This window comes from Conger conger, chromosome 3 (assembly GCF_963514075.1).
Source record: "Conger conger chromosome 3, fConCon1.1, whole genome shotgun sequence".
In the NCBI taxonomy this organism is placed as follows: Eukaryota; Metazoa; Chordata; class Actinopteri; order Anguilliformes; family Congridae; genus Conger; species Conger conger.
This window is the reverse complement of record NC_083762.1, coordinates 63,382,448-63,670,805: the sequence shown is the minus strand read 5'-3', so window position 1 is coordinate 63,670,805 and position 288,358 is coordinate 63,382,448. Positions and strand designations below refer to the sequence as shown.

Below are 288,358 nucleotides of genomic sequence, written 5' to 3'. Positions count from 1 at the left end.
CATAATCCTCCTTCAACTCACCCTTTCCCCACATACTTTCAGCCTATGAATAATCAAAACAAGATACACATGAGCACTAGGGAAACTCTTCCCTTTTTACCCTCTCATCAGGACAATTAAAGCACTAACTAATATATCTCTATTTAGCCAGCGCATGACAATAGTGTGTAAATTGAGCTCTTAATTAACAAAGAAAATTAAATGCATTAAATGTTGGATTAGATGGCACATCCTTGTTGTACTGACAGACTGGATAAATACAGCCCTGATACCTGTGACAACTGTAACCCAAAATGCCTCTTGGTGCATCGTGCATGCCAAACCAACCCAGAATGTGCCCGCAATCTGCAGTGATTCGGTATTGACCTAAACATACTGTATCCATCAGTGTAACGTAATCTTCCATTTAGACAATAGGCAGTGTGAGATAAAAAACATTACAGATCTCTGTGGCATTGCACAACAGTTTGAGATGGCCTGTATATCTGTGAATTACTGCTGTCCTGAAGCAGGGCAAGTAATATTAGATCAACTGCTACCCTTGAATGCTACCGTACTGTTCTGTACCAGTTGTGCTCGATTTTCAAATGCATGTTTGCAAAACATGTCTTGGAATTATTTTGAAATCTAAAAAGAAATAGGTACTGTCCTGAAAGATAGCAGTTAGCAGCATGTCATGTTTCTTCTGGAAAAAAGAATATGATGGAGTGATAGAGAAAGAGAGTAAGAGAGAGGGAGGTCTACCTCAGTGAGCTCTCATCCGTGTTGACTGTCCTTACATGAGGCCTTGTTTAGTCTCCACAATTCAGGTCATTTAATATTGATGAGCCCTGAAAATATTCCGCATCACCAGAACAAACAAGACCGAGCCAAGCTGCGCATGAGTGCTTCTCACTCACTCTGCACTCATTCTGCAGAGAGCAACTCCTCCCTTCCACATCCCCCCCGGACCGGGTCATTCTGCATTGTAATGAGTTACAAAAACGTACGCTCCGCAGTACAACAGTGTTGTAATGTGATAAGTTGACTGTTGACATTTTACAGCCTGCGCTAAGCTACACGCTCAGATGGGCTCACCCACTGCGAGGTATAAATATTCCTATTTGATTTATGTAAATGAGCCTGGAACTTCAGAAGGGCTTATGAAAATGTCGGGCTGTGTTGCAGCCCATGACAGGGGATATTCAGCGCAGGTGAGAGTTTGAGAGCCCTCTCGCGCTGTAATTCTTTTTCCATTCAGGCTGCCGAAAGCGTCATCCTGAAATCAAGAGCCGGGCACAGCGGGATGTCCCTAAAGCTGGCACCGAGGCAATAACATGGACTGCGGGAACTTTATCTGGACAAATACGCCACTCACACATGCAAAAAAGCACCATCTTAGGAGCTTCTTTTTGAATAAAAAGACTGGCTGATTGTGTTTTACATGCAAGGACGCGAAAAGAAAAGTGCAAACCTTTCCCTGTGCCTGGAAGTCCCTTCATATCTGGGTATCCATAGATTTCTAGCCATAATGCAACCTCCGTCATGACACCAAATTAAAATTAATTACAACAGACTCTTGTGTTGGCTATGACCACTTTGATAACTTCACAAAAAAGCACAACATCCTGCCAGGTCTTACTGATCCACAGCCAAGGCAAAGCACAGTCCACTACTGGCTATGAACGTGGAGCCTTTAACGATGTTAGAACACATCTCATTCAAGACTGCCCTGCCAAAAGACGCTGGCAAGGGAGGCCGAACAGGCTCTTATCAGTCGAGTACAGGAGAAGACGTCCGTACAGGTCACATTAGAGTAAGTGATGACCAATACGGAGGCTAAAAATCATTCTCGCACTCCTGCCAAAATGCCTGTGGTCAGTTGGCGCACAGTAGCTACAGCAACCGTGGGTGGATAAGCAACACATTTTTTATTTCTTTTCACTTAACAAACAACTTTAGACAGTCATTGCAGAATTTAACATGCTTGTACTGTAAGAAAACAAAACATCAAAGGTTACAAAAAAACACAAGCACAGCACCAAGATGCTAAGTAAGTGAAGATACCAAGAATGTTGTGTGTATATTGTCATTGTGTGATGAAAACGAAGCGATGCCCAAGGAAAATAAATCATGTTATATTGAAATAATTCAGTGACAACGCCATGAATCCTGAGACTGTGTGAATAAATCACACAGAGGGCCACCCCAGTACTGCACACAAGCATTTTAAAGGGACAGTACCATTTCTCTTCTTAAAGAGCTAGTACATGAAGTCAGGGAAACCCTGGATTTCAATTCAAAGGCTGTTTCATTGTGAAAAAGAAATGAAGGCATGTTTAGAGATGGGGGTGTGTAGAGTTGCGGCATTAAAATGCCGCTATTTTGGATTTACATTTTAAATATGTAATTAAAGCATTTACAGAGCTTTAAGCCACTGTGAATCACTTGGATTGGTTGAGATTAGATGCCTTCAAGGAATGGTAAATGGTTGGCATTTATATAGCGCCTTTATCCTAAGCACTGTACAACTGATGCTCATGCACCCATTCATACACACACACACACCAACGGCGACTGGCTGCCATGCAAGGCACCAACCAGCTCGTCAGGAGCATTTGGGGGTTGTTGTCTTGCTCAGGGACACTTTGACAGACGACTTAGAGCCTGAGCCAATGTCACCCCACATGTTAATATTAATGTTCATTGTTAATGTACACTAAAATACCTTTATCCACAGCATAGTGTGAAATGGCCAAATGCAAAATCCATTTGCTTAAATACAAGAATTAACATGGGAAAAAAACATATTTTTATTGATTTCATTCAGCCATATGTTGGGGTGTGCAAAGATATATAGAAAATCAAAATTCTGGTCTCAGTCTCAATCTGGTCACTTTTGACCCATGTTGTGCATCAAAGGGTTAAACTGATGGTTTAATGTTAACTTGTGTACATTGCTCTGGATAAGAGCATCATCTACAGTGCTGAAATGCAATGTCCCTATTGAATTTGTTTCCCGGGGAACGACAGGATGAGCAGTTAAATCCTCATTAACCAGACCTTAGGTCATTCTGAGTTTCCTGTCACTCAGGCCTGTGAGCCCGTAGAGGTGTCTGAACCGCACAACGAGTTCAGGCACGATGTTCCTCCTGGCTCTGAAAATGAGCATGGGCCTGTTTGCATCAATTATCCAGAGGACATAGGGGCCTGTTTGCATCCATTACTCAGAGGACATGGGGAAGATACAGATTTTGGTAAAAACATTCTATTTTCCATTGGAAATTATATAAACTATTCTTGTTGTGGATAATCACCACTCTGTTTAGTGCTCTAATCTTCATTATTACATGAAGCATGGAGAGATTTATTCATTCAGGAGTGCAAAATATCTCTCAGGAGACTTATGAGTACAGTATATGAAGAAACCATAGTTGAGAGAGCAGAAAACTAGTGTCACAGACAGTTCAAAGGGGCTGATGTGGTTATCACAGGTGAATAAACCACAGAAGTTTCGCTTATTGGTAAAAACACAATTTACTTCCCTAGCCGCGTATGCCACAGGTAATCTAAAGTTCATCTAAAGGACAGCGTTTTCTTTTAAAATATATTTTTTAGGCCTTTTTCAGCTTTATTGGACAGTATATAGTATAGAGAGACAGGAAGAATGGGAGCGAGAGAGAGGGGAAGACATGCGACAAATGTCGGACGGTCGGTTTCGAACCGCCGACGTCGCGGCTCGCAATGAGCATGCAGTCAGTGCTCTACAGGCTGTGCCACCGAGACACCCAAGGACAGCGTTTTCTTAACTCTTTTTACTAAGTTATACGATCGCCAAAGGCATGTACTCATATTAAAACTCCGCACTCTATTATTTATTTGTTGAGGAGGGGTATCTAACATCCTTGTCTCGTCCATTTATTTTCTAACAGACTATTTTGTGTTTCCAAGCAGCCCACAGACTTCCTTTTGTCTGGTGCAATTCCTGCATTGTCTCGCAGCCAAAGGTAAAATAGTATCCCACGCCAGTTTTCAAGCCCATGGCGGTTTTGCTGAGGGCCCAGGATACTACCACTCCACTTCACTGTTCAACAGCCCTGTATCCCTCCTGCTCAGTTTGTGACTCTATGGTGGCTTGTTCCTGTTCCTGCCAAGCCACAAAGCAACGCAGTGGTGCCGGTTCTGTGTACAGAATTGGAGAAACCACGATTTCCGCCAGCCAGAATAACATATAAACCCTGGAGCTACAGTTCCCAGTCACCGACAAACCATGCACAACTTAATTACTTAATGAAATATTAAAATCTTTCTCCTCGGACATTCAATGATTTTTTTTTGCTTTGCGCCCCAGCAGCATGCATCTCCGGGAATTGCATTCAAAAACGTGCTAATCCCATAATTTCTGAGACCGAAAGACATCCGTTTCCTGGCCGACGCATCCCTGTAGCTTTGTGTGGTGTTTTCCTTAAATGAATTATAGTTCTCTTTATGCTCTTAAACAAAACCTGCAACCCTGTAAAGTACAGCATTTTCATAGCCTCATCTCCTCATAAATACAAGGGCGTCATTTCTCACAGGGAGATAATAAAAATGTTTTAAGGGTATTAAAATGATTCAATGGCTACAAGATATAAGGTTAGCATGCAGGTTCACAGCAGGCACGCATGTGGTCCTTGTTTTAGGTAATCGGTTGACTTAGCTTAGCCCTTTCCTGTTTAATATCAACTGCCACAGGTGTCAGAAGCCTCCATTTTGTTTTATTGTATTTATTTGAAAAATAAACACAAAAACACACCTTTTATGAATTCTCATTTGTTTTTCTGAATGGTCAAAAAAATGTGACCTTTCTTGAAAAGAGAAAATGAAAGTGTAATGGGAATTGTATGGGGTTATTGTATGAATGTATATGTATGAAGCATGAACAGTACGAGAGAAATTGCATTGCAATATCGACTTACCATCAGTCAAAACGTCTCTATCTTTGCAAGGATTCCAAATTTGCTCTATGCATGCGCCCTCCGTGGATGCGCAAACATAGAGGTTGAGGGTAACGTTATTGTGTAATTCTTTCGGTTTCCAAAGAATGATGCAATTCAGAAGAAATATGTGCCATTATTGCCTGTTTTAACTATCTTCAGCCCCTTTACTTTAAAAATAAAAATCTCAATAACTTTAGCTATGAAATATCATACGCGTAGCCCAATTAATGGACTCCCACACCGTACTGTCAGACTGGAGGCATCTGGTCCACCTTGCTGCAGTCCGCATTTGGGCTGGCAGTGAAACATACTCTGTATCTGTCAAACCATCCCAAGGGCATCACAAATGGGCTTGAAAAACATTTGTCTTGTTCTTTGAAAATCCAGGATGTCTATTTTAATCCCAGACCAAATAACTGGGCTGCTCTTTCCCCTGTGGATATATTCTACCTGTCTTAAAAAATAATAAAATAATAACCAGAAACCCCTTTGAGGCTTGACAGAATATTTATTAGAATATGCAGTACTCTGCAGAGGTCTGAGGCACTCTAGAAATGTTAAAATATGAAATATGGTCTTTTTTCCTGCATTTGTGTCCATACAAAATAGTGTAAATGCTATTTTGCTATGCTATGTAAATTAATTTGTGTTATTCTGTTGAATAAAGTAGCATATTAACTAATAGACCACTTTTCAAAACAGATGTTCTGAAACAACCTCCCAGCTGTTTTTCTTATAAAACTACAGGACGTGTACCTAAGAAAATTGATGCAGTTTTAAAGGTGAAGGGTGGTCACGACAAATATTGATTTAATTTCATTTTTAGCGGTTCACTGCTGTAGTTTTCGATAACTTCACTATTTTTGAAGATATCTTCACAGATTTTTTTTTTTCTTTTACATTTCTTCAGACTTTTGCACAGTCCTATATACACATTCAGTGAACACTTTATTAGGTATACCTTAGATCACATCTCATCCCATTCTGAAAAAGATGAACGTCTTGACCACATCCACCTGCTTTTATGCATTTAGTTGCATAAAAGACGAAAAAAGTCTAAAATCCCTAATAAAGTGCTTAGTGAGTGTATACTATATACCTATTTTAGAGGATAGTTAAAAAAATGAATGCAAATTGATGGGGGGACAGTGTTGGGGTGTTCGGTGTGGCACCCTTCAGTAATGGTCCAACGAGACCCGGCGATGTGCAGAAGAGTCTGGGTGTGACTCAGTGGCCTGACAACCTTTGATGACAGAAAAGGCCTCATTTTCTGAACAGGGTAGTGTCCTTCTATACTGCCATCTATTAGGCTAAAAACTGAAGTTCAGAAACCCCGGGATGGATGGAGAGAGAAAGAGAGTGTGAGTGAGCGAGGGAGAGAGACATGCAACTAAAGGCTTAAGGCACAACTGGCTTCTGAGTGAGAAGGACCGAAATTTCATCTGCAGTGTGCTGCAGATATCATCCATGAAAACCAGCTCATCACTGAGCGACTGTTTGCCAGGGTTTAGCTCAATCTTTTCTAACACCAAGAGGACAGCTGACAGAATGTGCACCTTTGACTGCCATAACCACCTTTCACATTGCAATGTGTGGTGTCCATCACCATTGGTGACGTTATGTGAAGTTACCCATGTGTTGAGAGCTCAAGTGTAGAGTCACAGGGACCTCCTTGATGTTTACCAATGCTCTGGTACTGATTGACTAGTGTTGGTATTTAGTTCATACCTAAGTAGAGCCAATCCTAGTAGTTCAGGGGCCTATATCACAAAAGTATCAATGTTTTTTGTGTCGCAAAATTAGGTCAACAAATCCTAAACGTGGCAATTACAGATAGCAGGTAACGTTCGTTATAAACTCGCTCTGCCAACGTTGGAACTAAGTCTGAAGCTATCTGCGAATTCACATAAAAGCGGCGGTAACTATGTAACAATGAGCCAATTGCATAGAGAGAGGGAGGGCATTTACCGTAGGCCAATATGTAGAGCAGCATTTTTTTTATGGTAGATTTGTGAATTCATAAATAACATCTTAAGGGGGATTAAGAATTGATAATGTTATTTTATTAGATCCTTTAGCCCACATTTTTCTGTTTGAGTGAGATTCTCAAAAAGTATTTTATAAGACCGCCTGATGTATTTTTATTAATCAAGATAAGCTTGTAAGGCATTTACAATCAATGGGTATGTGTGCCATTGCATTTCAGAATGTGGACGAAATGTGATCAAAGCGATTTTCATAATACCAAAACCTCAAAAAATAGTCAGTCCATAACAACACAAATGATTTGAATCAAATATTCAGACTCCAGCACCCCAGAAAAAAGGACTGCATTGTAATATACAGTCCTATGTCTTGTTTTGTTTTTTTCCTTGCAAGTCTTTCCTTAATCTTGCAATAATTGTAATCCAGCCAAATCCCTGGGATTCCCAGAACAACTGCAGGAAGGAGGAAAAGTAGAGAGGATGTGTGTGTGTGAGAGAGAGAGGGAGAGAGGCTCGACTGTGCAATTATCACTCTCTTCAGCAGTACGGATTTGGCTTTTATATTCAGGATTAATAGTTCACAGGGTTCTGCAGACACATGGGCCTCCGTCTTCTCTGTGAGGCAAAATGGAGGCCATCATTATGACAGGCTGGGCACATATCATCAGTGCCCTTGTAATGATCAGAGGCATATTCCAGTTATCTACTGATGGCAGCAACACATTCCTGGCAGGAATTATTATTATTATTATTATTATTATTATTATTATTATTATTGTTGATTTTGATATATTCGGTGCTCTAGGTATGTGCAAAGCATTTGCTAAACATTAAATATTATATTTCTATGGACACAGGTAAATTAAGCAAACCCTGTTCCTACAGCCACTACTCTCTAGGTTCAGACTGAGAGCAGCACGTGCAAGTTCCAAAGCGTGAGGAATGGGCAAAAAACACTGCCACCAGGTAATGGATAAAACTGACAGGCTGACGCAGGGCCTGTCAATTAGAACGATGGCCCAGAGCCACACTGGCCCGTTCTATATTAAGGCTTACTTCTGATTGGTCTAGCCCCGAGGGGGCGGGCAGCACGCTGTTGAGGGGCTCCCCTCAGTCAGGATTGAGATGAGGGATGTCCCATCAGGGGCTGTTGGCTACCAGCACCAGAGAGCTGGAGGCCTGGCGTGATGGCCCAGTGGTGTGGTGGATTTGTGCCGCTCGCTAGAATGACAGATGCCATGGTGTGTGTGGTGGGGTGAGGAGGGTAGTAGATATTCGTACTGTAGGCTCGACTGAAAAAGGATGCCCACGTTTCAAAAAATACCACTGGTGAGAGGAGCTGGGAACTTTCTTCAATCAAAATTAAATGTTATTTTTCAAAAATTCCGGAGAAAAACCGAAAAGTAAAAGTAGTGGGGTTGTTGGTGAAATACTATTTCAACATATGGCTGTGTGATGACATAGTGTCACTGGCCTTTACTTCACGTTGATAAAATCATTGTGCATTTATTTCACTGAATCATTTGTTTTGCTGTGATTACTGAACTGAATTTAATCACAGAAACAGTCCACAGAACAGGAAAATCTATATGCCAATCAAAGATGGAGAGGACACTGAAATACTACAGCCGGGGATGAAACAAACCAGACCCTGGACACCTGGAGTAAGCAGATGCACTTCTATCGGCGCCAAACAACACCGACTTCAAAGGGCTGGGCATCATGTGATGTCGTGTGCACTTTGATATCCTGCGCTTTCAACAGAAATGGTGCGGCAGCTACATCCGTTTTTCCCGTCTCTGGGAGAAAACGGCGCCTCTAAACCTCCTCTCTCCTCGTCTCGCTTTGGTCTGCTTCTGAGTGCACTCCGGCACCACGCGGCTCGACCCAGTGCGCAAACGAAACTCTTTCTCCGCTGTTCTATTTCGGTTTTCTACACTTCAGACCGAAAATCAGAGAAGTGAAAAGCAAAGCTAGTGGGGATTTACTGGTGGAAAAATGCAGTCAAATGTGAATTTGCTTGCAGGTTAGCCTAATTGGGACGGCTGTCCACTGCAGTGCCTGAACTGATTTGATCCTGGCACTTCATGAAAATGAAAAAATCGAACTCTCTAACATTACAAGTTATACTTCACTTTAATTATAAACTTCCCTTTCTGACAATTGCATTATGTCACTAATACAAAAGAGCTATAACAAATACAATTTAATTTAGTGATTGACTGAATGATCAACAATTTATTTAATAATTTTTATTGATAATTGCTTTTTTATGTCTGCAGGTTTACTCATGCTCAGATACAGTCAGGGTGGACTGACTGATGTTGATACAATTTGCAATGGTATCTGAGAAGGCCTTTCGGGCTTTAAAGCATGGGCATACATCATTATTGATTCGGGTTACACCCCCGATACACCCACCAAACAGGAGCAAACATACCTCAAAGCCTGTTGCAAACATTGCACACCATTGGGGGGAAACGTATCATCCAACCCGGAATCCACAACAAAGCGTAGCAAATTATTTTTGTGTCCCTGGTGTAGAGAGGTCAGAGGTGAAAGGTCAGAAATCACAGTTTCCTCCAACCTAAAGTATGTAAGTTATTTGCAAATGGTAATGGTTTCATCCACCCTGTCCAGTATGCATAGGATTTATTTCTCATTATGGTCAATGGGAAAAGTAGATCATTTGTGTTGATCATTGATTTGTTTGATTTATTTTTCATCATTTAATATTCTTCTAAATTCTCTTTCACCCATAGGAGTCCCTGTCTCTCATCACTGCTAAATGCAGGATCTAACACCTGCACATTATCTGCCACAGCCTCTCGACTGTGGGGATGCGAGGGACTCCATAACGCCATCATCACGGCCATCAGTGTCCGCCGGGTAAAGATTACAGTCATTAACACCGCTTAACATCAGGTAATGGACGGGTAAATTATTAAAGACCCGGGGAATACTTCCCTCCGTTCACTACTTAATACCCCCACACAGAGCTGTCCTGCTCATTAGAGGACATCAAATAGAGCGCTCTCACCCTCTCCTCTCCCGTATCTACCAACCCTACGCAGTGCCTGAGCACACATACACAAGCTCGCTTTATCTTTTTTCTCTCTCAAACACACACTTCCATTATTGTATTTCTCTCGCTCTCCGTCCACCCACACGCGGTCGGGTACACGCTCTGCCTCACACATACACGCAAGCGCGTTATGCTCATACACGCATGCATGCACGCACGTACACTAGGCCTTGCACCGAGATGAACTTTTAATGCATCTTTAAGAGCTTGCAATGTGTTCAGTGCACTGCAACTGGCAAATATTTAGTGTCTCTACCCCTCAACAAAAGGCCCCAATCTGACCCTTTTGTTTGCAATCTGTTCTCTACTTATTGGTGTTGCAGAACAAGAAAACAAGAGCAGTTATGCTGGAAAGACCATGGCAACTGAACCTCGTCATCTCACCTCCGCACTCGTTGTCCGGCTCACAATGACTGAACAGAGGAATTCTGCTCATTAGATAGAGATACGTCATTCTGATAAGGGTCACTAATTCACCTCCTACTTCCCAGAATTCCACCCTACACCCCTCCTGACTGGCATTTTTCCTCTGAGTATCCACCCACGCTCTTGGTCATTCCACCATTCCTGTTTTTTCTTTCATCCTAATCTTCATGTTTACTGTACGATAGTGATAGTGTGCTGACAATAGCTATAGTATGTCAACCCCCCCCCCCCCCCCACACACACACACACATTCATATCTGATTCTTCTGTTCCTCAGTAACTCCTGGCTTGTGCATGTTTATCCAGTGGGAGATGATCCCCTGGTTAGACTTTTGTCAGCTTCTGTCTCTTGAGGCCTCAGTAATTAATGACCAAATTACAACCTCACTAAGAAGTCTGGGGTAGCCAAGGCTGCTCTTTCTCAATCTTTGACCACACAGACCTGGAAAGACTAAAGACTGGCTGGGAGCAGACAGACCGCTCCTCTTGAGTGACCCCGCTGGCTAAATAAAGCTGTTTCATGCACAGTAGAGAAGATTCAGTTAAAAAGAGAAAAAGATTGACATAGTACAAGTCAAGCAGTCAATCCCAGAAACATAAATGGAGAGGAAAGATTTTGGTTGTTGCTATGGGGAACCAGGCATATTTGACCACTTGCATTCCTCCAATCAAACACTATATAAGTTTTATGATGTCTCCACAGCCTGGCGGCTACCACACAAATTGAATGTTTAATGTTGTTTCCAGTCAGACAAATATTTTCAGATACAAAGCCAGTTATACTGCAACAGTGCACTTTCTTTTTTTTTACAACCCAGAAGAGTGTCTGTCATATCTAACTCCTTACTTGGCTTTAAATTACAGCCTCTGTGACAGAACGCATAAATAAACCCTGTCATTTGTACATTAATAATGTCAGACCTCAGATTAGAAACAATTACTGAATCAAGTCTCAAACTAAATTGATGAAAACACTTTTAACCCTTTCCACCTTGCCCCCCTAGAGGGGATTGTTAGAATATGCCTTTTATTGTCTGAGTCTGTGACCAGGTCAGGGTTGTCAACCGTTAGCATGGGGGAGCCTGCTGTTTTATTTCCCTGCATTGCAAATAAGAAACTGATAAGGATCTAAACTGCTGTTCTCACTAGTGGAGAGTCTTTTTAAACAATCTCGCAACGCCGTTTTGCCGTTTTATTACGTTGCAGTTTTTTGTATGATATAAATATGAACGCAACTATAATTTGTGTCATCGACGACCCAACCACAAGGGGGCAGAGTGGATTGGGTTAATAAACCCTGGACATACAGCTAATTAATATTATGTTGTTGATTTACAATATAATTATATAATATAAGTGCAAAAGCCCTGACTGGGACACCTTACAGATAAGTGGCTGACATTTTGACCCATTACATCAGGGATCAGCAACTTGCGGTTCTCAAGAGCCTAGTACTGCTGGTTTTGCACCCTCCCTTTACCTGGGAGCCGGGGGTGAATACATCTGGTCAATCGGTAGCACTAATTACCCGGGAGAAAAGAAAAACAGGACTGAAGTTGGAGTTGAGGATCCCTGCAATACAATGTAGGCAAGAGTATGGCTATGCACCTCATCCTCCAGGATCACCGCCCAACATCTCCCACCATGTTGAGGTACAAAAGTTAACGTACACATCATTGCATTAACATTTAACAGATCTTATTGAGCCTGGCTAACTGTACAACATGACTAGCACAACGAATAGCGCAATCAAAGCAAGAAAATACATAGAAAATATATGAATACATAAATTAATAAATAAGTAACATCTGCAGGTCATTCTGAACGGGAAATATTCATTCAAGCTGGGCCAGTTTTATGAAGAGTTGATTTGATCAGAGATTCCAGGGGTGAGAGTCAGAAACCTGGGGTACAATCTCTCTGCTTATTCAATACACTGTCTATGGCTTATCACTCTGGGCCCATCTAAAGCTGCTAAGCTAAGCTGTATCAGGTTTGCTTAGTACGTGAACGTTATACCTCCTAGGACATGGGTGGGCAATTCAATTCCTGGAGACTTCTGGATGTATTTCAGGCTTTTTGAATCTATTAATTAACCTAGCTCAACCCTAATTCACTCTATACACTAATGCTGGTTCTCTCTTCAATTAGACAACAGTAAAACATTTTGTACAGGGAGACAAGACCGCGATTCACAGGCTTATCAATACGTTTTGCTAAAATGACAGACCGCATTGACGATTGGGCTAATTCTATCATTAAGAGCAGATGTTGGCATGAAAACCAGATGAATATGCAATTCTCCTCATCCACTCTTATCCCGGGTTAAATCAGTATTGCTGCATCGTCTGGGCACCTTAAGAGATGAGGACACTGTGATATTGAAGGTCCGCAAGATGAGAACTTAACCCGAGGTCACAGTTCACGATGTGGTAGTTAGTCCCATAACAACAAAATAGTATCTGTACATCCATCTCTACCCTCAACTCCTGCTTGGCTACACAATCTCCCCACCCACTTTGATTCTCCAGCTTGTCACTGCAAATGAACGCTGAGCTCTAAGTTGACCCGCCTGGTTAAATAAAGGTAACATAAATCGGATAAAAGAAATCCCTTCCGGCTGTATTTCAGTCACACCTGTGACCCCCGTCCTTCCTGCTGCGGCCGGCTCCCACGCATCAGTGCCTCCTCGAGCTCAGCAGCTCAGACACGTTCCCGACAGCGCGTGCCAAACTGAACACAACCGCAACCGGGCTTTGCTCTGCGCCGCTGAAAATCCAACTATTACCACGCTAATGAATCCTGCCCTTCTCTGGTCTGGCTGTGTGTGTGTGCGTGTGCGTGTGCGCGTGCACATGCGCGCGTGTGTGTGCCCCCCTTTGATTCAAAATCTAGGTAAGACGACATCAAAAGACACAATGTCCCAAACAATTTAAGAGTGCTTCTTGCCTGCGCTGCTAAAGCCATCACAGCATTATTCACTGAACCTCGGTCTCTGCTCTCTGTTAGCACTAAATGGGATTTATGCGACTTCAGCTGGTTCTAGCGCTGCACTTTGAGATTGCTGTTATAGTGCTTTCACTATCTGCATGGTTTATGTTGGGTCCTGAACTAAGGCACTTGTTCAAGACCAATTGTTTATTCCCCTATTGTCCTATACAGTGACAACTTTGCTCTTTGATGCCACAGATTATTTATGTGTCAGCACTAACTTCAGTGAGAGCATCTGAATTACAGAGTAAACAAATAACTCTTAAAATATATATTTTGTCAGTACTTTTTCATTTTGAAGCCAGTCTGCAGTAACATGTGTGTTATTTTCACACCCATCACAGTGAGGATGTTTATGTGCACAATTGTGGGGGAGAAGTGATTATAACCAGTTTGCTGAATATTCAAGTTGAAGAAACTGACCTTTTTTTGCCATGGTAATAATTCTGCCTAGACATTACAAAGCCATGTTGCATCATGTCTGCAGCTTCATTATGCAACATTATTCTTGATTTCACTATATCGTCCAAGTAAAACTGAGACCTGAACTAAACCAAAAATCCAGACAGCGCTCATCATCTATTATGATTTACTTAGGTATGTTATTTGTTATGATGGCTCCAAAAATGACCACTGAAGAGATGACTATGTAGTGGGTTCTTAAATCTGAGCCCAGAACCAAGCAACAGCATTTCTGCCTTTTGTGGATTAAGCCTGGGATAGTTCTTTGTTGTCCGTTCTTGGATCAGGCCGGGGTACTGAAACAGAACAGCAGCTTCCATCACTCGCTTTGTGGAGCTGTGAAGTATATTTGTTTGTCACCAGAATGGCAGTGGAATAAAGGAAGATTCCTTCTGCACTGGCGGTATCATGGGGAGTCAGTGTACAGCAAACAGCAGCGGGCCCAGCACTAAGCCCTGGGGAACTACATACCTAAAACAACATTAATTGCGCAGATGAACAAAGTGATGAATATGTAGAAAATGTACAAAACCAAGGCAATGCCTCCAGTTCCAAACAGCATTACTCTGACTTGCCATGGATGCACTATCTGCAAAATATGTAAAATGCATGGGTGGTTGATATTCTCATTATCTTTTATAGGACAGTGTTGGCCTTATTGTGTGGCATTGAGATGAGAGGGATTCAGTTTCTCAGGGGGGTTCTGAATACCTACACACACCAATAGTCAGGGGACAGGTGGTGCGTAGAAAAAAAAAAACGCATCCCAGTTGACATCCCATATGGGAACCATAAAGGAGGAATATGATTTAGCAATAAGACTCAGGGGCAGAGGGGGTTCACTTCATTACCGCTCACTGCCACAATAGCACGCGGCAATAAAATTATCCCAAGTTGCAGGCGTGCCCCCCACACCCGTACGTGTCCCGTTTTTTAGCTGCCATACGCTCGCGTCTCCTGTGAGAAATGAACACCTTGAGAAAAAGCACTCAGGTGTAAAACCTGTGCACGCAGCACAACAATCGACACGCCGTTGTTTGCTCGGTTGTTCGTCTGTTCATCCGTTGATTTAGTTTCGAGTCCCGCGGTTGTCGCGATGTCTCAACACGCAGTCTCGCATCTGAACATGTACTGACGCGCGGGTGTGCGGGAGCGTTCGTGTCATGAGGGAAATCAAGTCGGCCAGCTTCAATTTCCAAGCTGTTACTTTGTCCTAATGCGATGATGAATTGTTTTTTGGGAGGGGTTAGCTTTGCCTCAGCTGTTATAACTGCCCCTTTGTTCCAAGGCCCTCCCACCATACATCCGAGATGCCAAAAACTATTTTAACTACCTTTGACAGAGGACCGTATGCAATAAAGTGTTCATCCCTCTTGCAACAGAGGGAAGCCTTTCCTAAAATCCTGCAGTTACACTTCCCTACTGAAAATTCAAGCTTAAACCAGCCTGAACTGGTCAAGCTGTTCTTCAACACTATTAGCTGGTCAACCAGCTGTTCGCCAACTGATCAGCCTATCTAGCTAGCTAGTCCACCAGTTTGACCACCAGCTTACTGTACAAGCTTTGTCCCGCTAGACAAGTTTTCTCCAGCTAGACACCAGCTTTGACTGGCCGCAGACCACCTATTACCAGCAAAGTATCGAACACACCTTAAACTAGCTTAGGTTTCGAGCTGATCTTAGCTGGAATCTTCAGCAAGGATAGCTACCGCTTGGTCTGCAAACATGCAGTTCACATTTCCCATCTGTATGTCCTCCTGTACCCTTGTATCAAGTAAATATATTTAATGTCAATAATGCAATCTAGGGGCATGTGTCTTATGGACTCACCTTGTGAAATCCATTGATTAAAATGAACTTGCCCAAAATGGAGGTTGACTGCTTATTTTAACTGTCACGGCTGTCTCACATAAAATAATTGTCCGCCTCTTACATATGAGGCACTCAACCAAAAAAACAGCGAACACGTGGTAATATGTCCTAGGACAACCTGCAGCAAATCTAACAGCATGCAGCCTCTGGCTGTGTCTTTCCACGGTAAGTGCTCATCTGTGCTTGTGCTATTGCCTCATGTATAACCGCTATTAAAAGATCAGCTAAGGACAAAAGTGGAAAGCTCAATAAATTTGCTTTGTAGCAAATGCCCCTCTCTATCTCTCACTGTCTCTCTTGCTCTCTCTCTCCATCTCTCTATATAAGAAATGTTGTTTACCTCTCACTCCCTCTGTTCTCCATTTTCATTTGCCATTTAACCAAACCACTTAAAGTACAGGAATGTGCCCTTTTAAAATCACGTTGAGAATCCAAATAAAAACAAATGCTTTTGAGTGGTTTGCCTTTGAATGACATGTCTGCCTGTATTCACTTCATGGCCATTCATTTATCTATCCAGTAAATGTATTAATTATCCAAGCAAAACATTAATAGAGAAAAGCTTTATCATTCAGCATTAACAAAACAAATGTATTGTCAACAGCTGATGAGAAACAAAGACTCTTCCCAATACAGTACATCAAAAAACAGAAAATCCCTGTTGAATTTTATTCTCACCCAATTGTACGTATTAGCATCACCAACTGCAGTATAACACAGCATCCCACACTGATCTATCAATCAGAAGCCAACCCGCCTGTGTCCGGCTGCAGAGACAGTGTCCACCAAACGCCTTTGGCCTGTCACTCTGTGATTCAGTCACACTCAGCAAAAGTTGTGACACTGAATTCGCGGAGGCACCTATCAAACTGCATGTGGCTGACGAGGTTGCCATGGTGATTACTCCTCTCTCTCTCTCTCTCTCTCTCTCTCTCATATAAAGTCGAGACTACAGCCCTTCATTAAGTCCACTGTATCAGCGCCGGCCTGGCCTGTGTCCACGCATGAGCAGGGGAAGAAGGACAAAGGCAAGAACAAATCTGATCAAAAGGCGCACGCTCCTTTTAATTATGCCGCCAGCTTTTATCCTAAACGGATCTAAAAGCCGTTTCCACAAGGCATCCTACAGGGTGTGATATTATGGGCTAGCGGTCAGGACCCTCTCAACTGTGTTTAACAGGAACGTGTGGAGGGGACTGAGACCTGTGAGCCGATTTGCAGGGAAGCCATTTGCATCGCGGGATTGGTTTGACCCAAAGCCGCGTTTCCGCAGCGACCGACTGGCATAATGGATATGATATTTTTGATTTAATGGACAGGTGGATGATATTTAGCATATTAAAATGTTTTTTTTTCCCTCTAAATGAAAAGTTAGTCTCTGACAGTCGCATTCAGAGAGAGGGTTGTAATTTCCACCCATTGTCTGCCCATGTGGAAAATAGGATTGTGTTGCCGGTATTTAAAAAGAATTGAATGAGAAAATGAATTCTCGCTGAAAATGAGACTAAATTTATGGAGGAATATCATCTGCATTCTCCCTAATGCTTGCACCCCCGCAACTGCCAAAGTTACAATAGAAATTATTAGTTTGAAGCAAACCAGTCTTACTGACAATATAAAATATTATGAGAATTAAGAGGCAATTATAAAAAAATAGACATAACTATTTGTAGAAGTCAGGCTTGAATCCTGTTATATGTAGTGTAGCACAGTCTCACCAGAGTCATTTGTCAGTCTCATGTGTGTTCCCCAAACCTCTGTATTTGTATGTATGTATGTATAACTAAAAATGTGTGTGAATGCATATCCACGTGTGTGCATTCATGCGCATATCTGGATGTGTGTGTGTGCGTGTGTGTGTGGATATGTGCCTACACATACTGTACACACATTTGCGTGTATGCGTGTGTGTATGCATGTGTGTGTCTCTGTGTCTGTGCGTGTGTGTGTGTGTGTGTGCGTGTCTGCGTGTGTGTCTGTGTGCGTGGATACGTGTGTGTGTTCCCTCCCCTCACATTACGCAGTGGGAGGGGTTATAGATTGTCAGGATATTGGAATCAGTGGGGAATGGTGAGTCATTCCTAGCGCTGGGGAGTCTGGGTAATAAGGACAGCAGTATGCGCTAGCAGCAGCTCCCACACAGCACACAGATTTTAATCACTGCCACTCTCACCTGGAGCCTGGTCTCATGCACCATGCGTGGATCTTACCATTCACACACCGAACGCACGACCTCTCACACCTGACACACAACCACACACACCCAATGCACAACCTCTCACACCTGACACACAACCTCTCACACCTGACACACAACCACACACACTCAATGCACAACCTCTCACACCAAACGCACAACCTCTCACACCTGACACACAACCACACACACTCAATGCACAACCTCTCACACCTGACACACAACCACACACACTCAATGCACAACCTCTCACACCTGACACACAACCACACACACCCAATGCACAACCTCATACACCAGACACACAAACTCACACACCGGACACACAACCACACACAGCAAACGGGCAACCGCATATACCCGACACACAACCTCAGACATCTGACGCAAAACCTCACCCAAGAAAAGCATGAACTCATACACCAGACACACAACCTCACACACCAGACACACAACCTCACACAAGACACACAACCTCACACACAATGGACAACTTGCTCAGGGAAACAGGATCGCACACACCACACAAACTCTTATCACTCAGAATTACAATACATATTCCACTTTGTAACTACACATACTGTTCATTTCACTTGCAGTCATCTCTATTAAAGAACGTAAATGCGAACCTAATCATATTTTTTATTTTCAGTGTCTCCAACATTCCTTGTGATATAAGGTAATGGCAGTAATTATTATGGATGTGGGGAGTAAACCAAAGGCATTTTAATTTTCCTGAAAAGCACTACTAGAATACTGTGGTTAACCCCTTAAGTATCACCCATTTTCCTGACACAAGCTTAAAAATAAATATAATAGTTACTATTCTTGAATCCTTTTGACTGCAAACACAATCCTGGTCTCTTCTGAAAGGTAACCCTTTGGAGTTTGTCAGAATTACTCCAAATATTACTGAAACAGAATATTACTGTAACAGAAGCTCAAACACAGTGAAAGTGGATTTATTTTTTCTCACTGAAACTATTTTCTGTTTTTGATTAGACAGACTATTGTAGCCACCTTTAAAATTTGAGGGCAATATCACCAAAAATGACTATTCTGCATTGTTTTTTCTAATCTATCTCTAGGCAGTTTTCAAAAAAGGACATTTGGAGACTCCAAAAGGACAAAATTATATTATGGGTGTTATGAGGTGTAAAATGCAGCATTTTGCTTACTAAACCATACAACACTTTTTATCCTGAAAAAAGGTGTTTGCACTCTCTGTCCCAAACTGCCCCTCCTTGCAGCCATCCTCAGACATCAACAGGTCAAAAAGATAAAAGAATAAGTACAATAATCACAATAATACCATCTTGTATACTAATATATTAATTGAGGTCCATTGATTGATGTTTTTGTCACATACCCCCCATCAACAAGTCAAACACATTCCATAATTTCACATGCTATTTAATATTCAAGAGCAGGCTGGCTCCTTATTTATAAGCGTACTGAATAATAATTAAATATTTTGAGAATGTATTTCGATGCTCACCGATATAAAATGTTGTCATATCACTGAAAATGCCCTCTATTGTGTTGTCAATGGTGTTTTCATAGTCTTCATAAATAAATATCACAAAATACATTTTTGTTGTAAAACCTTTATGCCAAAATAATATTTTTTTTTGGCAAAAAATCTTGAATTGTTTTTACTGAAGCACAACAGACTCCGCAAGCTTATTGAAAATGCTATAGTTTTGGTATGCAGGCGAAAAGATTGTGTCTCATGCAAGCCTAAAAAATTATACACAATTGGAAACGTAATTAGCTAAAATGCTTTTTAGTTATCACTTCAATAACATGACGTAGTCGGTTCTTTGATGAGCTGAAGTTATACCAAATGCGCATTTGTTGTGAGAATGACACTGATATTGCTTCATTTCTTGTAGTATGTGGCTTTCCAAAATGCAGGGAAGGTGAGTTCCCCCCCCAAATTGTTTTACCATCCACGTTACAAAAGGAACTGTTGTCACTACAGTAATAGCATGTTAAAATTGTTATACAGATAGAACATTCGTGGTACACCCCCCAGGCAAATGACATCAGAACACCAATCGCTTTGAAACAGAGGAGTTCCATTGTTGTCAAAAAACCAAACATGCCCCTGTATGCGAGCTCCGCTGATGTGAAATCTCCAACATGCCCCAAAGAGCCGGCATTTCAAAGCACCGACGACCTTGGCGCAGCCAGGGCTATGCAGGAAACCTTCGTCTGGGCATTACCCACGCGCTAATAGAGTTAGCATTTCAACAGAATCGCCAGGGAACTTGTGCAGACAATGAGCCAGGGCCCAAGACAGGCAGCACCACTCCAGAACCGTCACTGCAGGGAGCAAGGCTCCTGGCAGGGAGCAAGGCTCCTGGCAGGGAGCAAGGCTCCTGCCAAATCCCTGTGATTTTATCCCCCTGAAATACCTCTCGATATCCCCCATCTTCAACTGAATTCCATTCAAATATCCAGGTCTTTTCAGCCACATGCCCTTTGCCTGTCATTGGCACCCATACATGTTTGCCCCTAAATAATGATTAGTATGTTTTCTTAAAATAATTTTTGTTTCAAAAATATCGTTTTGGAAGTTATAAACACTATAAACAAGGGGAGGAATGTAATGGGTTTGCAACTTTCAATGAACGGATACATTTTCCCACACTACATAACATTACATTATTGACATTTGGCAGACGCTCTTATCCAGAGCGACGTACAGTTGATTCGACTAAGCAGGAGACAATCCTCCCCTGGAGCAATGGAGGGTTAAGGGCCTTGCTCTTATTGTGGCTACACCGGGATTAGAACCACAACCCTAGATCCTTTTATCATCTTCTGTTTTATTGAGACAATATTTGATCACAGGTGTATGTTCTGAGGAGAAAATATGAATGAAAAGCACAATGTGAAGCCACAATGAAAATAATACTTCGTTTTTTTTCTCTTACTGTAAATGGTCTCAGGCAACCACACGGTCTACTGCGATTTCAGGGCACAAAGAAAAACTCTCCCAGTGCCAGAATCATATTTATTTGACCATTGTATTCATCCTGCTGTTTTTATAGAATGCATAACTTCAGTGAGAGGTGGAGGAGGGGTGAAGTATTCCGGACTGAGCCGTTCCGTTTGAGTAAACACCGTGTCAAACGACTGCTTTGAGCCGCTGTCTCATGCAGTGCCTTAAAACACGGTTCAGGACCCAATGACCCTGGACCAGACAGCCTGTCACACTACCCCCTTGTGGCAGAAAGTGTGACAGATTCTTGCGGTATAACAGAACTACAGCACATCCTGGTTTTTGCGCACTACAACGCAGGGCATTGTGGGAAGCGCTCCCCCCCGGATGGAAAGGGTGGAGGATGCAGGATGGGTCCGAGCTCCTGCCCCGATGTCCTCCTCGTGTCGGCCTGCCACGCTGGCTGCCATCAATCCATCACCCCAACATCTCCGACCCCTGCCGCCTTCCTGAGCATCTGTGTGTTCGTTCTGCGAGCTCTTGCTCATCAATCATGGAGGTCAGATTCACGTCCCAGCCTCCAGGAGAGAGAGGGTGAGGACACAAATCTAACAGCGCCGTCCTCTCCACACGCACGCCCCCCCCTCCCCTTCTCAGCCCTCCATCTTCTGTCCTCTACTTGTTTCATCCCCCTCTCCACCTCCTCTTTCTGCCCTCTGTAGTTCCCTGGGCTCCTCCCACTGTCCCTTCCCCCATTTCCTAGACTCCAACCAGCTCTGTCTGTCTCTCTCTCTCCTTCTCACCTCAATCTCTCCCTCCTGCTTTCGCTTGTTATACCTCCCACTCCCTCCCCACCTCCACATATCACTTCTTTCTCTCTTTCATTTGAACTGCTTTTGGAAATCAGTTCATGTTTCCTCTGAAGTTCACACCAGGTAAATATAGGTCTCCCAGTCAGTCCTTTACTCCTTCCAAGATGTCAGTGATTTTTTATTTTTTTGTGGATGGGGTAGAGTAGGCATTCTGAAGATAAGCTTGGCATGAAACACCATGTCAAGTCCAAAGCTTTTCTCCTGTTGACCCAGAGAATTTACAAGCATCTGACCAGATCTGCCAATGTCTATAGTGAAGGCACTGCTAAGCTATATCGCGGTAGGTCTGGTTCACTTTCAGCAAAAACAAAAAGAGGAAAAAAGGAATTATTCAAGATGTGCTGCAGAGTGTTGACACAACATTGCTGCTCGAGATCCATAAATGATGCAGTTGCCAAGTTGAGCCTTCATGAGGAATCAAAGGCTGTCTGTCCTGTGTTTCAGATTCAACAAGCTGCCTTTTGCTGAAACAGCCCTACACATGGCTAGGCTATCGATTCGCAGACGGCCAATCCCCCGCCTTCGCCGTACAGGACTGACAGACTTCCCTGCCCACTGTTTCCTGATGAATGTAAAAATGAAGTAAGCAGGACTACTGACTATCCTCCTGACACCACCTTGCTCTCCCTTGTCTTTCACCCCACCTCCCTCCTTCCCTCTTGCCCTCTGTCATTTTTTTATACACTGTACCTTTATATTCCTCAAACAATCACCTAGATACAGGGGAAAGCAATTCAGAATAAAATACAAAGGGTTTTAACTGACTGAAGGGATATTAACCCACAATTTGCGGTGAGTATGTAGTCAATTGCAATAGCATTGATAGGTAATAAGTACAACTTAAGCAAATACAATTTTTTTAAATTCAGGATGAGGTCAAATAAAGCAAGTAAGAAAGCATACACCAAGTAAGAACAGTAATTCCCTTTTAACCTCTACCTGTGCTGTCCCTGTTACACACACACACATGCAGGTAAATGTCATACATATAATACAGTTCTTTTGTCTCTCATGGAAGGGCACTCCATGCTCCAAACACAAGCTGAAAGGTTCCCTTTCCCCTGGAGCCACTCTCCAGTGGAACTCCGCGGGAATTCTCAGCAAAAGGGGAAAGCCAATCTTCTCTTTCCCAGAGGATTATGAACAGCATATTGCTACAAGAAAAAGTACTCAACCTAACCTGCCTTCTCTGTATTATGGTTATTCAATGTAGTTTATGATTGACACTGCTTAGGACCAGACACTTCCCATGACCCCTCACACTGACACTGGTCATGGTCATATACATGCCTGTGTACGTTGTATATCCAATGTCAAGTGTCTATTTTTAATAATCATAATACAGAATGATGTAATTAGTCAGTGTTGGCGGTGACATTTGGATGTCAGCTAGTTTGAGATAGCTAGCTACAGTAGAGAAGTGAGCTACAGTGAAGAAAATCTAAAATCTAAAGTGGATAAAAAGGTAGCCAAGTTGTAAAAGTTTGATGGCTTTTTATGGGGTCACCAAACTGCGACAAACTTTTGTATGACCAACACAATGTTACAGAAGGCTATAACTGCAGCTGTAGAGATGTGTCAATCTCTGCTCAACTGCTGTCAATCCAGACCCATTCCAGAGCTGTGATCATTCAACTGAACTCAGAGTCTACAAACTTGCTTATAATGGAACACCACCCAGTACCAGTAGGTGTGGAATAACTGGATACTGGTGGTCACTATCGCACATTGAGAATGAAAATGAGTGAGTAAACAAAGTGCTTTTGAAGAGGTTTCTGCAATGTTGTGCCAGCCTGTAAAGTTATAGGCTAATATTTGAGTTTCTAAAAGTGGAGGAACCAGATCCTTTTCAAGCTCCAAAACTAGCCTATAAATAGCGTGGGTGGGCTAAGGCCTACTACGGATAAGAAATGGGTTGTAGCTATGGTTCATTTTATTTAAACCCACATTATAGCTAAATGTGAAATAAATGTGAAATCCTGTGTTCACAGACTTCTGTGGTGACTTTGCTAAAGTTATTCCCTAACAATCACTGACATACATTTATGTGCCCTCAATCAGAGCAGTCTAGAACCAAGGCCCCCCTCACACTGAGACCCGTCACACTTGTCATTACCTCTCACACCAACATCGGTCATTATGACTCATGAACTTGCTTTGAATAATGTTCATAACCTCCCTTTAGATTGAAAAATGAAACATGTAGTCACTACAGCATCATCTTCACATTCTACTCAATAGTTTTGCTACATGCTATAATACTTTGGTGTTACTCACCAAACAAAATGTTCATATACTTTACATTGATGCCTATTCTTGTTCCTACTAGCAGAGCTTTGTGTCCAGAACAATTGTTGAGTCACATATTATACACACACCATGGGTTCCAAAGTGTGATTCTGAGAAATGGGAGTCTAATGACCCTTTGAGCTCAGTACCGCACGGTATCACACAGACCACTCAAGCAATGCACTTGGTTACACGGCTCAAGAGATGCACTTTACAGTGCCTCTCAAAACCCTATCAGGAAGCAAGACATACTGCATTTCCACAGCATCTGCAGGAAACCGTGGAATCCCTCTGGTGCAATTCCAGAAGTGAAGAAGAGGAATGATGATGAGGATGATGATAGTGATGATGACCACCATGATAGGTCCCTCTTAAAAATTAAGGGGCTTATCCTGCTAATACATTTCGATTTGACTGGTGATGATGGTGATGACGATGACAGTCAAAGACCTGGAAAATGAAGCTTACTGCACTCAGAGACAGTATCAACAGATGTCTGGAAAGGTTATAAAGAGTGGGGTGTGGATTACTGAAAACAACCACAAGCACAACCGCAATCAGAGAAGGAATCTATGAACTAGTGATCCTGAATGAAAAGGCACTCTTAACCAAAATGTACCTCAGTCAAGGACGGCTAATCAATCACCGCTACACCGCTGTGTAGACTGAACGCAGCAGTCAACATCAGTAACGATGCAGCACAGCCAATATTTAATCGGTCAGAGAACGGGACAAACACACTGTGCTACTCAGAACTATCTTTCATAGGGTCTAACAGGCATTTATATGCGGTCGCGTCAATCTCCAGGCAATTAAAATGCTAAATATCCAGGCTGGCTGAGCCACAGAGCTAACCCACAAGCAGAAATTAAAGTAGCACTGTCCAAAACAGCTGATGTCAAAAAGGTTGTTTATTAAAGATCCTAAAGACTTTTGTTAGACAAATGTGTTACGAGTCAGCTAAAGACAAAATTGCCTATAACCAAGGGCAATGACGTTCTTTTGAATTTGAGGGTTATGTCATCAGGGAGCCTTGTCATGGTAACCTGCTATGAGTCTTCACTTTCCTGCACTTCACTGTGCTTCACTAGCGAACTAGCCAAGCTAACCCTGCTACATATCTCTCAAAACATAATACAGACCAAAATATATCTACAACAACCCCGCAGTACACTGTGAGCATGCAAAGGTGGGCACTTCCAATCTGCTAATAACTGTAATTACCAGGGGAACAGAAAAAGCCAAAGAGTGGCTTGCTATTGTAACAGACTGACATTTTTAGCCATTTAGTATTATTTTCCAGTGCAACTTAGAAAGAATATTATGTTTACATGCAATCCATCTGCACAGCTAGATGTTTCACTGCAGCTGCAGTCCATGGTATGTTAAGCTAGTTAAGCCAGCAGCCATAGCACCCTTCCCATTGCTAACTGCTGAAGCTAAGCATGTGTGGACTGGGTTATTACTTGGAATTACTTGGAGACCTCGTGGGAAATCTAGGTTCATATGTCCCAAATAGCAATCCAATGCCCCAGCACAGTGATAGAGGAACTATGCTGTAGAAGGTGCCTTCCTTTGGAAGATACATTGAACAGAATTCCTGACTCACTGTGGTCATTAAAGATCCCATGGCCCTTTTCAATAGATTAGGGCTCTTAACCTCACTGGCCTGGCCAAATTCCCACAAAAACCGTCTCTCTACCATCTAATCACCCCTTATATCTAATTGACTAACATTGCTTGCATTACCTGCTGTAAAATCAAGCTATGCCAGCTTGACCTGCTTAAAAATTGAGCTTATCAAGCTGGTTACAAGCTTGTCTAGCTGGGTATGAGCTGGTCAACCAGCTAGTGCCAGTAGCTTGTCTGAGCTGTTAGATGATCAACCAGCAACCAGCGGTTTCAAAACATAACTTGAGTTGACCAAACCATGTCAAGCTGGGAGATTTCAAAACCTAGCTTGAGCTGTTTTTTTCAGCAGGGTACCAACCCATTTTCCCTCCACAGCTCTTCACTGCAAAATAGAACTGAGCTCTTAGCCTTTATTTTAACCCGGTAGATCGACTATCTTACAAGGGTACAACAGTTGCATCAGTGGGGGGTAAAACCTACGTCCTTGGAGTTGAAAGCCCTGCTTCTCAACCATTATGTTCTATAGTACAACACCACTGCACTCAGTGGGGCAATCCTGAATGGGAGCTTGAGAAAAATGTAGAAAGGAAAAGAACAATCAGGAAAACACCGACAAGTACAATGAGAAACGTGTGGTGGCTAAACATGAGGACAAAAAAGTAAGAAAAGAGTTCCATAGACTGAACTCATTTCCAGACACCTCACCTCACAGGAGATTTGTACCTCCTCCCTTCCTTATAAAACAAAAGACAAATAAAGAGAGGAAAAAAATAATGAAAGAGAAAGGTAGTAATGGGAAGCATAAAGAGAGACCTAGATAGATGGAGAGAGTGCTAGTGAGAGGGAGAAAGCTTGTTGAGGTTCTGCATCTTGTGATGAATAAACCTGAAGGCAGAGGTAAGGTTTGCCCTGTAATGATTTTCCTGTGAGTGCTATATTGAAATACACCGATATTGATATTTATTGTTATTCTGGATGCATGCTGGTACAATATGAATCTGGCAGGATCTATGCATTGTAAGCATTTTGGGTTACTCTGCGCGTACAAAAGCAGACGAGGCCATTTGGAGGTCAGATATTTACCACTGCAGTGTCCTTCACCGCATCTCCAGAAGCCATCAGCGTGAGATTTCCACCGAACAGCTCTGACCTCCTGCCTGGCTGCTGTGTTATTCAAACCACCTTAATGTAGCATGGGAATAAATCCCTTCGCATTAAATTATATATGAAGAAATAAACGCACACATCGCCGGGAATGAGGCGCTGCTATTGTCCTGTCCTGGAAGTACCGGAGTTTGCGGGTTGTGCATGATGTCAGCTTAATGGAAAAGCACAAGTCGCATTGCTTTTCTCCACACACGTGCTCAATCTCTTTACTCTGCGGGATTTCTTATTACTGTTAACGGGGCTTTTTTCCCCCGCAGATGCACCGTTACCAAGACGGGGAAGAGGATTCGTTGTTGCGCAAAGCAGTCGTGGCTCGCTCTTCACTGGTCCTCTGCGTGCAATATACGTACATTCAGGATGAACGATCACATGATGACTGCTGACTCAGACCTCAGATACGCGAGCATCGACCAATCCTCCGCAAGCAGCAGCGGTGGGTCACAGGCGCAAACGCTGTTGTGAAAGGGACAACGTCTTTTTCTGGGCCGCAGACACTGTCGGGGGCTAGCTGACGGTTTTTATAGATATAATAACATCATTATGTGAAACACTAGCAGTTAGCATGGAGGCCCTGACTTCCTGCCAAAACACACCATCACTCTAAAACACAGGCTGGTAGGTGATACAAGCCCTGAGACTACAGGATGGAGAGAGCCCCCTACCTGTGAGGAGGAGAATCTCTCAAACACACGTACGTACACTATATACCAAGCGGCCACAACCAGAGATCTTTTTTGAAGCACTCAGTCATGTTTTCAATGTAAAGTCTATGGTACAATTGAGGTCAAATTACTAAGTCAATAATGATTTCCCACAAGAAAACAGTCGCAATCAGTGTTTTTTCTTAATCTAATGTCCCCCACATGCTGATTTCCTGTAAGTTATTGTGTTATTAGAACAATACAGTAATATGAGGACAAATCAGGGACAGATAGTGTCACTGCCCAGTCCCCACACTCACTTCCAAACTGCGCAGTCTCATGGCAGCACCAGTTTGTGGTTTTTCACAAGCCAATGGACATAGTCAGTGGGTGACGTAACAGTGACTTGGTCTATATTTCTTTCTACAGTCGATGGTATGTACACAGAGACAATCACATACAAAAGCAGGCTACAAACACAGACACATGCACACATACAAACTCACAGGCTCACAACACTCATACCCAAAACAGATGCATGCACATGTGTGTGGACACACATGCAAACAGAAAAGCGCACATATGCATGCACACGCATGCTATGCACCTATATTCCTGCACACGCAAACACACACGGGATATACGCACCAACATGCGCACATACGCACGTGCGCACATACGCACACTACCTCCTTTTCAATCTTTCTGCCTGTTGTATTCTCCTGCCATCAATAAAGAGTGAAGTGGGTGCTGGACAGATACCAGCATGGACAAGTACCTACTTGTGGTGATGTGTAATACTGGGATGAATATCTTAATTGCATTCTAGGCCAAAAGCCTAGGCCAAATGCTTTAATTGTGTCTGATTGTGTTACTCTTCACAGTCATATATAGTATACATTGTGTCTGCCACCTGTGTCCTTCAATGTCTTTTCCAGCTTGGGCTTTGGAAATTCCAGATGCCTTATAGAGTCCATGTTAGTGTGAATTGTTTTTCTGTGGGTCAGACTGCCTTCATTAGCAAGCCCTAATAGTTAGTGGTACTTCAGCTGTGATGCTCAACAACTATATTGTCTAGTCTAGACATGTACAAATAAGATTCATTGTCTGCTCTTCAGCCACTGAAATCAGCTGGGACCAAGAACCAATTATAATCTTGTAATTTCTCTTGTCTGGTGGGTCCTGAGGGAAATGATTTTAAATACAGTGCAACAGCAGGTGAGAATGCATCTGCAAAACAAGGCGTGTGGTCCCACTTCTCCAAAAACAGAGTCCGTGCTGACGAAGGAAGGAGGAGAAATGTCAGGGGACTAAAAAACAATCTCTTCACAAACGAAATTGTGGTAGTGCAATGGGATTTATGAGTGTTTGTGTGTCTATATGTTTCTGTGCATACGTGTGGATGCACACGTCTGTATGTGTGTGCGCGTGTGGGTGTGTGTGTGTGTGAGGAGGTGGGTGGGCGAGACTGTCATTTTTCTTTGGTGCACAGATTAACAGTTCCCTCTAAACTATCTTGTTGGTCTCTGAATTAAATTAAATTCTTTGCTAATGAAATTTAGGTTTTTGTGCCGGCCAAGGGGTAGGATTCTGTAGGTTTGCTGAGCATGAACCAAAATATCATTTTTAATTCGATTAATTTCAAAACTATCAAGGTATTTTACAGAGGGAAGGGAAACAGCTCTGGGCCTTCTCTGAGTCATCAATACTATCTAGTACACTGGAAATCTGGTAAATGCTTCAGGAAAGCCAGTGCACTGAACTCACAGAAGGATTACCTCCCAATCAGCTTTGAGCCTGCATCCACGACAAGTGACAGAAATGCCTGCATCCAATCAAAGCTGAGGCAGATTGTACACAGGTAGCAGAAAGACCTGGTGGGTATTTCAAAAGGCTGGATTACTGAGTAAACCGGATAACTGTAAAACCCGGAACCCTCCTGAACTGAAATAAATCAAATTAAAAAAAACGTTCTGGGTTATCCAGCTAACTGAGTAATCCTGCTTTTTTTAAACCTTGGTGTGACAATACACAAGAATTACAATTGAAAAAAGTTTAAGACGTGTCCGCATGGTTATGAAGAATTGGCTAGACTGAGGGGAAAAGTGAATTTTGATTTCAGCTTGCTGGGTGAGGTTACTCAATCAGGCACTGCCCTGATTGGCTGCAGGCCACATTTGGCACTGGCATGGGTTGAATTTGACTGAAACGCGTCCAGAGGGCGCATTCACACACTGGGACACTGTCCCGTACAGAACCGGCTTCCAAGCGCTCCATTCCACATCACTGAGGAGCAGCAGAACTTTGACGTGACATGTCACCATTATTTTTAGAGATTCTATTTTGAAGTACTCCGGCTTGATATTTATGAGGAGGGTGGTATGAATGGAATTCACAGAGTAAGAGACATATCATCAAGTTCTGAAAGGCTGCTGCAGTTTTTTATTTTTTATTTTAAATCACTTCACAGAAAGCTTTGGAGCGCAACAAGCAAGAGTGACGTCAGAATCCTTTTTTATTTTACTCCAGACAGGGTAGTTTATGGAGATTTAAAAAAAATGTTTGTGGCATTGTATTTGCAGAGAAAGTGTTACAGTACGTCAGCAAGCTATTCTTGTTTTTTTGTTTTTTTTAATGGAATCTTGGTTCATGCAACTTTTCCTACTTGCTCAAGGTCTGCAAAGCAGTTTACAGGGTTTTGAATCTCTGGGGCTATGTCAGTGGTACATCATGAGGCAATTCGGGTAAAATAGTTAATTTGCATATTCTGCAGTGTAAATATTTAATGTGTAAAAATGGGCAATATGAGTCCTGATAGATTAAGGATAAATGAATTCTGCACAATAAATGATTCAAATTTCTTTCAATCATTCATCCACTAATTTGTTAACTAAGGAGTTGAATGATTAATTCAACTGGGGTTGCCAAATGGGCCAAAACCAGACAAATGTTCTGAAGTGGGATGTGGCTGACATCATCATTTTGCAGCTAACATCAATACCTATACTATTCTTAATAGTTTGTCGCAAACAATGAAAAATCACAATGGAACAACCATTATGATTACAGCCTAACATCTTGTTGACATGGCTAACCTCTAGCTGGCTAACTAAGCTAGCTGATGCATGAAATGTAAAGAAAATTTACATAGAAACAAATAGCCATATGCTACACGGTCCAATTGCCCTGACAAAGCCCCCATTTTAAGTTCATTTAAATTTATTTTGCATTTCAGGATGTATCTGTTGAAAACCAGGACAAATGCCATTGCCACCGATTTGGCAACCAGACAAAGAGGCTGAAAACATATGGCAACCCTACATTCAACCCACTGGTTCACTGGGTTTTTCTTACACATGTTTTTTTTATGAGCACTATGCACTCAGGAAAAAGTAGAGCAATATCGCAGCGGCCAGAGAAATGAAAGCAGTCTAAATTACTGAGACCACTTCATATCGTAGCTCCTTATGTCTTGCAGGGCTGGGGACGATGATAGTGTCTTTAATGAGAGACACAATGTGCTATCTCCTCCTGTGAAAAGGCCCTCTTTACATAAATACAACCTCTAATTCTCCACAGCATTTTCAAACTGCTAGAATTTTACATCATTTTTGGTTGTGTCCCTTATCTCAAAGTGTCTGCATCAATCTCAAAATGGCTCTGAAATTTTTAGTAAATCCTTTCACAGGATCTCTATGTTGAATGCATTTTTGTCACATGGGCTTTTCACATTTTCTTCCTTTTTTCCCCAGTTTTGAACATCACTGGAAGAGATTAGACAGGCGATAAGCCTTGGGATTCTGATCCAACCTCAATCCACCCTCCTTCTGGTAGGAAAAACTAGGCCCATCACTAGGAACCAGACCCGGGTCAAATATGTAACTGTCTTGGGTTCAAATACTTTTCTGTGCCCTACATGTAATGTAAGTGTATATGTAACTGAGCCAACCAAGAAACTTGGCCCTTTTAAAGAGTATTGCATAGGTTCAATACATTCAGTAAAGCTTCGAAAAGTATTTCAATCCAAAACAATTATGTATGTGACCCAGGTCTGCTAGGAACCTCTAGTCATAGCCAAATAACAAAGTAGGTGAGACTGTTGCAGTTCTGTTTTTACCTTCAAGAAGAAATGTAATGTCATTGCTTCTCTCCTTTATATTAACGAAGGTCACTGAATCTGTAAAACAGAGCTCAAGATGACTTAACACCCACAGCTTTTTTGATATTGTAACATTACATTCATGTTAACACCTGGAATAAGTTGATGAACTGTGCAAGGGCAGTGTCAATCATATAAATGTTTCTAACAATATGCTACAGAAACAGTCCAATTCAGTCTTTGGCTGGACATAACCACTCTACATGAGGGTGAACACAAATATTCAGATAATCCCACAGGGTGGGTGAAGCCTGTCCCTTGGCGAAGTGAAGCAGCGCACATTCATATAAACGTCAAAATATTCCTGCAATTTATTTTATTGAGAAAGGGAGGGCGACAGAGGGGAAGAGAGGACGGATGCCAGAATAACCCAGCTTGCTTCCCTGCTCCCTTTCATCTGTTTTGAAAGAGGGCTTTAGCAGTTGAACAGTCATAACACTGAAATTGCATGCTGTTCCCTTCATCGCTTTTTTGCATTGAGCATTGGAATCCGTTTGTGGGTGGTTGGGGCCTTGGTGCGAGGGGGGGGGGGGGGGGTTGGATCGGTCAGTGCAGAAAACAAAGGGGCCATGTGGTGGGCCCACCGACAGGAAGCCTTCCCTTGTCTGGCAGATACGGCCCTCTGCGGCGCGGCGTGGAGTTTCCCTTCATTCGTCTCCCGGGCTGGGAGAGGACTGCAGCTCTCCCTCTGTTTACACAGGGAAGAATCAACATCCTTCTAATTGAATTTGACTACGTCTCCGATCGGAGAGAGGGAGCGAAGCACCGGATTCACTGGGGACTTCCACACGCATCCAGGCTGTGCGTGTGTGTGTGTGCGTGTGTAGATTATGTGTGCGTGTTAGTGTGTCCCTGTGTGTGTGTGTTTGTGTGTGTGTGTGTGTGTACAGTATGTGTGTGCACGTGTGCATGTCAGTGTGTCTGTGTGTATGTGTGTCAACATGTGAATGTGTGCATGTGTATGTACAGTATGTGTGTGCGTGTATACATACAGTGTGTCTGCATGTGTGTGTCTCTGTGTGTGGGATTGTCCGTGTGTGCGCATGCATGCGTGTGTGTGCGCATGTGTGTGTACATGCGTGCAGGTGTGTGTATGTGTGTAGGCACTAGGTCATCATGATTCATTTTTAATTCACCCTTTCTCTGCATTTACAGTGCTGCCATAGGACCTTCAAGGCGCTGGAGACAGTCTTACACCGCACCATAACCCTCCATAGTGAGTCAGATGGTGTGTTGAAGATTGAATCCAGATTGTGGCAGTGCCCACCGCTGGGGAGACTAGGAGCCAAAATGGACTCCAGCCCTATTCAGTCACAAGGTGCAACAGCTGCACTTTTCTGTTCTGTAAGATCACAAGCCTGCTTTATTCTTCTTATAGAAAGCAACAAAGGACTTGACCTGAACTCCACTGCACACAGCCTTCTCTGTAGCTTGCCAATATGTATCTTTAATCGATACTTCTGAGAAAAAAGGTCATTCGTACATGGTAGTTGCATTTGAAGACTACAGTAGTATTGAATAATGGCATAACAGCATTGCAGCGTCTTAGGGAAATCAATAGGGTGCATTTCCCATCGTGTACGAACAGCAGTAACCAAGGATGTGGAGGCTCATTTCTGTGACGATTCTGGAAGTGGAAGAGAGGGGGAAACGGATACAGGGGAATCGGGCCTGAACAAGATTCTTAACGCAGTTTTTAATGCTTTGTGGCATAATCCATTTCCAGCGAGTGTTGTCAGATTTGTCAGAAGAAGCCCGGAACATTCTGTCGCGCGAGCGTTCAAAGTGGCCATCGACGACCCGCTACCCTCAGTGTGAACCCATCTTATGACACTCGCTGAGCGAGTGGGCTCTCTGAACTGCTGACAATACACAGGCTGTTAGAGAGGGGACGACTACTGGGGGGGGGGCGCAGCTCTCCATGCCGCAGTCATTGAGATCACCCTCAATCCACCTTTAAGCACTATTAGAATAAAACCCAGACAAATTGTTCAAAATGAGAGTTTGTGTTTGCATGTGTGACACTGAGAGAGATAACATTTATGTAAGCGTGTATCATTGCGAGTGTGTATTTTAGAAAAAGAGAAAGGGAGAGATAGGTTGTGTGTGTTTCTGATTGATTGTGTATGTGCATTTTAGAGAGAGAGTTATTGTTTCTAGTCTTTGCTGTTCAGTGTTAAATGTATGTTTGTTTTTGTAACATTGTATGCAAAAACTGGGTGTTTTCTCATGCCAATAAAATTGAATTGAATTGAAAGAGAGAGAGTTTTAACACACCTTTATTGTAACACAAAGAAGAAAACAAAACAGCACAAGCCACAGAAGACCATCAACTGCCACAAATCACAAGGAAAGAAAAAAGGAGAGAGAAAGAGAGAGAAAGAGAGAGAGAAAGAGAGAGATCATTCTCTTTCATTGCTCATGGTGCTGAAACCATGGTGATACAAACTCAGATCTTTTATCAGGATGGCCGGCTGGTCAACATCACACCTCGGCCAGCCCTTCCCTTCTGCAAGAGCCCGATTTGCACAACAGAAGGAGCAGAAGCGTGGAGGGCCTGTTATGCCGTAGCACAGAGCATGATGCTGTCCCTTTAATCGGCCCACCGTCTTCCTGTGCCTGTTTCGCGGCTCCCATTTCACGCTTGACACTTGTCCCTGTGGCCCGGGATTCAAATCAGCCATGCGGGGTAAGGTGGGGCAATCTGGGGCCAGATCTCACACCCGCCAGGTCTCGACAAGCTCCCCGGTCCCGCAGGGCGTGTTCGACAGCCTGCCTGTCAATGCGAACAGGCTACAGGAGAGCCCAAGGGGAGGAGCCAGGGGCGGGGCTGCGTAAACGAATGTGGCGATAATCGATTCTCGCTGCTCCTGCTCACAAGTGGGCGGGAGGATGGTCACGTGACCTGCGGCCTCCCACACTTGTGTCCTAGAGGTCAGGCTGGGTCAGAAGAACAAAGGATTTTTTCAAGATGGTGCCTGCAATATTCCATGGGATTCCCGGACTTTTAGTTCTTCCTCACTTTTAGTTGGTCAACCACTGCATCATTGCCCACTAGACTACTTATCATTACATTCCTTAGTAAATGTCCAGTGGGCCAAATGGTTGGCCTCCGAGGAAAAAGCAGGAAATAACATGAAAGAAAATAACATGACGAGGTACCTTTATGCGAATGGTACTCAAAATGGCCTGGGGCAAAACCAACAGTGGCATTACCCTACTCCTGGCTGGGAAAAATCATTATAATTACCAAAAGTAATAGGAGCACATTATTCTCAGCTGAAATTATATCCTTCTCAGCTTTCCTCCTCTTAGTGTTACAGCGAGTGTTACGTTGAAATCCGCCCCCACTGCAACAGCTCAGGTTCGCAAACCGCCCCATGTCACTATATTTAGCCCTTCCATCCCATTACAGGGTTTTTGAGCATTAACACCGCCTGGCTTTGACATACCTAAAGAGAGCTGGATTTCTTTTACCTAAAAATTAATCTGCGGGTCCGGCAGCCTGCCCGGTAACAGGCTCGGCAGTTAGCTATTCGCCCGTTAATGGCGGCGTGGCGGTCTCCTGCTGTGCCGCTTGCACGGTCTCTCTATGCGACATACCTGCGTTCCGCCAGATTGCAGCTATTTGGACAGAGCTTTTAAGCAGATCAGCACGTCCTCTTGGAAAAGTGGGGCACTTTTGAACAGATCAGAGCCAAAGGTTTGAGCCACCGCTGTTAACCCAACCACTGTTAAACAAGTAGGCCAACAGTGACCAACAGCTACACCATATTGACATCAACCAGCATCACCTGCCTGTTGCCATTATATTAAACAAGTCGGGCTTCATTTTGAATCTCCAACTCTTTGTTTGTAGTTCTAATTCCTTTACACATGTTTATCACTTCTCATTTCAGCAACCTTGCACCTTGGTTTTTTAAACTGGCAGCTGGTAGCTGGTTGGCCAGTTAGACAAGCTCCATACTCAACATGGTTTGACCAGCTCAAGCTATGTTTTGAAACAGCTGGTAGCTGGCATCTGAAGCTGGTCATAGCTGGATATTACAGCAGGGGATACATGAGACCTGCATACAGATTGAAATGCCTCCAACATCAAATATATTAAATATTTTATTAGTAAATGCAAATACTGTAAGTGTCTGAACCCATGAGTAGCCTTGACATACAAATGACCCAAACTCATCTATGAAGCACAGTTCTGATGCGGAAAACAATACTTTTTCCTGCTGAAGTATGATTTGGGGGTCATATTAGAGGAGATCTTGCACGAGAAGTAATGAGAGAGGTATGCAACCAAGACAGCTGTTGGTCCTCCCCTGAGCTAAAATAAAGCGTTTGTTGATAGTATTTATTCAAGAAACATCACTTAATAAATAATGTTTTTGAACATTGGCCACCTGTTCAGGGTATATTCCTGCCTCTCACCCGATGCACACTGGAACCCTGACCAGGAATAAGCGGGTTAGATAGTGGATGTATGGGTGTTTTTCAGCTTGGTTTAGCCCACTGTTCCTCGCACACAATGAAAAAAAGCCACATTTCCTTAAATCCCCAGAGAGAAACACACTTTCCCCTCGCTAAAATGAGCATAAATAAGCCTTAATCGGGCAGACCACACGGCTCTGTTGCCTGCCCTTTACCAAAGCTCTAACTCTCCAGAATAGCTCCCGGGGTTCAGAGAAGTTAAACCAGCTCTGGAGAACTGAAGTGGCCCCTTTTTCTTCTTCTTCTTCCTTTCCCTCTGTCGAGCGCTTTCCCCACCGGTGTCTGTCCCCAGCATAAAGGTTAAGAAGCACCCAAACAGCGACGCGCAAATTGAGAGATCTCGGATATCCATCAGGCTGGAAAGGATTAAGAGGTCACCCGCCGCTTCTTCCGCGACCGTCCCGACTGCCGGCTGGTTCCCGCTGCAGGCTGCGCGGTCGTCTGTGCCAAACCGAGGACGCAGGAGCGGGGAGCTGTCTCTGAACTCACCCACAGTCCTCACCTGGAACCTGGATACACCACCGGCAATGGCCACCGACGCATCGGGTTAGATAGCTGCACCCTTATCGAGAGAAGCCCTTCCTGGCTTTTGTGTTTCCCCAAGACAAACATATCTCCACAAAAACTAAATAATTTTTAAAGCCAGAATCGTGGACACTGAAGAGTTGCCTGCCTGTAAAAAAAGTTGTACAATTACAGTAGTTTACTGGCAACTCTGCTGCCAGTAAGCTACTGTAAAAGTAATATGGACAAGCAGGCCAACTTACGACCATGATTTTACAGATTGTTTTTTTTACAGTTATTAAACCCCCCCATGGTTTGTTAAAAAAATTCTATATACCTATTCACTAAAAATGTATTTACTGCCAGCAAAGTAAAGTTGCCAGTAAAGTACGGTCCTTTTACAGCATGTTCTTACAGTGTGGTGTCTGTATGGTGCTATGGGAAACAACCGCTATAGGAAATGGTGGCGTTTGAGTTACGTTTGCCGGCGAACAGCCTTCAGCCGGCTCGGGTGTCGTCGAGAGGGAATTCCTGGGGGCCCCGGCCTTTTTACGACTCCATGCATATTTAACACAACTGCGGGAGGGCGCCTCTTCCACGTCTACCCCACAGAGCCCCACAGCCCCGCAGCGGGGCTCCGCAGCACAGCCGCCAACCGCGTCAGCCACCGCGCTCTTAAAACGCACCATCGCCCCGCTTACGAACAACAGTGCACGGCCGGGAGGACCGGAGAGGGAGAGGAAGAAAACAAACGCCTTCTTTTCAACTAAACATCATCGTTTCCCCAATCGTCATTTCAGATCCAAAACGTCCTGGAGTTATTAAGCCCGACATTGGGCAATTCAAAGACTAAGCACTGCGCTTATCCAAAGGTCAGGCCAACATAAGAATGTATTTGCAATTTAGATTGCATTAAATAGCTGCCAGAGATCCATATTTTTATTGAATTATGAAGAGTGATGGCTTCGAAACCAAACCATTTCTATTCTTCCTCTAAAGAACAGTGACACAATGCAAAAGGAGGTCACATGACCAGACTGTAAGCAGTCTCCGTGTTCTCCTAAATCCCACTGCTGCCAGCTCCTTTTACAATCATTTCATATCCCATTTTTATACATATATTATTTAAGATTTTGAGTTATTCTACAGGCATATTAAGCCCTATTGAGCCATTATGATTCACAGGAGTGAATGACTACTGCTTTTTAATGACTGCACTTACAATGTTTTTTCAGAATCTTTCAAAACAGAACATGTTTTTTTTTTCCTATTAGTACCTCATTACTGGGACCTTGTCCTTTTGTAATCACCAGTATGTGAGTTTACTTTATTGTTAACCTTATAATACACGCAGTTGGCAAACAACGTACTGCCAAATAAAACCCATTAATCTCAAATCAGTCTTCTTAATGAGCATACATTAATATTTTCAAGCCATGAAACATGGGTCAGGCTCAGAGAAGATGGGTACACGAAGCTACAAGGTATCAGACTGGGGAGAAAATCCAGGTTCAGAAAGTAAAAGTCCTCCCCAGGATTTTGGTCCAACCAACTGGATTTGCGAATTACTGTAGCACGTCTCTTCAGCCAGGAGGGAGAACTAATTGCTGTCTGTGTTCATGGGTGGCAGAAAAACATGGCAGGACTTTTACTTTCTGACCCCTGGACTTTCCACCTCTGCATAGGACTGAAATCCAAAGGCTGAAGTGGAAGCCTGGCTTTAACTGACATGCTGGAGATTTCTCCAAGCACTGTGAACATTTACCCATGATGCAACATGCCCATCATTTTGTGTCCAAAGCACCAAGAGCAACTCTGCCTACATTTTCAACTCTGTGCCTCCCACCTGCTCTCAAAGAAATCACTTTGGCAGATATTACAGTATATGCCAGTATATGATATTGGGCAATTCAAAGACTAAGAACTGTGCTTATCCAAAGGTCGGGCTAACATAAGAATGCATTTGCAATTCAGATTGCGTTAAATGGCTTGCTCTCCGTAACATCCGGTTTTTCTTCTGCGATGGATCCTGAAGCCGGAATCGGTGCTGACGCCTGAACACAGTCCTGGCCCAAAATCAAATTTGCAATCCCTTAGTCATAATTTCAGCATAGCGCTAACCACTCCTCGCTCCTGTGAAACAGCACCTCGCCAATGCTAAAGGTGATAAGCCTCGAGTGGACAGGACAGCATCCAGACCCTGCGTACTCTCTACGCTCCAGCTGCAGATGTTAGCGGATGTTAGCGGACGTTGAGGCCACCGCTGCAGATGGCCCCCAGGTGAGGCCACCCTGCACCCTTCCGCACCTGCCTTCCTCTGTCAAACTCGGCGGGGAGCCCGCCTGTTGTCATGGGAATGGGGGAGAAACAGAAGTTTTCAGGTTCACGGGGCCCAGGTAGGGATCCCCAGACACCTCCCAACACCTTCAGGCTTACTGAATGCTGTGTTCAGCCTCTTTCATGAGACGGGTTCTCTGTCAATCTCCAGAGCATGGCCGCCAGAAATGTTGAGCCTTGAACACATGCGGGAGTCATTACGGGTCTTTTAAAACTCAGCCGTGTTTACGGTCATAGAGGTGTTTCTCATGACCTAAGGTGCTTGCCTGGGACCAGGAAGATTGTTGGTTCAATCCACAGTCTAGCCACAATAAGGTCACAATAAGATAGAGACAGCTGTTGGGCACTTCAGCAAAGCCCTTAACACTAAAATTATGAACGAAAAACAGCAATTTTATATGATACATGTTATATAAACCCCCACACACATACAAGAACCCCCCACCACTCCAACTGGCTAACTAAAGCCAAAGCTGGATGTGCACAGAACATCACACACACGCAGAGAGACTCACAGTGGGGATTGACCCCTGCTTAGTCTAATGAACTGTCAGTCGCTTTGGATAAAAGTAATATTATGTTACCTTGAAATGGATTACTCTCACTCCAAAAGGGGTATGAGGCATTGGCAAGCCTTAACAAAGTGAATAAACTGGCACAAAGAGACAAGGATCTAGATACGTTCATATGGTCTGGGATTTTAAAATTTAAAATTATGCAGTATTATTCTAAGAATAAAGAAATGCCCCAGTTCAGCCCTTTAGTAGATGTATTGTTGGATCCCGGCTGTAAAGCTGTTGCCTATTGTTTAATGTTTCTATCCGAAACTGCCCCAGTAAACAACGTTTAGGCATTTAAAAGGATAATATGCTGAATTCAGCCAATGGAGCTTGCTGTGGATAAGTGCATCTGCTCCAAAACCAATAAGTGCTTTCGATGGGGAGTAAAATAATGCCCTGTGTCAAGTTTCCGACTCGTGATTTAATGAGTCGAGGTTTTAATTTGCCAGAAGAGGTGCCGCGAAAGCAGTGGAGAGGCCGGGGCAAGCAGGCTCAGCGCTGCGCCCAGAGATTGATCAGAAACAGAGCACAATCCCTCTTCAGGACGCGCTCCCAAATGAAGAAGTGACCTGACCCGAAATCAGCCGCTTATGGCAACCGATCCTGTGCACAGTGCCCCCTATGATCCTAAGAGAATGTCATGAGGATACATCGGCACACACACACACACACACACACACACACACACACACACACACACGCACACTTACTGTATGCACTTTGCACATCACTGGCCTCAGATGTCAAAGACCATGAAACCAGTTGCTTTCTCTAGTTTTAATGATTTTATCACTGCATTCAGATACTACAGGGTTTTGATACTTTCTGGACTGTTTTGAGACAAAACTGACACTTTTGAACTTTTGAAGTAATAGCAATACTAGATTTGCAGGCATGTATGTTTATTATATATATTTTTTGCGTTATTGAATATATCCGATTTTGTCATTCTCAAATGCCACAGAAATGTATCACTCACCTTGTACAGGGTATCCATCAGTTAAGCTGAATATGAATTCGTTCAGCTCAGGCTACCTTGCCTAAGGGCGGATCTCTATCCCTCCAGGGTCTTAAACCTCAAGATCCTGTCTTTTGCGCGGCTGTTTGAGCATACATCAACCCAGAAAAAATTCTATTACGGAATACACTCAGCAAAAAATCGCGGTGGCATGCGGTGTCCATTCCCATCATTTCAATTTCTCGCAGCTGTCAGGATGGTCTATGCAGTACTGTGTGTCACTTGCGTTGTGACTCATTCAACAGAAAGTGAGGTGGCAAAAATAATGCCGCCAAGAAAACATGATATTCATCCAGTGATGTTATGGTTATTATACCAAAGCAAAGCAGAGACTTTCTAGAGTTATCTGTGGCACTTAAGCGGTGTCGGTTTGTCTTTTAGGGAGCACCCTTACGTGTAAACCAGTATATTGCCCATATCGACATTCTCATGAAAAAGCCTAGAGTTCACCAGACGTTACGTTCGTCCGTCTCCAGAATACTGAATTAACTGTGCGTGTAATATGCAAGGTAGTTTTACATCTCCTGTAGGATATTGTATTGTTCTGCTTCCTCGGTCACGTAAACGGCTTGTGCGGCCTGGTTTCAGCACCGTGGACAGCGGCGCATAAACTTCAATTTTGCAGCCTGACTCAGGCAGCGTGGACCAGAAACACGATGAAACCTGTGACACCAAGCCTGAAACACAATGGTGCATCGGTACGTCTGCGCCCCTTTTTGTGAATGTGTAGCACTGAGCAATATATAAAAAAGGTGAAATTGCAGGAATATGCATTACATTTTCGCATCTGTTTATGGTTCATTAAAATTCAAACTGGAAACTGGGAGTCGGGTATGTGTATAATTACACTTTACTGTTAATCCCAAAAGATGGACTGCAGGATATAAAAAGTAGGTCGCGCACACCGGTTGTCATTCGCTCGGTCACCTTTTTTTTTAGCCCATATTCTCACTCCAACAGCTGGGAACCTGTAACGTTCCTATTTTCGCATTCACTGTCATGTCGATTGCTGTTGAAAGATAGTCGGCCGCGGCAGCGTCAGAATCAAATATAGGCTAAACATGAGCAAATAAACGACGAAACTAAAAAGGTTTAGCAATTGTTGATGAAGGGTCTCTCCATCGAACACCACATCCGAGGCCATCACCAAACACGCACAGGAGTTATTGTTACATAGCAAGGGTCGTAAGAAATAGAGGCCGCCAAGTGTACACGCTTCACCGTCGTAATTAGAACCCCCCCCCCCCAACACTCCTTCCCCGACACCTTCTAGGTTCTAGGTAGGCTAGACTACAGAACTAGGAACCGGAGAACGCGGAAGCATCTGTTGCATGCTAAATCATTGGTACAGTAGGCTACAACCGTAGGATAATATTGCTGTAAACAATATATGAGTAACTGCATAAATAATTTCATTTAGCAGGAAAATGAAATGATTTATTATTGAATAAATGCAAATTGTAACAGTAGGAAACGAAGAAAGCTATTTCATATGATGCATGTTATATGAGCAACATCTAACACACACACACACACACACACACCACCACCACCACTACTCCAATTTACTAATTAAAGCCAGAGCCTACACATACACACGCACACACGCACGCACACGCACACACAAGCAAAAACAGATAACATGGAAACAATTGGACAACTATATTATTTTTTTTGTTTACCACAAGACATACCTGTGATTAGCCTAATCAGTTACCATGACGACTGACAGATCCAACTCTTAGTATCTATTCACCGAGAAAAATGAGGAGGGAAAAACATGAACCATGTTGTCCTACCTTACACTCTTCCATGCATGTCCTCACCGAATATACATCCGTTTCATATTTCTGAATCATAACCTCAAACTCTTCATATTTCTCCTGAGCGTGCTGGTCATAGCGTTGGTACGCCTGGACGCACTGACTGCAGCCTTCTAGATTGCCATCCATAATCATGTCAAGGCTACAGTTCAAACTGTCCGGATTCGACAACCCGTAAAACAAATCCAAAAGAGAATAGGAATTACAAAAAGAAAGATAAAAATCGCTTAAATTCAAATCCACCGACTGCGTCCCCTGCGTCTCGGAAAGGCCCCTGCACACAGGTTCGGCGTCGTCAAAAGTATAGCAGTTTTTAGATAAACTATCGGGATGACAAGTTTCTAGGCGCCACAAACGTTTGGTAGAATTCCCTATAAAAATAGCATTTCCCTTTTTCGTGAGGTTGCTGTGTGGTGAATGATGGTTGGGTGAAAGTATGTGGTTAACGGTTTGGTAATCGCCCATGTCCGTGAATGCTAACTTGTCCTGGCGCTTCTCTCGAGTCCGTGTCAGTTTAGCCTCGGCGCATAACCACAAGTGATTAGATAGCAGAACGGTTAAAAACAATAGGGATGCTAAGGACAGTCGCCATTTCTGGGCCCTTTCTGGATCAGTAAATGGTTTTTCGTTCTCCCGGGGTGCAAACCAGATTTTTAAGCCGTCATCTTGCTGCCGACACATCCAAGCGCCCCTGGTCATATTTTGGGAAAGCGCAACACCGGCCGACTCCACCGTGAGGGCTCCTTTGCCACAATATTCATTGACTTAGGGATTGTCTTGTTATTTCCCTCTTAAACGTTGAATTTCAAGTGATCCTGGCTTCTCTCCGCAGCGATCTCCTATTCCCATTCAATTAGTGCATCCAAAGAGATTAAGCCAGGCATTGTCATATCCGCGTTCTCCATGGCTCTCCGGAGAAAAAACCTAGTTCTCTGTGACAACATGCCTCTCTCTCTCCCTCTCTCCAGGGCTGAGCGCTCTGCCTTTCCGTAGACCAGCTATAGTAAACCAGCCACAAGCCGTCTGTTCGGGAGTCCAGCTAGAAAAAAGCAGGGTCTTATTGTTTTAGCCAGGTGATTTTCTGTTCTGTATCTGGGCAGACTGCCTTGGATCTCTTCTTTTGATATCCACAGTCATCTTGGTCCTGTCTTAAGTTGCCGCCATGTTCGTCTTGAAACACTTTTTGGTGGAGCTGGGTCATTTGCGTCATCTCCAGCGCCGAGATCTCTCCATCCTGGTGCAATTGCAGATCTGCTTACAAGCAATTGACACATATTAATACATGTGGATAAATGAATCACCATACATTGCCGATTCTAGTCCGTGAGACGTATGCTTGTATCAAGCAGAAAGATGCCTGTTACCGGTTTGCTGGAAAGAAACTCAATACTTTTGACATTCAGTGAGACTTCAAACGCAGTTCAGATGAAAGACACCGGTTGGCAGAATAAGCATTAGTTCCGTTCAAGGTATCATTCTTATGAAATCCATTTTACAAGGAGGAAGTATAATGGTTGGTAAATTGTTGCGCTAACATTCCATAAGTAGAATATACAATTTCCATGTGACGCGTAGCCTAACGTTACATCCTTTTCCCCCCAATATGAAATAGTCCGGCTTCCATCGAAATATTTACGCCATTCTCCTTAACGTTTTGTTACACAACACGCTCAATATTTCGCATTATTTCTAGCGTCCACTGTGAAATAATTTAGGCTACAGTCATTGATCGTATATTATGATTCCATAAAAGATTGGATTAAACAGCGCTGCGACGAGGAAAGGCAGAAACAAAAACCGGGATATCGCACTCGGCACTCGGCCTGCTCGAGTGCTCTTGTGCCTCTCCTCTGCCTTTTCTGTGTTTCAGTCGACAGTTTATTTGTATGCAGAGGGACGATGTGGCTGTGACGAGCGCTGGGAATCGAGGCTCTTAAATTACACAAGCAGACAGCTCGGCTTCAGGGCTGTTAGGCTACTGTGTTGCACGTTGCCGGCGAGCGCAGAAACGTGAGATTTATGTATGTGCGGAATGTATGCGCTCCTGGAGCGTAGTGTGGGGAGAAATTGTTTTGCCTGCGTGACCCTTTTTATACTTGGGTTCCCTTCCAAATACGCTGAACCCAATGCGCAAACCTTATGGGGCGGGTGGATGGTTGGTTACGGTAAAAAAAAAAAAAAAAGGTAGAATATAGGCTGCTGAATTATATGCATTATATGAATTATATCCCCTGACTGGCACAACAAAATAATTAGTGAAATAAACTCAATATGCCAACATGTGAAAGATAGTGTACTCCATTAGTGGAGCAAACGAAAATCAAACGTTAATTTCATAAAGAAATTCACCAAGGTATCATTATTCGTTACCCCTAGGTACCCCTAGTTTAGTACGCAGTGCACCCAGCTCTGTTAACAGCAGTCTTTTCCTGTTATGCAAGATTAAGGAACATATTTGGAGGGATTTTTTACCATTCCTCTTAGCAAATCATTGCAAGAGCTTTCACATTCTTGGGTTTTGCACATATCCATTGAAGGTTTTGGTCAGATACAGCATTGGCATGTTTGGCATGAAAACAGAGATGCGTAATGCAAATATCTAATCAGCCAAAGATGTGGCAGCGACTCCATGCATAAAAGCATGCGCACATGGCCTTTCTGTTATTGTTTCTGTTGTTGTTCAGACCAGACATCAGAATGGGGTAGAAATATGATCTAAGTGACTTATTTTAATAGCAAATCTAAAATTGTGGACTATAGAGCCAAATCTGTAAAGTATTTGTCCCAAACATTATGAAGCGCACTGTATGTGCACTCAGTGACCACTTTATTAGGTATTTATTAGACTTATGTTTTAGACGTATTTGTCTTCAGCTGCTGTAGCCCATCCATGTCAAGGTTTGAGGTGTTGTGTGTTCAGAGATGCTCTTCTGCATACCACTGCTGTAATGCATGGTTATTTGAGTTATTGTAACCTTCGTGTCAGCTTGAACCAGTCTGGCCAATCTCCTCTGATCTCACTCATTAACGAGACAAGACATTTTCGCCCACGGAATTGCCGTTCACTAGATGTTTTCTTTTGTTTTTCACAAAATTCTCTGTAAACTCTAGAAACTGTTGTGCTTGAAAATCCCTGAAGATCAGCAGCTAATAATTCCACTGTCAAAGTCACTTCAATATTCTGCTGATCGGAACAAGAACTGAACCACTTGACCATGTCTGCATGCTTTTCTGCATTGAGTTGCTGCCACATGATTGGCTGATTAGATATTTGCATTAACAACTGGTGTAGAGCTCTACCTAATAAGTTGGTCCCTAAGTGTACGTTGATGTGGTCCCTGAATCATCTCCATAATTCTGCCTATGTCCTAACTGTACAACATTTCATTAATTTATTATAGGAACAATGGCTGTATTTTATTAATTTTTGACTAAAATAATGTCTCCTAGATTTTCTTTCCAATAACCTTGAATACATATTATTCAGATCAGAAGATTGACCTGCGATAAATTATAATGCCGACATCCTGAAGCATAACGAGAAGACCTGTAGCCTACACAAAAATCGTTGAATGATCCATAATTTCTTCAGATTGAAAAACAAATCTCAGCAATGCCAGCTAAACCTACATAGATTTTCTTGTAAGTTTGTTATAGGCCTACAGAATGTTCGTAATCGAAAGGTTTGCCCTTAGAGCTCAACAGTTGCCCTTTGGAGTTCAGAGCACATGCACTGCATAAGTCATCAACATAAATCTTCATAAATTATGTAAGGTAGTTAGCCTTTATTGGTTTGTGTTTCCAACAGCTACCGGAGATGCCCTTGGAAGTATATATACAGTGCTTTGGTTCAACGACTTTTCTCTGCCCCAGCAATCCAAACAAACCTGGCGTGGTTATGGTAGGGGACTTAGTCATGGATAACGTGTCGCTCCAAAAGGTCAAACGTGAGTTGAATGCATTTGAATCTGCAGTTGCTCTCGCTCGTGGTTGTTGTTCTTATTATCATTAATGTTACTTTTTAACAATAATAGTTCAAAATGTTTTAACAATAATTGTTTTTATTATTATTATTATTATTATTATTATTATTATTTCAGTCATATAAGTCTAAACACAAGGAAATAATCTAACTTCTAACTACCTTTAGCCTTCATGACCAGACCACTTCTCTTTCACTTAGCAGCAGTTAAGTGGAATACTTGGAGTCTGACAGGATAGGCAACAGACTCTTGAATGTTTATCCTGGTTTGGTGTATGTTGGGCTGGGGGGGGGGGATCACTTGCATTGGAAAATTAGTATGGTGTAGCCTCTTGCTTCGCTCTCTTTCTATTACACAAAGTGATTTGAACGCCAACCAGTTGTCTTTGACCACAGGGCGGACTCTGTCTCGACTTCGATGGCACTGAATTGTTTGCAGCTGTTGCAGCAGGCTGCAAGCACTTTTGACTGGGCAACAGTGACTATTTGTGGTTACAATTGGAAAATATCATTTATTACTGCGATATCCTAAGTGCGTTGTTGGTTCTTCGTGAAAATGACTGCTCTACGGAAGCAGAACTAACACTATTTCATACTTTCACTGACACGGGATGTGATCAATGCAAGCATGTCATGTCATTTTTGTGTTTTTGTCTATGTCGACAACAAAGCTACACTGTGGCCGAAAGGTACATTTAATCAGACTCTGCATATCACGAGAGCTTCTAATTAAATGCATTGTAATTCCAGAGGTTCCCTGCAATCCTAGAGGGCTTTTGCTAAATGAATAAACAGAAATAAACAGACAATCGCTGAGATAAATGGGAGAGGGATAAAAGACTTAGGATATGACCATCAGCAAGATTCCTTCTTATTGTCACTGTGATACCATTGAGAGAAGACCAATCGACCTGTGCATTGGGGCCCACCCTTGCAGCAGAAGGTTATTGGATCAATATTTGCAGGATGAGAAATATGTGAGACAGAAATGGGGTGGGATGGGCCATGGGTGGACAGGTGCGCCATTCAAGGTGTGAAACCATCTTTTTGGAGATTGTCTGGTTGGAGGTAGAGGTTCCAGTGGGCTGAAGCAGTTTTTGATATGATGCAGAAAGAGGATACAGTTAACATGAGTTAACATGTTGAAGCAAAGGGCATGAGACACAGCTGTTGGTTCATATTTCAAAAAGCCTGCAACTCTTTGATCTGATGTGTCTTATTAGCAGCCATGAGATTATGTCATGAAGGACTGCTTGGATCATTTCTGTTTCACCAAATCATCATGCGTCAGCAGTGCTGTGCAAGAAACAATAGTTATCAGAATGGGGAAAAAATGTGACTTAGTGAGTTTGCTGGTGGCGGTTTTAATATCTCAGAAACTGCTGATCTCCTGGGATTTTCACACACTCTAGTCTTTAGAGTTTGCAAAGAATGGTGCAAAAAACTAACCAAAAAAGAAATTCAGTGAGCAGAAGTTCTGCAGACAGAAATGTCTTGTTAATGAGCGATATCAGAGGGGAATAGCCAGACTGGTCAAAGCTGACAGGAAGGTGACAGTAACGCAAATAACCACACATTACAACAGTGGTATGCAGAAGAGCATCTCTGAACACACAATGCATCATAACTCTAAGTGGATAAGCTACAGCAGTTGAAGTCTAAAAAGGAAGTCTAATAAATACCTAATAAAGTGTTCGGTGAGTATATATATATATTTGTTTGCACGGTACATGATATTGGTGTTATCATTTTGCTGCTCTGCAGTTGGTTGCATGAGCAGTTTAAGGTGTGAACTGTGTAACCTGTTTCTCCCATGCTGTGGAGTTTCACGCCCTCCATCACCAGCTTTTTGTCTCTCCCCGCCTTTGGCTGTCAGGAGACACAGACCAACAGGGTATAATTCAGGGTGGATGAACAGCCCCCCGCAGCGCACGGCAATGACCCACCCACCCCCAGACAACGCACAGTCGCTCCCCCATCAGCCACCCCACCCGAAATGACAAAATGTGCTCTTCTCACCCAAAACAAGCCCATCCTGACTGGCCGGAGCTTCGCCCTAGGGCTGCCATATGGAGCAGGTCAGTGCGTTTGTCACCCAGGCCCCAGTGTCCACCAACATCCATGCCACATGGACGCAGCGTGCGTCGGCCCAATTCCTGACACCTGAGAGGTGGCTAATCAACAGCATATGTGCTCTTGTATGCCAAGAAGAGTCTTTTTAATTAGCGGCCTGGTGTTTCTCTGCCCATCTGCAGACCAGTGCTCTATCCCTTACACCATACATACCAACAGTCTAATGGAATTTGAAACAATGGTAGCCATTATTTGCAACAAGCATCAGTGATTATCTTTGGATTAAAACAGGCAACCTGCAAATAAGACAAAGTGCTTTAACCAAAATCTAAGAATGCCCTGATTTATTTGATATCTGTATGCCAGTAATGCTGGCAGCTCCTTGCTCAGCAAGTTAGTTACGTATATACTATAACTGAACACAGCTGTACTGCTGGATAATTTATCAGTATTTTCATGCCAGCATGGGTTAATACTGTACTTAGGTTACCACTGCAAGCCACTTAACTGTGACCATCTTCAACAATGCTGATTCATTCATATATAACAGTGACAATCACACTCAAAATTGACTACTTTGCAAGGACAAAGTGGAGAGGGAATGCAATGATTGTGTAGCCAGTCAGACATAGGGGGTGATTAGATGATGTGTGCATTCATGCATATTATATATAAACTCAATGGCCACTTTACTAGATATACCTGGTCATTAATGCAAATAGCCTACTCCCCCAAACAGTAAATCGAAATATAAAAGATGTGTCATGGACAGAATCTCTGGAACCAAGCACAGACTCAGAACTGGTAGAAAATAGGCTTTCATTTTCAATTACAATTCATATAGGATTGGTTGCAAGGGCATGAATGTATGTCCAGTACACAAGGTAGATAGGCAAAACTACCATACCAAGACAACTGCAACTACAGTTGACAAACACCAAGACAAAGTACAGTACCAAGAATTCCAAGATTAAGGTATGAAATACATGGGGTAAAGATAGACAGGTGAATAACAAATGACAATCGGTTTAGAGACTCCTGCAGAGGAGTTAAGGTACAGTGTGAAGAGATCAGTCTTCAGACTGCGGTGGAAAAGTGGCATCAAGGGAGCAGTTCTTATAGGAATGGGGAGGTAATTCCACAACTGGGGAGCTAGGGTGGAGAAGCTCTGCAGTCGGGACAAGCGAGAGCCATTCACACGGCTGGCAGGATGAACAAGTCGGCCTGTGGCAGCGGAGCGGAGTGGTTAAACTGGTGTGTTGGGCTGAATTATGTCCTGCAGGTAGGGAGGGGTCAGCTTGTTGGCTGCAGCATAGGCCAGAGTCAGAACTTTGAATCTGATCCTAGTGGCAAATGGTAGCCAGTGGAGTGGCTATAGCAGGGGCATGATGTGGAAATTTTGGAAGGTTGAAGACGAGTTGGGCCACAGCGTTCTGGATGAGCAGTAGCGACTGGAGGGTGAAGGCTGGCAGACTTGCAAGTAGTGAGTTGCAGTAATCTAGTCAGATTACCATAACCTGGGCAAGTAGCTGGGTGGAGTATGTGGTCAGGTATGGTCGAATCCTTGTGATGTTATAGAGAAGACCTGCAGGACTGTGATGTTGCTGCAACTTGCTCTTTGAAGTCCAGCTGGTCGTCCAGGACCACCCCCAAGTTCTTAGCAGAGTGGGAAGCAGTCACAGTAGTACTATCAATGGTGAGTTCTTGTAGTAGGGAGGCTCTATGAGGGATTAAGAGCAGCTCAGTCTTGTTGAGGTTGAGCTTAACACAGAGCTTGACTCTGTAGGGACTACAACTTCCACATTCCCACAGGAAAATTCTGCGACGTCCACCACGAATGACGTCTAACTTGGTTCAGCCAATCCCGTAATGGCGGGAGCAATAAACGGTCCCGTATAAGAGCAAGACACGTTCTTGGGATCTCTCTTCTGTCTCTTCTGCCTCTTCTGCTTCTTCTCTTCGACGCACCCTTTTTGGCCATTCGCTTCAGCTCATCTGCTCCGAGACTCGGACAGAGGCTGAATGCTGCACAGCGCACTACCAGGCCTACGGACACACCCAGTTACCTCGCGGTAACTTCGTGGCCTATAGCGAGTGGAAACTGGTGTACGCGGACCGCTACATCAGTTTACTCCTGCAAAGCTCACCATCGAACAACAGCAACAAACTTTTCCACCCGGAAAAGGACAAGCGAACATCCTTCCAGCAACCGAGTGGACCAGACGACAGCGCGCGGCTAAGACGCCCCAGCCTGCGCATCTCTCCAGGACACGCATTCACAGCACCATCGCGGCTCCTATAACGACAGCACCTCTTTTGGATCCAATGCGTATGGACTCAGTAAGAGAACAAACATTCAGGCATAGCCAGTGTTTAGTTTAGTCTTAACTGTTTTTGTGAATCTGTGTTTCAATTAGTTTTGGAATCGCATAGACATGAGAGCCGAGTTAAAGCAGTCTTTCGAAGAACTTCCAACCTTCAGGTTATCGGTATGTTTAATCATTAATATTGGTTATTTTAATTATTAATTAAAATACTACATTTGTGGTTAGATATTTCTGATAACAGTAATTTTATGAGACTGATTACTTTTCGCAGTTATACTGCTACATTACTTTAACTGGCGCCCCGGTTTCGTAGAGAGTAAAATCCCTACGTTATTTGGCGGCCCGTGCGAGGACCCTACATAATTTGGAGCCCCGTGCGAGGACCCCTACAACTCTGAAACAGAGACATGGGACTTGACAGCAAGCAGACATGGTGAAGTTCAGTTGTTGTTTCATCAAACATTATAATGGGAAAGACGCATGATTTCAGTGATTTTGACCATCGTATGATTGTTGGTGTCAGATTTACAGAGAATGGTGTGATTAACAAGAAATATCTGGCATCTCTGAATGCACAACGCATCAAACCTTGAAGTGAATGTTCAAAAAACAGCAGAAGACCATGCAGGGTTCCACCTCTGTCAGTTAAGAACAGGAAGATAAGGCTACAGCGGGCACATGATTGCCAAAGCTGGATGACTGAAGATTGAATGATTGGATTCTCAATTTCTGCTGTGATGTGCAGATGGTAGAGCCAGAATTTGTAGTGAACAACATGAATCCGTGCATTCATCCTTATGTGGTGGTGGCAGTGTAAATGTACAGTATACACTCTTACACAATGGACTGTGGCATTATGGAGCACTATTGGCCATGAATTTGAATATCTTATAATCCAGCAAAGTGATATGTTTAATCAAAGGGCAGACATTTTGGTCTGGAAAAAATCCCAAATGTATAAACATGTGAGCCATTATTTGAATCTATTAGATAATAGATCTTAATTCATTTTATTTGCTCTCAAATGATTTAAGGTCATCATTAAAGTAGCAGACTGAATCACCAGCTCTCCCTTTTAAATTATATGCTCCTTAATGATATGTACAAAAGGAAAATTGACTTGTCCATTCAGGTCCATTCAAACTAGGGTTGCCTTATTTGAACAGCGATTCAGTAATGCTTTATATTGCCAGAGTTATTGCCTCATTTACAATCTTTCTCTGGGAGTCGAACCTGCATCCAGACTTGGACCAAACACATAATTGTTTTGAATTCAAATACTTTTCTGTGCTTGGTTGATCTTGCCTGGTGCAGTTGAGCCAACCAAAAGGACCAGAATGTGTATTTTGCACTTTTTGAGAGTATTCCATAGGTTCTAATACACCAGACAGGCTCAGTAAAGTGTAGAAAGGTATTTGAATCCAGAACATTTTCGTATTTAACCCAGGTCTGGTAACAAGCCCAGTAACTGTCAGTCCGTTGAAGAGTTTGACACCTCAGCTACAGTACTGTACCTTACAGAGTTTATGCAGCATTTAGTCTGCCAGCAGCGAGCTTGGGTCCGGCCCACGCCACTCTGTTTGTCACCCTCTCCCTCTGATTGCTGCCCTGTCCCTGTGGGCTGATTTTTCTCTGTTGCACAAACACAGAGAGTGACAACCAGATCAGCAGTTTTACACCCACGGCCAAGCCCCCGAGGCTGCAAGGCAACGACCAGCGCTGTGATCTGCGGCTAATGAAGCGGAGCATGAAAAGAGCACGGGGATAAGCTGTGTCTGACTCACAAACACACACACACACACACACACACACACACAGGCCTACACAATTACAGATACAGTATGTGTATGAACAGACATGCACACACAATTACAGATACAGTATGTGTATGAACAGACATGCACACACACATGCACACACAGGCCTACATAATTACAGATACAGTATGTGTATGAACAGACATGCACACACACACACACACACACAAACACAGGCCTACACATTTACAGATACAGTATGTGTTTGAACAGGCATGCACACACGCACACACACACACACACACACACACACACACAGGCCTACACAATTACAGATGCAGTATGTGTATGAACAGACATGCACACACACACAGACACATACACACATCTAATCATCCCCTACATCTGACTGGCTACAAAGTCCCTTGCATTCCCACACTTGTGCTCACAGAGTAGCTCTATCTGAGTGTGTTTCTCACTGTTATGCATAGTATGTCACTGGTAATGAATCAGCATTGTTGAAGATGGTCACAGTTAAGTGGTAAAGTCAGGATATAAGCTGGGGTTGTTGCCATGCCATTTCCCCATTTTTACATTGGCTCAGCATGATCTGCCCTTCATATCATTATGATCAATGGGCATTTAGTGAGTGAACAAGCAATAGGCTACTTGTTCAGCATGCATGCGCTTGGCTTGTAATCTAATTTCTGTCTGATTGCCATATTTCTTTGTACCCTAAAGCTGGGTATGTGATTAGAGAGGTGAAATGAACTGGGATATAGCGAAACTGAAAATGAGGAATTTTATTGTGGGGGTTTTCTGCTACCTCCTCCCCTGGCTCCTCCACCTCCCCGCTGTTCGCATTCTGAGGGTGAATCGAGCCTCTGAGCAGCATCGATGCGGGGCTGACGGTTTGGCCTAGATATCCAGACTCCAATCAGGGGATTCCTCTTCCAGTCGACAGCATCAAACAGGGGGCCCCCTGACAAGGCTGACAGCCTTTTGTCAGTCTGGGAATAGCGCAGAATAATAATGAAACCTGCTGGACTCCCGAACGATGGGAGATGGGGAGGGTGGGAGCGCTTGGGGGCTTGAATGGTGCCCTCTGTTCGATGCTGTGCTGCCTCTGACCACAACGACTTTAAAAAGCAAATATTGTATTTAGCTTTTAAAATTATACCTCCCCTCACTTTCCTTCCTAATTTGAAACGCACAAACATTCATTGAAGCCCTCCACTGCAGACGCAGGACAGCACAGACAAGCATGCGATGTAGCATGCGATGTAGCATGTGATGTAGCATGCCATGTAGCATGTGATGTAGCATGCCATGTAGCATGCCATGTAGCATGTGATGTAGCATGCGATGTAGCATGCGATGTAGCATGCGATGTAGCATGCGATGTCAGCCACCACTTCTTGTCACATTGCCATTCATAGAGGTTTTCACAGACATGAGTCGGAGGAAGACACTTCATGTCCAGTTTAACAGGTGTAGTCTGAGGAGATGGGTCGAGAGACTGCACAAGAATATGTTGCGATTTCACCACAGCGCAATTACACAGTGAAGTCACAGAGTGTGGAACCCAGCAATTTGACCAGCTTTCATGGTCTGAGGATTTACAAGAGCATCACCTTGCACTCTTGTACACCTTGTAGAAGAGAGGAGAAAAGTCATTCCACTCAATCCAAAAGCACGGTTTTACAGCACTGATAGATGGTACGCCACTGGATTTCAATTCCCATTAGGTCTTTTGCTCTGACCACGGTGAACTCTTGGACATGGTCAGTGATTTGAATCCAGGCCAGATGGATGAACTGGGCCCTGTCTGGACCAAGATGGGCTGTAATGTAAACAGCATAAGGCAGGAGCTCCAGGAGGCACCGGTCTGTATCTACCGGGCCACCCTGCTTGGTCTCTTCCCCAGCAGAAAGTTCTGGATCCCTGCCCAGATCTCTCACCCGTGGCCCCTCTCCCATGGAGAACCACCTGCTGACCTCAGAGATATTAACTTTCCACCTGAACTAGGGGGAAACATCAATGTATTCTGCTGTTGTAAAAGAGGTAGCTTTGTAGAGCAAAAGAAGGAGCCCATACATATTATTTGTGGTATAATTAAATGAATACTAAAATACTGACTATAGCAATTAATTGAAGCAAATGAATGAAACAGTCTCAAAAGACTGAAAAATACCACATTAAATATTGAATGGCAGGGGTATTGTAAGAAGGTGCAGCGCCATTGAAACAGGAAAGTCTTGCTCTAATTAAAATACCAGCATTACTGTTGAATACATTCCAGTTCAGCAAGAATCTTACAAAATAACTCTCTCTTACTGGTCGCTTAGTCTCAGGAATCCATTTCTTGTAATCTAAGGAACAAATTAATGTGGTTCAGAACAGGAGAGGCGTTGATGTTTTTCACAGATTTCTAATCATATATGGGGTTCCCTACTGGCTCCGTTGGCAAAGGTATTCAGTATTGACAGGCTTTTAATTGCAGGTTCAAGCCTTTACTAGGTCTTTAGTTAACCATCTCAGGGAAACACAACAGACTTTGCTGCAACATGGGGTAGGGTTGGTAAATTGCATAGCTCTTACCAACAATTTACTGACAGAACTCACAGATTAACAGCTGTCTGTGAGAGACATCGCTTCACTGATCTGTATCAGCTGTGGTATTGCATGACATGTAGTGTGTATAATTCTCACCAGTTTGCAGGTAATATTGGAGCACATGTGACAGATGGGAGAAAGTATAGGTACAGAGCAGGTCATGCCACAATAGTTGCTATTATTATTAATTATTATTATTATTATTATTATTATTATTATTATTATTAATTATTATTATTATTATTATTATTATTATTATTATTATTATTATTATTATTATTATTATTATTATGGGGCGGCACGGATGGTGCAGTGGATAGCACTGCTGCCTCACAGCAAGGAGGTCCTGGGTTTGAATCCCCGTCGGCTGGGGCCTCTCTGTGCGGAGTTTGCATGTTCTCCCTGTGTCTGTGTGGGTTTCCTCCGGGTACTCCGGTTTCCTCCCACAGTCCAAAGACATGCAGGTTAGGCTGATTGGAGAGTCTAAATTGCCCGTAGGTATGAGTGTGTGAGTGAATGGTGTGTGCCCTGCGATGGACTGGCGACCTGTCCAGGGTGTATTCCTGCCTTTCGCCCAATGTATGCTGGGATAGGCTCCAGCCCCCCTGTAACCCTGTTCAGGATAAGCGGGTTAGGATAATGAATGAATGAATAAATTATTATTTTTCGAAGGAGTACTGTAAATCATAGCTTTACTGTATAACTGGAGCCAAAATGGCAGCTGAAAGACACCTTCAGATATTGATAGGTAGATGCCAGCAGACACCTGAGTGGCAGGGGGCAGTCAGCTCGGGGGCCATTCCATATTCCATGCCAACTCCATGAGGTTGCACCACAGCAGCTCTTGGATCTTTCTTTTTTTCGGGGCGTTGGTCAACAATTACGAAATATAGAATCAAGCAAAATCCAAGAGGGGCTGTGGTGCAACCTCCTAGAGTTGGCGTGGAATGGGCCTGGGGCTTTTTAGGTCAGGTAGAATTTTATTTTTATTTATTAGAAAACCCAGAGGGGAGGAGTGAAATGTCTGCTGGGTAAATCCAGGTTGGCTTGCAAGAATGCATATACTATATGTCATCATTTTTTAAGTTTGAGAATAGGAGTTTAAATTTAGACAGTTAATACAACAGAGGATGAGTTCAAGGTGTGATCCACCCCTCCATTCCAATGTAAAGCATAGTTCTGTGCCAGCATTCAAACTACATTTCCCAATGTTTTTCTTGAGCCAGAGGGCTGTGCTAGTAGCCACCGATTTCCGAAACCAGCATTAAATACATCCACGACATTCACACAGTACATTTTCCATCCCCTGAGAGAGTCACGCAAGTCTTCTCTGTGACCTCATCCTCCCTCCAGACAAATCTCCCTCGAGGCACTGTCATAGATGCTTTGTAAAGTAGTTTGGGAAAAGGTTGAACGTAATGACTAAGCTGCTTTTTGCACTGATCCTCACCTTAAATGAAGATTATGTATCAACCTGTACAAAAGTGCCATCAAACAGGAAAGTGTGGAGAAAGAAAGTGTGAGGGTGATCTAAAGTACAAAATGCTCCAGAAACAAACAGGGAGTAAAGATGGCTGTAGTAGAGGCATGACAGAGAATGTGTTCATGTTGACAAGCACCAATAAGACTGCAAAGGCAATCAAAAGCCTAGAATCAAGACTAGATACTGAAAGCTGTCGTACACCTGCACTTGAACAAAGTAATTGAACACACCTGACCAATTAGAATCAGCATCATTATGGTGCCCCGAAACGGGGGTTCTACATATAAAAAGTGCTGGGATTTCTACACGGTGAAACAAAAATGCATAAAACACCATTTTAACACCCTTAAGTATTGCCCCTTTTCTTGATACATGCTTGAACCCTTTTGACTACAGGCATAGCCATGGTCTCTTCTGAAAGGTAACCCGTTGGGGTTTGTTTTCCAAGAGTCAGAATTACTCAAAATATTACTAATATTACTGAAAAGATTTTCTGTTTTTTGACTGTATACAGATTATTGTAGCTGATTATTTGTCCCCTTTCAAATTTGAGCATTCTGCATTGTTTTTTCTAATCTATGTCTTGGCAGTTTTCCAAAAAGGACATTTGGAGACTCTAATATGAGTTTATCCTTCCCCCGTCACCCTCTACCTACCTCTCTGTCTTAACTTCCCTCCCCTTGCAGCTATCCTCAGACAGCAGCAGGTAGAGAAGTTGAAGATGAAATGATAAGTACAATAATCACAATAATACCATCTTGTATTCTAATATATTCATTGAGGTCCATTGATTGAAGTTTTGGTCAAATACCCCCTATCAACAAGTCAAACACATTTCATAATTTCATATGCTGTTTATTATTCAAAATAAATAAAGGCTGCCTCCTTATTTATAAGCATACTAAATAATAATAAAAACATTTGAGAATGTATTTAGATGCTCACCGATATAAAATGGGGTCATGTCACTGAAAATGCCCTCTATTGTGGAGTCAACGGTGTTTTCACGGTCTTCCTCGGAAATATTCTCTGAGATACCTTGGAACTCCTCCAAAGGAAGTCCTCACAAAATACATTTTTTGTTGCAAAACATCAACCTTTTTTGGCATAAGATCTCAAGAACCCTTTTTGCTCAACAGTCTCAGCGTGTGTATTGAAAATGCTACAGTTTTGTTACGCAGGAGGAAAAATGCTGTGCTGTTTTCTGCAAGAAACTATACACCATTGGAAACATGTAATTAGCTAAAAAGGTATTTAGTCGTCACTTCAATAACATGGCCATAGTCCATTATTTGATGAGCTTAAGATATATTGAATTTTCTGAAAAAAGGAATGACTGCAAAATAACCCTTAAGGGGAGAGCGAAAATAAGAAAATGTACAGTATGTGTTTGTCCCAAGTATTATGGAGCTCACCGTATCTGTACATTTACAAATGACCTAAAAACACCTCACCTCTTCAGAAAGAAATCTAAAGGATTATCATTGTCAGTGCATCACATTCCTGTCAACCTTGAAGTTTCAGCTAACACCATAATTCACTCCAACAGTTTTAAACTGTATATTTTTAATACTGTCAAGGCTGGTCACAAGCAAATCGGTGTAACCACCATAATCAGGCAGTTCCGGTAAAGTGACACTTTACTGACAGGCTGTAAATCACAGACATGCCATGGTATTAATACGGCTCAACAGTAGCTTACGACAGCAGATGACAGAAATAGAGACATCGTCATTCAGGTGTAACTGAGTTCTATTAACACACAAGGCCCAGACAGCTCTAACCACAGGAACGTACCAGAGTTAATCATGTTATTGTTATTCATATTCATAATGGTATTTTAATGTCACATGACTGCCATTAGGAACTGTTGCCAATTCTGTATTAACGCTATTACTCTTAGTAATAACACATAATTTACTTCTGAAAGACAGATATATGTAAGCCACAGTATTTTGTATTAAGACATCTAATACACTCAAATTTGAGTTTTATCATTGCAGCTTTATTTTTTCAAAATATGAAATATCGACCTTTATGAATAAAAGTATTTATTTTACATTTCTTTTTACATCAAGAGATGTTATAAGTAGAAGGGAGGTACGAAAGCTCTGGAGTCGGGTAGATACTGAAGGAAGACGGGAGAGGTGCTCCATCTCTGAATGTGAGATGAGAGTCGGGGTCTGACAGTGATGTGATGCACTGCACATCCTGCTGCCCGCTCCTAATGAATGCTCAGTCTCATCGCTGCTTCCTCTGCCCCGGCGGTCAGGCCTTTTTAAAGCCCATCTCACTGATAAATGGCAGCCCCGGTGCATGCTGGGGGATGGGATAGGGGCAGGCCGGTCGGTGTCTTTCTATGCAGATGCACACGCAGCCTGCGCACTTTGAGTGTCCCTTTCTGATCCCCGGGAAAATAAAACAAGGCAAGGGAAAAAAAAAAAAAAAAAAAGAAGAAGAAAAACAGGACATTGATTCGCCAATAAACTGCGAGGATTAACCGAGGGTCTGTCCGTTAAGTAATGCGGTTTGGCCCTGAGTCAGAGCAGGGGCCCTGTGGGCCAGAGGAGCGGCCCCACATATATTCATTACTGTTAATTTAGATTTAGCCGCGCCGTACATCAGCCGGGAAAGGGCATGAAGAGACTTCCCTTTCCTCCAGCGCGGCGATCCGTCTCCTGGGCGATGGTAACCAGGTGGCGGTGTGGTGCCGTTTGATCCATCGGTGCCATTAACGTGCGGCAGAGAAAGCGGCGATGACAAGGCTAGCAGCGCTCGACCCTCAGCGTGCTGGCTTGATGTTTGCCAATGAGATAACCCCAGCACACATACACCTACAACCACACACACCAACACGTGCCACTGAGGTGAATACATGCACTGTTAGAACGTGTGCACCTATAGGCCGTGCAGGGACACACATTCACACATGAACACACGTATAGTTCAGTGCACGCACACACACACACACGGACATAGACATTCATTATTTTCTATTGTACAAGATTAAAGGATGAAACCAAACATTAAAGGACACAATGAAGAGAGCACACCAAAGGGTAATAGGTTCAAATATGGGTGGATTAATATTGCTTGAGTTAAAACACCTGCTTAGACCTCTTCTTGTGAGGACAGGACATAATAATCTTTTGGCTCTAATCATTAGGACTCACATAATTATATATGACAATCACAAGTATGAGTGATAACCTGGCATGTCTGATCTGATCTGCTCGGTGCAAACTTTCTTGTTCAGGAGAATGTGAGTTTTCAGGAAGAACAACTGGCTTCAAACCCACACTTGCAGCAATACTAAGGTGCTGCTGGTGCCTTCTGTTTTTGTCCCTTATGTGAGAGATTTCTACATGCTGCATACCCAGAATTAATATCCACACCGTAGATCTGTTTGCGGATGGGGGCGGGGGGGGGGGATCAATTGTGTCCCAGGGGGCTTGCATGTATGTACTGAAAGCATTCTGTACCTAACAGTGGCTATGAAAATAGCTTCTTACAGCAATGCCTCTTAACCTTCACACCAGAGCAGTGACGTGAAATTATGCATGCGTCATCTCTGAGACAGAATATCAGCTGAGACGCGCGATTGAACAGGCGTACACATGCGTGCATGCTCAGTACATACGCACATATACCAGCACACACAAATACATACATACACACACTCACACTTGTACACACACTTTCACAGACATACACACAAATTTGCCATTTACATTCCCCTTTTACAAATACAGTATGCACATACAGTACACACACACTCTCTGTGCAAACACAAATCCACACATTATCTCTGTCTTTCTCAGTCAGACAAACTATGCCACACCTGAAACCACATTATCTCTCTGTTTCCCACTCAGACTCTAGTATACAACAGTTGAGATAGCCAAGACTGAGACTTGTGAGCAGTCTTTTGTACCTGACAATCAGTAAAAAGATCCAGAAAAGCTTCTTTTTAGACCTATATTTGTCTGTGGATTCTCTGGTCTACACAAATCACTCCCTGTATTCATTATCTCTTTGATGGACGGAATAACTCCTCCCAAGGCAACGTGTCTGCAACTGTGTACCTCCATGTCACCGGCCGTATTTCCTAACATTGTTTTTTTACGCCTGCGTCGAGCCTGTGAGATTTATTTCACCCACCCTGCCATCGAAAAGCGAATCACGCTCATCGATGCTCATCACGCGAATGTCCACCTGCGTTCTATTCCGTGCCATTTAGCATAGGGGCTACGTACATGTTCTCCCTGAGCGGCACCTGCTTTTAAGCCCTCCGCTAATTAATCTTCCTCCCTCTTGCTGTCTGGGCAATGGTAAGAACACACCTCAGATTCACATTTTAAAGTCCTCTCTTTAAATCAGCCGGTTCCCTGGGAAGACCTCTTTAAGCTGATTTATTGCGAGGATGTCGAGGTTAGATGCGGGGCAGTGCTGAGTTGGGTAATGTAAGGCTTGCTTTTCCTTAATGCCTCTTTCAAACCAGACTCTCTGATCTTAGATGAATAAGTTCCTAATAACACTCCCCCTGCTGACAAAAAAACTGCTAGGTTTGAAACAGCTGGTAGCTGGTTGATCGGTTCAAACATTCAACATGGGTTGACCAGCTCAAGCTATGTGTTGAAGCAGCAGGTAATTTCAAGATGGGCATAGCTGGATTTTACAGCAGGGTCCCATTTTCAGTTCCTCTGGTTAGATGTTGTGCAATGACAAGGTGAACAGACTTTGAAACAGTGTGAAACTACATTTAGATGTCCCTCCTTGCATGCAGTCATTCATTTGTGGTTTTTATCACACTTTGTCTATTTTAACAGGGGGGCTTCTTCAACCATATCTGCCTTCTTTATGGCAAAATGGGCTCATCTTCATTGGGAAACCTGTTGGAAGACTAAATATGAAAAAATACAAAAGTGGACGTGTATTTATTTTAGGGGAAAAGACGCATAGGTCATTGAGTCCTCTCACTTGACAACAGTTCTGGATCTGTGGAAGTGTAAAACTGGATCAGCTCCTAGTTTCTATAACAAACACAATAAGAAGGAGAGAAAGATAAGCAGCCAAACAAGAGGCAATATCTATGTAACCCTTCAGACCATGAACATTGTTTTTCAGGGGCTGCTATGGAGCTCAACCTAGCAAGGCACGGTTCTAGTTTTGTGAGTGAGCCCCGCGTTTACAAAATGTCCTCCTCTTCAATATCTGTGCAATCTTAACTGCTGAACTGAGAAGAGAACAAAAGCAGTGGCTTGTCATGTCTTGGAAAAGAGCATGTTTTTGTCAAAGCTCTCCTAAATCGAACATGGAGATTACAGTGATGGGTTTGAACAGACAGAAATGGTGAATTCCATCATTGTTTTTCAAGGTCATGCATTGTCCAGCACAGCCTTCTGATGGACACAAAGTTTGAAAAACTGGAGTATGTCATTCATTGCAGGGTGGAATTGCGATTGGCAAGGGTGCAGTGTGTATGAGGGATGCTCCCTGTTCCTGTCCTTGGGGAGAGACATGAAATATCGCGCTTTCTGCACTTATGTCCAAATTGAATTTATTTATTGCTTTTTCTTTGATGGTAACTTGTGAGGTCAAAGAGCTGTGATAAAGAAATATTTGTCTTAATAAACAAAATAATCTAGAGTAACCATCTCCGGTATTTCTTAGCTCTTATCGCAACTGCAGACCATGGCTGTTTACAGACAGTAAAGCAAGAGTGTCTTGATATCACTAGATTTGATCATCTGGGTTCCAAGACTACATGCCAGATGACCTTGGTGGAATACTAGAGATACTACTTTTCAGGAATTGACTTAAGACAGTCTGTTAGGTTAATTACACATGGTTAAAGGAGATAGCATGCTGACCAACTCATTGTCAATCAAACTAAATCAAACCAGTTTATAGATTGTATTTGTCTTACTTTGGTCTGGACTAAATTAAATAAGTTAAAGCGGTAATTTAATTGTTCCTAAAAAAAACAGTTTGACTATGAAGAATGAAATAAATACTTATAATAGTTAGGGAAGAGTGTGTAGCCTAACTCAAAGGTTGTGGGGTCAATTCTCAGCAGGAGCGCTTGTTGTGTATTTGTGCAAGTTACTTGACCTTTCAGTAAATGTCATGTATAAATGGATTGTATTTAGAACTGTAACCTGTGTCAGGTGCTTTGGATAAGAACAGCTGCAAAATACCATAATGTAATGAAGGGACCCTTGTGATCATTTGAAATTTCACGTGTAAATCACAGTTTCACTTTTAAAATATTCACATGTGAAAGGCCGATGGACATGTGATTGGCTTCTTTCATATGTGAAGGAAAATGTACACTTGTGAATACAAAATAGGTCACATTTCCTTCAAACTTAAAATATAAACTACAGTTTTCACATGTGAAAACAAAACATGCGACTTGAAATAGGCAGCCCGTCCAAATCCTGATGAATAAAAGAAAAGCAGTCATGAGTCTGAATTAAATGGGCTTACGAAAACTTGCGGTGTTGTACTAACAAAATGTAAAACTGTGGAAAAAAGTTTTGCGGAAATGCTGCCTGATGAATTAGGTGTGCTGTAAAATCCAACGGCCACTTTATTGAGGCGGATCACCGATTTTGAGGCGAGGAACTGTCTGTGTTTTTAAAACCAGAGCGCGAGCTGCCCGCTAGTTCCTCGGGTTAAGGGAGTGATGGATATTTATCAGGGCGGCAAAGCATAAGGAGGACTCATTTGCAAGGGAAATGTACCCTTTATTAGTTAATGTCTGCTTTCTCTCCACAGGGGAGACACCTAATTGCAGCTTGAGACATAGTGCAGTTTCCGTCTGTTCCAGCCGGTCTGCAGGAGGAAGCCCATTCTCAGGCTAAGGGAGACATATAATTACAATGTTTAACTGATTACGGTTCGGAAATAAATCATTTGTAACCGACGTAATGAATGCAGAAAATCCTTCAGTCGTTTGAGGACTTTAAATGTTATTGTTTCATTATTATTATTATTATTATTATTATTATTATTATTATTATTATTATATGATGTCTGCCTTTTTTGAGACACTAGTCAGCTCATCTTTAGAGCTCTTTTAGCTTGTGTGTGTGGTTGCAAGTTTTGCCAGTCATTGTGTTACTCAAGCTCAAGGCCAAAAAAAAAAAAAAAAAAGTAACAAGCCTTTGACATGCCACTAAGTCGATGGAGAGAGTTGGGGAGAGAAGGAAATAGAAAGACTTGTATTCAATATACTTTCAAGGATGGAGGACTCAATTGCATGCATAAAAGGAAGCTGAAGTAGTGTTGGTGAATACACACCAACTGTGTTCTCTACCCATGGATTTTCACTGGGTCTGAGTTTATCTGCTGTTAGCTTGCTTTTTCTGTTGACCTGACAGGGCACCTGCTGGAACTTAAAAGGTTACTCTAGACCCCTTCATTCTGTTCTTGTATGAATAAGAACATAGTACTGATAACCGAGAATGACAAACAAAACATAAATAGGAAATAACTGACAAAAACTATCTGCTATAGTATTTTTTGAAGAATGATTATGCAGTTTGAAAAGTATGCACTCTGTGAAAAGAATACATAAACTCTAGTTGAAGGGTATTATTTGAACAGCTAACTGAACATTTTCACATTTAAAGATTTCCACTTTTTTAATGAATAACAGAAACCAACTGTCACTGCACAGTGAAACGTATGCAGAAAATTAAGTTTTTTGTGACATTCGTCATGTTTACAGATTATTCATATAACGATTTTCCATCAAATATTCATTCTTTCAGTCTTATCTCAATAAAAGCCTATTTTATGTTTCAAATCTGTGTATTTTGCTTGAGTACTACAGGCCTGCATTGTACATTAGCCAAGTCTACACACAAGGGGGCAGCAGAGTTATACAACAAAGCCAAGTTAGTCAAACCTTCGAGTCGCTGCACTTGTCAAAGAAACAAATCCTTTTTTGGAAAAATTGTTCAGAGGCTTTTATCCAGCCACTACTCTTTTGGAAACGATACAGAAATTAAAAGTTGGTGCGCAAGCAAGTCACCAGATGATCATCAACAGTATGATAGCCAATTATGCACGCTCATAATTTAATGACATCACCTTAATAACCACTATGTAGCGTCAGCATCCAGCAAGGTCATTCTTTTGCCTAATACACAGTATAATGAGCACGCAATGAGGTCAAACACATGAAATTAATAAAGCACATCAAATGCTCAATACACTGGTCGCCCCCTAGGGGTTATCAATGGAATTGAACCATCACTGCGATTGTCAGGTACAAAAACAAGCAGTTTGATTATATAATAATAATTATCCTTTTATTGACACACACAACAAGATAAAACAAAAAATCATAATGAACGTCAATCAACAAATCCCCACTGTGATTACACTTTTTTGTTCCAAAGCAGCCCACAATTAAGGATTTACTGCATGTCCTGCAACAGCAGCAGCATACTGTAGAAGGCACAGACAGTACTGTTAAATATGAGTTGTTATGCAGGTTTTAAACACATTGCATTATTACCATCAATCACAGTGCAAAGACTCAGGAAAAAGAGTAGTCCACCACCAAATTAAATGCAAAAATCTTACATTTCCCTGAAATAATTAAAAGACTGTAATGCTGTTAAAATCTCTTTCAGTTCAAAATTTTATATTTAGGTTAGAGCTTCATTGTCCCTGAAATTACAACTCAGTTGCGCTCAATCTTTTCTTTTCATTTGACAGGCATATTTCAAATGACCAAGAAATTAGGTTTGCAGGCTCCTTTGACAGCAGCAGCACAGTTAAAGCCACAGCTGTATATACAAAAATATTGTTAAAAACCTATTCATTTAAAATTCATTTCCACAGAAATATCCATGATACATGTTTTGATGACTGACACTTTTCTGTTATCATTTTCGCCAGCCAAATTGATTACATGTTATATCGCCAGTGTCATCCGTAGAAGGTAGTAGTAAAACATTCACATTCTTCCTTTAGAAATAAATAAATTTGAATCCACGACCCAAAACAGAACAATGCTTCATGCACATTTCCATGCACCCGTATTAGCTGCAGCAGGTCATCTGGAGCAACAGTAACTTGGAGAGTTTTCAAGGGCAACTTATATGGTTGCCAAAATCAAGGCTAGAGAAGTCTAACCCCAAGATCTTCCAATACAACTGTCTGCATTATATTAAGTGTTTTTCCAAGTGAAGTATAATAAAACCCTTTCTTGCCTTCCAAAGAAACAACCTATTCATTTAAAATTCATTTCCACAGAAATATCCATGATACATGTTTTGATGACTGACACTTTTCTGTTATAATTTTCGCCAGCCAAATTGATTACATGTTATATTGCCAGTGTCATCCGTAGAAGGTAGTAGTAAAACATTCACATTCTTCCTTTAGAAATAAATAAATTTGAATCCACGACCCGAAACAGAACAATGCTTCATGCACATTTCCATGCACCCGTATTAGCTGCAGCAGGTCATCTGGAGCAACAGTAACTTGGAGAGTTTTCAAGGGCAACTTATATGGTTGCCAAAAGCAACGCTATAGAAGTCTAACCCCAAGATCTTCCAATACAACTGTCTGCATTATATTAAGTGTTTTTCCAAGTGAAGTATAATAAAACCCTTTCTTGCCTTCCAAAGAAACAACCTATTCATACTGCAAGTACGCTAAAAAATTTTTTAAATCAAGCCGGTACTTTACATCCTATTATCAAACCAGGTTAAAAAATCCTAATTAAAATCATGCTCTTTATAGTTTTTTTTGTCTGCACATAAAGGGAAGTCAGTAATCGCACATATTACTGACTTCGGACACTACACAAGATAGTCATTATCATTCAACAGATGCCCTGCTTTGATAGAGTCCTTCACCCATGATTCTCTCACAATCTTAAACTTCTTGGTAAAGGTTCTTCTGAGAGTTCTTAATTGCAGGATTCTGGTTTCCTCGGCAACAATGACATGAGAAACCCCTTTTACCAGTTTGGGCTCCACCACCCCCCCATGGAAACGGAACTCCAGCGCCCGCGTGAGCAAGCATGAAGATTGGATGAAGGTCTTGGGGTCGCTGATGTCAGAGCAGCTGTCCATGTACACTCTGAAGGGTCTGAACATGCTTGTGGGGAGGTCGTCCAGGCCGTACCTGGCTTCCACATCTGCGATGGAAGGCAGATCTTCCTCCTTAACCTGGATCCTCCCGAAGACCTCTTTCAGCTGCTGCTCATCCGTTTCAGCCGAGTAGCTGTCCCCGAACTGGTCGTACTCCTTGGCGAAGTGTTCCTTCGTGGGCGGAGACATGTGGATCATGTGACGAGGTTGCCATGGAACAACCTGCTTCCTCTCCAGGCACTCAAGCAGCCAGGTGGCCCACACCACGTCATGCTGGTCCGAGGCAACCAGGTTCTTCACCCTCATGTTCTCCACAGCAGCTATCACGCAGTAGGTGTCCTTGCCTGGGTTCTGGACCACGATGCCCCCACAGCTGGCCACCCCCTTCTCCAGATCGGCCTTAGAGCGCTCATCGTTCCCATTCATTACACAGAACTCCACATCCTCGAACATGTCAGTCTCTTTGGCCACACCAGACAGGTCCTGGGCCTTGAAATGATCAATAATCCCGATGGCTTTCTTGGGCTTTGCCACTATCTTCCGTTTCTTCTTCTGTGGCTCATCATCATTGATGAAAAGGTGCCTCGATGCCAACTTCCCAGAAGCCTTGCTCCTGTACTGACTCAGGTCTGCTAAAGTCATGCACTGATGCCATTCCTTATCTTCCCTCGTCCTCTCGATCCTGGGAAATCGCAGTGAGCAATTTGTCTTATACATGTCACTGTCAACTATTTCGGCCGCTTTAACCTGAATGATCACAGAATCACAAGGGTCAATGTACACCTCTGGTTTCTCTGTGGTACACAGGATTGATGCTGGGGGATCATTCTTACGGTAGACTTTCCAGTGCTTAGCCAGTTTCAAGCCCAGGTCGTAAAGCTCCTTCATTGTGTAACCTGAACCAATGCGGCAAAAAGAATGGAACACCGATGGCTTCTCTCCAGGTTCAGGAGTCTCAGCAACTGCACACAGGAAGTGAGACATCATCCCACCCCGCCTCCCTTTTCCCCAGTACCCCCCGATGATCAGCAAATCAAGTTCGTCCATCAGGCCGTCCATATACTCTGGCTTCAGCTTCAGCCACCCCTCACCTCGTTTGTCTGGCTTGTAGATGGACAGTGGATCCTTCACCATGATTCCTTCTTCCAGGTTGTCAATCGCTTCATTGAGAGCGTCCACTACTTCTTGCATGGTTTTGGCTTCGGTTTTGTGCACCAGCTGTATCCGGCCCTTTATCGGGGTGAAGACCGTCTGAAGCATTTCGTTCCGCTTCTTCAGAGTCTCATTTCCCAACTTCTGGTCATTGAGCAGCAAGACGTCAAAGACACAGAAACAGGTCTGCAGTTCAGAATCGTCGGCTAACTTCTTGATGTCATACTTTGTGCCTTTCTGTACAAAGGCGTCAACGGTGTGGTTGTACGCCATCATCTCACCATCCAGGATGCAGTTCCTCACATTTGTCTTGAAGACATTGTGAATGAAGGGCGTCAGAGAACCCTGTAGTGGTGTGGCCCCAAACTGCTGCGTGTACTCGTAGGAGTTCCGCGTAAAATACTTGTACACGTCCCCGTCCTTGTGCAACTGCATGCGCTCGCCGTCCAGCTTGGTCTCAATGAAGAAGCTCCGGTGGTTCATCTGTCTCTCCACTTGTCTGACGTTGGCAACAGCTGCCAGCATTGGCCGAAAAGCTGAGAAGAGCCCGACAGACACCTCGCTGAGGGACACGGAAGGGTCGTGGAGCTGCCGGCACACTTTATCCAGGTCCGTGGTGACATTGTAGAGCTCGGCCGCGTCGGGGTGGAACACGTGCAAGGCCCCTTCTTTACTCATCCCCAGTTTCATGTCTTTGAGAATCATGCGGATCAGCCACTTCTGTTCGAGGGCCGAGCTCTGGGTGATCAGGTGCAGCAGGTTCTTTTTCACCAGATCTTTCTGCTTACTCGCATTATTCAGAGCGACGGAGTCCAAGAAGTCATTCACCTCCTTAATGGTTAGATTCCCCTGGTTTGTGCACCTTTTCTTCAACACGAAGTAGGCCATAAGGGCAAAATCCCCAGCTTCTCCTTGTGATGTAGTCGGAGCTCGGTAATTGAGAAGTTTGTGAGCTTCAGGCCCATTCTTTGGAAGACCCAAGACATCGATGTAGAGTTTAGCCAGCATGTTTTCCTTTATGCCATAGGCCATCCTCTCTCTCTCAAATGAGGGAACTATGAGACGCATGGCTGGGTAAAATGAGTCTGTGGTTTTTGGATTATCCTTGTGGACAGCAGCATGGAACTTTCTCCAGGAATCCAGGAATTCTCTCAGACACTTAATTTTCTCTGGTCTGAGTTTGGACTTTTGTATTTTTTCCAAAGTGGTGCACAAATCATGAAAGGGTACTTGAGAGGCGACAGAGCTTTCAGACTGTGATTTGGTGTCCAGTGCTGCTGCCATTTTGAGGCCACACCTAAGAACACATTTATTTATTTTTAATCAGATCGATAAATGCTAAAATACTTTCGTAATTAAAATGTAATATTCAACATTTAAAATGTTGAAAAACGGCTGTACCACTATACAAAAAAGTGGCCTGAACACCCAGATTCATAACATTTTCGTATTTCAAATATGCATTTCTTAATTTAAGATGATAGCTTGGACAGCTTAATTTGTAAATCAATCATAGGTTAAATTCTTAATCCAAATATATTCAACGAAAACATGAATGCTAAGGAGGGAACTTGCCATTGTGGGAAAAATCGCGCAAGAACATAATTTCAAGGTTCATACAACAATGGTATAATTATTATAATTATTTGTTTGACAGCCATGTAATTATTAAGAGATTAAAACAGACCCTAGGGTCTTAACCGCTGACCTCTAATCAGTACATCGCTTCGAGACTTGGGCATTTCCACCAGGTTCAGTGTAGTGACACTTGCCCGGACTTTAGCTTAGCTGAGCCATCTCACTCAGCTAGTTCAGGAGCTAGCTCCGAAAACATATTCGTAGATGCCTCGTTAGGAAACTATTAATAGATAACTAATCTACTCCGTGCCTATGCATAGTCTGTGACTTGTTATTTATAACTAAACTGCAATTATTTACTTTTCGAGAAGTGAAACACACAACAAGCTAGGATCTAAGTTAGCCAAGTCAGATAACTGATGTTACTACCGTCTAGTTGACGTTAAGCGCGTGTAAATTAGCCATACTGCTAACACGATAGTTTACGTTAACTACCCCAAATGTGTTATAAAATGTAACTGTATAACGTTGCTAAGCATAATGGTGAAATATTGCATTTTCTGTCATATTCACCTTACCTACAAAGCCAGCTACAAAGAATCGTGGGAGTATTCTGTGACTTTTTTTCCTCGTCAGTTGAATTACGTGAAACCACTTCCGGGTTACCACAACCACACAGGAAGCCTCCTGTACAGGGTGTCGTTCTGCAACAACGTAAGAAATGGCTATGGCTATCATTTATACTTCTGCATGGAAACCGATAATATATATGAAGAAATAAAACAATGTGCGTTTGTTGTTTTATGCCGTTTATTCTGAACTAAGGCTTTAACTTGTTAATGTAGGTATTTTACCTTGGCTACATACTCAACTTTGCAACGGACGACTTGCCAACGAGCGAGTGACTACCCGGAATTTATGTCTGTGAGCTTTAGCAAGCTATCGCCAGAAGACGACTGTTTTGCCGAGTCCAGACTATCACCAAATACAGTACTTTAAAACAATATCTAAAGAGCATTCCTGTCACTGCATACAGTTGTGTTTCAGGATGGCGGGAGAGAAGTGAGTATGTATCATGTATAGCTAGCTAATTTACATTTTACTTTGCCCATTTTACCAGGAAGCACCGTTTTTCTATGTCTCCCAAGTTGGCATGTTAGTAGGATAACGTTAGATAAATAGCCATTCTCACGATATTTCCACGTCCTGCCAGCGAAAGCGAAATCAGTTATGCTGCCCTAGGTACGAGAAAATGATCGAGCTTGATTCCGAGTAAAGTGTTCGCATTTCTAGTAATATAAACGTCAGCTAATCCACCTTTCTAGCTAACATTACAGTAGTAGCTATCTATGTTACGTCTAATTTACCTAAACGTGCATACGCCTCTCCATGGTATCAGAACATAAGGCTTTTTCATGCGCGTTGTTAACATGCCTCTAATGTCTTACCTTCGCTTGCAAGATGACGTGTCAGACAAAATATAATCCGATGCATCACACCCCTCTTCTAACATCACCAAGGTTTAATAGGTTGTGTTGTCGAATTTGCGAACGTTAGCTAGCTAGCAACTGCAGTTTACTACAGGAGCTACTGTACGGTCAGTGTTTGGCCATTTTCATTAGCTGTAACGTTCATTCCGGCATATTTTCCCCGTGGATCATTTAGTTAACACTCACATTATTTCGTTAAGCTCAGAATGATAAGTGATGCACATTAGTGATAATTAATACGATACATGACATACTGTACTTATCTAGCAGGTTCCTTGAATACTGAAGGGCTGAGCTTACAAATCACGGTTTTCGACTGGATTTGGAGATGAATGCGTTCCAGCCTAGACTGTGAGCTAGTCATGCCTAGGTTTCAATTCTAGACTTTAAAAAAATGTAAATTAGACACCCACCACCCCACCGGGAGCGTCCAGTCTTATTCGTAAAGGGCTCATCTGGGCCATGTTTTTGTTTTAGCCCTGCACTGCAACGCCTGATTTAACTATTTACCTAATCAATGCCTTGATAAAATAGAATCAGGTGTTTTAGTGGTGGGCTAAACCAAAAACTAAGACACCTGATTCTATCTTATCAAGGCATTGATCAGGTATATTGTTAAATCAGGCGTTGCGGTGCAGGGCTAAAACAAAATATGCACCCACATCAACCATTTTCTGATAAGATTAGACACTCCTAGATTCTCTCTTAAATCTGCTTGAATGCTTTGTAATTAAGCGACAACTGTTTGCAGTGCCATTATTTGTCACTAGATGGTAGTAGTGGTCAAATGGCAGTTTATTTTCGGACAGGCTTTGCTGGCACCAGAATCATTTTAACTGTCAAATGACCATTCCGATGTATTGCGTGTCCTGTCTTTTCAAGCACGTTTGCTGTTGTCAGCAGCAGATTGGAGCACTATCAATTGAGACAATAAAATGTCAGGTTTGCAGGTACTCAATGGAAAGGGAAATATGCAGAACGGTGAAAAAAGAAACCGATTAGGAGATGCTCCCATATTAACCCTTTGAAGAATAGATTCTTTGGAATGTTTTTTATTTTTATTCTAAGTCAGTGTTCTAGAACTTCATATTTTTCAATTACCAGTAATGATTGTTACATCAACATTACAATGTTGTGACATATTTGTGACCGTGCAGCCCTTATGAAGTGGCTCCACCCAAATCCCAAGGAGCTTTAGTTATGGTTGAGAAAATTTAGCGGCCTTTTAATAGGGGCTTAAAACAATAGATGGTATTCGATTGACGTAATTGACATGTTGATGCCATTTTGTTGACATAGAAGAGCAATCTATAACTGTATAGGCTTGCTAAAGATCTGTTGACCATAGCATTCAGGGGGTATTTTGCAAAGCCGGAGTCCAGAATTGGCTAGATAACTGCACTGAATAAAACCCTGAACTCTCCAAAATCAGGAACATGGAAGTAAAAATAGCTGTTACGAGTTTAGCGCCGTTGTTGAAAAAACATTTCTCAACTGTAGCCAGTAAACAGCTTCAGGCTTGTATAACACATTCTGTGTCAACAAAATAGCGGCGGTTGACTACTTCTGGGTTTGCGAATACTAGTATAGCAGTCATTTGGTTGCCCTGACAGCATTTTTTGGTGTGTTTGCAAGGGGTGGTGCGGTAAGGACCAACTCACTAACTTGCTAAGGCATGCTAACAGCAGGTTGTCCTGACCACGTTTTCTGGTGCATTGGCACGGTGGCGGTGCTGTAGGGACCGACTCGCTAACTTGCTAGCGCATGTGAACGGCAGGTTGTCCTGACCACGTTTTCCGGTGTGTTGACAGGGTGGCGGTGTTTTAGGGACCGACTTGCTAAGGCACGTGAATGACAGGTTGTCCTGACCAGGTTTTCTGGTGCGTTCGCAGGGTGGCGGTGCTTTAGGGAAGGCCGCTGGCTGAGATGGAGAAGGCTCGGAGGCTTCGCGGCGCGGGCGAGCGCTGCCTGCTGGCTGCCTGCTCCTGGTCCTGGGGTGCGTGCCGAATCTGCCTCTTGGCCCTCATTCTCACCTTCCACCTGTACGGCGGCCTGCTGCTGCTGGGCCTCATCCTGGTGTCCGCCGCGGGCATCCTCTACAAGTTCCAGGACGCCCTGCTCTACTTCCCCGACCAGCCCCCGTCGTCCCGCCTGTACGTCCCTGTGCCCCCGGGCGTCCCTCACGAGAACGTCTACGTCCGCGCCAAAGACGGTGTTCGCCTCAACCTCATCCTCCTCCGCCACGCCGGTGAAACCCCCACCCCGGGCGCCGGCCCCGGCCCCGCCCCCACGCCCGCCCCCACCCCCACCATCATCTACTTCCACGGGAACGCGGGCAACATCGGGCACCGGGTGCCCAACGCCCTGCTGATGCTGGTCAACCTGAAGGCCAACGTGGTCCTGCTGGACTACCGGGGTTATGGGAAGAGTGAGGGCGAGCCCAGCGAGGAGGGCCTTCGGCTGGATGCGGAGGCCGCCCTGGACTACGTCATGACCCGGCCTGACCTGGACAAGACCAAGGTGGTCCTGTTCGGACGCTCCCTGGGCGGGGCGGTGGCGGTTCGACTGGCCTCGGAGAACCCGCACCGAGTGGCGGCCGTTATCCTGGAGAACACCTTCCTCAGCATCCCGCACATGGCGGCCACGCTCTTCACCTTCCTGCCCATGGGCTACCTGCCGCTCTGGTGCTACAAGAACAAGTTCCTGTCGTACCGGCACGTGGCTCAGTGCCGCATGCCCTCGCTGTTCGTCTCAGGCCTGTCGGACCAGCTCATTCCACCGGTCATGATGAAGCAGCTGTACGAGCTGTCGCCCTCGCGGACTAAGCGCATGGCCATCTTCCCCGACGGCACGCACAACGACACCTGGCAGTGCCCGGGCTACTTCGCCGCCCTGGAGCAGTTCGTCAAGGACCTGCTGAAGAACCACGCCCGCGAGGAAGCGGCCGGCGGCGTGGCTAGCGTGACCATCATTTAAACCGCACGCGGTCGACATCATTCCCGGGCCTGGCCACCAGGTGGCGACAAGCTGCAATGGAATGTACTTTTTTATTCTCATTCACTGTTTGAATGTAGTCTCTCTTTTCTCATCTGTGTAAATGCATCGCGGACAGAAATCGCAACAAATAAATAAAAGGGCCTGAGGTTGTGTGAAGCTGAGTGCGGAAGTTAATTGTATAATACCTTTTTGAGTCCCGTTTTGAATGTATGGTCATCTCCGATTATTACATTTATTGAATTCTCCATACACGCTTGTTTTTCCAGGCTCTTTTGAAAAATTACAGAGAAAGGTATGCCAAGTGATACTTTATTCAGAATTTGCAGCCGGTATAAAACAGGTGCTACGTTCTCTTTTTAGTGTTCATTAAAGCGAGCCTTAGTTTATTTATTCAGGCCCGACAATACAGAAGATGAGATCGGCAAAGGTAAAGGTATACCAGATATGGTATGTAGTAAACTTGACTGTTAGTACAGTTCATTTTCAGTGTTTTCTGGGCGTTATTACTGGTGTGTGGACTTCTCCAGTAAATACAGCGTTTGATACTACAGTATCCCTGATTGTAATACTGAGAATGTGAAATTGAAATGTGAGAATGTTTTTCAGTGTTGTCAAGATGCATGACTAATTTTATGTACTTGTGATAATAAACTGCAAAGTGTCACTTGGTATACCTTTCTACAACCACTGTTTCCCAGGATGTAATGGTGCATCAATTTTTGTTTCAGGAATGCAACATCGCCCTGGCTGTTTTTGAGAAATTGCATGAGCAAACTTGGTCTAGGGCCATTTCTAATGAGCACATTGATTCTCCATGTCTATCAGGGATGGATAACACATTACATTTGTTGCTGTACCTCAATTAAATGTTCTCCATTGCAGTAATAAATAAGCCATTTATGCAGTAAATTATTGCTTTTTTATATATTTTTTTTTTTCAGTTCTAAAAATCTTGTCTCTTGTAAATGGGGGAAACCAATAAATCGGGGTGGGGGTGCTCTCATAATTAAACAAGATTTTGGAGAATAATTATTTTTACTGGGAAGGTCTCTGGTTATTACCAGACAATTTCCAGATTCTTTTTTTCCTTTTTATTATGGTTTTAGAGAGGGGATTTCTAGCTGGTTGGGTATGATCTGAAAGTAAATTAGTGTCTATTTGGTCTTTGCCCAAATTATAGCCAAAATGGGAATTTGCACGCACTATAGCCATATATTGACACAGAGTCTGGAAGCTCCGAGTCTGACTATTTCCACACTTCCACGCTGATTTCCAAGCATTTTGATTGATTTGGAAATGATTGACCTTATTTGATAACCATTTTCTGTTAATACGTAACCAACCTGTCAGCATACAGTAAAAACACAGTTGATTTGAGTTCACTTGAAAATATGAATACTTTTGAGATGGAGTTTCTTTTTTTAAAAAGTGAAAGTTGAAAAAGAAATGACCAAATACAGATTATACATTGTTGGACACATTAATAATAATAATAATAATAATAATAATACAAAACTTATGGAAATTCTGTATTTTTCTTTTCTGTGTTTATTATGGTAACTATATATATTTTTTGCATTGATGCCTTTTATTGTCATATCCTGAATATTTACTCCTGATGCAATGTGCCATATATTCAAGTGTGTCTGGACAATGAAGATAGGACTAGAGTTTTCTGTACTGAAAGTGATTGGGCTCATACTTGCTCTATATGGTTAGACAACAACAATAAGGGCCGTATCTGTTTCTGGTTTTCATGCCAACTTCTGGCCTTAATTACATATTAGCCCGAACCTTGCTATGCTATCTGGCATTTTAGCTGATGTGCATGAACGATAGCTGAAGACTGTTTTTGTGTCCCTATATGAAACATTTACTGTGATCTAATCTACGAGTGAACCAGTGTTGGTGTATACAGTCAATTGACCCTTTCGCCAGGGTAATTGGTGAAGATATGAAACATGCACACACATTGCCCACCCCTGGGCTAGATCGACTGTCTGTGTGAACCATCCACCAGAGTACTTTAACCATACTAATTGTATTGGTGTGCAAGTTCTTTTTTTTCTATAGCTTGAGGAAATGTTTTCTTCTTTTTTTTAAGACACAATCAGATTTTCTGTACTGTAACATGCAATAAATCTCATAAGTTTCAGCAGTTCGTCCCTCTCTCTCTTTCTCTTTCTCTCTCTGTCTCTCTCTCTCTCTCTCTCTCTCTCTCTCTCTCTCTCTCTCTCTCTGTTGGGCTTTGATGAAACGATGCATAATTTTTCCAAAACCCTGCCTCTAAATACTTGCTAACAAAAAAAACAAAGTGCACAGTTCAGAGAGACTTCCGATATACAAAAAAGTCAAGTATAAAAAGTCTGAAGTTTCACTTCATCTTGATATTGTTGGCTCTTCCTCCTTTGGGTTTGCATTCTCACACTATACTACTTCTCTCCTGTAGTCTGCTGGTAATGAATCAGAGGTCCGTGTCTGTACTGCTGTCATAAGGCACGTTCTGGGTAAATATTGTCCTTCTGCATGTCTCGTTCTCCATTTCTGGGCTGTTCTCACCTCGTCTGTGCCCACACAGGGGAGTGTATCAGGGCTGCGCCTGCAGCTCTCTCACAGCTTCTGCTTTTCTCCTGGGCTCAACAAGCAAAGGCTTAAGCCTCTCCGGAGGTCTGCCGGGGACCTTGCCAGACCCCTGGGACTGCGATTACGTCATCCGCCGTCCGTGCGTATCCTGTTCGGGTGAGACGGGTGACCTAGCGAGGGGAGAGGGCGGAGAGACCCCGCGCCATGCGTCTCCTGTGAAGTCCCGATGAGTGTGGAGCTGGAGGAGTTCACGGAGGAGATTACGGAGGCTCCCTTGCCCCCTGGCAGGGACTGTGACCGCCCCCGGCGGGGGAGGGGGAGGAGGCCCTGGGTGCTCCTGGCGCTAACGCTGACCGCTATCGTGGCGGTCTGCGTGTGCGTCCTTTCCTTCTACCGAGTCCGGGGGCTGAGGTCCGAGCTGTCGGCCCTGCGTTCTGAGGTCCTCCGAAACGGGGAGCAGGAGCGTGGCAGCATGGACCAACGGAAAGCCGGGAAACCGGAGGACGGGCAGCATTCCTGCAGTGGACCAGAATCCCACACCGAGGCGCACAGCCCAATATCACAGCAAGGTGAGCTCACTGTGCCAAAGGGAATTATGGGCCGTGTTTTGGGTCCAAAAAAAAAACCTGTGCCTTCTGTCTTAATCTGATGTGTTTCACAACGGTGCAGAAAATGAAAATGCAGGCTCTCTGCTTAGTTAATGTTGCCTCTTGTGACTCTTCATCATCTCCGTTTATTGCACTTTTTTTGTCTCAGTCAGTGTTGCTTGTTTGAGACTTTAGCTAAAAGACTCATTGTCATTATTTTCCACTCAACTAGCAGATAATAATGCCGGTGAATATAACCTGCTAAATTATTGGTGTAAATGCTATTGTACCTAACAAATGCTGACCAAGACTTTGGCCAGCTATGTAGTTGTAATAATATATAAAATAGTGGGCATTTTCAGTAGCCATTTTTTCTTACAACCTCCCGAGTCGCCTGCCCTATATGTATGCAACTGTTATGGCACTAAATTAAGGTGACATGGTACTAAATTACAGATTAATTTTAAGGTTAAGCCAGGCTGTAAAGTTGTTGCCAGCATTAGTTAGTTGGCACATTTCTGCTTCTGTAGATTGAGAGTAAACACACTTTAATGTTTTTGATATTGGTATGGTGAGAGTACCAAAGTGAGTGAGATATCTGATATTTCTAGAAAATAACTAATAGATACTTGTGTCAACATATTCAATGAGCAAAGAGTTGCCACTTTAAGTGACATGCCAAGGTTGTTGAATAAGTGGCTACAGAACATAAAGACCCTGCAAAATTCAAACACAAAGACCCTCTCCCTGCGAAGGCCTTTTAATCATAATACATTTGCATTTTATTTCAGATGATTTCATACAGCATGATTTCATAGAGCAACTTATTCCACTCTGAATGATGTGTTTGGTGCATCACCTTTAATCTTTATATAACGTGCTGTAATTAGGTTGTCACTAAACCATAAATCCCAGAATTTAGAGCAGAATCAATCATATTTTCGCATGATCCATGCCTGTGGACATGCCCTGCATACGCGCCGACTTCCTCTCCAGCATTTCCTGTTTTTGTCTGTCCCACAGTGCTCCAGTCCTGCCTACAGATGATAGGAGACAGCAGCCGAAGCATCACGCAGAGGGGTACCGTGATCCCGCTAAAACCGGCGCTCGGATTAATTACTGCTGTTTGTGACGCTAATCGCCATTGTCCCGCTGAGAACGACTGTAATCACCACACTCGCTTCCTCGGAAAAGACGCATAATCTTCTTAGGAGAAACCCATTAGCACCCAGACCAAGGTCATCAAGAGTGGGGAGGCACAGGGGGCGGATACGCTGTTCACATGCCAGGCGCTTTCCATGCCCTGCAATTAGGCATTATTTTAATTGCAGTAATTTAAAACCTAAGTACACACTCGTATCTTAATCACTCGCGCGCCATTATCGTCAGTCTTTTAGCCCGCTGCTTCATACTCATTTTACCGAAGATCCGTAGGGTATGTACCTGTGTGTGCTGTGTGTGATGACCCTCTAAATCATTGCGGATAAGAACTCTTCCCCCATGAATAAATAATAATAATAAATAATAATAACTGTCAGGATATGCTACAACAGTGCATCTGAAAGTCAAATGTTATGAATATTTAAAGAATGAACGATTCCATTTCGCACGACTCGCTAGCACATGCAAGCTGCTCGGCACATGGCATTTAATTTACAGTTTTCTATCATTTGCTTTTAAATCTGTTTTTATTCCTCACTGTTACTCATTTCTCCAATGCCACATGAACTTGTATATCAGAGGATTCCCCCACACCTTTGACGTGCCCTGTAAGTTTGTGGGACACTTCTGCCAGTCACCAGCTGAGCTGCGAAGCCACTGTGCAACAAATATGCAACTTTTTTGGATTCAAATACTATTCTATGCTTTATTGAGCTAGTCTTGTGTATTGGAACTTTTGAAATAATGTGCAATAAGAAGCGTAAACTGGTCGTCTTGGGTCAGTTGCACCAGACAAGATCAGTCAAGCGCAAGAAAAGTATTTGAAGTCAAAACAATTACACATTTGACCCAGGTCTGCACTTTTGTTGTTTGCAGCTGGTGCAGACAGGGTTCAGTCAACCAAAGGTGGCACAGGCGTAGATTCCGGGTTCAGTTTCTGCAGGGCGCATCACTGTACAGAAGATGGCCGCTTAAGCTGCACCCGAGAGGCCCAGTTCAAAAAAAAAAAAAAAAACAATTGTGGAGAAAGACTCAAATGGCAAAGGTCAAAGATTGACAGAGGGGGAAAAGCTATCGGAGGGCTCTTATGCACTGGTGTCTTTTTAGGCATGTATATCGTCCTCCCCTGGCAGGCTGGGCTCCGACAGGGCACCGCGCTGCAGGTACAGGATAATGCCATTCTGGTCACAGAGGGGGGAATCTACTTCCTCTACAGCCAGGTAAAGGCACTCAATCACATGCCATTTTAATTAAAAGCAAGCTAGGTGCTAAAGCTACAAATGCTAGAAAAACACAAGCAAACATTTTTCATTTCGATATTTACTGTATTCATTTGTCTCAAAAATCTATATTATTTTATGTTAGTGAGTCACTGAGTTCAGTCTTCATCCAATATTGTGTTCATCACCAGAGCCCCCTCCCCTTCCAACAAATAGAAAGACAAATTAAGTAAAATGAAATGTCTTTTCCCTCAGGTTTATTACAAGGATAAATGCTATCTCATGGGTCACATTCTCCGGAGGAAGCAGAGGACCGTTGGTGACAGGCCGTCGGGGGACATTTTGTTAAAGTGCTATCAGAGCATGGATGAAAGGCATCCCTTCAACACCTGTTACACAGGAGGTAGGTCCGCAGACTCACCGCAGTACCACAGCGTACTGATTTACTGCGGTCACAGTTCGCTACTTTCCGATAATCTTTCTTTCAGAGAATTTTGCATAGTTTCACCAAGCTTCCGCTGGGTATTTTTAGTTTTTTTTTTTTTTTTTTTTTTTTTTTTTGCCCTTCCATCAACAGTCTGTGATACAATGTTTACAGATAAGAAAATAAGGTTCAATCTGTATGTAATATAGTTTTGACCAATTTTTTATTTTTCTGAAATATTTCAAGCATGTATTTTCAGCTGTAGAGTAGCAAAAACGTGTAGCAGAGACCACTCTTGCACCACAGTAACCGCGAATCCGACTGAAAGGTTGAATGGAACCGTCAGGAGTCCTGATTAAAAGCGAAACGGAACGTTCCGGCTCCTCCATAGACCTCTCTCCCTCTCTGCGGCGTTCCAGGGATCGTCAGGCTGGAGGCCGGGGACCAGATAGAGCTGCTGATCCCTCGCCCGTCCGCCGACGTGTCGCTGGATGGAGACGGCACCTTTTTCGGCGCTGTCAAACTGGTGTAACTGGGACTGCTGGTACCCCAGGCTGCAGCTGGGATGGGGGTGGGTACGCCCACTCCCAGGTGAGGGGATGTATACCATGTTAATAATAAGAGAAGGTACACAGTTACTCAAGCAACGGGTCAAGAGGTGGTACGCTTTTCTCTGCTTCCATAGTAAAATGCAGGCCTAACCCTAACAAAGGCAAATGGGGAACCGCAGCTGTGGCTCTTGGTCAATAAGCGTAATTTCACAAACCTTTGCAACCTCAACTGGAATTGCCTGTCTGGTGACAGACACCGCTTGGTCCTCTGAATATTCGCAGTTCGGCAGTTCTCCTCAGCGTTTGACAATGAAGGCTGGCTACCATGAGGCGCGTAAAAGCAGAAGTTATCTCTGCACAGTCGTCAGACAGAGGCATCACACAGGACGTTTGCGGTTAGCGTTTCATGTGACGTTAGATGCGAATGATAAGCGTCTATGTTTGATGTCAACAATCCCAGACAGGCCACCCTGAAGGGCCAGACACCCAGTCTTTATAACACTCTCCCATTTTGGCCTTTTGCATTAGCTTGTATAATTTCTGATACAGTTCCCATTTTATTCCATTTTCTTTTCTATAATTTCATAACATTTTATGATCATGTAATCAATACAGTGGTGTTTAAAAAAAAAAAAAAGTATTTATTGTTACTCAATAAAGCTCAATAAAGCTTTTCCATATTTTGAAAAAAATGTTCCACCTAATTCCTGAGTGAGAGAGAAAACTCTCTTGCCAGTAGATGGCAGAAATGCTCTGTCATTTCAATGTGAGTCATAGGGCTTTGGTACAGAGGGTACATTGCAATAGACCTGGACCAGGGTGGAGAGATGCAGAAATAAATGACAAATATGCTGTTTTGTTACTTCAGTGAAGAGAGGCTTGTAATGAGGTCAGATACTGTGGTAAGTTCATAATTGGCATTATTGGTCACTGACTATGTCTGCTTAACTCTCAAACATTGAGAGTAGTAAAACATTGGCAAAATGAGCATGTGCATTTAAAAAAAAAAAAGTTATAAAAATATTAATTATCAATGTTTATTTTGTGCTTGTGATTGGTCACACAAGAAGAGTTTTTGTAGCACTTGCCAACACTTGACACTACGGAAAGTTGCAGTATCTGACAGCAGATGCAGTCCACATGGACTATGTATCAAAACACTTTACTCACTCATCACTGGCACTGTAGAATCAATCCAGGTCTGTTTGAGGTCCTGCTGTTAGCCTTTGAAGTTGTGGTCTTTCTACAGCAATAAAATACCCCAAACCAGATTCATAAATTAGCAGTACATTTTCCCAGTAGAGCCAGATAATGGTTGAGTAAGGGTACAGTACACCACAGTGTGAGGATGTGGGACAGAAGTACACCACAGAGTGAGAAGGAGTATATACAGTGGTTTCAGAAAGCGTTCGGACCCCTTCATTTTTTGCACACTTTATTGTGGTATTAGCCAGATGATGAGCAGTACCTGGTGTTTGCCTGACATAGTGCTCTGCCCAAAGAGTTCATTCTCTCATCACTGCAGAGGATGAAAGCTGGTTCCACAATTATTGAGCCACTGTGCTCCTGGGAACACTCAAAGCTTTAGAAATGCTTTTATACCCTTTCCCCGATCTATGCCTCACCACAGTTGTATTGCAGAGGTCTACAGAGAGTTTCTCGGGCTCCATGTGCCTTTCTGAACTATGATGATTTAATTCAGTTTGCCACAGGTGGACACGTTCTAGACAGATTTCAGTGATAATTAAAGCAAACGAAATGCACTGACTACAAACACAGCAAAGGGTCTGAACAGTCATGTAAATGAGAGGTTTCAGTTTTTTTTATAAATTTGCAAAGCTTTCAAAAAATGAAATTGCCTCCTTTAAAGAGCTATGAACTTAATGCAGTGGACCCATTGGAACAACAGGGAGCTCCACTGCTGGGGTGGATAGTGACACATATATACACAGTGCACAGGTATACACACCACACTCACTTATCAAATATGTATGCCACCGTCATTCAGCATACCCACACAGACACTCCACACTTATCAACATATCAACACTTATTCAGCATACACACACAAATGCACCACACTCATTCAGCATACACGCACACACAAACACACCACACTTATCAACACTCATTCAGCATATAGAAACACACACACCGCACTCATTCAGCATATAGAAACACACAGACTGCACTCATTCAGCATACGCACACAAATGCACCACACTCATTCAGCATACACACAAGCACACCACACTCATTCAGCATACACGCACACACAAACACACCACACTCATTCAGCACTCGTTCACACACCACGCTCATTCAGGACACGCAAACCACATTTATTCAGCGTGCACACACACACCACACTTCCTCAGTGGAAGCATAGACAGCATACAGTAAGTGTCTACACCACATGTTCTCACAGACACACACACACACACACACACACACACACACCAACCACAACTCTGAATCAGATGTTCATACCAGAGGGGCATGGCACCCTTCCCTCCTGCACTTCACACACAGTGCCCAAAGCCACACTGCACACGAGAGCTTTAACACAAAATGTCAAGGGGCAAATTGATATTGATGGTTGCTTTACATACCAATTAATAATAACCTTAAATAGCATGTACCTGTGTCCTGAAAACTGAAATACACACCATTAAATCTATCTCATTACTCCATCTGATAAGCTCTTTTATGTCTATGGTTTGTGTTTGCGTAATTGCAGTGATTTAAATAAATTAGTGCCTCGTAATTAATGTAGGCCTACTGTATTATATGCATACAGTATTTTTATGTGCAGAAATATACATTTTGTAGCTTCATAAAACACAAACACGATGTTCATATTGCTCAAATATTACTGCCTTGTGTGTGAGGGATTATAAGATACATTATTAAATCAAGAGAATATAGATATAGAAGAAGATAAGTACACATTCCTTTTCTACTTTCAACTGCAAAGAATTTATACTTTCATTAATGATGCCAGTCATCATTTAATTTTAATAAAGGCTTAGCTTTCAAATAATGTGCCATCAGGCATCATTATGGCTGACCATGGTGTACAAAATTGCTGAATATCTTTATTTAATTTTATTTCTAATATTGCTCCACCACCACTCTGCATAGGTCCGCTGCTCGAACACAGGGTTTTTTGCAAAAGTAAGCGTTGCGGTGTTGTATTAGCAGTGCAGACCACTGCAACGTGGGGTTTGGGCATAGGGTGGAGCAGGAAACCAGACGCATCAGCAAGGCCTTGTCCTTGGCCCATTGGCCAATGACTCACGTTCTCTTTAACCGCAAATGCATGTTGCAGAATAAGCAGTTTTATTACTAAATGTGGAGATAATACAGACAAGTTAGTATATCACGGTGCCAGTGAATGTACTGAGACAACATTAGCCAACTTCAGACAAATGGAAATATAGATTACATAGAACTCACATAGGTGAATTCTCAGTGTTTTCAGTGGAATTGTAGGAAATGTTGGGGTATAGAAACACTGCAAGAGATGTATTGTATATCGTAGGATTCATGTCAAACCTTTTTGCCATGCCATTTTATTTCATACCCATTGAACATACTCATCCAGCTCCATGCACTGTACACACCTCAGAACACAGCAATAAACAAAGTTGGATCTCAATCATATTTGACTTAATTTAATCCATTTGTTCCTGGAAATTCTACCTTTTGGCGATACAAGATTTTATCATGACACCAATGATACAGGGCAGGCTATGCAGATGCACATCGAGTTCACATAGGGAATTTTTTATTATGTCATTAGTAAATGGTTGTTTTAACATTTGATGTTTATATAAATACAGTATTTATATCCATATTTATAAATATAATTGCCACACGCCGTGACATACCCCTGAGAGGACAGAAGAGCTGAACACAGGGACTAGAAAATTCTGGAAGGTGCTGGCCTTTAATCACAATAAGTGAAGGTTAGGGAGAGATTGACAGGTGAGAGTCGTATGACCAGATGAGTTAGTCTTGTGTAATGGGGTAGGGGACACCCAACTGACTAAAAACTTTTCTGGGAGATGCTCATTTTGCATTGCCTCACACGGTTTCCTACCAGAGTCAGGACCAGCAAGTTCAGAACTCAAATCCAGCCCATTAGGCACATCAGCGCACCAATGACTTTTACTTTAACCGGACACAGTGCCAGGCTGCCCCATATAAACTAGACTGAGAAACAACTATTGGTGAAGCAATGTTCCTTGACAAAAGTTGCTCAAAATTAACTCAAAAAGTGCAGTGCCAAGAAAGAAAAAACAGGTGAAAAATTGATTTAAAAAAGCCTTTATTTGCACTGGCAAGAACAAGGTAAAAAGACTAACGTGTGTCGACACTAGGTCTTCATCAGGGTCATAAAAACAGTAGATAGCAAATTGCATATACACTAATGCATCCCTCACATGTCCAATTAGTAAAAGCACACTAGAAGTAATGGAGGAACCAATAAGGAAGTATATCTGCGGCAGCATTACATAAAGCCAACTATTTGCTATCAGCTTTGTGCCAGTAGAACCTGTACAATGTGTAAACGTGGAGAAAAGGGATAGAATTTATTGCAGACTCCGTATTTGCTGTGCTGCAGAGAAAAATGTTCCCACGAAGGGAAAAGTCCCACTTAAATTTTCCACTGCAGGTATGGTGAGTCCGACCTGTTACGAAACAACAGTGTGGCCCGCGTATCTCACCGATCTTTAAGCTTTTTTATTCTCATCATGTCTCCTGCTTTCTTCTACTATCTCACTCAGAGAGAGAGAGGCTGGCTGAGGCCCAGGGTAGTGTTGACCTCTATCTTCTATTCTGCATTTTGTGTGTAAAAAAAAAGCAAACGGGTGACTTGTGGTGGAGGTAGACGCCTCCTGCATAGTGATGATTGTTTTGTTGTTTTTTTTTCCTTCTCTTTGTCCGTCTCAAAAGAGATGATCATGTGTGAAAAAACTGCTTTAGGAGACACCTCAAAGTCTGCCAAAAACACAGTGTACAGCCATTAATTTGTTGTGAGCTTTTTGCGGTTGCTTGACATGACTCCCAGGAAGTTAGAAACATGACACGAGCACAGCCTTGTGCTTCCTACACGCTGCTTAGCATATTTGTTGTGTGATTTTTGTGTTTGCTTGACACGACTCCCAGGAAGTTAGAAACACAACATGAACACAGGCTTGGGCTTCCCACACGCTGTTTAGCATAATGAAGCCAGCATCACATCACTTCCACCAAAGTGTTCTTCACATTCCTTATTTCCTCCTGTTCTTTGAAACCACCCCATATTTTGAGTTTGAATTTGTCTTTAATCAGTTTATTTTGGTATGCCTATTGTTTGGCCATTGGAAGAACTGACACATGCCAATAAGAGACTCCAAAGGCAAATGCCTAGAATTAGTAGATGCTGAAAGCTTTTATATCTGCAATAAGGAAGCATTTGAATGTGCCTGACTGATTAAAAAAAAAATGCCTATGAAGCCATTTGTCCCAAATATTATGTCACCCTAAACTGGGTGACTATGTATAAAAAGTATAATTTGTGCATTGTATAGAAATATTCTTTAATAAAAGCTAAACATATATAATCAAACAATTATGTCTAAAGTTATGTTTGATTATAAAACTAAATTTGTGAAGTGCCGTGCCAAATCAAGAAAAAGTATTTGTCTCAAGAGCTCACTGTATACAGTATGTATACATAATGGAGGAAATAAACTGTAAAATTGGGAACTGTCCAATAATAACAATACACATTGCAAATGAATTACAAAAAACTGTATTGTTCAACTTAATTCTGGGTTAACCCAAATGAGTCACCAAGCTTTTCCATTTCTGCAGCAGCAAGCAATCAAGGTCAGAGCACAAGGCCTTCTGGGTGGTCACTTGAGTTTGGCATAAAACCACATCACGTGTTCCACCCTCAGCTGTACTGGACTGAGATTGAAAGAGGCAGGGAACCAACCACACACACTGAGACAGACAGGTAGAGAGACAACAGGAGGAGAGCGAGAAGCACAAACACAGAGGAGCACAAATACAGAGACAGATTGAGACAGAAACGGGGGAGACAACAGAGAGAGAGACAGACAGAGACGGAAGAGTGATAAGCACAGAGAGGAAAGCAGACAAGGAGAAAAACAGGGAGAGAGGGGCACGGAGTGGTATAATGGAGAGGGGGAGGGGAAAACTACACAAAGATAGAGTCATGCAGCTGAGAGTGGACCAGGGAAAAGAAAATGCACACACACACACCCATGCACAAACACGCACACTGATACACACACTCACACACACACAACCACACACAAACACGCACACTGATACACACATGCACACACACACCCATACACAAACACGCACACCCACACACACACCCACCCACACACAAACACGCACACATACACACCCACACACAAACACGCACACTGACACACATACACACACACACACACATAAACATGCACACTGATATACACATGCACATGCACACTCACCGATACACCCACGCTCAATCACACACACTGATACCCACACACACGCACACTGATACACACATGCACACGCACACACACTGATACACACACACAAATATATGCACTGATACACACCCATACATGCACATGCACAACTGATATACACATGCACACACACATACACACTGATACACACACATGCACATGCACACTCACTGATACACCCACACACAAACACACACACTGATACCCACACACACATGCACATGAACACTGATACACACATGCACACGCACACACACTGATACACACACACAAATGTATGCACTGATACACACACACATACATGTACATGTACAACTGATATACACACGCACACACACATACACACTGATACACACACATGCACATGCACACTGAAACACACACACAAGCAGACGCACACTGATACACACAAACACACATGCACACTGACACACACGGTCAGGCACACACACACACACTCACATACACTGACACACACACGCACACACACACTCATACACTCACAGCTTGTTTAATCTCCGCTGGACATGTTAACAATCTGAGGCGCTCTAGCTGAGCAACGGCAAGAATGACATCAGCTTCCGCCAACGCATGAGTGGTTACCATGGCAGTGAGCAACGATTTAATTTCGGAGCAAAGCGGCATCTTGCATGAGACTTTTCCCCCATTAGGCCTGTCAATCCCCACGCCATGCTACTGAATAGGCATCTGAGCTGCCAGCTGTATGATCTGTTTGTATACCCATCAAGCATTTGCTTGCTGTTCGTGTGTATATGTGTGTGTGTGTGCGTGTGTGTGTGTGTGTGTGTGTGTGTGTGTGTAAACTGAGACTCATTCAGTCCTGCAGGCACCAGAGGGAGGGTGTCACGGGGTAACTTCTGAATTAAAGGAACCATTTTGCCATAAATATGCAGCATCATATACATTTTTTTTTCAAGTAATCTCTTCTGAATTGAACATATTTTCAGGTCACCTCCCCAGCTGTGTGGAGGCATCAGAACTCATTCTAGATTGTTTATTCAAACCAAAAATGTATTGTAGTGTATACTTGCATGTATGCATTTGTGTGTTATTCTCTCGAGGTGTTCCACATTTTCACCAGACAGACAGCTGTGAAATCTGTTTTTCATCTGTTCAAAAGATGTTCATCCTCTCTTTTCTTTATCCCTCTATCTTTCCAATCATCCTTAGATCACATAATCTCTCCCTTTACCACATCCCTCAACTTTCATCTTTCACACAATCCCACCATCTCTCTGTATCACACCATCAGCCATGCCTCATCCCTCCATTCCCCTTACCACCCCTTCATCACACCCTTATATCACCCTTCTCTCTGCTTCCCCCTTTTCTTAACTTGCTCTGATGTGTAATTATAGATAGATAGGTCATTACATTTCATATAGCGCTTTTCTAGACACTGAAAGCGCTTACAGTGATGACAGGGAAACTCGCCTCAACCACCAACAATGTGTAGCACCAACCTGAGTGATGCACAGCTGCCATTTTGTGCCAGAACGCTCACCACACATCAGCTGAGGTGGAGAGGGAGATAACAATTACAGTGGTGTGAAAAAGTGTTTGCCCCTGTCCTGATTTCTTATTTTTTTGCATATTTGTCACACTTAAATGTTTCAAATCATCAAACAAATTTCAATATTAGTCAAAGACAACACAAGTAAACACAAAATGCAGTTTTTAAATGAAGGTTTTTATTATTAAGGGAGAAAAGAAATCCAAACCTACATGGCCCTGTGTGAAAAAGTGATTACCCCCCCTGTTAAAACATAACTTAACTGTGGTTTATCAAACCTGAGTTCAATTTCTCTAGCCACACCCAGGCCTGATTACTGCCACACCTGTTCTCAATCAAGAAATCACTTAAATAGGACCTGCCTGACAAAGTGAAGTAGACCAAATGATCCTCAAAAGCTAGACATCATGCCGAGATCTAAAGAAATTCAGGAAAAAATGAGAAAGAAAGTAATTGAGATCTATCAGTCTGGAAAAGGTTATAAAGCAATTTCTAAAGCTTTTGGACTCCAGCGAACCACAGTGAGAGCCATTATCCACAAATGGCGAAAACATGGAACAGTGGTGAACCTTCCCAGGAGTGGCCGGCCGACCAAAATTACCCCAAGAGCGCAGCGAGGACTCATCCAAGAGGTCACAAAAGACCCCACAACAACATCCAAAGAACTGCAGGCCTCATTTGCCTCAGTTAAGGTCAGTGTTCATGACTCCACCATAAGAAAGAGACTGGCCAAAAATGGCCAAAAATGGCCTTCGTTCCAAGACGAAAACCACTGCTGAGCAAAAAGAACATTAAGGCTCGTCTCAATTTTGCCAGAAAACATGTGTGTGTCCCATTACATCTGGCATAAAAGTAACACCGCATTTCAGAAAAAGAACCTCATACCAACAGTAAAATATGGTGGTGGTAGTGTGATGGTCTGGGGCTGTTTTGCTGCTTCAGGACCTGGAAGACTTGCCGTGATAAATGGAACCATGAATTCTGCTGTCTACCAAAAAATCCTGAAGGAGAATGTCCGGCCATCTGTTCGTGACCTCAAGCTGAAACGAACTTCTGCAGCAGGACAATGATCCAAAACACACCAGCAAGTCCACCTCTGAATGGCTGAAGAAAAACAAAATGAAGACTTTGGAGTGGCCTAGTCAAAGTCCCGACCTGAATCCTATTGAGATGCTTCCTATTGTGGCATGACCTTAAAAAGGCGGTTCATGCTCGAAAACCCTCCAATGTGGCTGAATTACAATAATTCTGCAAAGATGAGTGGGCCAAAATTCCTCCACAGCGCTGTAAGAGACTCATTGCAAGTTATCGCAAACGCTTGATGGCAGTTGTTGCTGCTAAGGGTGGCCCAACCAGTTATTAGGTTTAGGGGGCAATCACTTTTTCACACAGGGCCATGTAGGTTTGGATTTTTTTTCTCCCTTAATAATAAAAACCTTCATTTAAAAACTGCATTTTGTGTTTACTTGTGTTGTCTTTGACTGATATTTAAATTTATTTGATGATCTGAAACATTTAAGTGTGACAACATGCAAAAAAATAAGAAATCAGGACGGGGGCAAACACTTTTTCACACCACTGTATATAATTCCTTGTATTTTAAAACAGGATTGAATTCGTTCAGGTTTCTAAAACATCCACTCACCTGTAGAGCTACGTACTCTACCTTCTTCCTCCTAGTTTCCTGTCCCCATACACATTCTTTTCAGTCCTTTCTCGATGGCATCTGAAACGGTTTGTTTTATGTTTAAGCTGTCAGTTTAGTTGTAGTGGTGTTGCATGTTGCTACATCTACTTTAAAAATAAACACATTGAGATGCTACTGTGTGAACATGTGCAGTTTGAAAATCTTCCAAGGTTTCTTTTTTCAAATTGTCAGTTTATAACATTTCACATTTTGCATGTAAGCGAAAGGAGCTCTCAGGCTAACTGACAGTGTGTATCTTGCATCAATCATGTTTTAAAATCTCAAGGTTATGTCAAACAAATTGTACTATGTCCAAAAAAATATATATGTTAACTTACTTTTAAATATTCTTCTGGGAGGTTAAATATGACCTTATTTAACCTAACCTGAAACAAATGGCTTTAAAAGAAAGGGTAAGAGTGTTTGAGAGATGGGATCCAAACAGCTTGACTGATGTTGACAGGGGAATTTGTAGGCGTGACACCTGGGGAAGAATGTCTTTTGCTTCCTCTTAATATCATGGAAATGATGGATGTTCCTGTGCGGTTTGGATCCCACTCTCCCTTTCTTCATCCCCCTTGTCTCTCTCCTCTGTTCTCTCCCTCATTTCTCTTTCTGGCTCTCTTATTCATTCATTTATTCCCTTTCAAAGTTTTACTCTTCTCTTTTTTCTCCTGTAATCTCTCTATTCATCAGTTCTCCTCCTCTACCCCTCTGTCCTCTACTCTACCTTCTCCTTTGCATTCTTCTTGCTCATCTCTTCATCCATGTTCATTCTTCTCCGTCCTTCCAAGGCTCCCACCTACCATCATTCCCTCTCTATTTCCGCTCTCTTTCTACTCTCTCCCTCTACCCATCATGTCTTCCCCTTGTCTTTCTGTTTCATTTCTTTCTTCTTCTCCAGCTCGGTCCTTGCTGCCCGCTCTCCTTTTTCACACACCCCCCTCCATCCCTCCCCACTCTTCCTTCTCCCCATTTATCTTTCTGTCCCTGTTCTCCCCTTTGCTCTCCTCCTTCTTTCCCCTCATCCCTCTCTCCTCTCCTCTAGGGCAGTTCTGATTAATAACAGAGGACAGAGGTGATCTTGGAGCTGGATTAGGCCCAGACATCCTCTCTGTCTCCTTCGCCACGTCTCCGCTCACTGCCAGGGCATCCACCGACCGTGTGGGATAGCAGCCATTTTGTAGGTCATTTTGGAGTCGTGTGAAGAACTAAGATAGAGCTGGCATACAGGCTGTCTCCCTGGTGGTACTGTCCATAGCCCTTAGCCACAAGGCCTGGCTAGAGCAGGTCTGAGGGGCTGAAATCTGTACACTCAGAGCTGGACATCCCCTTGCCAATATGGTAGGAGTTCTGACCCAGAGGGGTTTGGGTTCAGGTCAGACCTGGGTCAAATATGTAATTGTTTTGGATTCAAATGCTGTTCTATGCTTTAGTGAGCTTCCCTGGTGTTGTAAAATCTACTCTCAAAAAGTGCGAACCTCTGGTCCTCTTGGTTGGCTCATTTGCATCAGGCAAGATCACCTGAGAACAGAAAAACCATTTGAATCCAAAACAGTTACGTTGTGACCCAGGTCTGGTTCAGATACAGTTTACAGTTGGAAACTGTAGCCTTGAATTAATTCTTCCTACTACCACAATATTAGATGGTAGTAGCTTTAAGGGTGGGATTTATACATTTTTAATGTCATTTATACTATATTTGCAAAATAATCATACAAATATATTATTAATATGTTACTGCAGCTTCATCGAATAGATATGTATATTTGTAAACTCGGTTTTGAAGCAAATCTGAAATGCAGGCTTTAGAAATTCAGATCAGACATTTAAAAAAATCATGTATAGAAATTCAATAAAATTCCAGATTTTTGGTGCGGTTATTTATTCATGTGCTGCCTGTTGCATGACTTCCCTTCTAAACCGAATGCGCAAGGACGGCTGCACTAGACATTCAATTATGCATGTGTTTCTCTGCTGGTGTGTGGCGGCTCGGTGCTGGAGCATTGGAGGGGAGAGGGGCTTCTTTCTGGGGGACAAAATGGAGGCTGATTTATCACGGAGACAGCTTGATGAACAATGCCCCCAAATACAGTTATGGTCTTCAAGGCCTTCAGCTTGGAAGAAAAATAACAAATATGAGGGGAAATAAGAGCTTGTTTCGTATTGGTCCCCCCCCCCCCCCATTCCTCCCTGCAATGCTTGTGCCCAAATCGGTTTTTCATTGTTATTTGTTAGCCATTTTTTACAGCGTGCCTTTCCATTTTTCTTTGCAGAAAGAGTTTGAGCCATGGGGTTCAGCAGTGCTCGTACATTGTCATAATATGTGCTCATGGGTCCCTTGCGCTGCGAGGGGGATTAAGACACTGGTAATAAAATGGATTTTTATTTTTCTCCGTTTTACGAGGGGGGTCAAATGTTGTCCAATAATGGTTTTTATATTAACTGCGGGTTTCTGCCCAAATGTTTTTCACTGCGGTTTTCCCAGTGCTTGTAGTATCTTCCACATCTATGTCCCTAAAGTCGTTAATGAAGCAAGAGACAGTAACATTGCTGGCTACCGACTTTACGCTTAATCTGTTGTGACAGGGCTCACAGGTCGCCCCCTGCTGGTCCCCGTGTGCATGTGGCAGCAATAACTTTTCAACTGCGTCTGATCAATCTTCAATCAATATCATGCTACATAACCTGTACCTCAAACTTTTATTTTATTGCTATTTCATGGTGCTCTGTGTGAGTGTGTGTGTGTATGTGACTGTTTCACAGTGTGCTGCATTTACTGGTGTGTGGTTCCTGCTTCCCTTTTTTTTGATTTGTGATAGGAAGCTATGCCCTGTGGCATTCTGTGTTCCGGTATTAATTTTTTGAGTTTACTCCCCACTGCTCGGTCTAACTCCCTCTCTCTCTCTCTCTCTCTCTCTGGGACTGTTTCTCTCTTTATGTACCCCATCTCTCTTTTTTCTCACTCTCTCTCTCACCCACACACTCTCTCGCTCTCTATCTCTCTCTCTCTTTCACACGCACACACACATACACACACGCACAAACAACACGTGTCCGCACACACGCACACACACACACACACACTTTCCCTTTAAGAAGACGCCCCTCCGTTTTGCGCTGGGACGATTGCGGGAGTCCCAGTGTGTCACAGCTTTGTTTTGTGGGGGTCCTCTGGGAACTGGGACTGGGCTCTGTTGGGTCAACTGGCTGCCTTTGTCATGCTGATGAGGAGCCGCTGCACTGCTACCAGCTGAAGGGGGTGGGGGTATGGTGGTGGTTTGGGGAGGTGTAGAGGGAGTAATATTGCACAAAGAGCGCCACTCTTGCACTGTGCCGCGTGGTTTTTGGCGCCGACGGCTACCATTACCCCCGTACCGCTCGGGACCGGTCCGGGGGGGTTACAGGCGTATTATTAACAACCCCAGCTCACCGCTACCCTCTCAGCTCAGAAACTCCACTGACACCCTCACCAGCTGCTGTAATTAGAGATTGGGACTGTCTCTCTTACCCCATCTATCTCTCTCTTTTTTCTTGCTCTCTCTCACTCACACGCACGGATACTCTCTCTCTTACGCACAGGCACACACATGCACACGCAGGCACACAGATACACACACTTAAAACTCTTACTCCCACTGTCTTCCCAATTACCCCTCCTCTCATTCTCACATTGTTTCTCACTGCTCCTCCCTCTTTCTTGTTCTCTGTGTGTCTCTTGCCCTTCTCTCTCTCTCCTGCTCCTGCTCTCTCTCTCTCTCTCTCTCTCTCTCTCTCTCTCTCTCTCTCTAGCTCTCTCTCTCTGTCTCTGGTGGGTTGGCTGTGGAGGGTCTGCTCTTATGGGATTGAATGTGGGGAGGAGAGCTGTTGCTGAGGAGGATCTGTGATTGTTTCTGGAATATTCCCCTCTGGACTGGAGAGCTTCACCTGGACGCTACACTGTGAGGTAGGTGGACTAACGTGCGCTTTAGACGGGTCGGTAAGGTCACCAATCAGGCCGCAGGTGCTCCTCGATAGCTAGGCGCTCCGAACCCAAACGAATGTGCTTTTTTTTAACCAGTCAAGATTGAAATCTGAATCCTCCGATTCTCAGTTCTGCATATGTATAATTTTGTTAATATTCATATCGCGGTGCCGGGTGCGATGGGCCGTCGCGTTTATCCGCGAAACCCTTCGGTCCCCGCTTCGGTGGTTTTTACGGCACGGCGGTGCGCTCCAGTGTGGGAATGTAGCCTCTCCTCCGCTGTTGCGGCTCTTTTGTTATTCAGATTTAAAGCATGCTCGCGAGCCCCGCACGGAACCAATCGAATTGGACAAGCTCTGTTTGTTTGCACAACTTCCTGCTGTAATGGGACGTGCCTCCCCGGGGTGTCGGTATTGCCCCGTTTCGGAGTGGGAACGGGGATAGGGGGCGGACGACCCAGGGCTGTGGTTCCCAGATGTTGAACGGGGTCTTGAGTAAGTCTGATGGAGCAGAAGAGCGACATAAAAGTTTTGAGCCTCTTTGCCGCAGATGGAGCCTTTGAAATTGGCGGCTAGTGGCTACGGTAACCAGGGGCACGGGACTATAACACATCCATTACTTTGACCTGATTTAGGGTCCCTTTCTCAATGAATACTACTACCACCCCCCTGGCCCCCCCGAATATCTGAATGTTTACCGCGGTCTGGAAGAACACACACGGCCCATCGAAGCCCATCTGCTTCCTGAAATGTTGGCAGCAAGATCACAACATGGGCCCTATTCATAGCACACACACTGCATTGGCAGCCCCCTCCTACCACTCAGTGATACAGTGCCTCTTGTGTCTCAAAATATTATTTTAAATAAGTTATGAGACAGAGGCAGGCAGTGAGGGCACATTGTAGCAGTTTAAAATGTAGCATTGTTTTTTATGGTTATCAATGTGTCTTTGGTGAGGGTTGTATTTTGAAAAGGGGGCATAAATTTCACTCCTTTCCCAGATTCCCCCCTCCACAAGGACCTTGGGGAGTACAACAGTTGGTACAGTAGGCTGCTTAGCGCACCGCAGATCTTAGCAGAACCGCCATAGAAAAACAAAGACTCTTTTTTGTTTTTTCCCCCCCTGGCATTGAATTGAGATGCTTTCTGGTTGTGAAGCAGCTGTGTCACAGTGCCGACAGCTTTTCTATAAAGGGTTCAATCTGGCCATGCTCGCTCCTGTCCAAACACCGCTCCCTCCGCCTTTTGTGTCGGTGGAGTTTGCTTGATGAATGTTCCTAATTCTCTTCGGTGTGTTCCCTTTTCATTGGCGAAAATTAAAAACGTCACTTTCGTACCCGGGCTGATAAGAAGAGGGGCGTCTTTATTGGGAAGGGCCCTTTCTGTACGTCCCTTTTAATCAGCCGTTTCAGAGCCGAAATCAGAAACTGCGGCGATAAGCAGCGGATGATGGATGCTCGAAATCGCCCCGGCTACCAGATAGGTGGTAATGAATATGCGATAATCTTAACCCGGGTTGAGCTGAAGGATGGCTTTGTGTGTTAATGGAAGGCACTCGCGTAAAATGGCTGTCTCAGTCGGTTTGTGATTAAAATGGCTTGAGAAATAAAATGGAGGTAGCTGACAGAGATCATAAATATTGCATCTTGCTTGATCGACAGCCTTCTTCACAGTGCCTCTTACATCCTTACAGAGAAACCCGAATCAAAAATATGGAAACCAGCTTTGACTGGCTGGCAGCACGGTGAACCCGACAGAGTTGTTCTGTGCTGAAGGCAGTCACGCATACTTTCTGTCTTATTTATACCGCTCTGGATCCTGCGGAGGAGTTGGTCTGGTATTGGCAGCGAGCTTTGCGGATTCTTAATGCTAATGGGTCAGAATCAACAAACAATGTACCACCATGTCTGTTTCTTTGAAGTATTAATGACAGAGAGATATTTCACCATTCACAAGGAAGTAAAAATAGTATTGAAACAGTGACTGGCACATTGGAACAACCACCACTGTCGGTGCAGTGATTTTCGAGATGAGGCGTTTAATGAGCGGGCTTTGCTCCTGGGTGTCTGGTTTAATTCCACCTCCCGCTTTAAGTGCTGTCCTGCAAATTCGCCTCGTGTCCTTGTGATCTATCTATCACGCCCTCAAACTCTGAACAGACCGATAATATACACGAGGAAGTCCCCGTAGCCAACTGTTAAATGTGTATTGCCACTGTTGTACATTGTCCTGTTACAAATTGGTGGGGAGTCAGTGCTCATGCTGCCAATCAGATCAGGGCCCTGTTTCACAGAGCAGGATTACTGAGTTAACTGGATATGTGCATTAAGTAAAACCCAGAACCCTCCCAAATCTGGAACATGGACTGAAGTAGAAAGAACTGTTTTGGGTTTAGTCAGCACAGTTATCTAGCTAACTCTGTAATCCTGTTTTGAAATACACCCTAAGAAAGTTGTGTTTGTGAGCTGTTGGGATATTGTGTTTTATACCAATATGAATGTGTGGCAGAGGCATTGGTCAGCAACATGTTTGTACATGGACAGCATGTGTCTATGGATATTCATTAAAAAACTGGAAAAGTAGAAAACGCTGACGTCTGTCACAGTCCCATCCATTTTTGCAGCTCGGAGAACGATGGTGCCGATCCCTGACAGAGGTAAATGGGAATGATATGTTTTGTTTGATGTATTGGGACGTTGTGTGTAGTCCTCAAAGTACCATGTAGCATAGTAGCGTAGTAGAATAGGTGGATTGAGAATGTGTGTCAGTGAAACATTTGGGAGTGTGTTATTTTCACATCATTGTGTCACTGGGGCAGATTGGGAATGTTGTGTTGTGCTGACAGTTGGGTGTGTCATTACTGTCTATGCCACACACATGTCACAGAGTCAGTGGTTGTGTTCCTGGTGTCAAACAGTGGCAGTTAATCTCAAAGAGCCTCAGGAACCCTCCTTCCGATCAGCTGGCTGCTGTCAAGTGACCTTTGACCCCGCAGGCTCAGATCCTCTTCCTGTCTCCGAGCTATAATTGGACGGTGCAGCAGCGGGGGTGTCGGGGTCAGGGCCGCTGTCTGGGCTGGTTTGGGCTTGCCGGTGTGAGTCTGGAGCAGCTGGTGGCCAGTCAGTGCTCTGGAATTTGTCTGTGGACAGGTGCTTGCAGAGTGGACCCAGAGCAGGCTTGGGTCACTGGGAAAGAGCTTGGAGCTGTGTCAGCTAATCACTCTGAGACCAGACTTCCTAATGCACTCCATCCATCCACACACACACATACACATGCATGCACACACCTATACACGCACACACACATTCACTCAAGCAAGCACGCACACACACATACACACATGTACATGCACACACACGCATACACACACGGTGCGTCAGCTCACCAGAATTCCTAATGCACTCCACACACACATATATGCACCCACAGGCACACATAGGCACACACGCATGCACATACACACATACACACACATAGGCATGCACACAAACTGAGGGAGACACAGAGTGACAGAGTTGCAGAGAGTGGAGTGTAAGCATAGAACCTTGGCCTAATAGTAGTGGTCTGCGATGGCTTTAGCTTTACTGTTTGCACCTTCAGATTTTTCTTGCTCATGTAACACAATCAGTTAAGCCACTCTCTTTAAATGAGTGGCTTTGATCTAACCAGGGAACCATTTATTTATTTATTTATTTTTTACCGAGATGAAAGAGAACTTGAGAATGTTTTTTTTCCACCTGGGTTCGAAGTAGCTCACACAGATGAGGAAAAAGTAAAATGAAGTCATCTTCGGTGCACCGTTGGCTGGGATAAGAGCACCCTGCCCCCCCTACTCACCATCAGCCCTTCAGGAGCCAAGGCCTTGCCGAAGGCCAGCCAAGGATGCCAGCCAAGCGTGTGTGTATGGGCAGATCCCTGGCTTTAGGGAATGGTCAGTCAGCTTTGCTTCCAAATCCATGTGTGCTGTTAGAATCGGCAGGTCCAGCCGGTGCTATGGAGGCCACACCAGACGTGTATTCAAGATGGCAAACGTTAGCTAACTTATTAAAACTTTTTTCTTTTTTGTTTGCCAGGAACATTAGCTAATGTTAGCTAACTTATTTTTTTTATTATTTGGTTTGGTTGTGCACATTGAATAAAAGCTGACAATAAATTGGCTGTGTTCTAACGCATATTATCAATATAATATGTGTTCTTACCTTTAGAAATTAATCACAGTTAAGCAACTAATCAGCGAACTAATTGTTAGACTGACGCCACATCCATTTGTATTAAAAAGGCATTGGTGGTGAACTAAATAGAACTTTCAGTGAAAACCGCAACAGTAACTGTTTGCTGCAAACATAGTTATTCCGTGAACATTCTCGTCAGCAGGACTGGGGAAGTGGAGGGGAGCAGGGTTAACATGACAAAATCCCAATTTTGAATCCCAGCTGCTGGGGTGGGACGGCTTTAGGGCACACTGCAGGGTTTGTGTCAAAACAAGGTTGGAGGGGGGCACCTTGGGGTGCAAAGCCATGACTACTCCATTTTTAGAAGCCTTTTCAGAACCTTATTAAAGCTCTTATATCCCTGGGGCAGCAGATGAAATGGCCCATGGCCATGCATTGTACCCCGGAGCAGACAGCCTGTTCCAGAGAGAAGGCACTCATGGGTGAAAGGGCTTTACTCCACCTGGCCCTGTACCTGGGGGAATATTCTAGAACGTGAACCACTGGACTTTAACACCTCCGTTACTCTCTAAATGGGAGATTACTGGAAATATTGCAAGGGCTTTATAAGTGATTCTCAGCTGCAAACCCCCTAAAATCCCCCCAAATCCCTGCAGACCGTGTGATTAATGCTCCCCATCAGGCTGATGTGGAATCTGCCCTCGGCTGAGACATGTTTACTGATGGTCCTGTCCTCAGGGGACGGAACCATTCCACACACACTGTTCACACAAGCTGGTGTGCTGTCACACACCACAACAGCTGAACATCTACCTGTGTCTCCAGTACAGACACATACATAGCCACACACACACAAGCACACACACACACACACACTGTTCACACAAGCTGGTGTGCTGTCACACGCCACAACTGCTGAACATCTACCTGTGTCTCCAGTACAGACACATACATAGCCACACACACACAAGCACACACACACACACACACACTGTTCACACAAGCTGGTGTGCTGTCACACGCCACAACAGCTGAACATCTACCTGTGTCTCCAGTACAGACACACACAAGCACACACACACACACACACTGTTCACACAAGCTGGTGTGCTGTCACATGCCACAACTGCTCAACATCTACCTGTGTCTCCAGTACACACACACACACACACACATGCACACACATGCACACACTGCTCACACAAGCTGGTGTGCTGTCACACGCAACTGCTGAACATCTACCTGTGTCTCCAGTACCGACACACACACATGCACACACATGCACACACTGCTCACACAAGCTGGTGAGCTGTCACACGCCACAACTGCTGAACATCTACCTGTGTCTCCAGTACAGACACATACATGCGAGTGGATACACACACACATACACACAGGCACATTCATTCACATAGATACCCACACACAAGCTGGTGAGCTGTCATATGCCACAGCTGCTGAACATGTATCTCCAGTACAGACACACACATTCACACAAACCTAGACACACACGTATGCACACACACACATACACACACACACACACATTCCTTTTTTCTCTTGCACACTCTCTCAATTGAGATTAAATGGTAGCTCACACAATGCCCCAGAGATCAATGGCAGCTTGTGTGGCGTCGTTCTGACAAATGGAGGTAGTTCTTCCAGGTCAGGTGCTCTGATATGACATGAGCTTACACCAAAAGAGCCTTTCCGACAGTTCTATGGGTTTATTCCATGGTGTGAAGAAACCAAAGGCTTTCGCAGTATGGCTTCTCTGTTAACAACTTATTTATTTATTTCTTGATTTATTTTGCTTAAATATGCAGTCAGCTTACGCTGGTCCCCAAAGCAACATGCAGATCTGACCCAACTCAGGCATAATGTACTGAGTATGCACTTTTGATTTCCAGAATAAGTTTGAAAAGCAGGTTTCATACGCTCTCTCTGAAATAGTCACGATTGGCCTGATTCAGTCTGCTAGGCTTGTGGAAGTTACACTTTATGTCTCCGGGTAGCCGCGCTCACGCTGTGATCTACATTTCTCTCTAGGAGTGATGCCTGTCTTTACTAGAATAATCATCCATGGAGCGGTGTGAATTTTTAGCTTGCTGTGTTGCGAGAAAAAACGTGTTTCTTGCACGCTGTCTAAAACGGGAATATGTTTCCTGCTGCGACTGGCAAGTCCGTCGCTACCGAGCAGACATGGTCACATGATCACTCCCGAAGAAAAAAGTTTGTTCACGCCTCCTGTGCTACATATCTGCGCCGCTCTGGTTATGTTTGCACAGCATCTAAAGCACCAGCGTATTAAATAATACATGAAAATAATCAGTCAAATGCTAGTGGAAGCTGGCGCTGATGTGAAGCTAAACGCTACTGAGCTGTTTATCCTCCCTTGCCCTATTTATCAGTTTGGATGAGAAAAAATACAAACAAACAAACTTCCGTCTCATCACGTGTATGTGTGTACCATGGCAACCAGGAGGACTCTCGGACATTAGTTTAAATGTTTCAGGATCTCTGCTATATCTCTGCTATAGAAAATGGTAATTGTGAGAACAATTAATGCACTGATAGGTATGATGATGATGATGATGATGATGATAGTAAAAGTTATAAGGATGATGAAGTGGGGGGTGCGGTTATGGGTTTGGAGGAGTGGAGCATACAGGATATTAAACGTATATTAATTTGAATGACAGCTCCCACCTACCAAATGTAATTTAGTTTGATTATCCATGATGTAAAATGAAGCTGTGCTAATTGGACATATGTGTGGTATAAACAAGTATGCTGAGTAGAAATAAATAACACATCTCCCATATCCTCCTTAGGCCTGCTGTAGGGGACATTAATCTCTGGTCTTGTGCTTGTGTGTGTGTGGCTATGTATCTCAAGGAACATTATTCTACTATGCTGAAACCTACACTACAATATTGAATATTCAATACAAATAATACAAATATGTTGGAATAGGCTGTTTGTGGATGCTTTAGGGCAGAGATCCTCAAATCTGGCCCTCAAATCCAAATCTGGCCCTGGTTTTGTTTCCTCCCAGGTAAATAACTGAACAATTTGTGCTACTCATAGGCCAGATTGGCTTCCCACCTGACTCCCAGGTAAAGGGAGCAGTTCTCTGCCCTTGATTTGAGGAACAGGGCTTTACGGCATTAGGGCTATTGCTATGTCAGTCTACTAAGGAGACATGCAGTTCACCTGGTTGTACTGCTCTGATGTACATTACAAACCAGCATATATTTTCCCTATTACAAGCCAGATTTTGGTACAGGGCAGTTACAAGTACACATAAAAGCACCAGAGAAAAAGGTAGAGCATAATGCCATGTGTGAATGTAGCTAATTATTGCATCACAGTATTACAAAAACAGTTAAAAGCAGTTAAGACAGAACTTCCTCAGAAGTGTACTGTGTCTACAGTATTGTTATTTTTATTTGATTTGTTGTAGTTTTTAAGCCAGCTGCTGCATAGGCAAGTACTAATAATAAAATGTTACTGTAAACTGTGGCTTAGTCAGCAGACTCTGGGAAGTATTGGTGGGAGGGGTAGGGGGAGGTGTTTCTGAGGAAATTAAGTGAAAACATGAACATGACCTTCACCCAGTTAGTGCAGACTGTAAAGTGGCCAGTGAGAACACAGGATTAGTTCCCATGGTAGCGTTTTCCTCCTTCAGTGCAGTGGTCTACTGACCCAGGCCTGTCCTCTCTCTCAGTCCACTACAGTGGTCTACTGACTCAAATCCTGCCCTCTTTCTCAGTCCAGTGATCTACTGATCCTGCTTCACAGTTCAGCACAGTGGTCTACTGACCCAAACCTGTCCTCCTTCACAGTCCAGTACACTGGTCTACTGACCCAAATCCTTTCCGCTCTCACAGTCCAATACAGTGTGATCTACTGTCCCAAACCTGTCCTCCTTCACAGTACAGTACAGTGGTCTACTGACCCAAATCCAGTCTCTCAGAACAGTGCAGTTTGTCAACTGAGGGGAGTAGAGGGCAAGGTTGTATATAAAGACCTCTCTCAAGGACAATTAGGACATTATCATAGACGGCATCTAAATGACGGTGGGGGTGGCCTGGTCATGTGCAGAATGAATTGGTGCAGCGACAGAATATATGAGGGTACAGAGGTGGTGTTGGTTATTGTGAGGAGGGGGTGGGGGGAGGTGGAGAGTGTACTATTTTTAGTGGCAGTTATCAGGGGCTCTGCAGGAGGGCTTTGCGTTAATGTCGAATCCCCTGCTCCCTTTGCTGAAACGTACCGTTTGGCAGCACCGGTAGGTGAAAGCTCTCTCTGTGTGTACAGGCGTTTTGGGACGGTAGTGGGGTGGTGGGAGGGGTCTGAGGTGACATGTCCTTGCCACGCTTCCTGGTTGCCTTGGCGACAGAAAAAACCAGCAAACGCATTACATCATGGAGACCGGGAGGTGAGGGAGTGTGAAATCGATTTTGGCGGCAGAGAGAGAGGTACACGCTTCTGTTTTAGGAACTACCCACCTCCCTCCCTCACCCCCCACTCCCCCCACCCCCCCCATTCCTCCTCCTCCTCTCCTCCTCCTTTATAGGACAGGTTTACCGATAGGGCATGGTTTATTTATTTTTTTGTTTATTTAATTTCCTTTACAACGCATGGGTGTAGAGTTTGACAGAATCGCAGGTTTTCCGCAGCGCAAAAGAGGCGTTTCACGCCTGCCCTTCATCACCGCTCCTTCGCGGCAGGAAGACGAGGCGGGCGCTCCGTGCATCTCCCCCACCGGCAAAGCGGCATCGTATCAGCGGAGATGCGCCGCATGCTTTTCCTGATATAAATATACCGGGAGAGGTGAAGGATGTGTCAGCGTATGTCGGCAAAATCAGGCTCCGGACACTTGTACTCCTGTGAGCGCATAGGATGGACGTCAGGTTGATTTGTCTTTTTTTCCCCTTCTTCTTCCTCGTTGTTTAATGTGTACAATTTTGCAAGGTTTCTACAAATGAGCATGCAGTGTTTTGTTTTTTTTTGCATTGTGCGGATTTCACAGCACTACGGTCTAGCGGAATGCTTCTTGATAGATGCTATATTTGCCTAATCTCTCACGCCTAGTCTTTGGGGGAGGGTTGAAGCTGCTCATGTATTAACCCTAATATGCATGTAAATTGGGAGGTCAGGAAATGTCATTTGCTGCAGAGCCAGAGTGTAAGATGGATGCTATTTTCAGAGCATCTGAAAAAACAGGATCAACAGAAGCAGACACAGTTGTCAGATAGTTAATCGACAGTATATTTAGCCAAATGTGTTTATTGATCAGCTAGGCAATGTTGAAACTTATGGTTTTAAATGTACACAGAGGTCACACTAGAGTCCCAGCGAAGAGGTTAAGGGTTAGGGTGAAGCTAACAAGAAGCAGTTAATGGAGTTTGTTCCCCACAGCTAGCTGGAAAGGTCATGACATGGAAATTCACCATGTCAAGGGTCACGTGCAGGCTCCCTGTACAGAGCAGAGTTTGTGAGTGCGTGTGTGTGCACTTGTCTATCTATCTAACTGGGGAACATGATGTCATTACACAGCCACAAGGGACATTTTCTAGGTACCCTCTTGATAAATCATGTTAAAATGATGAGTTGATCCCTGGTGAAGTTTTATCAAAAATGACCAGGAGGGGACCAGATGTGTGTTACATGTGTAACTGTGTGTGTGTATCTGTGCATGCATGCACCTGCGTGTGTGTGTGGCATGCTTGCATTGAAGGTTATTGTAATATCACTCCTAGTGATGCTTTGTGCATATGCATGTACCTAATTGTGAAATTAGGATTGCAGTGTGGAAACTATGCGAAAGTACCCTTTCCAAAAGGGGCTGGTAAAGTGCTTGGTCAAAACTGAAGGACAGCTTTGTGTGTGTTTTTGTCTTAGAAGGTTGCTGTAGTTTCGTAGTTGAAGTGTACAGATATTATACAGATAACATGCCTGTCTTGTGCAAATGAAAAAATCACAGGTTGGTTTGCCCTTGCAGAATAAAGACATCTGCTTCTCTAAAGTGAAGTGAGAATTTTAGCATGCTCAGTGATATCTCTCACTTTCTCTTTCTGTCACTCTCTCTCCATCTCTCTCTAAGTCTCTCTCTCTCTCTCTCTCTCTCTCTCTCACTCTCTCTCTCACTCACACACACACACACACACACACACATCTGACAGTAGCAGTTGACAAGCCTTCTGTCGTAGCACAAGAGGTTGCCTAGCGACCAGATGAGTTTGTTTAGAGTAAAATTCAGCAGCGGGGGGGAGGGAGAGGGAGGAGGGGTGGGTCCAGCACACTGCTCAGAGGCACTGGGGGGGTATGTGGAGCTCTCCTGGCCACTCTATGGAATCATATCTGGCGTTAGGTGACTGAGGTCAGACAGCCCTCTGGGCTCAAAGGACCTCCATAAAAAATGTCTTTAAAAATTGACAGCAAACACTTCCCCTGCATACAGCTGGGGAGAATATATTTGTGAAATGTTTGGATGCTTGTAATGCTTTGAAATGTAGGTCCTTTCAGATTTTTAAACATACCTGTACATCAAAATGAATCCAGTCGCCCATGATCTCTCTCACTCTACCTCTCTCTTGATTCTCACTGCTACTCCTCTATCTTTCTTGTTCTCTCTCTTACCTTTCTCTCGCTCTCTCTTTCTCAGTGTCACTGTTTCTCGGACAGGGTACTTTTCTGTGCTGTGCTCCATTTGGGCTAGAGAAGTTGAAGAACAGCGACTTTATGATGAGCAGCTGCGGTCAACCATTCAAGTTCATGAAACGGCGTCGTCTTTAACTGGGAGAGGCTACATGAAACACCAGTGAACACAGTTTACTTCACCGGGGGAAGGTCAGGGAGGCAAAGCTCAGCCTGATATTGTGGCAGTAGTAGGAGGTTAGCAGCATGCCTGACGGCTAGCCCTCAGGTCAGACCGCCCTGGGGTTTTGGTATTTAGGCTGGTGCATGAGCGAGCGGCTGTCGCTCAGGGAGACAGTGGTCATGGCAGTAGAAGGAATGTCCCGGTTTCTGAGCACTAAGTTTCTTTTTTTCTTCATCTTTCTCCTCAGCGATTGTATTTAATGAGCTAAATCAATCATGAATCTCTTGAATAGTGACTCCAACCACCCCCTCCTACAAGGCATTACCGGTGTCTAGAGTGATGTCACTTCAAAAGTATTCGTGAAGCAGACGGAAACAGAGAGAGGCAGACACCACCGACGAATGAGACGGCTATCTCCAGTGTTTATCTTGCGAGGCGCCTCCGCAGAACAGATTCCGGCTCGCCAGGGCGAAACCCTACGCCGCGTTACCAAATCGAGTCACAGCACGGCAGACGTCCACGTTAATCGTTAATTGTAGGGTACAGCGCTGTAGTAAAACTCGGTGTGGTTTGCTTCAAGCGACGCTCTCAAGTTACACTCCACGGCACTTGCATTTCCCTTGACCTCCGTACTTGGTTAGATCTGAAGCTCTGCATGACAGATTGGGTTTCCTTTCTGAGATACCTTGACAGTTTGGTTTCATTGACTACATCTCCATGGTAAAAGTCAGCACTGCTGAAATGTTTAAGGGTTCTATTTAAATTATATAACTGAATTTTAACTTTTTCTTTGAAGAGGAGAGGAGAGGGGAGGGGGAAATATCATGCAATGTATCATGTGGTTTTAATATTACTTGAGCCTGAGAGCCTGAGGGACTTGAAAGTTAGTTCCCCAGAAGTGTGAGTGTGTGTGTGTGTGTGTGTGTGTGTGCATGTGTGTAGCCTTTAATGTGTGTAAGTTCACAGCTTCAGATCATTACCCTAATGTAGAAACATAGACCTGCTTTGTATTATTCAGTATTACTGTTATGTTCCTGTGTTCTGTGTGTTAGTATATCATTGTTTATTATCATCATTCTTGTAATTTATTATTTTTCATATTCATGTCTGGTGTTCTGTTTATATTCGTTAGTCTTTTCACTCATCTTCCCCTGTGATGTCTAAGTCTGAATGTTTTCTAACTCAGTCACTCCCTTGTCTGCGTGCCCCACTATTCGGGTGTTTACGGTAGTTCCGGGGTTCAGTCTTCCTTCCAATCTTACATTCCTTACTTCCTGCTTTCTCTCCATTTCATGTTTGTACATAGCACTAATATACTAATCCCAACTAACATAGAATTTGTACAGTACTAATTATACTAACACACTAATATGTTTGTCAAACTAACAAACTAGCATTCACTAGTTTTGGGTATTTGTAATTTAAATCACTTAACTAACTTACGAACGCATCTTCAGTTTCAATTCTGTTCTGTAACTCCGCCTCCCTATTCTATCACTGATGACTTGCTTAGTTTCAGCGAAGTATTCGCACCTGCCTCTCTCTATCTTTGCATCTCCTGATTCTCTGCAATTGTCTACTCTCTAGTCCGGAGCCGTTTGTATTACATGTGTGTCATTGTGAATCCAGTCCGCGTTTTCGTTTCCCCCTCGTTATTGTCCTATTCATGTGTCTCACCTGATGTTTATTTGTTAGACCGCCCTCACGCCCATGCCCCGCCTAGTTTGTCTCATTCCCCTGTGTATTTATACATGTCCTTTTCAGTTGCACGCTGCTAGTTCGTCTTGTCCTGTTTTTGTTTCCGAGCCCTTTATTCCTTCCCCCCAGTTCTAGCCCCCTTGTTCCTGAGCCCTTGTTCCTGTATCCTTACCCCTGTTCCTGAGTCCTTGCCCCTGTTCCTGAGTCCTTGCCCCTGTTCCTGAGTCCTTGCCCCTGTTGATTGGATTTCCGGTTTTGACCCCTGCCTGCTTCCCTGGACTATTCTTTCGTTGTTGTGGATTTCTGTACCTTTGCATTGTTGGATTGGCCCCCTATTGTTTTTGACCTTGGCCTGTTTTGTGATTACGCTCTGTCTGCCCCATCACCTGTGAGTAAACTTGCCATTTTCCACACCCCTGTGTCTGCTTCTGGTTCCTCTGTCCTCCCTGCCGTAACAATTACACTGGGTAGCTGTGCCAAGCAGATTGGCGCCTGTATTTATAATCCACGTTACTGGTTTATATGGTGATTAAGGTAGCTTTATGGTATTACAGGGAGATCTGGTGCAGTTAAAGCAGAGGCATTAGACGAGTGTGTGTGGGTCTGTGTGTGCATGTGTGTGTAAGCTCTGATGGTCGGAGGGTGAAGGCACTGCACATAAAAATGTGTGGTAGCAAAACTAGATATATGACAGTATGCATTGCTTGCTGGATTTTGACATGACTTTTTTGCTGTTGTATTGTGGATATGGAGCGAAACTATTGGAGCGTGGCTTGCTTTGCCTCTTGTCTTATGGCTTTGTTTGAGGAGTTACAGCTTTGCAGGGGAGTTACATGGAAATATGGAATAGAGGCTACTCAAGTCACTGTTCTTCTGTTCTGTTAAGTTGTGCTGTGAAGTGTTTACTGATGGGTTTTTCTCCCTTTCTCACACCTCAGAAAGGGATTTTTAACATTATATTTTAATAATTATCTGGGCTTCGCTCAGGGTTCACAGAACTGCAGACAGAAACACTCTAGTTCTGTCACTTTTCGATTACATCAGAAACAAATACCTCCATCGGCTGCTGCCTTCGCAGTGGGTCACAGACATGCAGACACTGTTCAGGCACAGTACTGTCACAATACAGCAGTTCACATTCCGGGATCACATTGTGCGGACAGGATTTCCCTGGGAGCAATTTGTGTGAGTGCCTGCTGAAAGGCACAACTGCTGTTTCTCCGGATTCCAGCCGGAAGCCCCCCCGATGACAAGTGTATTTGCCACTCATCAACACACCGACCCCACTGCTTCTGGATGGTCCAGAATGGAGGGAGGCCCTCATTTATGAGTGTCAAATGGCTGTAAGTTCCTGTAATTTGGGCCGCAATCCATCTTCCTAACCTGTAGTTTACAAAATGGAGAGGAAAGAATGCTGAAGACTGAGATGCATGGTCAGTGTTGTGCATTTTGAGCTATTTCAGCTTCTGTAGCTTAGTTTGTTGTTATGGCATTATGGGAAATGTAGGAGACAGGAAAAGAGGAGATCCAATGGTATACAACCAGAACGTTCTAGTAGAACAGCTTGAAAACATATTGCTGACTCCATATTCCTTCTTTGGGTTGACATAAAATATAATATATTACCAAACATAACAGTTATGAGTTTTTGTTATGCTGGATGAAGTGTAGCAGCCACCATGTGTGGCTTTTTATGGTCTTTTAAGGTCTATCTAGGATTATCAAGAAAGTTGATTGTTCATTTTTTAATGTCGGCAGAAAAGTGTATATGTTTATATTAACACCAGTATGTTAAATTTGTTTGATGTGGGCGGCTTTCTGCTTTGCTAATCTACCGGGGTTGCAGCCAAAAGTGTAAGCAAAACACAGTCTGTAAAGATTCATGAGCATAGCCAAGGATACTCTCCGTTTGAAAGCACACATATTTTTAAGAGATTCCTCTAGGGACATAACTCATAGTTCACCTTGCACACAATGCAATGACGTGTTTGAATATATAGTACTAGGATGAAATGCTCACACGTATATGCTGTACACTGTTCAGAGTTCACAGACATTTATATGAAAGGATCACACTCACTTGTGAAATACATGCATGTATACACATGAATCACTCTTATACATACGATATGAAATTCTGCATACATGTGTGCAAGTATTTTGTATGTGTGTGTGACATCTGGATGTGCTTAGATGCCTTCAGGATACAGTGTATCTAGTATTGTAAACTCCCACTGAATACCCTGTGATCGACTCATTCCCACCTCCCCCTACCCTCCAAACATCGACAGGACATGACTGAGTCTATGCAGACTTACCTTTGTCCGCCAGGCATTAGAGTGCATCTGGAAGTCTAATCGTGTACTTTGCACACAAATGCACTGCATGAAATGCTTGCAAAGGTTCATATGAAACATTTGCATGCATACGGGTTGGTGCCTTGCATGGCAGCCAATCGCCGTTGTTGTATGAGTGTGTGTATGACTGGGTGAATGAGAAGCATCAATTGTTCAGCGCTTTGGATAAAGGCTAACCATTTACCATTTACCAAAGGCCAACCATTTACCATTTACGTGTACAGTATGTTTCATCTGAGTGTGATCATTCAGAGCCTTTCAGATGTATGTATCTGTGTCAGATTTAGAATCATATATTCTTGGCTATACTGTGAGTAAGCATGTGTCTGTGTGTGTATGACTGTTTGATATGAGTGTATACAAACATTTCACAGTACTGAATGTAAGGTAAAATATAAATGTCCTTCGTGGTGCTACAGTACATACATGGTTTTCAGCTAGTCTGGAAGAGACCTATATGGATAAAATGTGCAATTATGTCCAATAAGTTTTCTATAGAATAAATGATTGAAGAGATTCCGAACAGCAGAATAACAACTGGGAACTGTACCAGGTATGGTGAGGTCACCTCCTACCTCAACATTCCCAACAGCAAAACCCCTGCAACATCCCATGTCATTTCATTGTCCCCAAAGTTCTGTTTATTGCTATTGGTTCATGGGGAGGCATTAAACCAATCAGGAAGTGAGTTTCTGAAATCAGAACATCTGAGTGAGGCCCTTGCATAGCAGCCCTTTGACCAGGCCAGGCAACCTGTTGTTCTGTTTGTGTGCACAGTATAAGCAGTGCCCGCAATAGCTCATCGATTGCAAAGTACAGCCAGAACATTACTGTTTCTGAAAGACTTCCACATGGAGTGCTCAGCAGTGTCCCTGAGATAAGCCACTCCATTTCAGGAGCTGGTTTCATGTAGCATGAGTGGATTTCAGTGATGAATGCGAGGAAGATTGGTCTAATTATTAGAAAAGTGCTTTCAGGAAATGATGAGCACACACTCACACATACTGCTCCAAGAACGCTGTGAGCACGTACTTTGGTCGCCCTAGGTAACCGATAGCGTTGTTTGGCAGACTGAGAGGTTTAAATTCTAATACCCTATCTAATATCCTAATACTACTGTCTGTGTGTGTGCGTGCGTGCGAGTGTGTGAGTGTGTGAGTGTGTGAGAGTGTGTGCGCCTTTCTGTATTTGTCCCCAGGCCATTGTTCACTGGGTCCATTCATCAATTTAAAATAGTATTTTTTTATGACCTCATAGCCTGTCATTGGTTGCTGTTTATCAAACAGCAGTTTCCCTAATCACACATTGACATTTTGAGGCTTGTAATGCTCTCTGATTGGTCTATTTTGCTGGAAACTGCGTCTATTAGGTGGTACTCGTTGGACAAGTGGTCCTCCCTAAAAGGCCCCCAAAGACTGTCATAGTTCAAGATCCCTGCTTTTCAGATGTCTGCTCATCAGAATTATTAACATTCTGTGCATGAACTATAACCAGCCATTCAAACCCATGGTGGGATTTCACATTGAAAAGTCTTTCAGAGACTTTTAAGCAGACCCCCCTCTCTCTCACACACACACACACACACACACGCATGCATGCACGTACGCACACACACATACGCACACACCTTTTTTTGCTGCAGTGGCTCATTAGGATAACTTATTTGAATCCAGACCGGTGTCTCTTTCACTCTCCCATCACTCTCCTGTCTGTCATCCAAATGGATTCCTTGGATCATTTAATTTCATTGGAAACTCCTGCTGAACCTAGATGGGGTTGGACCCTGCAGATGGGAGAGACGAATAAACCGCATTACAGCGCAGACACGATGCGATGCCCACGAGAGAGTGAGCCGCTCTGTGAAATGACTTGCCAACATCGATTGTGATCACAATGTGACCTTTTCCCTTGCGCTGATGAGGTTACGCGGTCCCCCGGAGACCAGCACTGACTAACTTTCCTTCACACATACACCTTCCGGCACACCCGTATGCTTACTTCACCGTGAGGCGATCTTTAGGAAATCACACGGATGACGTGGACTAGGAATGCGAAGTGTAAAACCTAATGCTCGTTGAAATATAGCACAGCCCTTTAGCATGGCTTAAAGTGAGGGCAGAACCCTGCTGAAAAAAACAGCACTACCTAGATTTTGAAACAGCTGATAGCTGGTTGACCAGTTCAGACCAGCTCCCAGGTCGACATGGTTTGACCAATTAAGGAAAGTTTTGAAACAGCTGGCAGCTGGTTGACAAGCTACGAGCTCAGACAAGCTACCAGCACTAGCTGGTTGACAAGCTACGAGCTCAGACAAGCTACCAGCACTAGCTGGTTGACCAGCTCATACCCAGCTAGAACAGTTTATAACCAACATGACCAGCTCAATTTGCAAGCTGGTCAAGCTGGCATAGCCGGATTTTATAGCAGGGAATGCAATTGTCCGGAATAATTTCTGGGAGATCCCTCTCTGTAGGCACGTATGTGTGCAGGGGAGTGCAAAGTATCGCTTCTCTCTCTCTGTCATCATCACATCCACAAACAGGAGTGACTCCCCATACAACACATCCCTCCTGGCTCAGCTCTGCCATGGACACAGCCTCCACAAACCCACGACAGTTCTCTCTCTTTCGCTAGCTGGATCTGCCCCCTCGTGCGTCCGCATGAGAAACTCGCGGCACATGCGTTTTTCATGGTTCACACGACTTTCACGGCTTAGGCGCAATCTGCGGGCTGGTTTTCCAGGCAGCAGATGGATTTTTACCTCACCCCAGCAAGTGTCAAAGTAGGGGGAATTAAATACCAAGCCATGTGTAGTGCGCTACTCTACTCTCCTGGCTGCTGTGGTGGCAGACGCTCATACTCTTCTGCCCGTCTCACCTGGAATCTTGCTGAGATCCAAAGGCTTCTGAAAAAGGCTTGCTAACCTTAACTGAGCTAAGTGCAAAACAATTCCCTCAAACCTATTGTACAGTAATACATTTACTAGTAGGCTACTTTCAGATGTGATCCTGATTGCTTTGTGTTAGCACAGTTTGTTGCCTAAACCTGCTTGCAGTGCACATATATAGCGCATACACATAGCCTATGCTAAATAAAGAGTGAAACCTAGGGTTTCTCATCTGTGCCACTCTCTCTGGGATGGAAGGGAGCTGTGCTCCTTTATGGAGGCTGTCCTTCTTTAGCCTTTTTCTCCAAGAGGAAACATTTAAATGGCTGCAATGTTACAGCCCCCTTGCCCTCAGCTAACCTGGAGTCACAGCTGCTCGCTTTGACAAGATGAAGATATGGCTGGCATTTGCGTTCGGCTTGCTGGAATGCACCCATTTCATATTATGCTGAAGGTTATTTTGTCTTCCTGATTGTATTCGAGAAAATGCCTGGGGATTCCGAATGGAAGTGTCTGTATGTATCATTTCATGCTTCACTATTGATTACTTTTTTATTATATATTTTCTTAGACATTGGGTGTGGTTATTGCAAGGTATGCTATGAATAGTAGATGTAATATAGTATAATACTTGCTTATGTTTTTTCTTTACCAAATGATTCCCCATATATTGGCAAGAAGAAAGAGTTAAATATATGACCTGAATACAGATGATAGGATTTTTTCTACTCCCCCCCCACTCGCTCACACACTCGCTCTCTCTCATTCTCTTTCTGTTTCTCTCGCTCTCTCATTCCATCAGTCTTGAGTAAAGACACAGTTAAAAATCGGTCACACAAAAGAATGCACCTCCAAGCATTTAACTCGCCAGACAACATATTTATCAGAATTACAAGGCTCTTCCATACGAAATTTGTCAGTCTGCCTGTCACAAGCAAAACTCATGTGCATGCATACATAAACCACACGGTGACAGAAGCACACCTACTCTCTCTCTCGTTCTCTCTCTCTCTCCTCCTCTCCCTCCCTATCGCTCACCCCGCAAACACCCATACGAGCACATACACGCTAAATACTAAATCCTCCCGCCGTCCTCCCCATGCGTGTAAATCAGAGCGGCGGCCCTCGCGTGTTGGCGCGTGCACCCCGTGACGCACGGGAAGATGGACCGCCGCATGCAGCCGGCCCCGCCGTTAAGCCAGGGCCCCCGCTCATCAGCCGGCTAATTTGCGGCCTGTTAGGGGCCGTTGGAAAGCAGTTAAGCTGTCAGCCGCAGTGCAGCAGTGCACCTCTCTCTCTCTCCCTCTCTCTCTCTCTGCTGCCGCTGTGCGGAGTAGTGGCACCAAGCCTGGCAGGCAAGCGAGCGAGAGAGAGAGAGAGAGGGAGAGAGAAAGAGGGAGAGAGGGAGAGCGAAAGAGGGAGTGAGAGAGAGAGAGGGAGAGGGAGCAAGACAGAAAGGCAGAGAGTGAGAGATGGAGAGAGAGAGTGAGAGAGAGAGGGAGGGAAAGGGCGAGAGAGGGAGCGAGAAAGAGAGAGAGAGAAAGGGAGGGAGAGAGAGGGAGAGCGAGAGAGAGGGAGGGAGAGAGCAAGAGACGGAGAGGGAGAAAGCAAGAGAGAGTGAGAGAGGGAGGGAGGGAGCGAGAGAGAGGGAGAGGCAGGGAGGGAGGGAGAACGAGAGAGAGGGAGAGAGAGGGAAGGAGCAAGAGATAGAGTGAGAGAGAGAGAGAAAGGGAGGGAGAGAAAGGGAGAGCGAGAGCGAGAGAGAGAGGGAGGGAGAGAGCAAGAGACGGAGAGGGAGAAAGCAAGAGAGAGTGAGAGAGGGAGGGAGGGAGCGAGAGAGAGGGAGAGGCAGGGAGGGAGGGAGAACGAGAGAGAAGGAGAGGGAGGGAGGGAGAGAGGGAAGGAGCGAGAGATAGAGGAGAGAGAGAGAGGGGCAGGGAGGGAGCGAGAGAGAGAGAGAGTGAGAGGAGGCGTGACCGGAGGGGGGGGGGGCTGCCAATCACCGGCACTACAATAGCACGTGCGGCAGTCATGGTGGGAGACGCAGGCAGAGCTCCGCGGTCCTCACACGCCCGCGTCGCGCCCGGCGAGGACTGGCCGATCCGCGGCGGGATTCTGCCCGCGCCGCCCTCGCCGCTACGCGAACCCAGCCTCCTTTAAATAATGCATGCGGAGGTAAACCAAGAACCGCTGCCGTACGAGCTGAATGACGTATTCCGCCACCGAACCCCCCCTCCTCCCCGCGCACACACACGCACACGCTCGCTCTCACACTCGCACTCACCCGGCTACCCCCGAGCCGTGAGAGAATGCTGGAACCTGTAGCTGCCGTTTGAACCGTAATGATGTCACACTACCATTTTATCAAATGCTGTAAGTAGCAGCCCGGCGAGCTGTCTTTCTCTTCCTCGTTTGTCTGTTCGTTTGATTACGTGTTTATTCTTAATGAGTCTGCTCGTCTTGTCTCGTTTGTGATTTCTGCTGCATCTGCACTTGTCAGTGTGTGTCTCTGTACCCTTTTATTTGGAAAGTCAGGTCTGTCTTTTTTTGGAGAGAGAGAGTGGGTGTGTTCTGGTGCATTTTGGCTCCATGTGTGCTGCTATAACATGGGTGGAAAAAAGGCGCAATCCCGTTATTGCGGATCGAGTCTCCCTACCTGTCGGTGCATATCTTACCTTGCGCTCCAGAGAGACTCTGGTTATCGTGGCATGTGTGTGTATGTTGCGAGTGACTGCACATTTGTGTGTGTGTGTTGGGGGGGTGTGTATGTCATGTGTGTGCACGTGCAGTGCATTTGTTTTTAAGTAAATATGTATATGCATGCATTTGTGCATGGCTGTATGCATTTGTGTGTGTCTATGTGGAAGTCTGTGCAAGTGTGTGTGTGTGTGTGTGTGTGCAAGTGTGATGCATGCATGCATGCATGCATGTGCGTGTGCATGTGCATGTGCATGTGCATGTACGTATGTGTGTACTGTATGTGTGTACGGGCAAGCATGCATGTATGCATGTACTATGTGTGTGTATCTGGGTGAGTATGCAGGCATGTGTGTGTGTGTGTGTGTGCATGCGTGCATATGAGTGTGTCTGCATATGGGCAGTGTGGCAGCTTCACTGCAGATGTCAGTGTATGAATATGATGGCTAAATGCGTCAAAGTCTGAAGCATTTGCACCTGCTCTGCTGAGTGTCTGGGTCCTTCTGGGCTGACAGGGGTTTCACAGGGTCTCGAGAGAGAGAGAGGGAGAGAGAGAGGTAGGGAGAGAAAGAGAGGGATAGAAAGAGAGAGAGAGAGGGAGTGAGGGAAATGGCTGCTTGTCTCTGTCCTGCAGCCAGATTCCATACTGCCGTCAGTGCGGCAGCGAGTCGATTAGCTCACACACTTCTCCCTTCGGACACACACAGGGGTTCAGGAGTAACTGAGTGTGTGTGGAAATGGTCACATTGTCTCTGGTTCGGAAGGTGAATCCACAAGGGCAGGGGCTTGGTCAGACATGGAAGAGAATGAGAGAGAGGGGGAGAAAGAAAGAAGGAGAGAGAGAAATGTATCAGTTTGTAGTTGTGGGTAACGGCAGCTCCGGGGATGAAGGTCTGAGAAGTCTCCCTCTCAAATTTGGCCAGCATCTGATAAGGACTCACAATATGAATACAATGAATAAACTATGTACTGTAAAGTAGAGGAATGTGTGTGTGTGTGCATATGTGTGTACGTGTGTGCATGCATGTGACTGTGTGTGCATGTGTGTAAATGCATATGTGTATGTATCTCTGTGTGTGTGGATAGATACAGTATGTGTGTGTGCGTACATGCATGTGCGCATAGGTGCGTGCGTGCGGTATGAGCACAGGACCTGACGCGGCTGTCAGCAAACATGGCTGTGCCGTTTTTGCGTCCTGAGCAGTTTTGGATTTGTGCTTTCTTTATGCAGCGTGTGGCCACTGCACTGTCTTGTGCAAGTGAAGCCAGCACATTTCACAGTCCGCTCACACAGAAAGCCCTCGAGGATCTTTCCGGCAACAGAGTGCACTGGAAGAGAGTCTTCCCACAGCCCTTCCTCTCACAGCTGCCTGCGAGAGTTAATTTAACCTCCGTTACACTCACCTTCCCCTTTTATTATCTGGACGCAAGTAGAATATTCCAATGTTAATCAATATCTGGCAGCAACTCAATAGGTGCACCTATTGAAGCAAAAACAGTACTCTCTCACACACATACACACACACACACACACTCTCCCTTGAAATTTAAGAGGCTGTGGGTGAGATTTTGATGGATTTGGGCGTGACTTGCTTTGTGTGGGATTACCTGGTCCAGTGCGTTAATTAGGGAGAAGCACAGAGGATTGTGGAATGTGCGTGTGCGTGAGACGCCGCCATCAATATGTGTCATGTTCACTGCAGCGTGCGCGTGTTCCTAAGGGCTGTAGCTCGTGGCCGAGTCAAGTTGCTTTAGATTCGATTTTTTGTTTTGTGTTCCCATTGTGGCGGCACGGATGGTGCAGTGGGTAGCACTGCTGCCACAATGGGAACACAAAACAAAAAATCGAATCTAAAACAACTTGACTCGGCCATGAGCAAGGAGGTCCTGGGTTCGAATCCCCGTCGGCCGGGGCCTCTCTGTGCAGAGTTTGCATGTTCTCCCCGTGTTTGCGTGGGTTTCCTCCAGGTACTCCGGTTTCCTCCCACAGTCAGGTTAGGCTGATCGGAGAGTCTAAATTGCCCATAGGTATGAGTTTGTGAGTGTGTGTGTGCCCTGTGATGGACTGGCGACCTGTCCAGGGTGTATTCCTGCCTTTCGCCCAATGTATGCTGGGATAGGCTCCAGCCCCCCTGCGACCCTGTTCAGGATAAGCAGGTTAAGATAATGGATGGATGGATGGATGGGTGTTCCCATTGTGTAGCATATATGGAAAGCAGCAACCCTGCAAGCTTGAATATGATAATACAATAACTGGGCAGCCGATAGCCTAGTGGCTAAGATGCTTGAAGGTTGGTGGTTCCTGCACCAGTTTGTGGTTTCAGCACCAGCAATTAGATCAGTGCAGTTGTTGGGCCCTTGAGCAAGGCCCTTAACCCCACATTGCTCCAGGGGGGATTGGCCCCTGCTTAGTCTAATCAACTGTAAGTCGCTTTGGATAAAAGCATCAGCTAATGTAATGATAATGCAGTACCTGTTACCTGTGCCCATTCAATTCCGTACCCACCAAGTCTCTGCTAACATGAAACTCATATGTTTAGTAGGGTTAGAAGGCAAAATGCATGCACATTCAAGAGCATTGTACAACAGGTCTGTACTACTATACTACTCTTTCTGGCTAATTTAATATGAATGATCTTAGAGGCTTTAAGCAGTGACACTGAAGCTACTGCTGGGACTGCTGTTCATGCTCCGAGACAGATTTCATAAACAGATTTCGGAAGGAGCTCACCATGGGGTATCTCACACCTCAGCAGTGCCAGCGTAAGAATTCCACTGAGGTTTAGAGACACGCCGTGGGCAGTCTGTCTTGTGCAATCTCTACAGCCGTGTAGAAGGTGACTATGGCTGGAGCTAACCTTAAGGTAGAGGACCTAAGCCGGTTATGGGTGAGGGAGGTCTGTAATGGGACTTGGGCTGAATGGCTAGATCCCTGCTGTGCTACCTTTGTGCATGTATCACGCTATAACAAGATACTAAAGCCAGTTCTCGCAATAAGTAATGAAATGCTTAGATTGTATTAGCTTTATAGGCTCTTATGAGCTGAGCAGTGAATTTTTATACGGTTCTATGCCTCTATAGATAAAGAGATCCAACTAGTCTGCACCTGCCGCATGATCCAATTGAGCTCTGGTGGTTTTGTGGGGGGAAATAGTGATTTTATCGGAAAGGTCATGCACATATTCACACAGAGATTTTAAAGAAATTATGAGAGATGCATTTGTCTAAAAGGTGTCTTCCATTTTTTATGAGTTCCTCAAAATGTAATTTCTTCTAGTAATGGAGCGTGGTTTATATTTCCTCACAGGTTTTAAAATATGTGTGTTTTTCTATGTGAATTTGTTCCAATTGTTCGTTTTAATTTATGTAATCCCTCGCAAGGCGTATCGGAATAAAAGGACTGAGTCAACCAAGGAGGAGGATCTGCTGGCCTTTTTGAGGAAAGTAGCACAGTAGAGACAGGAAACGGATGAACATAACGTAACATAACAACGAGAACAGGCTATTCAGCCCAGCAATGCTCACCTTCACGTCCTACTAAAGTGCACCTACTGCTTTGTTTGTGTAATAACAAAATGGGTTTGATGGGAATAGAGCGCTGCCCAAGCTGTTGTCGTAGATAATAGTATGTCCGTTCACTATCCACCCCCCCCCCCCCCCCCTTCCCCCACCCGTTGGGCCAATGACCCAGGTGAGGAGAGGACGGGTTGAGGGGCGTCGCTCCAGGTGTCCGTCACAGCCCCGCCGATGAGACTCACCGTCGCCCCAATTAGCGCTTGACGCCGCTCCGTCGCGCCATCTGCTCCTCGTAGGAGGCCTCAGGTGGTCCCGCCCGTGTCTGCGGCCCTCCTGAGTGACAGTTGCGGCACAGCGAGGCATGGCACGGGCCGAGGCGTGCCATACGCCCGTCTGTCCCTCTCCCCTGCCCCGTGAGCCCCCCCCCGTAAACAGTGCCAGGGTGGGCCGCGAGCTTCCCTCTGGAAGAGTCCCGCCACGTCGCGGCGCGGTTGGATCCGCTGTCGGTGACGGCCGGGGAAGCGGCCATCTGTTCAGGCGATGGCGCTTCTGGAAGACGGCGTTAACGATTGATTTAGAGTGGGAGCCGGGAGGAGAAAAGTCTCTCTGTCTTCTGATTGGTATTGGCAGAGCGATGGACGGGCGTGCCCAAATGTAGCCCTGATGTCTTCCTTTATCCTGACAGGATGCTGGGGCGGTGTAGGGGCGGGCCCCGAGGCTAGTCGACACGGCCGTTAAACCGAACGATCGCCCGTCGCCCCAGGGAGGCACATCTGTTATTATGACACACAGAAAAAGCAGCTAAATTCGCCTTTGCTTGGCCGTGCTTTTGTTTTGGGTGTGTTTTTGTTGGGGTCAGGAAAAAGGTTGATGATGTCTGCGCAAGTTTCGGTTGAAAAGTCCTGGTTCATCGATTGGTGCGTCTGAAAAGGGGTCAGAGCGTCTGCAGTCATCAATCTTCCCTGGTTTCTGCGAAGTTCATTCTGTCATGCGCAAGCAGCTTAGCCCTGACACCTACAGTGCTGTGAAGCTTACACCCCGAGCATTACGGTAAATGGAAAGCACCTCCACCGTCTCGCCCTTGAAACATAGGTCAGGCTGTCAGGGCTTCTCCCGAGCACGCTCCATGTTTCCCCCTCAGTTACCCCTCCAATTACTGAAAAGTGGGGGCGAGTGTCCAGCGGCCTTCCCCCTGGGTGTTCTCGCAGACCATTGCTGAGAGAGATAAGGCCCGACTGTGACAGATGCTCTGCTTTTTCCGAAACGAGGCACTGGCAGCCTTCCCATTTCAACACACAGGCCTGGAAACACTGGAGCCCCGAAAATCTGCTCCTGCCGGCCGACCCCCAGCTTCCGCTGCTCTACCACTGTCCGGCAAAGGTCATACCAAGGTCATACCAAGTACAGCAGATGGAAAATCCATGAGCCCATCTGGGGCAGGAGGCTGCAAGGGGTACACTAGTGTCTCTGTGCACTGCAGTGTTTGTAAGTGAGACTGGGCTGTAACTGAAGATTCTTGTGTTTGTCCTGTAAAAATGTGCCCGTCGGGACTGAAATCCATTGGTCGGCTTGGTCAAGCAGACGGTGAAGCTAGATTTTGTTTTGTTGTGCTCTGGAGTTCAGGAGGAAGGTGTAACACATTATCTGGTGAAAATGTGAAACAGTTACTCTAAGGTAGTAGGCTGAGGTTTTCCATTTTAAAAGTGGATGTGAAAAGCCTCAGAATTGCTTTTCGGAAGCAAAAAACAGAATGGAAGCAAGAATAAATTGTGCTGTCATTTCATTTTGGAAGGCATGTTATAAATGTAGGATTCATGCGCAGCTCAACTGTGCCATTTCACAGCTCACAGCTGGAAGTAAACACTGTTCACAATGGAATACAAACACAGTACCTATGCCCAATATCACCATCATACTGACACAGGAAGGAAGCTGCGTTTACCCCTTGGAGAGCTACTTTTCATTTTTTGCCGTGGGTTTATGCATTATATCACAGTAAGTTGTGTATTAACGGCTACTGTCAGTTGTGACCCAGTGATTTGGCACCGACTCTTGGTTGCCAAAACCTTTTTGTGTGCACTTATGTAAATCGCTCTGGATAAGTGCATCTGCTAAAGACTTGAATGTGAACGCAAATGTGGAGCTACAAGAAAAAGTATGCTTGAGTGCTGTGCGACACGACAAAGCATTCAGAATCAGCCATTAAACTATCAGGCTTCTCTGCTGCGCCAGCGCGTCTTCTCCATGTGTAAAACCATTTCTGAAATGTCTACTACAGCTGACTCTCCAGATGTGCCTCAAAGCTTCCCTGTCAGGCTTTTGAGAGAAACAATTCCTGCAATCACAGCTTTCATTGTGACTTACAGGAATATTATGTCATCGTATCACTACGTTGTCTGTGTTGTTTTGTATACCAATATGAATTTAGCCTGTTGTTTAATGTTCTATTCTCAGTGATGTGACAGTTTGCATGGGCGGATTGGTTGAGTAATTTTTAGGTCAGACTCTTACTCTTTTTTTCTCACTCTCTAAATTTGTCTGCTACTGTCCAATTATTCTGAGGGTTATTTAAAGTGGATAACTGAACATCGAAGCAATTGCTTTGGTAAAACTTCTTCCGAAAAACCTTCAGTGGGACTTAAGTTCACTTTCATTTTCAAGTGGAAATTGATTGAAATATTCTTTCCAGAGCAGAAGAGTAGACACATCCAGACGTTTATATACATTTTAAATTCTTTTTTTTAATCTGAAAAATTTCAGTGTGCTGAAATAGTAAGGGCTCATTCAAATTCTTATCACGCCCCATCAGCTATCAAAATTACCACTGTTCTAACAGAAAACATCCCGGAATATTCTCTAGAGCTCAAGGTTTTAGCAGGATTCCTTTTGGCAGTGTGCCATTCTAACGGCCAAATTTATGCAAAGCCATATGTTGCTGTGTTCATAACAGCCCTTGTTTAGAAACCAGAAAAGACTTGTTTCGCTTGCCAAGAGGTGAACAGTCACTCAATTCCAAATTCAACATGCTATATAAGGAAAAAAGTGCTAAAAATAGCACACATAATGTACAAAAAAAAATTCTCAATATTTTGCCCATTTATTGAATGTAGTACACAGCACCTTCTTTGACAGCTGCAGTTATACTGGACTACGGTGACTTCAAATGAAGTAGTCCTTGCTTAAGGCCACAACGTGTCCTGTCTTGTGTGAGATCTGAACCTGCGTGTGTGCATGTAGTGATTTATATGCACAAAATGGCAGTTTCGTGGACCGGTTTGCATGTAGCCGCATCATTCTATGCTGAACTGTCGCTACATGCTGTGGTTAAGTGCCGTTGAGTAAAAACAGGCCACTGTCTGTCCTCTCCCACCTACGCAGAATGTCAGAGTGTTCCCTGTTGAAAAAGACAGCTCAAGATTGAGTGAGGTTTTGAAACATCTGGTAACTAGTTGACCAGTTAGACAAGTTCTATACTCAACATGGTTTGACCAGCTCAAGCTAGGTTTTGCAACAGCTGGTAGCTGGTTGACCAGTTAGACCAGCTCTACACTCAAGATGGTTTGACCTGCTGGTAGTTAAGGTATTTTAAGGTGGTCACAGCTGGATTCTACACCAGGGTTGCGTACTGTGCTGTGTGTGAGCTTCAGCTCCAGGTCTGAGGAGACTTTAATGCCAGCATTAATGCTTCTGGAGTTCTGTCTGACCCTCTGTCGGGCCAGCCTCAAGGTCGCAGGCAGGATTGCCGATGATGCCGGCCCTGCGTTTCCACGGCAACCGGGAGAGTTCTGAGTTCCACCGAATTTTGAATGACTCCGTTTTGTTGGAATGTGGCCATGTCGGTTTCTGAGACGCGTCCAAGATAACTTGGCTACGGACGTGTCCTCTTTTCTCCCAAGGTGGATTTAGAAAGAGAACAGATCACTCAGAGAGAACATGAGCCAGGCAGTCAGTAAAACTGAATCTAGTAATATGCCAGTTTTAATGTGCTACACGGGTATATGCTTTGGCACTGGAATAGTGGTAAATATTTACAATGCATATGGATAATTCATCAGTGCTACTGTGAATGGAAAAGAGAATTCATGCGCATATAACAGTGCAACAGTGGCAGTCCACTAAGAAACATCAAGTCAAGACCTTTGAAAAAGATTGAATGTTATATCTAGTTACGTAGGGCCACAAACTTGATTACAAACTGCTCAAAAAATGTCAACATCCACAATGTTTTCCCCTCCCCTTTCTCACTGTTTCCAGTGTAAACAGTAACATCACCCCTCCTCCCTCGCTCCACACATGGGAAGATGCTGATGTATTCTCTCTCTCCGCTTCCCTCTCTCCCTTTCTCTTTCCCTCTCCCTTGTCTTCGGCAGGTTGCTTTCAGCTATGTAACGTCTTTCGCTCCCACGACATGGAGATCGACCAGTGTCTGTTGGACTCGTTGCCCCTGGGCCAGCGACAGAGGCTGGTCAGGCGGATGCGCTGCGACCAGATTCGGGCGTACTATGAGCGAGAGAGGGCCCTCCAGAAGCAGGCGGGCCCCGGGGCCAGACCCAGGCCCCGCAAGAAGCACAGGGTCCGCTTCGGCCTGTCCGACGTCATCCAGGACGCGATCGTGCGCCACGACGACAAGGAAGGTGAGCCAATCGCCGGGCCGGAGAAGGAGGGGGGAGTGGGGGCAAATCCCCCCAGGGTAACTGTTGCCCCAACAGCATCGAACAATAGGGGGCATGAGTAAAGAAAAATGCCTGTACCAGGCTACTAGAAGGATGTCTAGCAGCACGTATACTCCAAACTAAACCAATTTCAGAATTAATTTATAAAATAAAATGAAGTCATAGAGAGATAAAAAAATTTTAAATGGCCTTTAAGTTGGAAAAGTATAATGTGCTTGAATGATTGCCAGGCAATTTCCTCTCAGTCTGTGAATGGATGCTTTAACAGTTTGATCTTAGCATATGAGCATATGAGAGTGTTTATAATAATTACCATGCTCGTTGCTCACCTTGCTAGAAATAATTCATTTGCGCTCTGTTCTTCACGGTTGACATTTTTGCATGCTGGTCTCATTTTAATCAAAAAAAAAAGAAAGTACATTTTGAGGCTTTATCTATGCTGTATTGTTTAGAAAAGATAGCACACACTCTATCTTTGCTTGTCATTTCAGTCACCAGAGTGGAGGCATGAATTAGATAAGATGTTCATGGCTGTTGACAACTAATAGTACAATACCTTATCCGACCTGTGTTCTGTACTTGTTGCTATGACCTTTGGTGTGCACTTGTATGTCGCTTCAGATAGAAAGCATCTGCTAAATAAATGTAATCTACACTAATGTTGCTGGTGAAAGTGAACGGCGGAGTCTGCTCAGCTCAGACTTGTTGGCCTTTCGAAAAGGGCCAGGTGACATCAGCCTGCTGGAGTGAAAGGGCGGGGCTCTCAGTGAAAGGCGTGACATGAAAATGGTGCCCCCTGGGATTGGGTGGACATCCCGTGGTCAAACCGCCCAATGACCACTGGCTTAAAGAAATCTGTTACACGGTCTCACAGTGGGGACATCCCATCTCCCATCGCTGAATCGGCCGTCTTTAAGCAGCTCTGTTATTCCAAAATCCTTCTCATTCAACGGCGTGGACGGGGGAATTAAACCAGCGGGATGGGGGCTACTGCAGAAAAGGCCAAATTAATTTCCACAAGAAGAATGCTTATTAGCCGTGAAGTATCAACTCATTCGTCACAGTGATTATTCTGGAGTCAAGGCTAACGTTTTGAGAATGGGCCAGGCTCCCCAGGAGCAGACAAATGTAATCTATGAAAGAGCGAGCGCACACAGGCTAAGGGCCGATCACAGAGCGGTCCAGGGATTGGAGCTCAATGGGACAATACAAATGCAATCAAATAAAACCGTAACAGAGCGAAGACAAATAATGTAGGCACACCTCTATTTCCTTCTGCTGTTAAACACAAAGCAGCTGCCATTGTGTCCATGCTGTCACTGAACTGCTCATGCCCACGGCCGGCTAAAAAAATAAAATAATAATAATAATAATTACTGAATACAAACTTATTTTTACCTGTTTGTGGATGTGTTTATTGCATGCGTTTTTATTGTCAGTGAAAATTGCACCATGGTGATAATTGTGCAAGGAATAGGGTAAGTCTCAGCCACTAAACTCAAAACATTTAAGTCCTTACCATAATATTGTAATGAACCATTCCAGAGATAAACTGCATGCTGTGGGATTATTTCTCTAAAACCCAGTCGTGTTTGACGGGCGTGATCATATCACAGCAAGTTCTGCTCTGGGCGAATCACACGAGACTTCCCGATACCATAAGCAGGTGATTCCTCTCTCACTCCCCCCTCGCAAAACACACTCCTACACTGTCAGCCACCCCCACCCCCACCCCCCCACCAACCCCAGCTGTCCTTACCAATCTCTGTCAAACCTCCCACAAGCCCTTGCAGGTCACCGTGGTAAATCCCACTGGCTGCCAATGTTGTCCAGTCCATCTTGGGTACCAGCTGCCATGGTCATGGATCTCCTGGAAAAACCATGGGTCTTTGTGCCCACCTACTAATCACATATTACCATCCTGGCTCCACCATACGTTTTTGCTGAAGCAGGCAGACTATCTCATTATTGCCTGTTAACTCATACTTGGTCCAATTTGATAAGGAAGAGAGAAGTTTTGATTCTGTCTGATGCCAGGTGGTTTGAAGCAAAACCCATCCCTGCCCACAACAGGAATAAGGTCTCAGCAGAAGCAAGTAAAGCAAGGGTGTGAACACTTGAAATTGATAGATTGAAAGCAGACAGAAGTAGTTATTATTTACAATGGTAGTTGGGATGATTATACCCTCTCCAGTCGAGAGTGGCAGCACCATAAAACGCAGACAGCCAGGAGGGATTGATGTTGTTATTTTTAAACGTTTGTCGCTTTATTGATTTTTTTTTTCACGGGTGCCAGAATTCAAATATTTCCCCTAAAACAACGGGCAGCGTTGCCCAGAAAACTTCACCTCTCTCGGGAACCTGGTTTGTTCTTCGTTCATTGACGGAATTTGTCATATAAATGCCAGTGCCGGGATTAGCGAATGAGTTGTTTGGTTTGTGTGGCCGTTTGTCCACATCAGCAGCAGTTAGCATGCTGTAGCAGGTGACATGCTGGAGTAGGTGAACGAGAGGGCACTCTACTGAAAATTCACCTTGTGTTGAGGTAGGAAAACTGCACACAGAAGAGGTGGTTCAGCACAGAAACGGGTTTCTCCTCAAAAATCTGAGGTGGCGTGAACAGATACGGTATCTGGGATGGATTTGCCCGAGGCCTGATACTGCACAGCTGACTGTAAGACATCTTCAAGACTAGAATTATAGTCAGCAAAGGAATCATCAATGTCTTTCGGAGACAGGAAAATAAAATCTCCCACACTGTAGGATTTTGATGTAAAATAAAAAATAAAAATCTCTAGCAGGTAGGGGATAGGGATTTTCCCATGCTATCTATATGTACTTGTCCAGTTGTGTGCTATTCATTCAGATCTGGGATTCAAGGAGGGAGATTATTACATCTTTTCAATGGAGGGGGTGGGGGTAATCAATGCAGTTAGCTGGTTATTGTGGTCCCAGGTGACACCAACACCATTAGTAATTACACAATTATATTTTACAATTATATTTGTCTTCTTCATCCCCTTCAGGATAATAATGTGTAATAGCATACTGCAATTTGTTTCTGAAAGCTTATGATTTCAGAAATATCCCTCTGTTAATGCAGCCTCTGCTGTTGTTCTGAAATTAAATGTTCAAAGAGTTAAACAGCCGAGTGAATGCCCAGGAGATGTAATTTGATCATTAACAGGAATAATCAGTATGAATTTTTCTTTTAGATATACACTCAGTGAGCAATTTATTAGGTAGACCTGTACACCAGCATGTTAATGCAAATATTTAATCAGCCAATCATGTCACAGTAACTAAATGCATAAAAGCATGCAGACCTGGTTAAGAGGTTCAGCTGTTGTTCAGACCAAATTTCAAAATGGGGAAGAAATGTGAAATGTGAAGTGACTTTGACCAATGAATGATTGTTGGTGCCAGACTGGGTTGTTTGAGTATCTCAGAAACGGCTGATCTCCTGTGAATTTCATGCACAACAGTCTCTTGAGTTTGCAGAGAATGGTTGCGGAAAACAATAAACATCCAGTGAGCAAAAATATGTTGTTAATGAGAGAGGTCAGAGGAGAAGGGCCAGACTGGTCAAAGATGACAGGAAGGTGACAGTAACGCAAATAACCATGCATTACAGCAGTGGTATGCAGAAGAGCATCTCTGAACACACAGCACGTTAAACCTCTAAGTGGATAGGCTACAGCAGCAGAAGAAGTAAGTCTAAAACATAAGTCTAATAAATACCTAATAAAGTGCTCACTGAGTGTATATTGTGATGGGTAAAATACAGTTTGCTATACTTTTCAGGTCACTTCAAATTAGCTTTGAATAGTCCTCCTGTTTAAACCATTGCTTCAAAAAATTGAAACAAAAATCGCCATTCCCAGCTTCAGTGAGTCTTGGTTCAGCTAAGGAAAAAAGGAAAAACAGCATCATTATCAACCTGAGATAACATTTTTTCATCTGTCACTGTTTTTTTTATATTAACTTTAAGCTGTCACCATAACCTCTGCTGCAGGGGGGAGATGTGGGGGAATGCACCTTGTAATCACAACTCACTGTCCCAAGAGCATGAAGCACTGCTGAATTATGATAATAAAAAAAAGAATGCGCGTATGTATATCTCTTAAATGGCAGTGATGGAAGCATTTGCGTCGGGTGAAGTGAGCTGCGACTTGTAGTCCTGTGTGTGTTTTCCGTAAATGAGGTTCCAATTCCATTTTCGCTTGATCAAGATAACCGTGAATAAGAGTGTTGGTGGCAGCGGTGGTAAAATCGGCTGGATCAGCACAGCTCTAACGTGACTGGAGAACGACGGGGTCTAAGAACAGAGAGCATTGTGGGGGAAGCGTTGACTGAACTGCTCTTAACCGTTTTGTAGCTGATTCAAATCCCATTTGGGGTGCGGATTTCAGTAAAATATCGAGTGCACACTTGGATAAGATTTTAATTTTCATAATTTGATCAATGTTAATTGCCCTGGATATGGATATAATCAACCCATAACGATATGAATACAGCAGATGCCACAATAAGGAGGCCTCAGGATGTTAAACTGGAATTTATTGCATTAACTTGCTGAATAGTGAAAAGGTTTTAAAGATTTCTGATGAAACTAGCCAGATTACTTATTTGAATAGATTACTGATTAGTCATCTAAACGCAAGATGCATAACACTGCTGTCTTTTGCATCTTTTTCTTCACAGCTAAACCTATTATTTAGTCTTCGTGTTGGCATGGAAACAGTAATTTTACCAAATGCTTGTATTTAAAGCTTATATTTAGATATATAAGACAATCGTTCAGTCAAGATTGTTCAGTGATTTTTAAAAGCAATGTTTCCAATGTCAGAAGAGATAGGCAGTTTGGCCGGTGGTCGCTGCGTAGACTGTCCGGGGATGTCTTTACTGTAGAGAGAATGTGATCCACCGCTCCATCACGTAGTCGCTGTCAGATGAAAGGGACTGGTGGATTCTGCGGCGCTCACGGTGTCCGGGGGGAGCCGTTGATTTCGGCTCTCGCACTCTGCAGCCCTTGGGCGCGATCCATCCCATTGATTTTCCAATATAAATCCAGATGCCCCTTTGTAAATAAAAAGCCCAATGCTGAGGATCGCCGGGGGGCATATCGAGGCTGGTCGGCTGGTCCGCGATTTGGGAAGCAATTTCCAGCGATGTCGCACATTCGCTGCGCAAGAACCGCGACTTTCATTACCGCGAAATAAAGGCGTACCGCACAAACTCTGAGTAGGACGAACGCTGTCATTGGAAATTACAGCCCGGGTACATGCAGGGCTGTTTTATGTATGAATAGAACTAGCAGGTGTCTGTGAAAGAAGGCCACCATTAAGTAAAGATGTCCCATTTTCGGTGGGATGGCGCCAAATGTTTTATCCAAGAAATCATTCTTTAGAACAGAGGAAATCCATTTTCAAGATACAAATTACATATGATTGCGGGGTGCAATTTAGGTCTGGTAAAAGGGGGAAAATCGAAGCATACAGGGAGCTAATCCTGCTTGGTCCAGGTCAATCACTAAGCGGATGTTCTTATTCAGAGGGACTTAAAGAAGTGGAGAACATCAGAGTTAGTCTCAGGAATACAAATGTACAGTATCACCAAGAAGGCACAGAAGGCCTGTCCATACATGTATAGTCAATAAATGCAACTGAACAAACCAACAATTAGTATTTTAAACTAAAGAAAATATCACCATACTGATGACCCATTTTCACACAGCTATAGGCCAACCCCAACATTATCCATAAAGGAAATTTAAAAAAAGAAAGAAGAAAGTTGCTGGCTAAAGAGGCACAGACTGAACAGGTTGAACCTTTGCTTGGTTCAGCAAATCTTCTGATGTTCTGAACACAGTGGGAAGTTCATTCCACCACCAGGGGGTGAGAACAGAAAGGTCTGGAATGTCTAGGCATGTAGGGGTCAGTGGTTCAGGCACACAGAGGTAGCACAATGGAGAGATCTGGCTGGTGGGTAGAGTGGTGTTGCAATGGAATGACCCTTTTAGCTGCTCGATAGGGTAGCACCGAGTCTCTGACTCTTTGAATCTGATGCAGGCCATTAAAGTGAGATGAGAAGAGAAGAGAAGAGAAGAGAGAGGTGTGTGAAAGTTCAATCCTTTCCCTCTTACTATCTTACATATGGCAGTTATCTTGTATGTCATTTCCCATAAGGGTTTCTACTCGTTCCATTAGTCATTGTTCATTCGTTTTTGAAGGGAGTGGTAGTTTATAGACACTCAGCTGGGCTCAGCATTGAGAAGACGACCAAGCAGTGTCCCTGAATCACGTGGCTGATTGAAAATAATGAAAATACTCTTGGGGAGTGTCTGAGAGGTGTGTGTATGTGTGTGTGTGTGTGTGTGTGTGTGTGGGAGGAAGAAGTGGAAATGTGTGTAATGCGTTCCCTCAAAAAACACGTCTGCAAGATGTGCTAGCAACGCAGTTCAGCCAAATCCCTATGGGTTGTGGAGAACAAACTAGAACTTGGTCTGCAATTTCAGAACAGCAGCAAGATTAGAGTTTCTTTGACGGGCAGGTCTTGCTGCACAGTGGCTTGCCCTAACTTTGGTCGGGGGGAGGGGTACAAAGCCACACCTGCCATTTTAATTTAGCAACTGCTGGGTTTCAAAGCCCATCAATCCCGTCAGGAGTGAGCTCTCTGCCTCCTCAGCCTCATTCAATAAGGCGCTTGGTGATTGGATGTCTCCGACTCACACTCCACCCTAGGATTGGCCTGCGGGATGCACTATGGTGCAAACTGCACAAGCAGCCAATGTGAACACAAAGGCAGGCTAGCGGTGTAATTGAGTCCCTAACCCCAGCAACTGCCTAACTGCCCTGCAGTTTGGAGAGATTGCTTTATTTCTTTGAGGAAATTTGCTGAAAATGTAAACAGGATGAATGTGTACAAGGTGGCAGAGGCAAGTATTTCAATATCCCAACCAAAATGTCCTAATCTTTTCCCCCATACTTTTGCATTTAATTGTACAGTGTATCTCTCATACCAGTTGTCTTGGAAAATGGGGGACAATGCATATGTGTCTGACAGTAATGACACTAATTAGATTGCAGCATCTTGGATAGCACTCACGATTATTGTGGAATGTAAGATTTTTCACAAGCACTTCAAAATGTCTTCCCATCATTCTCAAAATGAATTCTGTGGATAGCTCAGGTCCACAGGGGGTGCCATGATGACGATGGAGACAATGGCTGCATCTGAAACTGCATACTAGCATACTACCCGTACAAAATTTCAGGCTGATTTTCATTGAAATATCATAGGAGTAGTATGCTAAATATGCGGTTTCGAACACAGCCATAGACTTGTGTTCTTAATGAGATCACAAGCCACAATCTCCTGGTTGTTACTAGCTGTTGAGGAGGACCTCCTTTTCAGAACCGCTGAAGAAGAGGAGGAAAAGGTGACCTTCAGGGCTGTTAAATAGCTTCAGATACAGGGCTGCGGTATCAGCACACGTCACCCTGATTTCTGTCATTCTCATTAATTCACTGCTGCAATATGAAAGAACCTGCTTGCCGTGCAGCTGTATCAGGTTCCCAGCCATCTCTGAAGTGGTTAGTGGGAGAGCACACGTGATCTGTTTTAAACTGAGACAGAGGCACTGGGAATAGAACGGGACACAAAAAAACCCTCTGGGGATTGTTTGTTCTGGTTTGTAGTGGTTCTGGCTGCTGTACCGTCGCTGGGAGGACAAATTTGGTAATCCCTGGGTGTGTACGTGGGATATATCTCAGCCTATCACCTCCCGGGGCTTCTGAAAGCTGGCCCCATGGTGACCGCGGCAGTGAATGTGTGCAGGGATAGGCCAAGGCAGATTTGGCAACCAGTGTGCCAACTCCAGCTTGCATAGTCTCTCCGTGCAACCTCCCCCCCTGCTTCTGCCAACCCCCTTGCTGTAGCCATAGCCATGGTGATGTCACATATGTTCCCAGCAGGTGTTTAACCATATCACACTCATCCCCCCAAATCCAAATCCAAATCCTCATTCTCCCGCACTACAACAAAACGATACTAAAACAGACAATCAAAATAAACTCCCAACTCGTGGAGAAGGTCCGTCAGCGCCATAAAATCCTCGCATGACAAAGAGCTTGTTCTACCATAGAGCAGCTGTTAGCAGTCTGCCAGAGAGGAGCCTCTGGGGGGGAGGAGGCATCTGTCACCGGCCCTGACACGGTCACCACATGTTGGCCCCGGAGACATTAAAGGGAGTGGCAGACAGCAAAAGGCATACGCTAGCGCACACTTTGGGGGTCGGAGGTCGAGGGGGGGGGGTCACCAGGCGTGCTTAGTCACAGCGCGTACTGTTCCGTAAACACACACCGACCGGGTGTATTGTGGCATCGTATTGTTTTCTGGCGCGACAGATGCCGCGTCTGAAGAAGACGGAGAACCCTCCACTCGTTGTGAGCCGCAACACTCCTCCGCGTTATCCTCTCAATGTGTTCCTCATAAAGAACCGCGGCACACACAATTACCCGCCGCTCATTAAATTGGCAAACACGTTCCGACGAGTCGGGAGGTAATTAGGTCATATTTTATCAGGCTTATTTTAAGTGGGCTTTTTTTTAATTACTTAAATTGCAGGGATTGTGTTCTTTGACTCTGCAGAGAGGAATTAATTGTGTGTGCGCGGGGGAGGGGGGGCAGTGGGGGTGGGTGCTCATGAATCTTTTCAAACGACCAGTTTGTTCCCCGTCAAACGTGTTCCCACCACCGCAGCTCTGAGGGCCAGAGATAGTAAGCAGTACGGAAGACCCGTCGAACCCGAACCCAAGCTCCCGTTTAGGGCTTTCCTCTGAATCAGGAGAATGCAAAGATTCAGCTCGTTAATGAAACGTCCCCACGCAGTCGAAGCAAATTAATTACCACGACCACTTCCTCACGCCTGAACACTTTCTCCCCACCTCATTATAATGAAGACGTATCGGCTTTTTTGTAGAATGTGCAAAATGCAAACCGTTAAACCCTTGTTAATGGCCGACGGTTTGTCACCATCACTGATGTTAGTATATGTGGCCGTTTACTGTAGCATTATTGTGGGGATGGTGGATGCTGTGTACCGACAGGCTCCTTGGGAAACGCTGATAAATGATTTGAAACTCTGCCACTGACTGACCTGGTTTATCAGTAATAAAATCTAATGCATATTTTGCAGCAGGATGTGCATGCATGATGTTGAGATCTGGCCAGTCAGCTCATCAATTTGCCACTGTCTAGAGCAGCATTTTTGGGGTGCCATGAGATGTCTCCAGGGCTTTGAAAAAAAGTTATGTTCAAAAAGGTGTGATAAAACTAATAAATCACACCGTGAACTAAACAAACTGATTTCAATTTATAATAGAGCATTTGTAAACTCAACTGATTTCACTTCATAATTTTCACTTCACTTTAAGCTCATGCTGCAAATATTTTAACTTGCCTGAACTCCAACAGTCTCTATCTCTGTCTTTACAGCTTTAATTGAGCTATCCCATCATCCATTAATAATCTCTCAGAAAAAATCTCTCTTTCCAAAAATCACTGCTATATTTGTACTTCTGATCTGTAACTAATTTACATGTATGTCCCTTGTTCGGCTGACAACTCGAGTTGAAATCTATTGCAGTACACTTTGCTAATCCCTTAAAGAAGTGAAAACCTGAGTAGAATCCCCCATTAGTACCCTTCTGTTTAAAGGCAATCTGAGTCTGAACGGATGTCTTCAGAGGTGCCATTTCACTGAGCTCTGGACCAGTGAGTTGCGGGTTCAAATCCACCGTTGGCCTCCTTCTATCTGTATCATCAGACTACTGTGCTCCACAAAGTGTTGCTGTGGCATTTCCTAAATTGTCGGTTTGTGCATTTATGAATCAGTTGTTCGCTGCTCTTTCTGAATCCCAATAAGGGATGGCCGTGAAAGGAAAGCATTACCTGTGCTCTGAAAAAGGTTCCAGTCTCCACCCGGTGTAAGTACATGTACACACAGGAGTCAATTGCGTACGTATTCTGATCCAATCTCGCCTGTCCATCTCTTTTTAACAGACCAGAACGACAGGGCCATCTGAGAGAGATTCTCTCTGAATCTACCCCCCATTCAGGGTTATCTCAACACACGATGGGGTGGAATCACTCACCCTCCGTCATTACGTGATTCCTTCTATGAGCATCAAGTATGTAGTTCAGAAGTGGTCAGGCCTGGTTCTGAATAACTGTAGGGCCTGCTGGCTGTTGTTTTCATCTTAAAAATGCAACTAATCTAGGACCCAGAAACCAGGTCAGTTGAGGGAACTGTGGAAGAAACTGCTTTACTTTACCAAGTTGGTGCTGCCTAACAACAAAAACCATACTCCGTGGTGCCCCAGGACTAGGTTTGGGGACCCCAGCAGACCCTATCGACCCCCCAGGACCTAGATTGGGGCACACCTGCTGTAGTAGTACACCTCCCACTGCAGTCTTGTGTGTGGTAAATTGGAGGCTGGCATGGAAACAGGGCTATGGAGACTCTGGAAACACCGGAGAGATGGTCGGGAGGTAATATAACACCTGAGGGATTGATATGAGGCTGCCTGTAGGGTCGGAACATACTGTGTTAGAGCAGGTCTGTGTATAACAAGTCCCTCTTGCAAAAGACGCCTGCAAAAGTTCCTTTCCCATAATTGCATCATGTACTGCACAACAGTAATCAGAGATGGGGGAAATAGATATCCCTTTGGTCATTTTTTTCCCCTGTTTTGGGGTTTGGGTTGGGAGGTCCTGAAATACTCTTATGACAGTTACATTACAAGGGAATGTTCCAGAAGAAGAAGAATAAAAGCCTGGTCTCATTGTGAGAAGATGTGTGTACCTGTGCTTTAGGGTTGAAATGATCAGTATAATATAATTTACACCCTTGAAGCTTGCAGCCAGAAGCTGGTAGGGTCACTTGGGAACTTTTGTTTTGTACCTGCAATCTAGGTACAGGGTTCCACCCTAAAGCCTTCAATTCAATATCCAGCCAAAGGTGCTGCAAATACTTTATATGCAATCCAAAACATACATTCCGACGATTAAACATGCTTATTCAAGGGAAAGAAACTGAATCGAAAGCGAAACTGATTCGGTGAGAAACATTGCTCATTTTTCAATTTTTTCTGCCTACATTGCAAACATCTTACCTTTTAATTTCCTGGGAAGGCATGTGCTCGTACACAAATACATAACGATCGTCTTCAATTTCCTTTTTGGAAAACAGTCAGTGATCCAGGCACTTAAAGCTCTTCCTGTCTGCTGCCTGCATTAGTCAGGCAGTTGGGTGGGGGTGGGGGTGGGGGGATCTCGATGGCAGAGCGCGATAGCGGAGAGGGTGTTCTCCAGGCTGGCCCGAGTGCCAGTCTCCCCTGCCTGCTTCACTGCCACAGCAGATGCCAGAGACGACAAACCTCCCCGAGAAAGGCAGCTACCAGTCAGAACGCAGATGAGGCCCTCTTGTCTCCCATTACCTCTGTGCTCTAATGCTCTAAACAAACCTCTCCTTCTCTCTCTCCCTCTCTCCTTTTTCCCCATCTATCATTCTTCTTTATGGTACTTAAGCACTTTACTTTTTTCTTCCTAATCTTTATCCCCCCTTCCCTATGTCTAGTGACACTTGACTGTATTCCTCTATTGCCTTTATCCTTCCTCAGTATATGTTCTCTCCCTCCTCAATCATTTTTTTCCTTTTTCCAGCACTCTGTTAAGTCTTTATCCACCTCTCGCTATGTACCCCACCCCATCTGTCTCTCACTCTAGTGAAAAATGCCTCTCTCCTTGGTCAGGTCACCTACACAAACGTGGACTGTAAATATATTGCGAAGGACTGGTCCCAAAGCATTCATGATGCAAACATAATTACCTTTTTTTTGTTAATGGAAGCATTTATTTACGGGTGGCAAATGTTTTATTGAAACTAATCTATTTGCATCATAATGACTGACTTTATTACTTCGGCTCCTGAGTAAAAATTATGTTCCTTTGATGCACATTTTAGACTACCAAAGATTTGTGACAGATTCGCTCCCCAGAGATAAATTTACACTTTAATGGAGCCGGTTGTTGCGCCGTTAAAATAATGAGCTGGTTTGGGTGGGGGTGGCATTGATTTCTCTGCTGTGAGTGTCTGGGGATGCCCAAGCACTCCAGGGTGGTGGAATTGGGGGTTGGGGGGGGGGGGGAGGAGGCTAGTGAGTGGGATGGTGGGGGGGATTTTTGTGCATCTGTTTCACTGGGTCATCGTATCATATGGGAGTTCAATCTGTCATGGAGAGTATTGGGATAGGGTAGGGTGCTAGTTTGGGACAGAGGGTGGGTGGAAGGGGGGTGCTTCCAGATTGCTCCATCTGCATTGCTGTTCCTTATGGGTGTGGAATGATTGCTGATTGATTGCCTTTTAAATGGCCGAACAGCAGAAGATCTTCCAGTGGAAGCTAACAGATGCGCTGTATATTGCTGGGTGACACAAAATTGGCTGTGATTACTTTCGGAATTACTTCACCGGTAGAGCACCACTCGACCCGGCCCTGCTTGCGTTAGAGCCACTCGCAGTCTCTCTGAGCCCAGAGATAGTGTTACATCAGTCACTCCCCTTAGAGAAAGAGCCACGCTCAACAGTCTCTAGAGTTTGCAGAGAAAAACAAAAAAAAAAGCAGCAGTTCTGCCGGCAGAAATGTGTTGCGAATGAGAGAGGTCAGAGAAGAAGGGCCAGACTGGTCAAAGCTGACAGGAAGGTGACAGTAACACAAATGACCACACATTACAACAGTGGTACACAGAAGAGCATCTCTGAACACACACATCAAACCTCTAAGTGGATAGGCTACAGCAGCAGAAGTCCAATAAGTCTAAAAACTGATTAATAGATTTCATATTATCTTGAAAAAATAATAAATAAATCATCTCTCTCTCTCTCTCTCTCTCTCTCTCTCTCTCTCACACACACACACACACACACACATGCACACACCCACACATGTACACGCTCACTTTCTCTCTGTCTTTCCCTCCCTCCCAATCCCTTAGGATATATTGTGAGGTATTTCAGTGTACCTCCCTGCTGGTTGACATTATCGACCATTGACATCATCTCCTGTGGCTCCTGTTTTTAGGGCAGTTTCTCTGCTACCATGGCGATCACATCTACCCCGAGCACGACAAATGATTCAATAATTGCTTCTTTTTACACAACGGTAAAGGCATACTCTGCAGGATTGTTTTAGCCTTGCTGTGGTCCTGTGTTTACCATCAAAAAAGCTTTCTCATCCTCAACCTACCCACACACCACACAAATGATTTTTATATTTCAAATCCATTTTAGATTTTTTTTAAAACCTCCATTCATTGATAGCTGTCACCAAGGCAGAAAAGCAATTCCAAGCTTGACTCTGGTTTTTGAACCAGCTCCGTTGGTTTGTGTTTCCCTTCGCTGTACTATAGCTTCTTTATCTCCACAATTGCAGTAGCTAGCTAGCTGCAAAAGCTACTGAAACTTTACCACACCCCACATGCTTTGGAGCCACAGCCAAACCTCTGATAGACAGACAGAGAGATAGCTAGCTAGCAGCAGGGTTTTCCCATTTATTACTTCCATTGTAATCAGCGTTTCCGATGCAGGGTGTGTGAAATGCTGAAACATGAAAAGAGCAGAGAAATAAATGTGCTTGCTAAAAGCAGGCAGGTCATTTGCAGCCATTTATGTTGAAGCGTTTGTTCAGCAACTGCTTCACCGCACCATTCCTGCGAAACCGTTCTGTTCCGCCCTGCTCCATGAAGTGATTTTCCCTGTGTCCGTATGCACTGCCTTACTGATGGATTTTAATAGTCCTGGTGGGCGGCTGGCTGTGTTCGACAGGGTGCTTGACTGCGTATTCATATTATCTGAAGTAGGCTAGAGAAAACTTTGTATTCGTAAGTACCAAAAGACTAAAAAGAAATGTACATATGATGCCATAACCCTGCACTCAAGCATACTCTGATTTAAAATAATAGCAATAATAAAAAGCCTGCTGTGTGCTTTTGCTGTCGTCTTCATCAGATAGCAGTTGCGTTCCATATATTGCCTTCGCGTTACGGTTAAAAGCTCCTGCGGGTCGTCATTCAGCTGACTCTGATGTGCATTTAGGGGGTTTCTACTGTCGTTACGAGGGGGATTTATGTCTTCATTTCGACAACGACGCCTCAGTCACTCACCGCCCGGTTAACGACAAAGAAACCAGACTGACACTTCTGGCCCTGCTCCGCGGCCTGTTTATCCAATCGGAGGAGAGCTGAAGGTCAGGTGTGTCTCGGCCATTAGCTCACCGTCGAGAGGCCTTGTCCATGCATATTGTCAGGCGTGCCGTGCCAGGGTCTCAGCAGGGTGGCAATCTGATATTTCATTCTTTTCACCACTTGGGGATCTCTGTGTCAGACTGAGTGGGCCGCCCAGCTGGCATTGACTCAAGCCTGTCGTAAAACCTAACCTTGAACTCGGTGTCACCCCACTACCCCCCTCCCCTGATCCTCACAGGCCGTCTCAAGTCAACAAACTTTAGTTGTGGCACCGAAACAATTTTCAGATAGCTCAACATACTGTACAGTGCTTACTATCAGCTTGGAACTGATTTGAACATAGGGTATTTCCATTCCTTAATCATGAACTGGGTTCCTATGGTAATTGTTTATCCCCTGTCGAGTGTCGAATGTCTACATAGGTCAAGGGAATTGGGAAGGGAATTGTCACACTTAAAAAGTATCTTGTGGTCATCTGAGGAAAAGCGTTATGGATTGCCCTCAGCTGTGGCTTTCGTCTTCCACAAAAGGAACAAGCGGAAGAGAAAGAAAAAGATTGAGATTAAAATGAACAGGAACGTTATCAGCAGTTTGGTAAGGAACGCAGCAGGACAGAAAAAGCCTGTCACGGTTGTTAAACTACATTCGACTCGGTCATGGAGAATTTTATTAAAAAGATTAAGACTGCCGTCCGGCGTCAAGGTAGAGCCTTGATGAAGTCTTGTTTTAATCTTTCAGTGCTGAAGCTGCTAAAGGAAGGAGCTGACCCCAGTACTCCCATTACCTCTGGAGGATCTCTGCTGCATCTGGTAAGACTCATACTGTATGCTCATTCTCTTTGCTGTTTTTTAATTTTTAAGTGTGGAGTTTAAACATTGCCTTCACCTCGCCCTCGAAGTGAGATGCCAGAGTCTGACCTCATTAACTCGCTAGACCCAGCGTGGCTGTGCTAATGTGAGCTGTGTGAACCTGGCAGAAGAGTTGTAACTCCCTCCTGACTGGTGATTTTGTATTCTGCACGTCACCAGTGGAGACTGCTTTACCTGTTAAAAAGGTCCTGTCTCTGTACAGCTCTGCTGGGTCAATGCTATTAGCTCTGTGACAAACCTATTTAGGTTTCACTGCTGCACTGACTACTGCACAACACTGCTGCTCTGACCACTGCTCCATACTGCTGCTCTGAACATTGCTCCACACTGATGCTCAGACCACTGCTCCACACTGCTGCTCTTACCACTGATCCACACTGCTGCCCTGACCACTGCTCCATAGAGCTGCTCTGACCACTGCTCTACACTGCTGCTCTGACCACTGCTCGACTCTGCTGCTCTGACCGCTGCTCCACACTGCTGCTCTGACCACTGCTCTATACTGCTGCTCAGACCACTGCTCCACTCTGCTGCTCTGAATACTGTTCCATACTGATGATCTGACCACTGCTCCACACTGCTGCTCTGACCACTGCTTCACATTGCTCCACACTGCTGCTCTGACCACTGCTCCACACTGCTTCACACTGCTGCTCTGACCACTGCTCCACACTGCTTCACACTGCTGCTCTGGCCACTGCTCCACACTGCTTCACACTGCTGCTCTGACCACTGCTCTACACTGCTTCACACTGATGATCTGACCACTGCTCCACACTGCTGCTTGCCAACAACATCTGTTTTTCATTCCATCATTGTGTTTGACACTGTAGCCATAAGTGCTACTTATGCTGGTTCAACTGATTTCTGTTAGTGCTACTAATATTGCGATTGCTGCAGGGGTCATCTTATTCCATAGCTGTGTCAGCATTGTTCTTTTAACTCACTAACTCAGAAGATTCCTGGAGGGCCTTTATGTAAATCAGGCCATGTTCTGTCTGGAGAAGAGGTTGTTTCACACAAAATGAATGCTGCGAAGCCCACGGAAAATAAATTATAACAAATCATTAGTTTTCAGCACAAGAAGATTTGCTTACATATAAGGTTCAAATAGGAAGTACTTTCTGGTGTTAGTGCACATAAAGGCTAAGCTCTTTTTAATAGCTCTTTTTATTTTATTTTAAATTCTACACTTAATTTGAACATCATGGTTAATACACATGATTATTCAAGTCAACTCACTATAACCCACATTAATGGATGATTATTACCTTGTTTTATGACCTGTACAGTGTCCTCAGAAATGATCATTGCACTTAACATTAAAACGGTGCCATAAAACAAGGTGTTTTATGTTCTTTAGCTCATGCAATGATTTCTCAGTGTCAAAGAATGCACACTAGAAGAACACATAAATAATTCCTCGCCAAAGATTCAAACAATTTAAACTCATTGCAGTGCAATTAGGTTATCCCCCATGCATATCATGTTTAATTTTCAAGACACAATCATCAGAAGAGATGCGCGGTGTTGAAACTGGAATTATTTTGCCGTGAAGGGTGTTGGCTGTCATTGAGATTAATGCAGGAGACAAGGTGCCAATGGTGTCAATGAGCACCTGATTACTCAGTATCTATGATAGCTGTAGTGTCTCGCTCATTTTCTTAATGGTGGCAGGTAGTAAAGTGGTTTCAGAACTGGGCTTGTGACCTAAAGGTTGTAGGTTCCATTCCCAGGTAGCATATTTCTGTTGTACTACAATATGGGATACATAGCTATGGCTATGGGTAACATCATGGCTTCGTGATCCTGCTGCAGTTTTCATTGACACTGGCTGTGTTACATAGCCACGGAGTTGTGCTGTGGCCATTGCCACTAGGGTCCTTAGTTAACTCATGTGCTTCTGTTCCCTAACCCCCCCATAGTGCGCTCGCCATGACAACGCAGTGGCAGCGGAGATTCTGATCGAGCGGGGGCTGAACGTGAACCTGCAGGATGAGGATCTGTGGACTCCTCTGCATGTGGCGTGTGCGTGTGACAACACCGACATCGTTCTGCTGCTCCTACTGGTGAGGTGCCACATCCGTGCCCCATCTATATAGCTCTTTAAAATATCTGTTTACCCTCGGTTCTCTCAGCCTGAGGGGGTAAAAGCCGCTGCTGCGTAGGCCGCCGCTGTGCCGTTTACATGTTTCGCCGCTCCCAGTTAGCATGGAATCTCTGTGTAATCGCTGCCATTTCCCCCAGATTAATCTGCAGCAGGGTATGAATAGAGAAGATATATGTACACTTCACAAACCCTGAGTGACAGATTACAGAATGTTCCGTGAAATTCTTTCACCCAGTCAAATGAAAAGCAAAGCCTCTAATCCAGAGAGAAAAAGGTAAATATGACAGAACCTGGGTCCAACGGTTGGCGGCAATTAAAAAAATAAAAAATGAACAGACTCAGTCAGTGAATTTCTATATATTTTTTATGACTTTGATATCAAAGAAGACATTTCATTTAGATTGTGTCCTTTCAGCATTTCAGCTGGAGTATCTGGCAGTTGGCCCTGCACCTGGCTACTGATTGGGTCCGGTGTGGCTGCTAGCTCCACCCCTGTTGTCCCCTAACCCCACCCCCTGTTTCCACCCTCTCAAAACAGCTGGTGTGTGTACTGTCCTTCATGGTGCTGTGTCTGAAGTAAGGCCAGATATGATGAGCTAGCGTGTGTGTGTGTGTGTGTGTGTGTGTGTGTGTGAATCGGTTCATGCTTGTGTGTGTGGGGGTGTATGTGTGCATGCATATGTGTGTATATGTGTGTGTGCGTGCATGTGGGTGTGGGTGTGTGTGCGTGTTTGTGTATGTTTGTGTTTGTGTGTGTGCGCACATGTATGTGTATGTGTGTGCGTGTGTGTATATGTGCTTGTCCATGTGTGCAGGTGGAGTGTCCATGCCCACAGGCAGTGGCTGTATGTAATGTATCAGATGGGTTTCAGTGAGCAGTAATATCGATCTTCACAGCACTGCACATCTTCCTGCGGCAGCCCCTGAGTCTGAACTGCAGCCAAACGCAGTCAGCAATACAGCAGGCATCTGCCAGCTGTCAGCACTCTACACCTCCCTGAAGCACTAACCCACTAACCCATCTTTAAAATACCACCTTTCATCTCTAACACTGTACCACACTGTGGCATACACTTCCTCCTTTCTCTAAAAATGGACCACACTGTCAACCATTCCATTTTGGCTCCACTCTATTTTTGATACTGGTCAATAAAACCTCACTCTCCCTTGACTAGTTGGAATCATGTCATATGTAGGGATATTTATTATTTTTTATCCAAATCATTAAAATTAAATATGATTCAGGCTGTGTTGTCCTGCAGTGCTTTATGAGCTCTGTCTAATGTTAGTAGTAAATCTGCATGGTTTGCTAGGGGCTACTATCGATGGTCAGATTTGTGCACTGTATTCAGATTTTTACGATCTCTCCAGGCCTCTCATTTGTTTATACACACTGGTACTGCAGGGGGGTCTTAAATATCCAGATTACTCGCAAAATACGCACCAATTTCGCTGCTGCTGCTTCTGACCGCAGACGTGTCTGTTTATCGCGAGGCGGCAGTGACAAACCGTTGGCTTTTAATGTTCACAGGAAGAGCTCAGAGGCCCATTGTATGCTTAATGAGGTCACAGTCATCTAAATCCCACTACCCCAAGCAAAAGGGAGATTATTTTGAGGGAGGGGTGAAGGCAAGTTTCCAAAAGGAGAACCATACAGCCTAAAAAGGAAGCTCATGTGTAGCGTGGTAAAATGGCTTCCTCTGAAGCAGTTGTTCGGAGAGCTTGTGAAAGTAGTGCCTTTACTAAGTTCTCTTTCCAGACCATTATTTTTTCAATTTTCCAAAGGAGGCGTCTTGTTTACTGCAAGGAATCCTTCGACGATGATGAGCTGTAATTTCTGACTGCACACCATCTATCAAGTTGAGTTGAATGACTCTCTAAACAGACTTTATTTCCTTGGAAAAGTGCGGCTATATCATATATGAGTCACCTTCGCCAATTCGCTTCGAGATTTAAAATGGGCTGTTCGGGATAAGGATGACATTGACTCTTGTGTCCTTTCTGTTAGCGGTTAGCGGTCTGATGGGAAGGCGGGACCTGGTCATCAGCGACATGCATTCCAGGTGTTCTTCTTCCTCTTCCCTGTCCTCCACCTCTGTTAGCGGTTAGCGGTCTGATGGGAAGGCGGGACCTGGTCATCAGCGACATGCATTCCAGGTGTTCTTCTTCCTCTTCCCTGTCCTCCGCCCGCCCCAGTGGCCGCAGGGACACTTTTATTCTGCTGCAGAGTGGGGGAAGACAGAGCCCAGAGCCAGTATGAGTTGGCAAAGCGGCTCTGGGCGATGGCGTGTTGTTTTGCCTCGGTCCCACACCGATAATGTTCTTATCACCATACCGCACTCCGCCCGCGGCAAAGCCGCTGTCTACTCCCAGCGCCGCTCTCCTGGCTCTGCCTCCACCCGCGAGCGGGATTAACTCCGCCTGTGCGGAGGGGGTGAGGTTTTCGCGGTGTGGCGACTGTGCACACAAAACGTGGACCTGCAATGCAGAAGAAGACAAAAATGAAAGGAGCCAGCCCTGTATTCTGTTCAGTTTTGTACTTAATTGTTGACACAGCAAAATTATTAGTTTTTTCCTTCATAAACATTAACATTCATGAAATTAATCATTTACAATAAAAAATTCAATTCAATTCTTTCAATTCAAGGATCAGGGAGCAGCGAAAGTTAAGGTCTTGTATGGATTTTTGGTGTTGAATGCAGGTCTTCATTTTGTGCTGAGCATCTCAATATGTCCTCAATTACTTGCTTTTTGTTTAGCCAATAACTTTACACTCATGGGTGGTTCATGCATCTGAATTGTGATAGTGTTTGCATGTCAATTTCCCACATCTTTCTGACAACATTGGGCTCTTAGGTCTACAGGTCAGATAATAGATGGTAAACCACAGATCTGTGGCCAATTTAATACTACAGGGCACACCACCACACACTGGCCAGACTGTATAATGAAGCGTAGGCAGTGATGTGATCGAGGGTAGAATTTTAATTTCAGACTTGGCTTAATTCCCCTTTTTCCAGATGTGGGCCATCCTTGTGTCAGAATGCATCGGGGGACTGCTGTGGACGGTGGTCGAATTGATTGCACGGTTTTGTATTACTCGGACACGGGATGCCATTTTAGAAGACTCCTGTCACTATAGCGGCCCACACATCATCATTCACTGGGGCAATGGGGGTCAAGGTCAGAGGTCAACGATAGCACTTACAGCCTGATGCTGTTACTGGCGGCCTCCCGTATATGTGTTGTCACCGCTTATTACCTGTCGGCAAATGATGATGCAGTGACTGCACGAACGGAAATATATCATTGGGTGTCAGCCATGAAACAATGTTTGTCATTGGCCGAGCACAATACACGTGACGCATGGCTGTGGTGACTGGCCCGGTAAGCTGGAGCCATGGCGATTGGTCTGGCCGTGAGTTACATAATGTAGACCTTTGTGGATTTGGTTACGTCCCCTTTAGCATCATCATTTTTAGTTTGGGGGGAAAAACAAAACAGTATGGCCTAAAAAAAGGAAGCGCGTATTGCATTAAAATACATCTATTTTACCTGACCCAGTTTGTCCAAGTGAGTACAGACTTAAGCCCAGTCCACACCAAGACATATAACTATAGCTATAACGATAATGATTTGCACATCTGTGCTGATAAATGATAACTTTCTGTAATTCGTTTCTGGGTTATGTTGTCTGCCTTTCTAAATGTGATGCCCTGTAAATCTCAAAGGATTTTGTTTGGCTGTCAGTGTTTTATTGTTTATGCAGCTGGAAGAAATCGCTCTGAGTGATCAGTTCAGTTGAGAAGTGATCCCAACGATATCATTAATCACTGTCGTTGTCATTATAGCTGTAGAGTGGACTCCCTGGTGTAAAATCCAGCGATGACCAGCTTGAAATACCAGCCACCAGCTGTTTCAAAACATAGCGTGAGCTGGTCAAGCCATGTTGAGTATTGAGCCAGTCTAGCTGGTCAACCAGCTACCAGCTGTTTGAAAACCTCGCTGGAGCTGTTTTTTTCAGAACGATTTTTAAAACAACATATTTATTTTTATCGTCATATTTATCATTCTTGGTGTGGACAGGACCTTTTCAGCTTTTCCACCTCATATCATACTATTATAGCCTGCACTGTTTGAAATGTCATTCCTACACATTTGGGGCATTATCTGAGTCTGACTGAAGTGGAAATAATGCAGATGGATGGGATATTGCAGTACGTGTCGGCAGTGGCTGGTGCCGTTACCATGGTGTTGACGTGTGTGGCCTCACTTAGCTTACATAAATGTGGGCTTCACCTGACCGAGCAGCACACTGGGGTGCTGTCAAAGACCTCGGTGAGTCATACGGCCGTGAATCTAAATGGAGGGGAGAGGTGGGGCGGCTCGGTCTCCTCCGGTCTCTCTGCCGGAGCGACCCTGGAAGACTGAGCGATGAATGCTTCTCCCCGTCCTTTACAAGCAGGCGCAAAGCTTTGTGAAACCGCTATGTAAATTAATGAGTTTATTAACCCTCGCCTAACCTCCTGGGTGATTGACGGCTACTGCCCAGGAACCGATGCCGATAGCTGAATCCATCGCTCGAAGCGGTGGCTGATAAACCTCCCAGACGAAGGGGTGTGATTGGCTCCGCTCCTTGATGGCGTGAGGAACGGGCCAATCAGGCAGCTGAAAATCACTGTGTGAATGGGGGTAACGGCCGGTACAGCCTCTCCTCACACTCCCCCTCTCCTCAGCTGTGGAGCTAGATCCCACCATAAATATCGCTGCATGTTAGATGTGCTCGTTAAAATTCAATTAGCAGTAAATATTCAATAAGGAACCATTACTTAAAACACACTGTCGTCTTTATCTCCTCAGGACCAGGCTGTATCATTCCACTGTGATTTCTTTAATTGTCCTGGGAGTGGCGGAGGTTTTAAAAGGGGCACATTTTAATTTAACAATTTAACAACACAGAAAGTGTCAGTTTTAGCACAAAGAGAGAGATAGAGAGAGAGAGAGAGAGGGGGGGAGAGAGAGAGAGACACAAGTACACAAGTTTTGACTTTTAAAATGCACATTGTTTCACTCTCAGACTGTATGATATGTTACTGTCTGCTGAAGTGTATTTGCACAGGATTTAGTGTAAAGCAAGACCAGGGTCTGTATATCATATACTATAGTCACTAAGTCCCCCTTTCAGAACCTGGTTTGTTGTGCTTGGATCCATCATTTTCATTGTTATCAAAAACCATAAAAGGAGGAACTCCAGAATAATCTACTGTTATAAGCGTTGTGAGTGGTATATATTTGTATTTGTGTGTGTGTGTAATAATTTCCAAGTACTTAAAAAACTTTGCTTCCAAACTGCTAGGACTTTAAAAAGAACCACCCCCTCAACCCACTTCCCTTTTCTAGCTTCATTCTTTAAGGCGTGGGAGGGGTGATCGTAACTCAAACAGGTACACCAGGTAACTACACACCAAAGCACACAGTAAGACGCCTTTATAGAATTGTGCTTAACAAAACAAAACAAAATAAATGATCACAGGGCCATCTAGGCTCCGACAGAGTGGGCTCAGCACCTGCTGTCTGCTTTTACCAATGCAGTGATTCAGTACAAGAACCATGTTAACAACAATGGACTGGAAATCCTTGGTTATTGCACATACAAGCACACGCATGAGCCTGGTTCGACTGACCACTAACCATCCATCTTGTCTCTGAAGACAGATGTCCCCCTCCCCTGGCTCTCCGCTATCACTTAATTCTCTATTGTCCGTTAATGCGTTTCATCAGGACCAGGGCTAAGAGGGAAGCTGGAAAACCGTGATAATTGGGGCTTATTTATTATTGATCCTCCTGATAAATGGAGCTGGAGTTCATTTACCTCATTCCCTTTTTCTCCCCCCTCCCTGTTTTTTTTCCCTCGTAATTCCTGCGGAAGGCCGGGGCCAACACGCTGCTCCAGGACGTCAATGGAAATATCCCGCTGGATTACGCCACAGAGGGTACGGAGACCAGCTGCATCCTGCTCACGCACCTGGAGGAAAACGGTAAGTGTCTGGGCCCTACAGGCCGAGAGTTGGGCTCGGAGCCAGAAGGTTCCGGGTGCAAATGCTCAAACGAGGAGAAACGCTGACCAGGGTAAATGTCGGGCAGCGAGGTCTGCCTAATCCAATAATTAAGCAAGAATTAATGATGTTGTCTCGCAAAGGCACATCCTGCTAATTTAGTGTGATTTACTGTACGTTTCTGTAGTTTTATGTTGTTTCGTGAGTACTTTGTAGGTGCATACATCTAGGTCTTTGCCATTTCAATCTCTTTACTAGATAAATATAATGTGGCACTGTTGCATTTGAATATAAGGTAACACTTTATTTGAACGCCTTAAGGCTCAAATAAATAAAAGGCTCATGTCAAATTACATGAAACTGTCATACTTTTTATGTCAAAACATTTATATATGACTGTTTTATGTTATTTGAAACTGACATCATCTGTTTTGCTATCTTGTGACAGTCAGCCTTACGGTGAGGGGTTCAATTAAAGTGTTACCGAATATAATTATCGAAGAAAGTGCATTAATATGTAGTAATTTATTAAATACAGTTTATTATTAGTTTATTATCATGAGTCACTGCTACACTGTTAATTGCTAATCTGCCCAAAGGTGACTTGAAACCATTCACATAAACCAGTGAAACATTTCGACACTTCTCAAAGGGAAAAATGAAAGTGGATGATTTGTAGAATGTGTAAAATGGATAAATTGGCAGCCCACGTCAAAACGTCAGCTATTTATTTACTCTTTGAGAGATGGGTGGGGTGGCTTGGCCAAGCAGATGGTTTTGTGCTCACAGGAGTGCTAATATAGTTTTATTATTTTGCCCCTGCTACTGTATACACTTGTTTATTTGTCTGCCAGGGAACGAAAGTGAATCCTCTTTTAATCTGCGGAGGCTGCATCTGCTTCGAAGAATAAATCATCGGTGGGCCTAAACTGGGAGTGTGCCCCCCATTGGGGAGACAGATGACTCTAGATATCGCCTCTTATCAGCCCCCCACCCCCCGTCAAACTGTCTGAAACCCAGAGCCGCCATCAGAAACGAATTACAGCGCATTACTGATGATGGGCAGGGGGGGATTACATCACTAATGTTCTTATAGATGCGCCGTGCTGCACAAATGGAAGATGGCGGTTTGATACAGTTAAGAAGTTATTTGCGTGGGAGGTGACCTTATCACGGGGGCACTGAGTGCCAGTGCATCCGTGCACTTCTGTGAGGTCATGTGGCTGGTGATGGGGCTTCTGCAGTGTAACTGGGCCTCTAGTATCAAAGGTTATATGTTCAATTCCCATTTGAGGCCCTAGCACACAGAACTTGACCTAAATTGCTATTTTAAAACTCTTCTTTGTGCATTATATAAAGGAGTCTGCCAATTAAATGTAATGTAATGAAATGTAATAGTCCTTCACTGCAAGCTTCCTCCAAACCAAACAAACCATTTCCCTAACTTTTTCAAATATATATTATTATTATTTATTTAAATTATAAACATGCAAAAGCTGGAGATTTGGCGAGATTCACAGTAGTTGAGTAACTGAGTATCAATATCACTGCAACCAGTCTGTATTGGCTACAGTCCGTTTCTCTGCAGAAGGCTTTTGGCTGCAGTGAAGTGTGCAGAGAATGCTCCCCATTAGTGTGGAGCCCTGGGGGGCTTGCTACAGGAAGTGGTCCAGTCAGGTTACTTGTTGATGTGTAAAGTCCCCTATCCCATCAGCCCCTGCACACACCGGAACAGCGTGGTGGATAAAAGACGCTTGCACTTGACAGCTGTCTCACCACTGTCAGAGCCGAACTGACCTCCACCATGCAAAATAATCCCTAGTGCCCCACACTACTCTGTGCTTCTACGCTTTACCAAAGAGCTGTCCATCTAGCAGTAGTGACAGCTCCTTTTCAAAATCTCTACCTCCCAGAGGCAGTAGAGGATAGTTAAGGAGCCCCTGGTATAGGAATGTTTTTGAGGCCTTGACATTCTTAATTTCAAAACGTAATTACGTGCTCAGCTCAGCTCTCAGGGTTAATTGCCTGTTACTTTCTTGTCGACATTTTGGAATCGGCCGTGCCTCTGGAGTCAGTGCGGTACCACAGACATCCACTCACGAGTCCCTGCAGCTTAGACTCCTCTGATACACTTGCCTTCCCACATTTAAGGCAGCACAGCTCTTCGGAGGTGGTATGTCCCTCACTGGAGACTAGTAGCCACTAGGTGGCTGCTGAACAAAAGGGTACCAGTAGAGAGAGATCCAACCTAGAGGCTAATTTGTTCCACTCTTAAATCTGCTTATGCAGATGGTGCTGTTTTTACAATGGGTCCCTATGGGGAAGTTTGTTATGATGTGCTGTTACTCCATATAACCTAGGTTGTTACATATGAAGCAGAAGGGTATATTTGGATGAAATATAGCTTGAATGCTTATCTCCGAGAAGAGCAGTAGACTTATGTAACTATGTGTGCTCATGGCACTTCCCTGCCATGAGCAGGCTAAAGCAGAATAGATTGATGGTATAGGGTGCCATTTTTCTTCCTTTACCAGTACCTTTGGGCGTACCTTTGGGGAGAATGTTTAGGAGAAGCTAATGCAGTGGCAATGGCTGAGGAACCCTGGTCAATTTAAGCCCACCATGCCTCTGGCAGGACAAAGCCAATGTGGTCATCTGATGGGGATTTCCAGACTGGGTGGTCAATGTGAACCACCAAGTGGCTTTTTTATTGTTTTGGTGAAGCAGTTAGTTTAGACTATGTATTTGAAAGACAGATGTGCTTTTACATATACATATATTACTGCACATGTTTTGATATTGGAGTAGTATAAGCAGTGTGCCACCATAAAGCTTTAGCCAGCATATTGCATTCTGCCTCACTCACTGTAAGAGGGGAGAGAGAGAGAGATAGAGAGAGAGGAGAGAGAGGAATCAATGGACAAGGGTGGGAAACAGAGACAATCACTGTCAGTTTTACACTGTTGTCAAACATTGACATTTATAGGTTTAGGGGAAAGGAAAATCCATCAATACGGCACCATGTGTTTGTCCGAACTGTGGGGACCACAAGGCGGTGTGACTCACAGCTGCATCGCCGTGGTGACAAATAAAGGTTCTTAATTGGACAGACAGGTTGACATCTTTATTGAACTGGAGATGCGTACATCGACCCCGCTTTTATTGCCACTCACCAGATCCAGTATTCTCCCAAGAAGAGTCTGAGTTTAACATAAACGAGGTGGGGAAAAAAACGGCATAGACTTGTTAGCGCATAGCCGTTTAGCTGGAGAATATTTCATACAATCATAGTTTTTGTATCCATAGGTCACCTCTGTGGCTTTAAACCTCGTTTGATTGCTCCAAGAGGACTTCAGGATATAAAAATCAGATAACCAGTGTGACTGTGGCTTTTACAGCTCAGGGTAGGATGGATAGGCTTCCCCATTTTTACAGAACAGTACAGAAGCATCACCTGCAGAGAGCACAGAGATCCATTTTGGCCTGATTGTGCCTCGTTGTGTGTCAGATGCACACAGAGAGTAGAGAAACAATCAAGAACTCAGAACTGGGTCAGAACTTACCTGGGTGACTGAGGAGGCCAATGCCCTTGGTTCTGTAACCCTGCCAGATACAATATGAACATAAGGACATTTCATGATGAGGACACTTTGCCTACTGCCTAGAGTGTCTGCTAGGACATGACCTGGCAAGCTATTCCATGCATTTTGAACTGTTTGTAGGAAGAATAAATACTTATACGAACATCAGTGCAAAACTTACCTTCAACTAGTGATGGGAGAATGAAGTTTTATGATCCATATTTTGGGTGGAACTACAATGAGCTGTAAATCGCTGACTTGTTTGATCCAATAAAAAGTGTTTCCTCTGCACAGCAAAATTGGCTCACACCAGTAAGTCAACATGAAGTGGTTTTTCATGAAACCATATTTGGAAAACCAACAGCTTCTCTCTCTCTTTCAGTCTAGAGGTTGCGTCAAGGGGTCTTCTTTTCATCTTTGGTATTTGGCTGACATTGGGCTGCTCTTGTGAGCCTGTGAGGCAGTTACTATGACAAATCATGTTCTATGCTAAAACCAGAACTGGCTTGGGCTTGGTAGACTGTGGGCCAGATTTACTAAGACTTTTGCAGCTAGTTTCAGGTGCATATATGACGCATTCTGTCCCAGAATTATGTGTCTTATGTATGAAACAGGCGCACAGACCTGAAAGGGCAGTAGGCGTGCCATCTACCACCAGTCATCGCAAGCTGCGCTTCTCGCCTTAATCACCAATGTATGTAAGCGAGGATTGCAGAAATAACAGGCAGAGATATAAGTATGGCTGATTACGTATTCCGCTGAGTTCGCTAAAGTTCATGCAATTAACGAGGGTCGGTTTTAGCCTGGAATCTTTCTATCACTAAAGAGCAGGGGTAATCAAGGTGCGAAAAAGATGAAGACGGGCCTCAAAGGTGCACTGCAAGAATCATTACAACACTATTTCAACTCCCCAAGCAAGACATTGACATACAGTCCAGGTTAAGCAACCAAGCAATCATTAAGGATAGGTATTTGTCCCAGGAAACAATGGGGAAAACCATGTGCGACGTCTGTGACAACCACCCAGCCATACAAATTATTACTCTTCTGGGAGAAATATAAGATGTTCTGGAACCTTCCACACAATGTTCCCATTCCATCCCAGCAATAGTCAATCTCCTTGCAAAATTATGATCTCACCTTTGGATGAATACAAATGATAATTCCCGCAACAGCTGGAATATCTATGCTTTGTGTCACTAAAGAGGAGTTTAAGATCTGCCTCATTCTCAAAATGCGATTAGTAGGCAGTTCCATTTGCTGATTGTGCAATGAGCTGTAGCCTTAGTAAATAAGATGTTAATTTCAGGCAGACTGCGACTGCACCAATATACCCTGCTCATGCTGCATTTGGTGCTGCGAGCTTCACATACGTGAATGTGGCCCTGTGTTTAGAGTTTAGAGGAGAGAGATTTCCCTCTCCAACTGATGGTTACTTGCTAGTGGGAGTAATGTTATCTCCACAAGGAAATTGTAGTGTGGCTGTGAAATAACATTTGTTCCTTGCAGTGTTTCTCGCAGAAGACAGAAGTGTTAGATCTCATTTGCACTTGTCTGTTTGAGCCAGACATCTTTGAGGAATTCCAGAGTTCTTTGTCTTGGTCCAGTGAACAAAACCAACAAAGAAATAACAGAAACTTCTTTTGCAGAAAAAAGAGATATTAATTAATACAACAGGGCGACCGTAGTCATATATTTTAAAAACAGATCCCCCCAAGGTTTTAACACTTTTTTCTCGTCCTGTGGCCAATGGAGCAGCTGAAATTATGTTCTGTGGATAACAAAAAATATATTTCTGGATAATTTCGTATAACTATAATGTTAGAGATGACCATGCATTGATGTAGATGTAGATGATGATGTAGACCATGCACTATATAAAGGTTTGTGTGTGCAGGTGTGGACCTGGCCTCCATGCACCTTATGAAGATGCAACGGGCGATGACCATGCTGTCGGACATCCAGCAGCTTGTGGCAGCTGGTTGCAGCGTCAACCAACACAATGAGGAAGGAGTCACTTTGGTGAGTGTAAACCAACACAATGAGGAAGGAGTCACTTTGGTGATTGTAAACCAACACAATGAGGAAGGAGTCACTTTGGTGAGTGTAAACCAACACAATGAGGAAGGAGTCACTTTGGTGAGTGTAAACCAACACAATGAGGAAGGAGTCACTTTGGTGAGTGTAAACCAACACAATGAGGAACGAGTTACTTTGGTGTGTGTGAAGCAACACAATGTGGAATGAGTCACTTTGGTGAGTATAAACCAACACAATGAAGAAGGAGTCACTTTGGTGAGTGTAAACCAACACAATGAGGAAGGAGTCACTTTGGTGTGGTTAAGCTAACACCATGAGGAAGGGGGTCACTAGTGAGTGTGCCCATATTTCTGTCACGTCTTGGGCACATTCTCATGAGGTGTCACAAGCTATCGTGCTCCCAGTCACACACTCACATAATCCTTGCTGGTGGTCTCTGGAACAGGAAAACAGGAAACTGTGTTCTCTATTCCCAGGAGATGTTTCTCTTACAGACCAGTTTTCAGCCATCGCTCCACAAATCAGGAATGAATCAGTCTCTCTCTCTCATTACATTACATTATTGGCATTTGGCAGACGCTCTTATCCAGAACGATGTACATTTGATTAGCTTAAACAGGAGACAATCCTCCCCTGGAGCAATGCAGGGTTAAGGGCCTTGCTCAAGGGCCCAACGGCTGTGCGGATCTTTTTGTGGCTACACCGGGAATAGAACCACCGACCTGGCATGTCCCAGTCATGTACCTTAACCACTACGCGACAGGCTGCCCCTATCTCTCACTTTAATTTTTTTGAAAGCTTGTCCGTTCTATTCTCCATAGTTTCCAAATTACATTGTGCAATATATGTCATTGAATCAGTATGGAATCATTAATTTTCATTCAGAGAAACTTGCAACAATAGAGCAACAATGCTTAATAATACTACTCTTCTGTAGTTGGGACTCTAACCTGGACACTGCTCTTTCTGCCCTGATCACAGTTGCACATGGCCTGCGCCAGTGGCTACAAGGAGGTGGTATCTTTGCTGCTAGAGAACGGAGCTGATCCACAGGTGGCTGACAACAACTACTGGACCCCTCTACACCTGGCTGCTAAATACGCACAGGTAACCCTGCCTCCATACACCTTATATATAATAACTCCATCTTGGTGTATCCAAGATAAGATCTGAACAGCTATTTAACCCCATATTGCTCCAGGAGGGATTGTCCCCTGCTAATCTAGTCTAATCAACTGTTGCTTTTATAATAGCATCAATTAAAAAACGATTTATATAATTATATAGAAATCTCTAAATAAAACTAGTGAATTCATATAATAATTATATATGGCATTTGTATACATGGCCACATGTGTTTTTTTATATTTTCATATGTCCTAACCCAATAAAGGGCCTCTCCATTCTCCATACACACTGAAAATATAAATCTGTGATGAAACTAAATCACGCGTTAAGGGCTGGTGTGTCCGTCCGATTGATCGGGACTGCCGAGAGCTTGGTGTTGTATGGTACACGCATTCATTCCTGTTTGAAATTAAACGTGTAATCGTAGTCCTAACAGAGGGAGATTGATTTTTACAGAAGAAGTGGGGATCATTTGGCGTAAAATCCTGCTGACACAGTCAAATATTTGATTACGTTCCTGCGTCGCTTGGGCGATGCTGACAGGAAATTTGTTCGCTTCTAAGATCATTTTTTACCTCGATATTCCAGTTGGCTGAGGCTGGTTATTACTGCCGTTGTATATTTAAGATCCACACTCTCTTCCTCACAAATCCCACATTGTTACATTAATGGCTCTCTTCAGCGTTAAACACAGCGCTAGAGACAGTATTCCTCCAGCAGTTAGAGGCGGATTTACAACCGGTCTTCCCAAACACGCTCCTCTTTACAGCCTCTTCTTTATAACCAGTGATCAAAGTAATGCACATATTTTCACAGGAAAATCACTGCGTTACCCACAAACCCCCCTCCCAACTCCCAATTTTTCCTTTTTCTGTCAGGGATGGGTACCATCATTGAATAGTGAGGGAGAAAAATATCTGTAAGATCAGGGAGATTGGATGATGAGTTATCTGGCATTGAGGAGCAAATAATTGAATGGTGCATCGCAGTCAGTGCTGTTTTTGGTGAGGGCTGATATCTGTTTGCAGGGAGTGGGGGATGGACCGATGAGGGCGGGGGGGGGCTGCTATTCCTCTCTCTGAAGGACGTGTGTGAAACACTCCAACTGCTCTGCTGTACAGTAAATGAGATGTCAGTGAGATATGATTTAGAAAATTTACAGTGCTGGGGGCAGATGGTTGAGGAGGTGATTCTGCCCAGAAAACAGAAGAAGGTCTTCTTCTTTCACGGTCATCCCAAACCCAAATTCATTTGCTCAGTCCTGGAGAAGAGCCAGCCCCTGATGTAGTTCTGCTCACAGACCTAAATCACTCTACTACCTTCAGTGTTTTTATTGGGAAAGGGGAAAGTACTCTTGGCAGTAAATTAAGGGCAATAACTTCTGTGTAGAGTAATTGAGAACCTCATCATCTAATTATATGTGTAGGGGTAGTGCTAATCAACTGTCAGGCATGAGTCAGTGTGGGTCAAAGACAAGTAGTTGACTGGTATTAGGGCTATTGCAGTATTTTGCAAGTATGCTAATAAGTTATGTATATCGCTGTATGCTTCCTTAACCCTAAAGGGCAGTTTATAGTTAAAGCGACCAATGGATATCGCTGCATTGTCACCAACATTCCATTATCAATTGATTTTGATTTTGAACAGTGTCATTAATACAGTAAACTAAACATCGCTGACATCTATTGTACGGTTGTCATGACAACTGAGCTAGCGATGGGGTCAAAGTTCAATGCAATTTTTGTCTCAGCGATGGGCACAACGATGATAGCAACGTCATCAAATCTTCCATAGTTCTAGTATAAACTAAAAGTCAGGAATGGACCATCGAATTTGATAATTGCCAGTGGCAACGATCGTACATTACATCACCCAACTATTAACTGACCTTAAGTGTGCTGCTCTGATGTTGTGACATAACAAGGTGATGGTGACATCACCTGACTCACCCTCCAGATTGAGCCCAGTGAGCATGCTCAGTGCACCTCACCGCTGAATCAGTTTCCCATCATTTCGTGGCACTAGGAAGGAGCTGGCACGGGCAGCGCGAGTAGTTTTTCCCAGGGCTCAGGGCCAGAGCTCAGAGGCTGGTATGGCAGTGTGAGACAGGAGGTGGCCTGCTGAGACCCCCTCAGAACTGCAGCCAAAGCACTGGCGCAGACCGGAACATTGCCACAGTCCCAGATCACATGACCGGGGCTTCCAGTCTCACTGCTCAGTGTCTTAAAGACACACAATGGGTTTGTTTTGGCTTCCAGGCACACTGCAGACAATCTGTGGAATTGTTTTATTGTTATGTTTTTCAGTGAGAAGGGGCACACGGAGTATGCTGCATATTTACATATGCATATACATGCATACAGTGTATGCGCCTTGTGTGAAATTTCATCGGAAGTGGTAGTGTGAAATATGCTTTACTGGGGTGTGTTTAAATGTTTTGGATAAGACCCCCAGTGTGTGTCACACACACACACACACACACACACACACACACACACAGATGTACATCTGCTGAAAAAAAACTGCCCAGGCTAGGTTTTGAAACAGCTGGTAGCTGGTTGACCAGTTCAGACCAGCTCCATACTCAACATGGTTTGACCAGCTGGTAGCTGGTAGCTGGTCATCGCTGGATTTTACACACATACACACACAAACACACACACAGGGGCCTAATCAGGATCATCAATGTCTGTTGAATATGACAATTCAGTGAAGGAGAGTTGGTTTTCAACATAACGACCCTTCGAGTGAGGATGTATGGAAGAGAAAATATGTATTACTGTTTGTTTATACTCTAATATTTTAGTTAGGATGCAAGGCAGTGAATGGAGGGAGCGGTTGTTAAACAGAATTACAGCCCCAGTGCTTGCCCACAGCAGCCGGGCCTTTTATATGAGCCTGATTAAACAGGGATGCAGTGACCTGAGCTGACACCAAGATGCAGGTGCCGGGGGTCTGTGATTGGGGGAGGAGGACTGATTACATTATTCCTCCATGTGACCATGATTCTGTTTTACCTTCTACCCACCCCCCTCCCCCCAAACCCCCAACAGACCAACATCGTGGGACAGTTACTGAGGCAACGTGCAAACCCCACCCTCCTCAACTGCAATGAGGACAAGCCCTCGGGTAAGGAGAGAAAGACAGAGGGAGAGAGAGAGATGGAGTGAGAGAGAGAGAAAGAGATTGATAAACACTTGTGTTTCTGTACTTGACCGTTAATGAAGTGGAGAAAAGGCCTTCGACCATTCCTGACAAACAGTTCTGTCATTGAGTCTGAACTCCGCGGTAACTCTGATAAAGTGGAAACGGATACCGTAAGATGAATGTGACCTAAAGAATAACAATAACTATAACAATAACAAATGTATATTACGCACTGGGCTGCATGCGCAAGTGTGTTCAGGCCGAGCCTCCCTAGAGGACAAAGTCATCCATCGGCGAAGCTTGTAATCAGCACCTGTAGCTTAATGGAGGTAGTCACTCATTGGGAAGTGCATCATTGGAGCGCCTTCAGGATAATATCTTTGAATTGAATTTCATATTAAACTTATCAGGCTGGTTATTAATTTAATTTTTTTTCTGTACTGCATTTGAAACTGTAAAAATAAACAAAGCAGACAAGTTCAATTTTTCATTCGTTATCATATTTTAAGCCTTGTGTAGCCTTAAGATTCTGTATACTCCCCTTATCCAAAGGGTTAAAAATGACCCGCCTTGACTAAAATAAAGCAGCTTAATTGAATTTTAAAATCTATTTTGCATGAAGAAACAACATGTCACTCATCACAAACTTTGTCATCAAATTTTGTTGAAAAAAGATCATTGAGGGGGTTTTCTCTGCTGTTAAACATAGTGGCAGGTCATTTTCACAAAGGTGAATATAGGTGGATAATTCCATTTAGGTATTGGTGGTCTCTTATAGATATCCTTATAGATATTGCCCTATGGATGGCTCCTCATGGACTGTTTCTTATTTATATTAATAAACCTAAGCCCTTATGGATACAGTAGTTACCCAATGATAATCTTCATGAGTTTATCCGTACAGAGTTACTTATTGTTTGGCCGGTCAGGTGGTCCTCACTCCTGGTCCTGGAGACACACAGGGTCTGTTGGCTTTCATTGCTACTCAGCACTTGAGTTGGTTTATACATTTAACTCAGATGACCTGGTATGAATTGGTGCTAATCTTATAGAAAAACTAAAACAGATCCTATGGCTCTCCAGGGCCACTGGACTAGCCCTTTATAGATTGCTCTTTATAGGCTATGATTCATCAGGAGACTTCAAAGCTTAGAAATCAGCGAGACAGAGCATGATGATGATATCATTGGTAACAGAGCTCAGTGTCAGCCGCCAGAGCAGATCAAAGGGTGTGAAACTGCCATTCTGGTGGCACAGAATGCAGCTTGAATTGATTCTTGAGTCCAAGATCAAGTCTTTGTCCATCAAATTGCAGGGATCTGCTTTTCAAAAGGCACTCAAAGCTAAGGAGAGTAAAGTCAAAAGGAGAGCTGTTAGAGTGGGTGGTACAGTAATAAGTGTCAAAGGTGCTCTTTGGAAAAGGTCCACTCAATTAGTTCATCTTGGAAGAACTATCAGTGTATTCTTTTTTAAAATCCTTATAAATCCTACATATCCACGGAGGACATGTTTAAAGATGTCACACCAAAAGATAATTATGTGTTCTTCTTCCTACTGCTGGGAAAAATACTTTTACCTCGAGCACAGTATGCTTTTACTACGACATGCAGACTTTATCATTTTTATTTGCTCATAATTACATATTGTGTTTTCGTTTCTTGTTGGTATTATTGGAAATAATAGTGTGTTGTGAATCTAAATCCAGATTTTCAGCTGTGGTTCCCGCCGCTAGGCTAACACCGTGGATGTTATAATGCTAAACGTATCTCCAGCGATTTACCCACCTCGTTGTACTGCTGTCCCACAATCCCTATCATAGAGGAAAGAACAGAGGCATCGCTCTTGATCTTCATACCGAGTCCATACCCCCCCCCTGTGCGATTGGCCCCAGATAATGGCATTCGCACCGGCATGTAATCGCTTTCTGCCCGCGCCTCCCCGCTAATCAATAACCCATTCTCACCACGGGATTAGCTCAAGGATGTCTGGAGCAGTTAGATGAGGGAAGTCCAGTCCCCGCCTCCTCGCTATCCATCTCCTGGGCCTGTGGGATTCTGGGATAGAGGGAGTCCTGGTAAAGCCTTAGGGTTGCAGGCAGGATAAAAATAAATGTTCTCTAAGTGCGCTCGGTTGCTTAACGCTAACAGACGTCGCCGCCACTGAGCTGATGTCCGAGCTTCTCCGGAAGGCGGAGGAGAGCTGGGAGCAGTGGCTGCGGGAGCCGTCCAATCCGTTGCCGGCGTCGGACGAGCAGTACGATGAGGTCACCCATGATGCGGCCACGCCCACTAGGAAACTGTACGTCCCATGACATTGGGTAGATTCTCACACATGCATTATTTCCATTAGTGTATTTTGGTTAAAATTGTCAGGGGTCAGGTGTGGTGCTTGCCCTTCTGTTACTCTGTAAAGTGTCTTTGTGACAGTCCTCTGATGCTATACAAATAAAATTAAAATTGTTATAGTATGCACTATGCCTAGGGTAATTATGGGATTATGATAATGTTTTTTTGCAATCAAATTTTTTATTTTCTTTAATGAAGCATTCCCAAATTCAATTTGTAAACATTGATAGCACAAGAGTAAAATATATTAAAATACAGAAAAACTATTACAATAAAGGAAGCACTTTCCCAGTTATCAAGCAGACTATGTAATTAGCTACACCCATCATTTCTCAGTGAAGTGCTTTGAAATGTTGAATGTTTGAAAGACTGTGTAAGTTGAACATATCATTCAGCTCTGTTCTAATTGCAATTAATTTTTTTCTTTCATTGTACATCTGACCAGACCTAGTTAGTCGGGATAATGTACTGAATACTTTCCTGCTCTCCCTATGTCCTTAAGGAACCCCCTCACCCTCCCTATCTCCAAGAGAGACAGTCTCCTTGAAAAAGACGCCATGTTCAGAGAAGCCCTTGGAGGGCTGACCCAACAGCCATCCCAGGACAATGGTGTCGACGGTCCCTTCAGCTCCAGCACCAGCAAGCTGGAGCAGGCAAGTCATCACCGTGTCTGTCTGTCTTTCAGACATGGGTGAAATACGTAATCGTACAAGTATGTTTGTGCGCTCGATTGGTGTTGCCTCATGCAATTGAGCCAACCGAGAGGGCGGTGCACTTTTTGAGAGTAGGCTATTTCAGTGGTTCCAATTCACCAGACAAGTGTTGCACTTGAAAAGTATTCAAATCCAAAAAACTATTACGTACATATTTGCTGTCTTGCATTTACATCTAGGCATTTAGCAGACAATCGAGAGCAAATGACATAAATGCATACAAAAGTTTTTCGCAACAAAAAGCTGGTGCCAAGTCATTAGGGTCATAACTGATAGTAGCCAAGTCTTTCTGTCCGTCCATGTTATGTTTCTGCCTCCCTAGTCTCTGTTTACCTGCAGTTGGAAGCGGTGGCTTGGACGAGGGATGTCCTAATTGATAACTCAAAGCACCCATTGGAACGAGATATATGGTGGATCTGACCTCTACCGGCTCTCTTTCTCTCACTCTATGCCTGGGCTCTCATGGTTGTTTCGTATTTATTCATTATGAATAAATATTATTGTTCTGCCTTGCTTGTATGACTCACGTGTCTCCATGTTGTGTCTGGCCAGTGGTTAGACATTAACATTAACAGCTTATGACAAAGCCACTTCTCCTTAACTCTGGAGCTGGACAAACCTATTGTTGTGGGCCGGCCGTGTCGCAACCCCTCCCCCTTGATTGCTAACCCCCCGATCAGTGATTGGTTGGCATGCAACCTCTGCATCAGTGTCTACAATATAGGATTATGAAAAATATACACATAGCTTAATTGCACCCGCCTATGACGGTTCATCTGCACCCACCTCCCCCACCAAGACAGAGCCCTGGTCACGGTTGGGTAGCAGGAACCACACCTTGACCACGCAACCCTGAACGCGTTCAAACGGAGCTCCCAGGTGAATGAATAGTCGACGGACCGTGACCGGTGAGACTGATACAAAAACAACCCGCTGAGGGCCCGATCGAATGGAAGCGCGGCAAATTGGATCATGCTTTCCCAACCGCGGGTGCCCACGTCTCTTTGATATGACAGCGTTATGATTGCTTTTCGATCGTCGGCTGCTTCCCCGCGTGTCCCGGGGTGGAATTACACGGACAGACGTGCGGCTGATGGGTGGACAGAACGGCAATTTTTTCATTCCGTGGGGAAAAAAAACAATGACAATTAATTTGATTGTCAATAAAGCCGTTTGATAACCTTGTCCCTGGAGAAAATAGGAAGCGAATTCTGAACGGCTTGCAATGACAGTGCTGGGAGATTTCCTGTGTTTTTTTCCAGAAATGTAATCCATTTTTTTCGCCCTTCATGCATAAGTATGTGTTTTTCCGTTACATTCTATTTCCACACATGTAAGCGAAGATGAAGTTTGTGTTCAGGCATATTCAGTCACTATGTTGAAAGGGCTTCAGGTTCTTGTTCAGATATACCTCCTAAGGAATCATTGTATGTTCCAATCTTCCCTGCCTTGTTGATTCATTTCATAGTTGTTATGTTTTGGGAGAAATACTACATGCTCCCAGAGAGCTTGTCCTGTAGACTGCATTGAAACCAGCTTCTGAATCTATCTCGCACTACTCCTTAGATACATCGAGGAATAATAAGCCATCTGTGAAATAACGGAGCAGTGCATTCTGGGACATCAGTGTGCAGTGAGGTGGTTGGGGGGGGTGATTTAGAAGAACGAAGGCTGATTTTTCAGTTTGATAAAAGCTTGACTAGGTCGTAGGCTATCTCCGGGCCCCTCCTATGAATGATCCATCTACGCTATCTCCCCCTGCATGCACAGAATCCCTCCCGGCCGGCATAAATCTCACTGAGGGCCCGGCCCGTCACTTAGCCTGCAGAGAAGCTCACCTCATGCAGGGTGATGCTAAAGACTGATAAAGAAGACTGAAGGGAAAATAGACTCTCTGCCCCAGATATTTCATCACGGAGGGAGTGCGGAAGGAAGACTTTGCTTCCAAGAGTCAATGTGGCCCTTTGGATTTTACTGTGAAAAAATATATATCACAAGCAGCGACTTTTACCATGATCTTGGAGTAAAAATAAATCAGAGCTGACACTTAAAATAGCTGTTTTTCTACCACGGTTATTCTGGATATGTTACTGTGAATAATCAGTGATATGCAACTCTGTGACCGGATAATGCATACTATTCAAAATCTTTCTGCATGCCGATTGGTTGATTGATAACCCCGATAAGCTGGGGAATGGGCCATTTCATTTCTGCTTTTAGCATACTTAAATGGCTTCCGTGGATAAGTCAGAGGCAGGTTTGCATTGCTCCCAGAATTCCGTTGGGACCAGTGGCTTTGAAGATATTGGTTTAGCTGGAATTCAAACATCTGCCATCCTCGGTATCCTCAGAGGAGCTAGAAAAGGGAACACGTAGCAGATGTGTGCATGCCTGACCTGTTGAAACGGCGGAGCTCATGAGGCAAACTGCCTCTGTGATTTCCCTGTCGGGGAGAGTTCTCTGTGTCAGTTTCCTTTCCCTGTTCTAGAAATGTGCTGATCAAACCTGGGTCAGAAACTTTTTTTGATTCAAGTAATTTTCTGTGCTCGATTGTTCACGCCTGGCGCAATCGAGGCAACCGAGAGGACCAGAATTCAGGGTTCGCACTTTTTGAGAGTATTTCATAGGTTTCAATACACCAGATAGGCTCAGTAAAGCATAGGAAGGTATTTGAATATAAAACAATTGTGTATTTGACCCAGGTCTGTGTTTCAGGTAAAGCTCATGCCTCCAGCACCCAACGATGACCTGGCCTCGCTCAGCGAGCTGACCGACAGCAGCCTGCTCTACGAGATGCAGAAACGGTTTGGGAATGACCAGATCTATGTAAGTATTAAAGTATTCAAGGAAGCATTTCTGGGAAGGTTTATCAATGTCCAGATCAAGTGTGGTGTGTATGGTTAGATTATAGTATACTACTAGCATCTTAGCATTTTTTTGCTTGTTTACAGTACACAGTATCCATTTATACAGAAGGACATATACGAAAGCAATTCAGGTTAAGTACTGTACCTTGCTCAAGGGTACAATGGAGGTATCCTACAGTAACTGAGAGTTGAACATGCAACCTTTCAGTTACAAGAGCAGTTTATATCACACTTGAAATGTACCAATGTTATTATTTAGCTGGAATGCAAAGCTCAAAGTGAGCTCAAAGCTCTCTCAGGGAGTGGTGTATTGATTGTGACTGCTGTCCTCCATGAGGTTAAAACCACAAGGAAATGCCCTTGTCTGTACTCTCCTGTCCTGCCACAAGATGTGGGTATGGAGGGCACTCGCTGGCTGTGTGCCATCAATTAACTCCTGTGTCTCCGTTTGTGTTTGTGTGTCTGTATGTTTGTGTGGCAGGACAAGTGGCCTGTAGCGTAGTGGTTAAGGTACATCTCTGGATAGGAGCGTCTGCCAAATGCCATTGATGTAATGTAATGTAGTGTAATGTATGCGTACATTTATGTCTGTGTGTGTGTGTGCATATGTGTGTGTGCTTGTGTTTGTATGTGTGTATGTGTACATGGATGTGTGTGTGTGTGTGCTTATGTGTGTCTGCTTGTGTTTGTATGTGTGTATGTGTACATGTATACATTTGTGTGTGTCTGCTTGTGTTTGTATGTGTACATGTATGTGTGTGTGTGTGTGTATGTGTACATGTGTGTGTGTGTGCGCACAAGTTTGTATGTGTGTATGTGTACATGTATGTGTGTGTGTGTGTGTGTGTGTGTGTGCGTGTGCATGTGTGTGTCTTTCTCCTCCAGCTCTTTCTCTGGCACTGGCCTGTGTGTTTCAGCAGCACATTGTAAATAAGAAAGCGGTCCCATCACAGCGGAATCACAGAATCAATCCTTGCCTGCAGAAAGGAATAAATCCATGACCGCCATTGTGTGTCCTCGCCTTCCCAGCTTCAATTATTTTTTCCCTCCATGACTCTCTGCTAAACTCTGATTTAACAGCTTCGCTTGCAGCCTACTTTGTGCTTTTGGGGGCATAATCAATGTGTAATGACCGTTCTCTGTGAGATTGCCCAGAATAATGCAGACCTTACTTAGGCCAGTCTCTAATTCTCAGGTCTCTGTGACACTACCGTGTCGCAGATGTTCTCAGTTGTCATTTGAGGACAGGGTGGCTGTGTAGCAGAGATCTGGACAGCAAGTATGATTGATATATTACACGGGCCATGGCACTGATCTGGTAATTAAAGTGCAGCTAGACTGCTAACCGATAATACAGACTAATACAGAATATATGACACAGGACATGATGCTCTGAACACAGCACATGCTATGCTGAACACAGCACACATTTGAGCCAGTGACATCCTCTCTGCCTACAGGATGGTTGCTAACACAGCATCATCTTTCAGCTCAGCCTGGTCATATTGGAGGTTTGTTCAGTGTCTGTGTTCAACCTTTTGCTATTTGTAGCGCTCCATGGCTTCATTACCTGAGTTATTGTGAACAGACGCTCTTATCCAGAGCGACATACAGCGAAGATTAATAACTGACTGTTTGTCTTGCAGACTTACATTGGGCATATTCTTCTTCTCGTCAACCCCAACAAAGAACTACCCATCTACTCGACACTGGTGAGCTCCATCTCTATAGTGAAAGCAGAAAGTGAGATTTGACTGCAATAGTGTGCGTAGTAGTGGTTGTGGCAGTTTGTCTGCATATGCAGTTCATGTGTATTTTCAACCGTATGCTACATTTTATGTATTTTCACATGTTGGCTTATTCATAGAAATGTCCTTAGGTTACCATTCATTGTACACGCAATTGAGTTGTTACTGAAGAAATTCAGATGAAGTACCTTGGTCAAAGGTACGACATAAGCGCCCTACCTATCAAGCCTACAACCTTGGAGTTGAAAGACCAGTACCCTCACCATTATGCTGCACTGCCCCTCAGCATGCATGCACAGTAAAATGACCAGTATTAATGAATCTCTAACAGAGTACCATAATGTACTGTAAGAGCTGATTTAACACTGCATATTTTACTGTGTCTGCGTGTATGTACTTTACGTGTTTTTGTGAATGTATGTGTGTGTGTGTGTGTGTGTGCGTACATGTGGGTGTGTGTGTGTGTATGCTCAGTCAGTCATCATAAAAATATGCAGATTGGTATGCAGGAATGGATATACTGCTATATGGATGGCTGGCATTAGATTTGATATGCTCGTTAATAATTCAGGCTTTTCCTGTCAGTGATATAGAATAGTCTGTAAAATGTTTAGCAAAGCATCTTTCTCAGCAGGGCAGAAACTGGATAACTTTTATTCCTAACTGACCCATATTTCCTAATACGCTGGGCACATGGTTTCCGCAGTAACGGAAATGCAGAGAACGGTGAGACAGGCTCATTAAACTGACGAACGCTTCAGCAGACTCTGCTGTTGAAATGGTAGAATGGGACAGAGAAGCAGGGCTGCACGCGGGTCAGTGTGTGAAGGAGATCATCCCAGAATCCCTCTGTGTATGGAGGATTAATTTTAGGCACCATTTCACCTGGCTGACACCTGACTGAGTCTGTGAGGAGAGAGGGAGCAGCAGGGGGGGGTACAATATGTCCCATCATCTGTGACTCCAGCCTTCGGCCTTCCCTGCACACACACACACACGCACACACGCACACACACATACACACATACACATACACACACACATACACACATGCACACACACATACACACATACATACACACATACACGCTCACACATACACACACTCATATACACGCACACACTCACCCACACGCACACACACACACATATACACGCACACACTCACACACACACACACACACGCATACACTCACACACGCACACACATACACACACACACATGCACACATGCACACTCATATACATGCACACAATCACACAAACACATGCAAACACGCACACATGCACACACATATGCACGCACACACTCACACAAACACATGCACACACATATGCACGCACACACTCACACGAACACACATACACACACAGATAAATACACCCACTCACTCAGCCACACACACACATACACCCACTCATGCATGCACACACACACTTATGCATGCACACAAGTGCACACATGCACAGAGGCACACACACATACAAACACACGGACATGCACATACAAACAGACACACATATTCCCTGCACACACATACAGTATACTGCAAACATATCACACATGCCCACAACCAATAATATTAATAATTACTTTATTTGTAGAAAATACATATCATGGTGATTCTTAATTAAACTGAAGCTTAAAATTGTGCAGAATAAGCAAATGCAGGTTTGTGATAATTATGAAATTAGTAACACTCCATGCCTCCACCTATTTTTAGCTCAATGGCACCTCCTGCTTTGTACCTTTGCACTCCCCTTCCTGCTGGGGTTGGCGGTTAGCCAGGTGGCACTGTACTGGGAAAATTGCCTGTACCAGGGGCTTGTGGGATACCTGTCGTTTGGTGGCTCCCACCAATGGGAATGGACTGCCAGGACTGCTTTCATGTGCTAAACCCCACATTCCCCCTGTACCTTTCTGTCGCTCCCGCTTTCTCTACCTGCGTCTCCATGGTGACCGTAAATGACACATACATTCCACGGAACGATGCGCAGGGACGGGGAAAAGCGCCACGGTTTTCCCGAAGACGCTGCTCAACTCTTCATGCTCGCTCGTTTCCAATTATATCTCGCTGAGGAGCGCTCAAGGATTTGTGGAAGCAAACCGAGCTCATTTGAGAAAGAAAATCCCTGTTTATTTTATCCATTTATGGTGTGTATGCTTCCAGGACTTGTGCTGTCTAGACATGAGTAATGTGGAACATGTTATGTTTGTAGCTGACTCTTCATATTGTACATCAGTTTGCACAATACCACCCATGTTGGGTTAATCCTCATTTACTCACTGTCTCTTTTTACTACTATCTTCCCTCTATCTTTCTCTCTCGCTCTTCCTCACACTCACGCTCTCTGTCACTCTCTCCCCCTCTCTCTCTCTTTTCAGTTCAATTCAATTCAATTTAATGTGATTTATTGGCAGGAAACACATGGGTGCATATTGCCAAAGCAAACATGAAACATGCAAGTATATAACAGCACGTAAAAGTAAAACATGAACAATTAAGTCAACAGTTATAGTAATAATAATATTAATACAATTAACAACTATTATAATAGATTAAAAGGATTGCTCATTGTCTTCATTGCCACTCACTGTCTCTCAGGCTATGGCAGGCAGAAATTAATTGTTCTGCCAGGGTCACGCATCTAACCTTCCTCTCCTAGGAGAATGGGGAGATTCTCACCATCTCCCTGATGGATGAAATTCAGGCAAATCTCAGCAATTTTATTGAATAATTTTCAGTTTATTTTTATAGTGTAATAGAAAGTGTTTCTCTGTCTCCACCTCTCTTGTTGGTACTTTGAGCACAGCCTTTCCCTCTCCCTTTTCCTCTCCCTTTCCCTCTCTCTCTCTCTCTCTCTCTCTCCCATCCCAACACTGCAGCTCAGATCCTGATTGACGTCTTACTGCACATGTGGCAGTCGGGCAAATAACATTGGGTATTTTTAGACAACAAGCGAATCAGTCTGTTCCCATTAACACTACCTGCTGTAGGACGAGGCTGTCACAGCCCGGATCACAGCCTTCCCATCCTGCCTGTGGGTATGGCGCTGCTGGGGGAAGCCGGTGAAGTGTCTGTGCGTAGACAAACATTCACACTCTCATGCCCTGGCAGATGCTCTTATCTAGAGTGATGTAAAATGGTGCGCTTTCAAAAGGCGTTTTACATCACTAAATTGCATTTTCCGCGTACACTCTTTCTCTCTCTCTCTGTTTCTCTCTCCCCCCTCCCGGGTTCTTTTTTCATACTTTCCCTTGCTTTCTCTCTCACACACACCCCCCTCTCTCCTTCTCCCTTCCCTCTCTGCTCCTCATTTCCCAAAATAAGGAGACGGCAAGAGAGAGTGAGCAGTATTTCAGTATGTGCTAAAATGAGCAGACCGTCACCCACAATTCATCAACATCCCTCCCTCCCTCTCTCCCTCTCTCTCTCTCCCTCCCTGGCTTTTTGTCCTTGGCGTGTCCTCTGGCGTTTGTCCGCCACGCGGCAGCACAGCGCCGTAGCCCTCCAGGTCGGTAATGAGGTCCCAGCAGCAGTCAGGACTCCCTCTGCGTTTCCAAAATGTCACCCAGCCTTCCCCTCAGGAAGAGCCTGACTTCATACCACTTAGTGTGCTGCTGGGCTCTGACCCTCTCTTTTGGCCAAAGCCACAGCACCTCTGACACTGGCCCCTCTGACCTTTTGACCTCTGACCCTCTCACCTCCCAGGTTTAAAAAACCGGAATAATTTGCTACTGCAGGTGTATGATATTCCCAAGCAGCTGATTTTATACGGTGAAAGCCTGACTTATTCCACACTGTAGCTCCCTTGTCTCACTGGTAAAGGACTGTGCACTAACAATGCGTGCTGGCTCTCATTATTACACTGCAGAAATTCTACTGCAGCATTACCGCATGTAGGTAGACATCATTAGACCTGATGACTTCAGATGTGCTCATGTGTCCGTAAATTGCGGGAGTGTGTGCGCGTGTGTGTGTGAGAGCAAGTGTGGGGGGGTGATTTCACCTTGTAAGCTGTAAGTAAATATCAAGACTAACATTGGGAAACACACGTTTATCAGTATCTCCTTTTTTCTCTCTCTCTATCTCTCTCTCTCCCTCTCTCTTTGTCTCCCCCCTCTTTCCCTCTCTCTCCCCTCTCTCTCTCTCTCTCTCTCTCTCTCAGGTGAGTCAGCTGTACCTGAGCTCCAGCGGTCGGCTCTGCTCCTCCCTGCCCCCCCACATCTTCTCGTCTGCGGAGAGAGCGTATCACATGATGCTCCAGGAGCGCCAGCCACAGTGCTTCCTCCTCAGGTCTGCTGACACTGCCCCGCCCAGACTCACCCCTATCCACCAGCCTCTGAACCCCCAAAGCTTCTGTTCTTTCACAACTTCCACAATTTCAAGTCATAACGAGACGGGTCATGAGAAGGACAGGTGGTGAAAACATTGCAAATGTTATACAGGTTCCCAGGTGCCCACAATGGTCCGACTACCTACATGCCTTGCTGTGAAGTCCAGTTTTAAAATTGAGCTGGTCAAGCTGGTCATAAGCTGATCTTGTTGGCTATGAGGTCAACCAGCATGGCCAAGTTGGTCATAACGCTGATCTAGCTGGGTATGCGATAGTGCTGGTAGCTTGCTGTTTACATAGATTTAGCTTTAGTGCGGGAACGGTGTTTGAGTGTTATTCAATATCGTTTAAGAAGTGTTTAAATTGTTTATGGCCTTCATGTTAGTCGAGTTGTCAGCAAGTTTTCACATTAGACTATTATGCTATTTCAATTCTATCATTCAAAGAAAGATGCCATGGCCAGTGTGAAGCCAAAACGTCATAGCCAATGTTGCCACCCCCAGCAAAAAAGACAGATTAAGAGATGTTTGTACTCATTGTGAGATTGATTATTTTCACACAACTTTTGGCCTGATGAATAAAGAGGGTTAAAAATATGGAGGGTTTTAATTAAAAGGAGGGTTTCCTCCCTTTCCTTACCCCTTCCCATTTGCAGTTACGTGAGTTTATATACCTCTACCTGCTCTTTCTCTTGCACCGAGCTCATACCTCCATCATTAGGGCCTCGACCTTGCGGGAAGTTCATTTGCCACGTACTTTCCCCTGCCACTGTTTGCGTTAGCCCCATTAATCACGCTGAGCCCCTTGCACAATTGAGCATGTTCTGCTGGCTTATGTGCTTTTTCTATCAGTAGGCCCCGCTGCATCCTGATATATGCGCCCTCTATAGAAACGAGACGTGCCCTTGAAATCAGAAGCGTTTTGGACACACGCGATGCCTCGCGCAGCCGTGACGGCTTTGGTGGAGGACATGATTGACCTTTAAAGGCCAAGCCACTCTTTGTTAGCTTCCTGGTGTAACAAGGCCCTTTCTGCGGTGGCAGAACCTAGTGTAGATACCCTGGGAAGTGATAAGCCTTCTGGAGAGACATACATTTGTTCATTAGCTGCTAGTAATGCGCTGTCCCCTTTTTTCATTGTCAGAGGAGATGCTAGGACTTTACTCTGCAGTAGTCAGGTCCCACCAGTAACCAGAGATTGATAGGGCTACTTCCTAGCTAGGACGGTAGAGGTATTGAGCCCCTGGGATACTCAGTTCAGTTAAATTACATTTTCATTTTATAGCACCTCTATAGCAACTTTTACAAAGACACTGTCAAAAAGAAGTTTTATGAAAGGGTATTTTTTTATAGAAATTTTGTTTTCACTCTGTAGCATTTACTGCACTTTTTATTTGTAGTCCCCCATTTCAGTGTTTGAGACAAAATAACATAATGTCAAATAAAAGAGTCAGGTTTGTATTTTGTTGCATATCTTCCTGATGTCTGTGACCTATCAACATCATCTGGAGTCTGGATATCCTATTTACAGGTTCTCCTGCAAGCAATACGAAAACTCTTTGCATTTGAATGGATCTCACTTGGAGGGTGGGACTAGATATCAAATGATCCTCAAACCACTGTATAGATACTATAATAATTGTTTTTAAATAAATGTATTTTCCTGTTGAAATCAATGGAAAACATTTTCAGGGGAAACGTAAATAATATATTTAGTAACAGATGATTTCTCTCTCTGTCTCTCTCTCTCTCTGCAATGTGTCAATAAAGGGGACATAAAACTAAATCTCTCTTTCTCTTTCTAGTGGAGAAAGTGGCTCAGGGAAGACAGAGGCCTCCAAGCACATAGTGAAGCACTTAGCTGCTCGCTCGTGTACCAAGAGCTTTGATCTGGACTCCAGAATGAAGCACGTGAGTTCATTTGTCGTAGAGCCTACAGTCAAGTGATAAGTGAGCATGCTCCTAATTACTATGAAGCAAAGTGCCTATAACCATAGTCAGACAAGTTAGTGGGATTAAAGCAGAACTGTGAACATGACACACACACCAGTGTATGTAATTGTCTAGTATAACTTGTGTGATTATTTGCAGAGTCGAACACTGAAGTTAATATAAGTATAAGTTAGTCGCTTTACATTACCAGTTTAGGGTCAGTTTATATTAGTGCATTATCGTCATCAAACTTTATTTCACACACTCACACAGACGCACACACGCATGCGCGTGCGCACTTGCATGCATGCTGCATGTGCGTGCACACACATGAAAACACACATGAATTCATGCTGGCAGAGATACGCATGCTTTCAGAGTTGTGCAGTTTTCCATTTTTAGCGTGATGCCGCCCTCTAGTGGAAAGACTATGTCAGCACAGTTTTCACCAGGCTGCCTGTTTCTTGCAGTAATTAAATTAAAGGTCCCATATTGTGGAAAATGAAAAACTCCTTGCTATGTGGATTATAAATTAGTTGAAGGTGCTATAAATCACTGTGAAAGTATCAACATGCATAGTCCCCAACTAAATCCCCAACTAAAGTATCAACATGCATAGTCCCCAACAACATGTGGAAAATGTGCATTTAAACAAGCCTTTTGGACTTCCGTGAAGTTATGATATGCTCATTTGCATATGTCCGCCTTTAGCATGGCCCACCTTGTAGCCAATCAGAACCGACGTTCATTGATATCAATGAGCCTTAAAGACACAGTCACTGAAACAGCCTGTTCATGGTAAAGCTCATGAGAGGCACAGGAGAATAGACAGTAAAACTGGATAGAGATTGTTTTTGGTACTTAAAAAAACATAAAACATGTTCTTATGGATATGAGGACCTAAAATAAAAGGAAAGTTGTACAATATGGGGCCATTAACACAGGAGTTTGCCTCAATCCTAATTCTACTATCTAATCTCAATCCTCTTTTTAATGCGTATATTGCCTTTAGCATTTAGACAGGAAATGTAAATGTCTAAAAGACCGTTTTGGCTGTTTGTGATCTTCATTTGTCATCACTTCTAGGTCAGCTGCATTTTGGAGGGGTTTGGTCATGCAAAGACAGAAATGAACAACAGTGCCAGCCGATTCATTAAACTGCTGTCCCTGCAGTTCTGCGAGAAGAAGAAGACCATAATAAGAGGTCGATATCCATCATTTATCATAGAATTGCCCGCACAAAGTGAAACATTTTCTCAAAAACCATAAATGAGAGCAATTAAGTCTTCTTTGTACACCATTATAATGCTCCATTCAAAATTATTTTAAGAGAATAGACAATGGTGCTCATGCAAGAACATTTTTGTAGCCTTATCATATATTTCTTGTGTGATGGCCTCATATGAGTGTGCCACATCGCTTTCAACAAATGCTCCTAACTTCAGAAAACGTCTTAAATGAAGATGTCCATTATAATACGGTATATACGGTACTGTAGGTAGGTTCTGTTGGATAGATGGTCGATGGGATTAACAAGAACAAGGGACATAATCTACCACATAGTCAGCACCTGATTGGGTAAACTGTGGTTCACTGGTTTCGGAAAAACATAACAATATCGCGGAATGTTGGTAAACTTTCTCTTATTCAAACAGTCCACTAAAATAAATTTATGAGGTGAGAAATAAGCAATGCAATAAATCTTGATTCATAATTAATGTGCAATGCCTTGTCTGAAAGTTGTATTTCCTCCATGGAAAATTAACGGATTTGTTTACATGATTTGTCGGAACCACTCAATTTCTTTTCTACCTTCAAAAAAATTGGTGAATGCGCCAAATTCTCTAAAATCACATCTATGAACAAATCTGTTCGTACGAGTGGTTCTTGCATGAAGCCCAATGTTTCACTCTCAAATATCAGAATCACAAATGACCAAAAGAGGGAGCCAGAGAGGTACTTTTGGCTCCCAGATTTACTCATGCGTATCCTATTAAATTTTACAGCTCAACTGAGACTCAGAAAAATGTAATATTTTCCCAATGAAGAGGGATATTTATGTATTTGACATCACTTGTTTTTACTAAATGCTTAATAGCCTTGCGCTGTTCTTTTCTGAAAGTGAATACAGGTAGTGTGTAACAGCATCGCTCACTGTAATTATCATGTGTGTGTGTGTGTGTGTGTGTGTGTGTGCCGTTCAGCCAGGGTATACGCGTACGCACTGGAGAAGTCACGGCTCACCTCTGCTCAGCATTATCAGCACAACTTCAATGTCTTCTACCTGATGGCAGAGGGCCTCTCTCCGGAGGAGAAGAGTAGCATGTACCTCAACAATGTCCTGGCACACAGGTAAAGAGGGCACTACACCCAAAAATTAGTGTATGTTTCCACTTACCCAGAGTAGTATCTGTCCATAAGAGATGTGTTGCTTTATATTTTCTAAATATTTGCTATAGTTCAACCTGGCAAAGCGGATCATATGTATAATGTCTCTTTCCTAATGTATTCTCGCAGTTAAGCATGAATATCAACATAGTTTATGTTCTGCAAGGTTCCAATAAACTAGTTTACTTCTACGGGAATACATTAACTGTGTAGTAGGCAGGTGGACTGAAATGTAATTGGTGGTGATGGGACGTGGTGGGATGTGATGTTTTATAGTTTCTGTGTAATAACTAATTAATTTAAGCACGTAGTAGCTTCAAAATTCATGGTTGGGATATTAATGGGTATAATTCCTATGACATATACACACATACTCACACATCCACGTGTACACACACACGCACACATACATGCATACGCACACATAAACACATGCATACACAGACACACACACATGCACGCACATGCACACACCCACACCCACACGCACATACACATAAAGGCACACACACACGCACACACTCACACAGACATACACACACACTAAACAGGACGAAGGTGCTATAGCTTCTCTCCTTGGGCCCCGGGTTATCAGGTACACACATGTCAGCAGGTCCTGCTGCCTCACCAATGGACCCACATACCTCCAGCGTACCACATGGGGGTGACACGCAATCTTAGCTGCCATCCCTGTAATGTCCTGGGACATACTGTACGCTTTGTTCTCCTGTGTCCCCAGCAGGCAGTCAGAGCAGGTGCTCTACCCCACTGCTCCTGTGCACTGGACCCCAAACCCCTGTCCCAAAATCTTCATGAACTTCCTGAACTTGTAACCTGGGGGAGGGAGGAGGGGTGGTGAACAAATATGTTGTGTGTGTGTGTGTGCATGTGCGTGTGTAGATGCATGTGTATGTGTGTGCATGAGGACTCTGTGTTCCTGTTAGTGGAGTAGCTGAATCATACAAAAAACACCTTCTGTGGTGTGTGAGTGTGTGAGTGTGTGTGTGTCGAGGGGGGGGAGAGAGAGGGAGCACTACAGTATGTTCAGACACAGGTCTAAATGTCTGTTTAGTGTTGATATACCAAACACGTAGTATTGACACGTGTGGCCATATTAATGCCCAGAATCCATCTATCCTAGTATTCATGTTCTACAAATGTCCTGTACTGACTGTTGTCCCTGCCTGTCCACAGTCCTGTCCTGTCTAATGCCCTAGCCAGGGGCATTATTTGGGCCAAAACCAGTGTTTTTTATGTGTAAGGAAGCCAAGAACTACAATTTTGAAACTGCACTGGAACATTGGAAGGGAATAACAGGTCAATAAAATGACTGCAGGTCTCCTTAAGATATCTATGGCCACAAGGGAACATGCTGCGGTCCTTTTGTGACATCATCACTGTACTGCCAAAGTCTTACTTGCCGCTCAACAGAGGATTAATATCCTGGTTCAGAAAATAAAAGTCCTCTCCAAACTATTCTTAAGCCAGGAGATACAACTAATTTGTGAAATCAGCAGTGTGATAGGTGGAAGAAACACATGGCAGAAGTTTTCAACACTGCCGCTTCTACTTACTGTGTGAGATCGTCTCAACTGAAAGTGCTTTCTTGGCATTGCTCATTTGGTCCTTGTTGAAAGTATATGACAGCTTAGCTTTCCTGCTCCTCACTGTACTGTGATGTGTGATCCACTGTACAGACCTGGGTCAAATATGTAATTGTTTTGGATTCAAATACTTTTCTGTGCTCGATTCTGTGCTTGCCTGGTGCCAACCAAGAGGACAGGAAGAGAGTATTTTATAGGTGTCAATGCACTAGACAAGCTCAGTAAACTGTAGAAGTATTTAAATCCAAAGCAATTCAAATGATGGAACCTGATAGCATCAGCTGTCCTGCTGACCCCCACAATATGGAATGGACTTTATCAATGACTGCTTCCAGAAGCATACCAAATATTCACTTCCTACCGTGTGTACAGTATGGGTGGAATTCTTACTGTGGGCTTTCTGTGTCCAGGTGTGGGGTTTAGCTGTGTGTTCAGTGCTCTGTGAATGGTCCCTCTCTGCGTCCCGCTGCAGGTACCTGTGCGGGGGCACGGCGGGGGAGCCGGCTGCCGTGGCGACAGCCAGCACCCGGAGCAGGGAGAAGCTGACCGCGCTAAAGCAAGCGCTCAGAGCCTTGGGCTTCAGCAACCTGGTACAGTCCCGCAGATTAGCACGCTTCTGCAGCTATTTAACTACTCTCTCTCTCCATTGCTCTACACCTACACTCATTTTGCCAAAGCAACACAATAATATTATATTGCACAAAGAAACACACGAAAACATGGAAACCACATAACGTAGCATGCATCCTCTCTCTCCCTCACACACACACACATGCACAGTCACACACTTCTTCAAATGCACACACACACACACACGGACAAGTACGCACAATGTATGTGCAACTATAACTCAGGTTCATAAAGACATCACACAACCACTCATACCTGTACACACTGCAAACATAGACCCGGTCTGTGTATACCTTATATACAGTAATCGCTCGGGTGATACTGACATACGCTGCCCCTGCTGTAGCCGTTGTGAATCTAGTCCTATATCTAGCACATAAATCCCCCTCTGACCACCCCATGAACCAGCCCCTGGGTAGCCTCTGCTAGCTGGCTGAAAAGGAAAGATATGGGACTGCCACCAGCCCTCTAATCTGGTAGTATTTACCCATAATCCTCTCTACATCTCACTTCCACCACGGGGGCCCTCGTTCGCCATCTGTATCAGGAGTCAGCGTGACCCCCTTATCTGATTACCCTTAATGGCAATTTTCATTAGCTTTGGGGTGGGGGTCCAAAGTCACTGACAGCATAGATTACCATCCGGATCAATACTTCCTGCTTTTTGAGCCAACTTGCTTTTTTTACCAAGCTACTGTAACTATCATTCCTGCATTCAGCGCTGAGTCATACTAAATTACACACAGGCATGCTCTCTCTCTCTCTCTCTCTCTCTCTCTCTCTCTGTCTCTCTCACACACACACACACATTAATACACAAACACATATACTCCAACACCATTTGAATAATGGAAGCATTACATCACATTAATTTAGGAAACGCTCTTGCCCAGTGACTTAGCAAGGGAACATACAGTAAGTTTATTCAACTGATTTACTGTATGTGTACAATAGTTCTATACCTGGCTAACAACATTCCCTTTCCAGTAAGTATAGACGCAGCATTGCTAAAGCACTAGTACAAGTAAACTCTGCTAACCACCATACCTGTCTCCCACTTCCTGATTGTTTCCCCACACCTGATTGTCATACAAAAAAATACTATAGACTATAGACAGGCTACATCCATAACAAGGATTATTAGGTGTAAGGATAACAAGGACTATTAATCTAAATTATTTTTTGGTGTTTATCACTTTACATTTCTCAGAAGAGCAATGCAAAAACATAAAAATATACTCTAAAACAATAAAAATTACCATAGCTTGTATTAGTAAAAAAAGCAATTGTCATTTACTGTGATGTTCTGAGTTTGTATGTTACAGTATAGTTGTGTAAAGATTCGGTTATTTTGTTGTGTTCCAATACAAACTGTTTTCTTAGGTTCACATTAGACTTATTGAGTATAAATTAGCCTTTGGTGCCTTCTTGGTGATATTGCACTCTTGTTGTTCTAAAAATAAATAGATAAAAGTGCCTGCCACATGTTTGTAATGTAATGTATGTATGTTTAGAAGCCAATGTTGGACATCTGTCACTACTGACCACCACCTCACCCTTTAATCCCCCCCCCCCCCCCCCCAATGCTGACCAATGAGAGACTTACACACACCTACGCACACGCACACACATCCACATGCCCACACACACACGCACGCACACATGCACATGCCCACACACACACACGCACACATGCACATGCCCACACACACACACACACACAGCACACATGCACATGCCCACACACACACGCACACACACACACACACACATGCCCACACACACACACACACGCACGCACACATGCACATGCCCACACACACACACACACACACACAGCACACATGCACATGCCCACACACACACACACACACACACATGCCCACACACACACACACACACACACACACACACACACGTGGTCTTCCTCATTGTAGAGGAACTGGTTTCATTGGATGCCCAAAGTCAAAGGGCATGGTGTTCTTTTCTTGAGGAAAAGGTTTTTTTTCAGGACCTAACCCTATGTTCATTATATTGAATGTCAGACATGGATAAATGTCTTTCCTTATCTTAGTTGGATCGCTTGAAATTCCACAATGAGTCTGGGATGGGGGAATCTGCCTGGCGCATTCCGTCGTGTCCAAGGACACGGGGGGGGGGGGGGGTGGGGCAATGGGGCTGGGGCAGGGGTATGTGCCTCTCCCCGTCCTCCAGGATTAGTCCTTTACCTGCTATACTGGAGTATAAACTGTAAGTGTTGGGTTAAAGCACAGTCATTAGTTCTGCACTGAAGAAAGGAGTCACCCATGCAGATAACCTCACTCTATCTATACAGTGCATATCACACACACCTTCACATACAGTAAATACACTCACAGGCTATCACATACATTACACAAAGTGAAACACCTACCCATACTGTACACACCCTTACACACACATACACATACATTACACACATTCACACATGTAAACATACAGTACATACACACACAAACATACACATACAGCACACACCCTTACACACATACACAAACAGTACATACACTCACACACATACACATATACATACAGTACACACACTCACACACTCACACATACAGATACAGTACACACACTAACACACATACAGATACAGTACACACACTCACACACATACACATACAGATACAGTACACACACTCACACTCATACACATATAGTACACACATTAACACACATACACAGTAAACGGTATTTTAATATTCAGACAGCATAGGGCAGGTGGGCGTGCGTCACACGCTGTGTAATGTCATTAGGTATAAATCGCATGACCGAAATGCCATTTATACTTTACTCTGTGATATGAGACAAGAGACACCACAGAAGGCCAGCGACCTTCGTTCAGTCACAATGTGCTAATCCTGCCAGGAACTGGCTGTCCTCCATCATTAAAGAGGGATTTCTGTCATCAGCCCGTCGTCAAAAACACTGTCCCCCAATTACATCATCAAATCACCTGCCAGGGCTTTAAATCACACAGCCCAGTTCCCGGACATGTCTGTCTGTCAGGGGAGGTGGGGGGCTCTTTACTTAACTCACACCCCTGGTCCAGTGCATTTTTATACCTAGTACATGTCATTATCAGCATTCAGTATGATGATTTTTTAAAGCTTTGCTCAGAAGTAGAAGTGCCTAAGTAGGGAGCTGAAACTGCGACCGGCCCCCATTTTGTAACCTGTGTGCCACCCTCCTGTCTGTTTTGTCTGTTCTGGATGTACATGATAGACTATTTACTACATTTATATAGTGCTTTTCTAGACACTCAAAGTGCTTTACAGTGAGGGGGAAACACCACCAATGGGTCTCAGTGAATTTGGTGGTTCCCAAAAAACTCATCAAGTATTTTAGTACTTATATTGAGACTTAAAATCTTATTTCTTTTACTTTTTTGCTAAATATTGCCAATGGGGTGAGACAGTTTGACTCACTTCAAGATTCCAAGATCACTTGTCAAGCAAACAGTAACGTAAAACTTAAAGCTAATATTTTCTCTTTCAGAAATTAAGAAAACATGAGATCCAAAGTCATATTATAAGACCAAAAACGCTTGTTAAAACATAGTTTGTTTGTAATGTTAAGACCTTTTTTAGCAGTGCTACCCAATTCCAGCATTCAGTGCCCATCTAATTTATCTTTATTTTCTCCATTCAGGAAGTGGAGAACCTATTTGTGATCCTGTCCGCCATCCTGCACCTGGGAGATTTGCGCTTCTCCTCCCTGACCGACGCGGAGACGGCCTCGGTGTCAGACCTTCAGCTCCTGGATCAAGGTCAGTCACGTGAGGCGTGCTGCAGTGCCGCGGTGCGGCCACCAGGGGGAGCGGCGTCCCACCGAGCCACAGAGAGAGAGAGCGAGCTAGCGCAGGGACGCTGTGCGAGAACTGTGTCACGCTCTGACCCCGCTTGTTTACCTCGCTCCCGCGGCTAGCGCTCCCCGCTGCAGGCCCGGCTTCCGTCACGAGACGGTGGGGGCCTCCGACACCCTAACGCCGAGCTACGTCAGCCCCGATCGATTCCCCCCCGAGCCGTAGCTGGAGGGTTTTTAGCCCGCGTTACTGTAAGTTGTGACCTGGAAGATGGTAAACAACAGACGTCATGGTTCGCCCGGCCCACTCTGGAGCTCGGAACTGGGCTGTTGTCAGGGATACGTGAGCTCATCAGCGCTGATGTCAGCGACGGGCCCTCTGTTCTTTATTGAAGTGACTTTCCTCTAAGGCTCTTTCAGCTCTCCGAAACTAATGAGGGACCGCGACCGATTGTGAAATCTGATCTGGGTTTTCAGCTCGGATTTACTGCCGTTGTGTAATCCCCCACCCCACCTGAAATCACATGACCCAAGAGTTGTGGAAGTGTGTGATGTGCATTTCAAACTGTAGAATGTGAGCGAGCAGAATCTATTTTATATGTTTACTTTTTAGTGGTGAATGCAGATTTGTTTCACCCTGATATTAATGCTTCTTGCCAGCAGTGGGGCTCTGAGAACATGTATTGGGGGGGGGGGGCAGGATGTGATTCTACTTATCAGAACTGGGTCAAATATGTAATTGTTTTGGATTTGAATACTTTTCTATGCTTTACTGAGCTTGCCTGATGTATTGAAACCTATGAAATACTCTCGAAAAGTGCAAAAACCAACCTTCTGGTCCTCTTGGTTGACTCAATTGTACTGGGCAAGTTCAATCGACCACGGAAAAGTATTTGAATCCAAAACAAAGACATATTTGACCCAGGTCTGCTTCTTATCCCCAGTGTCAGGGATGCTGCAGGTGTGTTCTGAAGACCTGGGCACAGCTTTGACGTCAGACGTGCAGTACTTTAAAGGTAACCCCCCCACTCCCCTTCCCCCACTGTTCTGGCTTCAGCTCCACACAAACCCAATAAAGTCAGCAGCCAGCCATCCGTCCCCTGTAAAACACTAGACGACATCGAGTACATACGCCTCTCCAAAATAGCCCACTACCCATTCACAAAACTGAATGTAGAGTGTGGGCAACGTCAATAAATTCTCCCCCGTTCGGAAGCTCGTTCGCAAAACAGCTCAATATGCACATAGAATGCGTTGGCCCGGAAAATCCCAACAAATGTCACATTCTCGTGACACCAAGTCCGAGCTGCGGGTGGCTCCACACAAAATGGACGGTCTCTCAGTACTGTACAGCAGCATCATAGCCTACGGCTGCACCACAACGTGCTGTACGGAGGAGCGCTAACCAGTCACGATTTACGTAATGCGCTGAGGAAGTGCATAGCTCTTAACCTAATTCAGCTGCCCGTCAATGGCAGAGAAAACAATGTTACTTTCCTACTTAATTCAGAGTCATCCCGACCCTACCCTGCCCTGCGGTGTTCTGTACTGTTTCTGGTAAACAAGTGAGCCTTGTGTATTTACGGTCTATCTCTGTGAAGCTTGTGTTTCCCTGAATTATCTCAGCTAGCACTGTACAAATGGCTCATTCTTATTATTGTCCTGTTAAATGTCTCCCCAAGGTGATGTCCTCACAAGACAACACACAGTAGAGATGTCCAATCACTACAGAGACCTTCTGGCTAAGTCCTTGTACTGTCGCCTCTTCAGTTTCCTGGTGAACAACATCAACTGCTATTTACAAGGCCTGGAGGACAGCACTGGGTAAGGGGGGTGGGGTGGTAGGCGGGCAGTGGGTATGATGAGGGATAAGATTGAAGATTGAAACACTAGATGATCTGGTTCTTCCATTTATTTGAAATGAGATTTAGTGACTGGTAAAGTTCAGCCATTTTGTTTGCCGACAGGATAGAACTGAAGAAGTGCCACTCAAAACACCTTCATAAATATACACTTAAACATCTTATTTTCTTATAGCTTTCCCAAAGACCACGTTATGAGTAAGGTTTCATATAAAATGTGCTTCCAAGGACAGAAAAGAATTGAACAAACAAAAATGCTAAGCCTGGGTGAAGCGCACCTCATAAGAACCCTGCTGCATTGTTTGAAATGGGGTTTGTGAACAGTATTGCATCCCCTTACTGTGGCCAATCTCTGGAGGCTCCAGTATTAGGCAGCGTAGCCTAGCCAGTCACAATCAAAACTCCACATATCAGGGCCTAAGGTGCAGAAAACAGGCTTTTTAGATCGCGTCTCTCTTTGAAACCCAAGGCTTTCTTCACTCCCTGTCCTCCTTTCACACCGTTTTATATGACCACAACCGTGACCGTGATATTCCTGCCCGGTTCAGCACCGAGGGCTGTAGACTACAGAGAAGTGATTTCACATGAAAGAGAGTATGGCTAATCCCTCTCCGTGGAGCGAAAGAGGGAAGCCGAAGAGGAAGACCGCGGCGTTCAGCCTCCCTATTCCGGTTCGTTCCGGCGTTTTCTGAAGGCCCGCTAGCCAGGGCTGACGTCGAGGGAAGGCTCACAACGATTACGGTGTCTGACAGCGAGCGTGGACCGGACCAGAGACGAAGAGGAGGACGAAAACCCTCAGAGCGTAGGCTACTTAGCCAGCCTTCCTCTTTCTCTCCACACAGCTGATGAATATCAACAGCGAGAACGGCTGCGATTGAGTCCCGATAGCCCACAGCCCACCCCCCTGCCAGGAATTCATAAACGCACCGACCCTGTTTTCTTATTTAGTCATATTTCATTCAGGTTGTGTAAGTGGATCACCGACAGAATTGCGCCCATTCATCCGAAAGGCCTTTGTAATCTTTTAAATCTGTGGCCGCTGCCTGATATATTGACTAACTTAAAAAGCGGCAGTTTCCCGGCGATACCGCGTCACTGCAGAGCGCTGCTAATATTCCTCCGGATTATCCGGAGCTGAGGAAGGATTGTTCAGTCCGGGGCCGGGGCGCTGACGAAGTCGCTATAAATATTGCAGCATGCTTCTCAGCTCTTTTCTCTGTGGGTGCTATGCTACGTGAGCAATAGTTTCGTTAAAGGCTAAATTATTAAACATTCATTTGGCTTTTTTATTAATTTCTTTTGCACAAATAAAGAAAAACACGAGTATCCGGCATGCTGTTTTCTATGAGTTCATGTTATATTAATGCGTAATGCGCACGGTGAAGTGAAGGTTATTAATGTGAGTTATTAGTTATTACCGCCTCCATGCCTGCATCTTGCATCTTGCCACTTTTGGAACGGCATTAGATATCCAACGTGAATTATGCACTAGCGTGTCAAATGCATGGGGGAAAAAAAAACAATTTAAGAGTTTTTTTCTCTTTTGTTTTGCTTTGTTTCACGAAGCCTGACACCTGAATCCGTTTTACAGCCAGGCCGCTTAAGGCCGGCTTTGAGCTAAGCTATCAAAACCTTCAACTGCAGCTCCCCTTATCGAATTCAGGTGTGGGAGTCGATGCCTATACCATCGAGATACCAACTGCTGTGAACACACCTAGCCTGTCCCCACGTTCCTCCACAATCAATATATCGTGAAGGAAATAAGGCTGTGAGTTCTGTTTAACAGTTGTGCCGGTTTGGTCATTTTTTTTGTGGGGGTTTTTTCTATTATTGCTGTTGTATTTTTTGGTTGAGGGAAATGTGCATTGATTAGCAGGAGGGGGCTCCTCGTTAATCGATGGCTGTTGGCATTTGCTATGAAGTGATGCCATCTGCTAGGTCAGGGTGTAAGGGGGGGAGGGGGGGGGGAATTGTGAGGGTGCGTTGCTGCTCCTCAGTCGAGATGTCTGTGCAAATGAAAATCGTTTGGGGGCTCGCAAACACCCTACCACCCCCACATCCCCCCTTCCGCATCATATTATTAATTCCGCACAGATCACCTCTCCATTTCCTTTTAGATTCCCCCACAGACCCCACCCCCAGGCCGTCATAGGCATTTGCATCACCCAAAAAACAACCTTGCACACTCCCATGCTTAATTCACCCTACCGGAACACCTCTCTAATCCTGCTCCGTGACTCTTTCGCAGGGATCCCGCGCTTGAAATCGGAATCCTGGACTTCTTCGGGTTTGAGGACCTCCAGAAGAACGGCTTTGAGCAGGTACGGGCAGATTTACATGCAAATAATAAATAACCACGTCGTTCTTTCTGAGATTAACCTAGATGGGGCACATTGACCGTATTGAGTTGATTCAAATTGCTCTCAATTGAGTTGTTCCAAAACGCTCTCGATTCTTCACAACTGCTCTCCAAAGTAAAGTCCAAATTTCATTCCCAATTTGCAACTCTATTCATTGCTATACCACCCCTCTTTCCGGATGTGTCCTGAGGCGTCCGCTCACAGCAGAACCAGCTTTGGTGATGTCACTTGACCGCAGTGCAAACAAAGCCCCTGCTGAACCTCTCTGACGGGGTTCCTGCCTGCGATAGAGTAACAGTGAAGTCACTGCGTATGCTGGCAGTCAGCGGACCACTGCTGTTTCTGGGCCTCAGGTCCTGTTGTGACCTCTTGCCAGGCCTTGTTCATAGGGAGGGTGTTCATCTGAAGCTCAAAAGTGTTGATTTCAGTGATGCAGTCATTTCCATTGCAGTATTCCCAGTAGCAGATTAAAATCTTTCCCTGGCTCATTGTTCCAAATTTGGTAGCATGTGCTTTTGTAAAGGTTATGTTTTTCCTCCTTCTTTCTTTCTTGCTTGCTTCCTTGCTTTCTTTCTTTTTTTATTCCGAGATGTCCGTTTTAATTTTACGTTACGATCGCCGCAGTGTTAGCAGTCCCAGTACCACATAAACACATGCCCCAGAGGCGTGTAATTCAACTCAAGTCGTGCTCGAAGATGGTTAACCATCGCTCTTCACGGCCGAGCCTGCAATTGTGTTTTTAAGGAGACGTCTGCTCGTAAGCCTTTGCAACAAAGCGTGTAATTGTATTTTTAAGAAGTCACTTGAGTGGAGCTTCGCCGGGACGAGGGCTTGATGTGGTTCTGGCGGAGAGGGAATGAAGACATTATCCCCGTGGTCAGCCGCTTCCAGTAGGGAAGCAGGGCTCTGATCTCTTCTGCAGCTGCGCTCCTTAATCCCACAGAATTCCTCACGGAGCAACCCGGAAACTCCAGGGATTCCGGCGTCGTTCTACATTCTCGCGTTTCCAGAGGAGACGGGTGGTACAGGTGGTGTGGGTGGGAGGGAGAGGGAGAAGTGTAGGGCGACAGGGCCATCACTCAAATTTCGGGGTTTCTTTGCTGTAAGTTGTTTCATACATGAGGACGGGGTGCCAATGTACCATTCCCCCCATCCCAGGGGAGCCTAGTGTGTGGGGAGCTTCCTGATAATGTTATGCTTTGCCAAAATGGCTGCCATACCACACTCACATTATGAACACTAATAATAACAATGCTACTACTACTATTACTATTACTACTACTACTACTACTACTACTAATAATAATAATAATAATAATAATAGAAGATATACATCATTAATAATAATATAAAAAAGAGTAGAATTACTTCAAGAGCTGCGTGCATTTCGCATCGTGTCTATGTAAGTTTAATCTTCACCTGCTCGCCAACTTCGTAGTCTGCGTGAAACTTCCGACGAGACCCCGCGTTCCGAACAGAGTCAACCTCTCACCGACAGTGCCGTTGGAACGGCACATAAAACAGGAGCGGGGAACAATAATGCAGGATTACGCAGTCTCCCCGCCGTAATGCCTTTTTAATGAGGTGAGAGTCGGAGTGTTCCCCGTTTCATCACCGCATAAATCCACCTCAATGAGCCCTGATCTCCTCCCACTGGGAGAGGGAAGGCCCTCTTCACTGTAGCGGAGATATGCACCCTCTTTAATGCTCTCCCTTTACCGTTTCTCTGCGTCGCTGGCTCCCGCTGTACAGGGACCAGCTCTGTCTTCGTAACTCTCACTGCAATCTAACAGAATCTTTACTGTGTCCCCGCCGCAACTGTTTCCCCATCACTAACTGTAGCGCATGAGGGTCTTTATCACTCTGCATCTGTCACTGCATCTCACGGTATTATATTAGTTACCGTCGGACTGTATTACTGACTCTCAATGCACTGTACAGGAATGTTTAGCTGTGTTCTCGCTCTGAAACCATCTATCTGGCACAGAGGTGGTTTCTCTCTCGATCTCTCTTTTCAGGGCTAGTTGGCTGCATAGGGTGCTCCCCATCTGGGAGGGCACCAAGTAAAGTAAACAAACAAACAAACAAAAAACATATTATATTAGTGATAGTTATTCCCCTGTCCACAGTCACTCCAATTGCCCCAATAGTCCACAATTTCACCTCGGGCAACAGAAAGGCTGGAGCCATGTCTGTCTGTCTCCCATTAGCTCTTGTGCATGGGATACTCTCATAGCATCTGTCCTGTCTATATGGAGCCTGTTCAACTCTATCACAGTGTTCAGGTGTCCGTCAGTCAGTCATTCTCTCTGTCATTATTTCTTGAGTAGAGGCTATTCCCGCGTCTGCGTTTCCGTGTCCATCCCGTGTCCCCAACACCCCACCGCCACCTCTCAGCCGCCACGCTGATATACCGGCGTAAATCGCGTCAGCGTCGAGGACATGCTTAGCCAAACTCCCCCCAAGCGGGAAGCCTCTCCTGGCGATCTCTAATCTGTTTGCCTGGTAAAGGGGGATTTACCGCGACCTTCCAAGGACGAGCGGCGATGCACGCGATAAGGCACTTCCAAGGACCCTCGATGGGAGAGGGAAGACATGGGATTATCTCCCAAATATAGGTCAGAGAGTCTTCTTACAGTACGTTGGGGTGCTTCACCTCTTGTACGGGGTGAGAGGGTCATCGCAAAGGGGCCCCCGACGCATAATCATCCGGTCACATGACGGATCCTGAAACGCGCTATTATGGGCTTTGAGGATTAATTGATTGATTTGACACATTTTTTTTATATATGTAGCATCAGTAACCCTTAGCCAACAACCATATACATAGTAAAATTATCAAGGAAACAAAACACAATAAAATCATGATGACTTCTTTCATGATGACTTGTGGCCCTCATTGTACTAGGCCTTGGCTAGCACAGGCAGGACTAACTGTATGTGTCAGCTAAATTAAAAGGACAATACATTTACTGTATTACAACATATACAATACATACACACTCTCAGGGGCATATTGATATTTTCCTGATTGCTTCTTCTTTTAACTCAGCAGCCATCAGTGTTAATCACTACACTTGTTATTAACATCAAATAGCATTTAATATACATGCATGTACCAGCTCGTCAAATAGCATTATGATTATTTGTTCTGATAGATTTCCCATTACTTCCATTTACCGTTTATCTTTAACTATTGATACTGGGACAGTAACTGGTATCCTCTTGAGATTTCTTCCAATGTTTTATCTCAGCTCTGTTTGAGTATTTTTTGCTTCCCACTGGGGAGTTTTTTTATTTTTATTTCACTGGTTAGCTTGGTCTCTACCAATTTCCTGGTTCCTATAAAACATTTTTATGGCTAAGTCCCTGTGAAAACGTGCTGCACAAAACAAACAAAATTGAATTAAATTGAATCAATTTAACTCATCAAAATCATGCAAATTCTTTCCACTTTCAGTGTTTGGGCTGACTCCGCGAACACAACCGTGACAAACCTCTTCCAACCCCCACATCTTCACCGGTGATTGAGCTCCCTACAGCAGAAAAAAATAACTCCCTCCGCTTCCTTTTTTATCAACACAGGATAATTTTTTTCTTTTGAATAACCTGCTCTCTAATTGGGGCCAACTGTCTAATTGCCACATTAGACTCATTAAAATGTGCAAAGGGATGGTGTTAGGGTGTTAGGAAAACAAATAACGTCCCTGGAAATTGCTGGGGGTGACTGTTGGAACATGCGTGCGTACGGTCGTAAGTGGTGGCAAACGAGACTCGGCTGATTAATTACAAGGCCGGGAGTATGGATTTGTGTTTGTGATTGTGCCGTGTCCTTCCTCGCTTCTTACTGAACGCACCCCATCGCATGACCTTGCGCTGCAGCCGAGAGGGCCTTCTGGGCTTTTCCGTAAGGCTGCGGTACCATAAAATAAATGTAAATGTACATTTCATGTTGTGTTATATTTATATAATGTCATTCTTTATATAATCTTGTTTGATACAGGATTTATTTATTTGTGGGACTGAAATCAAATGTGTGAATACTGGTGGTTCGGCTATGCTTTATTTGTTTGTGTAGTGTTGTTTTGCTTATTGTAAAAGGTTGAGAAAATGGTCGGGCTTAGGTGTTGGCGTGTATGTACATGCGCAGTAAGTGTGTATATGTAAATGTGTGTGTGAGAGATCCTCTCTCCAGGGACAGCGGAGAAATCCTCAGGCACCGCTTGTTTTCACAAACATTTAAATACAGGGGAGGGAAATGAGGACAGGCAGTTCTCTCTTGTTCTCGCCTTCTCTCTCTCCCTCTCTCTCTTTCTCTCTCTATCAGACAGGGACCTGCTTGGTCCTAATTAAAGGTCTATTACAGGGATCATCAAATCACGGTCCTCGAGGTTCAAGAACTGCTTGTTTTCCACCCACCCTGTACCTGGAAACCAGGTGTGAACACAGTCTGGCCAATCGGTAGCAGTAATTGTTCATCTGCGTACCTGGGAGAAGAGTCAGGAAGTGAGGGCTGGATTTGGATTCGAGGTTCAGATTTGATGATGGTCTATTACAGTCTCTTCCTTGCTGAGCTCCATCTCCCCTGCCCCCCACACACTCTAAGCCACCTCCCACGCACACACACATGCACACACGCACACACACAGGCACACACACAGACAGGTACTGTCACACGTACACAGACCCACACGCATGCCACACACATGCGCGCTTCCACACAGACATACACAGACATACACGCATCCAGACAGTCACACAAACACACACACATATATACATACACACACACATCAGTCACGCACACACAGACCCACACACACTCACATTCACAGCCACACTCCCTCTCTCACACACACAGACCCACATATGCTCACATTCACAGCCACGCACACATGCTCACATACACACGCACCACACACACTTGCTCTCACACTCCCTCTCTCACACACACACAGACCCAGATATGCTCACATTACACAGACACTCACGCATACAAGCATGCACAAACATACACTCTCTCTCACACACACACACACATTTTATTCTCCACCAGCAGCCTGTAAATGACACTCGGGCTAAAGGCAGGTGAACTCAGGTCAGACGCATTGGACCTGCACACCGGCTGATTTCACACAGTCCGCTACGTGCTGCGACCGCTATAAAGATCAGCCATTATACTGTACGTGTCTCCGGTTACAAATTAAATCAAATCACTCATCTAAAAAATGTATGAATAAATAAAACAAAGCATCCTGCTCAAAATACCCCCCCCCCCCCCCTCCCGCTGTGGTCACTAGGGGGCCCCAATAGGCCTTCTGCCCCAGGGGGGGAGGGTAACTGGATGAGGATTTGGCAGGGTTTCAAGGTCCCGTTCTGGCTCATGGAGAGACCGCTTAGGCGTTAAATACAGGTTACGCTACAGTGGACCGGCACTGAGCAGGTGGGGGTCTGTAACAGAGAGGCGCACAGAGGCCCTTCCTGTTCCTGCCGCAGGGTTTCAACTCTCTCAGACTCTCCGCTGCCATGCAGAATCAATCCCACTGCGCTGAGAATAATACCGCGTTCTTTCTTTGGATGTGGATGCTCTTTGATTTGGGTGTGGGCGGTAGATTGGAATAGTGTTTTTTTAGTGTGGGAGTTCACCAAAATGGCTTTCCGTTGTAAAAGCCTGAAGATTATACTGAAATCATAACTGTGTGATTCATGTGTATGGCAAATTTGTGTTATAAATGGCTGAGATTACAGCTACGTGTGTGGACCATGTATGGCACCACGGATTTGCAATGTACCATATTTATCTCTGTGTGGGTGCGCGTGTGTGTACGTGTATATGTATATTATGTACTCGTTTGTATGTGTGTGTATTTATATACATGTGTATCTGTGCGTGTGTGTACACGTGTGTATGTGCGTCTGTCTGTACAGCTTTGTATCAACATGACCAACGAGAGGATCCACCAGTACACCATGGAGGTTCTCTTCCAGCAAGAACAGGAGGAATGTCTGCATGAGGGAGTCGCTATGGAAACGCTACACTCCCCTGGCAACCAGTCTGCCGTGTTGGATTTCTTCTTCCAGGTACTGGGACCTATGGAGGTAGCGGGGGGTGTCGCGTATCTGTGTTACTGTTTACCCCAACATCTGATTTACCCAATCCTCATGTCCTCGAGTGCCAGAGGCAGACCTGGGTCAAGTACTCTCTGTCAAATAAAGGTACAAAAAGTGCCAAAAAACGTTAAAATGCTTGTTGCTGGTGCCGTACCCTAAAGGTACATAAAATTGTAGACAGCTTGCAATATATAATTAATTTCTAGCCTTTTTGCTTGTAAAACATTCTCATTTGTACCCAAAGAGAACATTATTGTACTTTCAGGGTACATTTGGGAAATTTGATCCTTGAAGAACAAAAACCTCCGCTGTCACTTTATTTCTGGGGTGTATGTCATTTTTGGGACTCAAATACTTTACTGTGCTTGATTGATCTTGCCTGGTGCAATTGAGCCAAATAAGAGAGTTGGGAGTATTTTATATAGGTTCCAGTACACCAAACAAGCTCAGTAAAGCATAGAAAAGCATTTGAATCCAAAACAAATATGTAATTGACCCAGGTCTGGCCATCCCATTATATCTACAAAAGACATGTGAGCGGATGTGTCGACCGGGTTTAACCATCTCTGTAAAAGAGGAGCCATTTGCTAATTTGCGTGCCTAAGCGAAAGCACAGGTTGCCCATTGTAGGCTCCCGCAGACGGCTTCCCCCCCAGATGAAGCCCCCATTTTGTCTGTCAAGGGCTGTGTAGCGAACTGCACACGTCACCGGGCTCATCAGACGTCTGAAGTGTCTGCCGCTGCTGATATTTCCGCATCTCCTGGGGCAGATCGCTTAAGAGCCTGTCTTTTTGTCTCCTCGCGAAGTGACTCAGTGATGAATTAAACAGTTCCGTAAAGACCCACTTCATAATGACATTCTGATCCCTTTCGGGAATTTCCCCGCGTGAGTAGGAAGATTGTAGCGATGCCCGAGGATATATCTCGGATTCCTCCCACCGTTTCCTGAAAGTTTGTACCTCGGTAAGACGATATGGTTCAGATACGCTTGGGTTATTAGTCATACCTTGTCTTGTCTCTTATACTTTTTTAAAGCAGATGGAATTCAGTGCCTGAAAAGGCTCTGTGTCTCTGCTCTTAATCTCAAGGAATATATATTTCACTATGTTGAAATCTACACTACAAGGGACATTCAATGAAAATAAAGAATATTTTTGAAAATATTTTCACTGCAATGTTTTTTTCATCGGATACACATATAGTATGCCAAAAACACAAAACTCTGCCTGTTCTCAAACATTTTAAATGGATTTAAAATGTCCATGTCCATAGTATCAAAATGGCCTCTATCTCTTTGACACTGCTTCCTGTATGTTTATAAGGTAGTATCCTCCACATATGAGACATACTTCCTGTATGTATATAACACTGTCTCCATCATGCCTATATGACTACATGCTAAATAAGACTTTTTCCTCAGTTGTCCATTTGACCTCCTTCTATATCCATACACTCTCTGAAAAAAATCATGTCAAAAGGCATCTTGTGATTCCATAGAATAACTCTATCGAGTTCAAGGGTTTTTTGTCATGCAAAATGGCTCTTTGTCTGAGAGCTCACACCTATGCTAGAAGGTTCCATAAAGAATTACATATTTTTTCTGATAGTGTAGCCTGCTGTAAAAATGTCAGCTTCACCAGCTGGTCAAGCTGATCGTATTGCTAGTTATGGGCAGGTCAACCAGGATGGCCAAGCTGGTCATACACTGGTCTAGCTGGGTATGAGCTGGTAGCTTGTCTGACCTGGTTTCAAAACATAGCTTGAGCCGGTCTGAATTGGTCAACCAGCTAAAACATTTTTTTCAGCAGGGTAGGGCTCTGAGTGACTTTGCGTCCTCCCTTCCCAGAAGCCGCAGGGCCTGCTCTCTGTTCTGGACGAGGAGAGCCAAGCCTTGCGCCCGGCCGAGCAGAACTTCTACAGGAAGCTGCAGGGTCAGCTGGAAACGGCCGGTACCAACGGCAGAGCCGGGGGCATCTTCCTGTCCACCAAGGATGGCAACGGCAACCCCCCGCCCAAAGACCAGGGCCCCTCGTTCACCGTCACGCACTACGCTGGCAAGGTGAGCCCCGAGGATAAGCAACAGCTGACTGTATGCAAGGAACCGTAAAACTGAATAACTGATGGTGAACCATACAGGTGGAAGTGAGTCTATATAGATATACCGACTGTAAACAGTACAAGTAATGTATAGTGACTGACTAGATTGGAATTGAATTGAATTGAATTGAATTGAATTGAATTGAATTGAATTGAATTGAATTGAATTGAATTGAATTGAATTGAATTGAATTGAATTGAATTGAACTGTCAAAATCAGCCACAGTTCATTACAATAACACTCTCACCTTAAAATTTTGCCTGCTTTTGCTTTTACATTTTGATAACAGGTCCTGCATGACTCCACTCAATTGATCTTTTTTTTTTGGGGGGGGGGGTGAGCCCTCCCAGAATCCGGCACAGAGGGGGACAGCCCCAGTCTGTGTATTTAGTGCTGCATATTGCATTGTTTAGCAGTGATTTGCATTGCTTGTTTTCAGTGCTAAGTAAACATCCACCTGCTCTGTGTGAAACCGGGTATCCCTCCCACACCCCCTCCAGCTATGTTAACCTTTCCAGTGTCTCCTCGGTTGGCCCCCAGGCTCCATTGGCCCTTGGAGTGAGGGGGGGGGGGGGGGGGGGGGCGGGGGTGCACGGTGCACAGCATAGCCAGCCGCAGGGTGTCCCCCTCCCCCCACAACCCCCCATACCTAACCTTTTCACAGCGTGGTCCCTAAACACAGTAGCTCGACCAGGCTCCTGCTGCAGTTAAAGATAGCTCCACTGCCCACCAGTGAAGCACACTGCTATTGAGCTATTTATTAGCTAGACCTGTTTTTCAGACCAAATATAGAATGGAAATATAGAAATGTGATCTAAGTAACTTTGACTGTGGGATGATTGTTGGTGGTTTGAGTATATCAGAAACTGCTAATATCTGGTGATTTTCACGCACAAAATTAAGTTTGCAGAGAATTATGCAGTGGAGAAGGACCAGACTGGTCGAAGCTGACAGGAAAGTGACAGTCACACAAATAACCACACATTACAACAGTGTTATGCAGAAGAGTATCTCTGAACACGCAAAGCATCAAACCTCTAAATCGATAGTAGCAGAAGACCAATCAGTCTAAAAAATAAGTCTAATATATACCTAATAAAGTGCTCACTGAGTGTATATACATTATTAGTATTCTGCTACTGTAGCCCATCCACTTCAAGGTTTGACATGTTGTGTGTTCAGAGATGCTCTTCATTGCCACACGATTGGCTGATGAGATATTTGCACTAACAAGCTGGTGTACAGGTACACCTAATAAAGTGGTCACCGAGTGTATGAATAATAAAATAGGTAATTGAAATGCTCTTTGACTCTGTAGATTCAGAAGAGCGCAGTATGACAGGGAAGGATTCCCAACTGAGAGCGGGGGGGAGGGACAGACTGTACCGCACTTTGGCACTTTCATTCATTACCAGAGACGCTACATAATTCCTGTGATATAATTGTGTATGCTTCTTGGCAAACAAGAGCAATCTTCATAGCTTCAAAGGGGAAAAAAGCATTCTTTGTCTACTAATTCCATGGAGGGATGCAGTAGGGTGGGAGCGTTTGAAGGTTCCAGAAAGTTCCATCTTGTCATACGCACTCACACATATGCACACACTCCGCCCCGAAGGGCGTTTGACAGACAGGCGTGTGGGAGGAGCTTCTCCGCGCTTCATCAGCGCTGACGTGTTTATGTGTCCTCCCGCTGACAGATGACCTACGACCTCACAGGGTCGCTGGAGAGGAACAAGGACGCCCTCCCACAAAACCTCCTCTGCGTGATGAAGTGTGAGTCTTCGCCTTTTCTCTTTTCGTCCTCATTCCGTTCACGCTCACACTTTCTCTTTCTGATCCGAGGCTTGTTTCGGGAAGACAGGGTCTCAATCGGCGACTCATTATCCAGTGTCCGTTATACGCGCGCTAGTCTTGGGGGGGTTCCAGCGCCGTGAATGGGCCACATTCATAAACTTGTGGAAATACTTGCAGGGCCTCCGTTGATGTTAATTGCCGGGTGTAATTCCCATGACAGGGAAGTCTGATTCACTCATTAATATTGTGCGCCACTCTGTCATTCAGACGCGGGATAATTGCCTTTTTGTGTGCAGCTGTTTGGCTGTTTATTTGCATGTTAATTGAGGCGGCGAGAGACGGAGATTGATGAGGGAGACGGGATCGGGCGGGAGGCGGGGTGCTTTGCGATGGCCACCAGGGGGCGCCGTTACCGTCGCCCCTGCTGACTGTCCGCAGCCGTTCCCCAGGCCTCGCCTGTGCTAATGCCCCAAATCGGGACGTCAGAGCAACACATTCAACACTGAACCAACTCTGATAAAGCGGTTATCCCTTTTGGACAGATCCCTACAGCCAAGCTAAATCTCTCCGTTCCACAAACTTGAGCCGACTGGTTTTCTCCTTCCTACCTGGTGGTTCCTCTCACATTACCTGTACATACTGACCCCCCAAGTGGTGGAGGGAACCACCCATGCTAGTCAACCCATCGCAGATTGCAGATTGACCCACCTCATCTGGTTTTGTTTTCCTGCATTCCCCTTTTAAACAAATTCAGGTGTTTATTATTTGAGCTACTTACAAAGGTATGTCATTTGTATGTGTTCAGAATTTGTATTTTGGTTCTTGGTTAGCACAGTTAACTAGGATTATTGCTTTTGTGATGTGGCGTATACACTTGCTGGTCTGGGACTGTTGTTAGCTTCTGCTAAATCAATTTAATGTCCAGTCTCCCCACACCCCAAACTCCTCTCCTATCCCAGCCCAGGAGATATCCCCGGTTAGCTTTCCGCACTCGATTCCGGCGCTTTCCGTCTATTTTTCCAGGTGAAAGGTCGGCGCGGCCCTGGGAAACGGCGCTAAAAGGCCGCTCAGATCTCCCGGCACCGCGTGGCTTCGTGCGCATTTCCGAAACGAAAGGAGACAATTACCCCTGGCGCCTGCTTTAATTGCCGCTAATCATTTACATCTCCCGTTTATTTTCTCTCGCTCCCTCTCCCACCCTGTCGGGCCATTCATCGCGGAGCACACTCAGCAGCATTGTCGGGACGGCCCCGGGGCTGCCCGCTGGGGCCCCTGGCCGAGCTAGGGCCCGGTTTGGCCTCCCCTACGCACCCCGCTACTGTGCGGGGAGATGGGCCCACCAACGCCTCAATGCCTCCATTGTTGACAGAGGGCCATACAGTGTGTTTTCAGAGGCATCGACTTCACATCTGGAGCGATTGTTTATCTTGGTAACCCTCCCCTAAAACACCCTGCCCCCTGCCCCCTTTCTCTTGGCTCGCGCAGCCAGCGAAAATGTGGTCATCCGTCAAGTGTTCCAGGCCAAGCTGACACAGACTGGGTCGCTGGTCCCCCCCCACCACCGCCTTAAACTCCGAGGGCCCAAAGCTGCCCTTCTCCTCCAGAAGATGACATCAGCCAGTGCTGTCCAGGAGCCAAAGAAGTATCTGGACCTCACTAAGGTAGTGTTTCGGGTGGGACCGTGAGAGCGTTTCTGTGTCTGTGTGTGTATATGTATTTGTGTGCGTGTGTACGTGTGTGCCTGGGTGCATTTGTGTGTGCGTGGGTATGTGTGTGTGTTTGTGTGTGTGCGTGTCTGTGTGTATGTGCATATTTACATGTGTGTGTGTATGTAAGTGTGTCTGTCTGTGTGTGCACACGCAAGATTGTGTGCATGGGTAGGCGTGTGTGTGTTTGCGCGCATGTGTGTAAGTGTGTGTATGTGTGCATGTACGCGTGTGTCTGTCCGTGTGTGTATTGTTTTGTGGTGGGGCAGTGTTCAGTGTGCTAGTCTCAGTGGGGGGGTGGGTGTTGTGAACAATGGCAGCTCAGTCTCCCAGCTGGATGTAATGGTGTTTATTCAGTCACTCTCTCTCTCTGCTTGTTAACACTCATCTCTCTCAACCTTCTGGGTGCCCTGACCAGATGTGGCCTTCTTGTTTGTTTGCTCTGTTTGTTTGTGTTCCTAACTGTTTCTTGGTCAGTCTGAGAGGTTGGCTGCCATACAATCACGATAATATTTAAGAATAAGGAACCGTGAACATAAACAAAATCTCTTTGCATATTGTGCACAATTTTTCACTTTTGATTTATGAGTTTTGAGATTTGATAAGCATGTGAGTGTATTCTTGTGTCAACACATCCACCCGTGTGTGCATGTGCATTTTTGTTTGTGTTTTCGTGTGTCTGCACGCGTGTGTGTGTGTCTGTGTGAATGCGCATGCTTGTGTGTGTGTGCGTATGTATGTGTGTGTGTGTGTGTCTGCATGCGCATTTTCGTTTGTGTGTGTGTATACATGTGCATGTCTGTGTGAATGCGTGTGCTTGTGTGTGTGTGTGCATATGTTTGTGTGTGTCTGTGTGCGCATTTTCATTTGTGTGTGTGTGTATGTATGGGTGTGTGTGTGTGTGTATGTGTGTTCACGTGTGTGTTTGTGTTCCTCTTCTGTGACTCTCCGGGTGATGGCCGTGCTAAATGATTAGCAGGTCAGGTCAGGTCATTAGTGAGAGTTAAAGCCCAGTTTCCAGTGTGTTCTGCCAGCGTCTCCCTCCGCGGGCAGGACAAACACCCGGGCCTCCTCTATTTATATCTCCATGAGGGCAGCGGCCGGCGGAAGTGCCCTCCATTAGCAGCCCTTACCCCGAACGCGCTTTCCATGAATCCCCATTGATCCGGGCCGCGCTGTAGCTTTTCCCCGCTCCGATCGAAACAGCTGGCGACCGAGGCCACCGCCACCACGGAACATTCCGGCTGATCCCGCGGCTTCTCTCCCTCGTTCGGCCGCCCGTAAAACCAGGTCACGGCAGAGCGCGGCTCTCAGCGAATGAAACGGGAAACCCGAACTGCAGTTTCAAATGCCCTCCTCCCTTACGTAACTGTCCTAGGGCACTGGCGAGTCATAACATGTCTTTATCAACAGGAGAAAGCGTCATAGCATCATCGGCTTGATGATATAACATTCGCTCTGTGTTATTGTAAGAGGAATACTAGATACTGGGGCAACCGTACAGTTGAATGAAAGCATTTGGAAAAAGATTTCTCCATTTTGAGCTACTGTATGAGGCTTTAAAGTGCCTGTGGATAGGGCTCTCTCCACAGCTTAGTCCTTGTTATTGGTGTCCCTGGCCCTGCCACAATGCACATCTTGTTTCCCACAACACAATCAAATCAATCTTTCAGTCTCCAGGAAACCCAGGTTCACCTGGTTTATCTAGCTTTTTATTTTATTTTATTATTTTTTCCTTCCGTGGGCCTTGTTTGTCCAGGCCTAGCCGAGCATTCTTGTTTCCCAGAAGGAACCCACTTAGTGCCCCGGTCTTTCTGTTAGGTTGTTAGGGGTGACGTTGCCATGCCAACACTCTAGTGGGGGGTCGGTAGAACCCACAAACAGAGGTCTCCATTATTACCTGATTCCCGGCTGCTTCTCCTGAAGGGTCTAGCAGGGAGGAGAATAATGACTCCCTTGTACATAATGACAGCCCATCCCTGGAGAAGTGTGCTTGGTTCTGTGACATGAGGCAGGGCCAAGAAACCCTCAATTACCCCCAAATCTGCGGAGCACAGAGCCAAGATGGAGGACCTAAGCCTCACACAATGTGTCTGTAGAAGAGACTCTCTTTACCAGTCTGGCTTCAGTGAGGGTTTTGATATGGGACACCCATTATCAGCAGCATTCCCTCTGACTGCTTTGTGAACCCCTTTTTGGGACAACATGCTGGTTGGACATCAACAATAGCATGTTAAAAGCACATTTGATATAGTTATAAGCACATGTAAACCTCGGATTATGTTAAAAGTACATCTGGTTATTTATTGTCAGACAGTCCCTTCAGAAAATAGTTGATCAATGACAATTATAATTCCTTCCCATGCGGAAAAGATCCTTCCAAAATAGCAAAGGTAACACTCAAAATCATGTAGTTTAACTTGGCATGATAGGTGTGGCTAGGTATCCTTATTTTGTCTTTATTACTTATTACTTGATAACAATTGTATTTATTGAATTACGTAGTTGTACGTTGGGTATTTTTAAAGGTGTGAGGATAATTGATTCCTGGAAGACTGAAGACTGGAGTTTGTCATTGATGGAGGTCTAAAACTGACCCACAAATCTCCCCTAGAATGTAGGCTATGTTTTGCACAGGGGGCAAGTGCTATTTGTCAAATAAAATCTCACTTGATTCAGCTGCTGTGTCGCATCTGCAGAGATTATAATGCTGTTTGTCTGAAGCCATTACTGTGACAACACCAGTAAAGAAAAACAACACGCTAAAAGAAATGTGAGAAACGACTGCATTCGTGTGATGAATTGGCCCCTGGTTCACCTGTTTGCGTGGCGCTGTTCGCTGCCCCGTCACGTCCTTGTCTTGTATGAGGCCAGCCAGAACCTCCCCTGCAGCGGTACAGTTCCCTGCCTTTCTCCGTCCTGACATCTCAGCCTCCTCGTCTGAAGCTCCTTGTCGTCCATTTTGTTTCAGCTCCTGAAGAAGAAAGGGAGCTCCTCGCTCTTGCAGCGTTTGGAGCGCAGTGGACCGGTCACGGCCGCCATCCAGCTCAGGGTGAGCATAAGGACCAGGGGCGATAGAGCGTAGCTCGGGGCAGAATCACCCCCCAGGGGTGGGTGGGGTCGGGGTGGGCACACCGGCATTCTCTCCACGTGTCACTGACAACTGTCAGAGCGGTCTAAGCTCCTGGGGGGAAACTGTGTTCTCGGTTGAGTCCTGTGTACTGAACTGTACTCTTGGGCACGCGCACCTGACTCTAGAGCAAAGGGTACTTAAACTTTATGTCCCATGATATTGTAGGTTTTTTTCTCTTGCTTTCTACTGTTATTCCCTCTATTCTTCATAGACCAGGGGTGGACAGTTCCATTCCTGGAGGGTCAGTATGTAGGTTTTTTGACAAATTGCCCAGTCTCAATTAGTTAATTACCTTTGCACACCAGCAGTGGTTCTGTTGTACATTAAACCGCAGCACAATAACATAGAGAGATATGAAAACAATTATCAGATGGGGTTCATGAGCTTATCAATGACTTCAGCAACAATGTCAGCCAGGCTAAGGAAATCATTAAGAGCAAGAAATTTCCCATGATCTCATAAAACAGAAACAGATCCTTGCTCACCCCTTTCCTAGTTTCTGAACGTCAGCCATATTGTAAATAGCGCATAGCTTATAAATAAAGCGCTGGCTTGTTTTCCTCCAGCGGTCTCCGTAACAGAATAGAATAATCTGGCTCAAACCGCAGGGGTGGCGGTTACGCCCCTGAGGTCATTCTGTTTGCCGCGCTCTTACGCAGTGGAAAGAAACCGGAGTGCGTCTGGAAGTGTGCAGACGCGCACGGCGTGCTTCCTGACCCCGTCACCGTCTCACGTATTACCCCAGAGAGTAAAAGGCTGTTGTTTCTGAGCCTGGACTCGTGTGCCTACTCAGCGAGACCATGCCGTCACAAATACAGAGATGATCTAATCCAGAAAACATCAACGACCAGTATTATTGGGGTGGGTGAAGGCGGGGGGGGGGGGGGGTCTCTCTCCAGAATTAGTCGAAGAAGGGTTTATAGACAAGCGGAACAGTTCCAGTCTCTGAAACTCCATGAAGCAGGCAAGGAGTCTGAATTAACTACATTTGGAGCATCATATTTTATGGAATAAATAGTCCCCTAAGGAAAAATCAGGCTGTACGCCCGCATGTACAAATAGACCCAAGTGCCTGTGTTTTGCTGTCAACCAAATTACATGCCAGAGAAAGTACATCTTACGTCATTAATTGTCTTTGATTTTTTGCTTTGTTTTGGCTTTTTCCAGCGAGGGTTATTGAGGATTTTGGTTGTTTCCGATAATGAGGGTCACATATACTGTCTGTTCCTTGGGCGTGATTGCGTGGCGTAAATATCTCCTATGGATTACCCATATGTCAGCATCGACGCCTGCCTAGGTACCCCTGGCTTATCTGATCGATGTCGCTGAATGCTGGATTGTGACATCATCAGGTTTCCGTCACTCACACAAATAGGAAGGAGGCATTTCACTGTATTGATGGCACCATACGCAAATTGGCCCAAATCATCACATTTTGGAATGGGGGCAATGGTTTCTAATCGTTTTCTCTGAATTGCACTCTCAGAAATAAAGGTACAGTGGAGAAATATTTTTCTTGTTTAAGGAACAAATTCCTACATGTACCCAGAAGGTATATTAATTTGGGAACAAATAAATACCTTTTACAAGCAAAAGGGTGCAAATTAATTATGTACTGCTGTACTGCTATCGGGTACCCAGTGACAAGCCTTTGTATGTTTTTAGGCACTTTTTGTACCTATCTTCTGAGAGTGTAGAGCCATGTACAAATTTGTTTAAGGCATTGTGGTATTGATGGCCAACCCTTTGAAATACCTTTGCAGAGTCTTATGACTTCTATATGGTTTCCAGGATGATAATTTATCCATGATCATGCATTTGAAAGCATAGGCTTGACGTTGAGCCTAGCTCATCTTCATAATAAACCTTTTATGTTATTTATATTTCCGAAAACGTTTTCCTCTTCTCCTCCTGCATGATCCAGAACTCTCTAAGCGAGATCATCAGCAAGCTCCAGGGGTGCACTCCGCACTTTGTGCAGTGCGTCAAACCAAACAAGACCAAGCAGGCGGACGCCTTCGACAGCGCCCACGTGTCCTCACAGCTGCACTATGTGGGGGTTCTGGAGATGGTCAGGATGATCCGCTACGGGTACCCGGTCCGACTCCCCTTCGCAAACTTCCTGGTCCGGTGAGTAATCCCCCCCTCCCCCCGGATCTACCCTCGCTTTGCCAGTCTATATCTCTTACCACCAAACCTCGAAATACTTTAAAGTTATCTCCCTTGGTTTGAAACTCTAGATGCTGGCAAAATGTTAAAAAACTCACTATACAAATACTATGCAAATCACTATACAGAATGCATATACGGAATTAATTATACAGAACATTTAGTTTTTTTGGTTCTCTCTCTCTCGACAAAAAAAGGCACATATACGGTGTGTCTGTCATTGTAACCTCAGTTGTATGCGCTAATATGCCATGTTTCACATTTAGGTTCTTACCGCAGCTCCACTCCATGGTTTATGGAAAAAATAACCCTTGTGCAACATTTCAAACAGTCCCCATTTGTTAATGGCGGCTCTTAAAGATTGGCACAGCCTCTGTGCCAGGTCAGGACGAACTGAAACTCAGGAACACGAAGAGAAATGTGCCTCATGAGCTCATATGGCTTATTGTGAAATCTCCGCCTCTGTCACCCTTCCAGAACGAGAAAGAATACGGTGTTCCGACACTCTCGTCGCCCTGAAGAGAGGGGCTCGGAGGCGCTCGCCAGCCAATTTGCGCTAAACACACAGCGGTCGCTGTGCCATGTCATAGTGACAGACTCTCACACTCACACACACACACAGAATGGGAACAAAGCCCTTTTTGGTTTCTTTTCTTTTTCCAAAGACCAACACTTTCACAGCTTTGAAGAGCTCGGTTTTCTCTTTCCCTCTGCGTGTTTCTTTCTCTCTCTCTCTCTCTCTTTCTCGCTCTTTCCATCTCCGCATCCCCAGAACAGCTTCTTTTAAATGGGGGGGGGGGGGGGCAGGATTCTCTCCATCTTGCTTCATTCTGCGATAGATAAAAGGATTACAGACCTTGTGCATTAACATTCCAGTCAGATAATGAAGAGGTAGGGGGCAGGGGGGTGTAAGGGGTCACGTGGTGAGAATAGTTTCCACCACCCTGGAGTAAACATCATTAATCTCCTACCCGCACCGGCTCTCCTCGCCAAAAAACGTGAGCGACAGCCACCCTCACTGATGGCATTAGCGTAGGGGCTTCCTCGAAAAATGGCAGCGATTAAAGATGAGAAATTGTACTGAAATAATCATTTCTGCAGTCGAAGATCTCCACGCACCCCTCTGTGTACACAAAAGACTTTGGACTTCAAGTGGGAGGGGTGGACAAAGAGGAGTCTTTCATGTCCCAAGATGAACCGGGCCTAAACCCTTTAGGGTGCTCACAAAAAAATTGAATCTGTCAATTGATACCTTTTAGCACCTGTCTCTGTTTTTGCATTTGTGATTACCCAAATTGAATCCACCAGTCTTATGGTTTATTATTTAACTGATGTGGTGGACTTTATCACAGAAAATGTCCATATATCGCATGCTAATGCTAATCCAGTTGTCCGTGTTGTCATACGGTTCCTCTGAATTGCTTTATCAGTAATTCCCTTTGCTGCAGATGTTAGATATCTTTCTGTCAAAGTTGAAAAAAGAAATACTGCGATTGTATTTTCTTGTTGGATTGGTTTAGCGTCTTGGTTAGAACTATCTATTCCACTATGAAGTACTGGTACATGTTTGAAGTACACTTTATCTTCTAGTATCATTCACTGTTCTAGAAAGTTACCTGAAATAGCATCAACTTATACTCAGTATACTGTATGCTATACCTAGAAACCTCTGGGACCACATGACTCTAAATCCAAGTTCAATCCATGTCCTCAAAATGGGAAGTTGCAATAAAGTAGGTGACACAATCCTTCTCTACTTCTCTCTGACTAATTTATTTTCCCCTTCAAATTTTCTTGTGGTGGACAGGACAAAAGCCAGACAAGTCAATTAATCAATCAGTTCGTCAACCATACAATCAATCAGTCCAATTTGATTAGAAAAATCAAACAAAACGAGCACCACGGACCTCTTCGCAGATAAAATTCTGTGTAACTAATTCATAAGATGTCCCAGGGGAACCTTTTGCACATATTCAATTGCTACCGTAGGAAGGATATTATGTAGGTAATATAAATGATTATCTCTGAAGGGACAAATCAATTATATTACTGATTCCTATGAATCCTTCTTGAAAGCGGACTCTTCTTGGAGTAGTGATATGTGTTTCTCTGTCTCCTTGAGCCCACCAAAAACACAAAGAACTACTTCATGTTCATTTAGACAGTGGGGCACCATGAATTAGCATAATGTGCTATCCACCCTTGCCTTTCACTTTCAGAGCTTTTAATTCCTCTGAGTGCATTCTTTTACCTTCGCTCCTTCTCCATATCAGAGAAATCAAATTGACCAGAGTTCAGATTTACTTCTTTATGTCCTTCTTTCTCTTTAATATCTGGCTGAAAAGACCCTCTCTTATCTCCCAGGGCTGCCAACCTAAGATGGCGCTGGGAGGACAGTAATTGATAAATGAATCGTCTCTCACTTCCCCGTCACGTTTTTCCTTCTTCCTGCGTTCGGCGTTGTCGGGGGGGGGCGCGCGGCATCGAGCGGGAGGCGTGCGCGTCGTGTGGCGGCGGGGTGCGGCCGTTTAACATCACAATGGGGCGTCGCCGGGCCAGACGGGGACTTGCAGCGGGGGCCCGTGGAGGGAGGGGCGATTGTGATGTAAATGTGGCGTTTCTTTTTTTTTCTTCTTTCCATTTTTTTTTTCAGGGGGTTGGTTTGAAATTCATGTTGATTTGCACGCCCCTTTGTGGACGCTCCCTTGGGGTGACCTTTCATTTAGTGCGCCATTCATCATGGCTCTGCGCATTGTGTGCGGACCTCGGGACCGCTGTGCTTTACATCAGGTGCGGACGGTAATGCCCGGGGATTAATACAGCCGTATCACAGGCCTTGGCTCTCCCTCTGCGGAGAGGACTCCCCCATTCACGCCATCCTGCTCTCTCCCCCACGCCTTTCGCCTCCTCGTACGTCTTTGGTAATTGCGATGTCTCCTCACGCCTCCTCATTTACCGCAGCGTCTCCGAGCTCCTCCCTGAACCTCCCCGTGTTCTCCCTACGCCTCCTCGCACATCCTGCTTAATCACGGCGTCTCGCGTCTCCTCCCTGCACCTCCGATGTATTAATCCGTTTTTTCTCGCTTTAACCTTCTCACACCTCTTCTTCGCTTCTGGTGCATTCTAACTCCTTGTTGGTCCTCCAAGTGTTTTTTAGCTGTTAATTACCGTGGTTCCCTTCCCCCTTCCCACTTCAGTGAGCCGCTCGCAGCTGCTCACACCTGATGTAGCGGGTGTAAACTTAGTGGAGGAAGAGGGGATATCTCATTTAACTCGGCACGAATGTGGCATGCCCTGCTTGAAAGGTGCGAAGACGAACACAGACACATAGTGTCTAGTACGGTACATGGCGTTCATTTGTTGTGGCTTGCGGTCCATAAGCTTTAGTCATTCACTGAAAGAAAAAGAAAAAAACAACAAAAGAAACTAATTCAATTAATTCTCATTCTTGGCTATCCTTGAGATAGCCAAGGCAGAAATAGTGTCTAAGCCAGCGCCACTCAACTCCACGTCCTTCAGCTGCAGTGTCTGCAGGTATTTGCTCCCACTGTGTGCTACACCACCTTCACTTATTATTTTACCTGCTTGGTTCAGATAATAAGCTCATTGGTGAAATCATGTCGTGGAGCGCATATTTGAAGCAAACGCCTGCAGACACAGCGGCCAGTAGGACGTGGAGTTGAGTATTGCTGCTCTACCCTGAAAAAAAAAAAAACTTAAGAGATGAAGGACAGAGCTGAGGACAAAGCACTACAGTGATTAGTCTAAAGTCCAGTCCACCCTCCATCTCTAATTTCTATGGGGATGGAGAATGAGTGTACAAATGCGTCTTCATATGCCACCTCTGTGTATTTGCGTGTGTGTGTGGGTGCGGGTACAGTACATATGAGTGAATGCTTACTTATGTGTGTCTGCGTGTGTGTGCGTACGTATTTGCGCGCGCGTGTATGTCTGTGTGTGTATTGAAAGGAGGATGAAGCATGTCTCCCTGAGCCTTGATTTCAAGGGTATATATTTTTGAATGAAAGAGGAGAAACACAATGGGCCTCCAGTTCCTCACAGTGCCGGTCTCGCACAGCGTCTCGTTCTAATGAAACCAACGCTGCCATAAATCACCCTAGCATTCCGGACAGCTTCGGCACGTCGCTTCTCCTCAGCAATGCACCCCCCAACCCCCCCGCCCCCCCACTGTCTCCCCACAAATTCACTGTGTTATTGAATTTTGATTTGATAAGATATTATAGAGGGTTAAGGTCAATTGCATTTGCAGCTGCTTTTATCAGCCACAATAATTTTATGTGAAAAGGGTTTGGACAGTAGCACGCTGCCCTGGTTAAACATTTGGTTTCTAACTGGTGATTGGACCGGACTGCCCTGTATCCTATATATATTTGTAATGTACTGAATAAGCTGTTCCCAGTTTAACACAAAATGCTACAAGGACGCTGAGAAACATTGCCTACAAATTGGAACATGTGTCCTTTTCAGAAATGTTCTGAAATAAAAAAGAAAATGGGTCGGTTCAGGTAAACACAGAAATATATATTTGTTTTATTAATATTTGTTTTAGGGCATGTTTGTCGTTTTTGAGGTTAGACTTTTTTTAGTTGCATAATTAATATGAATCAATTTCAGCTTCCAAATTGAATTTGATATTAACTTTTCTCAAAAAAAGATATGAGATTAATTTTCTATATGAAACACGCTAGAGCTTGCATAAACATTTGTACTGTTGACATGTGGTTTGGCCTTTGAAAAATATCCAGAGTGAACAGAAAAGAGGAATTATAATATGTTTTTTACCAGAATGCTACCAGACGTCAGAGAGTAGCAGAGAACATTCAGTTTTTGCTTTGTTGAATAAAACAGGACCTGCTATCGCAGTGTGCACCTGCGGCATGTGCTGGAATGGGAGAGGAACACGGGAACATTTGGCTACTTTAAAATTTCCTTATCATTATTTTGCTCAAAATGGAAAGTTTGTACGTAAAATCTGTATAGATAAGCGATGGGATAGGGATGAATATTTGCTAGATGATGTGTAGAAAGTGGTAAGGTTTGTATTTTGTTTCAATGTGTATCGAGTGCTTGGACACAGATTTTTATGAGGCTTTCAACTCCCCCTAATACCCTTCACCCCATTTAAACTTATCGCCTCATTGTGACCATATGACACTATCCCCAAGGGGCACACAAAATTCCAGGATATAAATAATTTTTATATATGTACACATAAGAGGTCACAGATCCAGAAGTTTCTGCAGGCTTTATGGCCCTGTCGAGGGGGCGTATGGTGTCTCAGAGACAACGCATTACCATTCAGACTGGGGGGTGAGTGAAAGTTCATAGACAACTTGGTTCCTTAAATCAAAAAACAAAACAAAACAAAACAAAAAAAAATCTTTTCACTCTAGCAGAAGGTGTTTAACCAAACAAATCTGCCCCTGTCTCAGCTGGTCATCACAGGACTCAAGGGTCTGTGTACACCCACCCTCCGTGACATGCCACTGCGTCAGGACTTCAATGCATACTGAGACACTTTTTCAGATGTTTTATTTTTATTTTTTTCTCTTAGGGGAGAGACATGTTATCTTGTATTGCCTCCAGCACCCTCATGAATGAAGAGAACACTTTATGGGCACATGACCCTTGTTTCCTTGCAAATTCCGAAAGGGAATTTAGAACAGATAGTCAACATCAAATTGATCACAAGGCCTCTGCTCACCTTGTTGCGGAAGTACAAAATCGTTAATATTGGAAATGGCTAGGCTGATCAAAGTGGAAACATTTGATGCTGTGATGACGCAGAGACCTCGCCTGATTCCAGATCAGCTTCCATTGTTTTTGCCCCCACTGGTGACCTTTGCACTTTCTCCAAGCCAATAAGGAGGCCACTGACCTTTCACAGCCATGGCTAACACCAATAGGAGCAGATGGTTACCAGCCTGCCCTCTTCAACCGGCGACCTCATAATGGCTGGTCAGCAGATGGTCTTGGTCATTCTGCGGACCATTCTTGGTGCTCTCCCTTCCCCCGGCCCCCCTACCCTGGACATGTGCCTCACTCAAATTCTTCCCCTGGATGTGACAGTACCGCTGAGGATGCCCCCCCCCCCAACCGGTCTCAGCAATAAAGAAAATAACAAGACTGGTCGGATCTCCGTAGCAACAGCTGTGAATCAGGATGAGAACACTGAGGCAGAATTTCATTACATTTTTATGGATTTTATTGTTATTTATACAATTGTTGTTGCTGCTGGCCTGGTTTGTCATCGGCACTTAGTGGGGAATTGCTCACCGGAGAGCAGTGTATTTACTCCAAAAGAAAGAGAAGAAAAAAGCAACAGTTTGAACGAAAATTCAGTGGCTCATGAAAAGTGTGAAAAGTCAATGTGTGCGATGTGTGTTTGGTACGGTGTTCTAAACTACATCCAGTGAGCACTTTATTAGGTAGACATGTACACCAGCTTGTTAATGCAAATATTTAATCAGCCAATCATGTTGCAGCAACTAAATTTGTAAAAGCATGCAGACATGTTCAAGAAGTTCAGCTGTTTTTCAGGCCAAATGTCAGATGGGGAAGAAATGTCATATAAGTCACTTTGACTGTGGAATGATTATTTGTGTCAGACATCGTGTTTTGAGAGTCTCTGAAATTTCTGATCTCCTTGGATTTCCATGAACAATAGTCTCTAGAGTTTGCAGAGAATGGTGCGAAAAACAACACACACACACACACACACTCCAGTGAGCAGCAGTTCTGCTTGCAAAAACACTTTGTTAATGAGAGAGGTCGGAGGAGAAGGGCCAGACTGGTCAAAGCTGACGAGAAGGTGACAGTTATGCAAATAACCACACATTACAACAGTCGTATGCAGAAGAGCATCTCTGAACACACAACGTGTCAAACCTCTTAGTGGATAGGCGACAGCAGCAGAAGACCAATAAGTTGAAAAAATAAGTCTAATAAATACTTAGTGCTCAGTGAGTGTACTAATGTTTCTTTATCTGAAACAATGGGTCTAAAAGTTTCATATCCATTACTGTAGATACAAGGACCTGGCAGACATGATTCTGGGAGAAAAAGGGAAACTTTCAACAGAGGAGAAATGCCGGCACATTCTACAGCAGTGTAAGCTGCAGGGATGGCAGGTATGTAACCTTTGACATACATTCATACCAGATGTGGGTCAAATACGTAATTGTTTTGGATTCAAATACCTTTCTGTGTTTGATAGATCTTGTCTGAGCCAACCAGTTGGACCAGAAAGTGGGGTTTGCACATTCTGAAAGTATTTTATAGGTTCCAATACACCAGACATGCCTGATAAAGTGTAGAAAAGTATTCAAATCCAAAACAATTACATATTTGACCCAGGTCTGAGTCAAAGACTGATTCATACACAACTGTTTGAATCCAAAACAATTGTATGTTTGACCTAGGTCTGATTCATGCAGCTATAGATTAGATGAATCTGACTCTTGGTTTTTTCTGACTGTAAATTGAGAGAGTACAGACAGAGGAAATGCACATTAGCGTCCCTGTCCCCCTTTATACACAGTAGGCAGTGCGTGTGAGATACAGCTCTTACATGTACCAAAGAACCATGGGAGCTCTCTACAGAAGGACTCCTGGCTTCCCAATGCCAGCTTCAAGGCAGAAAGTGTTTGATTTCAAAGCGTGAAGACCTGTTTGATCTTCCCTGCAGTCTAAATGCAAATTTTATATCCTCTGTATTTAGCTATAGCACTTTCTGTAAGGAGGGGGGAAAGGGCGGCCAGATATTCCTCCGCTTTGAGCGAAACTCCACTCTCCACTCCGGAGTAGCATTAACATGATCTTCTGCGGCTTTTAATTGAATCGGGTGGTAAATTGATGGAAAGGGCTTTGAAGGGATTGAACATGCTGAAAAGATTCACCCCTCTGTCCCCACGTCGCTCGCTAAAACCATGAAACATGTACCGGGCTTTGAAGAAGCCTCTCGCCCTCTCTCCTCTCTATCCCTTTCAACCTCTCCCCTACCTCTGTATCTCTTCTTTCCCTGTCTCTCTATCTCGATCTGTCATTCGCAGCAAGGGTATGTTTGAACAGATTTGGATGTTAAGCAGCTGTAATCCCTAATGGGGGTCAGAGAAGGGGTGAGGCGGGGGTGGAAAAGTACTTTTTGGCCATCCAACTCACAGGACTAAGCTGAGGGTTGATGCTGCACTTAGTGTAAGGGGGCAGCATATAACTTAGTGTCTAAGGTACATGACTGGGACCCGGAAGGTTAGTGGTTCAAGCAACAATAAGATCCGTGCAGTTGTTGGGCCCTTGAGCAAGCCCCTTACTGTATCTCCACAAACCAGGGGGGATTGTCCTCTGCCTTGTTTAATCAATAGTAAGTCGCTTTTGATAAGTGTCCGCTAAACAACTGTAATGTAATGTAACTTAGCTCTGTGCAGAACCATGAAGGGGCCATGCCATCACCTGGGGACCAGTTTCACATGACCAACCTGAACTCCATAACCTCATCGGCCTGCCCTCCCACTGTCAGGACGTACTGTAAGGGTCAAAGGTCAGAGGTGAAGGGAGAGTCGCAAAGCTTTCTCTCTCAGGACTGTGCCGCGGTGAAACTTTCTCACCGCTTACATCAATTACATTTGTGGAAAATAAAAAACAATAATTCAATAGCCGTTTACCCAAAAGTCAGCGGCGCCCCCAAATATCCCATGAACACAACATCAAGGCGAGGGATAATGCGGACCGCAGGTGTCCGTAAATTAGCATTTACGCGGCGAAATAAAATTGGATCCCCGGTGACAGCTGGCACTGTACTGACTGGCTTTTCATTTACGTCTAATTGAATGTCAGATTACATGAAAGGGGTGGGGTGGGGGGTGAGTCCGGCAAGCCCGCGTTACAGTGTGTGAACGAGGGTGGGCTGCGGAGACACGCGATTGGAGACCCTCACCTGTGCCTCACACTTGATCTGGCCTTAATATACGCGATGCCACCCTCACCCTGGCGTGGGCTGCCTGTAAGAGTGTGTTCAGGAAGGTGGGGGGTGAAAGGTGTTTTCGGTGGGGTGGTTGGTGCCCCTGGCTGTGTCTGTCCCCTCGTCCGTTCTTGCGTCTCTGGTCTCCACAGACACCCTGTTCTGGGCGGCGATAGTGCTCTCCATTGTGCGATTGTGTGTGAGCGCAGCTGGCCAAATCAATGCCTCTCCCTTGTCACTAATTGCTTGATTGTGATCGCTTTTCATACTCAGATAATGGGGCAAGGCAAGGGGCATGCAGGAATGCGTGCTTGCACACACACACATCCAAACACACACACACACACACACAGACACACACTCACGTACATGTACGCACACACACAAACACATGCGTACACACACACTGACACTCATATACACAGTCCCCCCACACAGACTCACATGTTGCTGACACACAAATGCACATGCGTACACACTCACACACACACAAACACAAACACTGACTGGTCAGAGTTTTATTACTGACTTTATTACAGGCCTCACACTTTTACAAGAAATGTCAAAAAATTGATTGAGAAAGGTTGAGCACGGCTGATCATGTGATGTTATTATTATTATTGTCAACCCTAAGTCAACTGAAGCTACAGAAAAGTCAGCTGAGGTTACAGTGTAAGTTCAAGAAGCTCTGTCTGTTGAGCATTGTCAGCCTAATTATCTTAATCATATTCATTTAACGAAGCTGATCCGCAGATTGCACCACACGATTGTGTAGCGGTGGCAACTAAAGGAGCACGGTCTCTGATGGGAAAGAGAGAGATCTCTGATGAGATGCAGAATGAGAACAGCATTCGTCAGCACGCAACCCCCCCCCCCTTTCCCCAGCCCCCCCAACCCCAAAGTCTTTTCACATCGCTGTTAATACCGAGAGTTCAGAGAAAACACTCAATTAGGACATGGGTCGGATTTGCGCCCACGTTCCCTGGGATCCACCGCGGTGCGCTGCGATCCATCCAGCCTCTGTGGGGGGAACACACATGACCCCTGTCCCTTTCTGTCTGGGTACCCCCCTCCCCGCCAACCCCAACACCACCACCACCACCACCAAAACACCCCCCCCCCCCCTCCCTGTCCCCAAAACCCCCTACTCCTGCTGCTGTTGTGTCTCAGTCTGTGACCCCTCAGGGTCACTGTCTCCCTCAGATACATTCTCCCACACAGAGCCGCGCTGCCAGCAGGAAGATGAATGGGGTGTCGCGCTCTCAGGGAGCGTGTGAGGACAATGGCCGACTTATCGCGCCGTGCCGAGCCACCGCCAAGTACGGCGACCCCTCCGCAGAGGGCCGGGACCGCCTACTGAGCGGGGGGGAAAGTCTGGGCCCGTTGTGGGGTTCTCCGACGTCCCAACCCCCCAGAGCGTCAGCAAAGCGCTCTTCACAAAGGACGGCGGCGAAAAGGAACCGGAGGATGATATAACCTAATTAAAACACAAGGGTTTGGATTAATCTGCCATGAATAAAGTCCCTGGTTGGGCGAGGGCTTGGGAACTGGGCCCGGGACTCAAAGGTTGTGGGTTTGCGGTTGCGCCCCAGAGAAAGGGACCTGAATTTCAGTGAAATATCCAGCTCTATGAATGGAATGTATCTTACCTGTGTTGCTCTGAATAAGATTGTCTGTTAAATGCCGAAATGTAACGAACCTGAGTGAGGCGAGTCTATTGAAAACGCCTTTTTCCGGGGCCAAAATCTGACCACTTTAGTGTGGAGGAATCCCTGAAAAGTTCAAACGGAGTGCAAGTTGTACCGCTCGTGTCCTACGTTCAGATTGTGCCCAGTACACACCCAGCACCCTGACCCCCCCACCACTCAACACCACCCCCCACCCCCTGAGTCTGAAATCACACTAATATTCTCACAAGGGTGAGGAATCTTTCACCAATCCTCCGCAAGGCCACCGTGTCCTAATGAACATACTGTACCAAACACACACACGCGCACACACGGTCCATGAGAACACAAACAGACAGCCCTGCGGGATGCGGTCAGCGGGGGATAACCACAGAGCGGCCTCCAGCGCCTTTGGCTCTGACTCATGTGTTGTTCCTCGCAGTGTCATAACAGGAAGTTGTGGCCGCACAGAGGAACCGTTCGGGGTCTGCTCCCGGGCGCTTATCTGCAGCCGGGACCGCAGAAACAGACCCCCTCGTTAATGATGTTTTTCCGCCTTTCCCCGGGTTACTGGGGACATCTCAATCGCGTTCAGCGGCACAGCGTGTTAGGGTCCCGAGATATGATAGAGTTGGACAAACAGCGACTGCAGAAAGCTGACAAGAGGTTTGTGTGACCCATACGTGAAGGGCGGCCTCTCTTTAAGTTGTTTTTGGCCTTTCGCAAAGTTTCAGACACTGCACAGTGTCACTTGTCACGCTTGTCCGCTTGATGCGATGTTTGTCCTGCGCAACGTAGCGGAGAAGAAATCATCTGCTGGCTCCTTAATAGCAGCCTTTCAAATCCTGCCAAAACCCTATCAGCCTGGCACAATTCCGCACAGCAGACGGAGAGGAGAGGTGATTTGGTGTGGATTCTCAAAAACAAGCTCTCTATGAGGTGAACACTCAATGGGCAGCAGTCTCTTATTTGCACGTTGAAGGATCTTCATACTCTACAGCAAAGATCATCAACTTCAATCATGGCTCTCAAATCCAAATCCAGCCCTGGTTTTCTTTTCTCCTCGGTATTTAGTGCTACTGATTGGCCAGACTGTCTTCACACCTGACTCCCAGGTAAAAGGAGGGTGGAAAACTAGCAGTTCTGCGCCCTCGAGGATCATGAGTTGCTGATCTCTGCTCTACAGTGTGGAATAATATGTCCTGTCCAGCCAAGCTGTAATTTTCCTGTTCTGTTTTGTGATGCTGGTGTCTCCAGGCTCTGACCCTGATCATTCACAGGCCTGTATTCAACCAACATGTCCTACCTTTCAATCACAAATTAAGGACACAAACAGAATTGTTTTACTGATTGCTGAACTGTCTGAAGAGAGTAATACAATATGTATTGCTTTTAAGTAGATTAAGGAGTTAATCAAAGTTAAATACATATAGGAAAATGATGATTGAATCTAAGGAACAGGGTTTCTCATTGTTTGCCCTGGCACTCATGAGTCATTGACCCTGTTTGTCATTGGTGTACAGATGGGTCACAGTAAGGTGTTCCTGAGGTATTGGCAAGCTGACCATCTGAATGACCGCTGCCACCAGCTTCACAAGAAGATCATCGCCTGTCAGAAAGGTAACTTCCTGTCACTTGCACAAAGCCCTGCAAAACCACAATTTGCTCCTTCTTATCAGCTTTGCAGTCGCCATATATCTGGCTGCATATCTACACTTGTTTGTGTTGTCTATTTGAGTTTGCATTTGTGCGTGTGCGTGTATGTGTGTGATTGAATGTTTTTGCATGTGTGTCTGTGTGTGCGCTCGCATACATTTGTGCGTGTTCTAACCATGTCGCTGTTACCATGGCAGTGGCGCGGGGCTGGTTGGCACGGCGACACGCCAGACGCAAGGTGAGCGACAGGCAGCAGGAGCTCTGCAGTGTCCAACGCTTCCTCCAGGGGGCGGAAGACCTGGGTCTGCAGGCCTATGACCGCCTGGTCATCCAGAACGCGTCGGACATCGCCCGCGAGAACGACCGAATGCGCGGCCAGCTCAGCGGGATGCACCTCATCGAGAGGCCCGAGCCTGTCGGCAAGGAGGAGGAGCCAGCCAGGAGGTTAGACATCTCCAGCCAATCCGGCTACTTCCTGCGGCAAGGGGTTGTCAAACAAATGTGGGGAAAAAATCATTCTTAAAAGTACAATAGGTAATTTCGGACTAACGGTCAAGAGAGGAATTGCAGCAAGAAACACCCTCAAACCACAATACCATTTATCCCTCCCCCTTCTCTGTGAATGTACTGATGTTGAAACGCCCCCCCCCCCCCCCCCCGCCATTGGCTGTGGCAAATCTAACCTATTTCCAACCAATGAGCTTGAATTCTTGTACAGCTATGAAATGTAGAACTATAAACACAGGCAGAGGGTGAGTCAACGTGTCTGTGAGCCTTTTTCAATGATAGGAAGGGATTTACACTGGTCTTGTAACAAACACAAAACTCTTACCTATTTTAATATTGAGAAATAAAGTGACAGTGGAGGTACATTTTTGTTCTTCGAGGATCAAATTTCCCAAATGTTCAGGCGGGCTGAAAGGCGCACGTCTGCCCGTCCTGCTCTGTTGTCCTCCGCACTTCCTGGCGTGGGGGTGTGTCATCAGTTCCGCGGTCACGCGGTCCCCGGGCGCCCGCAGATGGGGAGTAGGGTCTGTCAGTGGGCGGGCTGCGGGGAAGTGCGAGACTCGTGCGTGCGAAAGGTTACGGTGTGAAGAGGATTGTGGGCCGCCGGTGCCAGGGACGTGGCGAGGCGACAGACAGCGGCGCAGGCTGTGTGTGGGCGCGCGCGGTGTCACTCACGCCTAGCGTGGCGCTGCGTCGCCCGTAGCTCGCTGCCGCTGTCACTTCCTCTGTGAGCCTCGCTCTTAAACAATGAATAAAAAAAACTTATTGCTAGTATTTTGTCGCGTGGGTGGCACGGAGTGTGTGTATTTGTGTGTGTGTGTGTGTATGTGTGGTCTCTGTGTGTGTGTAGGTGTTCATAATAAACCCTTCCAGCTTCTTATGGGAGGAGTGTTTCCTGGCTATGTAGAGTCGGTCAAGGCTGGCTGGCTGTTCTCCTTACAGTATTAATCACAGGCATAGTGGCCTGATGAAATGTGTGTGTGTGTGTGTGTGTGTGCGCGTGTGTGTATGTGCATATGTGTGTGTGCCGGTGCTAAACAGTTGATTACTTTTTCTATGAGATTACCATAGGTAGCAGAAGATCAGCTGCGCTGTATGTTGAATGACAGGCTTTCATTTACTGTAGATGCATTAGTTCCAGAAGCTTCCTAATGATTACAGTGATGAAGTAACTGAGCATGGAATAATGTCAGGTTTTCCCTCCTCCGGCTTGTCCTAGACTGCATTAATATGGTGTCATTCGGAACACTTAGCATGCTTTTATAAGAGTACTATTTGGTGTCTTTTGCTTGTCTGTTCACTGAGTAATATGAGTCGGTTTGTGTTGCTTTAATTTGGCTTTAATTGCTTGTCATGATTGATCCACGGCTAAAAAGCTGCAGCAGCAGCATCTGTCTTTTTTATTGTTTGGGTTGTGAAACTCTGGCCTGTTTTCCTCCACTGGCAATGTCCGTTCTCTGTCACCAGAGGATACGTGTGTGTGTGTGTGTGTTACCCAAGTCACTGTCTGAGAAACAGGGCCGTCTGTTTTCTTTAGCCTTTCTTCTTTCTATATTTTGTTGTGTTTCGGCGAGTTAATTAGCACAGTGCTGGCCTAGCTGTGAGCACAGGGCTGTGATCTGCAGTGTCTGAGAGAGTGGGGCCAAAAACAAATTACCAATGAGCATAAAGCTCTTTCCCTCTCTATCCCCCATCCCAAAACAGAGAGGACATCTGCTGTTCCTCCCATGGGACAGGACAGGGACATAGAGTGGAGAGCACCCACCCCCCCACCCCCCCACACACACACACATACACACACACATTTGCATCCAGCCACACATGCATGCACACACGGATCTACGCACATATAAACATATACAAGCAGGCACACACACACGTACGCACACGCATACCCACTCACATATTAAAACACACAAGCAGGCACGCACACTCACACAAGCACACACATGCACATTCACGCATGCAGACACACATGCACGCACTTATCTACTAACATACAATCATTACATTTACATTTACATTTTAGTCATTTGGCAGACGCTTTTAATCCAAAGCGACTTACAAGTGCATAGGTTCTACCATAAGTCAGAGCATCACATCCAGAAACTAGCAAAATACACAGGAAATGCTGTTCTAAACATAGTTGTCATCAGAAGTGAATTCTTTTTTTTTTTTTTTTTTTTGGGGGGGGGGGGGGGGGGGGTAGACAAGGATAGGGATATCAGAAAGGAGGGGCAGGGGAAATCAGGAGGGAGGACTAAGGTAGAGTTTGAAAAGGTGGGTTTTGAGTCTGCGTCGAAATAGGGGGAGGGATTCTGCTGTTCTGACAGTGGTAGGCAAGTCATTCCACCACTGAGGAACCAGAACGGAAAACAGGCGTGACGCAGACACAGACATGCAACACACACATACACATACACGCATGCAGCCACACATGCATCCACACACTGATATCTTCCTGGTATATCAGCACACACACAAGCAGACAGACAAGCTCATACAGACAAGCACGCACACACACACACACTCTGATCTTTGCTGGCCACTTAGGGACAGTGTTCACGTGGTTGTAAGCATTACAGAATGGGTAGAAGGGTGCATGAGGGGTGTGGAATTCTGAAATCAGCACAGCAGCTGACATTTTGGAATTGTGGGAATTGCACGGAAGGCTGGATTAGGGCTTTCCTCTGTCAAGAATATCTTCGGGTTTAAACCCCAATGCCCTTATTACCCCCTCCCCGCCCCCATGAAGCAGCAGATGGTGCCTGCAGATTAAGAGGCAGATATCAAATCTGAGAATGCATATCACATTATAGCATTAGAGGATGAAGATTAGACTTAAACAATTAATGCTATAACTAAGCTATTTCTGCTTAAATCTTTATGCCCCACCCCCTCCGTGATGATTGGCCGTGATGATGCAGATTGGCGCTACATGGCTGCCAGTGATTACGATTCAGGTGAGGATGGGCAGGGTAATGCAAACCAGCTCCATCCTCCCTCCATCTTTCAGGAACGGCACAATTTCACAAAATGGATGGAGTTGAGGTTAAGGTCGTTGTCGATGTTAATGCGTCTATAGGTCGCCTGGTGATTCTCAGACCTGGACATCCACGTTAAGCAGGGATTAAAGACGAAGAAGTAGAGAGAGAGAGCAAAAGTGAGAGTGAGAGAGCAAAAGAGAGTGAGAGAGCGAATGACTGACAGACAGAGAGAGCCAAAGAGAGCGAGGAGAGTGGAGGAGAATAAGGGGGAGGGAGAAATAGAGTGAGAGAGAGAGAGGATGAAAAACGTAATTATATCTGCATGAACAGCCTCATTGTTGTCATTTTGAATAATGCATACGGGTATCATTTTATCTTCCCAGGGCTCCAGACAGGAGTGGGAAGGCCATCGACGGGGGCGGGGGGAGCCGCACGCTCAAGCACTTCCGCTCCAGCTCCGTGCCCGTCCCCCTGGCCCCCGAGAACTTGGTACATTCCACCGCCGGGCCATCCATCAAACCGGGCGCCCAGCAGCCGGCGTTCTCCGTCACCGCCCCCGCCGATGAAGCGGGCGGGGCCGGTGGCCTGTCGTCGCCACGGAAACAACCCCCGCCAAAGCCAAAGAGGGACCCCAACACCAGGCTGAGCGCCTCCTACGAGGCCGTTAGCGCCTGCCTGAGCGTCAGTCCCAAGGAGACCCCTGCCGATGGTCCGTACCCCCCCCCCAAAACTCTGACCCCCAAAGCCCCTCATCCCATGTGTTAGTCTACCTCTCTCTGGTCTTTCTGGAAATAGCAAAAAAAATCCATAGTCCGATATATTCAGTCAGCTTCGTACCTGTGTGCATTTAACGGATGTCCCCAACTCAAGACCTTAGTTACCTTTTAAGTTCTGACATTTTTTTTGAAAAATGAGTTCGTGTCATGAATATGTTGTTTTGAGTGGACTTTGATAGGTTTTTGATATAGTACATTCAGAGTACCTTTAGGGTGTCTGTCATTTTGATCGAAGAAGAACTGCCCTGCGTTTTGCTGTGTTAGGATATGAAAGCTTTGAAGCTCAATATCTCAAAACTACTCAGAATGTAGATAGAACCTTATTTACATTTTACATTTACATTTTAGTCATTTGGCAGACGCTTTTAATCCAAAGCGACTTACAAGTGCATAGGTTCTACCATAAGTCAGAGCATCACATCCAGAAACTAGCAAAATACATAGGAAATGCTGTTCTAAACATAGTTGTCATTTTTTTTTTTTTTTTTTTTTGGGGGCGGTTAGACAAGGATAGGGATATCAGAAAGGAGGGGCAGGGGAAGTCAGGGGGGAGGACTAAGGTAGAGTTTGAAAAGGAACCTTATAATTCCATATTACCATGGGAGGATTTTGTCTTTCGCTTATCCCCCACCCATTTTCTGTTTGGCACAGCCCTTTCCAAACCCCGGCCTCACAGCGATGACTACAGCACCATGAGGAAGGTCCCTCCCCCCAAGCCAAAAAGAAGCCCCTACACCAAACTGACGGGGTCGTACGAGGAGATTTCTGCCCACCGCTCAGCCGAAATGAAGCTGTCCTGTCTCTCCAAGGGGGGCCACTGTCTGGGGGTGATCCACCGGGCGGCCTCCATGGATGGGCCCCACTGCGTGGGCCTCAGCCTCTACCGGCCCCTGGAGGAGGACGACATCTACATCGAGATGGTGGGCCAGCCGAGGACAGCCAGCCTCCCTGAGGTGGACAGCCCCGAGCTGAACGAGGCCGTCTACGAAGAGATGAAGTACTTCCCGCCCGAGGAGGTAACCGTGGGGATGACCAATCCCGAGGAGCCGTCCCCCGGGTTGGTCCACGCAGGGCTGGCCGAGCAGCTCCACCCGCCAGGCCCCAAGGTCTGCAAGGACGGGGCCTGTGATATCCCGCCGCCCTTCCCCAACCTGCTGCCCCACCGGCCACCCCTGCTGGTGTTCCCCCCCTCCCCCGCCACCTGCTCCCCAGCCTCAGACGAATCTCCCCTCACCCCGCTGGAGGTGAAGAAGCTCCCCGTCCTGGAGACCAACCTCAACTATCCAGGGCAAGGTGAGGTGGGCAGCCCGCTCTCGCCCCAGTACGCCCGCCAGAGGGCCGACTCCTCCCCCAGCCTGTCCATCTACATGCCCGACAAGCCCAACCCTTCCCTTACGACCCCGCCCCCTACGCCGCCTCTGCTCCCCCCTCCCCCGGCCCTGCCCCCGCCGTACAGACCGCCCTCCCACTTCCCGTTCCCCCCCGACGGCGCTGGGGCCATGGGGCTGATGCGCGCGGCATCGGTGGCTGCCCCAGACTCCTCCAAGGCGTCCCTCAAGGGTCACAATTCGGCCGAGGCCCCGCCGGGAACCGGCAAACCGCCCTACTCTCCAGCGAAGACAGGCCGCCCGGAGCCCCGGCGCACGCACTCATGCTCCTCCTCCCCGTTGCTCTTTAACCCCGCCTCCGCCCGCCCCCTCACCAGCCCCCTGGATGAGCTCACCACCCTCTTCAGCTCTGGGCGGACACTGCTCAGGAAGTCCTCCGCAGGGAGGAAGATTCGAGAGCCAGGTGAGGAGGACCTCCTTAACTCCCCCCTTAAAAGGCCTGCAGTGTACTCCACACACATTTTTAACACACACTGTAGTCCATATGGTCCCCACATGCCTGCAGTCCCCCATTATCACATGTCTTTAGCATGGTTAGAGCCAGAATTTGCCTTTGAAAGGCACTGTTGAAGGGAAAATGCTGTTTCAAAGTACAGTTTCAAAATTGTCTCCTGAGTTTCAATACTTCTGTTAAAAACAGAATGAAAATGTTCAGACCCTCCATCACCCTGTATTTCAGTCCTGCAAGCACTAGCATTAGTGTTGTGGAATTGTAGAGGATCAAACAGACCTTTCCCAGTATTTAAAATCATTAGCTTTTTTTGGGAGGAACTTCAAACTGGAAACCAAATATCCCCAAATTTCAAATCGGTATCATATATCAAATCTGACTGAATGTGAAACCTATTTTACAGGCAAGACAAATAACTCTCCTGAACCTTGATTCCTGAATCCCGAATGCCAAGTCCTGCCAAGTCTTGCTTTTCTGTGACAGAATTACCCACAATTCCTCACATGGAGGGCTTCAGGACCTCCAGTCCTACTGTAATCCTCTTGACATCCTGACACGACCGGCTGTGGGCAAACGGCAAATAGCCACTTTCCCAACTAACCTCCCGACACACATGAAGAAGACTGACTATGGGTCCTCCCAGGTCATTTATTTTAATTAAATGTGGTGCATCGGTTCATTGCGCAGATTTATGTGCGCACGTTAATGCGACCCTGACCACACCTTGGCTCCGTGCCCCCTCATGTGCAGCTGGACGCGTGACCTCCCCTTCGCAGTCTGTCTTTATTTCAGACCCGAGATGCTCACGTCCACCTTTACCTCGCAGACTCCCCAGCCAGGGAGGTCAAAGGTTAATGAGGACCATGACGTCCCCCTGAAATGATTTATTATTTTCTTTTGTGATCGTCTATAGGGTGTCGTTTTATGTCCTCACATTTCGGAATCATATTCCTGTATGGTAACTGCCACCTGCCTCCCCCAACTACCTACCATCTTCAACTCCAAGCACCTAAAGGCCTGATGTCCCTTTCCTATTAGCTCGAAAACGCATTTCCCAGGGTGCCTGGTTGATGCTTAGAATGGTGATGCTGGTGCAACAGCCTGTCAGTGGACACTCATTGTGGCAGGGAATGCCTTCCAATAAGCGGGCCATGTGTGAAATGTATAGGGTTTTCCCTGGGGATGGTGGGTCTGAGCGCTCCTTGGCCAGTTATCATATGATTCGGCGGCATAGTAAAATGTTTAGCTGGCTTTTGCCGTTGTTTTTTTTATGGCCTCATGCACTGCAGATTTACCAGAGCAAACAGGCTTTTTAAATTTCTTCTATCTGCAACAGGAAATGTTTGTTTGGTTTGAAAGGCCATGTGTGATTTGATTCAGAGACATATCCAAGCCACATGCTGAAGCCGGGCCTTCTTAATTATCGAGCTTGTGCTCACCAGAACATGCTGCTCTTCTGCCAAAGCGAAGACATTATGAACGGAAATTTGAATCAACACAGGGGTTTGAAGTAATGCCTATCATATGCCTGTAGTATTCACCTACCATACACTCTGAGAAAAAAGTTTGTTTTGACTTGTGCCCATGGAGCAACTCTTTTCAGTTCTCAATTGGATTAGCAAGGGTTCTTCTGTGGAATCAAAGGGTTTATTCTAGATAGGAACACTCTGGAGAGTGTTTGCCAGAATTTTCACAGTCAAAGCAGAGGTTGCTTCTCTACTCTTCGGACTGTTCTTTACATTTCCCTGCATACATGGGTGTTATCCACCCAGGGTGGATTGAAAGGGAAGGATGAGGTTTTCCAACAGAAATGCAGAATCCAGTCTGTTCAGAGACCAGCTTAGTTTGTCGTTCTCTGTTCATTGGCCTTCAGTTGTCTTGCTTGCTGTCATGGCCTGCTGTAAACAGACGGTTCCTGTACTCTGTCCTCGCTGTCAATAAACAGGCTGCTTCTGTTTACTCTATCCTTACTGGCTCAGGTATGGATTAGACGGAAGAGGCAGACATTGTCCAGATGCGCCTCCCTTTTAATATAGCCTGTCACTCACACTGAGTTATGCTTTTACTGCGGTGTCTCCCAAAGGGACTTGCTCGCGTATGATGAAGTGTAGCGGAGCTGACACGAGAGTGATAGAGACCAGCTCTTTGATTATGAGATTACCACCTGAGAAATAAGACTGCCTGCAGGAGATACCCGCTCTGAAAGCACAACCAGCCCTCTGGCCATGTTAGAGACCAGGGGCCTGTTTCACAAAGCGAAGCCGGATTACAGAGTTTGCTGGATGACTGCACTGAGTAAAACCTGGAACAGCTCTTTTTACTTCACTATGTGTTCCAGATTTTGGGAGGGTTCCCGGTTTTACTAAGTGCAGTTATCCAGTTAACGCAGTAATCCTGCTTCGTGAAACAGGGCCCAGCACTGCAACCAAAGGAAATTCCAACATTGGGGTAGTAGATTGGTGACTGATGGAAACCAGATCAGATCATCTCTGTGGCCAACAGAGAGACCAGCTCTGAAAGCATAACCACTTCTATGGCAATGAGAGAGACCAGCTCTATTGCCATGATAGAGGCCAGCTCTGCAACCAAGAGATATACCAGCATTGTGATAGCAGATCTGTGACTAATAGAAACCATATAATCTCTGTGACCAAAGCGAAACCAGGTCTGTGAACAAAAATTACACCATCTCCGAAAATTGATGCCAATGCAAGACTGGTTGCCCCACACACCGCTCATGAACCCCAGCAGAAAAACCCCTGTGCATACCACCCACTCCCTCAGTCCCCAAAGACAGGTATCCAGAAACTGCACCATTATGTGCGGATGCTCATCTTTTAAACTATGCGTGACCCAGTTCCACCGGCTCCACACATGACGGGAACCTTCAGCGGGTGTCAGATTGTGTCTGTGAAAATGTGCCGTCTGTCCCTTTTACATTGGCTGTGATCTTTGCTACGGCAACGTGTTGCTGTCACTTCACGTGGCAGACATGAAAGGACAGTGCTGAAGCATCCAGGCACGTTTTGTAGGATCTGCTCTATAAAAGGCAGACGAGTGTGGTATTGGTACTGTAGATTGTGTACAAGACGTACACTCAGTGGGCACTTCATTAGGTATTTATTAGGCCTTTTTTTAGACTCATTGGTCTTCTGTTGCTGTTGCCTGTCCACTTCAAGTTGTGTGTTCAGAGATGCTCTTCAGCATACCACTGTTGTAACACATGGTTATTTGAGTTACTGTTGTCTTCCTGTCAGCTTGAACCAGTCTGGCCATTCTGTTCTGATCTCTCTCAAAAGGCATTTTTGCCAACAGAATACCCATTCTCTGGATACTTTTTGGTTTATTTGCACAATTCTCTTCAAACTCTAGAGACTGTTGTGCATGAAAATCCTTTCTGCCCGATAAGCAGTTTCTAAAAAACTAAAATCACCCCTTCTGGAACCAACAATCATTCCACTGTCAAAATCACTTCCCTATTCTGATGTTTGGTCTGACTTGACTATGTTAGCATGATTTTATGCATTGAGTTGCCGCCAAATGATTGGCCGATTACATATTTACATTAAAGGCCTACAGAGTACAGAACAGGTCAAATAAAGTAGTGGATGTCTTTGTAAAGTAATTTTATTTTTAGCTTATTTCAAAACTCAAGAGTGCTCAATTTTGGCTATGCTGTGTCTTTATTTTTCTCTGTAGGGTTCAACTCCAACATCAATGCTCTGGGGCGAGAGGAGGCGGGCACAACCCCTCCATCGCCGCAGCTGCAGGACAAGAACGCTAACAACCACACGACCCCCCACGCCCACTCCCACACCCACTCCCCCAGCCCCGCACCTCTGGAGAATGGCAATCAGCTGTCTAACGGTGAGAGCCGCGTTGAGCGCTCTTTGTGTTTCTATACAGGCCACACCCCTTGGTCTCGCCATCGCAGAGATTAGACTTGAAGGAATCAGCCGTGACACCTGATGCTTTTCATAATCTGTCACTTGAAAAAGGAGATGAGAGTGAATGAGGGAGGGAGGGAAGGAGGGAGGAAGAGAAAACAAAGAGGAAGAGAGAGATGGCAGTAGAGAAGGAACAGAGAATGAGAGGTAGAGGGAGCCAGAGAGTGATGCAGGGAAGGTGGGTAAATAGAAGGAAAATAAGAGGCCAAATGCAATTCAGAGAAAAAATAAATAAGATTTGAAGAATGGTTTGTGACCCGAACATTCCGGCTAGTCACCTTGCTAGCTTGCTAGCAGGTTTACCCAGAATCACCCAGGTATGGTGCTTTCTGGTGAAAGCAAAGGCTTGCACGTTGACTAGTCCAGATGGGCTCTACACAGGCATTGTCCCTCCGCGACCTGTATCTCAGAGACCACACCATGGCATCAACCCCCTCTCAGCACAACAGGTTTGTCTCCTGTTGTCAGGGTAGATTGTGGCTGGCTGTCTGTCATGGGTCAGCATGACTTCCTTCCGCCTATAGGGTTGCCACATGTCCGGTTTTCACCCGGACAGTCCGTTTGACAGCCCCATGGTCGAAAGTGGAACAGTGTTTGTCAATAGATACATCGTGAAAATACAAAGTGTTACAAAAACCAGTAAGCTTACTCGATTTCTTGTGCGTGGGTGTCAAGAAGTGACTTATTCTCCACCAAACATTCTCTTCCAAATGTAACTGGTAGCCCAGCGTAGAAAAATCAGCCAATTTATCCAAATCTATTGGCTCTCAACAGCAATCTGTGATCAGAGCCAATAGCTTTTGGCCATCTCTCAGGGGTGAATCTAGGACACGTGCCTGTAGTGTTTCGCGTGGCTTGACAGGAGTTTTCTGTGGTTTTGACCCTCTCAGGCTCCCCGGAAGATGAGGGCCATTCCAAGTCAAACAGCTCCACGACCTCTTCTCTCCACAGGCACCTGGACGGTCACCACAGCCAGGTGAGGGGGCCTTCTTCTGTTACACTTCCCCTCAGTTCACCTTCCTCTCGCTGTCAGGGAACACCGCGATGGGCGGCGCTAGCTCCGTGAAGTCCCTGGCTAACTTTCTTTCTTCGCGTTGTGCATTTTGGCTCCCTGCCTCCCTCCTCTACCTTTTTAAGTGCCTTTTCACATGTGCTGTAGTCTCCTCAGGCTTTCTTCGGCTGACAGGATGTAGTCCAGGCGGAATACGCGGCGTGTAACCGGAGACGGGGCCGGTAACGCGAGAGTCCCGGCATGCTAATACACCGCACAATGCTAATACACCATTTGTACTGTGAGGGAAGGGGGGTTCTGTTTCCTCTGAAACAGAAAAAAATTGTTGTGTTATGTGGACAGTGACCCTAGCTTTGGCCCTGGCTCTGCTGCCGGACGTGTGTGTTGGGCTGTCCTCCTGCCCTCCTCTGCTGAAAACAGAAACGGTATCTGACACGTAACTGTGCTACGAATCAGTGCCCTCGTTGAATGAGTCAGGAGCCATTTTGAAGGAATAATCTGGTATTAACTCCACCGTTCCTTATCACTCCAACTGAACTGTAAAGGGCTTTAAAGTATACGTTTGAGGTATCCGTATCTAGCTGGTCACGGAGCCGCATTGAACGTTTCACTGATGACATGAAAGCTAGCCTCGACAATGCAGACCCTCGGCTGCAGTAGATCTTGTGTTACATGGTTTTGTTTACTCTGTTTGTAAAGATACCCCCCGCCACCTCTCGCTTTGCGTCATGTGAGATGGACAAAGGTCACATGACTATCAGGATCCAGGAAGTGCTCCAACAATAGAATGGAGATGTATAACTGACACAGACACAGAACCAGCAGTAGCAGATAAGAGTGTTACTTTGTTGCTTTGATACACACCCCCCCACACACACCCGTCATGCTTTAAATAAAGCTTTAATTATTCAAACGCCTCATGAAAGATTGAGCAGGACAGAAAAGCTCCACCGTAGGGAGCAATCGGAACACGACGCTGACGCTGAAACCGGACCGGCGATCTCGTGGCTGGCTATAACGGCGAACAACGCAGACGCAGGGGAGGCAGGGCTTCGCCGCGGCTCAGAAATGCTCGTTTAACATTCACGGCGCTCGCTATTGACTTTCCCCTCCTCGGGTTTCAGCGGCGCGCCCGTTTTACAAGAGCATCTGGGGACATCGGGGCGCACGCGGCCCGGAAGGTTCTGCTCCGCAAAAAATCCATGATGAGGAGAATCATTACCGTAATTCCTCAGCGGACTCGCACGAGCGCGAGTAATGATCGAGAACAAAAACAGGAGGCGGAGGTTTTTATCAGTGTTTATCGCCATTCTCATATTCCGGAAGCACGGCCCTCGGGACACAGAGGTGAGGTGAAGGGGCAGGTTTCTCTACCTCTGCAGGTGCAATGGTCTTTTGTGGAGAAACCACAGTCAACCTTTTACCAAAAGATAGCACCACCAGCTGCTCGCCACAAAAATCATGCAATTCTACAACAATTACTACAACTTAAATTGAAAGGGGGAAGACAGGTCATGTCGCATGACACATATTTACAAAAAACACAAATTAAAATTGAAATGTATTAATCTTATGCAAGTTTATGATATGTGCAAAGTATATCTGTAAGTGACATCTTCCCAGAACATGTTTTTTTTGTTATGATGTCTTTTCAGACTCTCTCTCTCTCCCTTTCTCTCCCTCTCTCACTCTCACTCTCTCTCTCTTTCTCTCGCTCTCTCTCTTTCTCTCTCTCTCTGTCTTTCTCTCATCAAGTTGAAGTTGGTTGTCTATTTTGTCTTCCTGTTTTGTGTTCTTTCAGAGGAGTCACCTCAACTTCTCTCCCTTTGGCACTGGAGCCGCCCTCTAAGGTGGGGGTGGGGGGGCTGGGTGAGCCCCTAAGGTTTGGGGAAGGGGTGAGTTTGGACCATCTTTCACGTCTCCCAAGCAGTAACCCCCCGTTCACCCTGCTTTCGGTCTCACTCCCTGATGAAATTGCAGCTCAGCGTTTGATACTGCTATAGGCTCTCTGACTTTGTGCTGAGGCATTATTGCACTAACCAGCCGGCATTTGCCCTGAGACACCCAAAGAAGGCATAAACAAAGGTCTGGGTCAATCAAAATGTCACATTCTTAAATGGGCATCTGTGGAATTAGCGCTAGTGAAACGTACACCCTCACACGACAGCTAATGTACTACAGTGTGAATGGAGGGATCTGGCCAATCCTCATACCTTTCAGTTCTCTTTTGAGCTCTTCACACTAAGGAGAAATTACGCTATTCATGCAGGCGTTTAATCTCACTGCGATTTTCCACCACACAAAAGCTAAGAAGCGCCGAAGACAAAGCTGTGCACTGTTTCGGAAAGGCCCATGCGTGTCCACATCGTGTGAATTACAGCATTAGCTTTGCGCCGCGTGCATGCCCATTACAGTTTAAGGAGCTTAGAAAAGCACGCAGATTAATGCAGCATCACACCCATGTGCACGTTGGTGAGGATGTTGGGTTTAAACTCAATATTGCACCACATGATTGTAATTATAAAATCATGAATGTGGTAAAAATTTCTGATTAAGCTTTTAGTGCCTGCTGTATGTTCTCTCTGATTTCTGTGTGAGTTATGGACACACAAACAAGCATTCTAATACCTCTTGTAACCTTTACGTAACCTTTTTTGTGTAGGATTAGCCTTGCTACTTGCATAAATGTGCTACTTCTTGAATCAGTGACTGAAACATAATGTAATGTAAAGGAGAGTCCAACACCTTATGGTGAAATATGTGGCTAAAGGTGGCTGAATTACTGTGTTTTAGAAGGACATTTATTCAGGTCGGTACAGTAATTCCTGCTTAAGATAACTAAGCCACTTCCTTTGATGCTGAATTTCCACTTGACGGCCATCAGATAACAAAAGCCAAGGATCTGGATTCAGGGCCATGTTACGCAAACGTCTTTTCAAACAGAAATGAGCTGCAGTTTTTTCTCCTTTTTCACCATTTTCCTCTTTTCTGCCTCTCTTTGTTGCAACCACTGCATTGCTGGGACATTCCATGTGATGATAATATTTTCCCATGGTCCTCTCTAATTTGCCTATGTCATATACAGATTAATTGCAGTGGGTTTTTAATGATTCTGGGGTAGGCATAAAAGGTAATTTAGTAAATTATATCTCAAGAGATAAGTGCTAAGAATTTTTCCCTTGGTCATTACCTCACTGGAAGTAATTCACCATATTGGCCAGCTCTCAAGGCTTTCAAGAGATTCGGTCAACAGTTGTCCTTACATTTGAAGAATTTATATCAAGAATTGTAATTTATTTTCAAGTGAGTTCAGCGATCAATACAACAAATTCTCCAGTTTTTGAAGAAAAAGTTTAATACTCACATTTGCTTGTTAGCAAATTTGAAGAAAAATGTTGATTGAATAGAGGACTCAATCTTACAGGTTGGTGGTAGTGATTTCACATGTAATAGCCCACCTTTTAAATTACATTGTTGCATTCCCTTCATCCTTACACATCTTTATTTTTCTTGCGGCAACTAGCACCTATGAATGCTCCTGTGAATCCCTGACCTGAAATGATGTCATCCTTATAAAGCAATGTTTCCTGGGAAACGTAGGCCTAAGTCAGCCCATCTGTACACTTGTATGGTCTACAGTTTCACTTGCTTTCTCCTGACCAACATTTAAATTGACCAACAAAACATGGCAACTGGGAGCATGATGATGGAGGGTGCTCTGTGGCTAGTCTCTTCGCAACCACCAAGAAAAAGTATTTTGATTGGCTCATACATATCGGTGAATGTCAATTATGAGCGGGAAAGTGTGTGGGAGCCAGCAAGCCACCGTGCTGCTCGAGGAATATCCTCGTCACGCCCGTTGCGTCTGCCACCATCTTGCGCATTTGCTCTCGGCTGCAGCCCGCAGATGGCCTAGCAATCGGCCACAACGACATCTCTGTCACGGCACAGACAGATGGCCAATCTAGAGCAGTGTCTTACAACACACAGGGCAGGAAACGAAGCACCTACCACACCTTACACAGTGCCACATGGGTAACTGGACCATTTATGGAACTGACAAACTACATTGCAGGTAACTGGGTGCATTGTACATGAAACAGGCATGGTGTACACCACCATGCGGTTAAGTGGACACGTTACATACCTCGCCTCACTATGCAGGAACCCGGGCATGTCACATGCCGTACAAAGCACAGCACAAGTAACTGGGTGTGTTCCTTGCTTTGCAACATGCCATGAGGGTAACCAGGCGTGTTCAACCCCTTCATCACACCTGTGCCGTGTCTGGAACGTCCCCTGATAACCATCCTCTACCCCCATAGGGATCATGCACACGCTGTCACAGACACAAAAACACACGTCCACACCCTGCTGTAAAATTGACCAGCTTGAAAATTGAGCTGGTCAGGCTGGTCATCAGCTGGTCTAGCTGAGTATGAGCTGGTCAGCCAGCTAGTGCTGGTAGGTTGTCTGTACTGGTAGCCGGTCAGTATTTCCCACCAAACAGCTACATGACATATACCCACTGGATGTGGGAAATTGGCCCTGTTCCCCTGCCAGAATTGTATTGTTCTTCTTCAGGGTATCAACATGTCTTTTTCTCGCTTTGTTCTGTGTTCTTTGTTCTACTTTAAATATGTGCGTGGGTGTGTGTGTGTGTGTGTGTGTGTATGTCCATGTGTTTGTGTGTGTCTTCCATACACATTTGCTCTTTATTGTGCAATACTGAAAATTTGAATTGAAACCAGAAGAAACAGTTAGGCCATCCAGTGCTATGGTAAATGTGTTCCATTATGCAAGAGCATTTCTTTTTCATGCTTACTTGATCGTGGGATGTCTGGAGTTTTATGCGGAAATTGATTATTTTCAGAGCCAGAGAGATGTGGCGTGTGACTGAAAAATGGCATGATTTCATTTGAAAGACCTTTACATTACAATAGGACAATTCTACACCCATTTGAATGCTTAGTTGTAGACAGTTGCATTTTAACAATATGGTATGAGCTATACTTCTCTTATGATATGGACAGCGGCTTGCTGTGTAGTAGGATTTGATTAAATCCTTTTCGAGGGTGAGAACCTTTTGTATTTGATATAGTGCTCTTCACAAAAGACTTGTCAGACAAGACGCTTCACATATTGCCTCATAGAAGCAATGCATGCTATAGCTTATGGAAATGGAAAGGACAAATATACAAACAGATATGATAATAAGTAATGAGAAACTATATTCCTAATGTCTAGTGGTTACAGACATTCATTTCAATGGATTTTTTTTTTTCTTTTATTGACATTGTATAACTTGTCTGTGTATTTCAATGATATTAATATTATAGTGTAGTGAGAGTAAGTAGTAGCAGGTAGTGAACAAAAAAAGGAAACACTAATAACAAGTCAGTTAATAGGGTGTTGTCTTGACACATGTAGCCTGTACACACTATGACATGGATTGTACTATCTTCTGGATTTGTGGAGAGAAATGGTTCACGCTCAGTCGATGGGAGTGGGAAATCTTGTCTTGCAGAATGTGACTTTAATGCTCGATTGGTTTCGGGACCGGTGAGTGAAAATGCTACGGTGTAAGCGTCATGCAAACCCCTGTGAGACTGCTTCTGTCTGGCGGTTGGTTAGGGTCTGGCATTTTTGTTTTGAAATATAACCCCTGCAAAGGAAATACTGTAAATGCTTTGGCATTGGGTGAAGATGATTGCAGATTACCCTTAAGTAATGACTGACACAGACTTTTTTAGGAGTGTGCCAAGAAAATGTGCCCCACACCATTGCAGAGCGCCCTTCACTCTTACTTTACTATGTTTTGATTCACTAACTGTAGACTGTATGGTAGTACTTGGATGGATCTGAGTATAATTTGTTTGGCTTGGGGGCTGCTTGGTGGCTCATCCTGTTAAGCCATTGTTCTAATGAATGGGCCTTCCCAATGGTCTGTTTTTGAACCCAGACTGTGTCAATACTAACCATGGCCAGCAGCTCTATAGTACATTTGGCTCTTGTGACGCTTGTGAATCTGAGGATTTCAGTCAGCCAGAATTACAATATCTCATCGTTTGTTAGTGCGCCCACTAGTCTATCAGGTGCCTGCAACGAAGTCCACCTGCTAAGAAGAGGCAGCCTGTAGCCTTGTGGCTAAGGTGCATGACAAGGCCCCGGGTTACCCAAAAGTAACCACGATAAGATCTGTGCTGCTGTTGGGTCCTTGAGCTATGACCTGAACCCTGCATTGCTTGAGGGGGTACTGTCCCCCCCGCTTAGTCTAACTGTTAGTTGATTTGGATGAAAGCATCAGATAAATAACTGTAATATAATGTAATGTGCTACAAATTAAGAGACTTCCTCTAACTCACGTCTGTGTGAGCTTAGCCGGTGGGCTACTGTCCAGTGTGGCAGGATGCAGCAGCTGAGATCAGAGGAGAGCATGGGCCTGTCTACACTCTCCCGAATGGACGATGCATTGGAACATGAGCATGACCAGGCCTTCCAGTAGGGAGAAATAGATGGAAAAGCGGAAAAGAAGATATGGCATGTAGCCTTTTTTTTGCTCTTATCGTGGTTTCCTAGGGGATAATGGCACAGGGTCACGGACCTTAAAAGCTTACACCTCTGGACACCCCAGTAAATCCCTGGATTTGAGAGGGGGGGTTGGGGGGGCCTGTTGTTATCCAGAGTGGTTGAACAGGGCGCTCACCCCCTCGTGCATACTCTTCTCTTCTGTCCTCTCCACCTGCTATCTCTCTCACTCGCTCCTAAATTATTATATCCACCGTCAATCCCATGCGGTTTGGTCCGAGGCGGTCGCACTGTTCCCACAAGGCCGAGTCCTCTCTAATACGCCCAATTTACTCGTTTCGTCCAGCATTCCGCTACTTGCCCCCCAGGGTCAATTAGCCACGCTCAGAAATGCCGCCATACCTCGGACTCCCCTCCCCCCAACGGCGGTTGAAACCGCAGCCAATTACCTCACCCCACCGTTACCAAACCCGTGACTCGCGCTGCACCTCCACCATAGAAGATGAACAGCAATTACAGGGGAATGCTGAAGACGTTGCCATTGGTTCCTTAGCCTTTAACCATGTGCGGCCTGCGTGTCCTGTTCTTTCACAGTCAGCTCCACTCACAATCCTATTAGACCCAGTGTGTGTGTATCTGGAGTCTGTTGACTCACTCACTCGATCTATAAACAAACATCACCGGACAGCCAGCTGCAGTCATTTTTATTTATGTGCTGCTGTCAGTGCGTTCACGTGCAAATTCTGTACGCATCGCTAAGATGCATCATTCCCCGAGAGCGGCGGACTTCGTTCCAGGGAGCCTGCCACCCAGAGCGCGTTCGTCATTAGTGCAGTCCAGAGAATGCGAATGTCAGTCAAGCTTTTTAAAGGATTGACATTTTCCTCAGCTCTAAAACGGTGGAGGCTGTGCTCTCTTCGGTCTGTTGTTGTCTTTTTATAGCACTTCCTGGGGCTTGACTTAACTCATTTCATATGATGTTGCTTTTCCTCCGAAAGTACAATATCCAGGCATATATTTAAGGCCCGTTGGATCTCTGAAATATCCAGGAATTTTCAGGAAAAAAACAGTTTGAGCTGCTCTCCTCCGGGACTGAGCTGTGCAGAGATGCATGATGGGAGTTAACCTCAGGCCCTGATGCCACAGGTTGACTTCAAGCATCCAGTCAAGCACTTGTGTGATGAGTAGGTAATCCCGTTAACTAATTCACTCGCACTCTGGGGTGACGGAACCACCAATTATGTGCCAGCCAGCACAGGGGGCACATCCAAACTGCATATCCCTACCAGGATGGGTCTACCAACTGTGCCCCCCCCTGCAGCTTGTTTTATGAACGAGTGCTGTTTATTTAGCCTTGTGGTCTGACTGTAAATTGATGGTTTGTGGAGCGGCTGGTGTTAGTAAAGCTGGACCAGGCTGCCCTTGCAGTCTGTGAACATGAAGAGAGCCACTTTGAAGTGGAGTGAAGTGTTTTCTAATGCGTGTGTCCAGGCCTCTATGAGGAAGAGTTCTGAATGGCCACAGTACGGCTGTCCATCATAGCTGACTGCCGTTCCCTCGTAGATGCTGTCATGGAAAGGTTTCCTCAGTTCCATGAAAAGAACAATATTTTGACCTTTAAGTTGCGAAAGTGAAATTGTAGACTTGATTTGGTAATAACGATTTGCCGTTGTAAACTGCAACACTCCCTTGTGTAATTTAGACATGCATTAGCTCATAGCAAGCAAACCAGCCACATATAAAAAAAATATACTCATAAAATTTCGTTTTCTTTTTTAGGTTCCTCATTCTTTTATATTTCTAGCTCTCAAATTCGTAAATCTAACGGAAGATTCCGTTTATAAATACATAATTTTGTTATTAAAACTTGGCATGTCCCTTTTATCTTCTGTATGCATTAAATGAAAAAATAGACTGCAAGCTAAATATTAAACACACAAAAAAATGAAACACTCAGTTTTTGAAAATTACAGGTATTTTACTAAAACCGTACTAATGTCATCTGTTTGGGGAGCATTTTGAGAGCCAATCAGGCTTTCAAGGGCAGCACATTAGGAGCAGAGCGAACATAGGCATCCCCAGGGGTAGCCTATAGATTAAGAAAATGAGAAAAGTCTGATTCTGGCCTGACCTTTGAGCACGGGGAATGCCAAGAATCACCAGTTAGGGGGTCAGGGGAAACTAATTGAACACAGATTAACATATCATTTTGGTTGATGCTTAATGTCGAAAACCCTGTCTGCAGGTGTTTTTCTTAATCCGACAAATAATAATTAAATTTTCTTCCTCTGATATATATTTTTTTAAATATTGAATAAAAAAAAAATGACATTCATCTTGGCTGATGTTAATATTCTGGATGTATTCATCAGGAGCCTTTGGTCTGTGCTACAACCCAGCATGTATTAATCACAATTTTCCCCAGAGATCCCACTTTTTTACGGGAAGAGGTGTCAGACAGACAGTAATTGATCTCATTTTAATTGCATATCAGGTCAAAAGCATTGAATATTCTATCAATATGGCATGCCTTTCTCAAGATCATAACATATTATTTAATAATTGAAGAAATACAATATTCTGGTTTTATTTCAGATTTATGATCAGGTGTAACACATCATTATGTTGGAATCTAATGATGCCAGTAGTGTATGCTCCAATCACACTGCAATTAGATTAATATTTCTGTTTTGGTGATATCAGATTTTTCTTCTTCAATCAATAACATAAACTGAGCTGTTAAGACCTGAATTGAAGAGAGATGATTTTAGTGCCCTACATTGCATGCTTTTTTAATGCCTTTGTGTGTGTGTGTGTGTGTGTGGTGTATGCGTGTACATGCATGTGTGTCTTTACCCCTAAGTGTGTCTGTGTGTGCATGTGTGCTTGTGTACATGCATGTGTGTGTTTTATGAGTGTGTGTGTGTGTGTGTGTGCTAGTGTGTGAATCTGCGCACACTTGTGTGTCTGAGCATGTGTGTGTGTGTGTGTGTGTGTGTGTCTGTGCATGTGTGCGAGTGTGTGTGTGTGTGTGCGTGTGCGTGTGTGTGCGAGTATGCGAGAGTGCAGAACTCTGCGTATGGATGCGGGTGGTTGCCACTGACTACGCCCGGATTCTGATGGCGGTGCAGCGCAGCGGGCTGTTGGCGGGTGACCGAGCCTCAGGCTCCATGGACGGTAGCTAACAGGTGACCCCGCAGGAGCGCAGAGCAGCCATACACAGTGTTCCACAGCAGCCCCTAAAAATAGACCGCCAGCGAGGTGTAAATTATGGATTACTCGAGCAAGCCCCGTGGCAAACAGAGGGGGCCCCCACTCGTCACGTCTCTCTCTCTGTCTCTCACTATCTCTCTCTCTCTCCCCCTCTCTCTTCCTCACACTCTCTCCCTCTCTTTGACACTCACTCTGTCTCTCACTCTCAAATTCAAAATGCTTTATTGGCATGAAATACATTTGTACTGTAAGTATTACCAAGGACACTCTTTCCCTCTCTCTCTCCCTCTCCCTCTCTCCCCCTCACTCATTCTCTCACTCTCTCTCTCTCCCTCTCTCTCTGTCTCTCTCCCTCTCTCCCTCTCTCTGTCTCTCTCACTCTCTCTCTCTCCCTCTCTCTCTCTCTGTGTCTCTCTCTCTGTCTCTCTCTCCCTCTCTCTCGTCCCGGCCGTTGGTGTGGGTGGCCCGCATTCCTTGAAAGCGCGGCTGCCTCGTCGAGGGACGGCATGCGCTCTGCGGAAGTGTTTTTGTGGGTCAGGCAGCGCGTCTTTATTTAGTCGTGACATTTCGGTTACGTACCACCGGTGGAAAAGGGCTGGTAGCCCCCTTCACACTTGTTTGCTAATGACCTAATGACAGAACCTGCCTCTTCCCCCCACTCTCTATCTCCACCAGTCCCGTTCCTGAGGTCAACAAGCCTCTTTAGGAAATGTCTAACGTGTTTGCAAGCCCATCTTTAGCACGCCAGAGAGAGCAGTAGCTCTCGATGTAAAAGCCTCGAAAAATGTCACGCCTCTCGCCTCTCTGCGACATTAATGTACAGTAACTTGCTTCTAACGGTGAAAAAAACAAACCTGTACATATCAGTGTGGTTTGCGGTAGAGCAGCGCTTATATGCCAATGTACAGTGTTAGGCTCAAAACGCTCTCCAGCGCACAAACGAGAACAAAAAGAAGTGACAGGTGGTCCCTTTGCCTGATTGTTTACAGGTCGGTGATTGGATTACGGAGCATTCCGGCACCGTTAGAGGCCGCCCGCTGACACACGGACATGGCGAGCTGTGGGGGTTACCGGACTAATGCTGAAACTCATTTGAACATTTTTCATTTTTTCACCGTTTTTTCTGTTCAGTGACCTTCGCTTTACACCAGACCGTGCCTTATCAGACGGTTTATTTTCAATAAACCGTGTTATTCGACTGGGTTCACTTTGGATTCATCTCCAAAAGACAACCCAGATCAGAGCACCTGCTGCTCTCCTATGTGCTGACTGAAGATTTCTTTTGTTTTTTGTGGTATTGATATCACACAGGGCTTAGCAGTGTTTTGAACTGTGCTGTATTTGATATTTAATCTTGATTTAAAAGACAAACCTCCAGCAGCTGGCTAAGGAACACGGGCCACTCTGCCCCACGTGTGTGCGCACTCTTCACAGAACCTTCCAGACCTTCTATTCTGAAGGTTGTGTTCCCGAACCTCACCTCTTTGACCAGTCCTTTCTGTTGCCTGGAGACCTGATCAAGGTGACGGGCCTGTGTAACTCAGGAAATCGAGGAAGACATTGTCCAAACAAGCTTCCTGTTTGATTTGCTCCCTGGCGTGTAGATTGGGGCTGATAGCCTGAGCGGGGGAAAGAGGTGTCACATGGGGTTCAAGGACAGTCCCCCCAGCTTACACATCTAGTCTGTCCTGCCTTTTTCCTTGGAGCCAATGGCATTGCTGTGTTCTCTATCAGTATAGCCTTGTTGACACTATAGGAATATAGCCCATAGGAATGCTTTGTGATGAGCTTCTCCTGACTTGAGGAGGATCTTGATGCATAGTTGCTGTTTGTGTGTAGTTGAACCCAGTTAACTGATATGTCACAGTTTGTATCACTTTCGCTTTTAAAGATATCTGTTAACAAGTCCTAATTTAAAATTTGGTTTTCATAGTGCCGTTTATACTGGACTGGACATTGACAGTAGTCAGCTGACATGGTTTATTTAGGTGTTTTCCACAACAGAAAGTACCGGGATTCTTTGCTTGCAGGAGTAGGTGCAGCAAATGAAGGACCTCGTTATACATGTTGGCGTTTTCTGAAACGTCCCTGCTTGGGCTAGGTCACACCACAGATCCTATCTGATTGGTGCCGTTCACCTTAAGCTCAGTGTGATTTCAATGCTCATTTGAGTGATTGATCTGAAGATTGATTGCTTCTGATTGATGAATGGCCCTGTTTAAAGAGACAAGTATGCGTGTGCGGGGGGTGTGGGGGGGGAATGTGGTACGTGAAGGTCGTGTGTGTGTGTGTGGCATGTAAAACAGAGAAATAGAGGGTAAGAGAAAGCCTATGCATACATTGTGTGTCATGGTTTGCTTTTCTATCCTGCCTGCCTTAAGGTTCTGTTCCACTGAAAAAATCTAATTTTCTTTTTCCGTTTACTGCTGCTAATCATCCCGCAACTATTCAACTTTCAGGATAATACCACCTTTTGAATGATTAAGCCATGTGTATGATGACATTTGTCTAATTATTTACCATTTCTATCTTTGGAGTTGATTTTCTCAAAATAAAAAAGCTATATTACAGGACATTTTTCTTAGTGCATAGTGTTCCAATCATCATGAAACTTTGCAAACCATTACTCCATATCCAGGAGTTATTTTCTTGTTATAAGCTTTAGGGGTGGGTACAGCATCATGAATCTAGTTAGATCCTGAAATTTCATAATTTTTCTCAATGAAAAATCCAATTTTGTTTTGAAAAATTACTCTTGGGTACTGGTGACAAAAAATGGCTCAAAACAAAAACAAGAAAACAAAAAAAACGTGTTATTTAGAATCTGAAATAATTATAACGATATCTTACTTGGTTCAGATTATAGACTCTAACAAAAAATTTGTAATTTCCACCATCTTGAATGAAGTATGCAAATGAGCTATTTTACATATTTTGTCGGAATTTATCTTTTCAAGTCCATACCTCATGATAATTGAAATATGTACCCCTGAAATGATTGGGAAGGCCAGAGATGCATTTTCAGTGGAACATAACCTTAAGTGACGTATGGTTATGAATAAAATATGCCACTGGTGTGTTATTAGGATGATTTAATTAAAACTATCTATCAGTCATGGGGGGGACCTGTCGCCTCCTTCCAGGGGCACTCCCCACCCGTATATATTTACACTAGGGATTCCCAGGACTGCCATTACACTGATCCGTAGCCAGCTGCTGTGTGCTGGTAGAGCCGCCTGCTCCAGTTTCACCTGCTGCACATACATAAATATGGGGGAGGCAGGCAACTCTGTACAGGAAGGGGAGGATTGAAAGAGGACAAGTAGAGGTTAATAACAAATCGATTCACCTCCAACTCGTATAGCGTTTAAATGTTGGGACACTGCTGCTCTTGAAAACTCTAGGATGTTGTATCTTTGCATTTTTTTGTATCATTTTTAATGCATCCTCTTGCTTTTTTGTGAACAACCTTGTTTTTTTTCCCTTGCTCTATCACCCCAGATCCTAAAATAGGGAGCGTAACAACAATGTCATACTAAAGGCATGAAGATGTACTGTAGCACACAAGCACATACAATGAGACCATGGATATTCAACACTCTGTTTTCTAGCATTTCCAAAATTAACAGCACCTGTTTCACACACACTACAGTTGTATCAAGTGGACCTATAATTAATGGGTTTCTTCAGTCTGACTGGGAGAATGGCTTTATGATCAAAGGAAAGAAGAGATATCAGAACCAGGCCTGAGTCAAATAAGTAATTGTTTCCTATTCAAATACTTTTCCATGCCCAATTGGTCTTGCCAGGTGCAACTAAGCCAACCAAGGGGACCAAAAGGCAGGGGAATGTTGAAAAGTATTTTATGGAAATGAAATACTCTCAAAAAGCCCAAACCCCACCTTCTGATCTTCTTGTCAGGTGCAATTGAGCCAACCAAGACCAGACAGCAGGGTTTACACTCTTTGAAAGCATTGCATAGTCTCCAATACCCCAGACCTGAATCCAGAACAATGGCATATTTGACCCGGCTCTGATCAGAACATGCGTGTAAGCCTTCTTCGTCTTGTGTCCGCAGGTGATCCAGCAGCTGAGGCTGTCGCGGAACCAGAGCGCCGCCCTGCAGGAGCTGCTGGAGAGCCGCAGGAAGCTGTGCGAGGAGCGGGGCGACTGGCGGAAGCTCCTCTTAAGGGCAGAGGGTGACCCCGTTGACGCCCCTCCCCCGCTCTGCCAGAGAAGCCCCATCCTGGCCAAGAAGACCCTGCCCCCATAGGCCTCTCTCCACAGGTCACCCGTCTACCCTCTGTTCTCTGGTTCTCTCTCTTCTTCCCCTTCGCAACCCCCTGTTCCGTGTTTGTATCTATCTCTCTCTCTCTCTCGCTCTCCTCTCGGACCAGTCTGAGAATACGTGGTCATGGTGGGCGTCTCTTTGGGTCTCTTCTGGCCCTCTCTGAGGCAGAGGAGTACGTGTTCTCTCTGAAGGTTCTTCCCTGTCTCTCCACGGTATTGATCTGGGGCGAGTCAAGGACGAGTCTTCGGTTCTTAACGAGTCTCGGACACACTTAGAGAGCAGAGAAGGGACCGGCTCTCTGTGCCACACTTCTCCTCTCTGACTGCTTTCCCTTTCTTGCCTTGGGATAAGTCAAGGATGAATCTCTCCACGGTTCTGGATGAGTCGCTGGGACCCCTGACATGGTAGACAGAGATCAGCTGTTTGTGCCCCAGTGTAGTGCCTCTGCCCTGTCTTAGGAAAATTCGGGGGTGGACACAGTGTGTGTCTGTTTGGGTTTGGTTCTGGAATGACTGTAACACACACACACACACACACACACACACACACTGACCTCAGCTGAAGGGACTGAGGATGATGAAATTAGACTATGCCTTCACTACTGGTGCACAGAGGCAAGTACCTCAGCAGAACACATTCTGAAGGGACGTCTATAGCTTTTAAACAGTGATCCTACGGGCTGGTTCAGCCTGCATAATGGAACCATCTGATCTCCCACACACAATCCTCCTTCATCAGTGCCTGCTGTAGTCTCAGTGTGCCATCCTTCGAAAACCCACCGTTCCGCTGGTGCTGGTCGTCTCGCGCCCGACCCAGCGCAGGTCGGTCGCATGGCGTCCCAAGTTTACAGGCAGACGCTCGCGTCCGCGCTCACATTGACCTCAGGGCTGTGGCCTCACAGACAACCCTCCAGGAGCAGCCAATCATCTCAGCCCTACAGGTGTGTCTTACGCCCTGAGGTAAGCACAGCTGCAGGTTCAGGGATATCGGGTGGAGCCACAGGCATATCACCTGTCAAACCCCAGGCCAGTGTGGCCCCTGTCCTGGTCCGGGGGCCACACTGTATACTGTACGCTTGTTCTGGTTGCTTCAGTGCACAGCCTGCCCCAAGTACCTAGGTTAGGAAAAACCGGGCTTGAAACCAGGTTCAGCACACAGACACACTGTTCAACACTAGTGACCAGCACACACTCTCAGAAATAAAGTGATGGTGGAGGTACATTTTAGTTCGTCAAGGATCAAATTTCCCAAATATACCCTGTGAGTACAGTAATATTTTCTTTGAGTACAAATGTGTCATTTTCTTAAACAAAAAAGGTACATATTAATTATGTATTGCTGGCTAGGGGTACAATTTTATGTACCTATAGTGTACCGCCCCAGCGACAAGCGTTTGTACTGTACCCTTTTGGTACCTTTATTTCTGAGAGTGCAGAGGCAAACACACAGCCGTAAAAACTCAAGACACCACCTTTGCCGATAAACGAATGTGAGACGTGTCAATGTGAATGTCAGACTCAAGTGAGCACCTATGGCCAGGGCGTGTAAGGAAACATGCGTTAAAGCTCTATGAACTCTAGTAATGCGAAAGAAAATGTGTCAAACCAGCTTTTGCACAAAGGCTAGCAGCTTTTGCACAAAGTGTGAGCAGCTTTTGCACAAAGGCTGATGCCAGTTTATCAGGGTCCTCGATGCCTGTAAAATAAATGGAAGTTCAGAGATGAGACTCCCTTCATTTACACCCTATCTACTTAGATCCAAGTCTGTAAAAGACTAACAAAGACTACTAAGAGGTATCCAGAGTGCATTCGACTTTAAAGTGCTGAATCGTCCCATCAGCAGCACAATGTTTAATTTCACAACAGGAAAATACCATTGATTCACACATATACTGTATACAGTACCTGAACACATGCACACACATGCACAATCAACACTGTGCCTCTAGGAACGTGTAGAGGACAAGCGTTCAAACCCCTGTGGTCGAAAGATCATACCAGAACAAAGATCTGCCATATTCTGTGAACGTATGATGATATGATTCTATCGAGATCAAGTGAAATGTTTCAGAAAAAAAGTGTATTTCATTTGCATTTAGATCTCTTATCTCTGTACATAAATAGTGGATGATTTCTGTACAGTTTCTAATTAAAATGTGAGTGCACGGGTTCTCTTGCCCTCCCATGCTAAGCACAAGGAACTGCTGCGTTGTATGGTGAACCATCCCAAAATTGAGCCCAGATTTCTCCACCGGATGAAGGGTGAACATACTGTAAATATAGTGTTTTCTCTAACACCAGAGTTGACTGGTAAAAAAAAATCTATACGTGTATAAGTTGTCCATCTGAACGCAAGTCTTGTTTCATAGCAAAGAACAAAGTAAGTGTTTGTCATGTGAATAATAATTATTTTGTGCAGAATGATATAGTCGGTTTATGTGTAACCTCTCCATACAAAAATCATCACTGCCTCCACAGTCAGTATTTTTGTTTATAAGTTATGTTTCATTATGTTAAGTTAGATAACGCACAACACCCGTGTCCAATATCTTGAGCAGTCATGGCTTGTGAATTTGTCTCTGTCTGTCTACTTGTTTGCTAGGACAGAGATGCACAGCATGCTTCTTGGTGGAAGGGAACAGGTATAATTGACACAACACTTGTTTGTGTCAACACCCCTGTTTGTTGGAAATGCCCATCAACCCACAAACCTCACCTCCCTTGTATTAGGTGACATTAGCCAGGAGCTTCTCCCACTTCAGACTTAATGAAGAATAACCAGATTAGCATTGAGCGCTCTCAAGCACTGTCCTCAGAAGGCTGGATGAGGAGATTCGGCCTGTTCTGCAGAGGGGTGGGAGTTGGCTATAGGACCACTCGACGCTCCACAGAGGGAAAAACTTTATATTCACTGCATTTCTCTCTTTTGTCTTTTTAAATGTATTTATTTATTGCATTATTCGATGTAAAAAAAACAAAAAACAAGCCTAATGCACAAGGATAAATAATTCCTTTTTAAATAAAAAACCCCCACCGGATTCTGCTGTTTTGTAAATGCATGAAAACATAAGCCTATGTACTGAAACCTATGTACTTACTCTCTTTGCTTTCTTTTTTTTGTTTTGTTTGTTTTCTGTGGATGAAAAATCATTTTTACACACACTCGTGACTTCTCTGGGTGCTAAAATTTCCCTGCCTCCATCCTGTACTGTATGTGGCCCAGACACAGACCAGTCTCTGAAGAATCAGACTACCTGGTTATGCTGTACTGTCCCCAACAGTCATTTTTTATCAGGGCGATTTTCTCTGGAACAGTCCTCGGTGCACATCACTGCAAAGTGGACCTCTTAAGTGCACACCGAACCATGGACATTGCTCAGTAATTCAACTACAAACGGGGGTTTGTCTTTTTTCTTTTTTTGTAAATTCAATATAACTTGTGGTTATATGTTCTATTTCACTGTGTTTGTGGGGAAAAACAAAGAATGCCTCTTTACACATATTGTTTTCAGTATTTTATAAATACCTGTACAGCAATAAAGCACAATTGTGTCAACACCCGTGCCTTGTGTATTCAACCACATGAATGTGTCCAGTCCACTTACTCATGCACTGTTACAAATCTCTTCCAGCCTACCTTGCTTCTCAGTTATGAGCTTGACCAGCATGTCATCTGACAAATACAAATAAATCTGACATGTTTGCCCTTAAAACTTGGTGTCTTTCCGGCTAATAATCTCTGGTTCTTTTTTCTGGAACATTCCAAAAAGTTACGGAAAGTTTTTAGTGAATATGTCTAGTTGGTACATCTGTCCCTGGATGTCCCTTGAACCCAGTGACAGGGAACATTGTAGAAACAGCTTTAGAATGTTCGCTTTAATTTTTTAACATGAAATGGTGGCTAATCCTCAATGAGGAATGTTAGCAAAATATCTGGCATTTCAGCACTACTTAATTTGTAAAATTCTTATGATGTCACTGAAACATATCCTGCTTTTTAAAAATCATCTGGGGATGTTGCCAGTATGCTTGTATACTACATGCCAGGACAACTTTCCTGACTCTGACGGAACTTGTTTGAAATAATATGAATTGTGAAGCCCACTCATTACACTCTTATCCCTTACCTAATTGGAATATAACCAGAATCTTCCGCAGCGCTCTGGAAATGATTTGAGTTTGCCGATGGCAGGGAATGTGCAGGCATGTGTTTACTCATTCCAGGGCAGGTAAAATGCAGGTGTTCATTCTGAAAAAAATCAAACTCAAAACCTGATCTCGTATTCGCATGTGCTTTCCCCTGGGAACGAGAAAGCATCTGGAAGGCTTCTGGGGGCTGGGGGGGGGGGGGGGGGGGGGGGCGGGTGGGGGGCAGTAGTGTAGGCTTAGCACATAGTCTAAAGTGTAGCACGCAAGTCCATTTAGGGTGTGGTAGTTTCAGGGCAGATAGTTCAAGCAGAAAGCAAGGTGCAAGGTTCAAAAGGGCAGTGAGTGGCTTGATTAATTAAACGGTATGTCATGGGCGTAACATACTATAAAACAATCAGAATGTCATCTGACATTCTCTTTAATGCCAAATGCTTGGGCTAATATTATGATAGATTCAGAAAAACAGACTATCTCTGTGGAAAAAGCCCAGGGGTCTGTTCCACAAAGCAGGATTACTGAGTTACCCCGGTAACTGCACAGTAAAACAGTAAAACAGCTCTTGAGTCCATGTTCCATATTTGTGCAGGGTCCAGGTTTTACTCAGTGCAGTTATACAGCTAACTCACTATTCTGAGTTAGATTCATTATTCTTATTAGACTTTTAGTTAGCTTTAGAATCATTTAATACACTTTAAATTGTTGAGGTTAAACTGGTTTCCCTTGTCTTTTGGATTAGAATGACTTTGACTTTGGGTTAGGCCTATTTCTTAGACATGTCACTGTGTGAATGTCATTAAATGTGCATTTGCTCTAACAGGCACAATGTATGAATGCACACTACCAATGTTCCATTAACAAAGCATAATATAAGCGGGTTAAGATAATGGATGGATGGATGGATTATAATGTCAATTTTTAATCTGATTTCAGCTGGGTTTTTATTTTTAAATTACTGTATTTAAAAAATAAAAAATAAACCCCGAAAATGATGAGCCTTAGGTATATATAATGGACATCTTCATTTAGGACAATTTTCTGAAGTTTGGAGTATTTGTTGAATCCGTTGTGGCACACTTGTACAGAATGTTTTCAAATAAATGTAAGAAAACCAAAAATGTTTTTGCATGGGGCCCAGTGTTTGAGCTCATCTGCCAGGTGGGGGTGCAGTGAAGCTGGGTGTGGTTGTGTCGTTCACTGCATGGGGCCCAGTGTTTGAGCTCATCTGCCAGGTGGGGGTGCAGTGAAGCTGGGTGCGGTTGTGTCGTTCACTGCATGGGGCCCAGTGTTTGAGCTCATCTGCCAGGTGGGGGTGCAGTGAAGCTGGGTGTGGTTGTGTGCTTCACTGCATGGGGCCCAGTGTTTGAGCTCATCTGCCAGGTGGGGGTGCAGTGAAGCTGGGTGTAGTTGTGTGCTTCACTGCTCTGCCAAGAGGTCGGCGTATAGCTCCTTTTGATCAGGAATGGATTGCATTTTGGTGAAATGCCAGGTACATGTTATGGCAATGCAAGGTATAATTATGAAACAGGCAAAAGCCAAATCACTTGTGTTCTCCTCTGACTGGATTCATTCACCTTTCAAAGACATAGCGCCATTCAATACAGAAAAAAAACACAAAATAAAACAGGGCTATAATAGAAATTTTGCATATAAATACATGTACAACAAATAAAGATAATGAAAACAATAAAATGGCAAGAAATATGAAAAAAATAAAATTAATGATAAATATTGAAGTGATAAAATTAATTCATTATAAAGTCAAAATGATAGAAATAGGTGGGTGTCTCGGTGGCGCAGCCTGTAGAGCACTGACCGCATGCTCATTGTGAGCCGCGACGTTGGCGGTTCGAATCCGGCCGTCTGACATTTGTCGCATGTCTTCCCCTCTCTCTCTTGCTCCCGTTCTTCCTGTCTCTCTATACTATATACTGTCCAATAAAGCTGAAAAAGGCCTAAAAAATATCTTTAAAATAAAAAAAAAGATAGAAATAGGAAAGGCGCGATCATAGATGCAAAACTCCACCCGCTTTGGAGAATTAAATCTGAGTATTCACTCTTGTTTCAGAGGGAGTGATTACAAAAACTACTGTGCAACAGGCATCTTAATGCTGGGTGTGCCCTTTCCTGGAATACCAGCTGCGTGATGGGATTGGCTCCTCTGGAAGCGGGAGCCAATCCCAGGTGAGTGGCAGGGCGTGAGACGAAGGCGAGTCTGTCGCGCTATCCTGTTCCCGCCGGCTGGTCCCGCCGCCCCTGGGACTCAGTGACAAACAAGCGCTCGTGGTCGCTGTGGTGACAAACAAGCGCTCGTGGTCGCCGTGGTGACAAACAAGTGCTTGTGGTCGCCGTGTAAATATTTGTCCCCGTCACCGTGCCGGTGTCTGCCGGCCGCCCGCAACAAGTCAGCCGTTCCGCTGCCAAGGCTCATGGCTGTTGCCATGGATCTTGCCAATCTGCTGTTATGGAAACATAGCTTTACCGCCAATGCAGCGGGCGGGGCTCGTACCGACGACCCGTGAACACGCAACCGCTGCCGTCAGTAGTCACTGGAAACACGGTCTGCCCTCTCCCGGGGGGTCTAGGGGGGTGGAAATCGCATCCAAAACGAGGGACTCCCCTGTCCGTGATTGGGAGAAAGGGGGAATCGGTAGGCCGGTGTTAGATTCCACACGCCCTTGGTGCGTCGGCCTGTCGTGGGTACACACAGGGGCAACAGGGCTCATCGTCGGCAGGGTGTCAATCACGTCTCCCCCTCGCCATCTCGCAGAGAGAATCCCTGACTTTCACACCCGCTGTAGGCGTACAGTATGCACATACCTCGCACATCTGGAATGGAACACAATTCTCATTATTTCATTATTGCGATCGTTATCGCCACAACTGCATTCGTTTATACATATACAGCGTATGTACCGTTTCATACAGTTGGAGATGAGTTTTAAATTGGATATCCTTTCTTTAAAAATCTATTAAAAGATAGTCATCAGATAGATTCATGAAAGAAACAGGTTTCCATAGAAACCCAGGCAAAATTTTTGCTCTTCTGGTTGGAACAGAAAAAACTATTTGCAATAAAGTGATTTAGACGCACGCACGCCTATACACCAGTGACTACATACAGATTCAACCAGGACCTAATGATAATGCCAAGGCTGGTATTTGTGTTTTTACTTCGTTTCTGCATGGATGCGGCTGAGCGTCCCCCAAAAGTCAATAAACTGGAAGTAGGGGCTAATGGAGAGGGGTGGTGAGTGTGGAGTGCTTACCATTTTAATCAGATCGCTCCACTCCACTACGAGGAGATTAACAGTCACATCTGCAGAGCAATCACCGGGGGTAACGATGGCTTCGCGGAAGCTCGTCAATACAGTCTCATTGGAAGTCTCTCTCAAGCTATGAAGAACAGGAGATTTTTTTATGGTGGACTGCATGTGCCCAAATAAACACACACACACACACACACACACACACGTAGCAGTATTCTTATCAATGATCTGAGATATGCTTTATAACCCCACCTTGCCCATCTGTATATGTACTGCCTGGCGGTGGCTTGTCCAGGTAAAGCTCAGCAGCCATTTCTGTACCAAATGCTAGCTACACACTGGTCGAAATGGAGAGCCAATGATTTATTTGGCCAATTAAAGCAGAGGGTGATTAAACGGGCAGATAAGGGGTTTGACAGGGGCACTGAGGAACTCCCCTGCTCTTCACGATAAGCCAGGGCCGGTTTACTGGCCGCTGGGAGTGAGGACCTTGCTTTAACATTCAGAAACAGGATCGCTGGTGCGGATTTTCTTCATTTTTAGTCCTAAAAAGGGTGCTTTTGAAAGACGGACTTTGTGACTCCTCTGAACATGGTGTGGCGACATCTTTGCGGAGTTTTGTGTTCATTGTCTACCCCCACCACACGCGCACAAAGGCATGTGTGCGCATACTCTACATACACGAGGGGGAGGTGGGGCGTACCTCCAACGCACGTGATGTGGGTGACCCATGTGGTGCCTTATATTCCATTGAACGCAGAAAGGTCTTCTACAGGATGTCATTACGTGTCGCACTTTGCATTGCAAATCATTGCATTTAGCAACAACCTTCCCATGAGTCAGCCTGGGCCTACTGTACTCCGCCAAGCCTGGGAACATTTCCCCCAGGCTGAAACGGTGCTCAGTATTATCGGGGTGATGAAGACCTTTGCATTTTCTCTTTCCTTTTTCCCCTCTGTCATTACCGGCCTTTAGTGGAGCCCCCGCGTTCTTAATAACTCCAGGAGAATCGATCTGGAAGTGGAGTAATCTCATCAAGCATTTGTTTTCTTCGGTTACAGCAGTGACACTGTGCTCTCCGCTCCGAATCCGGCAGTGATTCACCAACGTGAAGGAACCGTAGTGTCTTCCTGTACAAAAGGTTGCAGCATATAAATATGCATGAATTTGCTTCATATGCTTTTTATGAAAATCCTCTCTGCTGTATTCTGCCTGTGCCTCAGGGCTACATGATCTTCTCACTGTTTCACCTCCCCCCTTACGAGAAGCCATCTTTTTTTATCTGCTGTTTTGCCTAAATAAAACAATACGGCTGCTCTAATAACAGTCCTTGAAGCTCTCGTTTCAGGTTTATTCGTTTACGTCGCTGCTGTGTTCTCTTTTTATTCTCTCTTCCTCCCGGAGCTCAAGATGAACCACAGAGACTACCTCAGGAGGTAGTCATTCGGGTTGAAGGCTCCAAATTGAGGTTTGCCCATACTTAATAACCAAACACCCCGTATATTCAAAGCAAGTCAACGGGGTTAAGGTAAGACACGAGGTCACAGACCGTCCTGTTCTGAGGTGTTGGACAAGATGTTGGAATGGGACAACTGGTACGGAATGCTAGAACAGAACAGCAGGCCCCCGGCCTGAGGGGACATTTTGTTAGCCACATAAGGGCAACATTCATAGCAGCCAGCTCTCTGTGTGCCATGTCGTATCGCACTTGGCAGGCAAGGAGAGCCGTGATGATATTTCCCATGCGAGGGTGTGGTGCTATCGCATCACAAGAGCATAGTGATACCGTGTAGCAAGGGTGCTAAAATATCACGCTACAGTAAAAGAACACAGCCATTTCACACCACAACAGCATAGTGGTGCCTCATCCAGAATGTGGCGATATCGTTCTTGAAGCGTTTGGCGATATCGCACTAGAAGCCTCTACGTATCACGCTACAGGATCGCATTGAAACTGCGCCACAAGAACATGGTGGTGACATGGTACAAGAGCGTGGTGATATTGTGCTACAAGCAGGTGGTGATTTCAAGTGTGTGAAGAATAGAGGAGGAGGGAGGAGTGTCATGGGGGGAGAGGGGTACTGCATGACACCTTCTATGAAACTAATTCATCTCCCTTCTTCCCAGATCTATTCAGAAGAGACATTGCCCCTTAAAGATGCTCCATACACAAACAAGTATGAAATGCACATACAGACATGCATGTCTGAAATGCTACCAGTGAGGAACTGGACTAAGGCGGGACCATGCATGAAATGTGTCTGAAGCCATTGCTTAACCTGTGTTGCAAGGCCAGATCTGGACAGGGTAAATGAACTGCCTTGCCCCCAGTAAGGCAGTCATAACCCCCATGTCCTCATGACACTAGCTTTTTGGGAAACACAGGGGTCTTCCATGCAAATCCAGCATGAAGGCTCTCGACAGGCCCTGAAAACGTCAGCCGACCGTACACACCTCCCCCAGTATGGCGCTCTAGCATTTCCATTCTAGCGCGTATCAATTACCAGATTCATCTTGAGAACGCGTGGCCTACCGCAACCGCCCCCACAGCCTGCAGGCAGACAGCTGCTCGGATCCAATACGTGCTCGCACACATACACACTGCACACACACACAACACACACTCACTCTCATACTGATGCATTACCGCACACATTGATGTACATGCGCACAAGTATGCACAATGACACACACACACACTCACACACACACGCACACACGCATTTGTAAATACTGCTGAACTCACGGATGACATGTTAGACTACACAGAATTCAGGATGTGTTGCCATGGAGGGCTAGATTAAGTATAATTTTTTTTGTTTCCGCTACTGCTGTTCCAATGGTGACACTTGCATCCCAATAAGGGATTAACACTTATGCAGTTTTGAGGCGGGACTTTGCTTCCGTCCATGAGACCAACTGAACAGATGGCTGTTGGTACAGGGCAAAAAATCAATGAGCAACAGGAAGGGAGCGTCACTAAAGTGCTTGATCACGCAATGGGGGCGGGAGCTTGGGTGGTGACAGTGGGAGGTGATGGGGGTGGGGGGGTCGTTTATGGACAGTGGAATGCAACTGTTTTTTTTTTTTTAAAGCCTCGAGAAATTCAGCCATTTGTGTGGAAGGCACATGACTGAGTCCGTCCATTCATTCATCCAGAGTGCTTGCTTTGTGTAATATTTGGCAACTTGGGCTATTGAAACCAAACCCATGTGACCTCTAGGATCGCATATCCAAATGATAATGGAGTGTGACAAAAACGTGGATAGTTGGACAGTATGTAGGTCTTGCTGTCGGAAGAGTATTATTTTCTCATCCCCTCTTGTTCTTGTCATTCCTTCCTCGGAGTGCAGCAATGGGGAAATGCTCAAACACTCACACGTGCACACACACACATACACACACACAAATAAATGTCTGAATTACTGAATGTTGTCTATTTACTTTGCTTTTTCAAGATCACTAAAATAATTAAGTGTTAAAATAAAAACATGATTGCACGTTGTTTATTTAGTACAGCACACCAGTGTAATTGCTTACTCCACACCACCCAGCTCTGCTTTTATGTATCAACAAAAAACATTTCACTCTCACTGTCTTTGTACAAAATGGCTTTCAGATTTCCCGTATGATTTGAGACATGTGATATTCAACACAGAATGGCTGTTGCTATTGACATTGAGCTAAGCAATCAATGTCTTGTTTGTTTACCTAACATTTCAAGTATTTCTGTGTGCATGAAGAATTAAAGCAATTGCAAGATCGTGCAATGCCTGCGCTGTTAAGCCCTGTGTTACTTGTCAAATCATGGCATTTATTTGATTGTATATCTAAACTGAGTTCACAGTGGTGTGTGCAGAATTTCAAACCCAGTCTTACCATTTAAAAATAAATTTTTCTCTACAATAAGCTTGTCCTCTGCAATTTGATCGAAATACAATACTGAATAGACAGATTAATTTCAGATTCTTGAACTTTGACTACATCCGTCCCTCCTCTTACTCCTGTGTGACTAGTTTGTAGAGCCAGAGGTATTTTTGAGCGATTAAGTTTTCACGGGTTCATTTGTATCTGCATTCTCCACTCCACCCACTGTACATGCAAACAAATAGGGGATGGGGGGAGGATTTCAGGAGTCAGAAGGCTAGCCCATGTCTGATGCAAGTCAGTGAGAGAGCAGATGAGAAACAAGAACACACTGTCAGTCATTGCTACCATGGTTTGTAATGGCTAAGAGAGAGGAACCATTTTTCTTTTATTTACCATGGTATTAGCATGGCTTACAAATACAAAGCCATTGGTCATTCATTGATACACAGGATGTGATCAATGAAAAACATAGTTAACCATAGTCTGCTTACCATGATAAAACCATGCTTAATTTTCATAAGGATGGCACACAGAGAGCATAGACTGCTATACACGTTTCAATAGCAATACAGGCCAGGAAGTAGCTTAGACTCAGCAAATACGGTGGACCTTTTTCACTTCTAAGAAAAAGAAAATATATTGAGTTCTTTATCGCAGCAACAGCCAAGGAAGGGATGCACTTGGTACTCCAGCCTATTGTTTGAGGGAAATCGATGCCTTGTGCTATTTCTGAACTATCTAAGCAGAGCCTCTTGACCATGGCTGAAGCCTGTATTGTCATGTAGCAGGAACAAAAAACGTCCATATTCTCTGGGTCTGTTGTGGACAACCTGGACAAAGACCTTACAAAGATTGTTAAAGCGACACTTTAACAGTGTTGCAATTCAAAGTGGGCAACTGGGTTTCACATTATAAACGTTTCTGTATGCAATTGCAGTATGCTAGTCGCTGTGGGTAAGACTGAATACTACTGTAAATACCTCAATGTAAATGCAAACTTTAATAAAATGAAGGAATTAAATATTCACACACACAGGACATACCCAAATTGTTTGCAATATGCTGTTCCAATGCTCAGAAAATTCTCTAGTTTCACATCTGCTGTTATAACTCACATCATGCACATCGTGAACCCAAACATCCAAAATTAGGGGAAAAAGGTGTGTTTTGAACAGCTGGCACTTATTCAGTGGCACAGTACAAGCTGAAACAGCACACAGACTGAATGTTTCCTTTGCCACCTTTGTACATCTTTGAGATTTGCTGGTTGAGGTTCACTGAATAACCTCTCTTAAAAGGTTCCATTGTGGAAAATTACATTATCCTTTACATTATGTAGTTGAAGGTGATATAAAACACTGTGAAAGTATCAAAACACATAGTCTCCAAAGAAATCCACACAATCCGTTTGAAGAAAATATGCATTTAAACAAGCCGTTTGGACTTCCTTGAAGTTGTGACATCACAATGATACACTAATTTGCATATGTCCACCTTTACATTGGCCTACCTTGTGGCCAGAACAAATCAAAGTGGTCGACACAGATGGAAATCAGCTCTTTGGAGCAAGCCAGCCAATCAGTACAGCGGTGCATTGATATTAGGGAACCTTAAAGACACAGTCACTAAAACAGCCTATTCTTAGTAAAGCTCATGAGAGGCACTGGAGAATGGACATGTAAAACTGGATAGAGATTGTATTTAGTACTTAAAACCACCCAAATATCTTCTCATGGCTATTAGGTCCTAAAATAAAATGCTGAAAATGTGTGCAATATTTGATCTGCAGTTACAGACAAATTGTTATACAGATTTGGGATTTGTGTAAATGATACAGTTTAATCTTGTACCTATATTATTTATGCATTTTTTAGATGTCATATTACACAGTGGTCCCATCTTGTAGTTAGTATATAGATCTATTCAGTATATACTGGATATAGCAGCGCTACTGAACTCCACATCCTGTGGGCCGCAGTGTCTGCAGGCATTTGCTTCAGTAATTTCACTAATTAGCTTATTATTTGAACCAAGCAAGTACAATAATTAGTTAAATCAGGTGGTGTAGTGCACGGTAGGAGCAAATACCTGCAGACACTGCGGCCCACAGGAGGTGGAGTTGAGAAGCGCTGGTATATAGACTAGGCCCATTTTGTGATATGGTTGTTGCAAATTTTTGTTGTGGTTGTTTCTGACCTCGGTACCAATTTCAACGAGTACTTACAATACTTAAGTTCTGAATATATGCATTATGCACACCTGAGAGAAGCTCATGGTCAGGTTTTCACCTTTCTTTTGGCTCCGGCAGTCTAGAAAGTGTGTTTACTGATTCATGATTATCCCTGTACTTGCAGGTGCTTTAATGATGTACACATTTTCATAAAAGCCATCCTACTGAAGAAAAGCACCATCGGCACGGATTACAGTCAGTCTCATCTGGATGGCGAAAAGCGGGAGTTCGCCTGAGGAGAAATGCAGAAAAGGAGCTAACGGTCAAGGCAATGACCCGCCCACTGAATGAGCTCTCCAAAAGAGTCCATTAAAGCCCTTTGCTATTGCAGTTTTGCAGTGTATGTTACATTATACAGGCAACCTGTTTCTGTAATAGCTTAAAGTTAGCAGAAACGAGGACATGATAATGATTGTTTTCACCCAGAGACATGAGAGGGATATTAAAGGCATGGAGGACAGGTGGTGGGGTTGGGCTAAATACAGTCATTCTACCATGAAAGCAGGCCCAGAAGCATTTTTTTCTCTTCTTGTCCAAGGGGTTGCCAGACCTGGCAATGTGGGTTGGGTTCTGCTGGTTGCTCAGTGTGAGTTGTGTGTGCTTCTGAGCTCATCCTGGGACAATGTTCCAGTGGTCTAAGGGACATTCTCCATTTCTGGATGACAGAATGCTGTCCTTCCTCCTGAGGTGTGAGGATTAATGCAGGGGCATGTTCCATGGCTGTGCAGGCTTTGTGGGAACCATCCTGGAAGAGGCTGTGAGAAGCAAGTCCAGATCCTCTCCAATACCACTGGTCTGCTCTGGTGGTTGGCTTTTCAGGACACTGAGTGATAGGGCGTGTGTGTATGTTTGTATGTGTGTGCTCATGCATGCATGTGCGTGTGTGTACAGTATGTGCGTGAATGCCTGCATGTGTGTGTAGTATGTCACCACAGACCTCTTTTGATCTGTTTTAGTTAATGGGGAGTAACGCAATCACTGAAAACACTGTAAAGTTCATTTGTTCTCTACAACCCGAGGCACGGCCCTCATTGGCCGTGTTTACACCCACAGTCACTAAATGCCATTTAACTGCCACACTGTCCTTTGCCTAAGGGGACATATTCAAAACTATGATAGTGTGTTTCCCCAAAGGTAGTCTGGTGATAACGTTTCCTAGATCCACAGAAGCGATGATCTTAACATGCTCCAATGTCATTTTTATTAATTTTTTTAACAGTGTGGGGTGAGTGAAGAGATCACAGACAACGCCGCTACTTACAATATAATTGTGCTGTTTATGACTGGTATACTGTACACGGTAAGCAAAGGCTGAGGACTAGTCTTATCTTTTAACCGGCGGCGGAATTATTTATTGGCTTTGCCCACGGCGACTTACAGTATGCACTTTTCATTTTCATATGCTACACAGAACAACATATACTGAGATCTCTGAACATTTACTAAGACCTCGGAATCTCTTCACCCATCCTACTGCTTCACTCTTTGCTTCAGGCTAAATTAACATTGAGACGGGGGCCTGGGATACCGTTACCCATTGCCCTTATCACTGAAACAGCTTGAAGCACTGAGCCATGTATTGGATTAAATATAAATTAATACACATGATTAGATGGGAACTATGTTTGTACATCAGCACTAAGCAGTTTGGAAGGCTATAATGTATTGGCATATTGTCCTTGCCAGTGAAAAGGTGTTATGTGTTGCAGGTGGTATATATTGTGGCTGTGTAAAAGAGCATCTGCTAAATACCTAAAATTGTCATATACTGTAAATAGTATTACATAAGCCACTTAATGCAGGCAAAAATAGTTTACTGCTGGATGTCACCAAATTAACACCTTGCTCTTAGTTGGACACCTCAACATACCAAACTCAAACTCACATACCGGTTATTCAAATTACTTTATTACCTCCACACCGTCCTCTAACTGAAAAAAACATTCAATTGATCACTATGTTGCTGAGTATCTGTAAATGTGAATGATCCTGGCAGTATTAAAACAGTGCTTTCCAATAAGCCTGTAGATTTCTCACACATGATTGTGGAAGAGTCTACAGTACGCAAGCTACATGGAATAGAGGGTAGATGTTGTGTGTCAACAAGGTCACGATGGGATTCCATTTGTTGGATGCATACATGGAATTATGTCTCCTGCCTTGTTGGATGGGCATTTTTTAACCACCAAACCAATAAACTGTATATACATGTTGTTGCCATTTTTTAACTCTGGAACATGATATTTTCAGGGGTTTTTTTCTACAAATGAATGTAATCACTTTCAAACAAGCTAGTCAGTATATATTGTGGAATGCTTTCCCACGGATTAAAGATATTGACAAATGATTGTAGCAAAATGGATTGCAGGGCTGTGTGAATGACTTCTGACCCCTCACACAACTTCAGGAATGCAACTATATCAAAGCTGTGTGCTGGGATGATTATGACAAGGGATATACCAGTTTATCTTTGTATTATTTTGATATTTTTTCAGTGAAATATTTTTTTCTCAATAAATTACTTCAGACACATTTATTTGCATTGATTTTATATAATTAATCAATAAATTGATTTCATTAGTTTTTCACCAAATTCAATTGAAAATTCTGTTATTTTAAGCTGCCTCTTACAGCAGGTTTTAGGGTTCACAGTTTACAAAGCTGTTAACAATGGGAGGGTGATATGTGTCTTAAACTTAGCCAGCTACTCACATATTTGAATCCATACATCAATCGACACCATTATTTTACCATGGCAACATACGATCATTGGTTTGTATCAGTGAGCATGCGATAGCTTATCCCATTCTGAAACCTCACTCACCCCTCATTGACTCCATATCAGAAGAGCATAAAAATAAAAAAGGTAACACAGAGATATATACACATGAATATAATGTTAGAAGTTATGTTCAGCTCTCCCATGCACTAGCAAACCCACAAGGGATGTGAACGATGTCTAACCCAGTCCCGTTCCTACTCCCTGCCTATACAATAAAGGAAGAATCAAGCATCCAAATTAAACTTCCTCCCAAGAGGACCCCAGAAGCTGAAGATCAATGAAGTTGTGATCAAACACAGTTATTGCCTTCAGAGATCTCAATGCTCCCAGCTGCATATACAGTCCAATGTATGTATAGACGTACATGAGAGCCATATGAATTATGGAGATATTAATCACAACCTCAACTTCTAAGGAATAGTTACAGTATGTCTCTTATAAAAGCAAGATCTCTAGATCTGTGGAAGAGTGAGTGAACAGCCGTCAACTTGACATTTATCGCCACCACCACAGCAAACTTTGAATAACAAAATAACGTCTAATTTTAATTGTACCATGGTCTGGGTGAATACTCGATTATGATTGGATGCTAGGTGGTGATTATGTTCTTATAATCATTTAACGTTTGGCAGATGGTCCTGGTCAAGCCTAATCACCGTTATAAATTCATACGCTGCCTGCAATTTGCTGCAACTTAAGGAGAGGCCCAAAGCCATCAGTGTGATACGAGTTAAACAGGTTATTTATTCACCACGACTTTGTCATGCCGATAAAGCGACTTGCAGTTTAAAATTTTGAAATGGTTTTGAGAAGTACCGCATCGTGCATTAAAACTGTGTAATGACCACCTTGTCATGGATTATTACTTACTTATACCATGGCATGGAAACAACATTTGTTTCTAAACTAAAAATAAATTGTCCATAGCTACATTACTTTCACAAGTTAGACATGGTATAAGCGGGATAATACCCTATGCACAAAATAACTGCCCTTCAGGGTGGTAAAAGTATGAAAAACGTAGTACCGCCCTGTCGGTTCTCATAACTGACTCATTCAGAGGGTATTATCATTACCAACGTCTAAAGACCTAAAGGAGCCACATTTTTTAAATACAGGTATTGAATAAAAAATGGAAACACCTGTACAAATGAGAGAAATATAATTAATATATAAATACATACAAAAACAGATGATACTTCAGAGACTTGGCTTTACTCTCTCATTACTTAAGCAAAGAGCATCCCAGCATGCATACGGTTAAATATTAAAAGGTTTTCCAGGCTTTGCTATTATAGCTACAGTAGAAGAGAAGAACTTGAAAGCAACATCAACATCAACATTTGGCGAGAGCTTCGATTTCCAGATGTTTCATGAGCAATGATGTCAAAGGTGATATTATAATGGATCTCTGAAAGAAGGGCGCTAGCGTAGCGTAATGAGGGAAATGGGCTTGTGTCTCCTCAGTTGTAGGTTAGATTCCCAGGTCTTGGCATTGAGCATTCCCCTTGAGCAGGTGCTTAACCTGAATTGCTACAGTAAATTATCCAACTGTATAAATTGATTTTTATTTAAAAAATTAGTCTAAACTAAGTTGCTCTGGTTAAGATTAGAGTGGTTAAATAGCTTTTAAAAATAAGACACTAGTGGGCAGAAGTGCGTACCACAGGATTGTGCATCAACTCAAAGTTGAAGACAAAACAAGGAGTAACCTGTGGGCTAACTTCTTCACAACAATAAAACCAAAAGGCACAGTTTAAAAGAAGGCCAAAAAGCAGTTTGCATTTTTTTCTCCTGAGATTTGATTTGACAAAAAGAATAGAAAATGATGCAATGATAGTGTTGACTTAATAATATGGCATAAATCCAGATTTTCTGACAGAGTAATCAGTCAACAGCCTTCTGGTTTTCATGACTGGGTATTGACTGAGTCTCATTTGAAGCCCTGCTCCACCCTGTCTGCCTCCTTTGCCTAGATTCTGCTTGTGTCTTTAAAATCAGACTCCTGGAGGCTAGCACAACTTGGTTCTGTCAGAAGCGAAATGCGGGCGTAATTTGCTTGAAACCCTTGATTCCACACAGCAAGAGGCTAGCTCCTGACAAACTGCCTTAATTATACAGGCTTCTCAGAACATGCATGCAGCTGAACATTAAAATGTATAGGTCAGAGCGTGAACATTTACGGCCAGGTCTTGTGGGACCCCGCTCTGTGTGAAGAACACTGCTCCAGACATTCGATTGGTGGACATTGACGGCCTGAGAAGTCACGACTCATTTTCCCCGTTTGAAAAGGCAGGACGCTGTGCAACGGACATTCCTTTGTCCTGCAAATCCATTGCCCGCATGAGACTCTGAATTGACTTGCTTTTGAAATGAAGGAAGTGAAGCTTCCCTGGGCCGCTGGCATCAGGGCTTTCCCCGTTTCTGCCAGTAACAGTGAGCGCTAAACTACACAGGAGTCAAAAGAAGGATTCAACTTCAGGCTGCCTCAGCTCAATAAGTCCAAGGAATCTTCACATGTTTTGCAACTGCCTTCTCGTCTCCAGAAGGCTGTGCTCCTCTCTACATTGTTGAGAAACACGTCTTGTCTAATGAGTTATTCTATGCATCCAATATTTTTTCAAAGAGTTAAGCATAATTGTCTAATGTGAAAGACTGATATCAAATTATACAGTAGTATTGTTTGGTTGCAATTATTGCTGCCAAAGGTGTTGCAACCAGTTATTAAGTTGAAGGGGGCAATAACTGTTCATCAAATAAATCAAACACTAATTTATTTATATGTAAAAAAATGTTTGTGTCATGTTCCCTGTGTCTAATATTACATTTCGTCTAAAGAGCTGAAACAATTCAGTGTTACAAATGCAATAATAGACTAAAGGGGGGTAAGGGGGCAAATACTTTTTCACAGCACTGTAGATATTTAGTTCTTGATTGACAGTGTGCTATTTACAACTGATCGACATGACTCGCAGCATATTTAAAAAGACATAGAGATCTTTTTCAGCGCGCTTACAAGTAGCTAGAAACTGTGCTCGGAGGGTATTCCACCGGCGTGACGACAGAGGGGTGGGCATGTTTGAGCAGCCCAAGGCTCATCCTTCACCCTTGGCTGCCTGGGAATGAAAAAAGTCTGTATGATCAAGGTAAAATGGAACAATGTATGATCGTGGCCACGTCTCTCACAGACAAAGGGCTCCGACAGGTAAAACGGGGGTGTGGCGAGTTTGAAGATGCAAAGCAGACAGCGCGTTTCAGCCATGGAGAGAGGGCATGTGAGGCCATATTCATGAGGGCTGTATTTGCATACAGTGCTGTCTTTGGAAGGTGGGCTCTCCGGTTTTGGTGACTCATGAAGGAGCTCGGGTGAGCTGAAGCCCCTGCTCTAGCCTGCCGCCCCACAGGCCACGTTCAAATGTCAGAAACGGAACTTCCGCCTTCCTCTCAATGATGCAAATGTTAGCTTGTTATTCATAATTTTAGAAACCAGAGAGAGAGAGAGAGAGAGAGAGAGAGAGAGAGAGAGAGAGAGAGAGAGAGAGAGAGAGAGAGAGAGAGAGAGAGAGAGAGAGAGAGAGAGGCCTATGTAATTGTTCAATAGCTTCAAGGTTTTCTTTTATTGAAATAAATGCAAAAAGAATGTTGACACTGCATTCTTATGGTGTCCCAAATGACTAGCCTTTTATCCATAAATATGAAAAATCTGTGACAAAAATTGCAATCAAAACCTTAGAGCCTAAGGTACAGTAAGTGAAAGTTTGGCACCTGTATGGGTAAATGGCACCAGAATCATCCACAAAGAAAAAAATAAAAATGGTTGTATATTTTCTGACATTTTATACCGTTACCGAGGGTCAAAATAAGTCCATACAACACATGCAAGGTTGGTACAGGACTTATGAAAACAGCGTTATGTTTATTGCATATTTACTATTGAATCCCACCAAAATAGAAATTTTAAGAAATCATTCACTATCAAGATGAAAAAAAGGTCAACTGCTTTTTAGGAGTTGCAAACACTGAATGAGGTCAAATTGACCCCCACGTAACAGGAGGGTTAACTTGACTTGACTTTTCCTACAGTATGTTTATCCCACTATTGAGTGCCCATAAACTATAAGCTACACTGCCTGTTCCAACAGTCCCCACTAGTTGAGGAGGACCACTCATTAAAAAGTGTGTCCTCCCATACGCACGCAGTCAGTCAACCAAACCCTTAATTATTAATTTGCTCTTTCTTGAAATATGTATGGAAAACATACATGTCAGAGCGTGGCCATATGACAAACATCCTCAAGTTTTTTTTCCTTTCTGACATAACAGAACACACAGTGTTTGCGGCGTACTATTAGAACAGCCAGAGGGATAATTGCGCTTCAAAGTTGCATGCAAAGCATACAGAGGTAACTGACGAGTGAGCACATCCTGTTGCCGTAAATGTTTTTACTTTTGTGAGGACTAATTAAACAGCTATCTGAGGGGCCCTCCAGCACACTGCTCCAGGGTCCCTTGGCAGGCGAGTCACACCCGTCAACGTGCTCAAAATCACTCAGAGCATGTCACAATTCCTTTATTTCTGAAATGAAGGTAGGCTACCCAGCTTATTCCTGTTTTGTTTTTTTTCCATTTCTTCTTTTCTTGAAACAGGACTCTTATGTCAAAACATTCCCAAAAAAATGTTCCATGTAATTTGACACATCAGGCCATTCCTGCGTTGCATATTTGTAATGTCTTTTTTTATTTAGCAATTAAATCCAAATGAATGCAGAAGTATCTTCTCAAATATTCCATTTAATGCATTTAGTGCTTTTTCAGTGTAATAATTCAATTCATGTCCTGCAACATACTAAAGTGTGCATTTCTTTATTCTTGTAAGTGAGTAAATCCTTCTGTCACAAAGCAAGCAGAAGCTAGGATGACTTTCTGCCTGTGGGTTTATGGTAGTTTGGTGGTGATAACTTCACCTACCGGATGTGACACTTCCATATTTAGTTAAATTATGTCAAACATGACCCTTTCCCCCCGGCGATTTCATTTGGCACTCACAGGATGTCATGCTAACTGGATTCCTTCAACATTCCACGCGTAGTGCTTTTCAAAAACCACGTGAGCATTCTTGAATTACAGTCAAGCACTGTGAATCGAATAAAATATTATAATGGACACTTTAAATGCACTTCAAAACCAGTTTTTACTAACTGCAGTAGTATGAACAATAAATCACAGAATGTTTTATGCTGTGGAAAACAAAAATTATAGCCTCATGTTTAAACAGAGTATAATATTCAAACTGTGCATAACCACAGGTCAAGCACAACTGCAATATTAGGACCATACCGTAAGCCAGCTGAGACACTGTCATTGACTTACAGTATGGCTGAAAAATCTACTTGCTACAGAATACTTCAATAAGAAAACATTCATTCAACCTGTTACTCTTCAATTTAATTTGGCCAAATGTCAAAATGCTGTCAAACATATCTATGTGAGTTCTGAATAGTATACTGTCATGTAGCATATTGTAGATACAATTCCATACGGTTGTTTACTGTGAATATGACATGCAGCCAGGGTGACCGATCAATTGTCAGTGAAATGGTGGGAAAGAAGGTCTTCTTTCCTACAGTTCAGTCAATACAACAACAAACATGAAAATAAAGAAGTCCTTGTTCTAGTCCTGCTGTGCCATATTAACCTGCATGGCTGCAGAGAGCAAGATGGCGGCCTCTTTTATCAGCCTCCATCTGGGTTACACGGAATTACGGCTAGGCGCTCGTGCGTATGCTATCAGATACAGGAGAAGTTCTGAAAGAGGAGGGCGTGTTATGTGCCTGTCATCCTATTCTCATTTTAAAATAACAAACAGGGAGTGCCCTTGAGATGATGTTGTCATGTTATAAGCCCTGAATGTATCCCTTTAAATGGGAACCTGTGGTCATGCTCCTTGATTGTATTGTTCCCGCATTGCATCATGGCGGCGACGCAAAGCTTTAACTATACACTTTTCATATTTGGAGCAACTTTTTCCCCCATCATCCAACAGTCGGGAACAGACTGACCGTTTTGAATTTACATTTGTCCTGAAATGTTAATGTAATCTACATAGAATAGCGACTCATCATTACCTGCGTAAATCCTTGAAATGCATTATTTAAAAGCCTCTATGTCATTCGGTCCACGGGAAGACTCAGGGGCATTACTTGCAATTAGATTTGCATACTGCCTGACAGCTTTAGCTTTTTGTGACCATTGTCCCTGTTCTCCTTGCATGACATTAGCCCTGCCATAAACATTCATAAGAGCACTGACAAAATGGAGTTAAAGTTCAATGCTTTTTCAAGCTAATGTCAAAATATTTTACTTGAATATAATCCCAGTAAAATATCATCTTGCAATTGTTGTTTTATGCGTTTCCTCCCCCAATATTAAGCAGAGTTCTATTAACACACATTTGTGAGATTGATCATGAGTTGGAGATCACATTCGACAGGGACCATTAACTCTGCACATTTAATAAATGGAACTTGATGTGCAAAAAGTGGATGTTAGTAACACAAGGCATGTTTTATAGAAAGACTATTATTAGTGTTGTTGTTGTTGTTGTCGTCGTCATCGGTCTTGACCAAGAAACAGCCATTGCCTTAGACGCATTATGTTTCTTCACGTTTATGCGATTATATGTTTGGTGATCACTCAACAGAGGCTGGGCCAGAAGATTGGGGGGGGGGCACATATATAGCCCCTCACATTGGCACCACCTGTCTCTGAGCGAGGGAAAGCATCTTGCTGCGCCTTGGACAGATAGATCAGGGAGACAGCCAGAAAGGGTAAACAGGCAGGATCTGCTCTGTAAAATCAATAGGGTCTTTTAGGAGGCCATTAGGATTTGGCAACAATCACTTTAAAGAAAGGGGTTGGGGGAAGGGATGTTGGGATGTGGGGGGGGTGGTAGAGCAAAAACCTGTTTGAACAGGCTGACTCCATCGAACATTATGACCCGTGGTTGTCCTTTCACCTGCACTTGACACTCTTGGGCCGCCCCTCGGCATTCTGGGCTTATGAGCTCAGAGAGTGAGCGGCAGGGTAGGAAAAGGAATAGCCTGGGGTGGCTTCAGATTCTGCATCAGAAGATCTATCTGCACCAATGGCTTTAAAGGGCGTATGAGCTAGACAGGAAGAAACGCTGCTTCAACCAAACTTTTTTTTGGTTGATTTTTTTCTCAAATATCATGGAGGGGTCTTGGTGATCTTGAGAAATTACATATATCAGCAGCAAATTAATGTTTATATTAATTATACATTACAGCAGAACCTTTTCATTCTGCCTTGCCTGAACAAAAGTGGACAGAGATGCCTCTGAATACTGACCAGGCCTCTACTGAATAACAATTTAATGTTTCATCTCCCTACTCCATAAACAACAGTCTAGTGTGTGTATAGCTGAATAACAAATCAGCATTTGGCTGTCCACTCATACAGTACCTCTGAACTGCAGCAAGGATGAAAAGGGTTTGATCAGGTGAATCCGCAACCCGGTTTTAACTGCTAGACCACTGACCAACAGAAGATAAGCAGAAGTTTACGACTCGCTTGCATGCTTATAGTTCACAGATAAATGCAGCTAATGAAAATGTGTTCTCTTCCACCATTGTAAGCCTTACAAGAGACACTGATTCAGTCGAGCTGAATCCATCACCCTCCCCTCCAATAACACACCTGCCAAACCCATCAATCCCAGTCCCCCAACCCTCACATCCCCAGCCCCTGACAGGAGTGTTATACCACCCTGACAGAAAACACCTCCACCCCCTGCCGACCTGTGCAGGCCTAGGCAAGCAGGTGTGATTTATCAGTGTTTTTTGTGTTGCCGGCGATGAGAAGATAAGGCCCGGGGTGAAGGGTCTTCCATTACCGCCGGCCAAAGGGGTTGAGAGTGATAGACCCGGGTGTAATTGCTCTCAAAGTTCCCCCTGATGTGCGAGTAATAACCAACCAGCCCCTCTCCTCTCTCCCCTCTCCCCCTTTTCCAGGCCTGGCTCTGGGTCACCTTCGCTGTAAATTTCCCTGCAGGGCTCCAGCTCGCTCTCCTCTGTCACCCAACCAGCTGTCCCACGCCAGAAAGGCCTGGTCGCGATCACGGCCCCCAGATGTCAGAAAGCACAAGCCCTTCTCCACCACCCAGACCGGGGAAGAGACTGAACCACGTGGCAGGTCTGCATCGCTGGACACAGGCTCTGCACAGGCTGTGCAGTGAAGACTGTAAGGTAGCTCAATCCCAGTGGTTTAAAATCCAGATTCAGAAATCCTCCCCAGGATGAAATTGCTCAATTCTTCAGCTAGGAGGTAGAACTGAAAGTCATGAAATCAGCTGTTCCTGGGTGGAAGAAACACATGGTAGGACTTGAGAAGCTCTCCAGCAGTACTGGAGTTCCATGGGGAACCTAAAGGATGGTGTGTATGTCACCAATTTGAGGTGTCCTGTATTCTCCTCTCAGAATCTCCTGGGGGGAGGGGGAGGCTTGTCCATTTTTGTGAGCACTCTGGTATCGCACCGGATCGTGATGAACGAGCATAGGTGAACCGGACGGAGTTGGGGAGCATATGACATCACCAGTGAGGGATGTCCAGGGTCTCCCCATGTCTGCTAACCTCCAGGACCATTAATTCCACTCATAGCTCACAAATGGTGAACAGTGGACAGTAGGGGGGGGGGGGGGGGGGGGGGGGGGCGGGCGTGAGCTGGGAATGGGGGTGGGGAAAGGCTCAATATCTCACAGATGTGTTGGTTTGGAGTGATGGCCTCCAGGTTAGGAGCCAGTTTGTAATCCATCAGAATGAAAAGTTCCTTCTGGTGTCTGGCTGCTATCTATAGCAGGGTTATAAGTGGGGGTAGGGGTGGGGGGTTGGAGGTTTCCTGGGTGATACTGCTGCCCATTTGGCATGAAATCTGATTTATTTGGTCTGGTCTTACTTTGATAGTCCGAAAGGTAATAAACAAATTGACTTGATTTTTTGTGTTTTATCATAAAACCAGTGAACATTCTCTGTCACAGGTGTTCCTTGCCGTACGTTATTCTCCATATCCATATGATTTATGATCAGATTAATTTGGTCTTATTCACCGTATGTTCATTACCTCTCTGTCTGTCTCTTCTCTAGTTTACCGTATCCTAAATCTATCCTAAATCTGGCTCTGAGTAGAATTCTCCCCCTTCGACACTCAGCACGTATCATGAAGTGGTCACAAATTATTTCATGAAAAGAGTGGTGCAGCACATATAATTTCCAAAGGGCACTTTGCAGCGTGTTGGAGGCCAACAAAAAATATATTTCTTGGAATATTGTTTTCCAGTACATTATTAACAACTAATTATTTATTCTATGAATAGATGAAAGAGTTGGCTGTATTTGTTTTGGCCTAACACCAACAACAAATAGTGACTTTCAATTCCAACAAAGTAGTATTATCTTGCTGTTTTTCATTTTGGAACAAGAAAGCTTACTGAAAGCTCACATTTTGAAGTCGTAACTTGAAAGCCTCCAGGACAAGAAATGATGGGCGGGTGTGGCAGTTTACAAAGAAAGAAAAGAGCAATGTTTAAATAGAGACGCAAGTGGAAAGAAGAAAAAAAAACATGCCCACTTTGTTCCCCAATGCCTGACGCTCATTACAGTCTATTGACATTATTATATCACATTATGTACAGTTTAAACAAAAGAAAATGTGTAACATTATTTCACAGGCAAGGAGACAGTGGATCATTTGCATGTACAGAACTGCAAGTACAGTTGAATGAAATGTCTCCTACAGTGAATGGAATAAATGGTGAACACGCTCTGAATTCAATAAAATTGTTAGTGCGTAACAGCCATTTAAAACAACCAGTTATACTCCATTTAATCCCACCAGTAATCACGACGATGACTGTGATCTCTCTTTTCAGTTCGGTCTCCCCTGCCCCCACCTTTAAGCCTGAACAGATATTAGATTAGACAGAGATTAGACATTGTTCAGTGCACTGTGTTTGCATGCAGAGAAAACACAGGACATATAAGGCCAATTACAGTTCTGGATACACACGTCTGGTTTCTGTAAGAGGCCTGGGATAAATACAGCAAAGAGGCGGAAAAATAATGTAACAATATAAAATGGCGTGCAGCATGGACCTGTGACAGTTTCCAGGGAAACAAATCCTTGTTTATAGCCTTTTTTGGACAGCTAAATATTTCATTTTCCATGCCTTTCTGTATCTTCATGCCTGTTTGTGGTAAAACTTCCTTTTTCTGTTGGTGCAAGTGAGAAACTTGATCACCAAATGCCCAAAGCCACCACCGGAATCAATAGTAAGGTCAGATAACTTGCACACAGTTCACTGCATAAGATGCTTTAAAACCAGAGCCACTGTCTCAAAGGTCGAGCCAACATACTGTACCTAGAAGTGTATCATACTGTCATTCCCATGATACATTGCACCTAACGCCATTGTGCAGGATAGCCTGCCAGGCTATCCCAGGTTCATGACATCATTCCAGTGACATTACTCTACCAGGTTGAACATTGCATCTCTCTGCAGCCCTGTTATTTAGGGAAAAAAGGGAAGACTCTACTGCAGTTCCATGTTTGCATTGTTTGCACTATCGTGTTTCACTAATTGCTGTGTTAATTAGGCTAATTATACATCTCTAAACTTGCTGCTGAATCTCACAGATGTAGTATGCAGTCTGCTACTGTATATCAGTTATGGATTGATATGAGTGCATTGCAAAGCCCTGATTCCTTAGTGTACTGCAAGTTAGTGTGGTTAAGTGTAGATTCTCAGGTTTTAATAAAGGGGTTTTATACTTTTTATACAACACCAACAACAGACCGCAAAGGCAATCAACAGCTGAAAGCTCTCTTATACCTGCACAAAGGAAGCAATGAAACACACCTGACTACTCAGAAACATGTAATTTGTCCCAAACATTATGGTGCCCTGGAATGGGGGGGGGGGGGGGGGGGGGGTTATATACAAAGACAAAATGTTTACATTAAATTCAAAATATATAAAAATACCCAAAAATAAAACCTGACAAAAAATAGTGATGTGAACAATATGTGAATTTTCTTCTTGCATATCTAATTGTGGAGTACACAGCCAAATTAAGAAAATACATTTTTGTCATAAACATTATGGAGCTCACTGTATAGGTATATAAAATCAGTCTTTCTGCAATTTATTATTTTTGTAAGGGGAGATCAACAATGACAAAAGCACTGTAAACAGATCTGGCTGATGGATCTTCATGTAGGAACGCCGTACGTCTTTAATGGAAAATTCAGACAGTGTTGAAATGAAATTATTGATTTCTGCAGCTGCCAGGCTGGCTTGGAATCATCCGTAAGCACGGGAATATGGGGGGATGGACGGGGTATCAGCAGGAGAGAAGAGTCTGGAATCAGACCCTCAGCTTTAGTCAGGCTCCATCCCCAGCTGTGCTATGGAACATCTGGGATGCTCTCCATCCTCACTAGCTACCAAAGCATCAGCCAAGCCCAATCATTAGCAAGGCATGGAGCATGACTGATCAGCACCATCAACAGACATGGCCGGGAGAGGGAGGGGGGGTGATTTCAGACCAGGGAGGTGAGATGGGGAACGGCGGGCAATGGCAATGACAATGACGGACTGGGGTGTGTGGAGGGATGAGATTCCCACCGACTACCGTGGATGGAACGCATGGGTGAGACACACAGCGGGGATGGAACCTCATGAACTGTAACCGGCTTTTGTCTAGAACTGGCCTGGGTCATCAATACAAAAACTGAAAAGCTTCCCAAACCTGGAGCTGTGCCTTGTCTGGTTGAGCCTTGTGTGATTGAATGTAAGGCCCCACAATGGACCCAGAATTCCACCTCATCCCCACCTCCCCCACATCCACCCTATGTCTTCAAGGGAGCAGTGCTTTAATGTTAGCAAGTAGGTGGGGGCGCTAACGACTGAACAAGCTCAGTGCATTTTCTGCCTGCTTCTCCCTAGCTCTGTAAGCTTCACCCCTGGGGGGAACGGCTGAGAGAGTCAGTCCCCTTGTTATGGAGATAGAGCTATCCTCCGGTCTGCATTTGTTTTAAGAGGCTTCAAAAAAAAAAAGAACATCACACAGGACCGCTGTCACCATAGTAGTTGCTTGCTGACCAATAGCGTCATGGCGGATGATCAATATCTAATTCCCCAAGGCCCCTCCCTCTTGTCCCATCTCCACTGACTATCTGCTGGGAGGGGGAGGCTGGCCAGTGTATAGTCCCCACAAATGTAGGGTTTGAAGGATATCAAAAAATATATTCACTGGGGAAATTTCACAGTAAATAATGTATGTTAATCAATAATAGACGGGGGCATTTAAAATGAAGTGAAAATTCAGGGAAATTTTGCGTGATTTGGCGGAATATTTTATGAGGAGGGATTCCGACGCTGATGCGGAGAGACGGAGCGCGGAGGAACGCGGCTCGCCCGGGCGGAGGGGACGAGGCGCGTTCATTACCACTCCAAACAGAGAAACGCAGGCCCCGTTTCCATCCCCCGGCACGCAGAGAGAAAGCAGCGCTCTGGCTGCAAGATCTCACATCAACGAAGGGACTGCAATCATATGCAAATTATTTTTATCTTCAGTTTTGTGAGGGGGGGGGGGACTCATGGTGCAGTGAGGTGGGTGTAAAATAAAGAGAGCACCCCCAGTGAGGAATCATGGGAAAAAATCAGCTACTCAACAAATAAAGGGATCCATGTGTGCAGTACATTAGTGGGGCATTAATAAAAATATAATCGAACATAATGAGTTATAATGAGTAATGTCATTAGATTATGTGTCATTAGATTATTTGTGTTCCTTATGGATATTAGTGGTTTTTTGCATTTTATCATCTAAAAGGGCATACAGTATCTGTGCTATTATACATCTCTGTACCTCTTCATGACATGGCACATGAATACTGGACTATTACAGTACAATTTACAGTGGACGTTTATCTGGAGTCAGACAATTTTTTCTTTCTAATTAATTTTCTTGAACAACCAATTTAAGATTGAAAAACAGTCACTACCATTGACCATTATTTTAGAAATTAAGTGCCTTTATATGCTTAAATTGACCTTGACAGGAGCCCCAAGATCAGTGACCACTTTATTATGTATTTATGAGGCTAATTTTTTTTACTTATTCATCTTCAGCTGCTGAAGGTTATTCACTTCAAAGTTCGATGTGCTGTGTGTTCATAGATACTCTTCCGCATACCACTGTTATAACGCATGGTTATTTGAGTTACTGTCTTCTCTGACCTCTCTTACTAACCAGGTGTTTTTGCCCACAGAATTGCTGCTCACTGGATGTTTTCAGTTTTTTGCATCATTCTCTGTATAGTCTAGAGACTGTTGTGCGTGGACATTCCAGGAGATCAGTAGCTTCTGAGATACTCAAACTACCCCATATGGCACCAACAATCATTAAAGTTACTGAGATCACATTTGTTCCCCATTCTTATGTTTGATCTGAACGACAAAGGAACCTCTTGACCATGTCTGCACGCTTTATGCATTGAATTGCTGCCACATGGTTGGAAAGATATTTGCATTAACAGGTGTTGTACACGTCTACCCAATAAAGTGGTCACTGAGTGTACATTTACATAGTTTTAAGCAGGGGATACAAGGTGGGAAATTACCCCTTAACTGTGAAAACTTACAATACATAGAGTCATTGTGAGTTTAAAGGCACTTTTTAAGCATGTGCAATAGCTGTCAGCTGTATTTGCAGAGTTGGGTTTCATGTCTACATGCCATTGTGCATTGAATTGCTGCCACATGGTTGGCTGATTAGATATTTGCATTAACGAGGTGGTGTATGCGTCTAACTAATAAAGTGGTCACTGTGTGTATATTTACATATTGTTTCAGCAGGGGATGCAATGTGGACAAATACTCCATAACTGTGACAAGTTACAATGCATACATACATCTGTCAAGCTGGATTGACAGAGTTGGGTTCAAAAATAACTGATTGATGCCCCTCTCATAGCACCTCAAAGGAAATGTTGTTGACAAATAAGTTGTGTGCTGTCCATTGAGTGGTCTCCCATGCATGCAATCTATTAATCCGAGCATCGATTGGGAAGGAACTGTTAAACAGTTGCCTTCACCCGAGGATATCATTGATTCCTGTTTTCATAACTACATTTTGGGAGAAATTTCTAAATAACCGGCAAAGGTCATGTCAGTTAAGTCTTCAGAGACTGATGCTCCGTTAGGGTGAAATAAGGTCATTATATAAGGTTATTCATTATATTTTATTTTTATTGAGGGTCCTCTAAAGGTAGACGATGGTACAATTTTCTAAACGCCAGCAAGATATATAAAAATTTCTATGGTGTATTCAATTGCTATGTCAAATGAAGCATACATGAGATACTATTTTTAGCTGGCTGTTTCAGAAGTTGGAGTGATAATGATCAAGCTTTCTGAAAGACTTTAAATGATGATTACATTTTTCAGAATATCTCTGGCCTCCTTATTGATTTATGAATCAAAAGGGCAGACAAACAGAGCAAATGCTATTCGACTAATAAAATAACTTGATAAATTATACTTGCACTAATTCAGAGCTCTATCGATCTGGAATAAAATAAAAAAGGTTTACCACTTCACAGACTTTGCTTTCTTTGTGTTTCTGGCTTTTGATTCCGGTTATGAAGTAGGCCTTTCAGATGAACTTTCCTGTGACCCAAAGCTCTTTGGCTTGAAGAAAAACACTTTCTTTCATTTAACTGTTGAGTATTGACCAGTTGCATTACTTGAAAAGTTAAAAAAATAAAATGTTTGGACAGATCAATAATCCATCAAAGCCATTGTGAAAAGTCATGGTTGAAGGATGTTCTTTCAATGCCTTATAGGCTTACTAAAAAGTACTGCTTGCACTTTTTTCCTTTCTGTAAAAGATTAAATCATCTTATCAAATAGTGTCTTTTTGTATGTACTTTCCACTGTAAATAGGTATGACTTTTAACTTTTTCATATTAGTGTCATCTTTAATTTGTTTTGTCGGCTTGACCAAACATGGAAATTATGTTTCCATGCTTCTGGATTCTTATTTCAGCAATTCTGCTCAAGAGGCATGCAAAATAGGCTCAACTGCAGTCGCTTAACTGGGACACTAACAACTGATTGAACTTAAAATTGTCAAGTCAAATTGCCAAACCACTTTTCCACACCACCACACACTTTGTTTGCCTACTTAAGCATAGTTGCAGATTATTATCTAGAGCTCTCAAAGTGTCCAGGTATGTGTAAAAGACACTCTCTTTGAATGCTGGTGTAGGGGAAGCAAAAAGTCATTGCTTGAATGAACATTGCTTGTGCCAGTTCAGTGAAAGGATCCACGTACACTCCAAGAAAATGGATTCATGGCCACTCTAAGGAGATCTTTCCAAGACCACTCCAAGGAGATGGTTCAAGACCACGCCAAGGAGACGGTTTCAACGCCACTCCAAGGAGACGGTTTCAAAGCCACTCCAAGGAGATGGTTCCAAGACCACTCCAAGGAGACGGTTTTAACGCCACTCCAAGGAGACGGTTCCAAGGCCGCTCCATGCGAGAAAAATGAGCACCAACTCCAGGCTCCTTCTCTGACACTACCCCCCCATACGCACACACTTTCACCACCCGTGTGCTATCACACGGTGAGCGCTCGCACTGATGGATCGCTGGACCGCCGGGAGGAGAAATCGCCTTGGAGGGAGAGAAATGGAGGCCTGAAAGGAAAAGCATTACGGCCGAGGGATGATGGAGCACCTCCACGGAACGCGGCGCTCCGGCCGGAGGAGGCCCTTCCCTGGGCCCGGGAAAAGAGGGAATGGAAAAAGTCAAGAGGTCAAACTGTTTTTCTCCCTTTAGTCCCCGGTATTGAACACTGGTGCTTTTAACCCAGGGCGTCGCTGGGGCATTCATCATGGGGCTCTGTTTCCAGGTTTGCGGTCCCGCTGACCCATTATAGCGCTGGTGTAATTCCGGGTGCCTGGGGTATTAACCCTTAATGGCGTTGACATTAATCGCTGTCTCTGCAGGGGTGCGCATCGTGTTTCCTTCTAAACCAACGGTGAAAACAAAACAAACGGCTCCTTAGGGAGGCACGTGGGCTCCTTCAACAATCTCCCTAAAGGAGGCTACGGCGACGCCATCACAAACCCCCCCACATACCCGAATCTTGCAGTTCCTGTGGCTGCCGACCATTATTTTGGGGTTATATGACCTCTGACGGCCCCCTAGCACAGACTGTTCCCTTCTTCTGACCATCTGTTTTGCTTAAGAGTGGCCGCAGCATACACCCCCTAGCCTAGGCGGCATCATTTCTGCTTGTGAAAGCAAAAATTCTACCCGCAACACAACTCTTATCTTGTCATTTGGACTGAAGGGATCCAGCCATCTCTGGGCTGCAGTTAAATTGAAACCATGACCCACATGTTTAATCGCGAGTTAAATCTATCTATTTTTTGGGAATTCCCCTGAGGACGAGGGAGGTTTCTATACCCAATCTGTCATCAGCAGAAGGCGTGTAACCTGCCATTAGCGACCAATTTCATGTGGGCCTCCGGTCCGTGCGATTCCACCGGTGCGGTCGTCCGGATGTCAGCGCTTCAGACGCGTGGCTGCTCCCTGCTGCTCTCCGCAGTGTCAGGGCGGGTTTCATTTTTAATGAGAGTGGAAGGAAGACTGCGGACAATACTCAGTCCATCCCCATCCATCCTGTTTACTCAGCTGGTCTGAGAGCCCATTACGGCAGACATGCTCCGGAATGTCTGGGAAAAATGTATCTGTATCTGTACCGCAAACATTTTTATTTGGAAAGATTTTCCAATCCAATCATTTTTTAACTGATATCATAACCAGCTGTGTATCCCCATTTTTTCCAAAGTCACCAATATGGAATAATCATCACAACTACAGGCCTATGCCGCTGCTACGACCACACCCAAAGATTCACAAGGGCGCAATTTAGCATGTATCTTCCGAAACACGTGCGGCTAGCCAGTGCTTATTTTCACTTAGAGTCCCCTGAGCTAAGCAGCCAGGACGCCAGAGGACTGCACTGCTGCAATGCACCTGCTACAATCTCTCGGCATACCACAGCAATCATTCCCACACAATGACGGGTATCAAGCCTAACGACTCCAACCCTGCCTCTCTGGTAAATGGTAATAAGGCTCCCCGTCCTATACGGGCGGACTGATTGCGAAGGCATCAGTTCGAGAAGTGGTACGGGACAAGCATCTAATGCAATGATTTTTTTGTACTGGGTTCATGCAGGCAGTCTTGACCCTCCCTTTTGTTGGAAAGTGGTGCTTGCGGGGTCACTGGAGGATAAGAGGTACGCCCACTCTGAGCCCGCGGCTGTCCGTCAGAGTCAGACGTGTGCCGCGGAGACGTCCCCTCTGTCTCAGCGCTCTTATCTTCCGAGGAGGACAGCGGAGAGCTGATGCTAAACTGGCCCTGATTGACTGAGCCGACCCCTTCTCTGACCAGGGCAGGGAGGGAGGAACCAGGGCTGGGGCCTGATATGGAGTTTGACAGGTTGCGATAGGGCAGGAGCATTCCCAGCGGGAACGCACACACGAGCTCTCATACACACACGGAGACTCACAGAAACACACACGCATGCACGGGTGATGGGCACATACAGACACGCACATGCACGCATATACACACACACATACACAAACACACACACACACTCACACACACTCACCCTACTGTCTCTGAGCTCTTTCTGGTGAAATATTATTTTCCTCTTCTGTTGGTTGGTATCTACCTGGTTTCAGCTCAACCCATAACTATACCATAGAGCTTTTAAGTGCAGTGCTCTCCTTCCTGTGAGAGGAGTGCCTCTGACCATGCAATCTGCTCTGCCATACTGAAATGAATCATTAATGAGGGGAAATGACAGTGTTAAAATCTCATCATGTGCTATAATCACCCTCTGGGAAATAGCACGGATGTGGTGCTTTTACAGAAATCAGGAAAAATCAGATTCCTTTGGTTATGTATTGACTTTGCTGCTGCTGAAAAAAACTATATGTGTGGGTAAGTGCACACACAATCAAACACACACATAGAAATGCAAACACAAAGGGAGACAACCAAGAGGATCCAATATACACGTACACATATGGGCCCATGCACACGCACACACACACACACACAGACACACACATCCACATGCACGCACTGCATTCTCTCATTTCGTTTTTTGTTTATATTTATTTATTCAGCTATTTGATATGTTAGTGCTATGCCAAAGACATCCACGTCTGTAGTTCCAAATACAGGGTGAACTACTGTTGAAAGTACAGTACAGATAAGCTAAGACCCACGTGTAAAATATAAGCTATGCAAATCACTTTCGAAAAAGGTGTATGCAAAGCAAGTAAAAACCTTTTGAAGGTATCCAACCTGTGTGTGTGATTGTGTGAGTGTGTGCTTGTGTTTGTGTATGTGTGAGTACATGTTTGTGTACACATGTGTATGCATTTGTATGTATATATGTACATATTATTATGAATTATTATTATGTGTGCACCAATAAATGTCTATGTGTCTAAGTGGGTGCCTGCGGGAGAGGGTTGTGTGTCTATACCCACGTGTGTGTGTGTCTGTGTGTGTATGTATGGATGCATGAATTTGTGTGTGTGTGAGCAAATGTGTGTGTGTGTGTGTTTGTGCGTATGTATGGATGCATGAATTTGTGTGTGTGAGCAAATGTGTGTGTGTGTGTGTGTGTTTGTGTGTGTATGTAGGTATGCATGAATTTGAATATGTGTGTGTGTGTGTTCATTATACAAACAGCTCCCTTTGTCTCCTGAAGCAGCATTGTCTTTCATACCGGCAGTTTCATGCCACAGCTCTCATTAGCCGGCCCAACACTCTGCGCTCGGCGAGTGCACTTTCCATCTGCCGCCTGACTGCATCTCCGACCCTCGCCGGAGTTTGAGCGTTCACGGGAACGCGACTCGAAAGAGCGCAAAGCCCTCCGCCATCCCGCCGCGAAGCGAAGAGGCCGTGTAAAGGGCTTCATTCGGGAGAGAGATAGCGGATCTCTCCGCAGATTACATTGTTTGTCAAAGTTAGCGGAGCGCGTTTTCCACTTCCACGAGTTTAAGCCGCTTCTTCCAGTTGATAAGCCCTCGATCGATCCCCCACATTGATATGGGCCGTTTCCCTGCCCCTTCTTTTCCCAGCTCCCCACCCCATTCAGGGGACGGGTTTCTGGCGATAGTATCAAAACCGCCAATCAAACGCCAAGTTAATGGCAGCCATTTTCATCCACTTTAATGGCCTTATAATGGCGTCCGCGGAAAAGCAAACGATCTGCCTGCCCGATGTAATGAACAGCAGACTGTGGGAAGTTGGAATAGCTGGAGTTCTTTAAGGGGGGTTGGGGTGGGGACGGCATTGCTTTAAACAGCTATAATGAAGTCTTTGTGATAAACGCAGTTGTGTGTTTAAGGACACGGATAACTGATTCTGCAGCGGGAGGTTGGAGAATGACGGGCAGATCGTAGCATTCTAGTTCTTATTCACATATCAGAATGTCTACATCGGAGGTAGCCAACCCTGTTCCTGGAGATATACCATCTAGTAGGTTTTCACTCCAAACTTCAAACCTAACAAAGCACACCTCATTCAGCAGTGATTTTGTTCTGCTTCAGATGTCATAGTATTAAAAATTCAATTCAAATTCATATATATACTCAGTGATCATTTTATTAGGTAGACCTGTAAACCAGCTTTTTAATGCAAATATTTAATCAGCCAATCATGTAGCAGCAACCAAATGTATAAAAGCATGCAGTCAAAGTGGCAGTAACGCAAATAACCATGCATTACAAAGGTGGATCTCTGAACACACAACACGTCAAACCTCTAAGTAGATAGGCTGCAGCAGCAGAAGATTTAATAAGTAAAAAACATAAGTCTAATAAATACCCAATAAAGTGTTCACTGAGTGTATATCATATGGGATCTTCTCATAGACCCTCATAACAGGACCTTCTGGAATTCTGGCTGTATTCTCTTGTCTGTATAAAAATCTGCACACATTTTGTCTCATCCTCAGTCAAATACATTATTTCACCAAAATAGTCAATACATTTGTCTGGAACATTGTGGGAAAGTTTTTTGATGGTTAATCCAGTCTTCTCACTGTCTGTACTGCAGTTAATACAAACTGTTCTCTTCTACTGATTGTTTTGTTAACATGTTGTACTGTAGGAGGTTTATTGAGAAAAAATTGGATTTGTGCACACTGAATTTGGAGGGCATTCTTTTGAATCGATTCCCCTGCTGTGAAACATTGGGAAGTAATTGTTCTGTATTTTTTTTCTCTGCAGTCAGTTTGTACACACATATCTCAATTGTTTTTTTCTAAACTCCATTTCCACTGGCAGCTCCACTACCCTGCGCATCCTCTCATAGTGTGAAGATGGTAAACGAACGAGATCAGAATATGGAGGGGACACGGGGCCCCCATGTGAGATAGGAGCTCTCATCCAGGGGGCTGCTGTATCTTTATCTCCCCTCTAGGCGGACCGTCACTGGCCCGGATGCGGTTATATTGCATCGAAAATAAAAATAAATAAATTTAAAAAGCTGAGGAGGAGGGGGGTATTGAAGTGACTGTTATTCATTTTGGTGCATTCAACTCACCCCCCCTTCAGCTTTCAGCAACCCCAACACACATACACACATGTACACACACAGATAAACCAACTGACATAACTGTGTTTGTCCCCACTGCGTTTTTAGCAAACACAAGCACTTGTACACAGCAAGAACACATACACATGCATAAGTGGAATGCGCACATCCACCGCACCAACATACACAGACACATTCACACACACTCATTCACACACAGCCACATACAGGAGCGCTCCTTGTCAAACATCGATCCCCTCTGTCGTGGTTGTTCCAGCGGTTTTCGCGGTCGACATGCAGACACCGGAGGTCCCCGCACCGTGGCTGTCGGAAAGGGGGCTGGGGAACCGTAGTGTCTGGGACAGTACCATTCCAGCCAGACAGGGTGAATCCCTCCCCCTTACACACACACACACACCCCTCCCCTCCCCCCCAAGTCCCCCCTTCCCCCTGTTCGTGTTCCCCTCCTTCCCCGCAGTCTGCAGTTGTTTACACCCTCCCCTCCATCGCCATTAGCATGCAGGAGGCATCCGGTCTGTGCCACACGCCGTCCCGTTTTCACACCGGCAGGTGACTCTCTGTCTGCTCAATACCGTCTGGGCTGTCCTATTAGTCTCCATTTATCGCCAGTGATGGGTCTGCAAGGGACGTGCAGCTCCAGTGGATGTTTGGGGCTAGGGGCTCAGACTAGCCCGGTGCATTTGAGGACACGGAATTTATCACTGAAAAAAAAACTGCAAACTGCAGCGGAGGGGAAAAAATTAAATAAATAAATAAGTAGAAATCCGCCTCCGCGTTTTTTTATTATCCTGAAATATTGCTACCAGCTTCGGAAATATGAAATTGAAACCGTGTATGCCCGTTTCCTTGTTCTTGAAGCTCATGACAGATTATATTTCTGTTTATCCTTTCTTTTTAACAGAAAGTTTTATATTTTACCATTAGAACATAAAAAATAGAAATAAGAAATCTAGAGGCTGCTTCTGTTTTCTGCTGCACTCTGCCACTCTCAGTCTCTTTGTGCAGACTGTAACTGTAAGGACAACCAGAGGAGCTTCTGAACACACACACACACACACACACAGGCACACACCTGCAGCAGACACACAGTACATAAAATACGCGTGTTCGCACATACAGTAAAACACAGACACACGCATACACACACATACATAAAATACAAGCACAAAGGCACATAAAACACAGACACACACATACACACACTCACTCACACACACACACACACACACACACACACACACACACACATAAGCCACACACTGTTACAAACACACACACTAGACATGAATAATAAAGTCATAAATCATGCTGTACTGCAGGACCACACTGATATTTTATGAGCACAAGGCACACGTAATGCAGAACCTAATACTCCTGTTCCAGGAACATACTGTAGTAGCATGGGTCAGGACTTGCCCACTTGTCTGTGCTGGGGGATTTGTTTGAGAGGGACAGCATTGCTCACCAACAAACATCCCCATTGTTATCTTCCCAACACTGCCGTTTCCATGGAGAATAGTCTCCTGCCATTCACGCCTGTCTGAGAAAAAAATGAACGCATGTTTGCAAAGAACTCCATTCATGAAATTATGTTTGGGCACAACTGCATTCCAGCCTGTTTATAACATACTATAGGGCTGTGTGATTTCACATTTTCACATACATTTGGTGGAATAGTCAGTACTCTGTTCACTGCCATCAGCCTTGGACAGAAGACATTGGTATTTGTTGGTTTGTTGAAAGAAATGTAATTTGCTTTATAGAAATACTACATGCAAGTGATCTTCCAAATGTATGTATGAACCAGCCACAGTTCTCCCCTAGAACAGATAGTTTTGAGGAAACTGAATTCTAAATAGAATTCTACCTTTTTGTTGCTGCAGTTGTTGTTACTTACGTAAATGGTTCTTACTTGTTGCAAGTTGTTTAATATTTGTTTGTTGTTTTGTATTTATTTCTCTGGTTGTTAATTAGTGTGCTTCTTGTACTTTTGGCAGACGTTGTTACTTCATTTGTTATTTAATTCATATGTTTCCTGTTGTATTAGTTTATTTCTTGTTTTGTTTTGATGTGGTTGGAATAATTGATGTGCTTTTGGATGTTGCTGATTGGTTGTTGGATTTATTTTACTCGGTTTCTATTTGCCGTTGCGTTTGTCTATTCAACCTGTTCACAGCAAGTATTAGCAACCATCATATTTGTATTGTTGTTCCGGCTGATTTTGTTCAGGTACACTTTGTACTCTTTGATTGTTGTTGTTGTTGTGGCTGTGGGCCTGGGTTGTTGCTGTACTTGCTGACAGTGTTTTTGTGCACGGTTCATGCTCGGCAGATGAAAGGATTTGCACACAGTTGCGTGAGCTCGAATGGGGAGCCCCTGGGAGAGGCTGGTGCCAGGGGCTCACAGGGAAACTGAGTGCCCGCAGGCATGGATAAATAACCCTCACAGGCCTCCCCCCGGAACACGAGCGGCATCCCTCACAACTCCAGGGATATTGGGGGGACACAACACGTGCCAGGGCGTCTGAATGTCAACTGCTGGTTGGGGAGTGGGGACAATTGCCGAAATTAATATCACTTTCCTTTCTTTTTACTTTTCAGCTCCTCCAATGCTTGCTTTCTAATTTTGCTAACAAGCTACAACCGCATCCAATTCTGTGTGCCCAGAAGTGTCCTCCAGTCAAAGAAAGATGGAACAGAAATTTCACAAAATTTCTTTCCAGTTTTCTCCACAACTCCCCTCCCCTCCCTCATGCAGTACCATTACTTCCAAGCTATACATGTAGTTTGCATGGATTGTGAGGATCGCAATCCACTTTGTCATCTCAGCAGTTATTGTCCAGGCGGCTAGGAGCGACTCAGAGCAGCCGTGGAAATGAAGTCCCAGCATACAAGGTTATTGTGACCTGCCTGCTTGTGTACCCCTCTACCCAAGCAGGCAGGTCACAATAACCTCGTATGCTGGGACTTCATTTCCACGGCTGCTCTGAGCTTTGTGACGAACCTAACTGGCTGTGGGCTCGGTATTATATTCTCACACAAGAGAGCAAACAATTGCTGGCAAGCCTATCAGCACCACTGATAACACAATAATCCCCATGCATTTTTACAAGGTTGTAAACACGTTCAACGCTTTGCGTTTTTCTTGGAAAGCCTGCATGCCTAGCAAGGAAGTTGTCATGTAATTGCAGCAACGTCAGGCAAACACCATCTCAAAAGAAGTTTGTTTTATCTACAAACTGATATCCCTGCCAGCTTTCTGACAGCAGTCAGGCCAGACCTCTGTTCTTCAAGGGCAATAAGGTTCTTTGTAGTTTTTAAGTAGTGTCAGAGCAGTATTCGAAGGTGAACGAGGTCGCCTCTGTTTTCTACTGTTTTTTAGTAAAAAAAATAAATAAAAGGAGACACCTGCTTTATCACATCACACATTTCTGGCACCATTTCACAGGGGTATGGTTAATTGTTTCCATTGCTGATATTTTATTGCACTTTTGTTTTCTTCTTGTTTGCTCTGAGTCCTAGCCGCCTGGAAGATGGTGAGACAGTGGACTAAATTCAGAATGGGATCTTATGAGAAGAGTTGAAAGCCCTCGGTGTACAGCCCGAGTTGTTCAGCTCGTATCCCCAGGGTTTTCCACGCAAGGAAATTCCTCTTAAGTGCTCAGTGCTCAAGTGTCACAACTTTCCGATGTGAATTTATGCCCACTACACCACACAGGAAGAAGCATAGTCCTATCTGCATGCAACAAATGCTATTCCTTGTAAATAAGCATGTGACAATAACTGCTGAGAAGCGCTCGTTGCTAAGCTGCACTTTCCTTCAATGGTCCTCTTTCAAAATAACAGTTGCCCTCTGTTTAAGCAATGGAAAGTCAAAAACAAAATACAATGGTAACATTTTTTGGAAATATGAATCCATTGTCTTCAATGGGACAGAAAATATATCAGATTTGCTGCTAAATATGACAGAGTGAATCTTATCTTTTCCTCCATATGCTACTGTATATCCCTTAATTCCCTGTCTTTAAACATATAAGAGAGCTTTCAGCGTCTAATCTTGATGCTCGGTTTTTGATTGCCTTTGGAGTCTGTTATTGGTGTTTGTCAACATGAGAACCAGAATTGTTACCAATGAAAGTCAACGAAGCTATTATGAGGCTAAAAAATAAGAAAAAAAACAATCAATGCCAAAAAACTTAGCTTCCCGGAAAAACGGTTTGGAACAGCATTAAGACAACAGAAAGTGGTAGTACACCCTGAAGTCTGAAATCCTGATTATGCCAATACTGACTTTCCTGTGGGTGGCACGGATGGTGCACTGGGTAGCACTGCCGCCTCACAGCAAGGAGGTCCTGGGTTTGAATCCCGGTCGGCCGGGGCCTCTCTGTGTGGAGTTTGCATGTTCTCCCCGTGTCTGCGTGGGTTTCCTCTGGGTACTCCGGTTTCCTTCCACAGTCCAAAGACATGCAGGTTAGGCTGATTGGAGAGTCTAAATTGCCCGTAGGTATGAGTGTATGAGTGAATGAGTGAATGGTGTGTGTGCCCTGCGATGGACTGGCGACCTGTCCACGGTGTATTCCTGCTTTTCGCCCAATGTATGCTGGGATAGGCTCCAGCCCCCCTGCGACCCTGTTCAGGATAAGCGGGTTAGGATAATGAATGAATGAATGAATGAATGACTTTCCTGTGCCACAGGAAAAGCTTCACTGGGCATTTTGTCACTCTGGCAAGGCGAGTGTCAGTTAACTGATTATCTATTCTAATGTGTGTTCTGTGAATTCTACCTCCCCAAGTAACATAAAATGCTCTCACAATGTTACTGGGATGCTCTGTCAATGTTATAACATTGCCACAACACGGCAGCAAAATCGTGAAAACATTTTGCATGAACTGGGGTCTAAAGTGCTTGTTCTGAATAGCTTGAGTAAAATCTCCAGTGTAAAATGGATTATATGCATCTGTGTGAGTCACTCGGGATACGCAATGCAAACTCTGGGTTTCCCTTGTCTTATACAATTGAGATCTGATTGAGTGTCTACTGTCTGCCGGCATCAGGTGCATGTGAAATACAGACCTCTGGTATGACAGCTATGCAGCTAAGGTCTTGGACTGCAGGTGACAGTCGGAAGCAGCCGGTGGTCACAGGCATCTGATTGGGCAGTCGCCTGTGCTGTTGTCAACTGGCAGAACAGCAGACACTGCCGTACTTAAAACGCGTTTGGCCTTTCCAAATCGGGAGAAAAACAAAGGAAATGTGAGGGCTAATCTAATCAGAGAATTAAATCCCAGGAATGACAGCGTTACGGAACAGCAGACATCTTGACAATGAAGTGGCCTTGCTCAAGCATTCAGACTTTGCAGAGGTTGTTCTTATTTTAGACCTCATTGACACCTCTGTCCCTGGTGTTTGTCCTCCATTGTGCACTGCTTACGCAGGTATAGCATTTGCATAAGCTGTGGAAACATCTTGCCCAACCTTTCTGAGTTAAAAGATTTCCAAACATGCCAGACTATTGCAAATGCCCCCCTCCACACACACACACACACACACACACACACAAACACACACACACACACTTTATCTCCCACCCACACACCTTTCACAGTGTTCCTGACTTCTGCAGTACCGGTGACACAATGTCTGTTGTTTTGGCTGTTTTCCAGCACAGATTTTAATTGAAACAATGGATATGAGGGTATTCACATCCATAATAAGATTCTTTTAATTGAGCCAAATTTACTTTTGGTCCCTGAATATTTGGGAACATTGTATAAAAAGGGTTGTAATTCATACACTGATCAGCAGATATGGATGTAAATAGCATCACATCTGCCGGAGTACAGGGTTGAAAGAACAAAATTGTGTCGCTTTTCAAATACTTACCGGGCTGCACTGTATATTGTTGACTGACCTTGGGTCTGAGTGAATCTGGAATTCTTTATCTTGCAGACAAGCACCAATGAATGCAAGCATTGAGTGGATGTGCTGTGCCGAGCTAAGAATCGATTGAATGCATTGCGCTGTGCTAACAGTATGTTTAGCATCGCGTGAATGTTCTGTGCTGAAATGAGTTGAGCTGTGCTATGCTACGTTTAGCATTGAATGAATATTCTGTGTTATTTTGTTCATCGAGTGAATGTTCTGTACTGAGTTGAGCCGTGTTGAGTGAGCTTCGAGTGAATGTTCTGTGTGGAGATTAACCGAGTTCAGCCGTGCTATGCTACGTTTAGCATCGAGTGAATGTTCCGTGATGAGATGAGATGAGCCAGAGTCGGCAACTCTCATGCTTTTGCTGTGAGACTCACGCTTTCAGGCTCTTTCTCATGCATTACATCGTGATTTTTTTACACGGAGGGCAATGCATCTCACACTAAAAATACGATATATTTCAGAGGGAAGCATTTAATCTTATGCCAAGACGGCCCTAAAATTGGACCACTCTGGATGAGCTCCGCTATGCTATGCTATGCTATGTTGAGCATCGAGTGAATGTTCAGCACTCAGATGTGCTGTGTTGAGCTGTGCTATGCTATGCTGGATATCAGATGAATGTTCTGTGCAGTGGGACCAAAAAACTAATTGTAAAGTGGATAGTTGGCTTATAACAGTCATTCAATTTAGCTGTGAATGTCATTGCCTTCCTCACTCTATTATTTTTAATTGTTCATCAGGCGATGATTAAATACTGAGGTCTACAGTCCTGGTTAGCTGCAGTTAACTCTTCGCACATGGTAACTGGTTTCTGGGGTCTGAAATTGGCTTTGATTTTAAGATAGAAATCGCTCTCCTGTCATGTTATGGGGCTGCAGACTCCTGATGTAATGTAGTGTCAGTATCATTGTGGGGCTGCATGCATGGACCCCTCTGTCCGGCCTGGAGCACTGTGGGGCAACAAACAGCTGGCTCTAGGGTCACCCAGCGACGGGAGGGCAACTGGGGTGATAGCTTCTGAAACTGATGAGAAGTGGCAGCTGATATCGTATGCTTTCGAGGGGAGCATATGTTGGTCTGCGCTCTACGGAATCGATAGCACAGGCTGAAGCAATTACATCCGGTAAATACTACAGGAATTCCAGAATGGGGAGAAAAAGGAGGTACAGTAGGAAAATATCACTGAAAACATAATTGTAAACTTCCATAAAATGAGGATCTTACACATTTAAATTTGTCTGTAGTCTGGCTCAGATAGTGATATAGCTCATCTTTAATATTATTAGAAGTGTTTATTTAAAAGGGACACTGCACAGGCAATGAATTGTCTCAGTCGCTGTTAAATTAGCTATGAAAGTAAATCTCATCTGCTGTTACTGTCAACATAGCACTTAAACCAGAATAAATGTGGATAACAGTACAGTGATTGATACAGTGAGATGGGCATCTCAATCATACATAGTCGATGTACATCAAGGTTAAAAGAATCCTAAGGTGGATTGAGTTCACCATTTCTCAGTCTTTTGTCTCCTCCCTGAGCACATGGTATCCAGGAAGTGATGTTCGATGGATGAATCCCTGGGCTGATGTGTCCGTATCCAAGGTACTGAGCTTGTTATTGCTGTGTGCTTCTTTCTTTAGGAATCGACCCTCAGTGGAATATGATCCATGGCTTCCTGAAGCTTCCTGGCCGACAGGGGAGAAACAAGGCCCGCGTTTTTTTTTGGACGCTGACGCTTATAAAAAGAAAGGAGGATTTTATTTATCCGAGTGCTCACGGTCTAATTGGAGCACAAATTAAAACCTAGTTGATTTGCCTCTGCTGAATCTGGGGGCCGTAGAACAGACGCGCTAGAAATTTCTGTAGGCGTCTACACCTTACACAGTACTAATCGGCACTCAGAGATATATTATCAGCGTGTGGAAATACAAACTGAGCTCATTCAGAAAGTCAGCCACATGCGTCCTTGTGGCTTCAAGCTGATGTTTTCCCAGGAAGTGGCCATCAGTCAAGAGCCAAGGGTGCTGACTATTTGTTCTACTTTTTTAAGCCTGATATTTATCTCGTATTTTAGGTTCCACCTACGCACAATCCCTGCTCATCACTTTTTTGTGTTTTTAGACATTTAAAAGACACATAGGTCTCTCTGAGAGATTAGCAGACTTTGCCACTGTTCTCAACCCCCAGATTAAACAGCCCCAGACAACAAATTAGGAGGGATCCAAGAGGCCACACCCTTCACTTTATAGAGAACAAAGCACGGCAAAACAAAAGCAATGCACTGGACCAGTAACACCTGGATGGAAAAAAATAAATCTCTCTCTTTCTCTCCCTCTCTCTCTTTCATGTATTGTTTAGTAAGTTCGGTTAATGCACTACATTTGGAATGGAACAGGTTTGTGATGTAATATTTGATGTAATGGAAACTTGTCTTTTGATTCTTTAGCACACAAAAGAAGTGTGACCTGGACCTAGGCAGAATGTAGCTGGGAAAATGTGCTTTTGGGAAACGCACAAGTTATTACTCACCTCGAGCAAATAACCGCCACACAATGTTGATGTAAATTGAAAATAAATAAATAATAAAATAAATAGTAACATTCTGTTCTGGCCAGGTGAGACTAACTCCCTTCGCAGTAAATGTCAATCTTGTCAGACATATGTGCTCTGTCAACAAGCGTACTTTTCCATGAACGGAATGTTCGCAGAGATAATGGAGTCGGAAAAACACCTGGTGAGAACTGGAGAGCCGCAAAACCTGGGGCGGGGCTAAAACAGATGCATCCGCCTTTTATCTGGCTGGGACAGCTCATTCATTCAGCACAGATCCACGCATCCCGCTAAAAACAGGTGATATACGTACGCTTTGCATTTTACGACAAAATTAAGAGCTTACTCCAGTCCTTGTCAGAAAATGAAAGCAGATGTTGCTTTGCCTGACTGAATTGCACTGATAGGAAGTGTGGAGGATATGCAGTGCAGCTTGTTATCTATTCAATGCATCAAGTTTCAAGCGACACCTAGCTTAATGTTTCTCTCCTGGGAACAGAACATGCTGGAACTGCAATTTGTTGTAATTTGAGTCCAATTTCCAGCCTGCTCCCGCACCTTATGTTCTGTTTGGATGTCAACATTTTGGTTTCTAGTCCCTGTCTTCGTGAGAAAGCCCCATTTCTATGTGATGGGGCCGGCCGGGAGGTCAGCTTGTTAGCCAGGTGTGCGACAGACAGAGACAGAATCCTCCCAAAATGGAAAGCACAGCTGCCCTTGTCCAAAAAAATAGGAGCATTTAGTCTTTGCTGAAATTTTCACATCAGCCAGGGTCAGTGCATGAGAACTTAGTGAAAAAGTCAGCGTGCACTGAATGGAATGGGGTGTGTGTGTGTGTGTGTGTGTGAATGTGTGTGTGTGTGTGTGCGCATGCGTGTGTGTGTCAGCTTTCAAGCATAAAACAGCTTTGGACAAATATACTTTTGGTAAAACCACTGTGTTTATGGTAGACATTATGGTGTGAGACAAGGGAAGTGCAGGTGCTTTCCCTGCTTTCAACGTTTTTACAAGCCAGCACTAATGAGTGGCTCAGTGCTTTGATCCTGTAAACAGACAACATCCCCAGCCTCACGTAGCAACAAACTTTCTGACTGTAGCATTGAGAAATCCGGCTCATTAGACTGGTTTTCTCACTAGGCATTGGCCTGAAGCTCACTCAGCAGTATTTAACGATCTGCCGAGCTTCTCTGTCTACACGCCATGTGTGTTTTGGCCTGTTTGTGCTTGAATCCCAGCCAGGACTCTAGTAGTAGTATGTAAACTTCTTCTCTGTTGCAGTTCATCACTATTGAAATGGGAAAAAAGAAGAAGTCAGTGTCACTCTGTTCTGGCTTTGGGCCAGAGCCTGCAGCCTTCCTCATCCAAAGATAACAATGACACCCAGGGCATTATGCCAAGCGGTAACCATGACAACACCTCTGAGCGTTGTCCCATGCTCTTCTTTTTGTGATTTAATTGGTTTAATATAGACCAGCTCTGTCCTCCTTTATAAACAGAGGAAACAGGCTGCTTAGCTTCCCGGACCAAGTGTGGTTTAGAACAGTGGTTCACAGATACAAAAAGGATGGACAGTTACGAGAAATGGCTACAAGTTACGGGTTCAGGTTCATACGATGCGTTTACTGTATGCACAAAGCCGACAAAAGTTCAATAAGATAGGGATCTATTTTGGAGGCACTGCTACCTGATTTTCCTGGAGAACATCCTGTGACTTCCTGTGTGTGACCCGCAGAGGTCATGGAGCCACAGGTCAGGTTGTTCTGGCCCTTTGAAAAACCCATTCCCATATCAACAGAGCATAGTAAAAGTGGTCACGCACACACACACACACAAATTGGAGCTTGAGGGCATACTGAGCAGGCGTGGTTGTGGATGTCGTTCCTGTGGGCAGAGCGAGCGTGTTTGTTCAAGCCACGGAGGCAGTTTTTTTAATGCTTTTTTCCTTCTGAGAAGAGACTGATGCAGGTTCCCATGCAGTCAGATGAGACTGATATAACACAGTACAGTTCTGGGCCATCATTGTGGTCAGTGCGGGCTATATACACATAGTCTGCCAGCATGTGGAATTCTGCATGAGGTAACACAATTCCACTGTTATAAGTAATGTCTAGCTGATGGAATGCCGTCTCTGGCATTATTCTAAAACATCCCTTTAATGCTTGATTGGGTTTGGATCTGGTGACCGAGAAGGCCATGATCTACAGATAATGCATTTGTGCTCTGTCATGTTGAAAGATCATCTCTCTGCTGAAAATAAATGATTTCACATGGGGTGAAAATAATCACCCCATACCATAAAGTAGCAATTGACGTTGACCTTGCAGTCTAAGGGTATGAGTGCGTCCAAACTACACCAGTAAAAATACAGAACCACCAGGAGCTTTCCCTTTTGGTGTTCCCATTTATGGTTCATTGTCTGTAACTCTTATAAAATGGTTTGCATGCAAACATCTCAGTGTGCTTAATAAGTAGGTCAGAAAATAAGATAAAGAACTAGAATTAGGAAAAAATACAAACTAAGAAGAACAGACACAACCCTGTGACCGTTATTGCAGTGGAAATCAAGTGAAATGCCGTCTAGGTATTCAGGTGAAAACCCAGCTATATTAGTCCATTTGTTAACCTAGTCCATTTGTGTCAAAAACTCTCTCAACCTAGTCTAAGTCTAATGACCAGATTGAAAAGAGGAAGAAGTACCTACACTATGTATGGCTTGGAGCTGAATTCAAAAGACCTGGTAGAATAGCTAAAAGTTTTTAAATGACTGACAGTTATCATTTAAAAGAAACAGTTGCTAGACACAGTGTGAATGGAAAGTGATGTTGAATCACATTCTGCAAGAATGATGGTGAAAGGCTTAGAAATGTTTTATAGGCAGGAAGCAAGACTTTAAATTAAACCTTGGATTTAGTAAGAAGCAGACAGATTCAACTGTCAATCAATTGTCAACAAATTATTCTGACAAACATTTTTTTTCTTTTCAAATTCAGTTGAGTTAGTTCAGCATTCACCAAATCTAACCTCTGCCCCTGCCCTTGGAATTGTGCGGTACTGGCCATAACAGGGGGAAGTAAATTCACTACCTATAAACAAGGAAGCCTGGATTTTCTTCCCATCCTATTTATTCAGTCATTTCTATCTGTTGCCTTGATCTTGGGGTTCTCCAGCTGCTATTTAGCGAAAGGAGTGGGCATTTTTCCAGCATCCTTCTCTCCTACCCCCCCCCAAAAAAAAAAAAAAAACAGACTCAGGCACACACACACGCACACATACACAAACAGGCGGCACGCGGGGAAAAAGAGCTACCACCTTTCCAGCAGAACTGTAATTGAAAAAAGGCAACGGAGAGCGAGGCAGCTTGCCGTTTGCAGCATGCTCAGATTGATCAGCTCTCCGATGCTGTGACCAAAAAAAGCAAGAAGTGAATACATTTGAAGGGGCTCTTTTGTGACTGCTGGCCAAGTTCTAAGGCTCATTTATTTCATTTGAACAACAATAGCGCTCCATTGTAGAGGGCAGGAGAGAAAGCCGATCAGAGACATTGAAAATCAATTCCCAGACATCTTGTACAAAGTATGTGTAATCCTGGCTGGTGATCTGTGGACAGAGAGAGGATCAGGGAGGGGGAAGGGGAGGGTTACCAGACACACAAGGTCAAAGGAAAAAGCCAACAGGGGTCATTACCATGACATTTGATTAGCCATGTGATTTAGGCCTCATTTCTAATCCTATCATGTACTTGGTGAGGGTTTGTTGTTATTGTTATTGTTGTTTTTAGCTTAATATACAGGAAAGGGTTTTGGGAATGAGAGCCCGATTGGGACATGGCTGACTGCAAGGGTTTTGAATGTAGTTGAATATTTAGAATGTATATATTTACGGGTCCATGTAGACATTAGCAGGTTGAAGCTGATGGCCACAACTAGGCAGGGTTGTGAATGCAGCAACAGCTGCTTTACATATAATTTAAATGTATTACAGATTAATAAATGAAATCTAAAATAAGAATATGTACACACACATGCATGCACGCACATGCACACATGCTTGCACACACATATACATATATGTTCCACAGCTTTTTCCTGGTTGCCTCTCAAGGTCCCTAAACCAGCTTCTCTGTAAGCGTTCTCAGATTATGTGGCAAATAATCTATTTTTCATGGAAGCCGTTTTGCATTTTGCACACACCTTGCCCTTCCACCCCCCACCAACCCCCTGAGTGGAAAGAAATCTTATCAATTTTTTTTCCAGCTGTAAGGAAAATCAAACGCGACCTCTGATAAGGGCACACAGTTTCCAGAAAAGAGGATCATCAGGGATCAAGTTCGGTGCGTACAATTCCCTTGTGACCTCAGGTTGTGAGGCAAAGTTTCCACACCAGCAAGTTTTCACGTTAAGGTTTTTTTTAAATAACCGTGCTTTCATTTTTTCGTGAAAAGTGAGAAGTTGAAACATTGTGTTTGCAAGCGAATCAAGATACCACTTGAATGCTGGAAGAAGGTGGATCGCAATGGCCACATTAACCAAATAAAAGAGTTTTCAAGCAAACGCAGCTGTTTTGAAATACATTTCAGATATTTAAATAATTTGTGCAGAGATTTAATGTGTTTTACATTATATTTCAGCTAAATGCGTTTGCAAAACAGTATTCTACTGTATACATTTTACAGCCTCTGCTATATAAAAAAGATGGGAATTGATTACTTCGAGAGGAATATTCATAAATGTAAGTACATAATAAACGGGCTGTGCTCCAAAAAAAATGAAGATTCAATTAGATTTAATTAGTTTTTGTAATTGTATTCTACTTAGTGAAAGAGACAAATTATTATCCTTCCATCTATCTCACGACTATCCCAGCATGCATTTGGCGACAGGCAGGACCACACCCTGGACATGCTGGCAATCCATCACAGGGCACACACACCATTCACTCCCGCACTCATACCTAGTTACAATTTATACTCTCCAAGTAACCTAACCTGCAAGTCTTTGGACTGTGGGAGGAAACCGGAATACCTGGAGGAAACCCACACAGACACGGTGAGAACTCCACACAGAAAGGCCCAGGCCGGTGTGTGTGAGTGTGTGTGTGGGGAGAGGTTGGTGTACTGTACCTGGTAAATGACTGTGCCATATGCCAATGCTCATATCCAATATAATTGGAATGGGCACAAATCACTTCCTGCCATTAACTTGTACTTTTACCTCCCTGCACAACTGTATTATGGCATTATTACATTTTACACAATCATAAACATCATTATCATTATATTCTTTCTTTCACAATGTGATGCTGTTTTTACTATCAGGCCCTGAAGGAACTGTTATTAAATTATTGGAATATAAGAATATATAAGATTACAGTGCAGAAGGTAGCGCAATCCTTTAGGAGGTATACTTGCAGGACAAGCAAATACAGTACTGTATGTTGGCCTGAGCCTTTGGCCTTGATAATCAATCTCTTACTGTTGTTTGAT

General features: G+C 44.4%; 5 protein-coding genes and 1 long non-coding RNA gene across 9 annotated transcripts in view; 3 read left to right on the top strand and 3 right to left on the bottom strand.

Moving 5' to 3' along the window:
- The window catches only part of LOC133123096 (NALCN channel auxiliary factor 1-like), a 92,266-nt gene extending 49,152 nt beyond the window's left edge, over positions 1-43,114 (bottom strand). The window contains exon 1 of the mRNA XM_061233368.1: positions 42,392-43,114. Within this exon, the coding sequence (XP_061089352.1) occupies positions 42,392-43,114 (723 nt within the window). The remainder of the gene's footprint in view (positions 1-42,391) is intronic.
- A 21,836-nt stretch (positions 43,115-64,950) lies between these two features.
- On the bottom strand, positions 64,951-71,016 carry lig4 (ligase IV, DNA, ATP-dependent). 2 transcript variants are annotated; one of them, XM_061235172.1, is made up of 2 exons: positions 70,956-71,016; positions 64,951-69,226 (listed from the first exon to the last, which is right to left on the bottom strand). In XM_061235172.1, exon 2 carries the CDS (start codon positions 69,211-69,213, stop codon positions 66,484-66,486), a length of 2,730 nt encoding a protein of 909 aa, XP_061091156.1. In that variant the 5' UTR covers positions 69,214-69,226; positions 70,956-71,016; the 3' UTR covers positions 64,951-66,483. The 2 variants fall into 2 exon arrangements, with proteins under 2 accessions (XP_061091156.1, XP_061091158.1); XM_061235174.1 differs by lacking the exon at positions 70,956-71,016 and adding an exon at positions 70,086-70,271.
- Positions 70,129-76,149, top strand: abhd13 (abhydrolase domain containing 13). Of its 3 annotated transcripts, none has more exons than XM_061235176.1 (2): positions 70,129-70,221; positions 72,890-76,149. In XM_061235176.1, the coding sequence occupies exon 2, from the start codon at positions 72,924-72,926 to the stop codon at positions 73,971-73,973; it is 1,050 nt and encodes a 349-aa protein (XP_061091160.1). In that variant the 5' UTR covers positions 70,129-70,221; positions 72,890-72,923; the 3' UTR covers positions 73,974-76,149. The 3 variants fall into 3 exon arrangements, with proteins under 3 accessions (XP_061091160.1, XP_061091159.1, XP_061091161.1); XM_061235175.1 differs by having other exon boundaries at positions 70,190-70,569; XM_061235177.1 differs by having other exon boundaries at positions 70,190-70,573.
- Positions 76,150-76,478: 329 nt separating this feature from the next.
- Positions 76,479-81,194, top strand: LOC133124793 (tumor necrosis factor ligand superfamily member 13B-like). The gene is made up of 5 exons (XM_061236280.1): positions 76,479-77,146; positions 78,188-78,244; positions 79,433-79,545; positions 79,801-79,948; positions 80,389-81,194. The coding sequence occupies exons 1-5, from the start codon at positions 76,804-76,806 to the stop codon at positions 80,499-80,501; spliced, it is 774 nt and encodes a 257-aa protein (XP_061092264.1). The 5' UTR covers positions 76,479-76,803; the 3' UTR covers positions 80,502-81,194.
- A 41,605-nt stretch (positions 81,195-122,799) lies between these two features.
- On the top strand, positions 122,800-240,914 carry LOC133123507 (unconventional myosin-XVI-like). The gene is made up of 35 exons (XM_061233977.1): positions 122,800-123,040; positions 138,122-138,192; positions 140,178-140,321; positions 146,292-146,400; positions 151,897-152,021; positions 153,021-153,146; positions 156,221-156,296; positions 158,462-158,612; positions 159,162-159,312; positions 162,088-162,198; positions 163,886-163,951; positions 168,158-168,285; positions 170,130-170,235; positions 171,343-171,460; positions 172,461-172,608; positions 174,721-174,838; positions 178,572-178,689; positions 179,669-179,740; positions 180,407-180,548; positions 182,835-182,907; positions 188,875-189,027; positions 190,904-191,116; positions 192,853-192,928; positions 194,435-194,610; positions 197,627-197,707; positions 199,713-199,918; positions 207,006-207,108; positions 212,125-212,221; positions 212,455-212,701; positions 216,135-216,511; positions 217,179-218,318; positions 222,066-222,233; positions 223,204-223,289; positions 224,450-224,548; positions 237,145-240,914. Exons 1-35 carry the CDS (start codon positions 122,815-122,817, stop codon positions 237,337-237,339), a joined length of 5,796 nt encoding a protein of 1,931 aa, XP_061089961.1. The 5' UTR covers positions 122,800-122,814; the 3' UTR covers positions 237,340-240,914.
- A 40,761-nt stretch (positions 240,915-281,675) lies between these two features.
- Positions 281,676-288,358, bottom strand: part of LOC133123133 (uncharacterized) — a 14,699-nt gene continuing 8,016 nt past the window's right edge. Inside the window, exon 3 of the long non-coding RNA XR_009708201.1 lies at positions 281,676-282,011. This is a non-coding gene — a long non-coding RNA (uncharacterized LOC133123133). The remainder of the gene's footprint in view (positions 282,012-288,358) is intronic.

Bases quoted from the DNA above. Each gene is read 5' to 3' on its own strand.
- LOC133123507 (XM_061233977.1), top strand. From the start codon at position 122,815: ATGGAGATCGACCAGTGTCTGTTGGACTCGTTGCCCCTGGGCCAGCGA. The intron at 216,512-217,178 runs GTTAGTCTACCT...TGTTTGGCACAG, and splicing joins CAAAGCCCCTCATCCCATGT to CCCTTTCCAAACCCCGGCCT. The intron at 222,234-223,203 runs GTGAGAGCCGCG...TGACCCTCTCAG, and splicing joins TGGCAATCAGCTGTCTAACG to GCTCCCCGGAAGATGAGGGC.
- LOC133124793 (XM_061236280.1), top strand. From the start codon at position 76,804: ATGAGTGTGGAGCTGGAGGAGTTCACGGAGGAGATTACGGAGGCTCCC. The intron at 77,147-78,187 runs GTGAGCTCACTG...TCTGTCCCACAG, and splicing joins CAGCCCAATATCACAGCAAG to TGCTCCAGTCCTGCCTACAG. The intron at 79,546-79,800 runs GTAAAGGCACTC...CTTTTCCCTCAG, and splicing joins TCTACTTCCTCTACAGCCAG to GTTTATTACAAGGATAAATG.
- lig4 (XM_061235172.1), bottom strand. From the start codon at position 69,213: ATGGCAGCAGCACTGGACACCAAATCACAGTCTGAAAGCTCTGTCGCC.
- abhd13 (XM_061235176.1), top strand. From the start codon at position 72,924: ATGGAGAAGGCTCGGAGGCTTCGCGGCGCGGGCGAGCGCTGCCTGCTG.